The 288358-nt window shown below is 37.1% G+C and overlaps 2 protein-coding genes across 2 annotated transcripts; one reads left to right on the top strand and one right to left on the bottom strand.

The window, feature by feature from the left end:
* Positions 1-184811: 184811 nt before the first annotated feature.
* On the bottom strand, positions 184812-185732 carry LOC145040322 (uncharacterized). Its single transcript, XM_078988264.1, has 3 exons — positions 185575-185732; positions 185220-185277; positions 184812-185138 (listed from the first exon to the last, which is right to left on the bottom strand). The coding sequence occupies exons 1-3, from the start codon at positions 185730-185732 to the stop codon at positions 184812-184814; spliced, it is 543 nt and encodes a 180-aa protein (XP_078844390.1).
* Positions 185733-267389: 81657 nt separating this feature from the next.
* LOC145043032 (uncharacterized) lies at positions 267390-269624 on the top strand. Its single transcript, XM_078991569.1, has 3 exons — positions 267390-268015; positions 268580-268971; positions 269062-269624. Exons 1-3 carry the CDS (start codon positions 267856-267858, stop codon positions 269476-269478), a joined length of 969 nt encoding a protein of 322 aa, XP_078847695.1. The 5' UTR covers positions 267390-267855; the 3' UTR covers positions 269479-269624.
* Positions 269625-288358: the final 18734 nt, after the last annotated feature.

Here is a 288358-nt window from a genome sequence, read left to right as displayed (position 1 = left end):
TTATAATCAATATGTATTACGCCTTGATATCCTTTTTTATTTTTTTTTACGTTGAATTGTTTCTTTTGCCATCTACGGCACTTTAACTTTTTTATCCTTTGTTTTTCTATCCTGAAAAATTACATTTTTATAAATACACGTTGGAGATTCGTTTGTACAATGGTACAAATCTCTATATTTTCTACGACCAATCGTAACACACACGGTAGGCAAAGTAAAAGTATTTATACAACATATGTCATTTGCAGGGCTTTACTATCTTAAGCCACTAAGATGCGTTTTTATTCCTTGAACAATTTTTTTTGAGGGTTTCACTATCATACCCGTATGACACTGTAATAAACTATGATATATTATACTGATTTAATTAATTCTCATTCTTAATACGTAATAAAACCACATAAGAACCAGCAGCAAAGCACGGACTCAAATACTAGTTTACATACAATAGGTAAAGAAAACTAGTTTACTAAATTTATCTGAATTATAAATTATAAACTTTATAGTAATGTCTATTTGATTATATGAAATGTAATGTTTATACCAGGGTGATATCCGACCATTTGATATAACATAAAATATTAAACCCAGTGACATCCGACCATTTGATATAACATAAGATATTAAACCCAATATAACATAAATTTTGTTACTCGTTCTATACATATTCAGGCACTTGTATCTTTGTATGTTAGATAAAGTCATGTCAAGAAGTCTTTAAAACAGCTCCGATTAGAAGATAACCTAATTGAATATGAGTCAACATCAACAACATACAGAGAATTCAATTCATAGGAAGTGTGGCTCCGATTGGTACTATGGACGGCTTTTACGATTGCAAGTTGAGACGCAAAATTAATATGACAAAAGTTGTGGACCATTCTAACGGATCATAACAATTAGAATCGTATACTCACACACATAACAATTCGGAAACTCCACTCGTAACATAGGGAAGCCAACATAAGATGGTTTTCTTACAAGATTGAAGATTCTACAAGAGAATTCGTTTCAATATTGGAATATAATCGAATGAAAAAAATATTTTTCAATAGTGTCTATTATGAGTTGTTTTATTTTATTATATCTATGGTTAAAATGATTAAATGGTTAATTATCTATGTGTGGATAAATCATTGTATATATAAGATAAAACTATAAAAATGATCATTGTGGTTTATCAAATATCACAAAAAAATTGTTAATTTTTTTATACAAATGGTTCTTGTAGTTTGCAAAATTGGTACATATGTCCCTTTTTTCTAAGAGTAAATGGTATAAAAAAACACTCTTTTTATACAGAAATTCGATTTTAACACCGTGTCTTTTTGTATCAATTTTATCACCGTTTTTTCCAATTTGTTACAATTCTGACCACTTGACCGGTTAACCGGGTTACATGATGACGTGTCTGTTTTGATGACGTGGCATGCTGACATGCTATGCTGACGTGTCAAAATTGATTTTTTTCTCAGAAAAAACACTAAGTTTTCATTTTTTTTTTTTCGATTTTGACACTAAGTTTAATTTTTTTTCTTTCAACTTTGAAACTATGTTTTTTTGTTCCAAATCGAACATCATTTTTTTCAATTTTGTTCAATATTGATAATTTCTATTTGAAACCTTACAAATATTGTTTTAATACATTTAAACTGTATAAATATGTTTTTTTTTTCATTTAAAAACCATAGTTTTGTATAAATACATATTTTTTTTTACACTCAAACCATATTTTTATGTATAAATATGTATTAGTTATATAAAATTTGTATTTTATATTAAATATACAACTTTAAAATATGTTTGGAGGTTTGGAGGCGTGTGGTCGATTAAAACTCGGATATCAAGTTTGCAACACATCAAATATTTACATCTTCTTAAAAGCTTTTGGTTAGTTTGATTATAATAATATAACTAATGTTTTGAATTGAATGTAAGAAAAAATTACACATTGTATTTAAATACAAATGTGGTTTTTAGTTTATATACAGTTTAAAATGTAATAAAAAATATATTTATACGGTTTCAAATGGAAATATACAAAATTGAACAAAACTTGATAAATGATGTTCGATTGGAACAAAAAAAACATAGTGTCAAAATTGAAATAAAAAATTAAACTCAGAGTCAAAATCGAAAAAAAGTGAAAACTTAGTGTTTTTGGTGAAAAAAAAAATCAATTTTGACACGTCAGCATATCATGTCAGCATGTCACGTCATCAAAAATCAATTCATCATGCCACGTCAGCATGTTACCTAGTTAACCGGTCAGGTTGTTAGAATTATAATAAATTGGAAAACAAAGTGTCAAAATTATTAAAAAAAAAACGGTATGAAAATCGAATTTCTATGTAAACATTTTTATTTTTTTTTGTGCTATTTACCCTTTTTCTAAATCTATTAGTATTTAACGGTTAGCCCATATCATGTAAGGGTATTTTGGTATTTTCAAATATAACATGGAATAAATTCATAGCATTTAAATAAACAAGATTGCAGGAGAATGAAGGAGGATGATTCAAACATGTGACGTTTTGCCTTACCACTCATGAGCCTAAACCTTATATAACTAAGGGGTCGTTTGTTTACCTCTTAATTGAAAAATTAAGAGGCAATCTCTTAAAATTTCAGATATGATGTGTTTGGTAGCCTCTTATTTTTTGTCTCTTAAATTAAAAAAAGCCTCTTAATTTATCAGACTTGAGGTTGTATCTGAAAAAAAAAAAAAAAAAAAAGCACGCGTGTTTCCGGTTTTGCCCAATAACGTATTCACTCTTCCCTGTTCTATTTCACGAGGCGGCTTCTTTCTCCCTCCCAACAATCTTCGACGACCTGCTACCATCCGCTTTTGCTTTAACCACCGTCCGGTCACCACCTCCACCTCCACCAGAGCTGTCACTCGAGCCGCCCTCCACCCCCTCAAACTCGTCGACAGCAACATCAGGTAATAGATCTCTGAAACCTATTTGTCTATCTAAAATCGATTATAGGGTTAATTTTTGAAACCAATTTCTGAAATCGATTTCTAGGGTTTATTTCTGAAACCTGTTTGTGCATCAAATAATGGTTCTCGGTGTGCTCTTGTTGCTGGGCTTTTATGTTTTTTATTATGATGTTGTTTTCGGTATTAATCTTTTTTCATCTGATGGTATTGAAGATTTAAAGTCAGCTCTATTATTTATCATAGGTAGATTTGTGTTCGTTTGCAATTTAATCAGTTTTTTTCCTCATAAACTTGATTAGTTCTCTTGTATTTGAAATTAGAAGCTAGTTATCGATGGTTATTCATCATTACCATCATTGCTCTTGTTATTTAAGGAAGATAATCCCCTTCCAAGAGCAATCAACAATTGAAAAGATATCGGGACTATATTGCAATGACTTCAAATGATAATGGTGGAGTTGGAGAAGAAAAATCAAACTGATGTAGAGTCAAACATATTGTGAATCTTCATTGACATTTTTGTCCCTGGTGTATATTTGAAGGTTATGGAGATATCACTCATGTGGAACACACAAAAACATGGTTGTATACATGTAATGTAAGCATATAAGCATATAGCTCAGGTTATTTTTGTAAGCTTGTTTAAGAGTGTGTTCATAGTAATGTACTTTTATTGATTTATAGTAATGTGATTCTATTTTGTTATAGCAATGTTATCCAAAACAAAACAGTTTTGATTGCTATAGTTGATAGATTTGTGTCTAATTTTGATTTAAGTTTAATTTGCATTTTATATAGTGTTTGTATATATATATATTTTTTATGATTATTCAAGAAGTAATACAGAGGGGTAAAATGGTCATTTTTATAATTCAGCCCAACAATTAAGAGGTTCCAACCAAACAGCACGTTAAAAATTCAGATCTTAAAAGTTCAGATCCTCTTAGAAATTCAGATCTCATAAAAATTCAAATCTTAAAAATTCAGATCCTACCAAACAGCCCCTAAGCTGTAAACAAACTTTTATATAATTTCGAAAACTAAATTATATCATGTAAAATCCCAAAAAAAGATAAATAAAAAAGTAAATTACAACTTTTTTATATAAAACTATTTTTTAATAAAACCAAATGTACTTTTACATATTATAAAAAAATTATTTTTTACAATTAGTTTATATGTTTTGTTACCTATTTATTTTATATAAAATAATTTTTTATGTATTTTAAAAATAAGTTTTCGTATAATACGTTATTATGTTATAATCTTAAAATATATTTTTACGTTATGTTAACGTTTTTAATTTGTTTAAAGCAAAACTGCAAGTATCTTTTTACTTAAAAACGTTAGCAACATGACAACATAACGTAAAACTATGTTTTAGAATCCAAGCAAAATGACATATATTTTCTTACGTAAAACAAAGAAACGGGACATCAAGACCACATTGATTGAGACCTTTGATGAGCGATATGTAGCAGTGACTGAGGTTGCGGCTGCTGCAGCTACTACTGTTGTTGCTGCTGCTAGACCTCAGGGAGGTAACTCGTTGTTGTTTCGAGAGTTCAGCAACACAAAACCACCAGAGTTCGATGGGACGCAGGACCCGATTGTTGCGATGAGGTGGATCTCTGACATCGATGGATGTTTCTACATGTGTTCTTGTCTGGAGCACTTGAGAGTACGGTTCAATCTGAACCAGCTCCGCTTGGAAGCGAAGGATTGGTGGAAGTTCGTGACGGCGAGCTTCACTCTGGCAGAGATTTCTGAGGTGACCTGGGAAAAGTTCACTACCATGTTTCGTGATGAGTACATTCCCCCTGTGGAAAGGGAAGGACTGTCTCAGGAGTTTTTGACCCTCAAGCAGGGTACTGATTTAGTTACTGCGATTATACGGAAGTTTCATGAGAGGGAGATTTTTCGCTTGAGCAGGTGCTACCGAGCAGGCTCGCATGAGCCGGTATCTGAGTGTTCTGAGGAGAGATATTCGAGAGTTCGTGGCGAACTCAACTTACTGGACATTTGCTGAGCTCCAGGAAAATTCCCGGAAGAGGGAGATAGCATTGGAGACTCAGGCCAGGGAGGAGGTGGAGTCTCCGGGGAAAGATTGGCGGCCGACACAGTCTCAGCCGGAAGCCAAGCAGGCCAGGCCTGCTGATTCGAGATCTTGGAGCGCGAAGGGCTGCACTTGTGGGAAGTGCGGCAAGAGTCACGAGGGGTCGTGTAGAGTGAGAGTATGCTACAAGTATGGGAAGGAGGGGTATATCGCAAGGGATTTCCCTAAGGGATTTTCTGTTTGCTTCTATTGCATCCAGACCAACCATCGGAAGGCCGTGTGCCCTCAGCTACACCAGGGATCAGCGCAAGGATCTGCACCTACTGCTAGAGATACCGAGGTTCGGCCAGCAAAGGTCGAGGCGCCAAAAGCTCGCGGGAGAGCCTTCCAGTTGACAACAGAGGAGGTCTGCGCAACACCCGACGTTGTGGCCGGTATGTATTCTTCTCTTTATTTATTTGAGTCTGAGATATTATGCTTATATAATGTTATGCGTAGGTACCTTTCTTGAGAATTATGTACTTGCCTTAGTGCTATTTGACTCGAGAGCGAGTCGATCTTTTGTGTCGTTAGCTTTTAGTCGTCATATTAGTATTTTTCGAGAGGCATTGAGTCGACCTCTACGAGTTTCTATAGCTAATGAGCAGGCGGTGTATGCCATGGAGGTGATTCGAAGATGTAGACTTGAGATCTTCGGTGTGGGGTTCCCGATCGATCTAGTGCCAATTGCGATGGGGGATGTATGTGTTATAGTGGGTATGGATTGGTTGAGCCAATTTGGAGCTATTATAGACTGCGAGCGTCAGTTGGTGACGTTTCCAGACCCTAATGGGGGAGTACTTACGGTATACGGTGAGGGTACCCGTCCTGATTCAGCATTTTATTCGGCTGCTAGTGCGAGGCAGAGTCTACAGTAGGGTTGTAGGGGGTTTGTGGCCTATGTGGTGGAAATGTGAGCAGCTGCTAGGAGGCCAAGTTCGGTTGATGAGATTCCGATTGTGTGGGAGTTCCCTGATGTTTTCCCCGAGGAGTTGCCGGGAGTGCCTCCCAAGAGGTAGGTGGAGTTCCGTATCGACTTGGTATCGGGGGTGACACGTATTGCCAAGGTACCCTATCGCGTTGCGCCCCCGAGATGCAGGAGTTATCCTTATAGCTTCAGGAGTTATTGGGGAAGGGGTTTATCAGACCGAGTAGCTCACCTTGGGGAGCACCTATCCTTTTTGTCAAGAAGAAGGATGGTTCACACTGAATGTGTATTGATTACCAGGAGTTGAACAAGTTGACGGACAAGAACCGTTACCCGTTACCGAGGATCAACGATATGTTCTATCAGTTGCAGGGAGCGTCTTGGTTCTCCAAGATAGACTTGAGATCGGGATATCACCAGATGAGGGTTCGGGATGTAGATATCCAGAAGACAACTTTCAGGACTCGTTACGGGCATTAATAGTTTGTGGTGATGCCTTTCGGGCTCACCAATGCACCAGCAGCGTTCATGGATCTCATGAACAGGGTGTGCATGCCGATGTTGGATCGTTCGGTGATCGTATTCATCGATGATATCTTGGTGTATTCGAGATCCATACAGCAGAATGATGAGCATTTAAGGGTGATCCTCAGAGTTCTGAGATCGGAGAGGCTTCACGCCAAATTCTCCAAGTGTGATTTTTGGTTACAGGAGTTCTAGTTCCTAGGGCACCTCGTTAACCATAAGGGGATATTGGTCGATCCGGCAAAGATTGAGATGATGATGAGTTGGGAAGTACTGAGGTCACCTACCGAGATCAGGAGTTTCCTAGGGTTGGGTGGCTATTATCGAAGATTTATTAGGGATTTCTCCAAGATCGTCGTGCCACTCACCAGGTTGACCAGGAAGGGCGTTGCTTTTTCATGGGGTCCGGAGTAGTAGAAGTCATTCAAGACACTTCACCAGAGATTGTGCAAAGCTCCGGTGCTCGCACTCCTAGAAGGGATGGAAGATTTTGTGGTGTGATGTGATGCATCGATATCAGGGTTGCAAGCGATGCTTATGTAGAGGGGGTATGTGATAGCATATGCATCGAGGCAGCTGAAACCTCATGAGTCGAGGTATCCCACCCATGATCTGTAGTTGGGGGCAGTAGTGTTCGCCCTCAAGATCTGGCATCAGCATCTGTATAGGGTTCAGTGTACCATATAGATGGACCACAAGAGCTTGAAGTATCTGATGGATCAGCCCTACCTGAATATGCACTAGAGGAGATTGTTGGATGTGGTAAAGGATTACAACTGCGAGATCCTGTACCACCCGGGCAAGGCTAACGTTGTAGCCGATGCCCTGAGCCGTAGGGCAGAGGGTGCCCCGATACGAGATGTTTTCATGAGATTGGCAGTGATGACTCCAGTATGGATCATCATTCGAGGGGACCAGGCGGAGGTTGAGGACTTATGACCTTTTAGGGTTGGGTTTGGGTACCGTTTGTGGGCGGAACGCGTACCATCTTGATGGAGGAGGTGCATAGATCGAAGTTCTCGATCCACCCCGAGTCCACTAAGATGTATTTAGACCTGAAGAGGGAGTATTGGTGGCCCTGTATGAAGAGGGATGTCGCATGGTTCGTAGAGAGGTGCTTGACCTGTCACAAGGTTAAGGCCGATCACCAGTGTCCGCATGGTAAGTTGCAGCCGTTAGAGATTCCCGAGTGAAAGTGGGAACAGATTACCACGGATTTTATCACCAAATTGACGAGGACTGGTAGGGGTGTCGATGCAATTTGGGTGATTGTGGATAGGTTGACGAAAAGTGCTCACTTCCTTGCCATCAGTGAGAGCTTTTCTGCGGAGTGGCTGGCAGAGTTGTATGTTAGGGAGGTGGTATCGCGGCATGGAGTACCGATCTCGATCGTCTCAAATCGAGATGTGCATTTCACTTTCAGATTCTGGAAGAAATTTCATGAGGAATTGGGTACGAGGCTGCATTTTAGTACCACATACCACCTACAGAGTGACAAACAGAGCAAACGGATGATTCAGCGCTCGAGGACATGCTTTGGGCATGTGTACTCGATTTCGGCGGGAGTTGGGACATGTATTTGCCCTTCACTGAATTTTCCTATAACAACACCATCATTCGAGCATTGATATGCCACCCTTTGAGCTGTTGTATGGAAGGAGGTGTCGGACCCCCATTTGTTGGGGTGAGGCAGGGCAATGTGTGATGGGTAGTACAGAGATAGTTCTTCAGACGACATAGTAGATACAACAGGTCAGATAGAGGTTATTGACCGCTCAGAGTCTCAAGAAGAGTTACGCAGATAGGCATCGATCGGAGCTCGAGTTTCAGGTCGGGGATCTTGTGCTCCTGAAGGTGTCTCCTTGGAAAGGATTGATCCGTTTCAGGAAGAGGGTCAAGATGGGGCGCCGGTATATTGGGCCGTTTAGGGTGATCGCGAGGGTGGGCAGAGTAGCATATTGCTTGGAGTTACCTGCGGAGTTAGACCAGATTCATGATCCCTTCCACGTGTCGCAGCTGAGTAAGTGTATAGCCGACGAGTCGGTAGTGGTACCATTAGAGGATATCCAGGTGGACGAGAGTCTGAATTATGCTGAGAAGCCAATTACAATCTTGGATCGGAAGATCAAGGTTCCGAGGAGCAAGGAAGTGCCCCTGGTGCAGGTCCGGTGGCAACATCGAAAAGGGTCCGAGCTGACCTGGGAGCCAGATTCGGAGATGCAGGAACATCATACGGAGTTGTTCGCAGCATGAGACATCGAGGGCGAAGTCTGGTTCTAGTGGGGAAGAATTGCAATATCCCAAAAATCAGGTATACCTTGTGAACCTTCATCTTTGAGCAAGGGGCACATTTGGCCCTTGTAAGGAAGTGCATGTTTGGCGAGTATGCGGGGCGTATTGGGGTGTACGCTCAGCGTACTCATTCACGTCTGGAGCGGGAAAGGTCGTCAGGTATGTGGGGCATACCAATGTGTACGCGAGGCGTACCCGACCTAGAAGAGAAACCCTAGTATGTTGAGCCTCCCTATTTAAGGAACCTTAAGGCCCTTTTGTTGGCCGCCTTTTCTAGAGCTTTACCATTTCAAAACCATAAATCTCGTTGATATATCAAGGGAGTGTCTAGGAGGGCTTAGTTTTTTGTTCTTAGCCATTTAGAGCAAAGTGATAGCCTTAGAGGAGGAAGAGTTGGAGCTCAAGCTTTTGGATCCAAGTTTAGCGGTGAAAGAAGCTTCATTTTGAGGTAAAAAGCTTCAAGCTTTACATCATTTCTGTTCATACATTTTAGAGAGAACTTTTAGGGTTATTGGTCCCCAAGTTCATAGCTTTTTGAGTGGTTGAGCTCTTAAAAGCCGAGATCTATCCCATACTAGCTCATTTAGTGTTGTTATGTGATAAAAATCCAGTGTTGGTTATAAAAGGTTGTTAATGCATAAGATATGGACCTTTTAAGGTTGGAAATAGAGTGTTTTGGGTGTTTTTGACTTCCACAGCCATGCAAAGGCTTAAAGTCACCAACTTAACAGATTAAGTCGTCTTAGAGAAGTCAGATCTGGATTTTGGACACAAGTCTTAACCAATTAAGACTTGAATGAAGAGGAGGAGAAAGCTGCGAGTTACGCTGGGCGTAATCCCAGTACGCGCGGCGTAAGGGGCCGCGTACCCCGATTCTGTGAAGCCACCGGGTATGCTTAGCGTACAGATATGGTACGCGTCGCGTACCCCGGAAGGTTGAATTTTGTTAACTTTTAGGGTTTCGTCAAATTTAGAGTATTTAAGCCGTGAGAGGGGTAAAATGGTCTTTTACCCTCCTGAGAGTGCTAAGAGAGGGAATGGTCTAGCCTTGTGAAAATGTGTTGATGCCGAGTGTTTATTTCGTATGATTAGGCGGAGGCTACATCCTATTTTCACGGAGTCCGAGATTTTCGAGTTACCGAGTTACATGAGGTTAGTCTTCTCACTATACGTTACCTAGAGTGGTATTATGAGCTGACCGGAAGGTCTTATGTGCTATGTTTGAGATTGTGTGCCATGTATGAGATTATGTGCTATGTGATGTAGGTATGATATATAATTGTATAGACCGGACCGGAGGGTCCAACGATTCAGACCGGACCGGAGGGTCCAACGAGATAGACCGGGCCGGAAGGCGCAACGAGCTATGACAGGACCAGAGGGTCCAACGAGCTACGTGACTGGAGGGTCCCGCTGAGACACATCGACCGGAGGGTCGTACAGTAGCCTCGAGTGGCATATGTGTTGTATGTGGTATTTTGGGGAACTCACTAAGCATTTATGCTTACATTTGTTGTGTTATGTGTTTCAGGTACTAGCAAGGAGCATGGAAAGACGTCGGCATGACCCGTACATACAGAGAGGAGATTTGATTTGTGATCTTGGGATATGTTTTGATTTGATAACTTCTATGGAATACTTCTTGAGAATATTTTATACATAAATTTGGTTGTTGAAAAATGAATTTTTTTTTTTTTAAATCTCATCGTTACATTATCCAATTTATCAGATAATTGTCCGAGTTTACTGTTTTATATTAGTTTATATGGTTAGGCTAATTACATGAAATTTGTTTGATTTGAATGGTCTTGTTCTTATGAGTTTAATTTAGATCATTGACAAATTGTTTGATTTTCTTGTTAGAGTGTTTTTATCTAAATGATTTTGATGCATTCCATAACTTTTCCTCAAGTTATGGAAATTGAAAAGTTTTTCTTTCAAAGAGACTATTAAACTTATAGGTTATGAACTTGAAGAGTCTTTTTCCCATAAGTTGTTTTATGAACTTCATAACTTATCCTTAAGATATGGTTTTTCAAGTGTCTTTTCATTTAAAACTATATTAAACTCATAAGTTATGGATTCCAAAGGTTTTTGAATAGTTCAAAACTTGCCCTCAACATTTGGAATTTGTAAATGTAAAAGTCTAACATTTGAAACATTTAGCTCCAAACCCAAAAATTGTAAAAGTTTAAAATTCAATCCTTATACTATTATAATATTATAGGATTGATATTTATATATATACATATATATGTATAAGAGTAAAGTTAGTCTTATCGTTAGTATGCCTCATTCACGAAACCGGTCTATATGGGGGTATAAGGTTACTGCCTATAACATGACAGTTTAATGGGTGTCCACTGTCACCCACCACTTCCTTGAGTAGTGGAGGGTCGTTAGCTGAAAGGGTAGGATAGGACTCTAATTCTCCCTTCATTGAAAATATAATGATAAATATAAAGTAACTAAACACTTATAAATTCCCAAATCTTAGTTACTTAAGGAAAATGTCAATATGGTGCTAACCCATGAAATTGCAATTTGCACCTTGTTAAGCCGTTAGTGGAGTGTGTGTGGGTAACCGACACACTAATCTAGACTGATAGTGTGTGGCAAAGGGTAGCTTGATGTTAATCATATATCAATGGAGCGTGTGTTGTTAACTGACACATTGATTAGGTGGTTGTAACATTGGGTGTGCCAAGCTAATTTGCTTGGTTATTCACACCTTGTTTGTGATCCTCGGCATCCAAGTCACAAACTTGAAGGTCACACTTGAGATTTAAACATCCCATTGAATTTTTCAACGAATCTCAAAGGATCTAGGAGTTTCAATTGACTTAAAACCTAAAACTCTTTTTTGTTTTTCGTGGTGGATATTGGTAAATCGTCATTTACCTACCTTCAAATATTTTGCAGCTTCGATTACCGCATTCCTCTTCTAAATTGTAAAATATTGTGTTGGGTTCTAGCCTTAATATTTCATTTGGGTGTTATATTAAGGACTTAAATCAACTAACTTGAATTTCTCCCATTGTAGATGTCTATTTCAGATAACTGAGGTCTTCCCAAATCCTTTGGAACAAGCATTTCTCTTGAACAAGCAAGGCATCAATACGAAAGAAACCAATCAAGGCTCTGATGCCACTGATGGATTTTACACAAAATAACATCCTATGTGTTCTAGCATACCTGATGCGAAATTGACATAAGAAATCAGATCGAGATGATTACCTCTTGAACAATGGCTTGAATCTTCTTGTCTTGGAGCTTAAAGCCACAAATGTAACTCCTTTAATGGCTTATAAACACCACACAAGCAACAGGATGATATGGAGAGAGAGGTGAGAGGCATAATTTCAGCTATGATCTCTGTAGGGTATCAATTTGCCGAAATTTGGAAGCCTTAGGGTCTTATTTATGATGGATCTTCTAGGGTTTTAGTATTAACCCTAATGGAGAACTTAGGCCTTATGCAATCCAAGGAAGCTTCTGGAATAAGGCCCTTATGGCCGAAATTATGGATGGACAAATCCTAATTTCGTCCATGCCTAGTCCAAGAGGCTCCTCAACCCAATAGTCAACTATCACATATTTGACACTTTAAGTCCCTTATATTTAATCAATGTCTTTTAGCCACATAATTAGTTATTGTTTAATATTAATTAATGTTACAACTAGCATTTTAGCTAGGAAATTCTATTCTTATATAACCATTTAACTATTGTAAATAATGCACCTTAAGTAAATCTCACTCAAGGCTCGTTTAGATTTGTCAATTATATTCATCATAGAATCTAAAAACCCTAATAATCCCGGTTTAAGTCCATATTGCACTAGGAGTTCCTTATTGGGCCTAATGGACCAATAAGAACCCAATTCAACTTTATTGGACTTAGAAGCCCTAAATGGATCCTAATTGGACCTAATTTATAAATCCAAAACATTTTGGGACCATTTGGGTCTAGAATGACTCATTCTAACCCTAATGGGCCTTATTGGGCCATAAGAAATCCAATTAACCATTAGTGAGCCATAAGACATTTTTTTATTCTAATTGGGTAGTGAATGTTTCCAAGAGCCCAATGGGCTGAAATTTTTTATGTTTAGGACCCAAATATCCAAACTAAAGTTAATGGGCCCAAACTACTCCACCATTTCTCATTGGCCCAAAATTTCGGCGCATGTATAAAAAAATAGAAAAAAATAGAGAATTAAAGGGGGAGGGTTGACTTGGAGATGCCACCTCTATATTGCCCAACATATATCAATGATAAAATCTCCCATGTATCCATACTAGTCAGCTCACCTCTCTTTCTCTCTCTCTCTCATCTCTTCTTCTTGTTGGCAGAATGCAATACATACACCCACACTACACCAAATTCTCTCCACTCTCTTAAGGATCAGCCATCTTCTTCCTCCAAAGTTCTCAAGATTTTGCTTAGGTTTCAAGAGGATTTTCTCAAGATAATCATCATTTTTGGTAAGCCTTTATACATATAAGTTTTATAACTCCATCTTTTTGATAGATCACTCTTTTAAACAAAGTTTTGGTGATCATACTTTTAGAAACCTTCTTACGTTTGAGATCTACTCAAGGGACTTGCTAGGTCCAAAAATCACTTCATCTTTCCACTTCTTCTTCCAAAAACTGAAACATCAAGAAAAGGTGAGTTCATACCCCCTTGTTTTTAGTTTTCATAAGATTTTTGGGGGACAATACAAGTAAAATGTGTAGATCTATGTGCTATATGCATGTTTTGTGTGAATACTTGGTTTATTTGGTAATAATGGGTTAGGTCTTAGCAAATCTTGAAATTAAGCATTATCTGGCAAAGATTTATGAACTATTACATTATAAACATAACAATACCAAACCAAAAATGATTACATGTTTGAGATACAAAACGTTTCAACCAAAACATGGTTAAGGGTCAAAATTTTAAAGAAAATAAAAGATAAGAGTAAAAAGTGACATATATATTGTTATAGGGTCCAAATAGGCCCTATATGTATAAAAAGATATTTATATACTATGCATACCTTTACAAGGGTCAAAATGCAAATTTAAGCTTATTGGGCTAAACTTTTGTGCCTCATTACCTTACGACCCAATTTGCGAAAAACATGAATTTTTAAGGTTTAAAAATTTTATTTGGCCAAAGTTAAAGTCATAAATGTAAATAAACCAAATTTGGAGGTGAAAATAACAGTTGTTTTTAAAATGGACCAAGAATGTAAAACTTTTCAAAATTGGGACAAATATGTGAACTTTTACAAACAAAGGGCTGAAAATGCACTTTTCCGCAAAACAGGTTCCTAAATGTGAAAATATAACTTTTTGTGCTAAAAATGTATGTTTTTAGAAATTTGGGGCAAAACTGCAACTTTTTATAACTTATGGACTAAAATGTCATTTTTACAAAATGTTGGGCCTTAACTAAAATTTGAGAGTCATTGGACAAAAATGTCATTTTTGCAAACAGAAAGCTTCATAAAGTCAATCTGGGAAACCTTGAGCTAAAACACACAACAAAACAAAACGAACAAACGAAATATGTCGATAATCAATTATTAGGCTTAATATTCATGATACCTGGCCGTTAGGCCCAAAGGGCCTAACTAAGTTTATATTGAACCCAATGTGTTCCATGACGTGTTTAGTGGGCCTTACGACCCACTTACATGTTAATTTGAGTCTAACTTATGGACTATTTGTTTATTGGGCTTTTGTAGCCCAATATATGTCCATTGGGCCCAAGTTACCTTCTTACATGTTATTGCGCCTTCGTGGCCCATTTACATGCTAAGTAGGCTTCGAATGGAATTCATGTGCTTGTGATCATAACTATACCATTGCGTAATCATTTTCACATTGTATATTTATATAAATATGTACCCTTTTTGAATTCAAAAACATACAACATATGCGTAAACATTAAACATAGAACAAAAAGGGGGTTGAGAATCTAGTAGGACTTGTTGGTTGGCACCTTTGAGTGTACAATCGTAGCCTGTAGTTATAATTAGAGTTTCTTGGATGGAAAGCGGGAGTTTGTGTATAGATCTATACGGGGTGACCCCCCACGCCTTAGCTGCTCGCTACAGCTAGACTAGGCCAGTCTAGGGCGACAACATCCTTATCAAGACCGGTATTTGGAAAAATACCAAGACGAACGACCTAGTCTTTATCATGCATGATTATAATGGTTCATTTAGGGATTCGATACCCAAAAGTTAAACCTTTTAAAGATAAACTCTTTGAGGGTGTCAATGCAAAACTCTTATTTAAGGATACTGTCACACCCCCGAACCAGACGGCGGAAACGTTCGAGGGCTCGCATGACTTAAAATGAATATCATCACCATTAATAAACATGAAACATAACATAAACATCACCATGCATTAATACATTACAACTGACATTGTTCACATCAAGTACATTGTTTAAATATTACATTTCCATAGCAAAAATTGTTTGAAAGTTTTCAAAACATGAAATCCTAACATACTTGGTATTACTCTTCAGGTTACCGGTTACCTTAGAATACAAGTTATTTTGAAAAACGTAAACATATGGAATGTTGGTGAGTTCATAATCAGTGTTGTTTTGAAAATCTTTTGTGCAGTTTGTAAAACCCAGAAAATCCGATATTTTCTAAAAAGACAATTGCTTATACTAAGTGTAAAGATCCATAGGTCTATGCATGAATGATTTCAAAACGTGTGTAAATGAGAAGTTTTGCATTATAGTTATTGACAATATAAGTGAATGGTGTTGATTTCCTCGAAAAACCCGATATTTTCCGATAACGTAATATAATCGATTCGAATTGATTTCCTCGAAAAACCCGATATTTGAATTCCCTTCATTCTAATTTCATATGTTATAATTTGGTATTTTGATTCAAATATCTTTAGTAATAATGTAATTGACTCAAAAATATTGATTTGACCTATTCAACTTTTCTTTAATAAGAATGACAATCTTAGTCCCTTTTTATAAAAAATGACATTTTAGGCCCTTAAACTATTTTCTTGACATCTTTGGCCCCATAGACTTATTTAAATAATGTTTTTAGACCAGAATTTTCTCTTTGGAAGTTTTAGCCGCTTTTGGTAAGGATTTTCACTTAAAGTCCAAACTTTTCGCAAATTTTTAAATTTTTACCCAAAATCCAAAAACTTTGCATTTTTGATCCTCTTTGGAAAAAAATCATATTAACCGTTGAAATAGTTTTGTTTACCCTTTTTACCCCCTGTTTTGAGAAATTTACCATTTCAATCCCTTGAAAACCATATTTTCGCAATTTTTGGGCCTATGGGCCGAAAAGCCCAAAAATTTTGCCCATTAGGCTACAATTTACATTTCTAGTCCCTTGAAGGGTATGATATTCATAAAAATATTTATTTTTACTATTTTGACTCTTTTGGTCTTTAAGGAAACCGTGAATGACAAATTTTAACCCATATTTTGTTTATTTGACAAATATAGCCAAATGAGTTTTATGTTGCAATATGTTTATTTTAACCTTAGATTGTAATTTTTCATGACTTGTTTAGTGTAATATATCTTAGGTCATGTTTATCTTCCTCCTTGAGCTATAGATCTCGAGATTTCTTTCCTTTTTGTTACATATTTACCACATAAACACATGAAATCACACATAACATACACATACACATAGATCTACACATTTTACTTGTATTCTCCCCCATAAAACTTGTGAAAACCGAAAATAGAGGGGTATGAACTCACCTTTTATTGTTGGTCATGGTGTTGAAGAAAAAATGGAAGAAATAAGGTGATTTTTGGCCCTAGCAACACCTTGATGTAAATCTCGATTTTATGAAGCTTCTAAGGAGTAGATCACAAAAATTGTATGAGTTAGGAAGAGGTTTTTGTGAAATAAAGACACTAGGTTATGGATCTAATCAAAAACTTACCAAAGATGATGATTCTTATGGAAGAACTCACTTGAAACGTTCCAAGATCTCAAAATTAGGATGGAGAAGAGGATGTGCTTGAGACTGTTTGAGATGAATGTTTGAAGACGTGTGTGTGTGTGTTTGATTTTCGGCAAAAGGGAATAAGAAGAAGAGAGCGGAGAAGTTGTGAGGTTATAGATGCATGGAAACATGAGAAGGGTGCATGGAAGTATGGGAATTACTGCATGGATGCCCAATATGTAATAACGAGGTGCCTAACCAGGGGAAACAAAGGAGAGAGAAAAGGTTTTGGGCTTTTAGTGCTTGAGTCCATACTATGGGCCCAATTTGGTGGTTTTCGGCCCATTCGGCGTTTAGAGTAGCTTACGGCCCAATTATTGTATAAGAGAATGGATTTGAGTTCATTAAGGCTATTTGGATTTGTTATTGCCCAATAAGGTCCATTAAAGATAAACAAGTACATTTTAGGCTTATAAGGCCCAAAAAGGTTAAGTATCATGAAAGTGGGTCCAAATTAGGGCCCATTTAGGGGTCCTAAGCCCAAAATAGTCAAATTGGAAGCTTATTGACCCATTAGGCCCAATAAGGAAATCCTAGTCCAAAATGGACTTAAACCGGGATTTATAATGTTTCCAATCTTTAATATACTATTTGAAGTGTTTGTATAGAGTATTCGATGAAACTTTCATTGTTATTGAATAAGCATCATACATGCTTTTACATTTTTGGTTCACAAATGTTATCATTGTTGTTGGTACAAAGCATAGAATTCCTAGTTGCGACATTATTCCCCCGTTAGAGGGAATTTATTCCCGAAATTCTTTTTTAAACTAATTTTGAGAAGAAGAGAATAAGTGAGGGTACTTTTGTTTCATCTGGTCTTCATGTTCTCATCTAAATTCCGGTCCAAGCCTAGCGTTCCATCGAAACTTTACAATCGGAATGCGACTTTGTTTTGTACGCTTCACTTCCCTGTCCATGATTTCAATTGGTTCCTCAATGAAAAAGAGATGCTCGTTGATTTCGATTTCTTCCAATGGGATGACGAGAGTGTCACACCCCAAAACCATGGAGCGGCAGAAACGTTCTGGGGCGAAGGACATCATGTACAGTATCACAACAATGAAAAGTAGTAAAGAAGGAACAACATCATCCATTGAATTAATAATATAATTTTAATACAAGTGTGTTCTGTCAAATTATAATAGACACTACAGTATAAATAAAAATGAAAGATGAGTCTTGAATGAGCACCATCTTCTCTACACCTTGCATTGGTACCTGTCTATGGTTGACCAGAGGATACAAGTAATTTTGATAGCGAGTATCAGCTTTGAAGCTGGTGAGATCATATGTATTTTAGTGTCTTAATTTGTATATAAGGATTTGTATGTATAAGAATTGTAAGTATTAAAAATGTATGTAAAACCACTGTAAACGTTTGAAAAACTATAGAAATCCGTATGATTCCTACTATTATAACAGGGAGTCTTCTACCAAGACTTAACTGATGTATATGTAGCCTTCTACCAAGGCATCTAGCATATGTGTGTGTGTCTCTTGTAAGAGTGTGTATTTTCCCAAGTCTCACTATCATTAACAAAAAATATAGTTTCTACATTACCGTGCATCGTGTGAATGTTCACGAAGTCAATGTAATGGGAAAATGAAATAGTACTATGGTGTAGTGTCGAACTACAGCCATACTAATTACCTTAAGTCTAGGGTAATCTCGTAAGTACTGCAGTATTTGTAAAAAGTGACTGCCTCTGTACTCTTATTGCCTTATTTGAGGAATAAGGCCTAATGTGATGGCTAGATCCCAGGCTAAACGCTCCCCTGTCAAAGGGATTTTGAGACCTATACACGTCCATGCATGTATGCATGCCGTGAACATCCATATTACTATGATCATGTATACCCGATATAACTATCACAATGTGTTGCGATTCATCGGTATAGTTAGATCCTAAACTTGTTCTATGCTATAGCACCTAATGATGTATGTCCTATCAAAGTATATGTAATCGCACTCATGTAAACGAATATATGTAAACGTACTCATGTAAGCGTAATCATGTAAAACATATCTATAATAGTATAGTAATGTACTGTAATGTTCTTCATGTGCTAGATGTAACGTGTGTTCTCTCTCTATCTAGCATGTATAGACTCATGAATGAACTGACTCATTGATGTCAATCTATAAAACGGTTTGAAAGCGTGGCTTTGATAAAATAGTTTAAGTATAAAAGAATATTTTTTTGAAACACAATTATAAATGAGTTTGAAATGAAGCGTATAGAGTAAAGTGTAAAACTTAACAAGGAGTTTTAATCATATAAAATGTTTATGAAAATCATTTGAAAGAAACTGTTTGGTAAAATGGCTAATGAGTAGCCAATCATTTGAATGATGTTTAATAATCACATGTTATTGATATAGTAACTAGCATAATTCTACCTGTACCCCCCCCCCCCCATAAAATGTTTAAAAACAGTTAAAACATTGATTAAGGGGTATGAACTCACCTGTAGTAAGTGATTGGAATTGAACGGACCGTATCGTATGGAAGGATCGGACAAGTGCTTGGTGTCAAGTGAAGACTTTAGACACACAAAATGATCCTAATTACATATGATGACATATGTATATAAACAATTAGTGATTAAAACACTAATTAAACGTGTATAAACATTCTAATGCGAGGTAAACACTTTGGTCAAGTGCTTGGAGGCTAATGAGTTGCAACAAAGGAGTGAAAAACCTCTAATGGGAGTTTATGGTCAAATGACCACATGTTTTGGAGTTCACGGCCTTGGAGAGTAAACTCCTAGCCGTAAACTCTATCTTGGGTCACTAAATGAGGCTTAACTTTATCACAACTCAAGTGGTGAATTGCTTTAATGCTTAAACAAGTGTTTGGGCTTCCTTTTAACTCCTTTGAGGAGTTTACGGCCCTGGGACCATATCCCTTGGACATTACGGCCGTAATCTCCCTTGGGAGGATGTTTATGGTGTTTTCAATCCCTTAATTTCACTAGGAATAAAACTAGGCTTTTGTACTTGGCTTTAGAAGAGTTTATGGCACCATTTGGCACCATTTTATGGAGTTCACGTCCCTAGAACTTTTTGGGCCATGAACACCTTACTCTTGTTGTTATAAGTGTGTTAGCAAGTCCTAAAATCATTTAGGTACATGCCCAAGTTAGTCTGTTGGCTTAAGCGGTGTTTTTAGGGCATTTTGGCACAAAAACATGGAGTTGACGGCCCTAGAACCTTCTTGGCCGTGAACTCACTTCTAGCTTTGATTTTTAATTGTTTTGGTGGTCTAAACATGTAATGGTAGTCCCTATGTTGAGTTCCAAGGCTTTGAGGGACATTGGGCACACTTTTGGCCCTTAAAATGGAGTTTACTCTCCAAGTGTTCTTGGGCGGTAAACTCCCAAGTCTCGGGGTCTTGATCCGATTTTGATGTTTTCTAGTCATATACACACTAGCATACAAGCCTAAGGTAGTTACAAATCACGGGGGAAGGACTAGGCATCTTTTTAGGAGTTTACTCCCTAAGGTGTTTTTGGGTGGTAAACTCCTGAATCTAGTTGTTTTGTTATGAAATTGATGTTATTAAGCACATTATAAGCCATATAATACAACTAGAGAAAGGTACTCCCGATTTTGGATAAAAACCCGAAGATCCGTGAGAGAGAATTCGACTTTTCTCTAGTTGGAAATGCAACTAATGAATGAATATGGTTCAGATTTCTATATATAGTCCTGAGATTTTTGGCAGAAAATATCTTATTCCTGGAATGAACTCTAATGTCATAGAGTATTGGAATAACAGTGTTGCACAAAACCCTAGTGCATCCACTCTCCTAATATCTCCTTAAGTGCTAAACTTGAAATACTCAAACTTATACCCAAAGTCTGAAATTTCACTGTAACTATTCTAACTTCTATTGGCTTGGTATGGTTTATTCAGAATGGAAATTTCAGGTTGTCACATCATCCCTCTGTTAAAGGGAATTTCGTCCCGAAATTAGAATTTAGATAAGGAAGTAGGTAGAAGTGATCGAGTCGTTAGGTGAACTTCCTAAACGATTGGTTGTCGCTCTCTTAAGTGAAATCTGGTTCTCGGTTGGTATCCCAATAAACCTTCACTAACGGGTGATGGCGTTTCTTCGTCCGCTTGACCTATCGGTCGAGGGTCACTACGTTTCTAATACGAAGGCGAGGATCTCGATGATTGGACTTACAAGAGTCCTACCGGAAAGGTATGGTTTCATGATCGAGACGCGAAGAGTAGATTGTACGTTACTGAGTTCGCGGAGTAGATATAGTCTGTGAGATATAGGACCGATTCTGGTAAGAATCTCGGAGGTCCTAACTATCTGGGATTTAGCTTACCATGCTTTACGAAGCGTATTAATCCGTTCCCAGAGTGATACTTTCTAAAGAACTTGGTCTCTCACTTGGAATTTCCAAGGTTTCTTTTTCTTGCTCAACCTCCTAGTCAAGGGCCACCCCTTGCTGGGTCAAAGTCGTAAGGGTTTCTGTAATTTGAGAGGATTTCTGAATGGCCTATGATAGTAGGTTGGTAAGACCTAGAATTTGTCGAATGACTGTCGGCGTCTCTGGTTTCGACAAATTCTCAACGGTTTTGACAAATTGTAAGAGTAATCAAAATTTCCCACATCACTAACAGTGTGTCATAAAAATTTGACTCTTCAATTTTAAAACTCGTGCCTAGGGAACTTCACGAAAATTACCTCTGAAGGTAATGTTCCCATGGTTTTCTTCTTACTACGAGGGTAGATAAGTAAGTCGTTACATGGAGTAATGACGAACTGATCCAAGCAAGAAAGACGTACCCTACTCATGCAGCTCATGAATACTATAAGCATATTGGTCCTATCTGAGGGGTATCACTACGGACTTGAAGTGTCCGCATCGAGTTTGGAAGGTAGTCTTCCGGACATCTTTCCCTAACACTCGAACTGGTGATATTCAGATATCAGATCCATTTCTGAAAGTAATTCTTTCCTTGCGTTTTCTCAACCAAATCATTTATGCGAGGCAGAGATAATGATTTCTACTGGAAAATCTTGACGGGGTCCTCGATAGTCGAGGTACATACAATGCAATCCGTCGATCTCTAGAAGAATATGACTAGGTTTCTCCAGGATGAGAAGCCTAGTCTTCTAATTCTATTTCTGTGTAGTTTGTTAAGTTGTCCAGGATGTTCTTGTATCTCCGTAGGTGTTTAAACTGGAGGGCAATCTGTTTACGGAAGTCGTACTGGGTTCTAAGTTTGTTCACATGACGATGCGATTACTCGTAGGCTTGGGCAGTTCTCCGTCCTGAAGTTCATATTTAGGATTCATACATGGTTTCATAATCACAATCTCTTGTATACGAGTCGTATATAATTAAGATTGAAAAGGTAGTCGAATAACTAATTCTTCTTTAAGCTCACATCCTATCGAGGAAAAAGATGTTAAAGCAGAATCATCAATTCTAAACATGTAGAACTTTAATTACATATCGCCTCTATGTATACATTCATCAGTGATAAATCAACCGTATGGATCTTTGGATTGAACTTGACGGAGTGTACAAGTGGTACTTCGGGGATTTCTTCGAAAAAAAGAAAAGAACTATGAGGTACTCCAAGTATGCGTACAACGGTGTTCTGATATGACGGCTTCGCTAAAATGACATTTACTGACAAAGAGATGTACGTATGAAGTTGTTTTCATGAGGATCAAATTGAATCGAGTCATATGATAATGTCGGAATCATACAGAAACTTAAAGACATTAGATTTGAACATAAGGTGCTTACAGACAAAACACAACCGTGCAACCATGAACAGAGTTACAGTACTTTAGACTTACTACAAGACTATTGCTGTGAATAAGGTATACTACAAAAGACAAGTATACACGGCACGAGCATCCCTATACAGACAGGATCTCGCAAAAGGTAAGACTCTAGTTGCACTAGTTTCGGATAGTTTATAAGTCTGTTACAACGAAACGCCTAAATTACATTAACGCGGGTTTCGGAGCAGGCTCTCCTGCAGCTGTGATCCTAAGAATTATCCCATATGCACCCGAGTTCTTCACTATCGGGAAATCCTTCTTGAGGTGTGCAATTTCACCGTACTGGTGACATATATGGACAACGCCAACATTGGTGGTGGAAGTGAAGTGTCGGGTGGGAGTTATGGGGATGTGGGTTCTTTCCTTGATTTCCTTTTTCGGGCAATCTCTTTTATAGTGCCCAAACTCACCACAATTATAGCAAACTAGGCTTCCTCCAGTGGTGGAGGTAGTTCTACATAAACGAGCAATGTGCCCCATCTTGTTGCAATTATCGCATTTCCAGGCTCGGCAAATTCCTTCGTGGTGGTAGTTGCACCTGTCGGATTTCGGGAGTGTTCCTTTATATGGTCTGCTCGGTATAGGGATGGCATAGGTTTCCACTTGCTGTTGTTGCATGGCAGGTTTTTGGGATTTCTTGCGTTCTTTCTAGACTTGACTCCTTTGTTTCTTGTTCTCTATCTTTCGGCTTTGCGAGCTTGCGACTATTACTGTTTGGCGACTTCCAGGGTGGATACCACGATTGGAAACTTCAATCCCATCATCAGCATTGATTGTGCTGATAGTGCTACGATGCGCAAGGGCAGCTGTCATGGCAGCCATCACGGCAGTTGTAACGGTGGTTTGAAAGGTAGCAGCGTCCATAGGAAAGGCAAAGGTTTCATTTCTCGGCTGATTGTTTCCGGATGATGACATGATTCTGTAACACGAAAGATAAGGATTTTGTGAGCGATTCTGGTTAATCCTAGATGTACTTCAATTGTTCAAGTAATGAGTAAGACTATGTTCTTGAAAGTTATACCTACATCCCTATGATGCAGTCCTAACACGGAATGGATGTATGTTCTCAACGGTTTGACCTACATCTCTATGATTCAATCCTAGTACTGCATGGAGGTGTGTTCATGAAGGGTTGACCTACATCCCTATGATGCAATCCTAGTAATGGAATGGAAGTGAGTTTGTAGAATGGTCTTAAGATGTTTGTCGTTCAATCCGAGGTATTGTTGGTTGGTGAATAACATGATCCAACCATTAAAAGAGACTTGGAGATGTCTCCGGAGCTAAATTACTATAGTCTAATGACTTGACTAAAGCACGAATTTCGATAGACTCCAATGAAAGTATGATAAAGTTACTTGAATGAAGAATGACACAGAAGTTAGCCGACTATCAAAATCTTTGATATTCATGACGTAAAAGTTCGGGAAAATGACCTTGGAAAAGGTCTTACGTCATATCCAGAGAAAATAGTCCTTGACAGTATAAAGACCTAACCGAAAGTACTTACGGTACACGATAATTTCATAGAAAATGCCACTTCGGGCATAGATAGAAAACAATTCCTTTTTAACAAGGAAAATAAAGTAAAACATTTATTAATGGCGATGGTAATCCCTCTGGTGAACTCTTAGTTCAGCTAGTTGACGTTCCATATCAAGTAGGTATCTTTCGTATACCCTCTGATGTACTCGGAGCTCTATGACTTCGGCTCGGGTTTCAGCTAGTGCTTGTAGCAGGGTTTCGTGGTTTCGCTCAGGTCTCTCACGAGCATGTTCAAGGCTATTGGTGCAAAGGATATGCATCCCCCCATTGGTGTCAACTTCTGCGATCCGACGTAGAGCTGTCATGCCCTGAATTTCGTTTCTGGCAACTCTACGGATCAGGATTGGTAGAAATCTATCTGATGTGCTCCCCTCATTTACATTGTAGAAGCTTCGGTCTCCATTAAACGGCATAGGTTGGTCTTGATCTTCGCTCCATGCTTCCAAACATTCAACCCATGGAGGCGTTGGGCCATGAAAAGCCGGACAAGGGTTAGGAATTGGAACTGGAGCTGCCTGGGGTGGGTTCTCAACCTCGGGTTCGGAGTTAGCACCATCCGAAAGGTCTTCATCATGGTGATCATTCAAAGGAATCGGATGATCATTCTCTGGTTCTTCTCCAAACCATCCAGCAATGACTTCGTTCGGAAGGTACTGGTTGCCGTGGGGATGGAGTCCGTCCATGTTATCTACGCGATAATTGGGGTAAGAAAAGAATTATTAGACGAAACTATCTAGATAATTATTTAGAAAGTCTTCATTAGTTACATCACTATTTGTGAAGTGCATAGCAGTTATATGTAATTGAAACAGGATAGACCTTCGAATAAGTGATATTAACTCCAAATTCACACCGAATAACGGTAAAGTAAAAATTTTCACAGATTCTAAGTCTATAACATGCTAATGACATATAGCCTTAGTGTATCCACTTAGCAACTATCAACTTATTAATGAAGAATCCCGTTTTAGTTCTCAAGTATAAAGTACTTATAGTAACACCAAATACTCCTATAGTATTTTAAGTTTAATGTTATGTTCTACTGTTCTCATTGTGGTAGGGTTGGTAAGATTTTAGCCTTGTTGCAACCACACAACTACACTTAGGCACATGCTAGTCAACCCTCGGATAATATAGGTGATCAGGCTATATCTTCCCATTTTTGACTATATGTCTCTAAGTCCACCTGTGTTGCCCAACAATCGTAATTCTTTTGTATTGTCGTAGTGACACTGATTTTAGTATGAATGCAGGCATGTATACTTAATTAAATATTTTATTATTTAAAGTATAAACTCTTGGTTAGAGTATTTTTAATCCCTTATATATTTATAGTTATTATATCTTTTATGGGTTGATATATTTAATTCACTATAAATAATGCTCTGATACCAATCTGTTACACCCCAAAACCATTGAACAGCGGAAACGTTCTAGGGCGGAGGACGTCATGTACAGTATCACAACAGTGAAAAGTAGTAAACAAGCAACAACATCATCCATTGCATTAATAATATAATTTTAATACAAGTGTGTTGTGTCAAATTATAATCGACACTACAATATAAATCAAAATGAAAGATGAGTCTTGAATGAGCACCATCTTCTCTAAACCTTGCACCGGTACCTGTCTATGTTTGACCTGAGGATACAAGTAATTTTGAAAATGAGTATCAGCTTTGAAGCTGGTGAGATCATAAGTATTTTAGTGTCTTAATTTGTATATAAGGATTTGTATGTATAAGAATTGTAAGTAATGAAAATGTATGTAAAACAACTGTAAACATTTGAAAAACTCTAGAAATCCCTATGATTCCTACTATTATATCGGGGAGTCTTCTACCAAGACTTAACTGATCTATATGTAGCCTTCTACCAAGGCATCTAGTGTATGTGTGTGTGTCTCCTGTAAGAGTGTGTATTTTCCTAAGTGTGACTGTCATTAACCAAAAATATAGTTTCTACATTATCGTGCGTCGTGTGAATGTTCACGAAGTGAATGTAACGGGAAAATGAAATAGTACTATGGTGTAGTGTCGAACTACAGCCGTACTAATTACCTTAAGTCTAGGGTAATCTCGTAAGTAATGCAGTATTTGTAATAAGTGACTGCCTCTGTACTCCTATTGCCTTATTTGAGGCATAAGGCCTAATGTGATGGCTAGATCCTAGGCTACACGCTCCCATGTCAAAGGGATTTTGACACCTACACACGTCCATGCATGTATGCATGCCGTGAACATCCACATTACTATGATCATGTATACCCGATATAACTATGACAATGCAATGCAATTCATCGGTATAGTTAGATCCTGAAGTTGTTCTATGCTATAGCACCTAATGATGTCTGTCCTATCAAAGTATATGTAACCGCACTCATGTAAACGGATATATGTAAACGTACTCATGTAAGCGTAATCATGTAAAACATATCTATGTAATAGTATAGTAATGTACTGTAATGTTTTGCGTGTGCTAGCTGTAACGTGTGTTCTCTCTCTATCTAGCATGTATAGACTCATGAAGGAATTAACTCATTGTATGATATCATGTTCTAATAATAGTTCTAGTATCTTCCTAAACTACCCCTATGGTAGTTTACTAGTAATTTAACTGGTACATATGAACATGGGCGTATACCCTTGCTACCCAAGGGTATTGAATGAACTGGAAGAACCTTTATGATTATATATGTACACATGATATATAACTAATATTTAAACGACCTTCGGACGGGTACCCGATATCCCACCAGACCACATCTCAAGCGCGAAAAGGAAATATGGTGGATAGCCTTCCTAAGTATTTTAAACATTTCTTATATAACTATACATATATAGGCATGCAATTGATAATATAAAAAATATGTTTGGTAAAACCTTTGGACATAATTATTATCTAAGAAACGATCAACTTGATGCCAATTTATAAAACAGTTTGAAAGTGTGGGTTTGATAAAACAGTTTAAGTATAAAAGAACATTTGTTTGAAACACAATTATAAATGAGTTTGAAATGAAGTGTACAGAGTAAAGTGTACAACTTAACAAGGAGTTTTAATCATATAAAATGTTTATGAAAGTCATTTGAAGGAAACGGTTTGGTAAAATGGCTAATGAGTAGCCAAACATTTGAATGCTGCTTACTAATCACATGTTATTGATATAGTAACTAGCGTAATTCTACTTGTATCCCCCCATAAAACGTTTAAAAACAGTTAAAACATTGATTAAGGGGTATGAACTCACCTGTAGTACGTGATTGGAATTGAACTGACCATATCGTAAGGAAGGATCGGACAAGTGCTTGGTGTCAAGTGAAGACTTTAGACACACACAATGATCCTAATTACATATGATGACATATGTATATAAACAATTAGTGATTAAAACACTAATTAATCATGTATAAACATTCTAATGCGAGGTAAACACTTTGGTCAAGTGCTAGGTGGCTAATGGGTTGCAACAAAGGAGTGCAAGACCTCTAATGGGAGTTTATGGTCAAATGACCACATGTTTTGGAGTTCACGGCCCCAGAGAGTAAACTCCTGGCCGTAAACTCTATCCTGGGTCACTAAATGAGGCTTAACTTTATTACAACTCAAGCGGTGAATTGCTTCAAGGCTTAAACAAGTGTTTGGGCTTCCTTTTAACTCCTTTGAGGATTTTACGGCCCTGGGACCATATCCCTTGGAGATTACCGCCGTAATCTACCTTGGGAGGATGTTTATGGTGTTTTCAAGTCCTTAATTTCACTAGGAATAAAACTAGGCTTTTGTACTTGGCTTTAGAAGAGTTTATGGCACCATTTTATGGAGTTCACCACCCTAGAACCTTTTGGGTCGTGAACACCTTACTCTTGGTGTTCTAAGTGTGTTAGCTAGTCCTAAAATCATTTAGGTACATGCCCAAATTAGTCTTTTGGCTTAAGGGGTGTTTTAGGGCATTTTGGCACTAAAACATGGAGTTCACGACCGTAGAACTTCCTTGGCCGTGAACTCACTTATAGCTTTGATTTTTAATTGTTTTTGTGGTCTAAACATGTAATGGTAGTCCCTATGTTGAGTTCCAAGGATTTGAGGGACATTGGGCACACTTTTGGCCCTTAAAATGGAGTTTACTCTCCAAGTGTTTTTGGGTGGTAAACTCCCATATCTCGGGGTCTTAATCCGATTTTCATGTTTTCTAGTCATATACACACTAGCATACAAGCCTAAGGTAGTTACAAATCATGGGGGAAGGACTAGGCATCTTTTTAGGAGTTTACTCCCCAAGGTGTGCTTGGGCGGTAAACTCCTGAAATCTAGTTGTTTTGTTATGAAATTCATGTTATTAAGGACATTATAAGCTATATAATACTACTAGAGAAAGGTACTCACGATTTGGGATAAAAACCCGAAGATCCATGAGAGAGAATTCAGCTTTTCTCTAGTTGGAAATGCAACTAATGAATGCATATGTTTCAGATTTCTATATATAGTCCTGAGATTTTTGGCAGAAAATATTTTATTCCCGGAATGAACTCTAATGTCATAGAGTATTGGAATAAAAGTTTTGCACAAAACCCTAGTTTATCCACTCTCCTCATATCTCCTTAAGTGCTAAACCTGAAATATTCAAACTTATGCCCAAAGTCTGAAATTTCACTGTAACTGTTCTAACTTCTATTGGCTTGGTATGGTTTGTTCAGAATGGAAATTTTGGGTTGTCACAGAGAGTTTCTTCGGATAAGAACTTCTTTAAATTTGAAACATGGAACACCGGGTGTACACTGCTAAGCTCGGCAGGTAGCTGCAGTCTATACGCCACTGGACTGATTCGGGCAAGAATCTCGAAGGGTCCAATGTATTGTGGGTTTAGTTTTCCCCATTTCCCAAAACTAATCACCCCCTTTCATGGAGAGACCTTTAACAACACCTGATCCCCGACTTGAAATTCCAAGGGTTTTTGCTGTTTATCAGCGTAGCTCTTTTGTTGGTCTTGTGATGCTTGTAGTCGAGCTCTGATTTGAATTATTTTCTCCGTTGTTTCACATATGATCTTCGATCCTATTAATGCATTACTTGATGTCTGTCCTCCTACTATCTGAGTGTCACCTACCTCAGCCCAACACAACGATGATCTACATTTACGCCCATACAGTGCGTCGAATAGAGCAACTTTGATGCTTGAGTGATAACTGTTGCTGTACGAGAACTCGATTAAAGGAAAGTGGGTATCCCACGACCTTCCAAAGTCTATCACACATGCACGAAGCATATCTTCAAGCGTTTGGATGGTTCACTCACTTTGACCATCCGTCTGTGGATGATAAGCGGTGCTCGTATCAAGATGTGTTCCCATAGCCAATTGCAGTGATTGCCAAAAGCGCAAAGTGAATCTACTATCTCGGTCGGAGATGATAGATATTGGCATTCCATAAAGTCTCACCACTTCCTTGATGTATATCCTGGTCAACCTTTCCATCTTGTAGGATTCTTTTATTTGCAGGAAATGGGCAGATTTCGTCAATCTGTCGACTATTACCCATATGGCATCCAGTCCATCTGTTGTCTTCGGTAATTTGGCCAGAAAGTCCATAGTAATCCTTTACTATTTCCACTCAGGTATTACTGGTTGTTGTAATAGTCCCGGGGGCTTCTGATATTCCACCTTCTCTTTAGCGCAAGTAAGGCATTTGCTAACATATGTGGCAATTTCTGCCTTATGTCTTATGGGCCACCAATAATGTTGCTTGATATCCAAGTACATTTTATCTGAACCCAGATGGATGGCGCATCATGTCTTATGGGCTTCATTCATGACTACCTCTCTGAATCCCCCAAGTTTAGGGACCCAAATTCTGCTCATGAAATAATATGTTCCATCCTCCTTGACTTTGAAGTTCTTTTCCATTCCACGTAATGCTTCGCTTGTTCTGTTTTTTTATCTTCATGGCGTGAAACTGGGCTTCCTTGATTTTCGAGGACAGATGGGATTGAATGGATGTTGAAAGATTTTTCACGCGACGATTTGAGTATTCTTTCCAACTTAAGGTGTCAGCTACCACGTTAGCGTTTTTTGGGTGATACTTGATTTTGCACTCGTAATTGTTTAGCAACTGAACCCATTTTCGCTACCTCATGTTTAACTCCTTTTTATTTAAAATGTGTTGGAGACTCTTGTGGTCAGTGAAAATGGTGCACTTTGTACCATAAAGGTAGTGCCTCCAAATCTTCAAGGAGATGACCACAGATCCCAATTCGAGATCATGAGTGGTATAATTCACCTCATGCATCATTAATTGTCTCCATGCATATGTGATTACCTTCCCATGCTGCATGAGTACACAACCTGACCCTTGATTTGAAGCATTGCAGTAAACCACGAAGTCCTCCATTCCTTCTGGTAATGATAGTAGTGGTGCACTATAGAGAGATCGTTTCAGATTTTGGAAGGAAACTTCTTGCTTCTTTGTCCATTCAAATGGCACGCCCTTTTGTGTAAGCATGGTAAGTGGCTTGGTGGTCTTGGAGAAGTTTTGAATGAACCTCCTGTAATATCCTACGAGACCTAAAAATTGACGAATCTCCATGGGTATTGTTGGAATGGCCCATCCTTCAATGGCTTTGACCTTATAAGGATCCACATCTATCCCTTCTTGACTAACAACATGACCCAAAAAGTTAACACTATGGAGCCAGAACTCACACTTAGAGAGTTTTGCGTATAACTTTTCGGTTAGTAGGGTTTCCAAGATTTGCCAGATATGTTGCCAATTCTACTCTTCGCTTCGAGAATAGACTAGGATATCATCGATGAAAACGATGGCAAATTTATCGAGGAATGGTCGGCAGATTCGATTCATCAGGTCCATAAATGCGGGAGGGGAATTCGTTAGACTGAAAGGCATTATAACAAATTTGTAATGTTTGTAACGAGTTCAGAAAGCGGTTTTGGGGATATCCTCTGACCGGACCTTGAGTTGGTGGTATCCAGATTGCAGATCAATCTTAGAGAAGTAACTTGCTCCTTGGAGCTGGTCAAATAGACCGTCGATTCGTGGAAGTGGATAGCGATTTTTGATAGTGATATTATTTAGTTCTCTGTAGTCAATACACATCCTAAAGGAGCTGTATTTCTTCTTAACAAAGAGAACCGGAGCTTCCTAGGATGAGAAACTGGGTCGGATGAATCCTTTGTCCAAAAGTTCGCTGAGTTGGTTGGGCAACTCTTGCATTTCCGTAGGAGCCAATCTATAGGGTGATTTGGCGATGGGTGTAGCTCCTGCCATGAGGTCAATTCAGAACTTGACTTGTCTTTATTGGGGTATCCCCGGAAGATCTTTAGGAAAGACATCCGAGAACTCGCACGCCACTGGGATGTCTCAAATATTGACCTCTTCTTTTGACTTATCCATAATATGAGCAAGAAACATCAAGTCCTTTTTTCATAGACACTTTTGTGCCTTAATGCACGAGATAAGGCGAAAGTTCATGTTTTGTTTGTCTCCGTAAATAATTAGGTTTTTGCGATTTGGGAGGTGAAGGCAAAAGGCCTTCTCGTGACACACAATTTTGTCATGGTGGGGGCTTAACCAGTCCATGTCGATGATCACATCAAACTCCTAATGGATACACGCATTAAGTTTATTTGAAAGACGTATTGGGGTATCCCCGGAAGATCTTTAGGAAAGACATCCATTAGCAATTTCCACCGTAAAGGTTTCATTGAGCTTCTGGGGTTGTTCTTTTAACAGGTGTCTGGATCTATTACTTACAAAGCTTCGTTCTGCCCCGGTATCGAATAGGATGCATGCATAAGTGTGGTTTACGAGAAACGCCAGTGACAACAGCGACATCCTGAACCGCTTCTCCTTGACCCATGGTCAGCACTTTCCTAGCTCCTCCATTTCGATGGTGGTTGATGTTGGGGTAGTTTCGATGGAAATGCCCAGTCTTTCCACATCCATACTACGTGTGGCTTGGTACCACATTGTTGCCGCTGTTTTTGGTGTTGTTTTTGTTGTTGTGGTTGTTGTTGTTGTTGTTTCCTTGCTGCTGGTTCTGGGGAGGATAGGTCGTGCAATATTTTGTCATGTGACCCTTTCGATTGCCACTGGTACAATGCATCTGCGTGCATTCTTCATTATGATGCACATTGCACTTGTTGCACTTTGAGTGATTCCCGGAATACTACCTAGGGGGACTTGGAGTAGCTGAGAGTGGAGCATGTGGTGTGGAGGTAAATTGGGCGATTGTAGCATTAAATGTCACTGTTTGTTTCTTCTTTGACGACTCTGAGCCTTGTCGCCCCTTTCTCTTCTTATTCTTTCCTTTCTTGTTGTCAGTCTCCTTTTGCCTTCAGTTTCCCTTGGCTTTTCGCCCTTCTTGTTGTTGTGGTCGTACAATTTCTTGGCCAACCTCTTGGCACTGTCGAAGGTTTCAGGATTTGTAGCTATTACATTTCCTTGAATTGGGGAGGTTAATCCCCAGATGAATCGTTCGATTTTCTTTCCCTCCGAAGTAATCATGCCAGGGCACAACAGTGATAGTTCGCTAAACCTGGATATGTATGCATCAATGTTAGAGTTTTGGACGGTGAGATTCCATAACTCTTGTTCCATTGTATGAATTACGCGACACGGGAAGTACTTGGCCATCAACATTTCTTTGAAATCCTCCATGGCATGGCGTTGTCTACGGGGAGAGTCATGGCTTCTACATGTCCATTCCACCAGGTGAGAGCTTGGTCAACGAACGTGCATGCGGCAAACTTCACTTTCATCTCCTCGGGGTATTCGCATATCTCGAATACCGTTTCCACCTTTTCGATTTATCTCTTTAGGGTTATCATTCCACCTGTGCCATTAAAGGTTCGTGGCTTGGCGTTGGTGAAATCTTTGTAAGAGCATGTCTTGGTAGGTCCTTGATTTATTCCGTTGTTCGAACTTCCAGCCCCTTATCCATTGGCTCCACCATGGTTCCGATTGTTGATCTGTGTTAGTGCCACTGTGACTGCTGCAGATACAGCTGCATGAAATGCAGCTGAGTTGATTTCTTGTGGGGTTGGCCTAGGGTTTCCATGAGCAGGTCATTGTGGCATCTTTCTGTCATGGAGCGGAAAGATGTGTAGTGCCTAAAATTTTGTGAGTTCGTGGTCCTATAAACTTGGTGTATAGCATGTACTCAAGTACTTTGACATATTAACATACAATCATGGAAACACATAACAAATAACAACATCATAATAGAACACATATATTTTCCACTAATAATATCCATACTTTGATACATGAAAATTTGCTTGAAAGAGCATACATAAAGGATAAAGGTTCGTCAGCGTAACGACTCAATGAGTAGTGTAATCAATTAAACATAGAGTTGATGGTACATAGCGTAGATCATATAAGCATAATATTAAAGATGGGTATGACTAATCCTAGCCATGGTGGGATGCGCCAGGTAGTGGTGCTGAGCAAGTGGATGCTCCCTGAAGGCGGGCCACCTGTCGCTCTGCATCTTGGAGTCGGGCCTCCCAGCTTACTTGTCTTATATGGAATTCCCGGAGAACTTCTCATGTCTCCTGCTCCGCCCGCTCAACCCTGGTCCACATCTGGTGCATTTGATCAGTGGTGCTCTAAGCCAGATCACCAATATCCCGCAATCGTCTCACCACAACTGGAAGTGCGCGATCAACCGGTCCTCCCTCCCTCAAGTCATAGAACTCGCGTGCCATGCCAAACGGGGGTCGTTGTCCTTGTTGCCTACTCCACCTCCGGATGTCGATACCCTAGGGGGTGTAGGGCGAGTTGGGCCTATCTGATGAGCGGGCACCCTAATCGGGTAAGGGGATTGATGAATTCGGACTCCGCATCCGAATCAAAGTCATCGTCATCGCTGAGTTCCTCCTCAAGTCTTCTTCGACTTCTTCTTCTTCCACATCCACCACTGGTTCAACGGCTCCACCTTCGACTGCTACCTCAGGTTCCTCTTCAGACTCCTCCTTAGGTTCTTGTTCATGTTCCTCCTCCAACCATCCGTTATTCCTCTAATTAGGTAAATACGAATCTCGGGGGTGATGGAAGTCGGCCATACTGTCTGCGAGAGAGTATAAGTATACTAATATTATTCCTGAGATGTTCTAATTATTATGTAAATTGAGTTGATGTTCTCTTCTTGGTAACAAATGGGTATGTTTTTAAGTTTACTGACCATTGCGATTTCCCCAGTGCACGTGATAGTTGTATTCCGGATGAAATGTAGTTGATCGGGCTACATTCGCCCACTTAATGCAACTAGTGATAGTCCCGACTTAACCGAGATGCCAGGATTATCTTATTTGATTTGGTATTATGTTCTTCTTCCTATATTGCACAAGTAAAGGTGTTTTATTGGTGTATTTTATTTGTTTTGTTCAGAGTTGTTTTAGTCCCTCTTCGGTTTATAGTTTCATATCAATGTGTGGTTAGATATGCTAGTTCACTATAAACAGAGCTCTAATACCAACCTGTCACACCCCCGAACCAGAAAGCGGAAACGTACGAGGGCTCGCGTGACTTAAATTGTATATCATCACCGTGAATATACATGGAACATAACATAAACATCACCATGCATTAATACATTACCATTGACATTGTTCACATGAAGTACATTGTTTAAATATTAAATTTCCATAGCATAAATTGTTTGAAAGTTTTCAAAACATGACATCCTAACATACTTGGTGTTACTCTTCAACTTACCTGTTACATGAGAATACAAGTTATTTTGAAAAACATCAACATATGGAATGTTGGTGAGTTCATAAGCAGGGTTGTTAAGAAAATATTTTGTGTAGTTTGTAAAACCCAGAAAATCCGATATTTTCTGATAAGACAATTGTTTATACTAAAGTGTAAAGATCCATAGGTCTATGCTTGATTGATTTCAAAACGTGTATAAATGAGAAGTTTTGCATTATAGTTATTGAAAATACAAGTGAATGGTGTTGATTTCCTCGAAATACCCGATATTTTCTGATAACATAATATAATCGATTCGAATTGTTATACCGTCACAACAGAAGATTTTTGAATTCCCTTGATTTCTTAGATAGTATTGGATTTATTATGTGAGTCGTTATAACCATGCATGATAATGACTAGTTCATATGTCTTGGCATTCTAGCGAACGCTGGAATTGATCTTAAGATTTTGTCACCCTAGACTGGCCAAGTCTAACTGTAGCGATCAGCTGAGGTGTGGGGGAGTCACCTCCATATAGATCTATACACAAACTCTCACTCTCCCTCCAGGAGACTTTGATTATAACAACAAACTACAACCGATACTCAATGGTGTCGCCCTTTATTAGTCACTTAATCCAAATAAATTTCATTACTCTTGATTAACGACCTGATTTTTTGTTTGCTTGAATAGAAGGTAACCCTAACAGACGAGGAGAAGAGGACCATGAGGTCCTACTAATCGTGTATGTTATCTAAGGCTTTCGAGTATACGAAGGGCGCGTTGGCCTATTTTGGATATGATTGATTTGGACCTTACTAGTAATGCTAATGGGTCACTGAGGCCCAATAGCATGTGAAAGCTATTGAGGGTCCTTTAAGCATGTAATAGGGTCACAAGAGGCCCAATAACATCTATTATTATCGTTAGGCGCAAAAGTCATGTTAATGGGTCACAAAGGCCCAATAAGAATAATTAGAAGCTTTCAAGCCTAACAATTTGAATATTTACTTGTTTTAGGTACAGTATAATTTCCGGAATGTTTGATTGATCAATTGTTAAATTCGCAACGGCACGAAGGTTGTCGATTGTTTATAACGATATTTGAAAATATATGCATATTCTTCATTCTAATTTCATAGGTTATAACTTGGTATTTTGACCCAAATATCTTTAATAATAAAATAATTAACTCAAAAATATTGGTTTAACATATTCAGTCTTTCTTTAATAAGAATGACAATCTTAGTCCCTTTTTATAAAAAAATGACATTTTAGGCCCTTAAACTATTTTCTTGACATCTTTGGCCCATAGACTTATTTAAATAATGTTTGTAGACTAGAATTTTCTCTTTGGAAGTTTCAGCCGCTTTTTGTTAGGATTTTCACTTAAAGTCCAAACTTTTCGCAAATTTTACAATTTTGACCAAAAATCCAAAACCTTTGCATTTTTGATCCTCTTTGGAAAAAAATCATATTAACTGCTGAAATAGTTTTTTTTTTTTACCCTTTTTACCCCCAGGTTTGAGAAATTTACCATTTCAATCCCTTGAAAACCATATTTTCGCAATTTTTCGGCCTATGGGCTGTAAAGCCCAAAAATTGGCCCATTAGGCTACAATTTACATTTCTAGTCCCTTGAAGGGTATGATATTCATAAAAACATTTATTTTTACTGTTTTGACTCTTTTGGTCTTTAAGGAAACCGTGAATGACAAATTTTAACCCAAATTTTGTTTATTTGACAAATATAGCCAAAAATGAGTTTTATGCTGCAATATGTTTATTTTAACCTTAGATTGTAATTTTTCTTGACTTGTTTAGTGTAATATATCTTAGGTCATGTTTATCTTCCTCCTTGAGCTATAGATCTCGAGATTTCTTTCATTTTTGTTACATATTTACCACATAAACACATGAAATCACACATAACATACACACACACAAAGATCTACACATTTTACTTGTATCCTCCCCAATAAAACTTGTGAAAACCGAAAATAGAGGGGGTATGAACTCATCATTCCTTGTTGGTCACGGTGTTGAAGAAAAAATGGAAGAAATGAGGTGATTTTCGGCCCTAGCAACACCTTGATGTAAAACTCGATTTTATGGAGCTTCTAAGGAGTAGATCATAAAAATTGTATGAGTTAGGAAGAGTTTTTGGTGAAATACAGACACTAGGTCATGGATCTAATTAACAACTTATCAAAGATGATGATTCTTATGGAAGAACCCTCTTGAAATGTTCCAAGATCTCGAAATTAGGATGGAAAAGAGGATGTGCTTAAGAGTGTTTGAGATGAAAGTTTGAAGAGGTGTCTGTTTGTGTTTGATTTTCGGCCGAAGGGAATAAGAAGAGGATAACGAAGAAGTTGTGAGGTGATAGATGCATGGAAACATGAGAAGGGTGAATGGAAGTATAGGAATTATTGCATGGATGCCCAATATGTAATAAGGAAGTGGCTAACCAGGGGAAAGAAAGGAGAGAGAAAAGGTTTTGGGCTATTAGTGCTTGAGTCCATAATATGGCCCCAATTTGGTGGTTTTCAGTCCATTGGGCCTTTAGAGTAGCTTACATCCTAATTTTTGTATAAGAGAATGGATTTGAGTTCATTAAGGCTATTTGGATTTGTTATGGCCCAATAAGGCCCATTGAAGATAAAATAGTACATTTTAGGCTTATAAGGCCCAAAAAGGTTAAGTCTCATGAAAGTGGGTCCAAATTAGGGCCCATTTAAGTGTCCTAAGCCAAAAATAGTTAAATTGGAAGCTTATTGGCCCATTAGCCCCAATAAGGAAATCCTAGTCAAAATGGACTTAAACTGGGATTCATAATGTTTCCAATCTTTACTTGACTATTTGAAGTGTTTGTATAGAGTATTCGATGAAACTTTCATTGTTATTGAATAAGAATTATACATGCTAGTTCCAAATGTTATCATTGTTGTTGTTATAAAGCATATAATTCCTAGTTCCAACAACATCCCCCCATTAGAGGGAATTTCTTCTCGAAGTTCTTTTTAAACTAGTTTTGAGAAAAAGAGAATAAGTGAGGATACTTTTGTTTCATCTGGTATTCGTTTTCCAATGTAAATTCTGGTCCACGCCTAGCATTCCATCAAACCTTTACAATCCGAATCCGACTTTGTTTTGTACGCTTCAGTTCCATGTCCATGATTTCAACTGGTTCGTCAATGAACAGTAGATTCTCGTTGATTTCGATTTCTTCCAATGGGATGACGAAAGATTCATCGGATAAGAACTTCTTCAAGTTTCAAAAAATGCAACACAGGGTGTACACTTCTGAGCTCGACAGGTGGTCTATAAGCCACTGGACCGATTCGGGCAAGAATCTGGAAGGGTCTAATGTATTGTGGGTTTAGTTTTCCCGATTTCCCAAAATGAATCATCCCTTTCCAGGGAGAGACCTTTAACAACACCTGATCCCTAGCTTGAAATTCCAAGTGCTTTCACCGTTTATTAGTGTAGCTCTTTTGTCGTTCTCATGATGCTTGTAGTCAAGATCTAATTTGAATTATTTTCTCTGTGGTTTCGCGTATGATCTCCGATCCTATTAATGCATTGCTTGATGTCTGTCCATCTACTAGCCAAGTGTCACCTACCTCATCCCAACACAACGGTGACCTACATTTACGCCCATACAATGCCTCGAATAGAGCAACTTTGATGCTTGAGTGATAACTATTGTTGTACGAGAACATAATTAAAGGCAAGTGGGTATCCCACGACCGTCCAAAGTCTATCACAAATGTGCGAAGCATATCTTCAAGCGTTTGGATGGTTCGCTCACTTTGACCATACATATGTGGATGATAAGTGGTGCTTATATCATGATGTGTTCCCATAGCCTTTTGAAGTGATTGCCAAAAGCGTGACGTGAATCTACTATCTCGGTTAGAGATGATAGATATTGGCACTCCATGAAGTCTCACCACTTCCTTAATGTATATCCTGATCAACCTTTCCATCTTGTAGGATTCTTTTATTTGCAGGAAATGGGTGGATTTCGTCAATCTGTTAACTATTACCCATATGGCATCCAATCCATCTGTTGTCTTGGGTAATTTGGTCACAAAGTCCATAGTAATACTTTCCCATTTCCACTCGAGTATTACTGGTGGTTGTAATAGTCCCTAGTGCTTCTGATATTCCACCTTTATTTTAGCGCAACTAAGGCATTTGGTAACATAGGTGGCAATTGCTGCCTTCATGTTGGGCCACCAATAATGTTGCTTGATATCCAAGTACATTTTATCTGAACCCGGATGGATGGAGTATCGTGTCTTATAGGCTTCATTCATGACTACCTCTCTGAATCCCCCAAGTTTAGGGACACAAATTCGGCTCATGAAATAATACGTTCCATCCTCCTTGACATCGAAGTTCTTTTCCATTCCACGTAATGCTTTGCTTGTTGTGTTTTTTATCTTCATGGAATCAAACTGGGCTTCCTTGATTTGTGAGGACAGATGGGATTGAATGGTTGTTGAAAGAGTTTTCACACGATGATTTGAGTATTCTTTCCGACTTAAGGTGTTAACTACCACGTTAGCCTTGTTTGGGTGGTACTTGATTTCGCACTCGTAAATGTTTAGCAACTCAACCGATCTTCGATGCCTCATGTTTAACTCCTTTTGATTTAAAATGTGTTGGAGAGTCTTGTGGTCAGTGAAAATGGTGCACTTTCTACCATAAAGGTAGTGCCTCCAAATCTTCAAGGCAAAGACCATAACTCCCAATTCGAGATCATGAGTGGTATAATTCACCTCGTGCATCATTAATTTTCTGGATGCATATGCGATTACCTTCGCATGCTGCATGAGTACATAGCCTAGCCCTTGATTTGAAGCATTGTAGTAAACCACGAAGTCCCCCGCTCTCTCTAGTAATGATAGTACCGGTGCACTACAGAGAGCTCGTTTCAATGTTTGGAAGGCAACTTCTTGTTTCTTTGTCCATTCAAATGGCACACCCTTTTTTGTAAGCATGGTCAGTGGCTAGGCGGTCTTGGAGAAGTTTTGAATGAACCTCTTGTAATATCCTACGGGACCTAAATATTGACGAATCTCCGTGGGTATTGTTGGAATTGCCCATCCTTCAATGGCTTTGACCTTAGAAGGATCCACATGTATCCCTTCTTGACTAACAACATGACCCACAAAGTTAACACTACGGAGCAAAAACTCACACTTAGAGAGTTTTACGTATAAATTTTCGGTTCGTAGGGTTTCCAAGATTTTCTGGAGATTTTGGCAACGCTCCTCTTCGCTTTGAGAATTGACTAGGATATCATCGATGAAAATAATGGTAAATTTGTCGAGGAATGGTCGGCAGATTCAATTCATCAGGTCCATGAATGCGGCAGGGGAATTTATTAGACCGAAAGGCATTACAACAAATTTGTAATGAATCTAACGAGTTTGGAAAGCAGTTTTGGGGATATCCGCTTCCCGGACATTGAGTTGGTGGTATCCGAATCGAAGATCTATCTTAGAGAAGTAACTTGCTCATTGGAGCTGGTCAAATAGATCGTCTATTCGCGAAAGTGGATAACAATTTTTTATAGTGAGATTATTTAGTTCTCTATAGTCTATACACATCCTAAAGGATCCATCTTTCTTCTTAACAAAGAGAACCGGAGCTCCCCAGGGTGAGAAATTGGGTCTGATGAATCCTTTGTCCAAAAGTTTGCTGAGTTAGCTGGACAGCTCTTGCATTTCTGCAGGAGCCAATCTATAGGGCGATTTGGCGATGGGTGTAGCTCCTGGCACGAGGTCAATTCGGAATATGACTTGTGTTTCTGGGGGTATCCCCGGAAGATCTTCAGGAAAGACATCCGGGAACTCGCAAGCCACTGGGATGAATATTAACCTCTTCTTTTGACTAATCCACAATATGAGCCAGAAATGTCAAGTCCTTTTTTTGTAGACACTTATGTGCCTTAATGCACGAGATAAGGCAAAAGTCCGTGTTGTGTTTGTCTCCGTAAATAATTTGGGTTTTGCGATTTAGGAGGTGAAGGGGAAAGGCCTTCTTGTGACACATAATTTTAGCATGGTAGGGGCTTAACCAGTCCATGCTGATGATCACATCAAAACTCCTAATGGATACGTGCATTAAGTTTATTTGAAAGACGTGATGGTTCAAGGTTAGGGTACATCCGATGTAGATTTCCCCAGTGGATTCTGTTTTCCCATTAGCCATTTCCACCATAAATGTTTCATTGAGCTTCTGGGGTTGTTGTTTTAACAAGTGTCTGAATCTATTACTTACAAAGCTTCGTTTTGTTGCGGTATCCAATAGGATGCATGCATAAGTGTGGTTTACGAGAACGTACCGGTGACAAGAGCGGGATATTGAACCGCTTCTCCCTGACACATGGTCAGCACTCTCTTAGGTCGTCCATTTTCAGGGTGGTTGATGTTGGGGCAGTTTTTATGGAAACGCCTAATCTTTCCACATCCATAGCAGGTGTAGCTTGGTCCTGCATTGTTGCCGATGTTGTTGGTGTTGTTTTTGTTGTTGCGGTTGTTGTTGTTGTTGTTGTTTCCTTGCTGCTGGTTCTGGGGGAGGATAGGTCGTGTAATATTTTGTTGTGTGACCCTTTCGATTGCAACTGGTATAATGCATCTCCCTGCATTCGCCATTATGATGGACATTGCACTTGTTGCACTTTGGTAGATTCCCAGAATACTACCTAGGGGCACTTGGAGTAGCTGAGACTGGAGCATGTGGTGTGGAGGGAACTTGGGTGGTTGCAGCATTGACTTTCACTGTTTGTTGCTTCTTTGATGACTCTGATCCCTGTCGCCCCTTTCTCTTCTTATTCTTTCCTTTCTTGTTGTCACTCTCCTTCTTGCCTTCAGTTTCCCTTAGCTTTTCACCCTTCTTGTTGTTGTGGTCGTACAGTTTCTTGGCCAACCTTTTGGCACTGTCAAAGGTTTCAGGATTTGTAGCTATTACATTTCTAAGGAGTAGATAACAAAAATTGTATGAGTTAGGAAGAGGTTTTGGTGAAATAAAGAGACTAGGTTATGGATCTAATCAACAACTTACCAAAGATGATGATTCTTATGGAAGAACTCTCTTGAAATGTTCCAAGATCTAGAAATTAGGATGGAGAAGAGGATGTGCTTGAGAGTGTGTGAGATGAAAGTTTGAAGAGGTGTGTGTGTTTGATTTACGACTGAAGGGAATAAGAAGGGGATAGGGAGAAGTTGTGAGGTGATAGATGCATGGAAACATGAGAAGGGTTCATGTAAGTATGGGTATTATTGCATGGATGCCTAATATGTAATAAGGAGGTGGCTAACCCTCCTTAATCCCTTAATTTCGTTTTAATTTCCCTTTTTATTTATTTAGTTGGCCTGAGAGAAGGGGAGATGGAAAGAAAGGAGAGAGAAAAGGTTTTGGGCTTTTAGTGCTTGAGTCCATAATATGGGCCCAATTTGGTGGTTTTTGGCCCATTTGGCCTTTAGAGTAGCTTACAGTCCAATTTTTGTGTAAGAGATTGGATTTGAGTTTATTAAGGCTATTTGGATTTTTATGGCCCAATAAGGCCCATTAAAGACAAACTAGTCCATTTTGGCTTATAAGGTCGAAAAAGGTTAAGTTTCATGAATGTGGGTCCAATTACGGCCCATTTAAGGGTCCTAAGCCGAAAATAGTGAAATTGGATGCTTATTGGCCCATTAGGCCCAATAAGGAAATCCTAGTCCAAATGGACTTAAACCGGGATTTATAAAGTTTCCAATCTTTACTTGACTATTTGAAGTGTTTGTATAGAGTATTCAATGAAACTTTGGTTGTTATTGAATAAGCATCATATATGCTTTCACATTTTTGGTTCACAAATGTTATCATTGTTGTTGTTACAAAGCATAGAATTCCTAGTTGCGACAGACACAAAAATCTAAACAATGCTATAAAACAAAAAATATCGGATTTTCTAGGGAAATTATCTGTGGATATTTATCAGTCATTCGAGATACAATGAACCTAAACCACTTTTATAGAAGCTATAGTTATGAAGTTTACACATGCATTTATACTGGATTTTCAAATCATTTTAAGACAATTTACAGAAAATATCGGATTTTGTCGGTTTTTACGAAAACTTTTACTCAACCATACTTATGAACTCACCAACATTATATATGTTGGCATTTTTAAAATAACTTGTATTCTTACGTAATCGTTAAGCTAGAAGAATTGCAAGTATGTTTGGCTTTGTTTATGTAACATCACTTATTGTACTTTTAACAATTTGAACTTATGTAATTTAACAATGTACTTGATGTAAACAATGATGGTTGTATTATGTAATGTTGGTGATGAATGAGTTATGTTTCATGTATATTCATTGTGATGATCGTTCAATTGTTAGTCACATAAGCCCCCTGACGTTTCCGCCATCTGGTTCGGGGGTGTGATAATTAGACTATATGATTTCTCCTTTAATATATTATTCATATAATATATTAATAAACCATATTAACCTCTCTATTCATAAATCACCTTGTCAAGTTGCTTTGGTGAAGGCAACCCAAAAGGACCATGCATAACCAGGTCAAGTAGTTACCAAATGTAGTTACGGGTTTAGACACTAATCCAACAGGATCATGGAAGTCATACTTCAATTGCTCCACCTCCTCCAATAATTCTCCCTAACCCACAAGTTCAAGGACTTGAAAAATTCAAGGTCACTCCAGCCCTACTTGAAATGAAACATCAAGATGGAAGGCCTATGTATACTCACATCATGGAGATGAAGTCGCATATTGTCAGGTTGAGAGTATTGGGTGTCGAAATCTCACGGAAGTTGGCCATTGACTGGGTTCTCCAATCACTTCCCGAGTCATATGGTGATTTCATTAAGGACTACTATGTAATAGACCACGACATAACCCTGATTGATGCTACCTAGTTGCTTGTTGCTGCTGAATCAACAATGATTTGGTGCACTGGAAAAGCAAATTTGAATATAATATCTACTCCCCAACTATGACCAAATTGTGTGAAGTGTTTTTCTTGATAAGAATCGGCACTAACTCTTGAATATTTTTTTTGTCAAGGAATGGTTCTTGGCAAGAGAGTCTTATATGTCAAGAGGTCAGTGGGAGTCTTAAAGATCTTGACATGTTTCAAGAACTAATCAAGAATAAACATATTCTTTATCACTAGCACACAACTTGAGGTCTGTAGCCTATCGTGTTGACACATTCTTATTTATCTACTCAATTCCAATTAAAAGTTGGTTATGTATGTCAGTTCAATGAGTTCTCAAATGTTTGCATAACAACTTGGAAGACATGGTACTTGTGCTGCCAAGTGGCTAGAAATTAAGATTGAAGAAGTTCAGTCCATATAAGTTTGGATTTGTCACTAACCTTGTCTTGTAATTACGGTTATGACAAATTCACATGGATAGGAACACATACACCATAAAATCTAAGTGTCATAAGGCTTCCCTTTGATTCATGAAAATGATGATGAGAAAACGCTTTCACTAAGTAGATTTTAAGCAGATAGCAGTTGTGATATTTGCATTCTCAAATTTGATTATGATTACGGTATACCTTTTCATAATTCGAACTATGACGAATAGCAAAAGGTCTAAACATTTGAGACTTATTGCTATAAGTTCTAAAATTGTTTGGACACACATGTGAGCCATCTAAGAAAAGGTCTAAGGGTTTGAGAAGCCTATATTAAGTCTTATCGAAGCATCTCGTACCAAAAATCTGAACTTTGGTAATGAAAGTCAATAAGTATTGATTTCTAGAACTTCAACTGATTTATGAATACATGTCAAAGCTAGTGGTAGCATAAACGTTATGCTAGTAACAAAATAATTGTTATGCTAGTGGGAGCATAATTATTATTTTTGAAAGTTAGCAATGTTAATTTTCGAAAACAAAAGGTTCAATTCACAAAGTTGTAGGGTTTGAAAAGTTGTTTTGCTATAATTAAGGGAGAGGAATTCATATTTCATTTAAATCTAAAAGCTTAGATTGAGATTTTAATCAATTTCAATCATATATATATATATATATATATATATATATATATATATATATATATATATATATATATATATATATATATATATATATATGGAAATGTTAATTGCATTCTAAATATTTGGTTATGACTACGACATCCCTCTTCATAATCTAAATTTTGAGAACAGGCAAATAGAAATATTATTGCAAAAAAAAGATTAAGTATCATGTCTTTATGTTAGATATCATGAAACGTATCTCATATGCTTCGGGTATAGGATTGATTGCATATGCTATAATATTCTCGTGTTCTAAATTTTCCAAATGCTTACGACATTTTGAGGGAAAAATTAATAGAACCAGATTTGACTAAAGTGGTTGCACAACTGTTAAGGACAATCTAAGGTTCACTAAAGATTGGTCACTTAAGGACAGTTGGTAGTATAAAATGGATAGACCATAATGACATATTCTGAAGAAAGCGACTCTTATTCAGAAGTGATAGTTAAAATGGGGATACAGAATGTTTCCATCTTGGGAGTTGAAGAATAAATGAAAAAGATAAAAACTTTAATACAAGAAGGATGTTCAAAGGAATGTACTTAGAATTTGAGACTTCGTTTCCTTGGAATTGTCTTGTAACAATCTCCAAAAGGAATATTTTGTAATATCACCTGTCAAGTCTCTATGACTTTTTGTCACACCCCAAAACCAAGAATGGAGGAAATGTTCTAGGGCGGAGGACGTCATGTAAAGTATCACATCACAGTATAATAGTAAACAAGTAAACAACATCATCCATTGCATTAAATATATAATTTAAATACAAATGTTCTATAGTATATAAGACATCAAAATGTGAATCAAAATATAAGATGAGTCTTATATGTGCTCCATCTTTGAAAAAGCTGGCATCGGTACCTATCTACTAATGACCTGAGAATACAAGTTATTTTAAAAGAGTTTATCAGCATTAAAGCTGGTGAGTTCATAAGCATTAGTGTTTATGTTTGTATCAAAATGTTTGAAACAGTGTTTGAAGTACGAGTTTGTAAACGTTTGTAGTAAAAGTATGTGAATGTTTGTAAGTATTTGTAAAAGTTTGTAACTCCTAGAAAATAATATATTTTCTACTAAAAGTAGCCTTCTACCAAGGCACAACTATTTTGTATGTTTGTTTCTTGTAAAAGTGTGTAATTTTCCCAGGTGTAACTATCATTACCAAAATATAGTTTGTACATTAATGTTTAAGTAAAATGATCACCAAATAAATGTAAAGGGTAAATTAATGTAGTAGTGTAGTGTTGTATTATAGGAACTACTGTTGTACAAACTACCTTAAACCGGATTTATATCAAGGTATTATGTGATTAATTGTACTATACTATCGACTGGGAAACAAGAAAATGTAAGTCATCAAAAGGTATGACATTCGGCACTCGAAGACCTACTGGTCCCACTGTAGCTAGCAGTAAGGTCTAGGATAGTCAATCCAATATAGATTTATACACAAACTCACACTCTCCCTCCAGGAGATTCTGGTTACAACTCGAGCCAAGACAATGAAGGCATGATACAGTGGATCACATTTATGTTATAGTATACTTGTATGTACTTGTATGTACTTGTGTAAGGAATGTATTGTTTCTCATCATAGTATAGTTGTATATGTTCTCATCATAGTATAGTTGTATAAGTTCTCATAGTAGTAAGTAATAACTCATGAATGAACTAACTCTTGTATGCTTCATTGGACTAGAAGTACTAAGTAGTATAATCATAAACTATACCAATTATAGTTTATTAGTAGACTTGTTTGTATGAATGAATGTACTGAACTGAGAAAAAAGTCTTTATATCTTTACATATATACATAATATATAAGTAAGGATTCAATGACACTCGGAAAAACTACCGGGTACTTTAAGTCCATAACCAAACAAGGACAGGAAGCAAAGTGGGTTATCTGTCCTAAGTCCTTCAAGCCTTATTTATATAACTATATATGTAGTAGACATGGTTTTAACAATATATAAGTTTGAAAACTATAAAAGAAAAGTTTAGTATACAAAATTGAATTTGATAAAGAGTTTGAAAGTAAATTACTTTGATAAGCAGGTTGAAATCATTTGTTTGGTAAAACTGTTTAAAGTATGAAAAATCCATTTGTATGCTAGTTATTAATCACATGACTGATCTAATAACTAACATGGTTCAACTTGTATTCCCCCCCCCATAAAAGCATTTAAAAACATTTCAAAGGTTAATTAAGGGGTATGAACTCACCTGTAGTGAGTGGTTTGTACGGAAGTGTTGGACAAGGTGCTAGGTGTCAAGTGAGGACATGAACACACACAATGATCCTAGTTAACATATAATAAACATATATGTATCTAATTAGTCAATTAACAACTAATTAATCAAGTTAAGACACCCTAGGACATGGAAACACATTGATTCAAGTGTTATAGGTACCATCGGGTTGCATCTAAGGGTTGTATGGCATGGCATTAGAGTTTATGGCCCAAGAACCACTCCTTATGGGGTTTACCGTCCAAGGTCATTTCCCCATGAGGTTATGGCTGTAAAATCAGGGTACTAGTGCCTTTTTTTTGTTTTAAGGTCTTATAAGTCATGATTGCAAATCCAATGACCAGCGCCAAGCCATAGGAAAGCAATGGGGGCACAATAATACTACTTTGTAGAGTTTACGGCCTAAGGACCATATGCTTATTTGTTTACAGCCTTAAACTCTAATAGGGACTTGTTTTGATTGTTGTTTAAGGTCTTAAACACTTCTAGGAAGGATCAAGGTTAGCATCCAAGTCTTAGGAAGGGACTATGGTCCATTTAACCAGATTAAGATGGGTTTACGGCCCAAGAACATCCTTGGTCGTAAATTCCTTTGTTCTTATGATTCTTTATGATTTTCAGGTGTAAACAAGTTCATATTAAGCACACAAGAAGCTAGGGCAAGTTTACTTACAATATAGAAGCTTCATTGGGTGTTTAAGGTCCAAGAACACTAGTGTGTGTTCTTGGTGTTTTGAAGAACACTTGAAGATCTAAGTGAAAATCAAATATGAATGGATGAAATGATGTATAACAACTAGATGTGAGGTTATAAAAACAAATCAAGTCGAGAAATACTTACGTTTTTGGAAGACCGGGTGAAAAACGGGATGATACTTGAGAGAGAATAGGGGGTGTTCTTGAGGGTGGAAGTAAGAAATGAAGGGTTTGGGGAGTAAACTCATGCCTAAGGCATGAGTTCACGACCACATGGGAGTTTACGGCCCAAACTATAAAAGTTTGGTCATGAACTCATTATTAGGGTGGTATGTGTGGGTTTGCAACTCCAACACCCGAGACGGTACTTCCTTTCATTCGTTCGTTTGAAGAATAAATACTAAAAACACTCAAATGGAATTTAAATTGGCTAACAATTATCATAAATGTAATTGAATTTTAACTGAAGTGCTTGACTTTAGGGTTTGCACGAATGAAAATTTCGGGTTGTCACATCATCCCTTCGTTAAAGGAAATTTCGTCCCGAAATTAAAGTTTAAGAAAATAAAGTAGTTACAAATTACTAAGCGAATATATTAGGATATTTCAATTTCATTTGATCCTCGCGCTCCCATGTGAATTCTGGTCCTTGCTTGGCGTTCCAGCGAACCTTCACTATTGGGATGCGGCTTTGCTTCGTCTGCTTGACCTCACGTTCCATGATCTCTTCAGGTTCTTCCACGAAATTGAGGCTCTCGTTGATCTCGATCTCGTCGAGTGGGATTACAAGAGTCTCGCTGGATAGACACTTTTTCAAGTTTGATACGTGGAATGTAGAATGCACGTTACTGAGTTCGTTGGGTAGATTGAGTTTGTAAGCTACAGGTTCGATTCTAGTGAGAATATCAAAAGGCCCTATGTATCTTGGATTGAGCTTTCAACGCTTTCCGAAGTGTATCAAGCCCTTCCAGGATGTGACATTCCGAAAAAAATTTCGTCACGGTAACCAGTTTCCGTCAGTAAAACCCGTTTGTCTTTTAATTTTTCCGTTAACATTTTGGATTAGGTCATTTAAATTAAGACTTTTATTATGATCTCGTGAGTGCCAAAGCCATATGAAACAAGTGAAAACGCCCCAAATTATTATTAGGAAAATTTTTAGTTTCGACCACATCGGGTTACAACAACTGAATCGGGTACGACCAAAAGCCTCGTTTAATGTCGGTATCGGGTAGATTTCCACCGAGCCTCAAAATCTAACCCTATATAAAGTTGAAAGAAATTCATTTGAAGCTTTTTCACACTCTTCCTCTCTCTCTCTCTCTCTCTCTACTCGCTCTTCAAACCCAAATGTTGATCCAAAATCACCCATTTCAAGCTCCAAATCGGTATATAATCCATCCTAGCTCATAGTGTAACATGTTTAGCTTTCAAATCCATCTCTAAATAATTAAAAAGGACCAAATACATGTGTTTACGGCCCAAGAACTATCCCAAACTGTAAACACCCATAAATGGGGTTTTGGAGCCCCAAAACCCTTCCAAATCACTTCTATTGCTTGGATATAACTTAGGGGCTTACAAGATTGGATTAGAACACCAAAACCTTAACATATGAGGGGTAAACATGAGTTTACGGCCCAAGAACATGCTTGGACCATAAACACCCTTTCTAAGGCCGTAAACACCTTTTAAGGTGTTAAAATACCCTTTAAATAAGCCTTGGAGTAATGTCTAGAGCCATCCACCATTGTTTTAGGGACCTTAAACATGAGAGAAACCACCTCCTTAGGAGATTACGGCCGTAAACCCCCCAAGGAATGACTCCTAGGCCGTAAACTCCTATAAAGTGGTCAAATGGTGCTCTAACTTCCTTCCATGACTTATACTTTGGACTAGAACCACTTGTGCTTAAGCTAGGATAACCAAATCACACAAGAATGGTGCATGTGTGAGTTTACATCCGTAAACTCCGAGTTTAATGTCGTAAACTCCTTACAATGGTCCCTTTGATGGTTTAATCCATTCGAATCCCTTATAAATGAACCTAGCCTCATCCCACAAGTGTTGTAAGACCATTAAGCAACCATGAACACACCACCCATGAGTTTATAGCGGAAAACTCATGGGACATGGTAATAGGGTCGTAATCTCCATTAGGAGTTTACTATTGAAGAGCAAACTCCATATCTAGACCTTACACACCCTTAGATGCAACCCGGATCACTCCTAACACATGAAATAAAGTGTTTTCGTGCCTTGGAGTGTATATTTTTATTTAATTAATAGTTCAAAGTCTAATTAGATACAATTATGTATCTTCTCATATTACATAGGAACCTCGCATGTATTTAAGCCCTGAACTGACACTTAGCATCCTAGCCGACACATTTATCGTCTGGTGAGTTCATACCCCTACACCTTTTCCTTTGTGTTCCAATGTTTTCAAGGGGGGGGGGGGGAATACAAGCAAGTCATAAAGGTTTTTGAAACTTAAAACTGATGTACTTATATGATTTCTTGACAAAATTTAAATACTAAATCCCTTTTGTAATATGCGGAGCATAAGGGAAGTTTTTTGAATGTAATTACATAGCTTTCAAACAATATGGGAAATCATCAAATCATCCGATTTATAACTCATCTAATCATTTAAATTATTAAGGTAATAATTTGGGATCGACATTACTGGTTTTATGGATTAAAAAACTATGACTGATTTAGTTTATCCATGTTTAATCTACAGTATCTCGTTGAATAATTATCTCGTATTTGATTATTTATATTTTACCAAACTATTTCGAAACTCGAGAACGATCTATTTTTCCATGAATTGGTAATACTAGCTTGTGAGATTCATCTTCATTAGTCCCTATGAATTATCAGTAAATCCTCTCCGGAAGTATAACCATAGTCTCCAGGAGGGAGAGCATGAAATTTGTGGATAGATTTATTCGGGACTGGCAATCCCACACCTAAACTGCTAGCTACAGTTAGGTGGACACGCATGGGGTGAAAATTTTGGATTCTAGCAACGCCTGAAGAACGTCAAGGAGGTCACGGGTCAAATTAGTATGGTTATACGAGTCACAATACATATTAAATTAACAAATTTTATTCACAGATGTTTTTTTCTCTCTTCTATAGTTTATGTATTGAAACTAATGTACTTTCAAAGACAATCAGGATTTTAGAATAATTCATTTAAACGTTACAAGTAGGGTAGATAATTGTATACTTCTTTTCGAATCGATATCAAACCACAAACTTTTAAGGAAAATAAGGGTTTTTCCTGGGATCACGAAACTGTTATTAACCAAATTGTGTAACAAACGAATAACTCAACTCTTCTTATAAGAAAATATAGGATTTTCTTGGATAACAACTTTTTCAGAAAACCAAAGGAAACTTGTTCTTTTACTAAAACAAACTGCTTATGAACTCACCAACTTTATGCTGATATTTTCAAAACTGCTTGTATTCTCAGGTCCACATTAGACAGGTACCCCGCTATCTTTTGGAGAAGACTGAGCGTTTTAGCAGTCTCGTCTTTACTTTTGTTCATTTTGGATGTATATATCTATAATCATGTATAACATTACTTTCAAACAAATGTAAATACTTCTATATAATGTATTGGTTGTGTTTACTGTGCTTACTATGTACATTGGTTGTGATACTTTACATGATGTCCTCCGCCCCGGAACGTTTCCGCCATCAGTTTTAGGGTGTGACAGATTGGTATCAGAGCCCTTGTTTATAGTGAACTAAGTATACCAAACTTTAAGTGCTCTGAACTAAAAGTATACTTTAAAATATAAGTATTTTTCAAAAGTATACAAGAATACCTAAACGTCAGAGACCGTAACTACGAGTAGAACAAAACATAAGTAATTGGCTGTTGTACGTTGTGGTTAAACCTGGGCAGTTATGTAGTCGTGTCTAGGGTCAATATAGCTTGATCAACTATATTCATTCGAGACACGGCCAACGTGTGCTTGCGAGTGACTGTGGTGTGCAGCATGCCTAAAACTTACCTAATATCCAAACAATGAGTCGTCGTCGCGGCAAACCATAAAATACTATAGGAGTATTTTAGCCAAGGCCAAATACGTTGTGGAAATTTATTCTAAGTGTTGCTACTCATTCTTTTCCTAGCGATAATTCCCTTTTTTGGTAGTTTTCCTATATATTATCGCTTAGTAGAACACTTTATCTTTCATAATGAGATATCTCTTGTTTCATATCTCATTATTCAATTCAGAGGACTTACCATCCTCTCTTTCCTAATCATTTAGATCAATATGCCTCCAAAGAAAGGACCCAGCTCAAGGAAGAACAACTCTCCGCAACCGCATCATTCTCAATTCGACCCTGTCCTATTTCAGGCAGCTGTTACTGCCGCAGTGACGGCGGCAATGGTGCACTTGAACCCCTGCAGGTCCAATGGACTAGGAAGTAACACCTATCCCCACAACCATGAAGATGATCAGGGGCATCCGAATGAGTGTGATGAGAGTAAGAAGACTTTCTGGAAAAAGCGAAAGGGTCAGAGTCCACAAGGACCCTCCAAGAAGCACAAGACAGTGGTAGTCTAAGCTGCTACTAATCCTGTCGCTGCGGATACAACTCAAGCACCTACCACTAGGTATGCTGCTAACCTCCCTTGGTGCAACAGGTGCAATTACCACCATCGTATCCCTGGCCCATGCCGTGATATGATCTGCATCAGCTGTGGCAAGAAGGGCCACCTTACGTGAAACTGTAGAGCACCAGCTCAACCATCCAATCAAGCTTCTGGATCGAGTGCCGATCAGGCCTGCTACGGTTGTGGAGAAGTTCGGCATTTCAATAGGAACTACCTCAAGGTAGCAACAGCTAGCAACACCGGGATAGTTCTAACTATAAAGCAGGAGGAGGCAGTCGCCGATCCCACCGTCATCACGGGTACGTTCCTTCTCGATAATTCTTATGCTCACATCCTTTTCGAATCTAGTGCCAAAGGAGTTTTATTAGTCATTCACTCAAGCGTCTTCTTAAACATAGTCCTCGTCTAGGAACCGAAACATTTACCGTCGAGATGGCTAACGGTGAGAAAGAATACGCCAACTATATATTCATAGGATGTACCCTTACCCTGAACGATCACTCTTTTCCCATCGACCTAACGCCAGCTTCCATTAAGAAATTTTATGTTATCATTGGCATGGATTGGTTGAGTCCCAATCATGCTGATATCCTTTGTTACGAAAAAGCCATCTGTCTCAATCTCCCCTCTGACCAGACTCTCATGATCCACGGCGATAAACTTAGTTCCAATCTTCATATCATATCTTGCATCAAAGCTCAAAAGCTTCTGCGAAAGGAGTGTTACGCATTCCTAGCTCATGTAATCAACGAGAAACAAGAAGTTAAAGACCTCAAGAGCGTCCCCGAAGTCTGTAACTTTCCTAATGTCTTTCCAAAAGAGCTCCCGGGAATTCCTCCCAAGCGCCAAGTTGAGTTTCGCATCGATTTAATTCCTGGGGCAAATTGTGTAGCCAAGACTCCATATCGTTTAGCTCCGGCAGAAATGCAGGAGTTATCCAGTCAGCTTAATGAGTTGCTCGAAAAAGGGTTCATCAGACCAAGATCCTCACCTAGGGGAGCCTGGTTTTATTTGTGAAGAATAAAGAGGGATCCTTTCGGATGTGTATAGAGTACCGCGAGTTGAACAAGATGACAGTCAAAAACCGTTATCCTATTCCTCGAATAGACGACCTTTTCGATCAACTTCAGGGAGGTAGCTACTTCTCGAAGATAGACCTTAGATTAGGGTACCATCAGCTTTGAGTTCACGAGAATGATGTTTCCAAGACATCATTCAGGACTCGATATGGACACTACAAGTTTATAGTGATGCCCTTTGGCCTAACCAATGCATCGGATGTGTTCATGGACCTGATGAACCGGGTGTGTCGCCCCTTTTTGGATGAGTTTGTCATCGTGTTCATTGACGACATACTTGTCTATTACCAAAGCAAAGAAGATCACAAGCAACACTTGAGGTTAGTACTGGAAACACTTAGAACGGAGAAGCTGTAAGCAAAATTCTCCAAGTGTGAATTCTGGATTCGGAAGGTAGCTTTCCTTGGTCACGTGGTAAGCGAGGAGGGTATACACGTGGACCCGTCCAAAATCAAGGTGATAGAGAATTGGTCGGCACCGAAGGCTCCCGCAGAAATCCGTCAATTCTTGGGTCTCGTCAGCTACTATCGTAGATTCATCCAAAAATTTTCCTGAATCGCCAAACCCCTAACTACTCTAACACAGAAAGGGGTACCCTTTTGTTGGAGTGAGAAACAACACACCGCATTCCAAACGTTCAAGAGAGTCCTGTGCAGCACACCTATTCTGTCCTTGCCCGAAGGAACAAAGGATTTCGTTGTTTATTGTGATGCGTCCAATCAGGGCTTAGGCTGTGTGCTTATGCAGAGAGGAAAAGTTATTGCTTATGCCTCAAGACAGCTTAAGGCACACGAAGTTAACTATACAACGCACTGTTGGGTTATGAGCATTCTAACACTCCTAAGTGTACATGCAACCCTAAATACCTTGGATCTATGTTTTCTCTATTATACATGCAAATATGAACATCCAAGGTATTATCCTAATCTAGCATACAAAAATAATGGATATAACAAGATAGAATACATACCTCTTTGATAGTGCTTGTCTTCATGAAGCTTGAGTGCCTAGTGCCCCAAGTGTGACACCTCAAATGGTTCACACAACACCATAAGCACTTGGAGTAACTTAGAGAGAAATTAGAACACTTCATGAAATCGTCTAGCCCTCATACACACACATAGTCACGATTTCTTGAGCCATGGGTTTCTTTTATATGGTGGCTATTAGGGTTACACCATGTAACTTATGACTTTACCCATTCCTTATGCTCCATGGATTTTAACCTCCATGGAGTATCCATGGGTCACCCCATGGACTTAGTCCAACATAAGGAATCTTGGATCACAAGCCCACATATATAAGAATGAATGATTTACACAATCAACCCATATATTTAATTAGTCTCCTTTTGATCACTTAATTAATTCCAAATTAATTCTTGATCAATACTAATTAAATAACCTTATTAATATATTAGAACTTATAATATATTAACAAACCTTAAGTGTTATTTCTCTCATTTTAGTCTATCCAAGTGCATGATGCCATGCAACCCAAATGGACCATGCCGGGTCGGGTCAAGTCTTACCAATTATAGTTATGGACTTAGACATTAATCCAAAAGTCTCCCACTTAGATAAGTCTAAAACTATTATTGCGTATGACTTCAGGAACCAACTGGAAATCGTAGCTCTCAAAAGCTTCTGTCGAACTCTGACCTTGTAGATGAACTCTGATCTTGTCAATGACTTGTCCATTAGATAAGGGATCATATATTCCTCCATTCTAGATATCATATGGACTGAGACATGGATTATAATCATTCTCTCTGTCCATTAGTTGTTTCCCGATTTCCGATTTATGACGACTGACTAATTGAACAAATGAAATCAGTCCTGGCCCGGCCGAGCACTTCCATTTGTCATCATCAAATCATCGAGGGGCCCACAGATATCGCTTTTATCCCGAAGGTAAAAGGAATGGATAAACTTCGACTCATATGGCTTGTTCTACTAATTGTTGAATCATACACAAAGACATGTTTTATAACATCGAGTTACCAATGCGTTTCGTGTAATCAATGTACTATCAACTCATAGTAACAACTCATATCTCTAGGTTTGAAGAATATAAGATATTATCGTCTCATGATCACTCGTGATAAAACCCATGAAGTGATTCCAATGAGCGCGGGTTGAATCCAATACTCAGAACTTATGAGCACTCATGAGTGTTGTAGCCCTTTGTCCAACATCTTAGACCTCTACAAGCCAACCCATGACAGTCTTAATTCATATCTACTTCCAACATATGACCGACTGTGGATGGTTTGAATAACTTAGTCATTCCGGAAGAATAACCTAGTTTATTCGGGAAGTCAAAACATGCAAAGTGAAACACAATAATAATTGAATCCAATATGGTCTCAGAACTTATGAATATAAATAAAACACCTTTTATTTATCACCATATGATTACACATTATTCATTGTATACTGTTTCAGCTATCAACATTATTCTTGAATTTAAAACAATAGTTGTCCCATGCTCCAAGCATGCACACTATGTTTTCTAAACACTAGTCATGCCATACACCAAGTATGCATAATATGTTTGTCTATGAATTTTGTGAACTAGATCAAACGAACATAACTTCAATGATTCTCTTTTCACACTCCCAAATCCTTACTGCAAATGCAAGAATTCCAAATTCATGTCATTTACTGAAATCTGTTGGATTCTAAACTTATATGCATCGATCCTCTTGTAATGATTATGCACAAAGTCAGAAAGACTTAACAACAATCATTACAGAGCATTCCAAAGGAGATCAAGTCCTTGGAACCATCCTTCTTGCATTAAGTTTCCTTAATCTTACACAGATTGAAATTCCTAACTTTGAAACATTTCCAGATTCATTTTGACTATCACTTCTGAACAAGAGTTGCCCCCTTACAGATTATGTCAATATGGTCCTTCCAGAATTATCACTATACTTCTAACTGTCCTTGAGCAACCAATCTTTGGTAAACCTTAGATTTTCCTCGACAATTGTTTAATCCTTTTAGTCATATCCAGTTCTAAACCTTTTCCTTCTTAATGCCCCAGGCATTTGGAAATTTTTTTAGAAAGGATGAATATAGCACATGTAATCGATCCTATATCCGAAGCATATGGGACACGATTCATGATGTCTCACATAAAGACTAAACCAGTCTTTTGCTATAACATTTCCATTTCAATTTGCCAAGTTCTCATAATTCAGATTATGAAAAGGGATGCCGTAATCATAATCGAATTTAAGAACGCAAATAATGGACCCATATACAGAATTTCCTTATGTTGAGCCATTCCAACATGAAATTCATATATATCCTTGACTAAATGATTAAAACCTCACGATCTAAGCTTATAGATTTGAGATGAAGTATAATTTCCTCTCCCTTAATTATAGTAAAACAACTTTTTCCCAATTGAAACCTTTTGTTTTCTATAATTAACATTGCTAGCTTGCAATACTTATCGTAATTATCATGTTCCCACTAACATGATGATTATTAGCATAACACTTATGCTCCCACTAGCTTTGACATGCACTCAGAAAGCTCGACTTCTAGAAATCAATACTTTATTGACTTTCTGACCAAAGTTCAGATTTCTGATACTAGATTGTTTTGATAAGACTTTATCAAAAAACATACATCTTCCCTTAGATAGCACATTTGTGTGTCTAAACAATTATGAAGAGGGATTCCGTAATCATAATGGTTAGACCTTTTTGCCACTTCTCACAAGTCCAAGTTAGTGTACCGGTAAACCACACACGCTCCACTAACGACTTCGAGAATGCAAACATCACAATTGCTATCTAGCTAAAATCTACTTAGTGGAAGTGTTTCCTCACCATCATTTTCATGAATCAGAGAGAAACCTTATGACACTTAGATTTATTGGTGTATGAGTTCCTACCCATATGAATTTGTCAAAACCATAATCACAAGACAAGGATAATGACAAATCCAAAACCATATGGATTGAACTCAATCTTAATTTCTTGCCACCTGGCAGCTCAAGGGCCTACCATTGCTTCCAAGTTGTTGTGCAACACATTGAGAACGCTAAGAACTCATATGCGAAGCCAACTTTAACTAGAATGGGCACAGAATATGTCAACACGATAGGTTATAAACCTCAAGTCGTGTGCTAGTGAAGAACTTCAGGTTTCATTCTTGATTAGTTCTTGAGAATTTCAAGACCTTTAAGACTCCCACTGTCCTCTTGACCTATAAGACTCCCTTGTCAAACATCCAAGAGATAGTGTGGATTCTAATCAAGACAAACACTTCACACAATTGGCCGAAGTTGGTCTTTGTTTTATCCAAAACATCACAACTTACCAATTTCAAATGTACAAGAGTAGAAAACTTTTACTCTTACATTTGTCAAGTGTTTTAAACCTTCTTTATGACATGTCACTCAAATTACAATGTTGGAGTATGACTCCAAGACTTGTATTGGAACGAAGTATGACTCATCTTCTTGATTTAACCATTTCAACAATTTCAAGATCCCTTCTTCTTAGTCATAAGAATGCACTAAGACTTCCTTAGAGAACAAATTTTGATATGGTTTCTTAATCATTAAGATGATCACAAAGCTGATACTAAAGTACTCTCCCATCTTTTCAGATTTGAGAAACTTTTATCCTTTTGCCTAACTTGATTCTCCTTATTCGCTCTGCCTTACATTGGAACAATTTCCAATGTCTCAGAGTTACACTTAAGCTTGTAAGTATAATCATATTTACTGAGCTTTAGTAAACTATGACGAATAGCCTTATATCTTTAGTGGTGGACTTAATCAGTGCACATGACTATGTACTCGATCCCTTAGTCCATTACTTGACTCACACATCCATGTGAACAAGTAATTAGTCTTAATTTTTCCAATACTTGAAAGTTCTCATTCATCATGCTATACAACTTGCATGATTCCAAGTCCCGGTCCAATTGAGACTTGGGTGATGAGAATGTTTCCTTTATTTGATAAATTTAGACATTACCACAAATGAAAGAATCAATTTCATACTTCCACTCTTGCTATTAATGGAATCATATACGCAACAATTTTTCCTCAAATGCCATTGTAAGGATATTTTAAAATAAATAAAATCAAAAATTTTCTTTTATTTTAAAACTATGCGGAAAACTTATCCTTACAATCCATATGAAAACTTGTTGCTATCTATTCCTAAGCAATACCTCATAACTCCTAAGAAGTAGCTCAAGAATCCGATTTTCAAACTACGCTATAGAAATCCATCTACGCGATCAGATTTAGCATATTCTTTCTTTGAGTTCCTTTACTTTTCTTTGATTCTTAAAACATTACCATGTGACCCAGTCACATCATGTATCAGGAATCTCAGAATAGAAACTTAACAGAGTTAGATAGTGGACTTTACCTGAAGTAGAGTCAATCTTATTGACTTTAACATCCTTAGGTAAATTAGGCAGCTTCGCAACTAATGACCCTTACTTTGGCAATATAAACATATGGACCCTTTGATAATGGTACACGGGACTATCACAGACTTAGCTTTTCTCTTTACCATTTGGTCAACCAAGTTGATTATGGTCGATCCCTTTCCATTGGGAAGAGAATGCTTTTCTGGATTTCCTGTGTGACTATTGTCAATGTCCATAAAGTTTCAGGAAGTTGATCTTAGCAAATAGATAAGATCATTAAGGGTCTTGTCATAGTCTGTTTCATAGGTGTTCCAAAAGAACTCACTATGTGACTTAGAAAGTAATTGAGCCACTAACTTTCTCAAGACTTTGAGACCCAACTCTCCCGGCTTGTCAATATGTGACTACATCTCGAAGATGTGATCACACCTAGACCTTGCCTTGCCATTAGGGCTTGAGTGACCTTAAACTTTTTAAGAACTTGTGGGGTAGGGAGAATAATTGGAGGAGGAGAAAGAAGTATGATATCCATGGGACATCATCTTCATTAGGAATGCTTGTTTCAAGAGATTTGGGAAGATCATAAATGTCTAAACCAGACATGTTATGGGAGATATTCAAGATAGTTGATCTTTGAGTCCTTAATATGACACCCAATATGAAAATATTAAGGCTAGGACCCAACAAACTATTTTATAACTTAGAAGAGGTATGCCGTAATCCAAGCTATAAAACAATTTGAAGGTAGGTGAATGACGATTCACCAATTTCCACCAAGATAAACGAAATGTATTATTAGGTTTTAATTGGTTTTGAAACTCCTAGATCTTTTGAGATTCATTGAACTGTTCAATGGCATGTTTCAATCTTGAGTGTGCCCTTCAGGTTTTGTGACTGGGATGCCGAGGATCACAAAACAAGGTGTGAAGTAACCATGCAAATTACTTGGTACCCTTAAGTGTTTACCCCTCAATCGATGTGCCGGTTAACCACACACGCTCCATCGATACTATGATAAACATTAAGTTACCCTTTGCCTACCTTGTTAAATACGAGTTAGTGTGCCGGTTAACCACACACGCTCCACTAACCGACTTAAACAAAGTGCAAAGTGTAATTTCATGGATTAGCACCTTATTCACATTTTCCTAAGTAACTAAGATTGGGAATTATTAAGAGTTTAGTTACTTAGTATTTATCATTAATAATTTTAATGAAGGGAGAATTATAGTCATGTCAAACCCGTTCGGCTAACGACCCTCCACCAGTCAAGCAAGCGGTGAGTGAGAGTGGACACCCATTAAGTTGCCATTTTATAGGCAACAACCTTATACCCACCTTATAGACCGGCTTCGTGAATGAGGCGTACTAGCGGTAAGACCGACTTTACTCTTATACATATACATATATTATTAACTTATAATATTATAAGGTATAAGGGTTGAATTTTAACTTTTAAAATTCTAAGGGCTAACTTGGAATTAAAGTATTCATAAGAGAAAACTTTACAAATTCCAAAACTTGAGGGCAAGTTTTGAAACTATTCAAAACTAATTAATTCCATAACTTATGTATTTAAAGTAGTTTTAATCCAAAAACTCTTCAAGTTCCATAACTTGTGGACAAATTATGGAAGACTTTAAACTAATAAAGAATTAACTTTTTCTTTATTTTATAACTTATGGAATTAATTAAGGTTACATTTATATATATATATATATATATATATATATATATATAATTTAATGAAGAGACTCTTGGTCCTCCATAACTTGAGGACAAATTATGGAGTCATAACTCCAATTAATTAGAACTAGACTCTTCATTTTTGTAACCTTTGCCAACTTTATGAGTTTTATGAGTCTTTAATGTGACTCTTCATGTAACTTGAGGATAAGTTACACAAACACATTTTATACTCAACTCTTAGATTAAAATGGATTGAAAACAACTATTTCAATTAACTTTTCTATTAATCTAAGAAACTCATAAGAACAAGATAATTCAAATCAAACTTTTTCATGTAATTAGTCTAACCTTTAAACTAATACAAAACATGAATCTATTGACAATTATCTTTGAAAATGGATTAGCATGAACATTACCACATCAAAAAACAAGTTTATAAGTTCAAAAACAACTTAGGGTAATGTTCCTAGTCCATTTCTAGCCAAAAACCTCGAAGATATGATGTCTGGGGTCCAACTCGTCGAGTGCATGAACACAACTCGGCAAGTTGGATGCATTTTGCCTTGGACTAGTCGAGTCCCTTCATGGACTCGGCGAGTCTGCTGGGCTGACAGCAACAAAACTCGATTTTTCAGCTTCTATTGCAAGTATAACAAGAAAACAAGCCTAGGCTCTGATACCACTGTTGGGTTATGAGCATTCTAACACTCCTAAGTGTACATGCAACCCTAAATACCTTGGATCTATGTTTTCTCTATTATACATGCAAATATGAACATCCAAGGTATTATCTTAATCTAGCATACAAAAATAATGGATATAACAAGATAGAATACATACCTCTTTGATAGTGCTTGTCTTCATGAAGCTTGAGTGCCTAGTGCCCCAAGTGTGACACCTCAAATGGTTCACACAACACCATAAGCACTTGGAGTAACTTAGAGAGAAATTAGAACACTTCATGAAATCATCTAGCCCTCATACACACACATAGTCACGATTTCTTGAGCCATGGGTTTCTTTTATATGGTGGCTATTAGGGTTACACCATGTAACTTATGACTTTACCCATTCCTTATGCTCCATGGATTTTAACCTCCATGGAGTATCCATGGGTCACCCCATGGACTTAGTCCAACATAAGGAATCTTGGATCACAAGCCCACATATATAAGAATGAATGATTTACACAATCAACCCATATATTTAATTAGTCTCCTTTTGATCACTTAATTAATTCCAAATTAATTCTTGATCAATACTACTTAAATAACCTTATTAATATATTAGAACTTATAATATATTAACAAACCTTAAGTGTTATTTCTCTCATTTTAGTCTATCCAAGTGCATGATGCCATGCAACCCAAATGGACCATGCCGGGTCGGGTCAAGTCTTACCAATTATAGTTATGGACTTAGACATTAATCCAGCACGCACGACCTGGAGCTAGGAGTAGTAGTCTTCGCACTGAAGAATTGGAGACATTATCTTTACGAAACTTAGTGCACGATCTTCACTGACCGTAAAAGCCTGCAACACATCTTCAATCAGAAAGACTTAAACATGAGGCAACGACGATGGGTAGAGCTACTCAGTGACTACGAGTCCGAAATCCGCTACCATCCCGACAAGGCCAATGTGGTAGCAGATGCCCTTAGCTGAAAGGAGAGTTCAAGCCACAAGGTAAAGACCCTAACGATGACCATTCATTCTCACTTATCCGCACAGATTCGAGAAGCCCAGTTGAAGCCCTAAAACCAGAAAACATGTCGAACGAAGCCATGAGAGGAATGGAGAAGAAACTTGAGATCAGAAGTGATGGAGTCTACTGTTTCATGGATAGAATCTGTTGGATAAGGTGTCTAAGTCCATAACTATTTCTGGTATGTACTTGACCCGACCCGGCATGGTCCATTTGGGTTGCATGGCACCATGCAATTGGATAAACTAAATGAGAGAAATAACGCTTGGAGATTATTAATATATTATAAGTTCTAATATATTAATAATATTATTTGATTAGTTTGATCAAGAATTAATTTAGAATTAATTAAGTGATCAAAAGATAACTAATTAAATATATGGGTTGATTAAGTAAATCATCCATATCTTGTATAGTGGGCTAAAAGGCTCCATGGATCATCAAGTTGGGTTCCACCCATAGGATGCTCCATGGATGCTCCATGGGAGTTACAAACCCATGGGTCATGGAAATGAAGAGTCATGACACATTAGGGTTTAACCCTAGATGTGTCAACACTATATAAGGAATATGATCTCCTCCCAAATCGGTTACACTAAGGAATAAGGGGGCTTGGCCGATTTTGAAGAGTGTGTATTCTCTCATAAGTTCTTCCAAGAGAATTTGGTGTTGTGTGAAGCATTTGAGGCATCACCACTTGAGGTGCTAGGCTCACAAGGTTTCAAGGAACACAAGCAACAACAAGGTAAGTTATTCTATCTATACTTTATGTTAAAATTGTTCCCCATGTATGCTAGATAAGATATAACCTTGGAATTCAACTTTGCATGACAAATTAGACAAACATAGATCCAAGGTTATTAGGGTTGCATGTACACTTAGGAAGTGTTAGAATGCTCAAAACCCATCAGTGGTATCAGAGCCTAGGTTTGTTTGTTCTTATTTGTTCTTAAAAGTTGAAAACAGAATCGAAAATTTGCTGTCTGCGATCGGACTCGTCGAGTCCATAGGGGGGACTCGCCGAGTCCATGTGTATCTTCAACCAACTCGGCGAGTCATGTTCATGCACTCGGCGAGTAGGGTCGAATGAGTGCAGAATTTCGATTCAGTTGCTGGAAAATGAATTAGAAACATTACCCTAAACTGTTTTAGTAAATATAAACTTGTTTTTGGTGGTGTAATGTTTTGCTAATTCATTTACAACAACTAGTTATCAAAATTACAAAGTTTTATGTAATTTTTGATTATGTTCATATTCATGTTCTTGTTCTTATGATGTTTTAGATGATCATAGGAATTATTTGTAACCTATTTGGTAGTTTAATTCTTGATCATAATGTGTTTTAATGGAGTCCATAACTTATCCTTAAGTTATGGAAAACCAAGAGTCACTTGAGTTAAAAACCATTAAGAAAACACAAGAGTTATAAAAATGAAGAGTCTTCATTTTATGACTCTATTAAACTCATAAGTTACAAGAAATGAAAAGTTTTGAAAGTTACAAAACTTGCCCTCAAGTTTTGGAACAAGTAAAGTTAAGTTAAAACTTTAGTTCCAACCCCTAGAATTTTAAAAGTTAAAATTCAACCCTTATACTTATATTATGATAATTTAATAATTATATATATATGTATAAGAATAAAGTCGTCTTACCGCTAGTACGCATCATTCACGAAGTCGGTCTATAAGGTGGGTATAAGGTTGTTGCCTATAAAATGGTGACTTAATGGGTGTATATTCTCACCCACCGCTTGCTTGACTGGTGGAGGGTCGTTAGCCGAACGGGTAAGACAAGGACTTATAAATTCTCATTCAAAGTATGATGAATATAATAAAGTAACTAAATGTTTATTAAATTCCCAATCTTAGTTACTTTAGGAAAAATGTGAATAAGGTGCTAATCCATGAAATTACACTTTACACTTTGTCAAAGTCGTTGGTGGAGCGTGTGTGGTTAACCGGCACACTAACTTGGACTTAACAAGGTAGGTAAAGGGTGACTTAAGGTTTATTATAGTATCGGTGGAGCGTGTGTGGTTTACCGGCACATCGATTGAGTGATAAACTTTAAAGGTACCAAGTGACTTGCATGGTTACTTCACACCTCGTTTTGTGATCCTCGGCATCCCAGTCACAAAACCTGGAGGGCACTCCCGAGATCGAAACATGCCTTTGAAAAGTTCATTGGATCTCAAAGGATCTAGGAATTTCTAAAACCAATAAAAAACTAAATATTTAATATTTCGGTTTTCGTGGTGGAAATTGGTGAATCGTCATTCACCTACCTTTCAAATATGGTATAGCTTAGATTACGGCATACCTCTTCTAAGTTATATTATATTGTGATTGGATCCTAGCCTTAATATTACATTTGGGTGTTTTATTAAGGACTCTCTTAAATCTAAACTAAACTTGTTCTTCTTTTCAGATGTCTTCAAACAATGCTTCTGGCTCGAATCCTAATGGCTCCTTTACTCTTATGAGTCTATGTGGGAAAGTCACCTTTGATGGATCAAACTTCAATAAGTGGATCAGAAACATCAGGATGATTACCCGCTACGAGGACAAAGAATATGTCCTTGACAAGGAGCTTAAGGAAATTGACGAGTCCACTGCAACTCCCTAGGAGATCGCTGACTTTCATACTCATGAAAGAGATGCAACCAAGGTGGCTTGCATCATGTTAGCCACCATGACAGCTGAACTCCAAAAGTCTTATGAAGACTTCTACCCTTATGAAATGCACCAAGATTTGATGGAAAGATACCATCAAAGTGCACGACAAGAGAGGTACGAAGTCATCTGCTCCATGATAACAACCATGATGAAGGACGGAGAGTCCGTCACGAGCCACATGCAGAAAATGCAAAGGTATGTGGATCGGTTGCTGAAGCTCAATGTGAACTTCCCTGAGGAGCTTGCAATAGATATCATTTTGCACTCCTTACCATCGTGCTATGATCAATTCCGCATGACATATCACATGAACAAGGAAGAGGTCACCCTCAGCAAACTTCAGGGACTTCTCAAGACCGCAGAAACAGGTCTTAAGGGGAAGTCGGTTGCTATCACTCCTACTCCAGAAACAACTCCGGTCTTGGCAATCGGGCAGAGTCGAGGGAGGAAGAGAAAGAGATCTTCAAAGGGTACCAAGGCTCGGACCCTTGATGGCTCTTCTTCAAGTGGAACCAAGAAAGGTTTCATTACTCCTTCTTCTGACCCAAAAGAGGCTGAATGCTTCTATTGCCACGAAAAAGCTCATTGGAAGCGGAACTGCCCAAAGTACCAGCAAGATGTAAAGGATGGGAAAGTCAAACCCAACCATGCAGGTATTTACACTATGATTTCTAATAACTCACCCCATTCGAAATCTTGGGTCCTTGATACAGGTTGCGGAATTCATATTTGTTGTGACTTGCAGGGACTAGGAAGAAGTGAGAATGTGGAGCAAGGAAGAATAAACTTAATCATGGGGAATAGGAAAGTTACACCTGTCACCAAGATTGGAGTTTATACTTTATCGCTAAGTAGTGGGTTAAATTTAGATTTGAATAAATGTTGTTATTCGCCAGAAATGGCAAGAAATATTATTTCCTTTCATGCATTGTACAAACAAGGTTTCACCTTTTCGTTTGATAATGAAGTTGGTTCGATTAATGCTTTCTTTAATAATGTACTTTATTTTAAAGCATTACCTTGTGATGGTGTGTATGAAGCTGTATCTATTGTAGATAACTTAGGAAATAATGTCTTGTGTATTGATTCTACTAATAATAATAACTTGGATAAAGCATCGTTATGGCATTGTCGTCTTGGACATATAAGCAAGAAACGCATAGGCCAACTCCAAAAGGATGGAATCTTGGAGTCGTTTGACCTAAAGTCAAATGATAGTTGCGAATCATGCTTACTTGGAAAAATGACAAAGTCACCCTTCACAGGCTCATGTGAAAGGGGTGAAGGTTTGTTGGACCTTATACACACAGATGTGTGTGGACCATTCAAACATGCCACAAGAGATGCTAATCATTATTATTTGACTTTTACCGATGATTACAGTAGATATGGATATGTCTACTTAATCAAGCATAAGTCAGAGACTTTCGAGAAGTTTAAGGAATTTAAACAGGAAGTCGAGAATCAATTGGGCAGGAACATTAAGATGCTTCGATCCGATCGAGGTGGTAAGTATCATAGTTCAGAGTTCCTTGACTATCTAAAGGAATGTGGGATTGTCTCACAATTGACACCTCCCAGGACACCGCAGTTGAATGGTGTGGCTGAGAGGCGTAATCGAACCTTGTTGGACATGGTTCGTTCCATGATGAGTCGAGCTTCGCTACCAATCTCATTCTGGGGGTATGCCTTAGAGACTGCCGCCCATATCCTCAATCTAGTCCCTACAAAGAAAGTTGCCAAAACTCCTCACGAGATGTGGACTGGTAAAGTACCTAAACTAGACCACATCAAGATTTGGGGCTGCGAGGCTTTCGTGAGACGCGAGACTCATGATAAGCTCGAACCCCGAAGCGAGAGGTGTATTTTGATCGGCTACCCACATCATTCCTTTGGTTACCTCTTCTACAGACCTAGTGACAACGTGGTCTTTGTAGCAAGAAGAGGAGTCTTTCGAGAGAGAGAGTTTACAAGCCAAGGAGACAGTGGGAGGCAAGTTGATCTTGAAGAAATTCAAGAGTCAAGTGGTGAAGGAACTTCAAACTCTAGCCCTCAACTTGAGGAGGTAACTCCTGTTGAGCCAATTGACGAATCTGTACCTCTGAGACGTTCCACGAGAGTTAGGAGTGCACCTGAGCATTACTATGGATTCCATATTACTGCAGAAGGTGAGACACTGATTAGTGATGAGACACTAGTAAGTCATGATGACCCTAACAGCTACGAGGAAGCCATGGCGGGCCCCGAGTCTGCTAAATGGAAAGAGGCTATGGATAGCGAGATACAATCCATGTATGACAATCAAGTTTGGAACTTGGTTGAGAATGTACCAGGTCGAAAGACTGTAGGGTGCAAATGGGTCTTCAAAAAGAAGACCGACATGGATGGTAAAGTACACACTTATAAGGCTAGGCTGGTTGCAAAGGGCTTCTCTCAAATTCCTGGAGTGGACTATGATGAGACCTTTTCTCCGGTAGCCAAGATTAAGTCTATTCGGGTTCTGTTAGCCATAGCCGCATTTCATGACTATGAAATTTGGCAAATGGATGTCAAAACCGCTTTCCTTAATGGGAAGTTGGCTGAAGATGTTTACATGAGTCAGCCAGAGGGTTTTGTCAGTAACGAGTACCCTAATAGAGTGTGTAAGCTTGAGAAATCCATTTATGGATTAAAGCAAGCACCTCGCAGATGGAATCTTTTCTTTGATGAAAAGGTCAAGGAATTTGGCTTTTCTAGGAGTGAAGATGAATCTTGTGTATATGTCAAGGCTAGTGGGAGTATAGTTAGCTTTTTGGTATTGTATGTGGATGACATACTACTCATCGGAAACGACATTCCAACCTTGCAGGAAGTAAAGTCCTGGCTTGGAAAGTGTTTCGCTATGAAGGACCTTGGTGAAGCTGCCAATATTTTGGGGATAAGAATCTTGAGAGATCGGAGTAAAAGACTAATTGGACTTAGTCAAAGTACCTACTTGGAAAAGATTCTGAAGAGATTCAGAATGCAAAACTCCAAGAAAGGAGAGTTGCCCATCCAGAGTAGCGCCAAGCTGAGTAAGACACAAAGCCCTAGCACTGAGGCTGAGATAGCAAAAATGAGTCGATTACCTTATGCTTCGGCTGTAGGTTCGATCATGTATGCTATGACGTCTACTCGACCTGATGTAGCCTTTGCCTTGAGCATGGTTAGCAGGTTTCAGGGGAATCCTGGCAAGGCACACTGGATTGCGGTAAAGAATATTCTCAAGTACCTACGAAGGACTAAGGACTGGGTCCTTACCCTCGGTGGAAGTGGTGACTTGAGAGTTGTAGGGTATAGTGATGCTAGCTTCCAGACTGATAGGGATAACTTCCGCTCTCAGTCGGGCTGGGTCTTTACCCTAAATGGAGGAGCAATTTCTTGGAAGAGTTCCAAGCAAGAGACAGTGGCAGATTCTACTTGTGAATCAGAGTATATTGCAGCTAGCGAAGCAGCAAAGGAGGCGTTATGGCTGAAGAACTTCATTGGAGACCTTGGAGTTGTACCAGCTATTAAAGAGCCGATGGAAATTTTCTGTGATAGTGAAAGTGTTGTTGCCTTAGCCAAGGAACCAAGGGATCACGGGAGATCCAGACACATTGACAGAAAATATCATTTCATCAGACATCGGATCGAAGAAGGACTCCTCGTGGCAAAGAGGGTATCATCAGATGAGAATCCGGCAGATCCCCTCACGAAGGGACTGACTCGGGTTAAGCATCTCCAGCATGCTCGGAGCATAGGGCTGAAGGATGATATTAGATTTAGTAGTTAGATAATCTCGAAATTTGTAAAGTGTAATTGACATTTGATGATGAATAAAAGTGTTTTATTTATGAGCAAAGTGTTGCTATCTCTTGTCGATCGTTTACTATATTTCTTTTGCATGTTTTGACTTCCAGAATAATTTTGTTTGGTATAACATATTATTCAAACCTCCACAGTCGGTCATATGTCGAAAGTAGGTATGAATCAAGACTGTCATGTTTGGTTGTAGAGGTCTGGGACAAGGCTACAACAATCATGAGTGCTCATAAGTTCTGAGCATTGGACTCAACCCACGCTCACTGGAATCACTTCATGGAATTCTATCTCGAGTGATCGTGAGACGGTAATATCATATAAGTCTTTAAACCTAGAGATATGATTTGTTACTTACGAGTTGGTTATGCATTGATTGTACGAAAAACGCATTGGTAACTCGATGTTATAAAATCGTGCTCTTATGTGTAATTCAATAAGTAGTAGAACAAACATATGAGTCGAAGTTTATCTGTTCCTTCTTGGATTAGAAGCTGATATCTGGGCCCCTCGATGATTTTGTTTTGACCTATGTACCGGGCCCGGTCAGAACTAGATTGATGTGTTCAATAAAGTTCTTTGTCAAACAAATCGGAAATCGGGAAACAAATGTTGGACAATAAGTAAGACATTGTTCCATGTATTTGTCCGACTGATATCTAGAACAGAGGATTATATGATCACTTATCTTAAATGGCGTACCATCATCTTCTCAAGTTTCGAGAAACCTTGTAAAGAGCTACGATTGCCGATCGGTTCCTGAAATCATACTTGCAGTAATAGTTACTAGACTTATCCAAGTGGGAGACTGTTGGATAAGGTGTCTAAGTCCATAACTATTTCTGGTATGTACTTGACCCGACCCGGCATGGTCCATTTGGGTTGCATGGCACCATGCAATTGGATAAACTAAATGAGAGAAATAACGCTTGGAGATTATTAATATATTATAAGTTCTAATATATTAATAATATTATTTGATTAGTTTGATCAAGAATTAATTTAGAATTAATTAAGTGATCAAAAGATAACTAATTAAATATATGGGTTGATTAAGTAAATCATCCATATCTTGTATAGTGGGCTAAAAGGCTCCATGGATCATCAAGTTGGGTTCCACCCATAGGATGCTCCATGGATGCTCCATGGGAGTTACAAACCCATGGGTCATGGAAATGAAGAGTCATGACACATTAGGGTTTAACCCTAGATGTGTCAACACTATATAAGGAATATGATCTCCTCCCAAATCGGTTACACTAAGGAATAAGGGGGCTTGGCCGATTTTGAAGAGTGTGTATTCTCTCATAAGTTCTTCCAAGAGCATTTGGTGTTGTGTGAAGCATTTGAGGCATCACCACTTGAGGTGCTAGTCTCACAAGGTTTCAAGGAACACAAGCAACAACAAGGTAAGTTATTCTATCTATACTTTATGTTAAAATTGTTCCCCATGTATGCTAGATAGGATATAACCTTGGAATTCAACTTTGCATGACAAATTAGACAAACATAGATCCAAGGTTATTAGGGTTGCATGTACACTTAGGAAGTGTTAGAATGCTCAAAACCCATCAGAATCTGGACCCCAAAGTTTGGAGGTTTCAGGGAAGTTTTTATGACCGAAGCTCACAATACCAGATACTCTATTCACCTAGGTTCGGACAAGATGTACCTGGATCTCAAGAAACAATACAGGTGGCCAAACATGAAAGCCGAGATCTCTAACTTCGTGGGCAAGTGTCTGACTTGCGTCAAGGTGAAGGTTGAATATCAGAATCCCTTGGGTCTGCTTCAACAGCCCGAGATACCTAAATGGAAATGGGCGATGATTACCATGGATTTCATCACCAAGTTACCCAGATCTCCAAGTGGGTACGATACCATTTGGGTAATTGTCGATCGTCTAACAAAATACGCTCACTTCCTTCTGATTAAAGAATCATTCAAGATGGAAAGACTCACGCGAATCTACATCCAAGAAATAGTCCGACTGCACGGTGTTCCTATGTCCATTATCTCCGATCGAGATAGTAGGTTTACCTCAAGATTTTGGCAATCCCTTAAGAAAGCTCTTGGAACCAACCTGGACATGAGTACAGCTTACCATCCTCAGACAGACGGATAGAGTGAGAGAACCATGCAGACCCTGGAAGACATGCTGAGAGCATGTGTCATCGACTTCGGAAAGTCGTGGGACACCCATTTACCCTTGATCGAGTTTTCGTACAACAACAACTACCACATCAGCATCAAGGTTGCCCCGTTCAAAGCCCTCTCGGTCATAAGTACAAATCCCCTCTGTGCCGGGCCGAGGTAGGGGACACGCAGCTATCCAAGAGTCAAATCCCCAACAGTGCTCTCACTAGTACTGAAATCATCCGCGAAACCACCGAGAAGATCATCTAAATCCGAGAACGACTGAAAGATTCACGAGACAGACAGAAGTGTACGCCGATAAATGACGGAAACCTTTGGAATTCTAGGTTGGAGATCGTGTCCTGTTGAAGGTCTCACCCTGGAAAGGCATGATAAGCTTTAGAAAGCGTGGGAAACTTAACTTGAAGTACATAGGACCTTCCGAGATCCTCGCTAGGATCAATCTCCTAGCCTACAAAACTTCGACTACCTTCAGAACTTAGCAACATCCATCCTACCTTCCACGTCTATAATATTAAAAGTGTATATCCGATGAAACCCTAGCAATCCCTTTTGATGATACCGAGATCAACAAAAGTCTGAAATTCATGGAAGAACCAATCGAAATCATGGATCAAGAGATTAAACGTACGAAACCAAGTCGTATCCCGATAAGTGAAGGTTCGCTGGAATGCCATGCAAGGACCCGAGTTCACTTGGGAGCACGAAGACTCGATAAAACAGAAATATCCATGTCTCTATCCAAACTCATGATTGTGTCTTAATTCTAAATTTCGGGACGAAATTCCTTCTAATGGGGGATAATGTGACAATCCGAAAAAATTTCCATCACGGTAACCATTTTCCGTCAGTAAAACCCGTTTGTCTTTCAATTTTTCCGTTAACATTTTGGACTAGGTCGTTTAAATTAAGACTTGTATTTTGATCTCGTGAGAGCCACATCCATTTGAAACAAGTGAAAATGCCCCAAATTATTATTTGGAAAATTTTTAGTTTCGACCACGTTGGGTTATAACAATTGAATCGAGTACGACAAAAGCCTCGTTTAACGTCGGTATCGAGTAGATTTCCACCGAGCCTCAAAGTCTAACCCTATATAAAGTTAAAAGAACTTCATTTGAAGCTTTTTCACTCTCTCTCTCTACTCTCTCTCTTCAAACCCAAATCTTGATCCAAAATCACCCATTACAAGCTCCAAATCGGTATATAATCCATCCTAGCTCATAGTGTAACATGTTTAGCTTTCAAATCCGTCTCTAAATAATTCAAAAGGACCAATTACATGTGTTTACGGCCCAAGAACTATCCCAAACTGTAAACACCCATAAATGGGGTTTTGGAGCCCCAAAACCCTTCCAAATCACTTCTAGTGCATAGATATAACTTAGGGGCTTACAAGATTGGACTTAGAACACCAAAACTTTAACCTATGAGGCGTAAACAAGAGTTTATAGCCCAAGACCATGCTTGGACCATAAACACCCTTTCAAAATCCGTACACACGTTTTAAGGTGTTAAAATGTCCTTTAAACACCTCCTAAGCCTTGGAATAATGTCTAGAACCATTCACCATTGTATTAGGGACCTTAAACATGAGAGAAACCACCTACTTAGGAGATTACGGTCGTAAACCCCCCAAGGAATGGTTCATGGGCCGTAAACTCCTATAAAGTGGTCAAATGGTGCCCTAACTTCCTTCCATGACTTATACTTTGGACTAGAACCACTTGTGCTTAACCTGGGATCACCAAATCACACAAGAAAGGTGCATGTGTGAATTTACGGCCGTAAACACCTAGTTTACTGCTGTAAACTCCTTACAATGGTCCTTTTGATGGTTTAATCCTTTCTAATACCTTAGAAATGAACCTAGCCTCATCCTACAAGTGTTGTAATACCATTAAGCAACCAAGAACACACCACCCATGAGTTTACGGCCGTAAACTCATGGGGATATGGTCGTAGGACCGTAATCTCCATTAGGAGTTTATTCTTGAACAACAAACTCCATATCCAGACCTTACACACCCTTAGATGCAACCCGGATAACTCCTAACAATTGAAATGAAGTGTTTTCGCGCCTCAGAGTGTATATTCTTATTTAATCATTAGTTCAAAGTCTAGTTAGGTACAATTATGCATATTCTCATATTACATAGGAACCTCGTGTGTATTCAAGGCCTGAACTGACACCTAGCATTCTAGCCGACACAATTATCGTTTGGTGAGTTCATACCCCTACACCTTTTCCTGTGTTTTCCAATGTTTTTAGGGGGGGGGGGGAATATAAGCAAATCATAAAGGTTTTTGAAACATAAAACTGATGTAATTATATGATTTCCAGACAAACTTTAAATACTAAATCCCTTTTGTAACATGCAGAGCGTAAGGGAAGGTTTTAGAATGTAATTACATAGCATTCAAACAATATGGGAACTCATCAAATCATCCGATTTATAAGTCATCTAATCATTTAAATTATTAAGGCAATAATTTGGGATCAACATTACTGATTTTATGGATTAAAAAATTATGACTGATTAAGTTTATCCATGTTTAATCTACAGTATCTCGTTGAATAATTATCTTGTATTTGATTATTTATATTTTACCAAACTATTTTGAAACTCGAGAACGATCCATTTTTCCATGAATTGGTAATACTAGCTTATGAGATTCGTCTTCATTATTCCCTACGGGATATCAGTAAATCCTCTCCGGAAGTATAACCAGAGTCTCCAGGAGGGAGAGCATGAAATTTGTGGATAGATCTATTCAGGACTGACAATCCCACACCTTAATTACTAGCTGCAGTTAGGCGGGCATGCCTGGGGTGACAACTTTTGGATTCTAGCAACGTCTGAAGAACATCAAGGAGTTCATGGGTAAAATTAGTATGGTTATATGACTCACAATACGTATTAAATTAACAAATTTTATTCACGGATGTTTTGTTTTCTCTCTTCTATAGCTTATGTATTCAAACTAATGTACTTTAAAAGATAATCAAGCTTTTAGAATAATTCACTTAAACATTATAAGTAGGGTACATACTTGTATACTTTGTTTCGAATCAATAACAAACCAAAAACTTTTAAGGAAAATAAGGGTTTTTCCTGGGATCATGAAACTATTCTTAACCAGATTGTGTAACAAACGAATAACTCAACTCTTCTTATAAGAAAATATAGGATTTTCTTGGATAACAACTTTTTCAGAAAACCAAAGGAAACTTGTTCTTTTACTAAAACAAACTGCTTATGAACTCACCAACTTTATGCTAATATTTTCAAAACTGCTTGTATTCTCAGGTCCACATTAGACAGGTACCCCGCTATCTTTTGGAGAAGACTGAGCGTTTTAGCAGTCTCGTCTTTACTTTTGTTCATTTTGGATGTATATATCTATAATCACGTATAACTTTACTTTCAAACAAATGTAAATACTTCTATGTAATGTATTGGTTGTGTTTACTGTGCTTACTATGTACATTGGTTGTGATACTTTACATGACTTCCTCCGCCCCAGAACGTTTCCGCTATCAGTTTCGGGGTGTGACACAGGGTGAGACTTTCAAAAGAACTCAATCTCCCACCTGGAATTCCAAAGGTTTCATTCGCTTGTCGGCATGGCTTTTCTATCAGTCTCTAGAGGCTTTCAATCGTTCACGAATCTGAATGGTCTTATCAGTCGTTTCTCTAATGATTTCCTGACCTGTGAGAGTGTTGTTAGGTACTCGTCCTTTAGCTAACTGGGTGTCACCCATCTCAGCCCAACACAGAGGGGATCTGCACTTCAGACCACAGAGGGCTTCAAATGGACCATCCTTGATGCTCGTGTGATAACTGTTATTGTAGGAAAATTCGACAAGGGATAAGTAAGTATCTCATGCCTTCCCAAAGTCGATTACACAAGCTCTCAACATATCTTCCAGTGTCTGGATGGTTCTCTCACTTTTTGCGTTGGTTTGAGGATGGTAGGCTGTACTCATGTCCAGCCTCGCTCCTAGGGAACTTTGTAGTGACTACCAGAACCTCGAAGTGAACCTACTATCTCTATCGGAGATAATGGATATAGGAACACCATACTATTGTATGATTTCCCTAATGTATGTTCTCGTAAGCTTCTCCATCTTGTCAGTTTCTTTTATAGGCAGAAAGTATGCAAACTTGGTCAATCAATCGATGATGACCCAAATGGTATCAAGTCCACCCGTTGTCTTGGGAAACTTGGTTATGAAATCCATAGTGATCCACTCCCACTTCTATTCTAGTATCTCTGGTTGCTGTAATAAACCGGAGGGTTTATGGTATTCAACCTTAACCTTTGCGCAAGTAAGGCATTTACTTACGAAGGTAGCAATGTCTGCTTTCATGTTAGGCCACCAATATAAATTTTTAAGATCCAAATACATCTTATCTGAACCTGGGTGAATGGAATACCGAGTATTGTGTGCCTCGGTCATGACAAGTCTCGAAGGCCACCGTGTTTCGGTGTCCAGATCCGCTCCATGAAATATAAGGCTCCACCACCCTTGGCTTCTAAGTTCTTATCCATTCCTCTAAGGGATTCACCCGCCACGTTTTCAGGTTTCAAGGCTTCAAGTTGGGCCTCCTGAATCTGCGTAGAAAAGTGTGAATGGATATTCATTGTCAATAATTTGACCCTTCAACCAGAATATTCTTTCTAACTTAGGGCTTCTGCTACTACGTTGGCTTTACCCGGATGATAACGAATTTCGCATTCGTAGTCATTGAGTAGCTCGACCCACTGTCATTGTCTCATATTGAGCTGCTTCTGATTGAATATGTGTTGTAAACTATTATGGTGTATAAAGATGGTGCTTTTCATGCCATACAGGTAGTGTCTCCAGATCTTCAGGGAAAACACAACTGCCCCCAGCTCAAAATCGTGTGTGGTGCAGTTGACTTTGTGTGTCTTCAGATGTCTCGAGGCATAGGCGATGACCTTACCTCATTGCATCAGAACAAAACTGAGCCCTTGGTTGCATGCATCTCAGTATACAACGAAGTCTTCTATCCCTTTCGGGAGGGATAGTATAGATGTGGTGCATAAGGCTCGCTTCAGCCTTTGAAACACTTTTTCTTGTTTCTCATCTGAGTCAAAGGCCACTCCTTTCTAGTTCAGTGTAGTAAGAGGTTTCACAGTCTAGGAGAAGTTTTGTATCAATCTGCGGTAGTAGCCAACGAGACCTAGAAATAGATGAATTTTTGTAGGCGTCTTCGGTGCTGACCAGTTCTTAATGGCCTTAATTTTGGATCGGTCCATGTGGATTCCCTCTTCACTAACAACGTGTCTTAAGAATTCAACTTTTCGGATAAAAATTCACATTTAGAGAACTTCGCGTAGAGCTTCTCCGTTCGTAAAGTTCCTAGAACTTGTCGCAGGTGATCACCATGCTCTTCCTTACTTCGAGAGTAGATCAAGATGTCATCAATGAAGAAGATGACGAATTGATCCAAGTAAGGACAACATACTCTACTCATTAAGTCCATGGATATTGCGGGTGCATTGGTTAATCCGAATGGCGTCACCACGAACTCGTAGTGTCCGTAACGAGTTCGGAAGGGTGTCTTTGGAACATCATCCTCTAGCACTTGTAACTGGTGATATCCGGATCTTAGATCAATTTTGGAGAAGTAACTCTCCCCTTGTAGTTGGTCAAATAAATCGTCTATGCGAGGCAGAGGGTAACTATTTTTTACCATCTGTTTATTGAGCTCTCTGTAGTCGATACACATACAGAATGATCCGTCTTTCTTCTAAACGAAGAAGATCGGTGCTCCCTAGGGTTAGAAGCTCGGTCTAACAAAACCTTTGCTGAGTAGTTCATTAAGTTGACCAAATAGTTCCTGCATCTCTGTTCGTCGTAATTGGTAGGGCGATTTGGCTACTGGGGTAGCTCCTGGGACTAAGTTGATTCTGAACTCGACCTGTCATTGTGGAGGTAATCCTGGTAGTTCTTCTGGAAATATGTCGGGAAAGTCACTCACTACCTTAATGTTCTTTAGTTCTTTCGTTTCTAGGCTCGTATCGACAACGTTAGCAAGGAATGCACGATATTCCTTATGTAGATACTTCTGTGCTTGATTACTTGAGATGATAGGAAGACTCGTGCCAGGTTTGTCTCTGAAGATGACGAGAGTTTCATTAGCTAGGAGATTTAAATGGACTGCTTTCTCATAGCACATGATATTGGCACGATGAAGACTCAACCAATCCATGCCGATGATGACGTCGAAGCTTTTAATTGAGATCAGTATGAGGTCGATTGGAAATGAATTGTTATTTAGAGTTAGGGTACATCCTATGTATATGCTATTTATGCTCTCAGTTTTCCCATTAGCCATTTCTATAGTGAATGGTTCCTTAAGTGTGTGTGGTTTTCGTTTAAGTAGGAGAGCAAATTTACGATTCACGAAGCTTCTCTCCACTCCATTATCAAACAGTGTGCATGCATAAGAGTTATCGAGGAGAAACATACCAGTGACCACTGTAGGGTCGGCAACCGCTTCCTCGTGTCCTATAGCCAAAAATCTTCCCATTCCACCAGCATTTCTTGATTCGGGGAAGTCCATTTTGTAGTGTCCCACTTCGCCACAACCGTAGCAAGCCTGGCCCACACCAGCGCCAACTTGGGTGATTGGCCTTGCCGGAGATTTGCCGAAACGGACAGTGTGTCCTTTCTTGTTGCAGTTTGAGCACTGCATTTCACGACAAGGTCCATTTTGGTGGAAGTTACATCTGTTTCACCTTGGAAAACTTCCAGAGTACTGCCTTATTGGAGTAGGTGTGGTAGGTACTATCGCAGAATGAACCACCACGACTCTCTGCTTTTTAGCAGCTCATTGTTTATTCTTGTCATCCCAGAACTTCTGCTTATTGCCAGTGGGTTCGGAGGGTTCTGAGATGGCCAGGGTTGTTGTTACTGACGGGGATTGGACTCCATGATCGATGAGTCATTGTGTTAATCGTTTAACACTATCTAAGGTAGCAGGGTGGGAAGATAAGACATTTCCCTGATACGGAGGCACTAGCCCCTAGATGTACCTTTTGATCTTTTTCCCTTCAGTGGGAGCCATGTAGGGACAGAGGGCCACCGGTTCGCTAAATCTAGTGGTATATGCGACCATGTTGGAGCCCCTCATGGTGAGGCCCCATAGCTGCTGTTCCAACTTTTGGATCTCGCCCCTCGGGCAGTACTACGCAATCATGAGGTCTTTTGAAGTTTCCCAGCCCATGTCGTTAGCCACTACGAGAGTTAGTGACTTGACATGGCCATTCCACCATGTCAGTGCTTTCTCTTTGAAGGTGCACGCAACAAATTTAAGTTTGCTCGTGGCAGGGCAAGAGCAAATCTCGAAGATTGACTTTGTTTTCTCGAACCATTGCGAGAGGGAAATGACTCCACTAGTCCCTTTGAAGGACTTTGGCTTGCAGTTAGTGAAGTCCTTGTAGGAGCACTCTCTCGAGCGCACAAGGATTTCGCCTTGGGTAGAATGAACCGGCGTTCCACCTCCACTGGCATTGGTGCAGTGATACTGAGCCATGGCTGTTGTCACTGCCGCAGCTACTGCAACATTTAGAGTTGTCGTATCGATTGTTGAAGGTGGTGGTGGTGGAGGAGGTGGAGGATTACACCTTGTTGATTTGCGAGGAGGCATCTTTCAACTATAAGTTTATAAAGATGAATGGAATAGTTAGAGTCAATTGTAAGCATAAAGTTAGTGTTCCATGGGCTAAATCGCCATAGTCCAACAGTTGAATGAGTGTATGTTTTGAAACAGCAGTATAGTAGGAAAGTAGGGAAACACAAGAGTAAAGATTTTTCCAACAGATTAGATAACTGTTAATATTACTGGTATTACTGATGTAAATAAGTTCGGGAAAAACCACCTAACAGTAGGTCATACAATAAACCATATGAGGGAAAATGTTTGACAACTTAGCAGACTAGATAGTGTACTGAATGATAGGAATGTTTTACAGACAAGTGATTCATAGAGCGCAGATACGAAAGGCTATTCCTTAATCAAAAGAAAAGATGTGCTAGACATATTCTAAAGATGATGGGAATTCCTTGTACGATCCCTAAGGTCTTCCATTTGACGAACTACTTCTTGTAGATGCCGTTCATGAGCCCTCTGGCGAACTCGAAGTTCTATGACTTTAGCTCGGGAGGCAGCTAGTTGTTGTTGCAGAGTCTCATTAGTCCTTCTGGTACTTTCAATCCCCTCTTCAAGATAGCGAATGTGGATCGTGTTGACACCAGTGTTGGCATCAATCTCCACTACTCGGCAGATGGTAGCCCGACCTTGCTCTACATTCTGAGCAATCCTATGGACCATGATGGGTAGGGCTCGGTCAGCCGAGCCACCTTCTCTTATGTTGTAGAAGCTTCGGTTCCCGTTGTAGGGTAAGGGTTGACCTTTTTCGTTGCTCCAGCGATTCAAGTTTGTTGCCCACAAAGGTGTGGAACCCTGAAAGGTTGGTCGGGGGTTGTTAATTGGGGCTTCACCTACTTGGGGTAGGTTGTTGACTTCCGGCTCGGAGTCAGATCCATCTGAGAAGCCTTATGGGTGATGATCATCCAAATGGATTTGATGCTCATCCTGAAGCTCTGCTTCAAGCCATCCATCATTGTCGTGGGGTGGAAAGTACGGGTCGCCATGATGATGGAATCCATCCATGATATCTACGGGAAAGGGGTATAAGAATCTTATATAAATAGACGTACTACCTAAGATAATTATAAGATGATCTTTATCAGTTATATCAATACTTGTGTAGTGTATACCAGTTATATGAAATCAAAGCATGATAGACCTTCGAATAAGTGGTCCTAACTCCAACTCCACAACCAAACAAGGACAGGAAGTAAAGCAAAGATCACAGATTCTGAGTCTGTAACACCTAAATTTCATATAACCTTAGTGTATCCATTGAACGACTATTGACCTACTTGATAGAGACCTTTTCAGTTCTCAGGTATGTAATTATAATAACACAAAATAGTCCTATACTATTTTAAACTTATGTTATGTTCTAGTGCTTTCATTGTAGTAGTGTTGGTAAGTTTTTAGACTTGTTGCCATATCACAACCATTCTAGGGCATATGCTAATCACTCCTCGGGCCAGCATAGTTGATCCGGCTATGCCACTCCCAGGACTGACCATATATCCCCGAACTCACTTATGATAATCAACAATCGTAATACTTTTGTATTTATCATTGTGACACTGATTTTAGTATAAATGCAAAGTTGTATACTTAAATAAATATTTTATTATTTAAAAGTATATACTATTGGTCAGAGTGTTTTAATCCCATTGTGTTTATAGTTACTATATCTTTTATGGGTTGATATACTCGATTCGCAATAAACGATGCGCCGATACCAATCTGTCACACCCCAAAACCAAGAATGTCACACCCCAAAACCATGAATGGCGGAAACGTTCCGTGGTGGAGGACGTCATGTAAAGTATCACAACATAGTATAACAGTAAATAAGCAAAAAACATCTTCCATTGCATTAAATATAAAATTTTAATACAAGCATGTTCGGTACAGTTATAGACACCAAAAATAATGTAAATCAAAATAATAAGATGAGTCTTGGATGCGCTCCATATTCTCAAAAGCTGGCATCGATACCTATCTACTGATGACCTGAGAATACAAGTTATTTTGAAAGAGTTTATCAGCATTAAGCTGGTGAGTTCATAAGTGTTTTAGTGTCGAAGTTTGTTATCGAAACGTTTGATCCTGTCGCAAGTATGAGTTGTAAATGTATGTAAGTGTTTGTAAAAGTTTGAATCTCTCAGAAAAACCTATATTTTCTGTTAAAGTAGCCTTCTACCAACGCTTAACAAAATATAGTTTGATGTAAAAGTAACCTATATTTTGTATGCTCGTTTGATGTAAAAGTGTGTAATTTCCCAAGTGTAACTATCTTTTAACAAAATATAGTTTGTACATTAAAGTTTAAGTGAGGTTATCATCAAAATGTAATGGGTAAATCATTGTAGTACTGTAGTTTTGTTTTATAGGAACTACTGCAGTACTAACTACCTTAAACCGGGTTTATATTAAGGTATCATGTGATAAATTGCACCATACTATCGACTGGTAAGAACGACAACGTATAGTCGAAAAATAAGGTATGATGTTTGGCACCCGCAGACCTATCGGTCCCGCTATAGCTAGCAGTGAGGTGTAGGATAGTCAATCCAGTATAGATCTATATGTAAACTCACGCTCTCCCTCCAAGAGACTCTGGCTACAACTCGGGTCATGACAATTAAGACATGCTCCCATACAGTGGATCGCAATTGTTAACGTATTCGTGTATATGTAATATAATGTTACTTGTTCTAGTATCATTGTATATGTTCTCTTAGTAATAGGAATTGACTCCTGAATGAACTGACTCGTTGATCTAGAAATTGTAGTAGTATGATCCTGTGTTACCCCGATGGTAACTTACTAATGATGTGCTGATGAGTATGAGTATGGAAATACTTTTATGTCTATATATGTATAGTTGATATATAATTAATATTGAAACGACCTTCGGATGGTTACCCGAAATCCCACCAGACCACATCTCAATGCGCGAAAAGGAAATAGGGTGGATAGCCTTCCTAAGCCCTCTAAACATTTCTTATATATTTATACATATATGGGCATGCAATTTATAAAAAGTAAAACTAAGTTTAATAAAAGCATTTGATAAGTATAAGAGTTTGTAAAACATTTTGAAGTGAAACAGTTTGATAAACAGTTTGAACAGTGATAAAATCATTGGTTTTCTATTTATTAATCACATGTGATTAAATCAATCACATGTGATTGATGTAATAACTGTAAGTGTTTAACTTGTATCCCCCCATAAAGTATTTAAAACATTTAAACGCATTTCAAAGGTTGAATAAAGGGGTATCAACTCACTTGGAAGTTTGAAGATAGCGAGATCGAAAACCGAGCAAAGTTTCGTCTCGGGAAACGGATTTTTCTCGGGATTCTCAGGAATCTCGGGAGTAAAATCGACCCTCGGTACTTGAGCAAAAAGACCAGAGCTTCGGGTTTGAACGGGCACGGAAATCGAGGCAAGATCGTGAGAGAAAGAGAGAAAATGAGCAAAATTTTCGGAAGCCCTCGTATTCCTTTTATAGGGGTGCTGAACCGCCTCCGTACGCGGGGCGTATGGGCGTACGCAGCGCGTACGCGACGTCATCGATTACGTATTTCGGATGGGGCGGGTCGGCTGGGACGGCGGGTCGGATGGGTCGGGTAGCTTCGCATAGGGCGACGTGGACGATCCGAGGCCCTTCATTCGAGTACGCGGGGCGTACGAGAGTACGCGGCGCGTACATCGGCCCTATCTGCTGACTCCCCTTCGGATATTACCAAGAATAAATAATTATTTTTATATTTATTTTAATTAAACTTCTAAAATTCATATCTCCTTCATACGAACTCCGTTTTCGACTTTCTTTATATCCACGCGTAGGTGAGACTACGATCTACAACTTTCGTTTAGATTCCGTTGGCAAATTCCGAAATTATTTTTATTATTTATTTATTAAGATGACGTGATTAAGGAATTTCTTTAAAAATACATAACTTCTTTATCTGACGTCAGTTTTTGCCAGACTTTTTACCGCTGAAAGACGAGACCTTCGATTCTCGTTTAGGTCATTCTGGCAAAAAGTCGCTCGATCTCTGATTCGAGTTTTCAGCTGTCTGTTGCTAAGCCGAACTTGGAAAAATCGTAACTTCAATATACAAAGTCGGATTTGGGCTTTCTTTTTACGTACGATCATGGTTTAATGACATTTAAAAATAGAAGAAATTTAAATAGGAACTTTTTGGACTTTTTAATATCAAAGTTAATTTTATTAACTCAAAAGTGGTTACAATACTTGACCTTTTAGGTCACTACAAAGAGTTGAAATATCGGGTTGTCACAAAGAATGGCGGAAACATTCTGGGGCGGAGGACGTCACGTAAACTATCACAACACAGTATAATAGTAAAAAAGTAAACAATATCATCCACTGAATTAAATATATAATTTTAATACAAGTTCGTTCTGTAGTATATAAGACACCAAAATATGAATCAAAATGTAAGATGAGTCTTGTATGTGCTCCATCTTCTCAAAAGCTAGCATCGGTACCTGTCTACTGATGACCTGAGAATACAAGTTATTTTGAAAGACTTTATCAGCATTAAAGCTAGTGAGTTCATAAGTATTTAGTGTCTATGTTTGTATCAAAATTTTTGAAACAGTGTTTGAAGTACGAGTTTGTAAACGTTTTTAGTAAAAGTATGTGAATGTTTGTAAGTATTTTTGTAAAAGTTTCTAACTCCTAGAAAATCCTATATTTTCTACTAAAAGTAGCCTTCTACCAAGGCACAACTGTTTTGTATGTTTGGTTCTTGTAAAAGTGTGTAATTTTCGTAAGTGTAACTATCATTATCAAAATATAGTTTGTACATTAATGTTTAAGTGAAATGATCACCAAATAAATGTATAGGGTAAATTAATGTAGTACTGTGGTGTTGTATTATAGGAACTACTGCTATACTAACTACCTTAAACCGTATTTATATCAAGGTATTATGTGATTAATTGTACCATACTATCAACTGGGAAACACGACAATGTAAGTCGTCAAAAGGTATGACATTTGGCACCCGAAGACCTGTCGGTCCCACTGTAGCTACCAGTAAGGTGTATGATAGTCAATCAAATATAGATCTATACGCAAACTCACGCTCTCCCTCCAGGAGATTTTGGTTACAACTCGGGCCATGACAATGAAGGCATGCTCCGATACAATGGATCACATTTATGCTATACTATACTTGTATATGTAATGTATGTACTTGTGTAATGAATGTATTGTTTCTCATCATAGTATAGTTGTATATGTTCTCATCATAGTATAGTTGTATATGTTCTCATCATAGTATAGTTGTATAAGTTCTCATAGTAGTAAGTAATGACTCATGAATGAACTAACTCTTGTATGCTTCATTGGACTAGAAGTATTAAGAAGTATAATCCTAAACTATACCTATTATAGTTTATTAGTAGACTTGTTTGTATGACTGAATGTATTGACCTGAGATAAAAGTCTTTATACCTATACATATATACGTAATATATAAGTAAGGATTCAATGACACTCGGACAAACGACCAGGTACTTTAAGTCCACAACCAAACAAGGACAGGAAGTAAAGTGGGTTATCTATCCTAAGTCCTTCAAACCTTATTTATATAACTATATATGTAGTAGATATGGTTTTAACAATATATAAGTTTGAAAACTGTAAAAGAAAGGTCTAGTATATAAAAGTGAATTTGATAAAGAGTTTGACACGTAAAATAGTTTGATAAGTAGTTTGAAAGTCATTTTTTTGGGTAAAACAGTTTAAACTATGAAAAATCCATTTGTATGCTAGTTATTAATCACATGTGATTGATCTAATAACTAATATGGTTCAACTTTTATCCCCCCTCATAAAAGCATTTAAAAACATTTCAAAAGTTAATTAAGGGGTATGAACTCACCTGTAGTGAGTGGTTTGTACGGAAGTGTTGGACAAGGTGCTAGGTGTCAAGTGAGGACTTGAACACACACAATGATCCTCGTTAACATATAATAAACATATATGTATCTAATTAGACAATTAACAACTAATTAATCAATTTAAGACACCCTAGGACATGGAAACACTTTGATTCAAGTGTAATAGGTACCATCGGGTCGCATCTAAGGGTTGTATGGCATGGCATTGGAGTTTATCGCCCAAGAACCACTCCTTATGGAGTTTATAGCCCATGGTCATTTCCCCATGCGTTTATGGACACAAACTCATGGTACTAAGTGCCATTTTGTGTTTTGAGGTCTTATAAGTCATGATTGCACATCGAATGATCAAGTCCAATCCTTAGGAAAGCATTAGGGGAACAATAATACAACTTTGTAGAATTTACGGTCTAAGGACCATATCCTTATGTTTTTACGGCCATAAAATCTTATGGGCACTTGCTTTGATTGTTGTTCAAGGTCTTAAACACTTCTAGGAAGGATCAAGGTTAGCATCCAAGGCTTAGCAAGGGATTAGGGTCCATTTTACCACCTTAAAAGGGTTTACAGCCCAAGAACATCCTTGGCCATAAACTTCTTTGTTCTTATGATTCTTGATGATTTTGAAGTGTAAAAAAGTTTATATTAAGCACACAAGAAGCTAGGGAAAGTGTACTTACAAGATAGAGTCTTGATTGGGTGTTTAAGGTCCAAGAACACTAGTGTGTGTTCTTGGTGTTTAGAAGAACACTTGAATATCTAAGTGAAAATCCAATATGAATGGATGAAATGATGTATAACAGCTAGATGTTAGGTTATAACAACAAATCAAGTTGATAAATACTTACATTTTCGGAAGATCGGGTGAAGAACGAGATGACACTTGAGAGAGAATGGGGGTGTCATTGAGGATGGAAGTAAGAAATGAAGGGTTTACGGCCACATGGGAGTTTACGGCCACATGGGAGTTTACGGCCCAAAATCTAAAATTTCTGCCGTGAACTCCTTATTAGGGTGGTATGTGTGGGTTTGCAACTCGAAGACCCGAGACGGTACTTCCTTTCATTCGTTCGTTTGAAGAATAAATACTAAAAACACTCAAACAGATTTTAAATTAGCTAACAATTATCAGAAATGTAATTGACTTTTAATTGAAGTGCTTGACTTTAGGGTTTGCACGAATGAAAATTTCGGGTTGTCACACTTTTGGTACCTAGACATTACAAAAGAATCATTGCATGATAGTTTAGAATCTAACATTTTCTAGTAGTGACAATAATTTGGAATTATTAGACTTGCATTAAGGATTTTGAATTTTTAAATGAGCATCATATAAATGTTTTTCAATTGATCTATTTCACAAAGTAAGGACCGTATACAAACATAGTGTGCATGCTTGGTGCATGGAAAAACTGTCGTTTAGACAAACATGGTGTGCAAGCCTGGAGCATCGCATAAATATTGTTTTAATTCAAGAATTAAGTTGATTATTTGAAACATTATACAATGAATAATGAGTAATCAATATGCCTCAAATTTTTTTGGGCCATATAGGATTAGTATTATTATTGTGTTTCACTTTGCATGTTTTGACTTCCCGAATAACTAGATTATTCAAACCATCCATAGTCGATCATACTTTGGAAGTAGGCATTAAGGCAAGACTATCATGAATGGGTATGTAGTTTGTCTAGGACAAAATGGCTATAGTGTTCAAACCATCCATAGTCGACAACGGCTTTTAAGAGCTATGATTTCTGGTTGGGTTGGAGTCATGCTTGCAATAATAGTTATTAAACTTGTCCAAGTGGGAGACTATTGAATTAGGTGTCTAAGCCCATAACTATTATTGGTACGTACTTGAACCGAGTGTAGCATTGTCAATTTGGGTTTCTTGGCATCGGAACAATTTGGATAGACTTTTGTGACAAGAGGATATTTATGATTTATTAATATATTATAAGTTCTAATATATTAATATGAAATCATATTATTTAATTAGTATTGATCAAGAATTAGTTTGGAATTAATTTTGTGATCTAAAGAGACTAGTTAAATAAATGGGGATTGATTTGGTAAATCATTCATTATTATATAGTGGGATTATGATCCATAGTTCTTCATGTTGGGCTAAACACATGTGGTGACCCATGGACACTCCATGCAGGTTAAAACCCATGGATCATGAGGAATGTGGAAAGTCATGAGTTACATGGTGTAACCCAACTGTGCACAGTATATAAAAAGCCTCATAGTTCATGAAATTAGCACTAGTGGATACACAAGTGAGGGCTAACCGATTTTTCTATGATATAATCTTCTCTCAAGTTACCCCAATTGTTGATGGTGTTGTGTGATTCCATTTGAGGTGCAACACGTGGGGCACTAAGTTCCTAAAGGTCCAAGGCTTCAAACTACAAGAAAAGGTATGCTATCTAACTCCTTTTATTACCCAAGTACCAAAGTTTGTATGCTAGTTAGGGTAATACCTTGGATAGTTTAAGTTTGCATGTATAATAGAGAAAAAATAGATCCAAGGTATTTACGGTTGCATGTACACCTTAAGAGTGTAGAATGCTCAAAACCAAACAACTACAACTAGAAGCGAGTGGTTGGTTCATGGATTGAAATGTCGATATCTTTAGCTAAGATTTTTCCCTTTAAGTTTTCGGAGTTCAAGGGAGTAATCAAACTTCTAACTTCAAGAGTTAGGATGTAAACCCAACAAGTGGCCAGTAGGTTGCAGTGTCCGGTGATGATATGATAGCATGGGAATGCATAGGAGGATTGATATGGTATGGATGCTTAGTCACACGATCGAGGGTATGTCTTCCTTGGCTATAGGAAGCCAGGTGCCAGATTGTGATTTGGGAATTTTAGAGGTCTTCATCTGAAATCCAGAATTCTCTTATGGTTTGATTGGTTCTGAACTGGAGGATCACCCTGCATGTATTATTCATTTCAGGGTTAGGGATGGTCGTACCTAGTTGAGCCAGTGAGTTATGGTTTGGTTTCAACACCGGTGGGTGGTTGTTTGAACCTCAAGCGGGGGAGAACTGGGTATTCTGCTTGGAGGATCATTGATCTGTTTAAGTTTGTGGTATTGGGAGGATGGTTATTAGGGATCTACAGGGCTAGTATGTGGGATCTCAGTTAAGGATTTAGTCAAGGAAGGGGTATAGTTGGTGGTAATCATATATATGTGTTTAGGAGACACATGAGTTATCCCTCAGTAGAAAGTGATTGGTCAAGGGCTCATGCAGCTATTGGTTCCTTGTTGAGGAATTTATCATCTTGCTGTATGGATTTCTAATTATAGTCTAGCTTAGGTAGAGGCCGATCATGGAATTAGTGTCATAATTTGGTACATTCAGCTTCATGCAGGTTTTGGTTGATTAGATCTAATTTCAATGCATCCTCGATCATTGGTTGTTTTGTTCATCATTCAATAAAGATTCTTTGAAAGTTTCAAGAGGTGGTAGTTGAAGTTCAAGGAATGTGTCAACCTATCATCAAGTTCAATATGTTTTTATGTTCCTTTGGCCTTTGGGTACGTTTACCCTCAATGGTGTTGTGGAATTTCGGTTTATAGCAGGCTCGGGTCTTGGTAGCAATCAAAAAGCCTTCTTGATCTTGATGCATATTCATGGAATCTATTCAGTATCAATCAACTTGTTTCAATATTTTATGGGGATGTCTTTTGGTAATGATTGAGGTTTTTTCGCTTCAATATAACTCCGTTATTTATTCCCTATTTGGTTGAGGTTATGGATTTCTTAAGGATATGATTTGTGGTAAATTCATGATATGTTGCCAAGAAGGGTGGTTAAGGGTTGTGGGCCCAGTAATCATGGTTTCTTATTTCTCCTGCTTGTGGTACCTTTGGTATTTGTGAGTTGATGGAAGTCAGGAGACTCTCAAATCTGCTGGACTGGATAAAGTGTTAGAACAAATATGAGTTGATCGATAGATTCTTAACAGAAAACTAAATCGCACAAAGAAAACAATGATCGAAGTTGTTATGAATGATTAGAAACAATGCTTAAAAGAGCTAGAGGAAGAACTTCTCTGTAAAGGCACGGTAGGGCTAGTACAATCGATACCTAATATAATGCATGCATGCACTATATATATAGTCTAACACTAAAATAATTAAAAATCAGGTAGACAGGCCCAAGCCATTACAAAGTGGACTATACTAGGACAAAATACAATTGACACAACACAAAATATCCCAAAAATCTCACCCTTTGTGTCAATTCAGGAAGGTACACTCTTCAGTTTTGCTGCCTCTTCTGGACCTTGAAGAGCTTCGGAATAAGATGGCGGAGGGTGCTGTTAACTGCAATATACCATATGATCATGTCTACAAAGCATTACTTGGTTGAAGTATCATTCAATTTGCACTGCCCAATCAACTCCAAAATGTAGTTCAAGCAGGAAGTGGAGTAAAGATGTTTTTCAGAAAGGGTGAACAAACACTTATGAGGATTCAAACTCTCTCTCTTGCACTTCGTTGAAACATTACACTCTAGTTGTGCTTCTTAATCCTTTTAAGCTTCATCTTGTTAATGTCCGTGGAAGATTCTTTCGTATTAACAACAGACTTCCTTTGTAAATCTGCCGCAATTTCTACATCCATTTTTCCAACTTGTATGTACGAGATTAGCATCCTTTTGAGATAGGTTCATATTTCTGTTCATCCTTTAGCAAGAGATGAAACAGAGATATCAACTCAAGCGGTTTAAGGCACGACAGATCTGTGAGTGTAAGCTTAAACATCAAACTCGAAGCACCTCTAGGTTTTTAAATCTCACAGTCAAGAAGCTTTCGGTTTCAATGGGGCCAAAAACTTTCACAATTTTAATCTACTTAGAACTCAAGGTTTAATATTGGGGCTTGCCATGCTTCAAATAAAAGGAGATAAGCAAAATATTGGGATCATGATGACACTCAGGATCTTTCTTAACTTTTTCACAACTCTGAAACATGAATGCCTTTAGAGTAATAGGAACATCTAGCTGGGAATCCAAAGTGTTTTCTAATTCAAACGAAGTTACAAAATCCATCCAGTGAATACTTGGATTGTCGATGGTTTCGTTCAAAATTCGCTCAATTGACTAGGGAGGGAAAAGAAATTTCTAAGTTTTCAAAGTATCTTGGGCTTCACAAGCTGTCTTCTCTCATGCTTCAGCTTCCCTGTCAATTCACAAATTCTCATCTAACTCTGCATCACGAGACTTACGCTTCAGCTTTGCATTTTCATCCTCTTCTTATTCATCATCATCATCATCAGAAAGCTTTCTTTTACCTTTTCGTGTTGAAGCTTCATTGCCCTTGGGATCATTAGGATTCAACTTTTGTTCATGCTCATCAGATCCACTTGCGTGTTTCCTACGTGGTTCACCAGATGCTTTTGTCTGTACTCCCCCATGTTTTGGAAGAGAACACGATGCCAAAACACTTTTAATTATATTAAGCATTGAGAATATAGGCTTGAGCTTGTTAGCTAGATGTTGTCGAACAGAAACTTTAAGTAGCGAATCACAAGTTTCGACAAGAATTTAAAGAAAAATGTTTACATCATTGACATAACTCTTTATCACAACCTATTCGGACTTGAGCTCGTCGATCTGCTCATTCTCATGAGATAACTTCACCAAAAGAACTTTCACCTTCTCTATTTTGACTGTGAGCTCATCCATGATTTTGTTTTCAATGGAAAAATCCTCTTGAAGCTTGTTAAGCCAGGAAGTAATGGATGTTTGTAGCTCAACATGATCACTCTGAATATTAGTTTGAACCTTTTCAAGTGATGCTTTCTCAATATGAGGAGTTTCACCGAGGCAAGAAATCACTTTGTTCGCATTTGTGGTGTTTGATTCGAAAGAGCTTTGTAAAGTACCCATGAAAGTAGTAACCTCAAAAAGTAGTTTTTTTTTACATTTTTTGTCGTATCTTTTCAAGTTATCTAAGAATCCTCAACAACCTTGTTAGATTTGGCAAGAATTGTAGCATGCTCTTTCGTCAAAGTGTCTATTAATGCTCTAAGAGATGCGAGCATGTACTCAGAAGAGGAAGCGGAATTTTTAGATTCTAAGATCCTGTCCAATTTTTCATTCAAATGCTTGAACTGACCCTTTGTAACATGGGCATCCTCATCATTACAAGATTATTGAATGATGAATGGGTTGTAATGAAAATCATAAAAATGATGCCAATCATTCCCAAAGACTATGTCCGAATCGTGCATTTGTAGAGGTGAGATAAGAGTGAATTCTAGACCAAAAGACACACCAGAAGCACCTACCCATGTATCAGATATGTTGACATAGACTAGAGGTGTACTAGTGGTTGTTGTTGTGGTTGTTGTGGATTCGGTGCAGAAGGGTGTAGAGAATGGAACCGAAACATGTGGTTCTGAAACAACAATAGAGATGTTCAGATATGGAGAGATGGAAATTGGAGTTGTTGTTTGAGTAGAGGTGTGATTCAAAGAAAATAGAGGAGTAAGGCGTTGGAAAAAATCTTCTGTTAAATGGACATATTGAGGAAAAGAAAAAGTTACCTATAGATTGGTGCTCGTAGGAGTTGGCTGTGAAACCATAGGTTGTGAAGATGCAGTTGTGTCATCATCATCGTTGTGAGCCTGAACATCCTTCGAAAGAGTTCAGGACTCAGATTCCTCCTGAGTAACTGGTGAAGGAGACCTTGGCTTGCGAGCAGCTCGCATGATTTTCTTCGGATTAGCAACAGGTTCCGAGTACCTGCTTTTGTCTTTCATTTTCTCCCTTTCTTTGTCTTGTTAGCATCTTCCAAGAACTTTCACATTAGAGTTGTTAAGGGATAAGAACCAAATGCGGGTTTCTTTCGATATTCGTTGATGACTGCATTGTCTACTGGAACATAGTGAGGCATCGTCTCAAAAATAGAACCAATAAAGGAAAATTTTGAATGATTGGACACAATGAAGTTCAAGGTGGGAAAAATAGGAATAGCAGCAATACTTGAATCCTATATCAATGGAATATTGTGATGATTAATAGCCCTTTGAAAGATGATAGACCAAAAACGAGCACACAAAATTTCTTTGTTTAGTGTAGAAGAGAGAATGCTTTGTATTAGCTGAGCCAATAAAACTGAACCATAATCCATTTTGATTCTAGAATAGATCCCGTAAAGAATGGTGAGGAAGAGCTTACTGGCACTATACGAAGCCATTACCCTTACTGAGAAGCTTTTGAAAATCAAGGAAGACAACCCATTCCACATTGGAGGAAGGTTGGGCTTCTTGAACTTGGACAAGATAGCAAGATTGTCTAGATAACCCTTCTGCTAGAACATTTCCAACACTACAGAAGAAGAGGCAGATTTAAGATCGATCAAATCCCTAGAAACAGGAACCCGTAGCAATCGACTAAAACAAGCCTTGGTGGTGGAGGTTTGTACAAAACCAACCTTGAAAGTAATAATCGATCGACTTTCCTGGTAGCGAGTTGTGGTGAAAGCATTGGATAAATGAATGAATGGAACATTTTCTGTCATTGAGAGAGCTTGAGCCACAGGAGAATGTCCCAAACACTCGATCAATGGGTGGAGAAAAGCTTCATATTTGGATGGATCATGGTCCAATATGAGATTCTGGTTAGGATTGAGGCTCAGAAGACCCGATGAATCGGTTTGATCTGTGGCAGAGGGAGTATTAGACGAAGAAGCCATGGAAAGATGATGGAGAAGACGATGAACAGAACTGAGAGAAAGGGTTTTTTCTTGCACCAAAAGTTTTAGATTTTGAGAGAGGTAATCTGGAATGAATCGTTATTTTCCTTTTATACGTCATTAGACGTGAGAGAAATCCAGCGGTTGACGCTCCATAATCCTTGAAAAAACGCAATGAAAAGGCGTGACAGGTTGGCGTGTGTCAGACGGCATGATGTCCGTCATTTCAATTTGCACTTTCTTAATAGATCGCCAATTCATGTTCTTCGAATCCAAAAGTAATCATTTGGAATTTATTGAGACAAGATTTTTGGAAAATCGCATGGACTTTTGTGCAAGAGTTTGCCCAAGATAAAGAAATAAATTAAAATATATATATCGGAATCTGTGATGTCATAATTGACAAAAAAGTAGATGGATCCAGACAATGATCTCTTCCTTTGGAGTCAAGAGAGAATCGTAAGTGCTTGTTGTATCCCATTGAATTATGATCACCTGTTTGTTGAGAAACAGTAAAATGCTACTTCTCGTTTATGCATAAGGGTGGCTTCATCTTCAACCAAACTCCGAAACTCAACAGAATTCCGAATGTTCGGAAGAAGTACTTGTTTGACCAGTGTAGCCATTATAACAAGTATGCTTTGGAATTATTTGAGTAGTTGGATAGTGTGGAAGTCTATAAAAAGGATCACTTGGGTAGAAACGTCTTAGGTCTAGAACATTTCATTAAGATATTGCAAAAAATAAAATAATGAGATTTCAAGGTACGAACCATGAGGGTTAAAATTCATTAATTCCATGGTGAAAAGTCTAGAACACAATAATTGTCCACCGTCAATTCTGAAATCGATGTTGGATGTTCGGTTTCACTTAATTCGTGTTAACAACGATTTAATATCATAAACACAGAAGTTGTGTAACCATAAACCTCAGCGGTAATATTTGAGAGTCTCAAGGGTTACAAATGTGGAAATGAAAATGATGGAGAAATAGCGGGAGGTGGTTTCGAAGAGTAATGTACATATACTATATGAGAATGACCAAGCAATTAACTCCTAACTTAGAACGAGAAGACTAAGGTAGCTCAATGACATATGTGAATTTTAGCTTGATTGGGAAGAAACGATTGGTATTATTGATTCATTAAGGCTTCAAACATAGAGTTTCAGAGGCTTCGGACAACATGCAACATCATGCTTCTAAGGACAGTTAACTAGTGCAAAGTTTTGGAATTTCATACCTGCCCCTTCTTTCGGAATTGAGACCATAAAGAATATGTGCCTTTAAGCCTTCTCAAATGTATAATATTTTCGGTCTTTCAATTTTACTATCAAAAGAATGAAAAATGAAAATAACGAAAATAGTTTTGAATTGTTGATTTTCTGAAAAAGATAAAACAAAAAAAAAATTTGGATTTTTGATTTTCTTAAAAAGAAATAAAAACAGAAAAAGAAATACTTTGGGAATTTTAATTTCTTAAAAAAGAAACAAAAATAGGAAAATGAAATATTTTTGAATTTTTGATTTTCTGAAAATGAAATAAAAACAGAAATTGTATATTAAAAACAATAATGAATAGGAATTAACAAATATACAAAGGATACATAGTGTTCTGAATCTCCGAATGGGCAGTGAACTCCGAGTGGCTCTGAGCGTTCGGACTAATTCACAGTGTGAACAGTATACCCTGAACTACTCCGAGGGTTCGTACCCATTCACAGCAAATTCTTACCAACTACGAAGATAGTTTCAGAACGAATTCCGCTTCTATCATTCCAAAGCCTTGAAGAATATGATTGAAAGTTTGTTCAAGCAAGGATTTCATCAAAGATATCAGCTGATTGATCAGCAGATCTCACAAAGTGAATTTCAGCATTGTCATCTTCCACATGATCCACTACGAAATGATACCTCAATGCAATATGTTTTGTCTTGGAATGTTGCACTATGTTGTGGCAAATGCGAATTGCACTTTCAGAATCACAGTATAAAGGGATTCTCTTCATATTAATTCCATAATCCATTAGCTGACTTTGGATCCAAATTACTTGTGAGGTATAAGAAGCAGTTGTGATATACTCAACTTCAGTAGTCGAAAGGGATACACAAATTTATTTCTTTGATTACCAACTAACAAGTTTGCCATCAAGAAATTGACATCCCCTAGTTGTACTTTTTCGTTCAAGACCGTATCCGCCAAGATCAGTGTCAGAGAATGCTTGCACAAAGAACCCTGAGTTCGAAGGGTACCAAATTCTGAGCGAGGTGGTTCATTTTACGTATCTGGTGATATTCTTAACAACAATCATGTGAGGTTCATGAGGATCTTCTTGAAATCTGGCACAATAGCAAACCGATAACATAATTTCTGGATGACATGTTGTTAAATACATCAATGATCCTATCATTTGTCGATAGAGAGTCATATCAGCAGCCAGTTTGTCCAATGATGGTGTAAGTTTCATTCTAAATGCCATTGGAACCAGCACCTTCGAATCTCCTACAATTCCGAACTTGTTCACTAATGTCTTCGTATAAGCTTCCTTATTGATGAATATTCCCTCTTAACTGTGTCTAATATTCAATCCAAGGAAAAAGTTAATCGAACCCATTGAGCTCATCTCAAACTTAGTTTCCATTAATTTATGGAATTCAGCAGTTAATCTAGGAGTAGTAGATCTGAAAATTATATCAGCAACATAAATTTGGACAACCATTAGATGGTCACCATCTTTCCTGTGAAAGAAGGTTGTTTTAAAATAAAGTTAGACTTCCATATCATGCTCGTGGAGACTGCTTCAGACCATAAACAACCTTGTCTAGAATGTACCAGTGGTTTGGATATTTCTCATTTATGAACCCCGGTGGCTGTTCCACATATATGGTTTCTACTAGTTCCCCATTCAGAAAGGCACACTTGACGTCTGTTTGATAGACTTCAAAATTCTTATAAGCTTTGTATGCTAGAAAAATGCGATCAGACTCCAACCGTGCTAGTGGTGCGAAGGTTTTTCGTAGTCAATACCTTCTTCTTGGCAATACCCTTTAACAACCAATCTAGCTTTGTTTTGAATCACATTTCATTCTATGTCAAGCTTTTACGAAACACCCATTACAGTCCTACAACCAATACATCCTTCGGAGTTGGAATAAGTCTCTAAACCTTGTTACATTCAAACTCATTGAGCTCATCATGCATTGCTTACACCCAATCAGAATGACAAAGAGTAATCTTAACATTTTTGGGCTTAATCTTGGAGATAAACGAATTGAACATGCAAAATTCCATCTTGGAGAATAGTGCAGTGTGCTTCACTTTTTTTTTCGCTCTCGTATGAACTCCTGAAGATGCTTCTCCGATAACTTGGGTTTTCGGATGATACTTGGTTCATTTGGTCAAAAGATGATAGTTCGGATCAAAGGATGGATCCAATTATGTATTCACGTCCTCGAATTCTGACTAAGAATCTAAATCATTGTTGTCATTCTCATTCTCCCCCTTGAATGATGGAGGTTGCTCTTCATTCGGAATAAGATGCTCCCCCTAGATTGGACTTTTGTGGTTATTTAGAGGATTTAAATCCTCCCCCTGGAATGGCGGTTCTAAGCTGACTTTAGGAAATACATCCTCCCTCTGAACATGAGCATTCGTAGCTTGTGGCGATGGTTGATTTTTTTAGAACCCTTCAGTCTGTGTGGTTCATTTTCAAATCCTTCACAACATCATCAATAATTTTCTGGAGTTCGTATTCTTTGTTATCTGTTGCTTTTGAGTCCGATGACATCACCTTTTTCGGTTCGCCAAACAGGTTCGTGAATTCTTCATAGACGTTTGATAGAGGAATCGTCATCAGATTTGTCACGGGAAGGATCTCCTCAGATTGACCTTCGGAAGTTTGATACATTCTTAAATAATTATCATCGAACGTGACATAGTAGGTTTCTTCAATCTGTTTGGATTTCCTTTTAAGAACCCAATATGCCTTAGAGGTCAAAGAATACCCCAGGAAGAATCCTTCGTCAACCTTCACACTGAATTTGGTTTCTTGCTCCTTTGAGTTGAAGATAAACACCTGGAACCAAATACATGAAGGAACTTGACATTAGGTTTTCGCTTGTTTAGAATCTCATAGGGAGTTATGGAAAAGAATTTATTGTGTAGTGATCGATTTTGAGTAAATCAATATATTTCAATCGCCTCTGCCTAGAAGTACAACGACAAGTTCACAAAGGATAACATGGTCCTTGTAGCTTTGCACAGAGACCCATTTCGTCTTACAATCTCTCCATTCTGTTAAGGAGTGTAACGAGCTAAAAGTTATGTGAAATTACCTATTGAGTTAGGAATTCTTCAAACACTTGTTTTTCTTAACTCCGATCCATTGTCACTTCGAACATTCCGGACTAGCTTTCGTAGCTGAAGTTTGATCTGCATGAAAATGTCCTGAAGCTTAGAAGTGGCTTCGAATTTATGTATAAGAAAATAGACCCAAGTGAATCTTGAAAAATCACCAACAATTACTAATATGTACTTGTTACCAACAATACTCTCGATGGCTTATGTACCGCAAAGATCTATATGCAATAGTTCAAGTGGCTCAATCACTTTGGTGTTGATGATTGTTGAATGACTCTTTCTACCCCGCTTGCCCAGTCCACTGGCGGTACAAAGTTGATCCTTCTCAAATTTCAAAATTTGAAGTCCTCGCACATGATGATGAAGTTCGATTTTGTGGAGGTCCTTGAAGTTGAGATACGAGAGCCTTCAATTCCATAACTAACTGTCATCCGAAGATGCTTTCGTAAGAAGGCGTATGGCAGGCTTTCCTTTAATAGGATTCAGATTCAATGGATACATTTCGTCTTTCTTCTTACACTTCAGAAGCACTTTCTTGGACTACTTTTCGATAATCTCTGACCCCTCATGATCAAACGATATTTTCAGAACAGTATCTACAACCAATTCAGATACACTTATGAGGTTGTGTTGCAGGCCTTCCACATAGGAAACCTTCCAAATAGAGAATTCCCCATTCGTAATCATTCCATATCCCTTGATTTCCCCATGTGAATTATTTCAATATTTGACTCGTCCTCCATCTTTCAACGCTCTGACTTCCCTCAATTATTCTCTCCTTCCCTTCATGTGACGCAAACAACCACTATCGATATACCATTCAGAGTCGAACTGTTTATCACAAATTACGTGTAAAAACCAGAGAGATTTATGAACCCAAATTTTTTTGGGTCCTTGTGAGAATTTTATAGAAACAGGAAAAGATACTGATTCATCAACCAAGTAAGATCACTTTATCAGTGTGGAATTCTCTCCTTTTGTGATTTTCAAAACTATGATCATGTTATCTTTAGAATTATTTTCTTTAAAATAGAATTTTCTTTGTTTAGCTTCAATTTGTTGCTTGGAAACCTTTTTCTCAAACTTCTTTTTCTCCCATTTCAAGTGTGCTTCGGTCTCCTTGAAAGGAATCTTAGATTCCGAAACAACTTTGTCTTTGCCATTATCATCTTTTGACGTGTTGGCATATTTTGAAACGTTAGATTTTGGAGTGAAATTAGGCTTTGTCTTTTCAAAAGATTTCGTTTGTTGTGAAAATGATGGTTTTTGAAAAACTTTTAGTTTTGAAACCGGTGGAGACGAATATTGGGGTTTTGGAAGTCATATAGGATTCGGATTTGGAGAGACATTCGCATTCTGATTTATAGATCTTTCCTAATTAATAAAATTGAAATTCTTAGATTTCCACAAATGCTTTCTCTCTTTCAAAAATTTTCCTATAGCTACAATTTCATTGACGTTTCATGGAAATAAATTCCTCTGCTAATTCATGAACACTAGCCCTAGGTTTTGTTTTTCTAGCAGGAGGGTCAGTTTGTTCGGATGACATATCATTTGGAACACTTTTGGTTCCACTCAGATTGCCTTTCTCGTAGCTTGAATTGACCTTGTTCGATGGTTCTGCCACGTATCTTCCCTTCATTTTCCAAGAGGTCATCTCGGATAGACCTTTGGGTTCATCTACGTTATCAATGGGAGCACACCAAAAGTATTTGTTGCACCCATCGTCATTATCTTTTTCTACTAGGGACAATAATTCTAAAGTCTGATTTTTGTTTACTCTAGAATGTCACACCCCGAAAACCAAAGGCGGAAACGTCTCCGGGGTTGACTACCATGTTGTGTATCAAATCCAATGTACATAGTAATCACAGTAAACAAACATTACATTACATATATATGAAAGTTTACATGTGTTTCAAAAGTAAACTTATACAAATATACGTATGCATCATATTAACAAAAGTTGAGACGAGTCTTCTACGCACTCCGTCTTCGCCAAAAGAGATCACCGGGTACCTGTCTAACTTGGACCTGAGAATACAAGCGGTTTGAAAATCAGCATAAAGCTGGTGAGTTCATAAGCGGTTTTGTTTTGTGAAAATGTATCGGTTTCCTTTAGTTTCCGAAAAGATTTGTTATCCAAGAAAATCCCATATTTTCTTATGTGAAGTTGGTTAAGTTATCATTTGTTACCAATTCGATTATGTATTGAACTTACCCCAGGAAAATCCCATATTTTCCTAATTGTAAGATCATTGGTATAACACAAGTATAGTTTAACACACAAAACTATATAATGAAAATCTTGGGATCACTATCCCGAAAGACATATAAATTAATTTGAGATATTCGAAAGTACAGGTTCAAGATCATGGGACTATCATCCCGGACTAACACGAGATAAGTTAATGTATATATGTAAATATAGGTTTGAAACCATGGGATCACTATCCCGAATAAGATACAAATTTTAGAAACCATGGGATCACTATCCCGTATAAGATATAGATTTAGAAAACCTTGGGATCACTATCCCGAATAATTTACAGATTTAGAAACCATGGGATCACTATCCCGTATATAGATTTAGAAAACCATGGGATCACTATCCCGTATAAGATATCGATATGAAACCTTGGGATCACTATCCCGTATAAAATATAGTTAAAGACCATGGGAAAAGACATCCTGTACAAGTTGTAGACATAAAACCATGGGATCACTATCCCGAATTAGATACCAAATAGTTTAGTTAATACCATGGGATCACTATCCCGAAAGAGATATAAGAATAAACCATGGGATCATTATCCCGTATAGGACATAGATATAGAATAGTTTGATAATACCATGGGATCACTATCCCGAAAGAGACATAGAAACAATACCATGGGATCACAATCCCGAAAGAGACATAGAATATAGATACAAAACCATGGGATCACTATCCCGAACGAAATAAAGATCCTGAACCCAAACTGTGAATAAGCTGGTATTAATACATATTGTGAGTCGGGTAACCATACTGATACGGCAACGTGACCTCCTTGACGTTTGTCAGACGTCGAACGATATCCAGAAATTTGTCACCCTAGGCGTGCCCACCTAACTGTAGCTAGCAGTTAAGGTGTGGGATTGTCAGTCCCGAATATATCTATTCACAAATTCCGCGCTCTCCCTCCAGGAGACTCTGGTTACACTTCCGGAGAGGATTTACTGATCATCCATAAAGGGTAGTGACTATCTCACAAGCTAGTACTAAACTATTCACATGGTTCTTATAAGATATTGACATACAGAAAGTTATGAAACAAAGTACAGTAAAGTGTAGATACATACATGAAATCATCAGTTAACATATTCAAATGATACGGAGATAAACTGGATAGACATAGTTTATCTAATAATTTAGTATAGATATCAGTATACGATAGAAAGCACAGTAAAGACCCCCAAATTATTCCCATAATAATTTGATTAGTTTGATTGTTTCTTAACTAAAATCCATTTAGTTGAAATCGAGTAGTCATTCCTTATGCTCAGCATAATACATAAGGAGTAAAAGAGTTTATAGATTTGTCAGATAATGTTTGAAACACATCAATGTTGTGATTGGAAAACAGTTTTAGTTTGCTTGTATTCCCCCACTGAAAACATTGAAAACAGTGAAAAAGTCGTAGGGGTATGAACTCACCAGATGAGGTACGAGACGATTTGGATGCTAAGAGTTGATCCGGGACTTGTAAACGCACAAGGTTCCTAATTATGAAGTAAAGATACACATTTGTATCTAATTAGGACTTAGATTGATTGTCGGATAGGGACAATTGCTTCAGGTCGCGATAACACTCCGATACAAGTGTTTGGTGGGACCCGGGTGGCGTTTAGGGACATGAATGGCACAAGGGACTTGAGAAATGAGTTGGGACCTCAAAGGAACACTCCCCTTAAGGGAGTTTACGGCCAAAACACCCTTCCCCATGAGTTTACGGCCGTAAACTCATGATGGGTGTTTTATGGTGCCTTTTGGACTTCCAACACTTAGGGGATAATTTTTAGACTAGGTTTAAGGACTTGGAATGATTCAAAACATCAATTTGACCCTCTTTGATGGGAGTTTACGGCCTAGCAAGCTCCATGGCCGTAAACCCTTGTTTGTCCAAGAAAATGATGTTTATTGTTGCTAGAACAAATCACATGTGATTGGTAAAATTAATCCAAGGCCTAACATGAGTTTGCATGGGACTTTTGAGTGATTTGTGGAATTTACGGCCAATGAAACCCCCTTCATGGCCGTAAACTCTAGTGTGTGATGCTACAAGGTGTTTCAAGGTCTATGACATGCATGAATGGACTTCTAAAATTCATCTAAGGGCCTTAGGGGTGTGTAGTTTGCATTTTAACACCAAAAATTTTGGAGTTTACGGCCCAAGAACATGTCTTGGCCGTAAACTCTTAGAAACCCCACAAATGTTGTGTTTTTGGCCCTCAAAGTATTTTTGGTTGGTCCCTTGATTTATTCCAAGGCTTTTGGTGGCGTTGGATGACTTTCAAACACCTTAGAATGAGATTTATGCCAAGTTTAGTGGAGTTTAGGGCCCAAGAACAAGCCTTGGCTGTAAACTCACATAAGTCCCTCAAAATTAATGTTTCAAGTGTCCAAATGCAAGAATCAAAGTCCCATAATTCATATCTAAGCTATAGGGGTGATTTGGAAGGGTTTAAGGGCATAAAAACCCTCATTATATGAGTTTACGGCCCAAGAATATTCCTTGGCCGTAAACTCCTCTAAACATCACAAAATGCAAGTTTTTCATGTTTAGATTACATATATTAAAGTCTCATAGCCATATCCAAGGTCCAAACAAGTCAAGGAAGGGTTTAAAGGCTCAAAACCCTTTATCTTTGGTGTTTACGGCCTAAGCATCTTCTTAGGCCGCAAACTCACATACTTGGCTCAATTTCATGTTTAAATCTCGAATTTGAAGGCTAAAGATGCTATAGATTAAGGCTAGGGAGGTACCTTAAGGATTTGAAGCCTTAAAATTGAGTTTTGGACACTAAATCTTTGGATTTTGGAGAGAGGTTAGAGAGAGAGTAGTGAGAGAGGGAAAAAGCTTCAAATGAAGGCTGAAACTCATTTATATAGTTCCCAAAATTTGCACACGGTGGAATTCTACCCGATACCGATGCTAACCGCGGCTTTTGGTCGCACCCGATTGAGTTTCCGTCACCCGACGGGAACATTTTAAAAACTTATTAAATAATGATTTTGGGCGAATAACATAAGTTCCTGAGTGCTTTAGACACTCATTAGGATAAAATAAACATATAAGTTTATACAAATAAATTCCAAAGAGAAATCGGAACGAATCCGATTACGGCGACTTCCCGGGTAGAACGGGTTTTGGCGACGAACAAATTTCGGGTTGTTACATTATCCCCCCGTTAGAGGGAATTTCGTCCCGAAATTCAAAGAATAGGATATAGATCATGAGTTTGAAACGAACTCGAATGGATTCGATATTTTGGGATCATCACTTTCTCAAGTGGAATCGGGTCTCTACGAAGATTTCGAAACATACGACATGGAATTTAAACTTTAGACGTTCGAAAGAAGTTTCCCGGAAACACTTCGGGACAGATATTTAGTAGAAAGGACTACTAACTTCTCGTTTCCAAATGACCACATAAACGAGGTATGCGGTAGTTCGTACCAGGAAAACTGTGGAGTTGTAAAGAATGACACAATACGAAAGCTTGATGCCGAAAATCATGAGAGTTAGGTCGAGGAAAAGATATAGACAGGCGACCCTCTCGAAACCAAGATAACAACATGAATGGGACTCCGTCATTCCATGTTAAACGTAGCGTCAAGGTATTATCGCGAAAGGTTTCTCAATTAACCAAACGGAATAGAATAGTCCTCCGGACCGAGGATTCAATCTATAGGTACGAAGTTAGTGTTCTCCATCTCATTGGTTAGTCGTCTCGATGATGCACATCTCAATCACACACGAGGAATCGGGCTTAGAAAACATTTGGATAGATGGATAACAGTTTTTCTTCCAAACACGGGAATCGAAAAGAGTTGCAGGTATAAGAGTTATCAAAGAGAAGTATACCTGCAACAACAGAGGGATCAGTGGTGGTAGTTGTCTTGGGGCAATTCCTTTTGAAGTGCCCTGCTTCACCACAGTTGTAGCAGGCTGGACTGATTCCTGCTCCCGATGATTGATTCGTTGACTTGGTCGGTTTCCTGTAGGTTCGAGACAGATGGCCCTTCTTGCCACAGTTGTCGCAGCTCTTTTCGCGACACGGACCAGGGATGCGGTGATGGTAGTTGCACTTACTACACCAAGGAAGATTGCCAGTGTATCCACTGGTGGGAGTTTGGGCTATAGAACCAATAGCTGAGACAGCAATAGGGGCAGTAGCAGCGTGGACTGCTCCCGTTTGTTGTTTCTTAGAAGACCCCCTCGTACTCTGGGCCTTCCGCTTGTTCCGAGATTTCTTTCTACTTTCACCTCCACTTGTGTTCGATTCAGGAGTGGTAGTTTCCTCATCATAGTTGTCTTCGTGATCGATCAAGATTTTCGCAAGGCATTTAGCACTGTCGTACGTGTCTGGCTTCGCAGCCAAGACATTCCCCTTGGTTGGCTGGGTCAATCCCCAGATGAATCTTTCGATCTTTTTACTCTCCGGGGTAACCATTCCCGGACAGAGTTACGCCAGGTCATCGAATCTTGAAGTATAAGCAGCTATGTTGGAACCCTTCATCTTAAGGTTCCAGAGTTCGTGTTCCAATTTCTGGATTTCGCCCCGAGGGCAATACTCTGCGAGAAGAAGCTCCTTCATAGCTTCCCAACCCATGGCATTCGCTACAGGTAGAGTTAAGGATTTGACTCGGCCGTTCCACCAAGTCAGGGCTTTGTCAAGGAAGGTACATGCAGCAAACTTGACTTTGTCAGACTCCGAACAGGCACATATTTCGAAGATTGACTCAATCTTCTCGAACCATCGAGTCAGGGAAATGACACCTCCAATGCCATCAAAGGTTGTGGGTTTCGCATTCATGAAGTCTTTGTAGGAACCCCCTCTTCGGTGTTCCTGGCTGCCTTCTGGGTTTTGAGGTTGGGGACCACCTCCGGAGCCACTGGGATTCATTTGAGACAGAGCTGCCACCATTGCAGCAGTCAGAACTGTTTGAAGTGATGCTAGATCAAATTGAGGAGAAGGTGGTGGCGGAGGATGATTATCGTTGTTCTTCGAGCTGGGTCTCTTTCTCGGAGGCATCTTGATCTAAAAAGATCAGGAAAGAGAGGATTATAAGTCCTCTGAATTGAATCAAGAGATATTGAACAGGGGATATCTCATCAAGGCAGTTATAGCATCATACTAAGCGATAAAGCAGGAAGGAGTTATCAAGATAGAACATTTTATCGCTAGCGAAATGATCAAGTAACATCGCGTATACGAGGATTTTCTACGAAGGATCGGCTCGAGAAATACTCCCATAGTATTTCATGGTTGCGCTGCAGCGGCGATTCGTTGTTTGAGATATTAGGTAAGTTTTAGGCATGCTGCGTACCACAGTCACTCCCAAGCACATGTTGGCCGTGTCTCGAATGAATATAGTTGGCCAGGCTATATTGACCCTAGACACGACTACATAACTGCCCAGGTTTAACCACAGTGTACAACACCCATTTACTTATGTTTTGTTCTACTTGTGGTTACGGATTCCGACGGTTCGGTATACTTGTATACTTTTGAAAATACTTGTAGTTTTGAAGATACTTTTAAATTCAGAGCACTGAGGCCCTTTAGTGTTTATAATTTTATACCATGTAAGGTTTGGTATACTCTGTTCACTATAAACAAGGGCTCTGATACCAATCTGTCACACCCCGAAAACAAAAGGCGTAAACATCTCCGGGGTTGACTACCATGTTGTGTATCAAATCCAATGTACATAGTAATCATAGTAAACAAACATTACATTACATATATATGAAAGTTTACATATGTTTCAAAAGTAAAGTTATACAAATATACATATGCATCATATTAACAAAAGTTGAGACGAGTCTTCTACGCACTCCGTCTTCGCCAAAAGAGATCACCGGGTACCTGTCTAACTTGGACCTGAGAATACAAGCGGTTTGGAAATCAGCATAAAGCTGGTGAGTTCATAAGCGGTTTTGTTTTGTGAAAATGTATCGGTTTCCTTTAGTTTCCGAAAAGATTTGTTATCCAAGAAAATCCCATATTTTCTTATGTGAAGTTGGTTAAGTTATCATTTGTTACCAATTCGATTATGTATTGAACTTACCCCAGGAAAATCCCATATTTTCCTAATTGTAAGATCATTGGTATAACACAAGTATAGTTTAAGACACAAAACTATATAATGAAAATCTTGGGATCACTATCCCAAAAGACATATAAATTAATTTGAGATATTCGAAAGTACAGGTTCAAGATCATGGGACTATCATCCCGGACTAACACGAGATAAGTTAATGTATATACGTAAATATAGGTTTGAAACCATGGGATCACTATCCCGAATAAGATACAAATTTTAGAAACCATGGGATCACTATCCCGTATAAGATATAGATTTAGAAAACCTTGGGATCACTATCCCGAATAATTTACAGATTTAGAAACCATGGGATCACTATCCCGTATATAGATTTAGAAAACCATGGGATCACTATCCCGTATAAGATATCGATATGAAACCTTGGGATCACTATCCCGTATAAAATATAGTTAAAGACCATGGGGAAAGACATCCTGTACAAGTTGTAGACATAAAACCATGGGATCACTATCCCGAATTAGATACCAAATAGTTTAGTTAATACCATGGGATCACTATCCCGAAAGAGATATAAGAATAAACCATGGGATCATTATCCCGTATAGGACATAGATATAGAATAGTTTGATAATACCATGGGATCACTATCCCGAAAGAGACATAGAAACAATACCATGGGATCACAATCCCGAAAGAGACATAGAATATAGATACAAAACCATGGGATCACTATCCCGAACGAAATAAAGATCCTGAACCCAAACTGTGAATAAGCTGGTATTAATACATATTGTGAGTCGGGTAACCATACTGATACGGCAACGTGACCTCCTTGACGTTTGTCAGACGTCGAACGATATCCAGAAATTTGTCACCCTAGGCGTGCCCACCTAACTGTAGCTAGCAGTTAAGGTGTGGGATTGTCAGTCCCGAATATATCTATTCACAAATTCCGCGCTCTCCCTCCAGGAGACTCTGGTTACACTTCCGGAGAGGATTTACTGATCATCCATAAAGGGTAGTGACTATCTCACAAGCTAGTACTAAACTATTCACAGGGTTCTTATAAGATATTGACATACAGAAAGTTATGAAACAAAGTACAGTAAAGTGTAGATACATACATGAAATCATCAGTTAACATATTCAAATGATACGGAGATAAACTGGACAGACATAGTTTATCTAATAATTTAGTATAGATATCAGTATACGATAGAAAGCACAGTAAAGACCCCCAAATTATTCCCATAATAATTTGATTAGTTTGATTGTTTCTTAACTAAAATCCATTTAGTTGAAATCGAGTAGTCATTCCTTATGCTCAGCATAATACATAAGGAGTAAAAGAGTTTATAGATTTGTCAGATAATGTTTGAAACACATCAATGTTGTGATTGGAAAACAGTTTTAGTTTGCTTGTATTCCCCCACTGAAAACATTGAAAATAGTGAAAAAGCCGTAGGGGTATGAACTCACCAGATGAGGTACGAGACGATTTGGATGCTAAGATTTGATACGGGACTTGTAAACGCACAAGGTTCCTAATTATGAAGTAAAGATACACATTTGTATCTAATTAGGACTTAGATTTATTGTCGGATAGGGACAATTGCTTCAGGTCGCGATAACACTCCGATACAAGTGTTTGGTGGGACCCGGGTGGCGTTTAGGGACATGAATGGCACAAGGGACTTGGGAAATGAGTTGGGACCTCAAAGGAACACTCCCCTTAAGGGAGTTTACGGCCAAAACACCCTTCCCCATGAGTTTACGGCCGTAAACTCATGATGGGTGTTTTATGGTGCCTTTTGGACTTCCAACACTTAGGGGATAATTTTTAGACTAGGTTTAAGGAGTTGGAATGATTCAAAACATCAATTTGACCCTCTTTGATGGGAGTTTACGGCCTAGCAAGCTCCATGGCCGTAAACCCTTGTTTGTCCAAGAAAATGATGTTTATTGTTGCTAGAACAAATCACATGTGATTGGTAAAATTAATCCAAGGCCTAACATGAGTTTGCATGGGACTTTTGAGTGATTTGTGGAGTTTACGGCCAATGAAACCCCCTTCATGGCCGTAAACTCTAGTGTGTGATGCTACAAGGTGTTTCAAGGTCTATGACATGCATGAATGGACTTCTAAAATTCATCTAAGGGCCTTAGGGGTGTGTAGTTTGCATTTTAACACCAAAAATTTTGGAGTTTACGGCCCAAGAACATGTCTTGGCCGTAAACTCTTAGAAACCCCACAAATATTGTGTTTTTGGCCCTCAAAGTATTTTTGGTTGGTCCCTTGATTTATTCCAAGGCTTTTGGTGGCGTTGGATGGCTTTCTAGCACCTTAGAATGAGATTTATGCCAAGTTTAGTGGAGTTTAGGGCCCAAGAACAAGCCTTGGCTGTAAACTCACATAAGTCCCTCAAAATTAATGTTTCAAGTGTCCAAATGCAAGAATCAAAGTCCCATAATTCATATCTAAGCTATAGGGGTGATTTGGAAGGGTTTAAGGGCATAAAAACCCTCATTATATGAGTTTACGGCCCAAGAATACTCCTTGGCCGTAAACTCCTCTAAACATCACAAAATGCAAGTTTTTCATGTTTAGATTACATATATTAAAGTCTCATAGCCATATCCAAGGTCCAAACAAGTCAAGGAAGGGTTTAAAGGCTCAAAACCCTTTATCTTTGGTGTTTACGGCCTAAGCATCTTCTTAGGCCGTAAACTCACATACTTGGCTCAATTTCATGTTTAAATCTCGAATTTGAAGGCTAAAGATGCTATAGATTAAGGCTAGGGAGGTACCTTAAGGATTTGAAGCCTTAAAATTGAGTTTTGGACACTAAATCTTTGGATTTTGGAGAGAGGTTAGAGAGAGAGTAGTGAGAGAAGGAAAAAGCTTCAAATGAAGGCTGAAACTCATTTATATAGTTCCCAAAATTTGCACACGGTGGAATTCTACCCGATACCGATGCTAACCGCGGCTTTTGGTCGCACCCGATTGAGTTTCCGTCACCCGACGGGAACATTTTAAAAACTTATTAAATAATGATTTTGGGCGAATAACATAAGTTCCTGAGTGCTTTAGACACTCATTAGGATAAAATAAACATATAAGTTTATACAAATAAATTCCAAAGAGAAATCGGAACGAATCCGATTACGGCGACTTCCCGGGTAGAACGGGTTTTGGCGACGAACAAATTTCGGGTTGTTACATAGAAGTAGCGAAAACTTGATTCGGAATAGTTTGAAATTTTGTAAAGACTATTGCCTTTTCTTTTAAAACCTTTAAACCATTGTTTTAGAAATACAAACATACACAACAGAGTTTTCTGAAATCAGATTTTTGTTTCGTTCAGTTTCACGTTTTACAAATTCAGAACAATCAATCGCATCCTCCATAGAGATTTCACTCATGTCACTTTCATCATCAAATTTTGATAGGTTTTCAACATCAAGAGTATTTTCTGAACTTAATTTGGTGCATAATGAGTCAAATTTCTATACAGTATCAGGCTTAATCTGCTCTTTAAATTTTTTTCACTCAAAAGTTGTTTCAACATATCTTTATGTTCTTTGGACTGAATGTAAGTTTCAATCTTGTCTAGTCCAGTTTTATAGGATTCAGAGTCATCGTTAGAAGAAACGCTAGATTCGTATTTGTAACAATCTGCATCAATTTCATCATCTTTCAATTTGAGAAAGGGATAAATCATTTTATGGATATTCTTGCCTATTTCACAGTCAATATGCAGCTGAGTAATAATAAAATAAAGACGTTTACGAATCAAATAGAAAATGTTTTGTTGTTTCAAAACACCTAAATTGTCGCGTTGCAAATAAATTAAATCATCCCTAGACCTAGACAAATCCAACTCCAACTTCTCAATCCACATTCATCTCTCTTCACTATTTGATGTTACCCTGACGATTTGATCGGTTAAGTTAGCATTACTTAAATGGGTTCTTTGTAAACTATCACTTAAACTACAGACTATAAATTTTAAATCATCTAATTTAATTTTATATCATAAGATAGGAATATTAAGATATTTGAGAATTGAATGTACCTTGCTGATGACTCTCTCACATTCTCTTATCTGCTCAGAGACAAGTTTAACAGCGAAGAAGTTGTCTGACGCCTTGCCGCCATCAGTGGCGTTTCCTTTGTGCTCCAAAACATCATTGCGAACCATCATTCACTTTCCCTCATACCCAGGGACCTCAGCCTTCACAACGAAGCACTTACCATGTGTGGGTCTGCGAACCTCTCCATCCTCTGGATCATTTGACCAAACTTCAACTCTTTTAAACTCGTCATCATCATGCTGCTCAATCAAACCAGGCTTAGCATTCTCAGGACTTTTCTTCTTTCTAAGCTCTTTTATCTTCCGAAGATAGTAAGCTTCAACTTTATCTTCTACATATTTCTTGTCATTCAATCATTACAACATACACTCCTTTGATAAATGATTCTTCCCATGAAAATAATTACAGTCATATCCAGAATCTCCCATCAGCGTTTTCTCTTTTTACTTTTTGGAACTATAGTTGCCTTGCCAATTCCTATTTTTGGAACACCAAAAATTCTTTTTTGCAAAATTTTTGGGGTTTGAGACGATAAGATCATTCTTTCATTAGTTTGCAATCTAAGAGATCAGACTCCGAATATCCTTCTGCTATACTTTTTCCCTTCGCAACCAAGGCCAAAGATCCTATTCCAGAAACAACTTTTTCTTCCTTTGTTACTTCATCTTTGTGGGACCTGAGAATTCCGACTAGCTTTTCCAATGAATCGTTCTTAAACTGTTCATGCGCTTTAACAGTTGAAACTACTACCTTCCATTCAGACAATAACCCATTCAAAACGTGACCTTTTGTTCTATTAGTTCACATTGTATTTTGTGCTTAATCATCCTACTTAAAAGATGGTTGTAACGGTTGAACGTTTAATTAAGCTTTTCCTACGGCTTCTTAACAAAGGCACCGAACTATGAAAGAAGCAGCATCTGAATGGAGTGTTCTAGATCTGCGTCACTTGAATAGAGCTCTTTTAATATATACCAGATCTCCTTCGTTGTTTCACAAGAACTCACCAGGGGAAAGGTGTCCAGGAGTAAATAAAACCTTATTAGCCTCAGAGCTTTAAGGTTCTCAGCAATTTATCTTTCTCATCTTAAGGAATATCTTTAACGTCGATAAGAAGATTATTGTACTTTGCATGAGTTTTGATGACTCTCCTGGTTCCATGTGCATGAATGTTCATTATGTTATTTCCTGCCAAATCGTCATTCCATGGTCTTTAATACCTAGAACATAGTCCTCAAAATGTATAGCCCGAACTTCATAGTCTTGAGTAAAGAGAAGAGGATCCTGGTAGTGGATCCGATGCTGCAGGAAAGATTAAAAGAAAGTGTATGTGGATCTTTAGGCTGAATGATGTAGTTTCACTTAAAACCTATAACTAATCAGATGTATAAAAGTAAAATCGAGTTTAGGGCGTAATAAGGATCAAGATCCAACGTCAACGATCAAAATGATGAAGATGACAAGAACAGATCCAATAAAAGCGGAAAAGACCCTAATAACACTTCGACCGAAGAGTTGCGTATAATTTACATAATCTCCTACTCTGATACCAGTTCTTAGAACAAATAAGAGTTGATCGATAGATTCTTAACAGAAAAATAAGTCACACAAAGAAAACAATGATCAAAGTTGTACTGAATGATTAGAATAAATGCCTTAGAAGAGCTCGATGAAGAACTTCTCTGTAAAGGTAAGGCACGGTAGGGGAAGTACAAACGGTACCTAATACAGTGCATACATGCACTATATATATAGTCTAACCCTAAAATCTTTAAAAACCGGGTGGACAGGCCCAACCCACTAGAAAATGGAGTATACTAGCAAAAAATATAATTGACACAACCCAAAATATCCCAACATAAAGGGAACAATTAAGGGTTATTGGGAGTATTAGTCAGGTATCAAAAAGTCTTGATGGAATGTATGCATTATAATCATGTTTGTTCACAAGCTGTTATTAGGGGTTTGATTATAAAGGATCGTGATAGGTGCATAAGATGCACCTATTTTGCATTTCTATTTACGTCCTTTCATAGCATTCTACTTCATAATTCTTGCATTCATTTAATTATTTCGGCAATTGCATATTTCAGTAAGAATGTCTGGTACTTCACCATTTTTTATTTATTTTGCAGGCATATGGAGCATGGAGCATGGATTTGTGGAGCATGAAAAGAAGATGTATCGGTCATGCCATGGAAGAGAACAAGAAGATGGAACATGAGTCATTATGCATTATTATCAAAAAAAATGACTATGTTTGAAACAGGTCCATGTCACACCAACACGGGTCGTGGTGAATCTAGACTGAAGATGTTGGCAATAGTGAAGACTTATTGGACATTTAGTAAAAAGCATGGACCATGCCAAAAACACATGGTCAAGACAATTAGCCATGCAAAAAACACATGGGCAAAAGGCATGGCCATGCTAAAATCGCATGGCCTTATGGCAAGCATGTGAGCATTAATGAAAACAAATCAAGACGTCGCCATTTAGGAGAGAGATGGTTTTTGGATCAAGCGATCTTGGGCGATTTTGGAAGAATTGTTGGAGCTTTTGAGAAGACCATATCATTACAAACACTTTTGGTTTCATTTTAGTAAGCATTAAGCATTTCAATTCCATCTTTATTCTTGTTTGATTTGTTCTTAACCATGTGTGTCTAAGAAACCCTAATTTGTAGTTCTTGTTCACAACATGTTGATTACTTGACTTGAAGCATATGATTTGATGTTTGATTTGTGATTCTATTGTAGTGATTATGTTTTTGCTTACACCAGAATCCTTGAATTTTATTTGTGTTTGATTGGCCACTTTCATGAATTGAATTTTTGTTTAGTTAATTAACTTTTAGGGCACCTAATTATTCTATAAAGTTAATGATTGGTAACAAACAATAAGCTTTCTTATTGTAAAACATATATCGGATGTTTTCACATTTCTTGTCGTATTAGAAGAAACAAACACTGTTGTGAAGCTTTTACAGAAGCTAAGGTAGTTTTTCAATACAATCTAAGAGTCTGTTTAGGTTAGATAATTTGACAAGCGAGGGGTATTAGAGCATGTTAATAGCATTCTGTACCGACTTAGAATAGCAATCATGAATTACATCAATTCATAATCAGGTTAACGAACAACATTGAGAACTAGAACTAGAATTACTCAATCAAATTGTATACAAGTTTATTTAATTTTGTTCATGCTTTTAAAGTAGATTGTTATTTTATTATTTTACCTTTGCAAACAAAACCCTTTTGTGACCAAAGTACCATGCACAAAGAGGTATAGACTTTTATCCCATGTCACAATGGTTCGACCCTGCTTGCCTTGTACTAGTTTTTAGTGCATTAAAGAAGTGTATTTGGAGTCTAATGTACCCATATCATTTTTTGGGTTTCACACACCTAACAAATTGGCGTTGTTGCTGGGGACACAGTGTTACTAATTGTTTATGCTAATATTTTTGTGAGCAGGTACATCTTTATCTAAAAATCATGTGTGGCTTGGAAATGAACACTCTTTACATTAAAGACCAACTTTCTGAGCTAACCCAGATAGTTATGATGATTGAAAATGACCAAAGTGTACATCCCACACCTATTGCTTGTGATTTTTGCACTCAAAATGGATATCACACCAATATGTGCCCATATTTACAAGGGGAATGGGAGGAAGTGCCGGAAAGGGGAAGCTACTACTTGGCAAATCAATGGAGTTATGATCAACCTCAACATGATCAATGGTGGGAAAACAACCAAGCGTGGGGAAACAACCAATGCCAAAACCAATACCAAGCTTGGGGAAATGACCAATACCAACGAACTCTACAAGTTTATTTTTATCCCATGTCACTATGGTTCGACCCTGCTTTCCTTGTACTACTTTTTAGTGCATTAAAGAAGTGTATTTGGAGTCTGATGTACCCATATCATTTTTTGGGTTTCACATGCCTAACAAATTGGCGTTATTGCCGGGGACACAGTGTTACTAATTGTTTATGTTAAGATTTTTGTGAGCAGGTACATGTTTATCTAAAAATCATGTGTGGCTTGGAGATGAACACTCTTTACATTAAAGACCAACTTTCTGAGCTAACCCAGATAGTTATGATGATTGAAAATGACCAAAGTGTACATCCCACACCTATTGCTTGGGATTTTTGCACTCAAAATGGACATCACACCAATATGTGCCCATATTTACAAGGGGAATGGGAGCAAGTGCAGGAAAGGGGAAGCTACTACTTGGCAAATCAATGGAGTTATGATCAACCTCAACATGATCAATGGTGGGAAAACAACCAAGCGTGGGGAAACAACCAATGCCAAAACCAATACCAAGCTTAATGACCAATACCAACCAACTCTACAATTCCAAAAACCATATCCTTCACTTCCCCAACAAACTGAAACTTCAAGCATGTCCTTGGAAGACATTGTGAAAAGCATTACCATTCCTACCCAAATCTTCTAGGAAACAACAAAAGCTAGCCTCAAAAGCTTAGAGGAACAAATTGCACAACTTGCTTAGTCTGTCAGTATTTTGGAAACTCAAGGCAAATTACCATCACAGATTGAAGATGACCCATGGCATACTATTTCTACCATCACCTTGAACAATGAGAAAAATTTTGATGACCAAAGATCACAATTTAAAGACATGGAAGAGGAGGAAGAATTAGAAGTGGAGAAGGTTGTCAAGGAAGAAGTAAAAATTAAGAAGGTTGTCATGGAAGTTGTAGAGAAGGTGTTGGAGGTTGACAAAAGAGAGGTTGAGCCACCCACTACCAATAAGAAAATCATTTCACTGGTAGACCAACCACTAGAGCTGGAAACAGTAAAGTTTTTGGACTCTTTTAATGATACATATCCCGAGAAGGAAGACACTAAAACGGTCATCAACTCAACCACCTAATCAAAGAAAGAAGAGTTGATTACCATACTGGACAATAACATGCAAGGGGTAAGTTGGATGATTGTTATCATCAAGGGTCTAAGTCCAGTATGGTTCTCAAGCAAAAAGAAAGTTAGGTAGAATATAAGTATCCAATTTGAGGAAGTGACGTGAGCTCAAATCTAACAGCAGATTTTCAGAAATTTTGCACTAATTTGATTTAAATAATTACCATAAGTTGCTTTTCGAAATTAAAATCATATTTTTATGTTCTGGTATTTTATATCCTAATCAAATTAATGGATAATTGTCAAATTAAGATAATACTTGTTTTATAAGATAAGGTTTAATTATTTGTATTTTGATTTGAATTATCTTGTAAGGATGAAAATTAGATTAGGTCAAATTATATGATAATTATTAATTATATGATATTTAATTATTTTTTTCAAATTTGATCTAAAAGATATTTTAAAAAGTTTCAAAATTTGCCCTCAAGTTTTGGAATTTAAATTTGATTAAAAAGTATTAATTTTGAAATATTAAATTATAAAACCCTAGTGTTTTAAAAAGTTCAAGTTACACCCTTATGGTTTTATTAAAGTAATTAAGTGTTTAATTAAAATATATAATTAATAATTCCATAATACTATGGTTTAAGATTAATCAAATTAAAAGTTTAATTTGTTAATAGATTAAACCACCTAGTATTCTAAAAGTGTAAAATATACCCTTATACTATATAAAATTAAAAGTCTAATATTACATATGTATGAGTAAAGAGTCAGTCTTACTGTTAGTAGGCGTCATTCACGAAGTTGGTCTATAAGGGGCATTTAAGGAAGTGGCCTATAAAATGATGACCATTGGTTATCCACTCTTACCCACTGTACTGTTGACCAGTGGAGGGTCGTTTGCCGAACGGGTAGGATAGGACACAACCTTCCATTATAAGTATAATGAAATACAAATTCAGTAAACACTTTTGCAAATTCCCAAATCTTAGTTATTTTAGGAAAAATGTGGAATTGGTGCTAACCCGTGAAAGTGCACATTGCACCTTGTTAGTTGTTAGTGGAGCATGTCTGGTTAACTAGCACACTAATATGGGACCAATGAAGGATGGAAGCGGGTTTCTTGTAAGATTATCATTGATCAATGGAGAGTGTGTGGTTACCCAGCACATTGATTGGGTTGTGATCGGCATCGAGAGTACCAAGATAACTCACATGGTTATCCACACGTTGTTTGTGATCCTCGGCATCCTAGTCACAAAGTCGAAGGGTATAATCGAGATTAAACATGCCATCAAAAAGTTCAATGAATCTCGAAAATATCTAGGAGTTTCAAAACATTTAAAACCTAATTTTCTTATCGTTTTCATGGTGGAAATTGGTAAATCATCATTTACCTACCTTCAAATATTTTGCAATTGGATTACGACATCCTTCTTCGTAATTGTAGAATATTGTGTTGGATCCTAGCCTTGATATCTCATTTGGGTGTTATATCAAGGATTCTTATTAACTAACATGAATTTTCTCTCGTTTTAGAGATGTCAAATGACTATGGTCTTCCTGAATCCTTTGGAAAAAGTTTTCCACTAGAAGGTGATGCTCCACAACTGGATCGTGGAAATTGAAATAATGCTTCATTTCCTCCACCTCCTCCAATAGTTCTCCATGGCCCACATGTTCGAAGACTTGAAAAGTTCAAGGTCACTCAAGCCCTATTGGCAAGTAAACACGAAAATGGAAAGTCTATGTGTGCGCACGTCTTGGAGATGAAGTCACACATTGACAAGTTGGGAATGTTGGGTGTCATTCTCTCCAGGAAGTTGGTTGTTGACTTGGTTCTTTAATTACTTCCTCAATCATATAGTGAGTTCATTAGAGAGTACTATATGATGAACGATGGCGTGACCCTCATTGATCTTACCTATTTTCTTATTGTTGGTAAATCAGCAAGGATTTGGCGCACCGGTCAAGAAAAATTATTGAGAAGATTAACCTCCCAAACTTCCATGGACATTGACATTGAAAACATTGGAAGTCTAGAAAAGTCTTCTCTTCCTAATGTAAAGGGATCGGTCAAGGTCAAACCGTTTGATCGGATGGTAAAGAGAAAGGTCGAATCTGAGATTGTCCCATGTGTTGTTACAAAAGAGTCCAATTATTTCTAATGTCAAGAGAAGGGGCATTGTTTGCGATGTTGCCGTATCTACCTTAATGATCGCAAGGATGGGAGAGTCAAGATCTATCACTCTGCTTTAGGTAAATCCACTATCTAACTCTATTAAGTACCTATTTGAAGATTCTTAATACATGATGTGATAAGATTACATTTTGATGTTTTGTAGGATCAAACAAAAGAAAGGAAGTTTAAAAAGAAGAGTGAGTTGTGATAAAAATGAACAATGACTTGGGTTTTGTCTTCTTGGTCTCTTCCATGACATGATCGGTACATCTTCTTTTCATGCTCCAAATCTCCATGCTCCATGCTCCATAATGCCTGCAAAATAAATCAAAATTGGTGAAGTACCAGGCAAGAATCAGAATCGATGCATCCTTAAGAACCCATCATGACATATCAACTTTCGCTGAAGCAGTGAGCCCACCCAAAGGGCCCAGCTCCTATGCTTTCACTTTTTCAAGAGCTAAAAGTATCATATCACACAATTCATCATTTGGCATAATCGATTTTAAGATTACTTCTAATTTGATTGAACATGGATTTATATCTTTGTTTTGAGCTTGAGTTCTTCAATCAACTTTTTAGATTTCTTAAAATTTCTTCGATTGAGTGCTTGAAATTTTGATTTGGGTATTGAATATGACAATTGTACCATGTCTTCATTCTTGACTGTGTGGATCTGATACTTCACTCTCTCTTACCGCGAGGGTAACGCGTGTTAAAAACTAGGTCTGTCTTCTGTGGGTCCAAAGTTATCGATAGAAATTCTTTTTAAACATTCAAAAGCAACTCATATTGAAGTTGTTATTACCGCTCAAAAAAATGTTTAAGTATGCCATTTTTTAATATCTATGGTCGGGGTATCGAATTACGTTGTTTGGGTCCCCTAGTAATGACAATTAATTCTATACTTCCAGTAATGATCTGGTCGCTTCAGAATTTTTCACTTTGATTTTTCATTTTCCCACTTTGCATAGCTATCGTATGTAAAGATTGTCCTTATATCGTATTATTTGTTTGTTTTTGAAGATGTAAAAGATAAAAATGCTAAAAACATAAAATCTTTTTGGAATTTCTATAAATGAAAACTAAGAAATAGTTGAAAACAATTTTTTTTCAAATGAGAAAAAGAAAAAAATTGAAAATAGAACCTATTGTACAAAGACACCTCCCCAAGCTTAAGATTAAGCATCATCCTCAATGTTCGGAGAGGGTAGGGAAACCTACTAATGATAGATGTATAAATATATAGAGCATATAAACGAATTTTCAACAATTCTAGTCAAACAATCTTAGGATTCATGCATCAAGCTTGAGATCTGGAAAGAATGTACCATTCAAATGTTTGAATTTGTGGTGTGTGCTTGACTTCTTCACTTCGTCTTCAACTTCAAGAAAAGTTGAGGTTTTCAATGGTGGATTGCAGAAATGGAGATAAAAGCTTCCCTTCTTATTTTCAATCCCTTTCCCAATCTTAGTATTGAAACCCTACACAAGAATCACGTCAAACTTTGCAAAACAAAAACAAGGGTTCAGTTTTTAGCCATCAACGGGAAATCGACCATCAGGATGAAGAAGATGAAGTTATAGATGAAAATTTTCAAACCTTTTTAGGCTTAATATTGAAGAACTTGAAGAGAAAAATGAAGCTTTAGTAAATTTTAGAGGGTACCATTTGTTTGTTTTTTATCAGGCCAAAAAGCACGAGCAGAAAACAAACCATGCATTTTTGATTTTTGCCCGTGCATTTTGGTGTTTTCCCATGCATTTTTTCTTTTTTTAGTTGCGATGACATGCACGGTGAGTTCAGACCATGCGTTTTTCAAAGCTTGCCCATGTGTTTATTTTAACCTCACAAAAACATTTTTTTTAACATGACTCCTTTTTCAATCTTTTAGATATATATATATATATATATATATATATATATATATATATATATATATATGTATATATATATATATATATATATATATATATATATATATATATATTGCATGGAACTCTAAAAAGACTCAAAAACATTGCAACACAACAAAATAACACTGATGGGTTTTGAGCAGAACATCATTCCTATGGTGTACAAGCAACCCTAATGCTTCGGACCTTGGTTTTACTCAAGTTATACATGCAAACAATCCTCCAAAGCATAAACCATAGATGTAGCATACTATAATCCAAATTAACGTATGAATAGGGTTAGGAAGATTACCTTGATTATTACGTAGCAATAACAATCACAAACCTTCTTGATCTTGACTTCTGAAAGCCTAGTGCCCCAAGTGTTGCACCTCTAATGGAGTCACAAACACCACTAGCAATAAGGATGATCAAGAGATAGAGGAGAAGACACAAAATTCGTCCTAGGGTTCTCCCAAAATGTTAGTGATGATTTTGGTGGCCTAAAGGGTTTCCTTTTATAGTTAGGCTTCTAGGGTTATCAACTTGGAAACCCTAATCTAGTTGCTTAATCCTTAAGAAACCCACAGATCCTTCCAGAAAGCCCCCTTTGACGATTTCTATATGGACTCTCATATAGAATTCATCCACTGCTTCCTTATAGATCCTAAGCCCAACTTTGTAACTATCTTATAATTAGAGTATCGGTCCCCTTTATCTAATTAATCTCTTTTGACCACGAAACTAATTCTAAATTAATTCTTGATCAATATTAATTTAAAAATATGAATTCTCTTTTAATATATTATTCACATAATATATTAATAAATCATAACTAATCCTCTTTCTCCTTAATTCATACTATCAGTTGCAATGGTGAAGGCAACCCAAAAGTACCATGCTCATAATCGAGTCAAGTCCACACCAAAATAGTAATGGGCTTAGACACCTAATCCAACAGTTTGGACATTTGGGCCGTTTTTGGCCCTAGCTTTTTGTATGTGGTCCTTTTTGGTGCTTGGGCCCATTTGGAGCTTTTGGTAGCTTTTAGGAGTTTGGGACTCATTAGATTAGGCCCAAGATGGGATATTGGCAGATTAGAAGGTTGGACTTTAGTGGGATTTTGATCCTATTGGTTTGCCATGGATTTTAGGCCAAGTGAGGAAAGGGTAAAATGGACTTTTACCCTGAGTGTTGAACAATCAGAGTTGAACCCTAGATTTTGGTTGTGGATCAATTATTAATTTGGTATTATTTGTTGGTGCTAGCGTGTGGGATTTTCCAGATCAGTAGTGGGAGCTTTTATCTAAGATATTCGGCAGTTGAGGTGAGTTTCCGTCACTGTACTTTCGAGTTGACGGCTCCAAGGCCAGCCCATTGGATTGATATCCTCGTTTATCGCATGTTGGTATGTGGTAGTGATCTGTTAGATCTGTATCTTATTATATAGGATGGTGCTATCTTTAGTGATCTATTAGATCTTCATGTTATCTTTTAGTGGTTATACGTTTACCAGTTGCATATGTAGACGTTGTGTGGTTAGGTTGAGACTATACTGTTTTTTGCTTCCGGTCAACAAACCTAGTAATGTTTATATCAATATGTTATATGTATTTTTATCTACTTTGTATATGTCAACAAATTATGTGTGGTTCGGTTGAGTCTGACCAGTGGAGAATGAAGGCCAAGAAACCAGGGTGGCCTAGATAGACTGAAGGCCCGTGAGGAGGACCAGTCAAGCTGAAGGCCCAGAGAATGGTCCAGATAGGCTGAATGGCCGATGAGGCGGTCCAGTCATGCTAAAGGTTCTATGAACGGTCCAGATAGTCTGTAGGTCTGTGAGGCGGTCCAGTCAGGCTGAAGGCTATGTATGCATGTTGTTTGTTTGTTTGTTATCTGTTTGTGTGGTGTTATTTTGGGGGAATTCACTAAGCTTCTTGCTTATGGTTTTGTTTATAGTTTCAGGTATCTTAGTGGACAGCGGGAAGACGAAGGCTTACCCGTACACATCCTTGGTTTTACAACTAATTAGATCTTGGGAGGCTCTAATTTAAAAATAATTTTTTGGAAATAATAGTTTGTAAACACTTTTATTAATAAATGGGTCACTTTTGAAAGCTTTGAATTTGTTGAAATTTTCGGTATGTTACAAGAGCTATACAATACGGCCAAATCAATCCTTCTAAGATTATTTAACGTATGCAACATGTAATTGAACATATTCATTAAATAATCAATTTACGTCAATATGAGTCCTACAAAGCACAAAGCAAGCAACATTCAAGTATTAGAACTCTACAGGCTACAAACCATCTAAAGGCATCCCCAACTCACTTCCTGCTACGATGCTAGGAACTTCCACTAACATTGATGGTTGCCTTATGCATGCAAATTATACATAATTAGAGGTCAAATAGACTGTCGAATAAATGATTCTACCCTAACCCCATAACCAAACGAGGAATAGGAGATAAGGCTATATCAATAATTCTAGGGCTATATGATCCTAACCGTACGAATTTTTAAACATACACATAACTATCAATTCCACCAACATAGACATAGCATCCAAAACCTCCTAATATGCATGACATCAAGAATCAGGGTATTTTATCATGCAATCCCTCAAGACATCGTTAGCCTTGTCCTAGCATGCAATCATTCAATATCATATAACATATCAACATGTATGGGTATTTTGGGAATCACTTACTTGAGCTCGACGCATCACATGCCTTTCTTCATAAAATTCTTTTTAGAAAATTTTCTTTCTTTTTGAAAAGATTACCGATTCCTCAGTTTGAGTTCAGATACAACAGAGAGCATGCCCGAAATCCTCAAACCAAGGCTCTGATACCAACTTGTAACGTCCTAAAAATAGTAGAATTTTTTTTAAATCATTGAATCCATACAACATTTTTTCCAAAATCAATCAGAGCCAATTGTTTATCAACGTCAAAGTAAAACATTAATAATTAGTGTGGAAAAAGCATTCAGGGGATGTTGTGCAGTCAAGCTAGGCCCTTCCCTTTGGAACTGGATGTACCTAAAAAATGGTAAACCACAAACCATAAGATCAATGCTAATTGAGTTCTCCAAAATACCAAATATCATACAAATTAGTGGGCCCAGCCCCGAGGTAAATTTTAACCCAATACACATATAAAGGCCTATCCTTGGGGTATATTCCAACCCAAACATACAATAGTGGGCTTATTTTTGGGGGTGTATTCCAAGCCAAACATACATGTAAGAGTCACATAGACCACTAGCATCCTACGTAACACAATTCGGTTGGCTGACATTAGCGTCTTCGACCCAAAAGTATAGTGAAGAGACTCACCTATCTCATGAAATCAGATAAAACACAGCTCACTGCCACCTTAACAATGTTACGACCCACCTATTAACTCAAACAAGTTCCCACCTTAGTCTTGTTGGAAAAGGTGTCTAAGACCATAACAATAATCGGTATGTACTTGACCTGATAGTAGCATGATCCATTTGGGTTGTATTCATCAAAGCAATATGTTAGGAAGGATTTGGGTAAGAGGTAATTTATGATTTATTAATATATTATAAGTCTAATATATTAATTGGGAAATCATATTATTTAATTAGTATTGGTCAATAATTAATTTAAGAATTAATTTAGTGATCAACAGAGACTAATTGAATTGATACATATGAGTTGGGCTAATGATCCATGGTTTGGTTTTTGATCGGCATATGGTTTAATCCGTGAAATATTTAACCAAATCAAATGGATGGATCATTGGCTAATGTGTATGGATTAGGGTTACACATGACCCTTGATATTCTATATATATATATATATATATATATATATATATATATATATATATATATACATATATAGATATATATAAGCAAAAATCGGTTACACCTTGTTGTTCAAGAATCACAATCCGATTTCTAGTCTCCATAACCTCTCCATATTCATCCAAATTGTTGTTGGCGTTTTATGATTCCATTTGAGGCATCACACTATTGGTTCTAAGCTTTCTTTTGGCCAAGCTATTCAAGCTACTACACAAGGTAATATTCTAACTAGTTTTTATAATTCAAATGTCACTTTGCATGCTAGTTTAGGCTTCATGCATTGGAAAATGTTTATTTCATGTATAATTAGAGAAAACTTAGATCCAAAGCATTAGGGTTTTATGTACGCCATAGGAATGATAGAGTATATAAAACCCAATGGTGGTATCAAAGCCTAGGATGTTTTTTATTGTATTGATGCAACTGTCTAATTTTCAAAGATGAAAAAACTGCAAAACTACATTCTGTCAGGGCCTACTCAACGAGTCTATACATGAACTCGACGAGTAGGTGCCTTATGATGATGAACTCGTCGAGTTCATTAGTGTACTCGACAAGTTGGACAGTCAGTGGGCAGAATCTTCGAGTTTTTGGCCTATTTAGGATTGGGAACATTACCACAAACTGTTTTGGTTCTTAAAATTTGATTTTAATGATATGGCAATGTTAATCCACATCCAATAACATGATGTTTATCAAATTCCAAGATAACTACTTGATTTTCGGTAAATACTAGTTATTTATAAAATTTGAAGTTATCATGAAACATGAACAAATTAGGTCATGTTGGTAAACAATCATCCGATCATAATTGGATTAGTTAATTTGATCTATGTGTGTTCTTGAAAAAGTTCCATAAGTTGTCATTAAGTTATGGAATATGAAAAGTTCTTATTTATTAAACCATTAAACTAATGTAAGTTATTGAATTCTAAGAGTCTAGGAAGGTTTCATAACTTGTACATAAGTTCAGAATTAGAAAGGTCTTATTCATGGAACATAAAAGGTCATGAGTTATGAATTTCAAAAGTCTTGACAAGTTACAAAACATGCCCTCGAGTATTGGAACTCGAAAATTCGCATTAAAGATACTTTAATTACAAACCTTAGAGTTTTCAAAGTTTAAAAATTCAACTATTATACTATAATAATATTCATGTGTATATATATATATATATATATATATATATATAAAAGACAAGTCAGTCTTACCGTTAGTAGGACATATTCATGAAGCTTGTCTATAGGGGGTACAAGGTTACTGCCTATAAAATGGTGGTTTAACGAGCGTCCACTCTCGCCCACTACTTCCTTGACTAGTGGAGGGTCATTTGCCGAACGGGTACGATAGGACACTAATTATCATTAATAAGTATAATGAAAATTATTAAAGTAACTAAAATTTTATGAATTCCTAATCTTAGTTACTTGAGGAAAAATGTGAAAATGGTTCTATTTCATGAAATTGCACTTTGCACTTTGTTAAGTCGTTAGTGGAGCATGTGTGGTTAACCACCACACTAATTTGGGACTAAAAATGTGTGGCAAAGGGTAGCTTGGTGTTAATCATGGATCAATGGAGCATGTGGTTAACTGACACATTGATTAGGTGATCTGTAACATCGAGAGTACCAAGCTAATTTACATGGTTATTCACAACTTGTTTGTGATCCTCGGTATCCCAGTCACAAACTTGAAGGGAATAATTGAGATTTAAACATGTCATTGAAGAGTTCAATGAATCTCAAAAGAATCTAGAAATTTTGAATTCATTTAAAACCTAATCTTCACTTTTGTATTTTATGGTGGAAATTGGTAAATCATCATTTACCTACCTTTAAATAATTTGCAATTGAATTACGGCTTCCCTCTTCTGAATTGTAGAATATTGTGTTGGGTTCTAGCCTTAATATCTCATTTTGGGTGTAATAGTAAGGATCATTATCTAATCTAAACTTTATTTTTTTTTCAGATGTCTACCTCAGGCAATGCTTCCAACCCAATCCCTTCCAGCTCTTTCTCCCTCATGAACTTATGTAGCAGGGTCATCTTCGATGGGTCGACTTTCAATGATTCGATTCGAAACATTTGAATGGCTATTCGTAATGAGGAAAAACAATATTTCCTTGATAAAGAGCTTAAGGAGATTGATGAATCAACTTCTACTCCCGAACGGATTGCCTAATACAAAACTCATGAGAGGGACATGACCAAAGTGTCGTGTATAATGATCGCAACCATGACTGCTAAGCTCCAAAAGTTGTATGTAGACTTTTGGCCTTATGAAATGCACCAGGAATTGATGGAAAGGTACCATCAAAGTGCTCGGCAGGGGAGGTATGAGATTATTTCCTCCATGATCACGACGAAAATGAAGGATGGAGAGTCCATCACGACGCACTTGCAAAAGATGCAAATATTTGTGGACCGCTTGCTGAAGTTAAATGTTAACATCAATGAAGAGTTGGTCATAGTTATTATTCTACACTCTTTGCCTCCTTACTATGATCAGTTTCGTATGACCTATCATATGAACAAGGAGGAGGTCACTCTAAGCAAGCTTCAAGGTCTCTTGAGAACTGTTGAAAGAAGTTTGAAAGGAAAATCGATTGCACCTACTACTACTGCAATTTCCCCAGTCTTGGCAGTTGGAAATGGGAAGGGAAAGAAGAGAAATAATCCTTCCAAGAGTCATAAGGGAACCAAAGTTGGTTTTTTCACACCCTCTTCCAATCCAAAGGAAGCCGAGTGCTTCCATTGACATGAAAAGGGAACCAAAGATGAAGCTGCCCAAAATACTTGCAAGAAAAAAGGATGGGAAGATCAAACCCTCCTTTGCAGGTATTTATACTATTCTATCTAGTAGCTCATCAAATGCTAGTTCTTGGGTCCTTGATACAGGATGAGTCTTACACATTTCTTCTAATTTACAGGGACTACTAAGGAGGGATGTGGAGCACGGGAAGATGAACTTAATAATGGGAAATAGGGGAAAGTCGCCTATCACCAAGATTAGAGTTTAATCTTTATTACTTAGTAACGGTTTAAAATTAGATTTGAATAATTGTTGCTACTCATCTGAAATGACAACGAACATTATTTCCTTTAACAGTTTTTATGATCAAAGTGTTACCTTTTCTTTTAATAATGAAATTGGTAGTATTATTGCTTATTACAATGGTGTATTTTATTTTGAAGCAATACCTTGCAATGACAAATATGAAACTGTGATAGTTGTAGATAACTTAGGAAATAATCTATTGCATATCGATCCATCCAATGATTTAGATAAAGCATGCTTATGGCATTGTTGTATTGGACATTTTAATAAGAAGCGCATAGACCAACTCCAAAAGGATGGAGTGTTGGAGTCATTTGACTTAAAGTCAGATGAAACTTGTGAATCTTGTTTAATTGGAAAGATGACAAACTTACCCTTCACGGGCACTTGTCTAAGGGGTGAGGGTCTGTTGGATCTCATACACAAAGATGTGTATGGACCCTTTAGAACTGTCACAAGGGATGCTAACTGCTTCTATGTAACTTTTACTAATGATTATATTAGATATGGGGATGTCCACTTAATCAAGCATAAATCAGATTCCTTTGAAAAGTTCAAAGAGTTTAAGCAGGAAGTGGAGAATCAATTGGGTAGGAAGATAAATATGCTTTGATTCGATCGAGGAGGAGAGTATGTTACTATCGAGTTCCACGACTATCTAAAGGAATGTGGAATTCTTTAACAATTGACTCCGCCTAAGACACCACAACTAAATGGTTTAACTGAGAGGCACAATCGAGCCTTGCTAGACATTGTTCATTCTATGATGAGTTGACCTTCATTACCTATCTCATGCTGGGGGTATGTTGTTGAGACTGCTACCCATATCCTTAACCTAGTCCCAACTAAAAAGGTTTCCAAAACACCCACGAGATGTGGACAAGGAAGGTTCCCTCGTTAGCACACATCAAAGGTTGGGTTTGCGAGGCTTTTGTGAGAAAATAAACTCACGACAAGCTCGAACCTTGTAGTGAGCAATGTATTTTCATCGCCTAGCACATAAATCCTTTCGATATCTCTTCTATAGACCGAGTGACAATGTTGTCTTCATTGCAAGGAGAGGAGTCTTTCGCGAGAGAGAACTCATATGCCAAGGGTACAGTAGGAGGAATGTTGACCTTGAAGATCTTTAAGATTTAAGCGATTAAGGGACCTCAAACAATAGCACTCAACCCGAGAAGGAAACTCCTGTTGAACTAATTGACGAGTCCTTACCGCTGAGGCGTTCCGGTAGAATTAGGTAGGCACCTGAGTTTATAGTTTCCATATTACTTATAAAGGTGATACATTTATTAGTGATAGCACATTCGTAAATTAGGGTGATCCTAACAACTACAAGGAAGCCATGGTAGGCCCCGAGTATGCTAAATGGAAAGAGGCAATGGACATCGAGATTCGGTCCATGTATGAAAATCAAGTTTAGAACTTGTTTAACAATGTACCAGACCATAAGATAGTTGCGTGAAAATGGATCTTCAAGAAGAAGAACGACATGGATGGGAAAGCACACACTTATAAGGCGTGATTGGTTGAGAAGGGCTTTACTCAAACTCCTGGAGTTGACTATGATGAAACCCTTTCGTCAGTGGCTAAAATTAAATCTATAAGGTTTATGCTAGATATAGCTACATTTAAAGATTATGAAATGTGGCAAATAGATGTCAAAACCATTTTCATTAATGGGAAGTTGGCTGAGGATGTTTTCATGAATCAGCCAGAGGGTCTTGTTGATGCAAAGTACCCTGATACAGTGTGTAAGCTTGAGAAATCCATTTATGGATTAAAACAAGCATCTTGCAAATGAAATCTTTGTTTCGATGAGAAAGTCATAGAGTTTGGTTTCTCAAGAAGCGAGGATGAGTCATGTGTGTATGTCAAAGCTAGTGGGAGTATAGTAGCTTTCTCGTATTGTATGTGGATGACATACTGCTCACAGGAAATGATATCCCAACTTTATAGGAGGTTAAGTCCTAGCTTGAGAAGTGTTTTTCTATTAAGGACCTTGGAGAAGTTGCTTAGATTCTAGGGATAAGGATATTAAGAAACATGATTAAAAGACCAATAGGACTTACTCAAAGTACCTACGTGGACAAGGTGTTGAAATGTTTCAACATGCAGGATTTCAAGAGAGGAGAATTACCTATCCAAAGCAATGATAGACTGAGTAAGACTTAAAGTCCAAGTACTGATGCTGAAATAGTTTTGTTACATGCCATTTAAATATAATAATCAAATAATAAACCTGGAACCCCGAGAAGTGATTTTTATTGTCATTTCGTATTATTGAAGCCAAAAACCGAATAATATTTAGTGGAGTGTTGGTTTCGGGAATCCAAATGACAAGATTCGAATCTCCGGGGGTGAAAGTGTAACTTCAGGATGTATTTTGTAAAGATTTTTAGAAGTTAGGGTGCGTTTGGTAAGTATTAGACTGAATTTGAAAGAGATTCAGAAGGCAGGGGCTAAATCGTAAAATTTATAATTGATTTGAAAGGAATTATCGGAGCAGGAGACAAATGGGAAATATAGGAGTTATTTCGAAAAGAGTATTATGGAGATGGGCCATTCCTATCATTTTGGAATGAAGTTGTCTAAGGATCGGTTATTTAACTATTATATTGCTAAACACTTCACCCTAATTGTCATTTTATGTGAAACCCTAATTTCACGTGGACCTTGAGTTGGGCCTTTCTACTGGGCCTTGGTGATTACACTATGGATGGGCTATCCAAGAACAAGTAAATGGACCTAAATAATTGGAAGGATTTTAGGGTAAGGCCCATGTGAGAGACTTGGGCCTAATTTGGAAAATTGGGCCATAATTTGGGCCTTTATGATTATTTGACATTAGTCCATCAAAATGTCGAATGTTGGACAGGACTAAATGGTTGGGCCTTATGGTAAGACCTTCTAAAGGTTTGGGCCCAATTTGGAAAATTAGGCCAAATGTTGGGCTTGGAGCTATTACTTGAATTTTGGGTCTTTGGAGTGTGAGTTGGACCTTGGGCTTGGAGCCCAATTATTAATTGGGTATTGTTTCATGTTGACAGTTCGGGTATCTGTCAATCAGCAGCTGGAGTTTTATCTATGGAACTTCAGTAGTGCTAGATGAGTTATCGTCACTATACTGAAGGGTCTAAGGCACCAATGTTGGCCCTTTGGATTATTATATGGTCATGTTATGTTGTTAAGATCTTTTAGATTAGCATCCTGGTAGATGGGATGTTATGTGTTGTTATGATTTGTTAGATTAGTATCCTGCTAGATAGGATGTTATATACTATTATCATCTATTAGATCGGTATCCTAGAGAGTAGGATAATATTATATGGTATGCGATATGATCGCTTAGATCGGTATCCTGGTAGATAGGATGGTATTATGTGCTATGTGGTATGATCAATTAGATCACTTGTTATATATAGATTGCTATGTGATTATCTTGTATATGTTGCCTCTATTTTTTTGGCGGTTGAGGCTTATCTGCTTTGTGCGAAAGCTAATAGACCTAGGCATTCCAACCTGTTGGTTGTGGGCCGTGAGTATTCCATCCCGAGGATGATTGGCATCATAGTTTGTTGGCATTCTAACCTGTTGGTTGTGGGCTTGGGGTATTCAAACTCGATGGTTGATTGGACCCATAGTATGTTGTTTATGATTATATGTGTGTTGTTGTGGGTATGGGTATTTTCGGAGAACTCACTAAGTTTCGTGCTTATGGTTTCAGTTTATTGTTTTCGGTGCTCCATATGTCTTGGCAAGGCGAAGGCATGACCGTACACATCCTAGTGTTTTGGACTTATGGGTTCTGGGATACTCTGATATTAAACTATTTTGAAAACATTTTGTAATAACTAATGACTTTTGGATGTTTGAAAATGTTTTAAATTGGCTTGATTTTTATGGGTGTTACAAGATGGTATCAGAGCCTTCGTTTGAGTGAATTGGAGGAACACTCATGTGAATCCAGTCTAAAATCAAGGAAAGATTTTCAAAATGATTTTAAATGGTTTTCAAAATAAGTAAAAGAGGATGTGAAGTGTACGATCAGCTGGAGCCAGTAAGTAGACCCCAAAATACCATACAGTATTTGATTATGTGATATGTTAGAAGAGCATGTTAGTGCTAGGCTAGGGATCTTCAGGCATTGCATGATAGAATTCCCTGATTAGATGATGCCTGCTAGCCTAGGGTTTCCTTTATATAAGATTGACATCATTATTGTACTTGCTTAGTGTATGCATCACAGTTATCCATAATTAAGATCTTATAGTCTGAGAATGTTTGATTTGGACTAATTTTCTATTCTTGTTGGATTGGGAGCTTAGGGTAGGGTTGGATATTCAAAATTCTATAGGATCCATCATTATGTGTGGCTAGCATACACTACTATAGCAGGGTTGGTGGAAGTTTCATGGATGAGTGAGTAGTGTGAGGCCGGTAGGCCAGTTACAAGATATTTAGTATTCCTCTAGGAGTGAGGATTGAGTGCTCGCTATGACTATGTATATTGTTAGGGTGTTGCGATGATACTTGAGACAAATATGGGTAGGTATGGAAGGTAGTATAGGTCCGTACTACTGAAAGCATAGAACCCATACGCGTAGCAAGTTAGTCACAACCCCTAGGGTTTGGTTAGGAATTGATTCTTTGTCATTATATGGGTTATCAGAGAACTTTCTGGTGTATTATCAGAATGGTGGTTGCGAGACATCTTGAGACTAGAACCCAGTCAGGATCGGGAGCTGGCAGCCAGGATAGGCTAGTATTGTCAGAGGATCGTGTCAGGGAGATCATCCGGGAATAGGTGATCGAGGTCGTTAGGGGACAGATTTTGGAGATGATTATGTCTTTCAAGACTGTCATGGTTGAGTATTTTATGACCTTCATGCGGCTATTGCTGAGACGGCTGCCGCAGCAGCTTCAACAACTATAACGACAGCAGGGAGAGGAGCTGGTCGAGTTTTCTAGTACCGGGAGTTGTTATTGGTACATATTCGGATGAGCAGAGGGTTGCAGTTATCTGGGATCAGGAAGATGATTTGTACTTATTATATTTCTGTAGGGTTAGCGGGAGGATAGCACACGAGTTTCTAGATTTGAGGCTCAAGGGTTTTGCTTGAGCCCGGAATATGAGTCGCGAGGACTCCAGAAAGGAGTGATGATTACGTTTAGGTGGGGTTTGCAGTTGGAAGTAAAATGGTTAATTGATTGATTGAAATATAGTTTTATAGGGAAAGGATTGTGGCCTTTCAGTTTTCGAGCTCGAAGGAGTGAGCAGACTTGGGACCCCAGGATCCGGTTGTATTCGAGCTCAGAGTCAGTTGGTTGTAGGAATTGGCAACATTATTTCAGCACCGGTGAGTGCAGGTGGCTCAACATGGCATGAGTAATTATGAGGTCCGATTTTCCTTGGATCTCTTGTATGAGGCGGTAAGGATTGATGGTGCGATCTATTGCACTTTTGGGATTGTAGACTATGTCTTGGGAGTAGTTGTAGCCCGGTATAGGGCATATGTTGCTTTAGCTACTACAATTCAGTTGTGGATGTTTGAGCAAGTGAGTGAGTCAGGGTGCGAACCCTAAATGGAGTGATTTCTAAAGCCCCATAGCATGAGACTTGTTTGGAGAACCTTTGGAAGAAGGGTGTTATGAGGGAGGTCTGCGGACAAGGTCCCATAGGATGGTTAGTCAGCATTATCAAGATTCTGTCGTGTTAGTGACCGTTATTGATTGGCGGAGGAAAGTGCCAAGGGAAGTAGATCGTTGTTGAGACACTAGTTGGAGCATCTCTCTTTGGACTACAAGATTTGGGTGTGGGATCATTCGAGCATAAGGGAGTGTTGGTTTCCCTGGGATTCAGGAAGTGTTCATCTAGTGATTAGAAGCATGTGATCATTTGGGTTGGCTAGTAAAGGAGTACTAGTTTGAACGGTTTAGTTGTCATCAGATCGGTCGTTGGATAGTGAGAAGGATTGGGAATCTTCATTTTTTCATGTATTGTGAAGATTTAGTTGAATCTAAGTGGGGGAGAATCATCCCGGAAAGCAGAAACATGATCAGTTTTGAAAGTGGGATAAATTTCGCATCGTTTTCAGGAAGGAAGACAAACCTAGTGGCTGCTTGGTTTGAGAGTTGTGTGAATCGCGACTTCTCGGTGCTTGATAGCAGCACTTGGGGAAATCAGGATGGGATTATAGCCATGAATTAAGTTCAGTGGCCTGTTAGGTCGAGCGCGAGTTCGACAGATATGGAAAGTATTGTAAGACTGTAGGGGTAGCCGTAGCATTCACTAGCGATCAGGTAGTATGGAAAGTGTCGTAAGACTGCGGGGGTAGCCATAGCATTCACAAGGTTAGAAAGTAATGCTAGATTGATGTAAGTATGTGGGTGTAGCCGCAACATTCGCGAGGTTGGTAGAAAGTACGTGATGGGTTTTGGTCATAAGAACATCCTATGTGCTCATACAAACCCTAATACTTGGATCTAGGTTTCTCTATTATACATGCAAGTTATCCAAGACTATAAACCCTAATTCTGGCATACAAGGAATCATATTAACATAAGAATGGGTTTAAGACATTACCTTGATTGTTATGTAGCAATAACAATCCAATTCCTCCTTATATTGACTTTAGAAAGCTTAGAGCCACAAAGAGCAAGAGGATGAAGAGGAGAGAGGATGGAGGCTGCCCTAAAACGTGTGAAACCCTAAAAGGATGCTTAGGCACGTTTTTGGGTCATAAGGGATGTATATATAGTTAGGCTATTAGGGTTATCCAACAAGGAAACCCTAATTTGGATGCTTAAGCCCTAAGCAACCCATGGATTCCTTTCCTTAAGGCCTTGGACGATTTCTTATGGGTATCCCATAGAATTCGTCCACTCCTTAATATAAGGAAATCCATGGCCCAAATTGTAATTATCTTATAATTACAATTCCAGTCCCTTAAGTTTAATTAATCTCTTTTAGTCACAAAACTAATTACCAATTAATTCTTGACTAATATTAATTAAACAATATGATTTCTCCTTTAATATTATTCTCATAATATATTAATAAATCATATTTAATCCTTTCTCTCCATAATTCATCCTATCAAGTTGCTTTGGTAAAGGCAACCCAAAAGGACCATGCACCATCAGGTCAAGTACATACCAAAATAGTTATGGACTTAGACACTAATCCAACAGTCTCCCACTTGTATAAGTCTAATAACTATTATGCGTATGACTTCAGATCCTGATCTGCAATCATAGCTTTCCAAAGCTGCTGTCAACTCTGATCCTATCAGATACGCGTGTCCTTTAGATAAGGGATCATATATTCCTCCATTCTAGATATCGTATAGGACATGATTTCAAATCATTCTTTCGACATCCGATTTATGGCGACTGACTAATTGACAAATCAAGTTAGCCCTAGCCCGGCCGAGCATTTATGTTTGTCATCACTAAACCATCGAGGGGCCCAAAGATATTGCTTTTACCCAACTTTGGATAAAAGGAACGGATAAACTTTGACTCAATGTTCGCTTGCACTCACTCACCGAATCACACACAACAATATGTTTTATAACACCAAGTTACTAGTACGTTTACATATCATCAATATGCAACCGACTTGCAAGATACAACTCACACATCTTGTTTTCAAGAATACAAGATGTTATCGTCTCACTAATCACTCGTGATTAAATCCATGAGGTGATCCAAGTGAGCGTGGGTTTAATCCAATGCTCAAATCATATTCATAAGCACTCATGAACGTTGCAGCAACCATTTGCTTATGTGTAATACTCTTTTAGACAATCCACACACCAATTCACGACAGTCTTCATTCATACCTACTTCCAACATATGAACGACTGTGGCCTGTTCGAATAATTTGACTGTTCATAATCAATTAAATTATTCAGGAAGTCAAAACATGCAAAGTGAAACACAAGAATAATACTAATCCCATATGGCCTCAAACTTTTGAGCATAAATAAAAAAAACTTTTATTTATCACCATATCGATTACTCATTATTTGTCGTTTCGGGTAATCAATTTCTTACTTGAATTATTACACTTGTCCCGTGCTCTTAATATGCACACAATGTTTACCTATGGTTCTTACTTTGTGAAATAGATCAAATTGAACACATTTCCAATCATTCTCATTTCACAACTCCTAATCCATTTTATAAATGTAAGAATATCAATTCTTGCCACTTATAGAATATGCTATATTCTAACATTTTATGCAACGATCCTTTTGTAATATCACTGCACCAAAGTCACAAAGACTATTGCCAATGAAATTACAAAGTCCTCTATCGGAGATTGTTACAATACAATTCCATAGATATGATGTCTCTCACTCAAGGTACATTCCTTTGAACATCCTTTTGCATAAAAGTTTCTAATCTAGACATAGATTTTGAATATTCAATTAATATAGAAAACTTTCGATACTTACCATATGACAACTCATTCTCAATAGAATCTTATGTATTCAAAATAATGTCAATATGGTCCATCCAATATCATGCTTCCAACTACTCACAAGCGACCAATCCTCGACAAACTTTGGATTGTCCTTTTATAGTTGTTTAATTATTTTGGTCAAAAACCGATTCTAGTCCTTTTTCCCTCTAAATGCTCTAAACATTTGGAAAATTTTAGAATGGTCAAATATTATAGCATTTGCAATCGATCCTGTACCCGAAGCGTATGGGACATGATGCAAAATGTCTTACATAAAGATTTGATACTTTATCAATCTTTTTCCATAATTTTTTATTTGCTATGTTCTCAAAATTCGAATTGTGAAGAGGAATGCCGTAATCATAATCGAAATTTTAAGAACACACTATGTACTTTTGACTAAATTTATTAATATTCCACAACCTAATCCTTTATATTTAAAATGAAGCATAATATTCTCTCCCTTAATTATAGGAAAAAAACTATTCCGTCCTTACAACTTTGCAAAGAATGACTCTTGTTTTCTATAATTAATATTGCCAACTTGCAATACATTCCTTAAAAATCATACAATCATAACATTTATGCTCCCACTATCATGATGATTATTATAAAACATAACACTTATGCTCCCACTAGCTTCGACATCTCTTCTTAAACATCTTAACTTTCATAAAAACAATACCTATTGAATTTCTTAAGTCCATGTTTCTAATACTTAGTGCTTTGATAATCTTTTATCAAACCTTCTTGAACTTATACACCTTTGCCTTACATAGTTCATATGTGTGTCTAAACAATTAAGACTATTTGCCAAACCTCACAACTCAAATCATGGAAAGGGATACCGTAACCATAATCGAATTTGAGAATGCAATTTTACAATCACTATCTTTTTTTTTAATCTTTCTTAGTGAAAGCATTTCCTCACAATCATTTTCATGAAGGAGGAAATCTTATGACACTTAAATTTAAACGGTGTATGTGTTCCCATCCATGTGAATTTGTTAAAATCAAAGTTTATGACAAACTCAAACTCATATGGACCGAACTTTCTTAATCTTGATTTCTTGCCTTATGGTAGCACAACTACCCACCATGTCTTCCAAGTAGTTAAGCAGTTCACCTTTTCCTATCAAAATACTTTCCATTGATCAAGGTCCTTGCCTTTTATGCATTCAAACGAGAACTCATAGGACTCATATCCACAATTAACTCAATTGGTATGGCATAGAAAACAAAATAGTGTCAACACGATAGGTTGTAAACCTCAACTCGTGTGCTAGTGATGATCGATAAGGTTTATTTGATTTGTTCTTGAAACCTTTCAAGACCATTAAGACTCCCACTGAGTCCTTGACATATAAGATTCTCTTGTCAATAAACATTTCTTGACAACCAAATATTCAACAGTTAGTGTAGTTTTTATCAAAACATAACACTTCATAAAATGGTCCGAGTTGGTCTTTGTCTTATCCAAGACATCACAACTTTCCACATTTGATGAATGTTAAAAAACCTTCTTAATACTTGTCACTTATTGCCACAATTTTAACTTTAAGACTTGTTATTGGAACGAAGTATGATTGACTTTTTGATTTAACCATTTCTTCAATTCTTGATTCCTCTTCTTAGACATACAATTGTACTAAGACTCAGTTAGAGGATCAATTGAGATATGGGTCTTAATCATTAAGACCTATCATAAAGCATAAAATGTACTCTCCCTTCTTCTTAGAATGGAGAAACTTTTATCTTTCTGCCTATTTGATTCTTCTTATTCATTTTGCTATTGATTTAAACTTTTTTAAATCAATTCAGAATTACACTTAATCTTGTAAGTATAATCACATTTACTAAACCTTTAGTAAATTATGACGAATATCTTTGTTACTTTTATGGTGGACTTGATCAACACATAACTTTGTGTACTCGATCTCCTAGTCCTTCACTTGACACTTTGTCAATGAATTAGTCTAATTTCCAAATATGAAATTTCTCATTCTTCGTGCAACCAAGTTGCATGATTCCAAATTTCTGTCCAATTGAAACTTGGGCGATGAGAAACTCTCCCTATTTGGTAAATTCTCAACTTTTCCTTAAACACCATAAATAAGAATCATATCCATTTGTTGTAGAAATATGAAAACACCAATTTTCATAACGATTTCATTGCAAGGAAATAAACAAATAAACAAGTCAAATGGAAATTTATTTTATTTATAAAAGTAGCGGAAAACATTTTTCCTTACAATGCAAAATCCATTGAAAACTATGTATTTCAAAAAGGAAAATTTCTAACAACTCTATCATAACTATCTAAGCTCAAAATCTAATCTTCAAGTCCATGAGATCAAGATCCATTCCTTGTGATTAGATTCATCTTGCTCTTTTTCATCAAGCTTCCTCTCCTTTCAACGATCCTACATAACATTCAAATGCAATCTTATCACATTATGTATCATGAATCAACGAAGAGGAACTTAATCAAGTTAAATAGTGGATTTTGCCTGAAGCGCAGCCATACACTTTGACTCTCCCATCTTCTGGAATCTTCAGGCTGTTTGGGCAGACTTGTATCCAATGCCCTTTCTTTTGACAGCAAACGCAAGTCGGTTCTCCTAGAACGTCCTCGGAAGCATGGTCGGTTAACTTTCCCAACAAATAAGCTCCATTGCTTTGCCAAATCATTTCTGATTCTGCAGCAATGAGCATGTAAGTTAGGTTAATGAGGTTGTCGTCATGATCCATCATATAATACTTTCTTTTGAACTCATCCGAGAATGACACACCTAACATTATCAACCTATCAACGTGTGATTTCATTCCTAGAACGTGGGCACACACGGGTTTACCATCTTCATGTTTCATTTGCAATACGGCTTTAGTGATATTGAACCTTTCAATTCTTCGATCTTGTGGGTTACAGAGAACAATTGGAGGAGGTGGAGGAAGTGAAGCATGATTTCTTGTTCCTCAATCGAATCATGGAATACCATCTTCATGTGGAATGCTTGTTCCACGGGATTTGGGAAGACCATAGTTGTCAAACTTAGACATCTACAAAACGGGAGAAACAAATTCAAGTTAGTTGATTGATTGAGTCCTTAGTAAATCACCCAAATGAGATACTAAGGCTAGGACACAACACAATATTCTACAACTCGGGAGAGGGATGTCATAACCCAAATTGCAGAACATTTGAAGGTAAGTGAACGACGATTAACTAATTTCCACCATGAAAAACGAAAAAGAAATTAAGTTTTGAATCTATGAAAACTCCTAGATCCTTTGAGATTCATTGAACATTTCAATGGCATGTTTTAATCTCAATATGCCCCTCTTGTTTGTGACTGGGATGCCGAGGATCACAAAGCGGGTGTAAATAACCATGCAAACTTACATGGTGCCCTCACATGTTACAGTCACCTATTCGATGTGCCGGTAAACCACACATGCTCCACCGAACTATGACAAACATTGAGTCACCCTTTGCTACCTTTGCTTAGAACCATTTACTGTGCCGGTAAACCACACACGCTCCACTAACGTCTTCGCAAGGGTACAAAGTGTAATTTCATGGAATTGCATCAATTCACTTTGCCTAACTAACTACGATTGGGAACTTGAAAAACATTTAGTTACTTTTGTATTTCATTATACGTATAATGGAAGGTTTCATCCTATCCTACCCGTTCGGCTAACGACCCTCCACTAGTCAAGAGTGCGGTGGGTAAGAGTGGATACCCATTCAATCTCCATTTTATAGGCAATTTCCTTGAACACCCCATTATAGACCAGCTTTGTGAATGAGGCCTACTCACGGTAAGACTGACTTTTACTCATACATATATATAATGTTAGACTTTTAATGTTATATATAGTATAGGGTGTATTTTACACTTTGAAAATACTAGGTGATCAAATTTAATAATTATACCTTTAATTTAATTAAATTGTAAACCAAAACTATTATGGATTTATTAAACCTCTTTTAATTATACTCCTTAATTAATTAATAAAACCATAAGGGTGTGATTTGAACTTTTTCAACACAATACTAGGGTCTTAGAATTTAACATTCCTAATTAAACTTTTAATCAACTTTTAAATTCCAAAACTTGAGGGCAAGCTTTGAAACATTTCAAAACATTAGGGTTTAGAATTTAAATATACATCAAAATTAAACGATTAATCAAAATTTAAATTCCAAAACTTGAGGGCAAGTTATGAAACCTTTTTCAAAACATTAGGGTTTCAACTATTTAAATTTCAAAACAACAAAACTTTTGGGTTCAAATTTAAACTATTAAACCTAAAAAGGAATATATGAAACTTCTCATAACAACAATTATCAAATAACAAATAATCTTAATTAACATTTAATCACGTAATTATCCATATTTGATTTATTTAATGATTTCTTGCAAAACAATTTACCAATTTAATCAAAATAATTAATCAATTATCACATAAGGAAACAAATATTTTATTAATTGATAAATATCTTCAATTAGATCAAGAATATACTCAACTATATCAAAAAAAAAAACGGATTTATATTGATCTAATATGATAAGGCAAGTATCCTCAAGCAAAAACAGCAAGAAATCTCATTTTTCCCTCTCTCTAACCAACTGACTCGTCGAGTCAGGCATGGACTCATCGAGTCAGCATGGACTCGGCGAGTTCATCTATAGACTCGGCGAGTTCAGCCCCCAGAATCCCAAATTTTCAATTTTTAATCTTGAACAAACAAACAAACAAAGCATCAATACAATAGAAACCAATCATGGTTGTGATACCACTTATGGGTTTTGGCCATAAAAACATCCTATGTGCTCATACAAACCCTAATGCTTGGATCTAGGTTTCTCTATTGTACATGCAAGTTATCCAAGACAATAAACCCTAATTCTAGCATACAAGTAATCATATTAACATAAGAATGGGTTTAAGACATTACCTTGATTATTATGTAGCAATAACAATCCAATTCCTCCATGTATTGACTTTAGAAAGCTTAGAGTCACAAATGTCACTCCTCTAATGGTTCACAAACACCAAGAGCAAGAGGATGAAGAGGAGAGAGGATGGAGGCTACCCTAAAACGTGTGAAACCCTAGAAGGATGCTTAGCCACGTTTTTGAGTCATAAGGTATGTATAGGCTATTAGGGTTATCCAACAAGGAAACCCTAATTTGGATGCTTAAGCCCTAAGCAACCCATGGATTCCTTTCCTTAAGGCCTTGGACAATTTCTTATGGGTTTCCCCATAGAATTCATCCACTCCTTAATATAAGGCCATCCATGGCCCAAATTGCAATTATCTTATAAGTACAATTACAGTCCTTCAAATTTAATTAATCTCTTTTAGTCACAAAACTAATTACCAATTAATTCTTGACTAATATTAATTAAACAATATGATTTCTCCTTTAATATATTATTCTCATAATATATTAATAAATCATATTTAATCCTTTATCTCCATAATTCATCCTATCAAGTTGCTTTGGTGAAGGCAACCCAAAAGGACCATGCACCATCGGGTCAAGTACATACCAAAAATGTTATGGACTTAGATACTAATCCAACAGTATGAGCGTGTTGCTAGGGCGCGGAAGGGACAGTAGTAACCATCAGTTTGCGTGTAGCAGTGAGGATATGGAAACCCACAGATTGGTTTATGGGTTTCCCCAGAGGGATTAGACCTGGTTAAGCCAATGATAAGACTGTAGGAACGTCACTACAGTTATGAGACCAAGGAAGCAATGGATTGCTTAAGTTTTCTTGTGATGTAAGTCCACCATTGGTCATGTAGCAATCGCTTTTAGCCGTGGATTTGGTAACGACGGGATTTGACGCATGGACTCGATCGGTTGGATTAGGAGGTTGTTAGAGTCGCAGTGGCATGATAACTAGTGGTAACTAGTTCCAGGGAAGGATTTCATTCGGAAGTCATGTGAGGCAACTATGTGGGAGTCCTTTAGCTCCACAACCGAGCCAGAACCCAGTATTTCAAATGCGTGGTACTTAGTTGTGATGAATCAGAGGATTTTAGATTGGATGCAAGGATAGGTCCTTGGATTTCATGTTATGGGTTAGACCCGAGTTATGTATATAGTGGTATTTCAATCTAGGGTATTCCATCATTAGGATGATCGGACCCTATGATTAATTGGATATGGTGTGTTTGGTATTCCAACCCTAGGGTTTATTAGACCATACATGTGCATGATACGAAGGTATTCCATCCCCTAGGGCTGACTGGACCCGTCGTAGGCATGCCTGGTATTCCAGTCCGAGGCTGATTGGGCTATGTATGAGTATTTGTGCTTATGATTCGATTATTATATGTATGTGGTTCGGGAACTAAAGGAAACATTGTTTTGTTGATCCTAAAAGCGTTCATCTCCCGAGAATTGATTACCATAATGAGTTTCTCGTGAAGGAGTACTTAATTTCTTGTCAAGAAAAGGATCATAATTAACTGTGTGGGATTTGTGATTCTGTTTTCAAGTGGAAACCTCAGGTTATCAGAAGTTGAGTAGCCAGTTGGGAGTTAAGTGCAATTCATTCGATGATGATCCAGTGTGGGCAGTCTGTCAAGAAGCCAGACCATATCGAGTCTTCAGATTTCAGATCGACTAAATGAGATCATATTGCAAGGGATTCATTATTTTTAGGTTTAAAACCATGCAAGGGTTGGTTACGGTTGCGTTGGAAAGGCTAGGGTTATGCTCGTGATTGTTGTTTAAGTTGTTTGGCATGTAAGGAATGAGAAGAAACGATTTCGAGGACGAAGTCAAATTTAAGTGGGGGAGAGTTGTTACATCCCATTTAAATATAATAATCAAATAATCAACACGGAACCCCGAGAAGTGATTTTTATTGTTATTTCGTATTATTTAGCCTAAAACCGAATAATATTTAGTGGAGTGTTTGTTTCGGGAAGCCAAATGACAAGATTCGAATCTCTTGGGGTTAAAGTGTAATTTTAGGATGTATTTTGTAAATATTTTTAGAAAGTAGGGTGTGCTTGGTAAGTATTGGACTGAATTTCAAAAGAGATTCAGAAGGCATGGGCTAAATCCTAAAATTCAAACTTAATTTGAAAGGAATTATAGGAGCATGGGTCAAATGGGTAAATATGGGAGTTATTTCGAAAAGAGTTTGATGCAGATGGGCCATTCATGCCATTTTGGAATGAAGTTGTCTAAGGATTAGGTATTTAACTGTTATATTGCTAAACACTTAACCCTAATTGTCATTTTATGTGAAACCCTAATTTCACATGGACCTTGAGTTGGGCCTTTCTATTGGGCCTTGGTGATTACACTATGGATGGGCTATCCAAGAACAAGTAAATGGACCTAAATAATTGGAAGGATTTTAGGGGTAAGGCCCATGTGAGAGACTTGGGCCTAATTTGGAAAATTGGGCCATAGTTTGGGCCTCTATGATTATTTGACATTAGTCCATCAAAATGTCGAATGTTAGACTGGACTAAATGGTTGGGCCAGATGGTAAGACCTTATAAATGTTTGGGCCCATTTTGGAAAATTGGGCGATATGTTGGGCTTGGACCTATTACTTGACTCTTGTGTCTTTGGAGTGTGAGTTGGACCTTGGGCATGGAACCTAATTATTAGGAGTGCCAGGTGAGTTATCCTCACTATACTGAAGGGTCTGAGACACAAACGTTGGCCCTTTGGATTGTTATCTGGTCAGGTTATGTTGTTAGGATCTATTAGATTAGTATCCTGGTAGATGGGATGTTATGTGTTGTTATGATCTATTAGATCAGTATCCTGGTATATAGGATGTCATATGTTATTATGATCTGTTAGATCGGTATCCTAGAGAGTAGGATAATATTATACGGTATGCGGTATGATCGATGAAATTGGTATCATGGTAGATAGGATGGTATTATGTGCTATGTGGTATGATCAATTAGATCAGTTGTTGTCTATAGATTGTTATGTGATTATATGTTATATGTGTGCACATACTTTTTTAGCGGTTGAGGCTTATCTGATTTGTGCGAATGTCAATAGACCTGGTAATTTTCAACCTGTTAGTTATGGGTCGTGAGTATTCCATCCAGAGGATGATTGGACTTATAGTATGTTGGCATTCCAACCTGTTGGTCGTGGTCCTGGGGTATTCCAACCCGATGGTTGATTAGATCCATAGTATGTTTTTTATGATTATATATGTGATGTTGTGAGTATGGGTATTTTGGGGGAAATCACTACGATTCATGCTTACGGTTTTAGTTTATTGTTCAAGGTGCTCCAGATGTTTTGGCAAGGCGAAAGCGTGACCGTACACATCCTCGTGTTTTGGACTTATGGGTTCTGGGATACTCTGATATTAAACTATTTTGAAAACATTTTGTAAACTAATGACTTTTGGATGTTTGAAAAAGTTTTAAATTGGCTACATTTTTATGGATGTTACAAGCTTGAAAGAGTTGAATACCATATGCTTCTGTAGTTGGCTCGATCGTGTATGATATGACCTGTAGTCGCCCTGATGTAGCCTTTGCCTTGAGCATGGTTAGCAGATATCAAGGGAATGCTGATAAAGCTCACTAGACTGTAATAACGAACATTCTTAAGTACCTACGAAGGACTAAGGATTGGATCCTTACCCTTGGTGGGAGCGAGGAATTAAGAGTGGTAGGGTATAGTGATGCCAACTTTTAGACCGACAAAGATAATTTCCGCTCACATTCAGGTTGGATATTTACCTTAAATGGAGGAGTAGTAACTTGGAAAATGTCACACCCCCAAACCAGAACGGCGGAAACGTTCGGGGGCGGAGGACGTCATATTCAGTATCATAACAGTTCATAGAAAGGAAAGTACACACCACCATATATATTAAAGTTTCCAAGATGTTTACATAATTGTATTCATTACATGTTCAAAAGATAAATACATAAACATCATTCAAAAGAAGTAATTAATGCCAGCGAGTTAATCCCAAAAGTTGATTCCCAAACCTGCTTAGCGGTTCCCTGAGAATACAAGTTAATTCAAAGAAAAAGTGTCAACAATTAAGTTGGTGAGTTCATAAGTAGTTTAGAAAAATTGGATGCCATTCCAAAATGGGTGTATGTTTTCCAGAAAATGCAGCATTTCAAATCTAAAGAGTTGTGATTTGTTGTGTTGAAAGTGAATGTATTAGATCCAGAAAATCCCATATTTTCCCTAATGGTTGAGATACGAGTTGTTGTGTTTTCCAAGAAAAACCCTTATTTTCTTATAAAAGTATGAAATGCATATGAATGTTCGTGTTATAAGTTGTAAATAATTGCACCAAGAAAATCCCTTATTTTCCTATTAGTTGTTTGGTTTGTATGCAGGAAAAACCCTTATTTTCCTAACATAAATGGCAGTCTCTAAGACCGAAAATCGCAAGAAACCGACGTTCTCAAAAGTTGTGTCATAGTTTTATATAATAAAGCTATACGAAGATCGCATTTGTTAGATGAAGAATACTTTTAATAGCTACTCGTTCATAAAACCATAATACCATAATAATTGTATATCCGATGAGTTTTATAACCATACTAAACATAATATGCCTGTAACGACGTTCTTCAGGCGTCGCAGCGTTATGACAACTGTCACCCCAAAAGACGGACTGTAGCTAACAGTCAGGGCGCGGGATCATGACTTCCCGTATAGATCTATACACATTTGACACGTTCTCCGAACGGGAGACTCTGGTTATAGACAGGACTTGCAGCATTACTTTCTAATAAAGAAAAGTAACGTTTGAAGATATACACGTCTCATGGATTCTCAACTAAGTCCGCATTAAAGTGATAGTTTTTGTATGCAAAGTTTATCCTTTTTCACAATATTTGACAAAGCATAAATCATAAGTTTTTAGAATGTATAAAATGACTTAACAATGAAAGGTACTTTGAAATCATTATATACTTTGCATAAGTCTAATGCACACAAAGTATGTCAAGAGTTTTCCACAATAGTAATGAGTTCCAAGTGATTTATTCGGTAAAACAAGCGAAGTGAAACTTTATAAAATAGACGATAATAACCGTATGTTTACTTGTATTCCCCCCCCCCCTAAAAGAGTATAAAAGCATTTAAAAATGTATTTAAAGTGTGTTTGAATGGGGTATGAACTCACTTGAAAGCTTGAAGATAGCAAGATGGAAAAACCGGGCAGAGTTTCGTCTCGGGAAATGGATTTTTCTCGGAAATCTCAGGATTCCTCGGGAGTAAAATCGACCTTCGGGACTTGCACAAAATGACCAGGGCTTCGGGGTAGTGCGAGCACGGAAAACGAGGTAAAACGCAAGAAAAAGGAGAGAGAATGGGCCATTTTCCCGGGAACCCTTACATGCTATTTATAGGGGGACCTGAGAGGCCTCGTACGCGGGGCGTACGCTCGTACGCAGCGCGTACGCGTACGTCATGCGTGACCGAAGCCTCGACTGCCTCGGCCTCGGATGGGACGGCTCAGGCAGTCGGGTCGGATGGGACGGCGGGTCGGATGGGTGACGTGGACGGTTTTAGGCCAAGCTCCTCGGGTACGCGGGGCGTACAGGGGTACGCAGTGCGTACCTCGGATGAGGACGCTGACTCCCCTTCGGATAATACCTTTATCCGAAGTTTTAATAAAAATATATATAAATTATTTATCAAACTTCGAAAATTCATATCTCCTTCATACGAACTCCGTTTTTGACGTTCTTTATATCCCCGCGAAGGTGAGACTACGATCTACAACTTTCATTTAGATTCCGTTGGCAAATTCCGGAATTATTTTTATTATTTATTTATTAAAATGACGTGATTAAGGAATTTCTTTAAAAATTCATAACTTATTCATACGATGTCCGATTTGAGCATTCTTTTTATGCATGTTCGTAGTTTAACGATATCTACGACTTTCATTTAGACACCTAAGGGCGGAAAGTGTTTTATTGAAACTTTGCATTTTTACGCAACTTCGTATTGCCGGTTTTTGTCGGCAAACTTAGAATGATCATAACTTCTTCGTTATAACTCGGATTTTTGTGTTATTTATATGTTTGGAAACCTTAAGACGATAACTGCCACATAGTGTACTCCAAATAGAGTTTTTGAATACTTCATTTTTCGATGATATTCTAATTTCTTTCTCAAAGAGGTTACAGGACTCGATTTTTACTGACTTGAAATAACAGGTTGTTACATCATCCCCCCGTTAGAGGGAATTTCGTCCCGAAATTTTAATACAAAAGAAGAGTCTTAGGGGCTGGGGAAGAGATGTGGATACTTCTGTTGCATTTGATCTTCTCGTTCCCACGTGAACTCAGGACCCCTCTTAGCATTCCATCGGACCTTTACTATTGGAATGCGACTTTGTTTAGTTCGTTTAACTTCCCTATCCATGATCTCGACGGGTTCTTCCACAAAGTTAAGATTTTCATTTAGTTCGATCTCATCGAATGGAATTACAAGTGTTTCGTCGGACAAACACTTCTTCAGGTTTGATACGTGGAATAGTGGATGTACTTTGTTAAGCTCTATTGGAAGTCGGAGTTTGTAGGCTACTGGACCAACCCTTGAAATGATTTCGAAGGGTCCAATGTACCTAGGATTTAGCTTCCCACGCTTTCCAAAGCGTATCATTCCCTTCCAGGGTGAGACCTTCAGTAGTACCCGATCGCCAATTTGAAATTCCAAGGGTTTACGTCTTTTGTCGGCATAGCTCTTTTGCCTAACCCTCAAGGATTTCAGTCGTTCTCATATTTGCATGATCTTTTCAGTAGTTTCTCTGATGATCCCTGCACCAGTGAGGGTTCTATCAGGGACTATACCTTTTGCTAGTTGTGTGTCGCCCACTTCCGTCCAGCACAGAGGTGATCTGCACTTACGGCCGTAAAAGGCTTCAAATGGAGCAGTATTGATACTAGTATGATAACTATTGTTATAAGAGAACTCAACCAAAGGTAAGTGAACATCCCATGCTTTACCAAAGTCGATTACACATGCTCGTAACATGTCTTCCAAGGTTTGGATCGTTCTTTCGCTCTGTCCGTCAGTTTGGGGTGATAGGTTGTACTCATGTCCAATCTTGTTCCCATGGATTTTTGCAATGATTGCCAGAATCTAGATGTGAATCTGTTGTCTCTATCCGAGATGATAGACATTGGCACTCCATGGAGTCGTACGATCTCTCAGATGTAGATTCTCGATAGCTTTTCCATTTTATCAGTTTCCTTGATCGGTAGGAAATGAGCGGACTTGGTTAATCTATCGACGATTACCCAAATAGTATCTTGGCCACCCTGAGTTTTGGGCAGTTTTGTTATGAAGTCCATGGAAATCTGCTCCCATTTCCACTCAGGAATTTTAGGTTGTTGGAGTAGTCCTAAGGGTTTCTGGTGTTCTATTTTGATCTTGGCGCAAGTCAAACACTTGCTCACATATGTAGCGATCTTTGCTTTCATGTTTGGCCACCAGTAGAGTTGTTTGAGATCTTGATACATCTTATCTGACCCGGGGTGTACGGAGTATGGAGTCTTGTGTGCCTCGCTTATAACTACCTCTCTAAGTCCACCAAATTTGGGCGTCCATATTCGGTTCATGAGGTAGCGTGCTCCGTCACTCTTGATTTCTAAATTCTTGTCCATTCCCCTAAGGGTCTCACCTGTCACGTTTTCGGGTTTCAGGGCCTCTATTTGAGCTTCCTTGACTTGTGTCGACAGGTGCGAATGGATTGACATGGCTAATGACTTCACTCTTCGGCCAGAGTACTCCTTACGACTAAGGGCATCTGCCACGATGTTAGCCTTTCCTGGATGATAGCGAATCTCACATTCATAGTCGTTGAGCAATTCGACCCAACGTCGCTGTCTCATGTTCAACTCCTTCTGGTCGAAGATGTGTTGTAGGCTCTTGTGGTCTGTAAAGATAGTGCATTTGGTACCATATAGGTAGTGTCTCCAGATTTTAAGAGCGAAGACCACCGCCCCAAGTTCTAAATCATGAGTGGTGTAATTGACCTCATGCGTTTTCAGTTGTCGTGAGGCATATGCAATAACCTTTCCCCTCTGCATTAGTGCACAGCCCAACCCTTGCTTCGAAGCGTCGCAATACACCACAAAATCTTCGGTCCCTTCTGGGAGATAAAGGATGGGCGCACTGCAAAGGGCCTGTTTCAAAGTCTGAAATGCAGCATCTTGCTTTTCTCCCCAATTGTAGGTCACGCCTTTCTGGGTTAAGGCGGTAAGAGGCTTTGCGATGCTGGAGAAATTCTGGATGAACCTTCGGTAATAACTAGCCAAACCTAGAAATTGGCGAATTTCGGTTGGTGTAGTTGGTGCAGACCAGTTTTTGATAGCCTTGATTTTTGATGGATCCACGTGGATTCCTTCCTTGCTGACCACGTGACCGAGGAAGTCCACCTTTCTAATCCAAAATTCACATTTTGAGAATTTTGCATACAGTCTCTCAGTCTGTAACGTCTCTAAAACTTGCCTCAGATGTTGACCATGCTCTTCTTTATTCTTTGAATAAATGAGTATGTCGTCTATGAATACTATCACGAATTTATCCAAGAAAGGACGACATACCCGATTCATTAGATCCATGAATACGGCCGGGGCATTGGTTAGTCCGAACGGCATCACTACGAACTCGTAATGTCCGTATCGTGTTCGGAAGGCCGTCTTGGGAATATCACTCTCCAGGACTTGCAGCTGGTGATATCCCGACCTCAGATCGATCTTGGAGAAGTAGTTGGCTCCTCGGAGTTGGTCGAATAAGTCATCGATTCGGGGTAGGGGTATCGGTTCTTGATGGTAAGTTTGTTGAGTTCTCGGTAGTCGATGCACATTCTGAATGATCCATCCTTCTTTTTCACGAACAGTACGGGTGCTCCCCATGGCAAGAATCTCGGCCTGATGAATCCTTTTCCAAGTAGTTCATTCAGTTGGCTGGATAGCTCTTGCACCTCTACCGGGGCTAATCGATAGGGTGCTTTGGCTACTGAGTAGCTCCGGGAACCAGATCGATTCGGAACTCAACTTGTCTCGCGGGTGGTATTCCCGGAAGGTCCTCGGGAAAAACGTCGGGAAAATCGCGTACGTCGGGCACACTCATGATGTCTTGGACTTCACGTTTCACATCTACAACATGTGCCAAGAACGCGTGACACTCCTTGCGTAGGCATTTCCGAGCTTGGATACTTGAGATGATACGAAGAGTGGTACTTGGTTTGTCGCCCAAGACAATGAAAGTTTCGCCGGTTGGCAGATTAAGGCGAACAGCCTTATCGTAACATAGAATGTCCGCATGATGAGAACTCAGCCAATCCATGCCAATGATGACATCGAAACTCTTAACCGAGACTGGCATGAGGTTGATTGAAAAGGGATTATCGTTTAACGTTAGGGTGCAGTTTAAGTATATCTCCTTAGTGCCTTCGGTTTTCCCGTTGGCCATTTCTACTATGAATGGTTCACTTAATGATTGTGGTATTGATTTTAGTAGGCTTTTAAAGTCGTGACTCACAAAACTCCTTTCCGCTCCACTATCAAACAAAATGCATGCATACGAGTTATCGAGAAGAAACGTACCCGTAACAACAGTAGGGTCCGCAATGGCTTCATCTTGTCCCATTGCGAAAACTCGTCCCCTTCCGCCGGTATTCCGGTTGTTTGCCTTTGGGCAGTCCCTGCGGTAGTGCCCCATGTCTCCGCACTCAAAGCAGGCGCGGCTTACCCCGGTATTAGTAGTGGGGACGGATGGTTGGGTTGGCCCTTTGCAATAGCGGGTTGTATGTCCCTTCTTATTACACTTGGTGCATTGAAGATCATGGCAAGGACCATGGTGGTGGAAGCTGCATCGGTTGCACTTAGGAAGTTTCCCATTATATGAGCTTGTGGGGGCAGGGTTCACAGGTACAGTCATAGCGTGGGTCGCTATTACTTGTTGTTTCTTGAGGTTTTCCTGGAGATTTTGTCCCCTCCTTTTGTTCCAAGGCCTACTCTGGCCCTGAGCCTCCCTAGGTGGGTTTGCGGTTGTTGAAATGATACTGGGTTTTACTCCGTGGTCGATGAGTCGCTGAGCCAGGCGTTTAGCGCTGTTGTAGGTAATAGGGCCGGAAGCTAGGACATGCCCTTGATTCTGGGTTGACCATGGTAGGGCACAGTGCAGCGAGGTCGTTGAACCTAGCTGTGTAGGTGACTAGGTCAGACCCAGTCATTTTCAGATTCCAGAGCTCCTGCTCAAGCTTTTGCACTTCGCCCCTTGGGCAGTATTCTTCCAGTAGTTGAACCTTTAAATCGTCCCAACTCATGGCGTTGGCGACAGTGAGCGTCACTATATTCACATGGCTTTTCCACCAAGTGAGGGCTCGATCCACGAAAGTGCAAGCAACGAACTTGACTTTGCTTGCTTCTAGGCATGAGCAGATCTCGAAGACCGTTTCGGTCTTCTCGAACCATTGCATTAGTGCAATGACTCCCCCAGTTCCATTAAAAGTTTTTGGCTTAGCGTTAGAGAACTCCTTGTAGGTACATTCTCTTCCTTGGCCATGACCAGTGCCATGATTTGGATGATTCGTGCTGTTTCCCGCCCCTCCATTTCCGTGGGAGTTTATTTGCGAGAGGGCTGCAGTTACTGCTGTTGTGATAGCAGCCTGGACCATGGCTGGATCATAAGCTGGTGGTGGAGGTGGTGGTGGTACCGTGTCCGGCCTGGGCCTTAGGTTTGGACGAGGAGGCATCGTGCTGCCAAAAGAAGAAAAATGGAAAAATTTATAAGTTTTGGCAGTTCAGAGTTGAATGATATTGAGTTAACTTCTAATAGTTCTAAGAAGTTGGGTTTGACTGACACAATGTTTTGAGCTTGAAAGTAAAGTTTGAATAGATGTACCAATGAATTAAACGAATTGCGCATGATTAACAACAACAAGAAAAGGGGTATACCCTTATATATATTAAACATATAGTTGTGTTACAGCGGGGTCTAGACAAAAGTTCTTGGCCTTTCTAAAGGCCTCCGATTACAGAACAATTTAAAGAAAATAATACTTTTATCCGAAGTCCTAATTTGTAACAAAATTTGAGAGTCGGGCAAGTACTACTTGCGGCGCGCTTTGCGTTTGGAGCTCGACTCCGTGTCGGACTGCTTCGACTCCATGAGGCATCTATCAAACGCAGCTTGTTGTTCTCTTAATTCTGCGAAGGCCGCATTTGCTTGTGCTTGAAATGCTTCGGCGCGAATGTGGATGTCGTTCTGCAACAATTCTAGGCGGTTGATATCGGCCGTGTGGATTTGTACTTCCACATTGACCTCTCGGATTCGGTTGGCTTGCACTCCGGATTGATAGCACTGGTTGGCGAGTTTGCCAACCATGACCGGAAGTGCTCGGTCGGCTGATCCCCCGCCTCTCACATCATAGAAGTCTCGGCACATGTCGTAAGGAGGGCGTAAGCTTTGTTGTTGGCTCCAATGATGGAGGTGACTTCCCCACACTGGAGTGGGTCCTTGGAAATTCCTCACGTGGACGGGAGATTGTGGGATTGGTGGATTTATAATTTCTGGCTCCGAATCCGTGCCAGAGTCATCCCCTCCCTCCAACTCTATAGGCTCTTTGTCTTCTTCAGGATCTTCTTCGATCCACCCTCCATTACCTTGGTTGGGGTAGTAGGGGTCATTGGGGTGATGGAATCCCGCCATTTAGACTGTACGAGAATAGAGTTAAAAGTTTACTATAAGCTAGAGCACATGAAACTTACCCTTAAGTTTAATGGTTGACGGCACTCGAATACTCCCTCAGTATTCTTTAGCGATATGCTTTTGGTAAGTTTTAAATTTGTTGTCCATTGCAGACACTCCTTGGCATACGTTAGTCGGCTCTTGGACAAATATAGTTGATCCGGCTATATTCTTCCCAGTTCCGATTACATGTCCCAAGGCGTACCTGTACTGCACAACTTATTTATAATACTTCTAAAGTTATTTACTATGAAACTGTTATTAGTATAAAAATGAGTGCATGCTTACCTTAAAACTAATTAGATTTACTTTCAAAAGTATGAATTTTCCTCAGAGTGTTTTTGCCCAGTTGAGTTTATAGTTGTATATCAAAAAGGAATGGTTTTGATACACTTAATTCCCTATAAACAAAGCTCTGATACCAATCTGTCACACCCCCAAACCAGAACGGCGGAAACGTTCGGGGGCGGAGGACGTCATATTCAGTATCATAACAGTTCATAGAAAGGAAAGTACACACCACCATATATATTAAAGTTTCCAAGATGTTTACATAATTGTATTCATTACATGTTCAAAAGATAAATACATAAACATCATTCAAAAGAAGTAATTAACGCCAGCGCGTTAATCCCAAAAGTTGATTCCCAAACCTGCTTAGCGGTTCCCTGAGAATACAAGTTAATTCAAAGAAAAAGTGTCAACAATTAAGTTGGTGAGTTCATAAGTAGTTTAGAAAAATTGGATGCCATTCCAAAATGGGTGTATGTTTTCCAGAAAACGCAGCATTTCAAATCTAAAGAGTTGTGATTTGTTGTGTTGAAAGTGAATGTATTAGATCCAGAAAATCCCATATTTTCCCTAATGGTTGAGATACGAGTTGTTGTGTTTTCCAAGAAAAACCCTTATTTTCTTATAAAAGTATGAAATGCATATGAATGTTCGTGTTATAAGTTGTAAATAATTGCACCAAGAAAATCCCTTATTTTCCTATTAGTTGTTTGGTTTGTATGCAGGAAAAACCCTTATTTTCCTAACATAAATGGCAGTCTCTAAGACCGAAAATCGCAAGAAACCGACGTTCTCAAAAGTTGTGTCATAGTTTTATATAATAAAGCTATACGAAGATCGCATTTGTTAGATGAAGAATACTTTTAATAGCTACTCGTTCATAAAACCATAATACCATAATAATTGTATATCCGATGAGTTTTATAACCATACTAAACATAATATGCCTGTAACGACATTCTTCAGGCGTCGCAGCGTTATGACAACTGTCACCCCAAAAGACGGACTGTAGCTAACAGTCAAGGCGCGGGATCATGACTTCCCGTATAGATCTATACACATTTGACATGTTCTCCGAACGGGAGACTCTAGTTATAGACAGGACTTGCAGCATTACTTTCTAATAAAGAAAAGTAACGTTTGAAGATATACACGTCTCATGGATTCTCAACTAAGTCCGCATTAAAGTGATAGTTTTTGTATGCAAAGTTTATCCTTTTTCACAATATTTGACAAAGCATAAATCATAAGTTTTTAGAATGTATAAAATGACTTAACAATGAAAGTTACTTTGAAATCGTTATATACTTTGCATAAGTCTAATGCACACAAAGTATGTCAAGAGTTTTTCACAATAGTAATGAGTTCCAAGTGATTTATTCGGTAAAACAAGCGAAGTGAAACTTTATAAAATACACTATAATAACCATATGTTTACTTGTATTCCCCCCCTAAAAGAGTATAAAAGCATTTAAAAATGTATTTAAAGTGTGTTTGAAAGGGGTATGAACTCAGTTGAAAGCTTGAAGATAGCAAGATGGAAAAACCAGGCAGAGTTTCGTCTCGGGAAATGGATTTTTCTCGAAAATCTCGGGATTCCTCGGGAGTAAAATCGACCTTCAGGACTTGCACAAAATGACCAGGGCTTCGGGGTAGTGCGAGCACGGAAAACGAGGTAAAACGCAAGAAAAAGGAGAGAGAATAGGCCATTTTCCCGGGAACCCTCGCATGCTATTTATAGGGGGACCTGAGAGGCCTCGTACGCTGGGCGTACGCTCGTACGCAGCGCGTACTCGTACGTCATGCGTGACCGAAGCCTCGACTGCCTCGGCCTCGGATGGGACGGCTCAGGCAGTCGGGTCGGATGGGACGGCGGGTCGGACGGGCGGGTCGGATGCCTTGCATAGGGCGACGTGGACGGTTTGAGGCCAAGCTCCTCGGGTACGCAGCGCGTACCTCGGATGAGGACGCTGACTCCCCTTCGGATAATACCGAAGTTTTAATAAAAATATATATAAATTATTTATCAAACTTCGAAAATTCATATCTCCTTCATACGAACTCCGTTTTTGACGTTCTTTATATCCCCGTGAAGGTGAGACTACGATCTACAACTTTCATTTAGATTCCGTTGGCAAATTCCGGAATTATTTTTATTATTTATTTATTAAAATGACGTGATTAAGGAATTTTTTTTAAAATTCATAACTTATTCATACGATGTCCGATTTGAGCGTTCTTTTTACGCATGTTTGTAGTTTAACGATATCTACGACTTTCATTTAGACACCTAAGGTCGGAAAGTGTTTTGTTGAAACTTTGCATTTTTACGCAACTTCGTATTGTCGGTTTTTGTCGGAAAACTTAGAATGATCATAACTTCTTCGTTATAACTCGGACTTTTGTGTTATTTATATGTTTGGAAACCTTAAGACGATAACTACCATATAGTGTACTCCAAATAGAGTTTTTGAATACTTCATTTTTCGATGATATTCTAATTCCTTTCTCAAAGAGGTTACAGGACTCGATTTTTACTGACTTGAAATAACGGGTTGTTACAGAAAACTTTCAAACATGAGACTGTAGCTGATTGAACATGCGAATCAGAGTATATAGAAGCGAGTGAAGCATCGAAGGAGGCGATATGGCTGAAGAACTTCATCGGAGACCTTGGAGTGGTACCATCTATAATGGAGCCCATGGAGATTTTTTGTGATAGCGACAGTGTGGTTGCCTTATCCAAGGAAGCAAGAGATCATAGCAGATCAAGACACATCAACAAAAAATATCACTTCATAAGACATCAAGTAGAAGACGGACTCCTCGTGGTTAAGTGGGTATCATCAGAAGAGAATCCAACATATCCCTTTATGAAGAGATTGAGTAGGGTTAAGCACTTGTAGCACGCTTGTAGTATCGGGTTGAAGGACGATATTAGTTTAAGTGATTAGATAGAATTTTAGAAACTTGTAATAGTTAAAATGTAATTCACATTTGATGATTGAATAAAAGGTATTTTTTTATTTATAAGTAGTGTTACTGTCTTGTGTCAATTATTTACTATCGTTTCATTTTGCATGTTTTGACTTCCAGAATAATAAGATTATTGAAACTATCCACATTCGATCATACTTTGGTAGTAGGTTATGAAAGAAGACTGTCATGAATGTGTTTTTTGTATGATTGTATAAGGTGTTATACATAGCAAAAGATTGCTACAAACATTTATGAGTGCTCTTGAAATAAGATTTGAGTACTGAACTAAACCCATGCTCACAAGTCACTTCATGGAATTTATCACGGGTGATTGTGAGACGATAATATTGTATAATCTTCAAACCAAGATATATGAGTTGGTGATTATTTGTTGATTGTACATTAATAGTGTGACAACGCATCAGTAACTCGATGTTATAAAACGTGTTGTTATGTATGATTCAATGAATAGTTAGTACAAACATATAAGTTGAAGTTTATCTGTTCCTTTTATCTTAAGAGGATTAAAACGGATATCTTGAGCCCCTCGATGATTTTTTTGTCAGACAAATCAGTATGCCCATGTAAATCAGAAATCGGGAAACAATATAAGTTGAGGTGTTCAATTAAGTTTTATGTCAGACAAATCAGAAATCGGGAAACAAACTGCAAAACAATAAGTATGCCCATGTTCCATGCATTTGTCTGCATGATATCTTCTAGAACAGAGGATTATATGATCACTTATCTAATGGAGGAATCAGAGTTCGATAGCAGCTTTTTGAGAGCTACAATTGCTAATCGGATTTTAAAGTTACATTGGCAATTAATATTAAACTTATCCAAGTGGGAGACTGTTGGAAAAGGTATCTAAGCCCATAACTATAATTGGTGTGTAATTGACCCGATAGTAGCTTGATCCAATTGGGTTGCATTCATCAAAGCAATATGTTAGGAAGGATATTTGAGTAACAGGTTATTTATGATTTATTAATATATTATAAGTATAATATATTAATTGGGGAATCATATTATTTAACTAGTATTGGTCATGAATTAATTTAAGAATGAACTTAGTGACCAAAAGAGACTAATTAAATTGATACTTATGAGTTGGGCTAATGATCCATGGTTTGGTTTGTGATGGGCTTATAGTTTAATCCATGAAGTATTTATCCAAATCAAATGGATGGATCGTGGGCTAATGTGTATGGATTAGGGTTACACATGACCCTTGATATTCTACATATATATATATATATATATATATATATATATATATATATATATATATATATATATATATATATAATCGGTTACACCTTGTTGTTCAAGAAGCAGAATCCAATTTCTAGTCTCCATAACCTCTCCATATTCATCCAAATTGTTCTTGGTGTTTTGTGATTCCATTTGAGGCATCGCACTATTGGTGCTAAGCTTTCTTGAGGCCAAGTTATTCAAGCTACTACACAAGGTAATATGTTAACTAGTTTTTATAATTCAAATATCACCTTGCATGCTAGTTTAGGATTTATGCTTTGGAAAATGTTTATTGCATGTATAATTAGAGAAAACTTAGATCCAAAGCATTAGGGTTGTATATGCACCATTGGAATGTTAGAGTACATAAAACCCAACAAGTCTATCCTCTAAATTAGACCAAAGGTCAAACCAGGTCAACAAGTCAACGGTCAAGGTCAAGGTCAAGGTCAACGATCAATCCTCCCATCAGTTGACCCTCACGTCGTGACCATCTCATGGTCACGTCATGAGAAACAAATCCCACACGACGCCAAATCAAACATGATTCAACCCAACTCGACTTCACTCATAATCATTGAGGTTATATGTTATGATGGTTTCCAAAGATCGACACCAGTCATAAGAGGTTCGATGGGATTTGAATATTAGAACCGACGGCAAGAGTTCTGACAAGCTTCAAAGATCAAAATAGATCAAAATTAAAAAAAAAAAAAATCTTCAATGGTTTTCGTTCTGAAAATCTGAACTGAACAACATTTTTCTACGAGCTTCCATTCCTAAAATTCGAACCAATCGCAATTATAGCAACAATCGTGACAGAACCAACCAAAAATGTTTAGGGAAATTCTCATTTTGACATCGTGACCACCAAATTGTAAGTCGTGATGAACATAGAATGGCCGTCCTAATGCATTTAGCCCTAATCCTTTAAGCCATGCATTACAATTTCCCAGAAGGTCTTATAACTCTAAAATGATCCTAAAAATAAATGCTTTATGGACATGCATGTCTAATGCATGTCTAGATCTTATTTTGGGTCAAAATAAAGAAAATCACCAAATCTTCCTATGCAAGGGTACAAAACATAGTTACGTTCAAAATCTGAACAATAAGATAAACATAGGACCTCAAGGATCCATAAAGTTTTCAACTTTATGGAATCCCATCACTTCAACTTACTCAAACTTGAAGATAAGGGCCAACGGCTTAGATCTAGCAACCTAGAAAAATAAATGTTGAATTTTGGACAGTTACGAAGGTCTAGAATGTGCACAAAATGATGATGATGATGCTTCTTTGTTGGATCAACACTCTAGAACTCTTCTTCTTCTTATTCTTCAAGCCACCAAAACACCAGAATGGGTCAAGAACCACCAGGAGGGATTAGGGTTACGTTTTTTTTGAGGTTTGAGGGTGATAGACGTTGATAATGAACCATAAATTCAAGTTAAGGAGGTTTAAAAACGAAGGAAACCTTAAAAGATCATGGGTTTGGGCTACAACCTTCCTCGCGTCGTGACCACCTATGTGTCACATCGTGACCACAGATCCGATACGCGATTCTCATCTTGTCTTGTCACGTCATAACACCTTCTTTTCCCCAAAAACTAAACTTTTGACTCCTTGTTGTCCTAACTGGATCATTCTGGAAAACGGGTGTTACAAATTTTCTATAACTTAGACATTGGGTGAGAACATTAGTTCGGAAAGTAAACTTAGATGGTATTTAAGGAATCTAGTTCTCCATCATCACCCTACTATTACTACTCACCAACAAAATCAAATAAAAGGCAAATAGATAAAGGTTTGTGTCTTAGTGCATTCATTGAGTCTAAGTTTTTTTTTCCTCTTTTGAGCTTAACTTATTAGATCATTCTATTCAAATAAAGTAAAAAAGAAACATTTTCCATGCTAAATGTTTAACATATTTAACTTATTAAATAAAAAAAAAAATTGTGTCTTATTTACGTAAAGTTCAAACTTAAATATCTATGTTAATTATCAACTTTATATTAATAACTCCGTTAGTAGAAAAGAACTACTGAAAGTCCTAACATGGGTTTATTTTTGGTATATAATTAAGTTTGATAAAATGAAAATAATAATATTTTGAAGGATGCTGACTTTAGATACAATATTGCAATAAAAGATGAAAACACAAATATCACGTCTTAATGACCATGTCGCTTTCAACTATTTGGACATTGCACAGCCCAAAACTACCTTCTGCCAAACGGCATCCAGAATTGAGAATTCCATATGGAATTGGGGCCATTCAAAATTAAGATGGGAATTTGACCATCACCAATTTATTTTATTTGTCACAGATATAAATAAATATTTTATTTTGATTTATAATATGTTTATTATTATATAAAAAAAATATATTTTATTTTGATTCATGTTTGTTATTTTTTTCATAATAATAGTGCGTACACATATTTTTCGCATAATAACAATAAAAAACCTTATAAAACTTGTAGAATGCTTTTAAGTTTATGATCATAAATTGTAATAATATTAGACAAGCGTAAAGTATTTGGAGTCGGTGTTGGAAGGAGATAACTAGAAGTGATAGCTTCATGTATAAAATGTAAATCTTCGGGACAACTTCGTGAGGGGTGCCTGTTGGTAAATGTTAAAATGGGACTTGAGTATTTGAAATCAATGTGAATCATTTGATAACAAGTTGAAGCATTTGGACATTGCCAAAGCATGGAAGCATCAGTGTTTACGCTCCATGCATCAACTAAACGTGCTCCAACTAAAGTTGAATGCACTCCTAGCCTTCACATATATGTATGTTGTTGAAGATTGTCGAGGAGGATGTGTTGTTGTGCTCGGAGGATGCACTCCTATTTGATGGAGAATGTGTTGGTACCTTCTTAATACGCTCGGGTCATGGTGAATGCGGTTCAGTTGAAGGACAATGCACTCCTGAATGCACTGGTTCTCTTAAAAGCGCTCTCTTGGTCTAAAGGTGCTTTATTAGTGTAAAGGCGCTCCTGGTGAAGGCTCATTTAGAATGCAACATGCTCAAATGTGCTCTAGGTGGATGCAAGATAGCAATGCATATTTCCTAAAGGTTAAAGACTCTACAAGCCATTGCATGGTGTCCTATGATTGGTTGACATCTATTTGGAGCAATGAATAGATGGGTATGGCCATCATGGTTTTATGTCAAATCCTCACTCTATAAAATAGGGGTTGCTAGCTAGTATTTATTATAGTTCCTTTTGTTGGTCGGTTTTATGGTTTTTGTAGTCTTGATTGTACTATTACTTTGTTTGAGCTAATTGAATAACAATACTCCCTCCTACCTTATGGACATATGTAATATTGATCGAACCACGTTAAATAATCTGTCTTTGTGTGCATGTGTTTGTGCTTTCTAGTTTAATCTTAAAAAGTGGTATTAGATCTAAGGCGTGTTCTGTTGATTGATGAGATTTATGTCACACCCCCAAACCGAGATGGCGGAAACATTCGGGGGTGGAGGACGTCATGTACAATATCATAATAATACAAAATAGTAAAACAAGCAACAACATCCATTGCATTAATAAAATATTCAATACATGTATGTTCTTTGTAAAGTAGTATGACACCAAAAATGTATAACAAATTAAAGACAACTCTGAACATGCTGCGTCTTCTCAAAAAGTTGCTTGTGTACCTGTCTACTGGTTTCTTGAGAATACAAGTTATTTTCAAAGAGAATATCAACATTTAAGTTGGTGAGTGCATAAGTATTTTAGTGTCAAAAGTTTAATCTTGTTTCATGAAATATTTGTATTTGTTTAGTAAAAATGTTTGCAACTGACTAGTGAATATATTTGTATCTTTCCCAAATAATCCTATATTTTCGGTCTTTAAATGAAATGTAGTCTTCTACCATGACTTGACTATTTGTATGGCCTGTTTTCTTTGAAAGTAGAGTAAATGTATGTTTGTACTTGAAATAGTATAAATGTATGTAATCCATATTTGTAAAACTATCTTTACTCGAACATAGTATGCATTTCACATGTGAGAATATTATTGTATGAATGTAATGGAAAAACGAAGATTCACAGTAGTAATTGTATAAAAGACACTACTGATGCATTAACTACCTTGAAAACCAAATGGTTAATTAAGGTTAAATGTGATTTGGTTGAAACCACGCTCGATAAACTAGTATATAACACGCCATTCTTTAGACATCGAAAATGATATGACATTTTTCACCTGTAGACCTGCAGGTCCCATTGTAGCTAGCAGCAAGGTGCGGGATTGTCAATCAGTTATAGATCTATACACAAACTCACGCTCTCCCTCTAGGAGAGACTCTGGTTAAAAATTTGACATAGCAAGTGTATTGTTATGTCATGAAGTAGTGGCTCACATTTTAGTTATCTTGTTCTTGTTATAGTATGTAAGTTCCTTCTTATTCTTGTAAATGAATAGTATGCTTTGTAATGAATAGTAATAGTATGTATGTACTGACGCATATATTGTCTCTCTGTTCTAGCAATAGTATATAGTGTTCCTCTAAACTATACCTATTATAGTTTACTAGTATGTTTATTTAAATTGTTACTAAAAAGACTCAATTTTTCTAATATGTACAATTGATTTATGCATATTCCTTGAAAATAATGAGATTTAATATTCAAACATATATTTAGAAAGTGTAACTATGATTTAACTGACAGTCGGACTATTGATCCAACCCTAAGCCAACAACCAAACAAGGAACAGGAGTTACGATATTTAGCAATAGTCCTAAATCTGATAAGGCATACTTATACATAAATATGTAACTGAATATGATTTTGATAATAGATATAAATCTATAATAGTTTAAAAGAGTTTTTAAAATAGTTTTAACACATTTAAGTATAATAAATCCTTTTGGTTTGTTTGTTTCCACATGTAAATGAATAGCACAATCATATTGTTTTCTACTTCTATGTTCCCCCTAAAAGCATTTAAAAGTGTAAATTGTAGGGTATGAACTTGATGGGTTTTGAGCATTCTAACACTTCCTAAGTGTACATGCAACCCTAATAACCTTGGATCTATGTTTGTCTAATTTGTCATGCAAAGTTGAATTCCAAGGTTATATCCTATCTAGCATACATGGGGAACAATTTTAACATAAAGTATAGATAGAATAACTTACCTTGTTGTTGCTTGTGTTCCTTGAAACCTTGTGAGCCTAGCACCTCAAGTGGTGATGCCTCAAATGCTTCACACAACACCAAATGCTCTTGGAAGAACTTATGAGAGAATACACACTCTTCAAAATCGGCCAAGCCCCCTTATTACTTAGTGTCCATGTGTGTAACCGATTTGGGAGGAGATCATATTACTTATATAGTGTTGACACATCTAGGGTTAAACCCTAATGTGTCATGACTCTTCATTTCCATGACCCATGGGTTTGTAACTCCCATGGAGCATCCATGGAGCATCCTATGGGTGGAACCCAACTTGATGATCCATGGAGCCTTTTAGCCCACTATACAAGATATGGATGATTTACTTAATCAACCCATATATTTAATTAGTTATCTTTTGATCACTTAATTAATTCTAAATTAATTCTTGATCAAACTAATCAAATAATATTATTAATATATTAGAACTTATAATATATTAATAATCTCCAAGCGTTATTTCTCTCATTTAGTTTATCCAATTGCATGGTGCCATGCAACCCAAATGGACCATGCCGGGTCGGGTCAAGTACATACCAGAAATAGTTATGGACTTAGACACCTTATCCAACAGTCTCCCACTTGGATAAGTCTAGTAACTATTACTGCAAGTATGATTTCAGGAACCGATCGGCAATCGTAGCTCTTTACAAGGTTTCTCGAAACTTGAGAAGATGATGGTACGCCATTTAAGATAAGTGATCATATAATCCTCTGTTCTAGATATCAGTCGGACAAATACATGGAACAATGTCTTACTTATTGTCCAACATTTGTTTCCCGATTTCCGATTTGTTTGACAAAGAACTTTATTGAACACATCAATCTAGTTCTGACCGGGCCCGGTACATAGGTCAAAACAAAATCATCGAGGGGCCCAGATATCAGCTTCTAATCCAAGAAGGAACAGATAAACTTCGACTCATATGTTTGTTCTACTACTTATTGAATTACACATAAGAGCACGATTTTATAACATCGAGTTACCAATGCGTTTTTCGTACAATCAATGCATAACCAACTCGTAAGTAACAAATCATATCTCTAGGTTTAAAGATTTATATGATATTACCGTCTCACGATCACTCGAGATAGAATTCCATGAAGTGATTCCAGTGAGGGTGGGTTGAGTCCAATGCTCAGAACTTATGAGCACTCATGATTGTTGTAGCCTTGTCCCAGACCTCTACAATCAAACATGACAGTCTTGATTCATACCTACTTCCGACATATGACCGACTGTGGAGGTTTGAATAATATGTTATACCAAACAAAATTATTCTGGAAGTCAAAACATGCAAAAGAAATATAGTAAACGATCGACAAGAGATAGCAACACTTTACTCATAAATAAACACTTTTATTCATCATCAAATGTCAATTACACTTTACAAATTTCAAGATTATCTAACTACTAAATCTAATATCATCCTTCAGCCCTATGCTCCGAGCATGCTGGAGATGCTTAACCCGAGTCAGTCCCTTCGTAAGGGGATCTGCCGGATTCTCATCTGATGATACCCTCTTTGCCACGAGGAGTCCTTCTTTGATCCGATGTCTGATGAAATGATATTTTCTGTCAATATGTCTGGATCTCCCGTGATCCCTTGGTTCCTTGGCTAAGGCAACAGCACTTTCACTATCACAGAAAATTTCCATCGGCTCTTTAATAGCTGGTACAACTCCAAGGTCTCCAATGAAGTTCCTCAGCCATAACGCCTCCTTTGCTGCTTCGCTAGCTGCAATATACTCTGATTCACAAGTAGAATCAGCCACTGTCTCTTGCTTGGAACTCTTCCAAGAAATTGCTCCTCCATTTAGGGTAAAGACCCAGCCCGACTGAGAGCGGAAGTTATCCCTATCAGTTTGGAAGCTAGCATCACTATACCCTACAACTCTCAAGTCATCACTCCCACCGAGGGTAAGGACCCAGTCCTTAGTCCTTCGCAGGTACTTGAGAATACTCTTTACCGCAGTCCAGTGTGCCTTGCCAGGATTCCCATGAAACCTGCTAACCATGCTCAAGGCAAAGGCTACATCAGGTCGAGTACACGTCATAGCATACATGATCGAACCTACAGCCGAAGCATAAGGTAATCGACTCATTTCTGCTATCTCAGCCTCAGTGCTAGGGCTTTGTGTCTTACTCAGCTTGGCGCTACTCTGGATGGGCACCTCTCCTTTCTTGGAGTCTTGCATTCTGAATCTCTTCAGAATCTTCTCCAAGTAGGTACTTTGACTAAGTCCAATTAGTCTTTTACTCCGATCTCTCAAGATTCTTATCCCCAAAATATAGGCAGCTTCACCAAGGTCCTTCATAGCGAAACACTTTCCAAGCCAGGACTTTACTTCCTGCAAGGTTGGAATGTCGTTTCCTATGAGTAGTATGTCATCCACATACAATACCAAAAAGCTAACTATACTCCCACTAGCCTTGACATATACACAAGATTCATCTTCACTCCTAGAAAAGCCAAATTCCTTGACCTTTTCATCAAAGCAAAGATTCCATCTGCGAGGTGCTTGCTTTAATCCATAAATGGATTTCTCAAGCTTACACACTCTATTAGGGTACTCGTTACTGACAAAACCCTCTGGCTGACTCATGTAAACATCTTCAGCCAACTTCCCATTAAGGAAAGCGGTTTTGACATCCATTTGCCAAATTTCATAGTCATGAAATGCGGCTATGGCTAACAGAACCCGAATAGACTTAATCTTGGCTACCGGAGAAAAGGTCTCATCATAGTCCACTCCAGGAATTTGAGAGAAGCCCTTTGCAACCAGCCTAGCCTTATAAGTGTGTACTTTACCATCCATGTCGGTCTTCTTCTTGAAGACCCATTTGCACCCTACAGTCTTTCGACCTGGTACATTCTCAACCAAGTTCCAAACTTGATTGTCATACATGGATTGTATCTCGCTATCCATAGCCTCTTTCCATTTGGCAAACTCGGGGCCTGCCATGGCTTCCTCGTAGCTGTTAGGGTCATCTTGACTTACTAGTGTCTCATCACTAATAAGTGTCTCACCTTCTGCAGTAATATGGAATCCATAGTAATGCTCAGGTGCACTCCTAACTCTCGTGGAACGCCTCAGAGGTACAGATTCGTCAATTGGCTCAACAGGAGTTTCCTCCTCAAGTTGAGGGCTAGAGTTTGAAGTTCCTTCACCACTTGACTCTTGAATTTCTTCAAGATCAACTTGTCTCCCACTGTCTCCTTGGCTTGTAAACTCTCTCTCTCGAAAGACTCCTCTTCTTGCTACAAAGACCACGTTGTCACTAGGTCTGTAGAAGAGGTAACCAAAGGAATGCTGTGGGTAGCCGATGAAAATACACCTCTCGCTTCGGGGTTCGAGCTTATCATGAGTCTCGCGTCTCACGAAAGCCTCGCAGCCCCAAATCTTGATGTGGTCTAGTTTAGGTACTTTACCAGTCCACATCTCGTGAGGAGTTTTGGCAACTTTCTTTGTAGGGACTAGATTGAGGATATGGGCGACAGTCTCTAAGGCATACCCCCAGAATGAGATTGGTAGCGAAGCTCGACTCATCATGGAACGAACCATGTCCAACAAGGTTCGATTACGCCTCTCAGCCACACCATTCAACTGCGGTGTCCTGGGAGGTGTCAATTGTGAGACAATCCCACATTCCTTTAGATAGTCGAGGAACTCTGAACTAAGATACTCACCACCTCGATCGGATCGAAGCATCTTAATGTTCCTGCCCAATTGATTCTCGACTTCCTGTTTAAATTCCTTAAACTTCTCGAAAGTCTCTGACTTATGCTTGATTAAGTAGACATATCCATATCTACTGTAATCATCGGTAAAAGTCAAATAATAACGATTAGCATCTCTTGTGGCATGTTTGAATGGTCCACACACATCCGTGTGTGTAACGCCCGCAGATCCGGGCTAGTCAATTTAGAGGCAATAGGGGTCAAAAATGACTTTTCGACAAAAGATTATTTAGAATGAATAGTCTTAACCAAGTTTTAGAATATGTCACAAGGTTTCCGTACATATAAAGAACGCCGAAATCCGAGTTATAACGAAGAAGTTATGGCCCGCCGAAGTTTTACGGCAAAACCGGCACGGCACCGGAAGACGTAAATAGTGAATTTACGATAGAAGACTTTTTAGCCTTAGCAATCTAAACAAAAGTCGTAGAATATGTTAAACTAAGAGCGTCGATAAAAAGAACGCCCAAATCTAACTTCGTATGAGGAAGTTATGATTTTTCGAAGATTCGGCTTAGCAGTGTACAGCCCGAAACTTGAATTTTAGCTCGAGCGGTTTTTGGCTTACGTGAAATAAATGAGAGTTGAAGATCTCATTAATAGGAACTCAACGGTAAAAAGACAGACGAAAATGGAGTCCGTATGAAGGAGTTACGAATTCTTCGTGGTCATTTAACAGTCTAAACGCCTCGTACTGTTAAATTTAAGATCGGTCGAGAATTAGCCGACGGAGTCAAAATGAAAGTTGTAGATATTATTTTTACCTACGCGTGGATATAAAGAACGTCAAAAACGGAGGTCGTATGTGAAAGTTACGGATTTTAGAAGTCGGAAGTGTGTTGTGCGAAAATGGGTGATGTGGCACAATCTTGGCCATTGCTTTCTCCCTAAGTCTTGCCACTAGATGGTGACATGTGGCACCAAGTTCAGCCATTTTCACCCTATAAATACCACCTCTCCCACCCTCATTTTCTTCACACCTTTCCCATTCTTTCTTCTCTTTACTCTCTCTCTAGAACCTCTCTCTAGCCCCGAAATCCCCCGAAAAGCCTAGGGAACCTCCCTAGCACGAGGCGGAAGCCCCGGAGTGCTCGACGGCTCCGAGAAGAAGAGCTTTTCGGCTCGGAAACGCTGTTCCAAGCAAAGCCTGGTTTTCTATAAAACCCGCTGTAAGTGAGCTACGCCTACGCTATTTTTAATATAGTTTTTATTTAATTATATTAACGTTATTAAGAACATATAATAAATACTTGGGCTATTATTATGGGTTATATAAGTATTTTTTTTAACGCTTATATAATAGTAATAATAGCTAGACTATTAATTAGTCTCGGCGAATAATAGACTAAAATCTATTGGTGATAATACTAGGTTTCGTTGAAGGAAATTATTTTAAAGTAAACGAAGCGCTGTCCGAGTACCGAGTCACCACCTTCTCAGGTGAGTGCATAGTTACTTTCAGCTTACACATAGATATGAAGTATTTTATATAAATTACGTGCTATGTGTGTATATTATCTGTATACTTGCTATCTATGCTGGATGAACGTTTTATACATGTTTTCAATGATTTAAACTGTATATGTATTTTATATCTACAGAATGTGTTGGGTAAGACATGGGTAGATGTATTAGTTGCTGTGTGATAAAATGAAATAATGAGATGCCTCGTTATAGATGTTCTTGATGATCTAGTCATCTAGCGGAGTATAGATGACGACCACGGACTATTCTAGACAGTCCAGTGGAACACTAACAGGCTCGCAACCTGTAGGTGTTTATTCGAACTTTGTGTTTAACCGAACTGTGTGTTTATTCGAACTGTGTGTTTATTCGAACTGTGTGAACTGTGTGCTCACCAGATATACTCCATCCCAATGATAGTCCTTTGACTAGGTCCCTTGTGTTAGATGTTTTAGGGACGTAATGTGAGGATAACGGGAATGGGTAATTGGGTTGATTGTTTGATGTTTAAAAATAATAATTATATTATTGTGGGTTGAAAACCCTATGTGCTCACCAGGTTTCCCAACCTGACCCACTCAGTTTATTTTTATCACAGGTGTTGATATGAAGTCACAATACATTGAGAGATTTAAAGAGATGTAGATCACTAGTGTAAATAATTGTAAGTTCTGTTTATGCTTATGTTTCTGTATTAACGATGACATCCCAAACGTTTTAAAATGAAATAAATACGTTTCATCGAAAATGTTTTAATAACGTATTTACCATGTTTTTCTGGGAACAAATTCCGCAACATTTTTATAAAATGAAGTACTCTGATTTTTATAAAGCATAAACAAAATCGGTCTTTTCTGGCCGTGATTTTTGGGGATGTCACAGTTGGTATCAGAGCATTAGTTTAAGCGAACTAGGAATATGGATTTATTTCTAGACTTAAACTTAGAATGCTAAGCGATGATTATGAGGTGTGAGCACTAGATTATTTTAGGAATTGTGCCTAAAATGCTTTTATGTGCTAAATACTTGTGCCTGATATGCTGTTAGTTGTTCGGATCTATGGTCTGTTGCCGACCGGATCTGGAAACCTTATGTGTTTAGGATTCTAAACGTACGACTACGATATTAGAACTAGCATATAAACGTTTCGGAGTGATAAGGATGATTTAACCGTCAATCCTAAGTAAAGATCTAGATTCACCTTATTCGGTGTATAGATCAAGATGGCAAGAACCCGTAGGGGAAACGTGAATGCAAATGGGAACAGAAACCAACCCCCGGTGATTGAGCAAATACCGGTGATGGAAGCCGCCGCTGAGCCAGTCACAATGGTCGGAGTGCAAGCGATGATCCAAGCGATGTTGGATCGTCAAATGGAGGAAACTAGACGTTTGCTCCAGCAAAATCGTGAGGAAGCCACTATTCAGATCGAACAGCCCGAGTTGAACGAAGGGCATACTGAGGAAGGAAACTACAGTGGGACTGTTGGTCAAGTCAACCCACCAATAGTTCGACAAAACAACCAAGATGACGAAGTCGAGAGGAATGGATGCAAGTACAAGGATTTTATGACTTGCAAGCCATCGACTTTCACTGGAAAGGAGGATCTGATCGGGGTCATGGATTGGATCTCGGAGATGGAGTTAGCCTTCATGACATGCGGTTGCAGAGGGAAGCTACAGACCACATTTGCAGTGCGTCAGTTTCGAGGAAGTGTTGTACGTTGGTGGAATACCTTGGGGAAGACTCTGAGCCCTAATGAGCCCTTGCAACTGACATGTGCAGAATTCCTGGTGCAATTCAAACGAAAGTACTGCTCAGCTCAAAACTTGCTTGAGCTAGAGAACCAGTTTCTAACCCTGAAGAAGGGAAGCATGTCAATCGATGAATACACGAACAACTTCACAGAAAAGATGGAGTTTGCCTTGCGTCTTGTTCCGGATGAGCTGACGAAAATCGACAAGTACGCAAAGGGACTTCCATGGGAGTACGCGGTGCCAGTGCGTCAGGCACCTACTTTGGAGGCAGCTATCTGGGCTGCCAAGTCTGTGGAAGATATGATTAAGGGAAGAGCTGCCAACAAGATTGAGGTTGGCGAAAAGAGGAAGTTTGAGGAATCTACGAGGCCCAATAAGAAGATCAAGTCTGGTTCAAAGGAGTCTAGCGGAGGAGGAAACAAAGTGAAATGGTACGAGAAGTGCAAAAAGAATCACTTTGGGAAATGTAGCGAAGAAGTGACTTGCTACAAGTGTGGGAAGACCGGACATTACGCCAACGAGTGCAAAAGGGTGTGTTATGAATGCTGTGAAGAAGGGCATGTTGCTAAGGATTGCCCGAAAAAGAAAGAGGCGGAAAAACCAAACATTCCGCCAAAACCGAAGGCAAGAGCATTCCATATGATCCTAGACGAAGCAGATGACAATGCGAGGATCACGAATGACGGCTTGACATCCAAGGATCGAGTTATAATGTAGCCATAGAATCATATGATGTAGCCTGTTAGAGGCATAGTCTAGGGTGAACTTGAACACCTATGTAATCGTTTCAAGAAATAATATGAAACCTTTGTTTTGTTATCTGATGTGTTAAGTTGTTTTTTTCTTGTATGGTGACTTGGAGAGACTGCGGGACAATACTTGGGACGAGTATGAGTAGGTGTGAATGGTAGTAGAGGCCTATACTACCGGAAGCACATGACTCACACTTGGATCAGGGAAAGTCACAAGGTTACCAAGAAGCTAGTAACTGATTCTGTTTTTTTTCAAGTATGTCATTACCATCGTTTCGATAATGACTAAAAAGATTGTTAATTTCCTACCCTAGTGGTCGTACCGAATTGAGTCCGACTACGATGAGTATGTTGCATGGTTCAGGGAACCAAGTTCGATGTAGCATCCGACTTAAACCAAACAATTGAAATCAAAGCGATCAATAGAAGTATCGCGTTCGTTGTTAAAGAAGTTGGTAGCCAGAAACGTTACATGTTAAAGTGTGATTATATCACATTAGAACATGAAGGAAGGCATAGTCTATTTTAGAATTTAACTCTAAGAGACCTAAGTCTAAACGTGCATCACATAATGATAGGACATAATTTTAAGTCTAGTGTGAGGTAGAGAGCAGGTGCACGATCAAGTACTGCTTACAGTCAATAAGTCTAAGAGATAGACTTGAAGGAATAAAGAAGTTATAATTATTACCTAGGATGAAGAGATGAAGTATGGAGTCATTATACGATCCTTGTTTCGTTGATGATTCCGGGACGTAATCATCCTAAGGGGGAGATAATTGTAACGCCCGCAGATCCGGGCTAGTCAATTTAGAGGCAATAGGGGTCAAAAATGACTTTTCGACAAAAGATTATTTAGAATGAATAGTCTTAACCAAGTTTTAGAATATGTCACAAGGTTTCCGTACATATAAAGAACGCCGAAATCCGAGTTATAACGAAGAAGTTATGGCCCGCCGAAGTTTTACGGCAAAACCGGCACGGCACCGGAAGACGTAAATAGTGAATTTACGATAGAAGACTTTTTAGCCTTAGCAATCTAAACAAAAGTCGTAGAATATGTTAAACTAAGAGCGTCGATAAAAAGAACGCCCAAATCTGACTTCGTATGAGGAAGTTATGATTTTTCTAAGATTCGGCTTAGCAGTGTACAGCCCGAAACTTGAATTTTAGCTCGAGCGGTTTTTGGCTTACGTGAAATAAATGAGAGTTGAAGATCTCATTAATAGGAACTCAACGGTAAAAAGACAGACGAAAATGGAGTCCGTATGAAGGAGTTACGAATTCTTCGCGGTCATTTAACAGTCTAAACGCCTCGTACTGTTAAATTTAAGATCGGTCGAGAATTAGCCGACGGAGTCAAAATGAAAGTTGTAGATATTATTTTTACCTACGCGTGGATATAAAGAACGTCAAAAACGGAGGTCGTATGTGAAAGTTACGGATTTTAGAAGTCGGAAGTGTGTTGTGCGAAAATGGGTGATGTGGCACAATCTTGGCCATTGCTTTCTCCCCAAGTCTTGCCACTAGATGGTGACATGTGGCACCAAGTTCAGCCATTTTCACCCTATAAATACCACCTCTCCCACCCTCATTTTCTTCACACCTTTCCCATTCTTTCTTCTCTTTACTCTCTCTCTAGAACCTCTCTCTAGCCCCGAAATCCCCCGAAAAGCCTAGGGAACCTCCCTAGCACGAGGCGGAAGCCCCGGAGTGCTCGACGGCTCCGAGAAGAAGAGCTTTTCGGCTCGGAAACGCTGCTCCAAGCAAAGCCTGGTTTTCTATAAAACCCGCTGTAAGTGAGCTACGCCTACGCTATTTTTAATATAGTTTTTATTTAATTATATTAACGTTATTAAGAACATATAATAAATACTTGGGCTATTATTATGGGTTATATAAGTATTTTTTTTTAACGCTTATATAATAGTAATAATAGCTAGACTATTAATTAGTCTCGGCGAATAATAGACTAAAATCTATTGGTGATAATACTAGGTTTCGTTGAAGGAAATTATTTTAAAGTAAACGAAGCGCTGTCCGAGTACCGAGTCACCACCTTCTCAGGTGAGTGCATAGTTACTTTCAGCTTACACATAGATATGAAGTATTTTATATAAATTACGTGCTATGTGTGTATATTATCTGTATACTTGCTATCTATGCTGGATGAACGTTTTATACATGTTTTCAATGATTTAAACTGTATATGTATTTTATATCTACAGAATGTGTTGGGTAAGACATGGGTAGATGTATTAGTTGCTGTGTGATAAAATGAAATAATGAGATGCCTCGTTATAGATGTTCTTGATGATCTAGTCATCTAGCGGAGTATAGATGACGACCACGGACTATTCTAGACAGTCCAGTGGAACACTAACAGGCTCGCAACCTGTAGGTGTTTATTCGAACTTTGTGTTTAACCGAACTGTGTGTTTATTCGAACTGTGTGTTTATTCGAACTGTGTGAACTGTGTGCTCACCAGATATACTCCATCCCAATGATAGTCCTTTGACTAGGTCCCTTGTGTTAGATGTTTTAGGGACGTAATGTGAGGATAACGGGAATGGGTAATTGGGTTGATTGTTTGATGTTTAAAAATAATAATTATATTATTGTGGGTTGAAAACCCTATGTGCTCACCAGGTTTCCTAACCTGACCCACTCAGTTTATTTTTATCACAAGTGTTGATATGAAGTCACAATACATTGAGAGATTTAAAGAGATGTAGATCACTAGTGTAAATAATTGTAAGTTCTGTTTATGCTTATGTTTCTGTATTAACGATGACATCCCAAACGTTTTAAAATGAAATAAATACGTTTCATCGAAAATGTTTTAATAACGTATTTACCATGTTTTTCTGGGAACAAATTCCGCAACATTTTTATAAAATGAAGTACTCTGATTTTTATAAAGCATAAACAAAATCGGTCTTTTCTGGCCGTGATTTTTGGGGATGTCACAGTGTGTATAAGGTCCAACAAACCTTCACCCCTTTCACATGAGCCTGTGAAGGGTGACTTTGTCATTTTTCCAAGTAAGCATGATTCGCAACTATCATTTGACTTTAGGTCAAACGACTCCAAGATTCCATCCTTTTGGATTTGGCCTATGCGTTTCTTGCTTATATGTCCAAGACGACAATGCCATAACGATGCTTTATCCAAGTTATTATTATTAGTAGAATCAATACACAAGACATTATTTCCTAAGTTATCTACAATAGATACAGCTTCATACACACCATCACAAGGTAATGCTTTAAAAAAAAGTACATTATTAAAGAAAGCATTAATCGAACCAACTTCATTATCAAACGAAAAGGTGAAACCTTGTTTGTACAATGCATGAAAGGAAATAATATTTCTTGCCATTTCTCGCGAATAACAACATTTATTCAAATCTAAATTTAACCCACTACTTAGCGATAAAGTATAAACTCCAATCTTGGTGACAGGTGTAACTTTCCTATTCCCCATGATTAAGTTTATTCTTCCTTGCTCCACATTCTCACTTCTCCCTAGTCCCTGCAAGTCACAACAAATATGAATACCGCAACCTGTATCAAGGACCCAAGATTTCGAATGGGGTGAGTTATTAGAAATGATAGTGTAAATACCTGCATGGTTGGGTTTGACTTTCCCATCCTTTACATCTTGCTGGTACTTTGGGCAGTTCCGCTTCCAATGAGCTTTTTCGTGGCAATAGAAGCATTCAGCCTCTTTTGGGTCAGAAGAAGGAGTAATGAAACCTTTCTTGGTTCCACTTGAAGAAGAGCCATCAAGGGTCCGAGCCTTGGTACCCTTTGAAGATCTCTTTCTCTTCCTCCCTCGACTCTGCCCGATTGCCAAGACCGGAGTTGTTTCTGGAGTAGGAGTGATAGCAACCGACTTCCCCTTAAGACCTGTTTCTGCGGTCTTGAGAAGTCCCTGAAGTTTGCTGAGGGTGCCCTCTTCCTTGTTCATGTGATATGTCATGCGGAATTGATCATAGCACGATGGTAAGGAGTGCAAAATGATATCTATTGCAAGCTCCTTAGGGAAGTTCACATTGAGCTTCAGCAACCGATCCACATACCTTTGCATTTTCTACATGTGGCTCGTGACGGACTCTCCGTCCTTCATCATGGTTGTTATCATGGAGCAGATGACTTCGTACCTCTCTTGTCGTGCACTTTGATGGTATCTTTCCATCATAAGAGTAAAGGAGCCATTAGGATTCGAGCCAGAAGCATTGTTTGAAGACATCTGAAAAGAAGAACAAGTTTAGTTTAGATTTAAGAGAGTCCTTAATAAAACACCCAAATGTAATATTAAGGCTAGGATCCAATCACAATATAATATAACTTAGAAGAGGTATGCCGTAATCTAAGCTATACCATATTTGAAAGGTAGGTGAATGACGATTCACCAATTTCCACCACGAAAACCGAAATATTAAATATTTAGTTTTTATTGGTTTTAGAAATTCCTAGATTCTTTGAGATCCAATGAACTTTTCAAAGGCATGTTTCGATCTCGGGAGTGCCCTCCAGGTTTTGTGACTGGGATGCCGAGGATCACAAAACGAGGTGTGAAGTAACCATGCAAATCACTTGGTACCTTTAAAGTTTATCACTCAATCGATGTGCCGGTAAACCACACACGCTCCACCGATACTATAATAAACCTTAAGTCACCCTTTACCTACCTTGTTAAGTCCAAGTTAGTGTGCCGGTTAACCACACACGCTCCACCAACGACTTTGACAAAGTGTAACGTGTAATTTCATGGATTAGCACCTTATTCACATTTTTCCTAAAGTAACTAAGATTGGGAATTTAATAAACATTTAGTTACTTTATTATATTCATCATACTTTGAATGAGAATTTATAAGTCCTTGTCTTACCCGTTCGGCTAACGACCCTCCACCAGTCAAGCAAGCGGTGGGTGAGAATATACACCCATTAAGTCACCATTTTATAGGCAACAACCTTATACCCACCTTATAGACCGGCTTTGTGAATGAGGCGTACTAGCGGTAAGACGACTTTATTCTTATACATATATATATAATTATTAAATTATCATAATATAAGTATAAGGGTTGAATTTTAACTTTTAAAATTCTAGGGGTTGGAACTAAAGTTTTAACTTAACTTTACTTGTTCCAGAACTTGAGGGCAAGTTTTGTAACTTTCAAAACTTTTCATTTCTTGTAACTTATGAGTTTAATAGAGTCATAAAATGAAGACTCTTCATTTTTATAACTCTTGTGTTTTCTTAATGGTTTTTAACTCAAGTGACTCTTGGTTTTCCATAACTTAAGGATAAGTTATGGACTCCATTAAAACACATTATGATCAAGAATTAAACTACCAAATAGGTTACAAATAATTCCTATGATCATCTAAAACATCATAAGAACAAGAACATGAATATGAACATAATCAAAAATTACATAAAACTTTGTAATTTTGATAACTAGTTGTTGTAAATGAATTAGCAAAACATTACACCACCAAAAACAAGTTTATATTTACTAAAACAGTTTAGGGTAATGTTTCTAATTCATTTTCCAGCAACTGAATCGAAATTCTGCACTCATTCGACCCTACTCGCCGAGTGCATGAACATGACTCGCCGAGTTGGTTGAAGATACACATGGACTCGACGAGTCCCCCCTATAGACTCGACGAGTCCGATCGCAGACAGCAAATTTCCGATTCTGTTTTCAACTTTTAAGCACAAATAAGAACAAACAAGCCTAGGCTCTGATACCACTGATGGGTTTTGAGCATTCTAACACTTCCTAAGTGTACATGCAACCCTAATAACCTTGGATCTATGTTTGTCTAATTTGTCATGCAAAGTTGAATTCCAAGGTTATATCCTATCTAGCATACATGGGGAACAATTTTAACATAAAGTATAGATAGAATAACTTACCTTGTTGTTGCTTGTGTTTCTTGAAACCTTGTGAGCCTAGCACCTCAAGTGGTGATGCCTCAAATGCTTCACACAACACCAAATGCTCTTGGAAGAACTTATGAGAGAATACACACTCTTCAAAATCGGCCAAGCCCCCTTATTACTTAGTGTCCATGTGTGTAACCGATTTGGGAGGAGATCATATTACTTATATAGTGTTGACACATCTAGGGTTAAACCCTAATGTGTCATGACTCTTCATTTCCATGACCCATGGGTTTGTAACTCCCATGGAGCATCCATGGAGCATCCTATGGGTGGAACCCAACTTGATGATCCATGGAGCCTTTTAGCCCACTATACAAGATATGGATGATTTACTTAATCAACCCATATATTTAATTAGTTATCTTTTGATCACTTAATTAATTCTAAATTAATTCTTGATCAAACTAATCAAATAATATTATTAATATATTAGAACTTATAATATATTAATAATCTCCAAGCGTTATTTCTCTCATTTAGTTTATCCAATTGCATGGTGCCATGCAACCCAAATGGACCATGCCGGGTCGGGTCAAGTACATACCAGAAATAGTTATGGACTTAGACACCTTATCCAACAGAACTCACCTTATGTGAGTGATTCGATTGACTGTTCGATATAGGATGATAAGTTTCACGGGTGAAGTCCCAAAGCACAAACGAGTCCTATTTAGCATATTAAGACATATATGTGTATACATTTAGTGATCATAATCATAAATATAGAAAGGAAATGGATTGAGTTGCAAGTTTAACTTACAAAAGAGGGTGCTAGAGTCGAAAAGGGGAGGCTAGAAGGGGTTTACGGCCAGCTGGGTGTTCACCTCCCAAGAACACTTGGTGTTCTTGAGTTCACGACTTGGTGTTCTTGACAATTGATGATGATTCAAGGGTTGACACCCTAAAGGATCTTGAAGATTTAAGTCGGTTCTAAGGAGATTCAAAAGATATAGGATGATATTTGAGAGGGAAAGGGTGCTCATGGTTGATGATCTTGAGAAAGAAGTCTCGATTTTATGGTCAAAATTAAAGAAATGAAGAAGTTTTCGGTTAAACACACACACACACACACACACACACACACACATATATATATATATATATATATATATATATATATAGAGAGAGAGAGAGAGAGAGAGGAGGTATCACTGACCGAAGGGTTCACGGCTTCGATTCACGACCACGAACCGATTGCGGTTCGAGGGAGGTTCACGGCCCGAAGGCTCGTTTGCGGCTGTGAGGGTCCTAGATGATTTCCCTCCAAAACACACAACACGTAATGATACTAGGTTTTTATACCTATAAATTCATTACCCTAACTATATTAAGAAAATAATGGAAATAAGTTTGACTTTTGACTGATATGCATGACTTTAAATGACCAAGTTGGACTTTTACAAGAAAGAAATTACATGTTGTCACATCATCCCCCCGTTAAAGGGAACTCCGCCCAAAATTAAGACTAAGAAATACACATGGACTAAGGGAAAAGATGAGGATATTTATGTTTCATTTGATCCTCCTGCTCCGAAGTGAATTTAGGTCCCCGCTTTGCATTCCAGCGAACCTTCATTACCGGAATACGACTTTGTTTGATTTTCTTGACTTCCCTATCCATGATTTCTACCGGTTTTTCCACGAAGTTGAGGCTCTCAATGATCTCCATTTCCTTGATGGGAATAACAAGAGTATCGCCAGATAGGCATTTCTTTAAGTTCGATACGTGGAATGTAGGGTGTACGTTGTTAAGTTCTTGAGGTAGTTTGACTTTGTAAGCTACGGGGCCGATTCGTGCGAGAATTTCGAAAGGCGCAATGTACCTTGGATTCAATTTTTCACGCTTTTCGAAATGTATTACGCCCTTGCAGGGTGAGACCTTCAATAGAACACAGTTGCCAACCTGGAATTCCAAGGGTTTTCGTCGTTTATTTGCGTAGCTTTTCTGTCTGTCTCGCGAGGCTTTAAGTCGCTCCCTAATTTTCATGATTTCTCTATAGTCTCTCGGATGATTTCTAGACCGGTGAGAGCATGGTCGGGGACTTGCCCTTTAGCTAACTGAGTATTACCCACTTCAGCCCAGCACAAAGGTGATCTGCCCTTGCACCATAGAGGGCTTCATATTGAGCAGCCTTTATGCTACAGTGATAAATGTTATTGTAAGAGAACCCGACAAGGGTAAATGAGTATCACATGCCTTTCCAAAGTCTATCACACAGGCTCGCAACATATCTGCTAGAGTTTAAATAGTCCTCTCACTCTTTCTGTTAGTTTTCGCATGGTAGGTTGTACTCATATCTGGCCTAGTTCATAGTTCCTTCTGTAGTGACTGCCAAAACCTCGAGGTGAATCTATTGTCTCTGTAAGACATAATAGATATCGGTACACCATGTAGTCGCACTATCTCTCTCAGGTAGGTTCTGGTTTGTTTCTCCATTTTGTTGGTTTCCTTAATTGGTAGGAAGTTCGCGGATTTGGTTAGACGATCCACGATCACCCAAATGGTATCGAGACCACACTTTGTCTTAGGCAGCTTTGTTATGAATTCCATTGTAATTCGCTCCCACTTCCATTCAGGTATCTCTAGTTGTTGTAGCAAACGTGAAGGCTTTTGGTATTCGACCTTAACCTTGGCACAAGTAAGACACTTACCCATGAAGGTAGCAATCTATGCTTTCATGTTAGGTCACCAATATAGCTTTTTGAGATCCAGATACATCTTATCTAAACCCGGATGAACAGAGTATCGAGTATTGTGTGCTTCGTTCATGGCCACATCTAGGAATCCACCATGCTTCGGTGTCCAGATCCGATCCATGAGGTATAAGGCTCCTTCACCCTTGGCTTCTAAGTTCTTATCCATCCATCACAGGGATTCACTTGCCACATTATCAGGTTTTAAGGATTCCTGCTGAGCCTCCTTAATTTGTGTGGACAGATGTGAATGGATTGTCATAGTCAATGCCTTGACTCTACAACCTGAGTACTCTTTCCGAATTAGGGTGTCACCTACCACATTGGCTTTACTAGGATGATAACGAATTTCATATTCTTAGTCATTTAGTAGATCGACCCATTGTCACTCTCTCATGTTGAGCTCCTTTTGATCGAATATATGTTGAAGGCTTTTGTGGTCTGTAAAGATAGTACTTTTTGTACCATATAGGTAGTGTCTCCAGATCTTCAGAGCAAATACCACTACTCCTGACTCGAGATCATGTGTAGTGTAATCGACTTCGTATGTCTTAAGCTGCCTTGAGACATAGGTAATGACCTTTTCCCGTTGCATAAGAACATAGCCAAGCCCTTCGTTGAATGCATCACAATACACCACAAAATCCTTTATCCCTTCTAGGAGAGATAATATCGGTGCACTGCACAAAGCTTGCTTCAGCATTTGAAATTCCTTCTCTTGCTTCTCTTCCTAGTCAAAGGTCACACCTTTCTGGGTTAAAGTGGTAAGTGGCTTCGCTATCCTCGAGAAGTTCATAATAAATCTGCGATAGTAGCTAGCAAGGCCTAAGAATTGACGAATTTTCGTATTCGTCCTCAATGTTAACCAGTTCTCGGTGGCTTTGATTTGGAAGGATCTACATGAATTCCCTCTTCACTAACCACGTGACCCAATAATTTGATTCTCTAAATCCAAAATTCTCATTTAGAGAACTTTGCATAGAGTTTCTTTGCTCGTAGTGTTTCCAAGACTTGTCGTAAATGTTCACTATGCTCCTCGTTACTATGTGAGTAGATAAGTATGTCATTGATGAATACTATCATAAAGTTATCTAAGTAAGGACGACACACCCGGTTCCTCAACTCCATGAACACTGTAGGCACATTGGTTAATCTAAAAGGCATCACTACAAATTCATAGGGACCATAACGAGTTCAGATGGCTATTTTGGGAACATCTTCCTCTAGAACTCATAGCTGGTGATACCCAGATATTAAGTCAATCATTGAAAAGTAGCTTACTCCTTGAAGTTGGTCGAACATGCGTCTATTCGCGGTAGAGGATATCGGTTCGTAAGGGTCAATTTTTTTAGCTCGTGATAGTCAATGTACGTACGGAACAATCCATCTTTCTTCTTCACGAACAAAAACGATGCTCCCCATGGTGAGAAGCTTGGTATAATAAATCCCTTGCTAAGGAGTTCGTTCAGTTGAATGGACAGTTCCTGAATCTCAGCAGGTGCTAGTTGGTAAGGTGGTTTGGCTACAGGGGTCGCTCTTGGAATTAAGTTAATTCTGAACTTGATTTGACGTTGTGGAGGCAATCCTGGCAGATCTTTGGGAAAGATGTCGAGAAAGACGTAGACTTCAGGGATGTTCTTTATGTCATTCACCTTTTGGTTTACATCAACAACGTGAGCAAGGAATGCATGATATTCCTTTCGCAAGTACTTATGAGCTTGAATACTTGAGATGATTCGAAAGTTCGTGTCTGGTTTGTCGCATTATATAACTAGGGTTTCTCTATTCGGTAGATTAAGACGAACGACTTTTTTTGGAACACAAGATGTCAATGCGATGAATACTCAACCAATCCATGTCGATAATGATGTCGAAACTTTTAATTGAGACATGCATGAGGTCGATTTGGAATGAATAACTATCTAGAGCGAGGGTACATCTTATGTATATATTGCTAGAGCTCTCGGTTTTTCTTTTAGCCATTTCTATGGTGAATGTTTCTTTAGTGCTTGAGGCTATTGTGTAAGTAAGTGTGCAAATTTTTGGTTCTCAAAACTCCTCTCCGCTCCAGTATGCATGCATATCAATTATAGAGGATAAACATACCCGTGACCATCGTAGGGTCTGCCACGACTTCTTTATGACCAATGGCGAGCACTCTTCCTACTCCACCAGTGTTACCTGCCTTAGGGAAGTTCTGTTTGTAGTGCCCCACTTCATTGCACTCGTAGCAGGCCTGGCCTACTCCAGTACTAGGGACCTGGGAGATTGGTCTTGCTAGTGCCTTACAGAAACAGGCAGTGTGCCCCTTCCTGTTGCAGTTAGCACAATGTATCTCCCGGAAGGCTCCATTATGATGGAAGTTGCACTTGTTGCATTTCGGCAACTCCTAGCGTATTGCTTCGCCGGTGTAGGGACAGTAGCGGTTGTTGTAGCATGAACAGCCACAACCTACTGTTTCTTGGTAGAATTTTGCGCCGATTGATTCTTCCTCTTGTCCCAAAACTTTCTCTTGTTATCATTTGTCTTGTCCGGTTCTGGGACAGCAGTGGTTATTACTTGTGGAGGGACTCCATGGTCGATAAGTCTGCCAATCACTTGGCACTGTCGAACGTAGAGGGGTTTGAAGAAAAAACGTTCCCCTGATATGGAGGTACCAGTCGCCAAATGTACCTCTTGATCTTCTTGCTCTCAGTAGGGACCATTCCTGGACATAAATCCATCAGATCATTGAATCAAATCATATAGGATACTATGTCATAGCTTTTCATCTTAAGGATCCAAAGTTCCTATTCAAGTTTCTGAACTTCGCCCCTCGGGAAGTACTCCGCTAGCATAAGGTCTTTCAGTGTATCCTAGCCCATCACGTTAGCCATTACGAGAGTAAGTGACTTAACATGGCCATTCCACTATGTGAGGGCTCTATCGGAGAAGGTGCAGGCAACAAATTTTACTTTGCTTCCTTTCGTGAAGGAGCAGATCTCGAAGATCGACTCGGTTTTCTCGAACCATTGCGACTGGGCAATGACTCCCCCGGTTTGATTAAAGGATTTGGGTTTGCAGTTGGTGAAGTCCTTGTACGAACACTCCCTAGGGTGTCCATGACAATCACCTTGGATAGAGTTAATAACTGCTCCATTCCTACAAGTACCGCTAGCATTGATTTAAGTTAAGGTTGTCGTTATAGTAGCGGTCACTGCAGCTTGAAACATCACAGGATCAAATTGAGGTGGTGGTGGTTGTTGCAGTTGAGTTATTAGTGGATTGCATCTGTTTTATTTACGTGGAGGCATCTTCCAACTAAAAGTTTACAAAGATGAAGATAACTATAAGAATTCAATAGTGAGAATAATGAGAGTGATCCATGAACTAAATCAACACAGTTCAACAAATAAATGAGGATACTTGCAGTAGAGATTTACTGATAAAAGGATGAAAGCATTTGGATAGAGAGATTTCCCAAGAGGGTTAGATTCCTGTCAATATCGTTGGTATTATAGATGTATAAAGCTCGGGAAAATTGGCCTTGGAGTAGGTCTTACATCATAACAGAAAAGAGAAAAATTTGACAACACAAAGTCCTAACAGACTGAAAGTTCAAGGTCTTAAACATAAGTAGGAAATTAATACTAGAGTCTATACATAGACCTAATCTATATCCAAAAGAGAGAGTAGAGTAGGCTTTACTCGTGAGGAGTGTTGTTCTGGTTAGTACTAGATTCTACCATGGGATCAGCCAACCGGCACTCTGCCTCCCACGCACGCCTTTCCAATGCAATTTGGTTCTGTCGAAGTTCCCTAACTTCGGCTCAGATACCATCCAATTCGATCTGTAGGGAATCAATGTGAGTCCTTGTCAACTCCTGGTCCACGGTCAGATGGTGGAGGCGAACTGTGTTGACTCCGGAGTTAGCCCTAATTTCCATGACTCGGTTAATGGTTGTCGTTCCCTGTTCGACATTGCGCGCAACATGACGAACCAAGATAGGGAGGACTTTTTCATCTGAGCTCCCTTCGCTCAAGTTGTAGAAGCTTCAGTCTCCATTATAAGGAAGTGGTTGTCCCTACTCGTGGCTCCATCTTCCCAAGTTCACTGCCCACAGAGGCGTCGGGCCTTGAAATACCGGTCGAGGGTTAGGATTCTGGGCAACTTGAGGTGGATTATAGACCTAGGGTTCCGATTCAGAGTCTTATTGAACTTCCTCCTCGTTCTCTTCATTATAACTCTCCTCGGGGTCTTCCTCTGTTGGGACTATTCGGTCATCTTCCTCTTCTTCAACTTCGAGCCATCCAACATTTCCTTGATTTGGAAAGTACAAGTCACCCGACAGATGAAATCCAGCCTTGTTATCTAGGCAAGAATATGGGTGTAAGAAACATATAATAGATGTAATTCTAAAGATAATTATAAGATGATCCTTACCAGTTACTTCCATACTTACGTAGTGCATACCAGCTATATATAACTGAAGATAGAATAGACCTTCAAATAAGTGATCTAACTCTAAGACCACAACCAAACAAGGAACATGAAGTAAAGAGAAGATCACAGATTCTAATTCTATAACATCTTAGTCACATATAACCTAAGGGTATCCACTAAGTAACTATAGACCTACTAGTAAAGGTCGTTTTTAGTTTTCACATAAGCAATTAGCACAACAAAATACTCCTATAGTATTTTAAGTTTATGTTACGTTCTAGTATTTCCCTATGGTAGAGTTGGTAAGTTTTTAGTCTTCTTGCAACACCACAACCATTATTAGGCATATGCTAATCACCTCTCGGATAGATATAGTTGATTAGGCTATATCCATCTCAGACCTGATAATATCTCTAAGCCTCCTTATGTTGTTCAAAATTCATAATACTTTTGTTCTGTTCTAGTATAAAACTAATCCTAGTATGAATGCATGTATGTATACTTTAGTAAATTATTTTATTATTTAAAAAGTATAACTAGGGTTATAGTGTTTTAATCCCTTTGTGTTTATAGTTGTAAATCTTTTATGGGTTGATATACTTAGTTTACTATAAACAATTCTCTGATACCATTCTGTCACACCCCAAACCGAGATGGCACAAACATTCGGGGGTGGAGGACATCATGTACAGTATCATAACAATGCAAAACAGTAAAACAAGCAATAACATCCATTGCATTAATAAAATAGTTAATACATGTGTGTTCTTTGTAAAGCAGTACGACACTAAAAATGTATAACAAAATAAAAGACGAGTCTGAACATGTTCTGTCTTCTTAAAAACCTGCTCGTGTACATGTCTACTGATTTCCTTAGAATACAAGTTATTTTGTAAGAGAGTATCAACATTTAAGTTGGTGAGTGCATAAGTATTTTAGTGTCAAAAGTTTACTCTTTTTTCTTGAAATATTTGTATTTGTTTAGTAAAAAATTTTGTAACTGACTAGTGAAAATATTTGTATCTTTCCAAGAAAATCCTATATATTCTATCTTTAAATGAAAAGTACTCTTCTACCATGACTCAACTGTTTGTATGACCTGTTTTCTTTGAAAGTAGAGTAAAATGTATGTTTGTACTTGAAATAGTATAAATATATGTTTTCCATATATGTAACACTATCTTTACTCAAAAACAGTATGCATTTTACATGTGAGAATATCACTGCATGAATGTAATGGAAAAATGAAGATTCACAATATTAATTGTATAAAAGACACAGCTGATGCATTAACTACCTTTGAAAACCGAACATTTAATTAAGGTTAAATGTGATTTGATTGTAACCATGCTCGATAGACTAGTATATAGCACGACATTCTTCAGACATCGAAAATGATATGATATTTTTCACCCGTAGACCTCTCAGGTCCCACTGTAGCTAGCAGTAAGGTGCGGGATTGTCAATCATGTATAGATCTATACACAAACTCATGCTCTCCCTCCAGGAGACTCTGGTTAAAAAACGTGACATAGCAAGTGTATTGTTATGTCATGAAGTAGTGGATCACATTTTAGTTATCTTGTTCTTGTTATAGTATGTAAGCTCCTTCGTGTTCTTGTAAATGAATAGTATGCTTTGTAATGAATACTAATAGTACGTATGTACTGACGCATATATTGTCTCTCTGTTCTAGGAATAGTATATAGTGATTCTCTAAACTATACATATTATAGTTTACTAGTATGTTTATTTGAATTGTTACTGAAAAACTCAATTTTTCTAATCTGTACAATTGATTTATGCATATTCCTTGAAAATAATGATATTTAATATTCAGGCATCTATTTAGCAAGTGTAACTATGATTTAACCGAGAGTCAGAGTAGTAATCCTACCCTAAGCCCACAACCAAACAAGGAACAGGAGTTACGATATTTAGCAATAGTCCTAAGTCCGTTAAGGCATACTTATACATAAATATCTAACTGAATATGATTTTGATAAAAACAAAAATCTAAAATACGTTAAAAGAGTTTTTAAAATGTTTTAACACATTTAAGTATAAGAAATCATTTTGGTTTGTTTGTTTCCACGTGTAAATGAACAGCACAATCATATTGTTTTCTACTTCTATTCCCCCCCTAAAAGCATTTAAAAGAGTAAATTGTAGGGGTATGAACTCACCTTATGTGAGTGATTCGATTGACATTCCGATATAGGATGATAAGTTTCACGGGTGAAGTCTCGAAGCACAAATGAGTCCTATTTAGCATATTAAGACATATATATATATATATATATATATATATATATATATATATATATATATATATAGACACACACACACACATTTAGTGATCATAATCATAAATATAGCAAGGAATTGGATTGATTTGCAAGTTTAACTTACAAAATAGGGTGCTAGACTTGAAAAGGGGAGGATGGAAGGGGTTTATGGCCAACTGGGTGTTCACGGCCTAAGCTCACTTGGTGTTCTTGAGTTCACAGCTTGATGTTCTTGACAATTGATGATGATTTAAGGGTTCACAGCCCAAAGGATCTTGAAGAAATGAAGATCATTTCAAGATCTAATCCGGCTCTTAGGAGATTCAAAAGAGATAGGATGATATTTGAGAGGGAAAAGGTGTTCACAGTTGATGATCTTGAGAGAGTAGGCTCGAGTTTATGGTCAGAAGTGAAGAAATGAAGAAGTTTTCGGTCAAACATATATATATATATATATATATATATATATATAGGGCAGGGATCAAGGCCCAAAGGGTTCACAGCTTCGGTTCACGGTCGCGAACCGTTTGCGGTCCAAGGGAGGTTGACGGCCCAAAGGATCATTTGTGGCTACGAGGGTCCTAAACGATTTCCCTCTAAAACACACAACACTTAATGATACTTGGTTTTTATACCTATAAAGTCATTACCTTGGGTATATTTAGATAATAATGGAAATAAGTTTGACTTTTTATTGATATGCTTGACTTTAGATGACCAAGTTTGACTTTTACAAGAATGAAATTACAGGTTGTTAAAATTTAATCCATAAATTCGAGTTTGCAAAATTCAATGATTCGAATGATTTCACTTTATGGAAGGTGGAGATGAGGAAAGTTCTGGTTCAACAGGGATACGCAGCAGATTTGAAAAGAGAAGTGAAACTACCAAAAAACATGGTTGAAATGCTGAATAACGATATTCTAGCAAAAACATACACTACTATTTTGTTTATCTTGACGGACGGAGCACCAAGGGAGATTGTGGATCAGAAAATTTCTCTCACGAATTGGCTGTATCAGAAGAAACAGAAAGTACCTAAGTAAAGGATAATTTTGGATAACTTTGAACATTTCATCTTCGATTTACATGGTGTTGATGTGAGGATTTAATACGAAGGCATTACACATGAAGTCCCGTAAGATGTATTTCGATTGTGACCAGGCATTACATATATAGGTTACATTACATGAAGTATATGTTTAACTGAAAGATTTGTATTAAAATGTGTTAATAATCAGTGGCAACTCTAGAACGTAAAACTGTATGGTTCACTACTTCAATGAACATGACAGAAAAAAGAAAAAAGAAAAAAAATATTGCGGTTTCGGATCTGGTCGAGTTGTATAAGAAAAAAATATTTAAATTTCTTATAATTATACTCGACGAGGTATTATATCTTGATATAATTTCACAATGGTGTCATTACTAATACATCCTAAAACATTTTTTCAATATATGACACCAACTTATCACTTAAAAACTGATCACAAATTATTTTGCGTACACGAGTCTTTACCAACTTCATTGCTGAGAATGTGTGTTCCATACTCGTTGTTGCAACAGGTAAGATCAAGGCAAGTTTCAAGAGAATATAAACCTTAGGATATATCATATGCTTCTATTCTTCGACCATATTTTTAGCAAGTTCTCCAATGCTCATCGATTGATTAAATCGTTCTTCTTCTTGCACATCCTTAATGTAGTTTTTAAGTTCAATTTCAAGAAATTGAAGATTATATTCTATTTGAAACTCTTCCCGATAAAGTGTAGCTATTTCCATTATTTTATCGAAATCAAAGGCTTTCAAAGACTCACACGGGCACAAACAAGCTATGTAAAGAAGTAATTTTGTGTTAGCCTCGCTAAAGCAATGGTTAAACTCTTGAAGTTGCATATCAATCACCACCTTAAATACATCAACATGAAAGTGACGCAAGTTGTTGGCCTAAAAATAAAACGAATCTTTAATATGCTAATGAAAAAACACAATAAATAAATTAGGTGAGTAATATCAAATGTTACCAACATGTGAACCGCTTCGGCCACTGAATCCATCATAATATTCATCTTCCATATCCACAATTCTAACATCATGTTTATTGAAAAAAAAAACAAAAAAAAAAAAAAAAAAGTAAGATTCCCTAAAATTGGTTCCCAGCCTATTTCTATAATTTCTTGAATTGTTTTTTAGAGCTACTTACTTGATTCACGTCATTTACGATATCTTGTTCTTTTCTTTGTAATGTTCTATTCAAATGATTTATGACTCCCACGATATCAACAATCAAGTGTAAACCAAACACAAACTTAAAGAACTTTAATAACCTTAAGATGTGAATTGTTTCGGCTTTACAATCACGATCGCTATTAACTTTAATAACCTTAAGATGTGAATTGTTTCGGCTTTACAATCACGATCGCTATTATCTTTACTAAGGTCTTCAAGTACTTCACAAATGGAAGAATATATGTTCTTGATATTGAATAGAGATGAAAAATGAGAACACCATTGAGTATCAGAAGGTCGTTTGATACCCATTTCTGGTTCAAACCAATACCACTCTTAAGGTCACCTAAAATTTACCATAAAAAAATTTAATTAGCATAACATAACTACAAAAATATTTTAATTATAAATTTAGTATAATTATAAAGCAAATCTTCAGTCAATACTTCCATAACTTTATCAGCTTGTTTTTTTCTTAAATTATATTGCCTCTTGTAGGAAGATCCAATAATTTCTAACAGTTGAGAAACCACATCAAAGAAATCATTAACCTTAATGTGATGTTTTGCAACAAATACTACGGCTAACTTTAACCGGTGAGCAAAACAATGAATAATGTATGCAGATTTTGTTTCATTCATAATCAAAGTTTCAATCCAAAAAATACACCACTTATGTTACTAGCACCATCATAACGTTGTCCTCTAATGGTAGTAGGACTCAAATTCCACTTTGACAGCATATCATGAATGGTAGCCTTTCGTGTCAAAGCTAAAGTGGCACTAACATGTCTAATGCCAACAAACATTTCTACAACTTCCGCCTTTTTATTTACGAATTACATTACTCATGTCAATTGTTCTTTACATGAAACATCACGTGACTTGTCTACTAAAAATGCAAAAAATATTTTCCAAGATCTTCCATAACAACATTCATAAATGCATCTGAAGATGCCTGCACGGTATCTTTTTGGATATCACTGCATTTCAATTGTGTATTTTTTGGAGCATTCATTAACACGACATGATCTACCACATCACATCGATCAGCTAACCATTGTAAAAGTTCAAGAAAATTACCTTTATTATTTGATTTTTCCTTCCCGTCATCACCACAGAATGCTAATCATTGATGCAATAAGAATCTAACACATATAACTAAAGCATCCAAACGAGTACGATATTTTTTTTTTCTTATAAAGTGGTTTGTTTCTTAAAAGCAAATGTTATGGATTGCCTTTGGATCATTAAATTTTGATATTTTTGGACTGTAATATTGTGCAGAGTTTCAGGTTTGTGATCATCTAGTCCTAATTTCCTATTCCAAGCATTGAATCTAGATTTCACAAAATGATATCATCCACCTTGGTTTTGTATATCGGATTTGAATACATAAGAATATAAGCAAAATTTGGCTTTCTCTTTTATACAATATTCTAACCAATATATTTTGTCATCAAACCAATATATACTGAATCTTGGTTGTTTACCTCCAAAAGCACGTTATCGAAACTTATAGTTATGAGGTTGGAAATGACCTTTTTGCAAGTATGTCTTTCTAATTTCATCTCTTTACCTCACATGATAACATTTCATACCTGGTCGTTATACAGGATCAACTTGTAGTGAATTTAAATAAACTATTATATGTTTGTGCTGCTCATTATCTTTTTTAATTGTTTTTTATTATTATGTTTAAAAAACTTAAATAAAAACATTCTTGATTTTAATTTATGAAAGAAACAACAATAATAAAATCAAACAATTCAACAACAATTAAATAATCATATCACATTAAGAGTATAAAACAATTAAAAAAATATATTGAAAAATCATTAAACAATAAAAAAAACATTGATAAATGATAACATTTAATATTGACAAAATTTTGTTAATTCACTATTGATAATCTAATGAAGTTACTAATGTTATACTTTCTAAGAAAGTATAACCGTAAATAATGAAAGAATATCAAAGAAAAAGAAAACAAACCTAAAGCAAATGCAATTAAACGGCAAATCATTAAACAAAAATTATGATTTTAGAATCACTAATTAATGACTGTAGTTTTAGATGCCAATGGAATTGAAAATAGAATTCCCGCATATTTTATTTTATACATTAAGTTGAATACTTATTGTGTCGTGGTAGCGATTGTATGAAGGATTCCACAGTGTTGTGAATTGTGAAAAACTAGAACGCCAATTCTATGATTAATAATTATTTTTAATTTAATTTGTATTGGACTGTGTATATGAGATTATACGTTAAAGAAAAAAATATTGGCTATTAACTTATAGGATATGGACTTTAAAAACTAATATATATATATATATATATATACTAGCCGTCTACCCGCGCAAAGCGGCGGGGCACGTGAGTTCTTTCGGTGATATGTTTCCATTACAAAATTGTTATGTTAAAAAAAAGTATATATATATATATAGGCCCGGCCCAAGGGCAGGGCGAGCTGGGCCATGGCCCAGGGCAGCAACGAGACTTAGGGCATCAAATTTATGTTTCCTTTATGGGTTTATTTTATTTTGGCCTAAATGTCTAAGAGCGTATGTGAGGACTGAGGGAGAAGCATCGATTGTTGGTAATTTGAGCGGCTAAAAGGAAACCATTACATTCACCTTCGCCCTTCGTTTCTTGGGAAATGGCGAATTCGCGGATTGGGTAGAATGGAGAAGACGAGGAGACGGAGAGCAATTTAACAGAACAGAGGCAAACGATAAATGAAATCAAATTGGAGCGAAATCTGGAAAATCAACAAGGATACAACATCTGAAATCACTTTAGAACTGTAAATTAGGAGCCGATTTCGGAACCTGATAATTAGGAGTTGATTACGAAATCGCGTAACAAGAAAAGGTTATCCTCCTCTGGTATGTGGTCTTATTCCTCACAGCTGCTCTGTTGTTACTGGTTTTCTTTTTGAGACTCCGGCAGCAATGAATCGCTGCCAAGGCAAGACGGTTTCTCCAAAATAGGAAGTCAATAAGTTAATTTTCTTGTCTAGTGTTCTCTACTTTTGAGCCAAATGATATTATAGAAACTAAAAAATACCGTATACTGTTATAATGTATTTGTTTATTATTTATGACTATATTTGTTTTATTTTTAAGTTTAACTTTCAACTTTCAATTTTGTATGTTTTATGGTTTGGATTTCAATGCAATAAAACTGAAGTTGTATGAGACAGATGTTTCCGTCTATTGATTATCTATTATTGTTTGATTTCAATTGCATGACCTTCAGTAGGAATCCCTCGGATTATTTATTTGTTTTCTTGTGTGATTTCGGTTGCAGTGCTTTCATGGTTTATGTATATGATTAATTCATAACTGTTTATTGAGCTTCTGAATACACTATGATGGAAATGTTGGTTATTGTTAATTTTTCATGGCTGATTGGTTGGAATGTGGTATCAATAGGTGATTTTCTAATAGTTTGTTAATTTTTCATTAGCCCTTGGCCACAATCAGATTCCTATCTATTTTCATTAGCTTGCTGCTCCAAAAAATGCACAGATAAGTCCTTTAGGTGAAGTGTGTTAGTTTTAATTTGTATAATATGTGTAAGTGAAGTGTCTTAGTTTTAGTTTGTATAATATGTGTTATTTTGACTTATGCCAAATAAAAAATTTTGTTACATTGCTTTTACAACAAATTATTTCTTACAATGGTTAATTGCGATTTGATAGTAAAAAAAAGGGCATCATTACATAGTTTCGCCCCGGGCATTGAATACCTTTGGACCGGCCTTATATATATATATATATATATATATATATATATATATATATATATATATATATATATATATATATATATATATATATATATATATATATAGAGAGAGAGAGAGAGAGAGATAGGTTCATGTGAGACTGTCAAATTTTGTGAAACCGTGAGATGCATTTTTATATTTTTTATATTCTTTTATTTTTTTTTTTTAGTTAATTCAAGTTCCGAAAATAATATTTAAAAAAAGATTTTTTTTATTTTTCCATTTATTTTGCATTTTAAAATTATTTTTTAGAATATGTCAGTGTAATATTCTATTAAAATATTTCATGTATGTTTAAAAAAAACAACGGGATTTTTTTTTATTTTTTTTAGTTAATTTAAGTTCCGAAAATAATATTTAAAAAAAGAATTTTTAGATTTTTCCATTTATTTTGCATTTTAAAATTATTTTTAAATTTGGTTTCACGGTCTCATGAAATTAGAATTGTCTCAAATGAACCTGAACCTATACATACATATATATATATATATATATATATATATATATATATATATATATATATATATATATATATATATATATATATATATATATATATATATATATATATATATATATCAATTCCATTAAGGTATTTGAGATTTTTCATTCCTATTCTCCTTTCTCAAAAAGGGGGATGTTTAACAAAGTTGAAGAATTACGTCATTCTTGGTAGTTATTTACTTAATCGGTGAATAGAAGTATAGTTTGGATCAGAATCGTGGGAAGTACTCCTCGATCATTTCTACCAATTTAAAGCCCCAATTAAAATTCTTTTTATCCAGAGAAAAATAGAGTTACATAATCTCTATAACGAATCCATTGTCTACCTTAGTGTTCCTTTCTATGTAGTCATTTATATAAATCTACTTTAGGGTAACGCTTGGTAATAGATAGTAAGAACCTCATAAAGTTGATCTTTTAAACCTGTGTGAAGTTATGATAACTAATCAATTAATCTTAGGTTAACCAGTCCCTAATACCGATGTTTACTTTTCTTAACTCTTGTACATAGGAAATGAGATTCAATCTTTTACTGCAAATTGATAAGCTGTTTCTTTCACTCATGTAACTATCTGTATTCCTTCATTAACCCTCGAAATAATGAATAAAAATAAATAACGATATCCATATATATATATATATATATATATATATATATATATATATATATATATATATATATATATATATATATATATTGTTATAAATTCGACCTAATAGAAACTAAAACTAACAAAACTAGACTAAAACATTATAAAATAAAAGAAGGATATTTGAATGGATTCTTGAACACTTAGAAGATTGTATATTAAGGATGGTAGGTATTTCTCTTAACATTTGATGGGTATTTATACTACATAAGATCCTATTCATACATCATCAAAATAGTTGGGTAAGTCGGGTGTCGATCTCAGGGAACGGTTTTGAATAATTAATTTGTCTTCTATTAAACTAACCTAATTTTAGAGCAAAGAGGGGGTTTTATCTGATTTTGCAAGACAAGACGAACTTAAATCACAGAATTTAATCAATTAATTAAAAACACTCCTGTCTAGTTTGAATCCACTTCTTTATGTATGTTTAGCTAATAATTATGGATTATCAAAGTTGGTCACCAATTATTATGTAATTAGCAATTCAAGTCCAAATTTACTAATCTTTTTATCAATTCATAAACTACCTTGTATGGCCACACATAAGCAAAACATAGAATTAGTTATTGATTATAGGTGAGCTATGTAAGATTTATCTTGCAAACACAATTATAGTCATAAATTATGTCGTCTAACATAGCTAAATTAGTTACGTTTATCACTAATTTAAGATTTTGGTCGATCCTAGCTCTAGCAATTCAATGTTCACTAAATCACTAGGTTTCAAGTTCATGTAATTTAATGGTTACTAAGCTTCACAGAACATGAAATTAAGCAACTAAGAAACTAAAATAACATGCTAGGTAATGATAATCGAACACAAGCAATTTACCAACTAATCAAATTCAATAGTCATTGACCTAAAACATAATTCAGAAGCTTCATCTAGCTAGACAAGAGTTGCTAGATTCAGCTATTCATAGTAACAAGTAAGTAAAAACAACTCAAATTATCAAACAAGTTCATAAGTATCAAACTAATTAACTAATTATGAACCTTTACTCCTTTTGATGTTGAAAGCCTTTTCAAGAACTCTTCTTCTACTCAAAATTGTCTTCAGGTAACCTTCCAATCAGCCCAAAAGTCTCCAAAGTCGTAAGGGTCAAGAGAGTATATAGTTTTCTGATTTTTCGAGTTCACGTTGTGAACCATAAGGATTCACGTCGTGAATATGGGATAAGCGTGTTCGACAAGGACTCTTTCACCCGCATGCATATCTTCTACAATTCTACACTCACTTCGTGAATCATGAATTATTCAGGTCGTGAGTACGTCTTTTGCTGACTTTTTCATTCTTCTTTTCTTCAATCCTCCAAAGTTCCATATTCTGTCAATTTCAGTCCCTATCTTCAAAAATGATTCTATTTGACTGCAAAATAAAAAATTTAAACTTATAAGTACCATTATTCTATGCAAATAACCAAAATACTAATAGAAATTTAAATAAATATTGCCTAAAATATGTATAAGTATGTCAATATCAAATGTACTAAAAAAATTGGTGGTATATGTTATGTTAGTCACTCTTGATATATCATTATTTCATTTGAGTGACACATGCTGAGTTATCTTCATAAATTAAAGTTGAACGTTTATCTTTATCTAGTCCACATGAAGACAAAATGAGTTGTCTCATCGATCTTAACCATGTGCATTCTCTGCTAACATCATTTAGTGCAACTGTTTAGCTTGATTTGATGATGAGGCGCACATGTTTTCTTTTGGGAGTGCCATGAAATTGAGGTGCCTCTATTCATGAATATGTATCCAGTTTGAGATCTAGATTTATGAGGATCCGATAAGATCTAGATTAATGAGGATTAGATAAATAGCCTGCATCTGCATAACCAATCAAACCTTGTTTTGAATCATTAGGATAAAATAACCCTAAATCAGTAGTTCCTCGAAGATATTGCAAAATATTCTTAATTCCATTCCAATGTATTTTTATTCGGGATGAGCTGAACCTTCCTAGAATGTTTACTGCAAAAGAAATGTCTAGTCTACTACAACTAGTAAGATACATAAGAGCCCTAATTGCATTTAGATATGATACTTCTGAACCAAGATCTTAATTATTTTCTTCACGTGAATGAAATGGATCTTTGTGAATATTCAATGATCTAACAACCATTGGGTTGCATAAAGGATTGTCATTGGCTATATTGAAACATTTCAAGACTCTTTATGTATAATTTGATTGATGCACAAGTATTCCGTTAGGCATATGCTCAATCCTCAAACCAACACAATATTTGGTTTTTCCAAGATCTTTAATTTCAAATTCTTTCTTTAAAAGTTCAATCAATTCAGAATTTATTTATTTATTCCAATGATGGTTAGATCATCAACATAGACTGTTATAATCACATGCCCAGATGTTGTTTTCTTAATAAATACACATGTATAGAAAGTGTGATTTTTGTAAGCTTTACATGTCAAATAATCTCTTAAATTATTTTACCACATGCATCCAAATTTTCTTTAATAGTGAACTTATATATTTAATATTATTTATAATAGAGATTTATAAATTTGAATATTAACCCCACGCTGATTTATTAATTGTTACATTGCATTGCAATTAATTAGAATTAATAATAGAAAGCTAAATTTAAAGAGTTTTAAATTTACCCGTTATATATATATATATATATATATATATATATATATATATATATATATATATATATATATATTAGAATTGTGCATATTATATGTATCAGAAAGTAAGAAAGTTACAACATACGATCTCGTATGTTTTAATTATTAACATTGTCAGTCTTACGATGAGCAGGCTTATCCCTTATGATGTAAGGTTTTAAGGAGTTCTTTATGATTCCTAATGAGGTCGGTTTTTAATATGCTTCACGCTTACCACCCTTTTTTATTTTGAGAACGGAATTAATGAAAGGGCTTGATAGTGATAATGGTCAATCTAAAATTATTCTAAATACAAGTATAAAACAAAATCACATTTTATTAATAGAATGTGAAGTTCATATTATTCATGAAAATTGAACATTCTCTTTACATTCTGTTGATGGAGCTCGTATGGTTAACCGACACATCAATCTAAGGTATAGTTTAGAATGACATGTAACTCGTGAATGTCAAGCATAACTTGAGTTGGGGACCATGCGATTTTGCATGGTCAATTAGAAATCTATTTAATGTGAATATTACGTTATCAATAAAAGGTGGACATTCTCTTTATAACTTATAGATGGAGCTTGTGTGCTTAACCAACACGTCAATTTGAGCGTATGAGTAGAGACTGATGTGGAACCCGTAAATCTTAAGTGTAACTTAAGCCGGGGACCATCAATTTATATGGATGATTCACCATCTATTTAGTAATCCGTGATGACCCCATCATTGAATGTGAGATGAACTTAATTTGAGGTTAACATGACATTGATAGTCAATGAATCTCAAAGATCTAGGAATTTCGTGGTGATCGAAATTGGTAAAGAGATTTGTCTACCTAAATAACTTTATGAAGTGTTTACGACATCCCTTTACACATCATGGAGCCAAATATGGATCTTATCCTTCTTAAATAATTTTATTTAGGGTAATTAATTTCTAAGGATTAATGAAACAAACTATAATGGAATTGATATTAAACGATGTGTGTAACCTTGTACACTAAAACCTAATGCTATAAAACCCTTGAAAGGATTAGCTATTAGAATAATCAATCTTGTCTAAATTTGTAGTTTGGGAATAGTTCTCATAAACGAAAGGAAAGACATTACCTTTGATAAAACACTTCCTAGGTTACTTCAAACACTACATTCTACACTATTAGAAAGAGAATTTATCAAGTGTAGATTGTAAATTAATATATTGAAGTAAGACGGAACTTCCTTGAGTTAGGAGTTGACTAGGGTTAGTCGACTATTTGAGATGTCCATATAATCAATTCATTCTGATTTTTCATATGAAGAACTTGGAATGTCTATTAAAAAGTTTTGTAGCATGTTAACATGGCCAATCAAGAAACTCAAACTTCAAAACAATCCTACAAATTTACTATCGTGAATAGAAGTGTCAAGAATAAGGAATCCAATTGCCCATAGGTTAAAAGGCGATTAGCGTTGGTATACCTAATGTAGGCCCAAATACCAAGGAGAAAGGAAGGCTTACTCTGAGATATGATATGATAGCTATTCGTTTCCCTAAAAAAATGACTAATAAAACATACAAACCCAAAATATATATATTTGAGGTGAAAGGACTGAAACATGAAGAAGATAAACTTGATCATGGATCACGAGCCCTTGCTACTTTCAATAGGATCAAAAGATAACTACGTCTCCCATGTTTGGTCTTCAATCAAATATCTAAATTCATAATACCATGTAAAACTACTTCTAAACATTGAGTATTTTACTAAGGATTAAGTACTGATATTTGCAAGCATGTGTAGTGACTAAAATGAAGGAAGAAGACTGAAACATGGAGAATATAATTTGATCGTGCTTACCGAGCCCTAGCTACTATTCATAGGCTCAAAAGATAACCCTTTTTCCCAAATGTTTAGTCTATCGTATTATAATTAAAAGACAAACTTACAAAAATGGTCCATATGGTTTGCTAAAAGTAACAAAGTTGGTCCCTATTAATTTTTTTATGCATATGGTCCCCGTGGTTTGCAAAAAATGCAAAGATGGACCTTTTCACTAACGCCATTATAATTCAGCAGACTGAATTAGCAAGGTTATTTTCGCCTTTTCAAGTATATAGGGACTGGATTCGCAACTTTGGGTAAACCATAGGGACTATTTTTGTAATTTTGTCTTAAAATGATAAGAATGATAGAAAATAATTCAGCAGACTGAATTAGCAAGGTTATTTTCGCCTTTTCAAGTATATAGGGACTGGATTCGTAACTTTGGGTAAACCATATGGACTATTTTTGTAATTTTATCTTAAAATGATAAGAATGATAGAAAATAAGGGGAGGAGGATTCGAACTTGGGACCTCCTTCCCCCTCCTTATTTAGCCAAAGCTCTAACCAATTAGGCTAGAGCCAAACCTATTATATATTTCCGAAAATTAATTAATATTATATAAAAACATAAATAACTAATACTAAAAACTAAAAAATATATATATTTTAAAAAATAATAATAAAACAAAATATATTTTTAGCGTATTGTAAAAAAATATTTTTTACAAAAAATTTGCTTGTTTATGTACCTATTTGTTTTACATAATAATATTTTTTTAATGTACTTAAAAAAATAAGTTTTTGTATACTATGTTATTACATTGCTATGATCCTAAAACATATTTTTACATTTTCATATAAAAATATGTTTTTTTTTCACAAAGAAAAAAAGATTTTTTTTTACGTATAAAATATGTTTTTTATATATTTAAAAAACACATTTCCGTATAAAAACATTAAGAACCTGATAACATAACATAAAAATATGTTTTAGGATCAAATCAAAATGACTTATATTTTTTAGGTAAAGCAAACTAAACACGTTAACATAAAGTAAAAATGTGTTTTAATATAATATTTTATCACGTTAACGTTTTTTAGTAAAAAAAAACTTTATATGAGTGAACGACCAGTCACTCATACATAAAAAAAAACGTTTTTAGTTTGCTTTACGTAAAAAATATATTTTTACGTAAATGTATTTTTACGTAAAAAAAGCACATTTTTACGTAAAAATAACGCACTTTTACGTTATGTTAATGTCTTTAGTTTGCTTTACGTAAAAAATATAAGTCATTTTGATTTGATCCTAAAACATATTTTTACGTTATGTTATCACGTTCTTAATATTTTTAAGCAAAAACATTTTATACGAAAATGTAGTTTTTAAATATATAAAACATATATTTTATACGTAAAAAAACTTTTTTTTTTCTATTTGTAAGAAAAAAAAAATATAGTTTTATATGAAAACGTAAAAATATGGTTTAGGATTATAGCAATGCAAATGGTTAAGGTGAGGGATCATTTTTGAAGTTTCATTGAAAAAAAACAAATAAAAGGTTAAGGTGAAGGCTCCAACTCATGAAGCCCTTAATTCACCATGGCTTGAATGGTTTTTTGGTTTATTCTTTTCTAAAACTAATTTATATAATAATAAAATCATTAAAACATAAACAACAAATAAATTATAAAGAAAATATTTTTTACATAGTTTTTTTTTAAATAAAACAAAATGTATTTTATTGAATTATAAAATAAAAACATATAATTTTTATTATATGCATTATATGTATTTATTTTATGTAAAATATTTTTTTGTCTTTAAAAAATATGTTTTCGTATAATGTTATTACGTTGTATTGGAAGGCAAAATCGGCAAAATATGTTTTTTGTTTGGTCCAATTGGTTTTCTGAAAACCTTTTTTCAGTTTTATATATATATATATATATATATATATATATATATATATATATATATATATATATATATATATCGTACTTAAAATTCGTATTTATCTTAATAGCAAGTTGTAAATCGTATGGTTAAAATGAAAATGGAAATAAATAGTGATATATCTTTTTAAGATAACAATAATTAACACTACTCTTGATATAAAAAAAATCATATAAGTTGTTTAGATACATAACAAAATCGTTGTTAAGTTGTTTTTAATATACATATAAGCAAAGAATGGTTTTAAAACTAGCGATCCAAAATAATTTATACATTTTTTTTATGTTATGAGTAGTGTTAATTATTATTATTTCAAATAAATAAAAAATATATTTTACAAAAACATATTTTTTAAAGTCATAAAAATTATATTTTATATAAAATAAATACATAAAAATATATACAAATTGTTTGTAATTTATTTTATAATACAACTAAAATACGTTTTGTTTTATTTAAAAAAAATACGTAAAGAAATGTTTTTTTTTTTTTGTAATTTATTTAATGTTTATGTTTTTAATGATTATGTTATTATATAAATTATTTTTAGGAAAGAATAAACCAAGAGAGCATTTGCTTAATTGGTTAAGGCCTTCGTAATCTAAGGGGGTGGAGATCATGTGTTTAAGCCCCCCTTGCCATTAAATTGTCTTTTTTAAACAAACTTTAAAAATGGTGTATGTGGTTTACAAAATATTACAAATTTAGTCCCTTTATATTTGAAAAGAAGAAAATACGCTTACAAATTCAGTCCCTAATGACTAAATACTAACGTCGTTAGTAAAATGGGCCATCCGCGCAAGTTTTGCAAACCACGAGGACCATTTGCATAAAAAATTTAACAGGGATTGCCTTTGTGACTTTTGACAAAACATAGGGACCATTTTTATAATTTTATCTAATTGAAATTGTTTATACTTTGTTTCATGCAACAGTTTTGACTTTTTTAAATGTAGAGTAACAATAGTTCAAAGCTGATTCAAATATTTAAATAAGGTGTATTATTGTGGTGCAAATATCTGTTGAAAAACAGTTTATCTAATGGATTGTTCAGATTGACTACAATATGTATTGATTCAAATACATCCAAAAGGTTTAGGTGACGTGTATTTATGGAATCGTAGTCTTAGATACATAAATGAGAAATGTATTACCAAGTATCCAGTTAGATCGGATTTTGGATATCATTTGACCTCGAGTCTCATGATAAATAGAAATCTTGTTTATCAAGATAAATGATGAATACGTCACTGGGTGATGTGAATATCTATTGGAATTAGTTTGCAATAACGAACCGTTCAGATTAACCACGATACATGGTATGACCAACTTTGTATGAACATGTGTTTGGAACCTTACGAGTGTTCAGAGCTCTCATAAATCAAAGTTAAGAATCAACTAGGCAATAGGAAGAGACACTCATAGTGAGCCTCCCTGTTCAAACTTTATTGATCATCTGAGGAATTATGAAAGATTTTCACGATCTATCTCCACCCAAAACACTACCACTAGTAAGTGTTAGTTGGATAGAGAAACAAAGCATTCGTTGATTTTGTACCAGATGAGTTACACTATGTTTCCTAAAAATTCATGGATTGTATGATGAATAGTGTTACGAGAAGTCCTTTGGTCATGTACCAACTGAGAAAGTTCATGAAACACTCTATAATATATAAAGTAGGATTCACTCCTTGTTTGGATATATGGAAATCTACAATTATGAGGCTTACACTTATCGTGAAGCGCTCAACAATCTAGAACATAGAATAGAGATGTGTTATCTTGCTGGTGACCCAATCAAGCATTCTGGATAATTGTTCAAACTTCTTTTTGAGATTAAAAGTATATGTTTCTCAAAGGGTCGTCATCCAAGAGAGGGAGTTGATTTTCCAAAAGGGCTGGTGGGAGCCATATTGATCTTGATAAGATTCAAGAGTTAACCAACAAAGAACCTATAGTTGGACATAACATTCAATTCAAGATTGAAAGAGCTATTAAGGAAACTGACATATTTCCATTTTTACTTATAGATTTGATAGAGGACGTCATATAAGAGTTTATATTACTGAGGTAAATGAGTCACTGATATGAAGTAATCAGAAGGTATGGTAGGCCCTAAAGGCTACAAAATAGAAGGAAGACTTGGAAAGCAAGCTTCAGTCCATGTATGTCAAAACTTGGTAGATCAAGCACTTGGCCTTGACCATTACGTGTAAGTGGGTCTTCAAGAAGAGACAAGCATGGATGGTAACAAACACACAATCAAACCAAGATAGGTTGTGAAGGTTGTGTAAGCATGATAAGTTCCTTATAGACGAAACCAAGCATCTCGTAATTAGAATCTTTGTTTCAATGAGAAAACTTCAAGGCATTTGAATATTGAGAAATAAAGATGAGCCACACATATGTCAAAGCTTGTGTGAGTATTTGGAATTTTTGTTTCAATGAGAAATTTCAAGGAGTTTGAATTTCGAGAAACATAGATAAACAATATATATGTAAACGCTACTAGGAGCATTGTAGTCACCCTTTTATTATACACAGAAAATGTATGATTTATATCAGACTATGTTCTAACCTAGCAAGTGTAAAAACTTGGATTGGCATGGTAATCATTTTGCTATGACATACATGGGAGATACAACACACATACACAATAAGCATCTATAGATATAGATCAAAGTGAATCTTTGTATTAAGCCAAAGTACATGGGATGTTGAGGAAAGTAAAAATGCAGAACTAGGAAAGGTTTGTGCTTAATATGGCATAAGATTAAGCAATGCTAATGTCCTAGTTTTACTATTGAACTAGAAGTTATGATTTGTGTACCACATTATTCTGCTCTGGGATCGATCATATATGCCATGACATATAACAGATTTGATGACTCATATGCCTTGAGCATGACAAGTTAGATCAGATCAATTTGGCAAGAATCAAGGAATCAAGATTAAGAAATATCTTGCTACTATGGAAGAGATCATGTAAAGGTTTAACTGATGTTAATTTCCAGATTGATAAAGATATCAAAATTCATGCTTTTACTAAATGGTGAAATATTAGCTTGGAAGAGTACCAAGTGACACATCATAGTGGATTTAACAAACTTAGAGTATATATTGCAGTTGGTTAAATTTCAACGAAGAAAATGTGACTAAAAGAGATTCATTAGTGACATCCTTGTTGAAATGTAATCATTGATGGTCCTTTTGGAGGCTCTTGTGACTATAAGGGTGAACTTACATCAAGTATTGATCCGAAGTCACAAAGGCTCACAAGACACATACTCAATAAGTACTAACATATTTGATAGTGAGTCAAATGTAAAGACATCATACTTAATGAGTTATATTAGAAGATAATCTTGTCGATCGATAAGCCAATGTCATTGACTAAGTGTGACAATCAGACAAAGTCAAGAGTCATTAGATTTGCAAATGAATTGGCTTAAACACTCTTAGCATGGTTTGTTTCAAACCTAAAAACTCAAAGCAGTATAACTGTTAATTAGATTTGGCAATTATTATGTGGAGATCATAATATATGATGGTCTTCAGTCATTTCAATTAGCTTATTACCGTGTTCTCCTTTAGCATGTTTGGAACCCACTTCTCGAGTATTAATTTGCTCAAACGTCCACAATCGGTCATGCTATTAGAAGTAAGTAGTGATTCAAGATTGTCATGTGTATTAGTAGATTGTCCATAGTGAATGGACATATTATAGAGATTATGATAACACTCATGAGTACTTAATAAAGATTTAAGTATTGGACCAACCCATGCTTAATGATTACTTCATGGATACAGTTATGAGTAATTCTAAGACGATAATATCTTTTATTCTTCAAACCTAGATACATGTGGGGTTTTGCTCTATGATTCTATTATGCATTGGTCTACTCCAACGCTATTCGTAACTGGTAGTTATAAAGGGTATCTCTATGTGTGACATGATGAAATAGACAAAAACTATGTAATCAAAGTTTATTTGTTCCTTCTGCCTTAACAGGAAAACCGGCATCTATGGGTCCCTCGATGTTTTTGTGTTAAAATCTAAAGTGCTTGTCCAAGCCGTGACTAGAATGAATGTATTCATAGTTAAATGTAATCATCATAAATCTATATTGGGAAACATAATCTTTAATTATGAGATTGACCATTATATATGTCCCGATTTTAAACAAATATCACAGAACGAAGGAATAGTTGATTACTTATGTAAGGGATAAATCTTTATTAGCTCAAGAGCTTGGTAGATGCATTAGATGGCTAACTATCTGTTGATTGTTGGAGAAATATTGGTCCATGTATAGTTGATGACTTGTCTAAGTGGGAGACTGTTGGAAGAGTGTCTAAGGTCATTAATAATTTGTAATATTTCTAATAATAAAAGGGTCCTTTTAGGTTCCCTCAAGACCCATATTGAGTAGAATAAATAAAAGGAGAAATTTGTTTATTAATTATTATGGTTAATAATTAATTAGAAAATAATTGGAAATATATTTTTGGAATTATTTAACAGTTTAACTAATCAAAGTGTTGAATATTAAATTAATCAATAGTTGGTTGATCATGATATTCTAGAACCCTAACAAGAAGGGTGGTGGATGAAAATACCCTTAGGATAAAAGGAATTTTGTTGTTAGCATTATCCATCCCACATAAGCTTGAGGATAGAACCGTGCAAGGCATCCATGGCTATAAATATGGTCTTAGGGATTTCATTCTTCCTTATACCTTGGCTTGAAATTTCACTAACCTTTCTTCCTCCCTAACTTACGGACGATTTCTAACCCTTTTAGGGTTTATGAAATTAACCCTATCTCCTAGTTATTTTTATTCCACTCTTTGGTGTAGTTAGGTGTGCTACCATTGTAGGGATTCTGGTTTGGGACTTCTTATCCAAGCAACTTCATGAAGGATCAAGATCTCAAGCATGAAGATCAAGGGCTACATAAGAGCTATGTTTTCTTCATTGTATATTTGTTTTCTAGGGTAGATGTAATTAATATGAACCATAGATCCATAGGTTGCATATACACTTAGATATATCGTCGTTTCGATTTTTCCGCTACCTAGTTTAGAGTGTATTTGATGGGTAGAATACCCAATAGTAATCTATGTGATTGGTCCCTAAAACATTTTTATAATCGGACGGCCCCCAACACTTGGTTTTGTTGCGTATTTGATCCGTGACACTTTTAAAAAGACTATTTAACCTTATTTCATTTTATTTATATTTCAAATTAATTTAAATAATTATTTTTATTAGAATAAAATATAGGGTGCCACCGTAACTCTTATCTTCAGATGTATACAATCTAACCCTTTCATTCATTTCATAGAAACCGTCTCCCACCTTCATCATTCCTTACTGCCGCCAAACCCTCTGCCGGAGCCGGTGATATCGCCAGGATGTGGCACCCTTCATCTATTTCATTCGAAGCTAACACCACTATTGCAATTAGGCATTTTCGCTATAGGTGTCATCTTAGGCGAAAAGCTATGACAAACCCACGATCTGGTTTCTCGGTTGAAGTTGAAGCAGAAGGCCACCCCCGAACTCTTTGTTTCTCCAATGATTTGCCTTAAACATTGCTTCCGATTTGGTGATGATTTGATTTTTCAATGTGATTTGATTTCGGTTTGCTTTTCCAATTTTCCGGTTTAATTTTTCTTCAACTTTGCTTCATATCTAGTGGTGATTTGCTTTTTCAGTGGGATCTTGTTCCAATTTGCTTTTCCCAATTTTCGATTTGATTTTCCTTTAGATTTGTTTCATATATGGTAGTGATTTGCTTCGATATGGTGATGATTTGATTCGTATATGGTCTTTGGTATGAGTTTCTTGCGATTTGCTTCATACAAACGTTGTGGTGGTGGTGGTGGTTTGACGACAATCTTGCTAGAGAAGATGAATGTATGATTGTTCTTAGGAGGATGACTACTAGACGAATATGAGGATTGAGGAGGGGTTGGGTGTTGATGTGGAGCCACATATTTAATTACCAGTTTTTTCTAATAATAATAAGTTAATATTATAAATAATTTTAAATTATTTTTTCAAATTGGTAACGACCAAAAGACACAACAAAATCAAGTTTTAGAGGGTCTCAATTAAAAAAAAAATGGTTTTAAAGACTAACAATGGAGGTTATCCCAAACCACATAGACCACCCTTATAATTTACTCTAAATTTAACGGCATGAGATTTGTTTTCTTGGTTCGTGGTTTAATGGAGCTATTGCAATGTAGCAAATTGGACTAATGGATTGATTTGAGCCTGAGGAGATTGGGTTTTAGTGATAGTATTTAATCATGGGCTTGCTAGTTTCTTTATGTTATGGGTCAACTCATTCGAATAATTGGTTAGTGGGTAATATGTACCAAGCAAACATCATTTTCAACGTATACAAAAACCTCAAGGAAATAACCGATCGATCATCATCAAGGACACAATCAAACTCTCAAAGAAGAACCCGAAGATAAGTAACATGCACCAAACAGATTTTCATCCCAAAAATACGTCATAAAAACGATGTATGAAGAACAAATGATAATCGAGGCGACTGAAGAAGTATCACATCAAAAGGTCTCTGCCTGGTATATATTAACCCATCCACAAAACTTAAGTACAAAAACAACTATTGATCAATTAAAATCTGTCTCATTTCATGATTAAATGCTCTAAATTTTGTTGTCACTTTGTGGAAATTTTTATAAATTTTCCAAAATTCTTCTGATCAAAAACTTTTTATCCAACTTAGATTATTCTATTAGGAAACTTTGGACATAAAATTCATAATGTTTAGAGATGGTTAAGTCCTTCAAACAATTTTCACGAGACAAACTATCATAGAAGATATAGCTGCTGGCGCACCGGTCTTGTGACGACTATTTGGAGGTTGAAATATTAGACTTTTTAAGTGAGAACACATGGGATTGAAAGCTAACTTGAAAACTCAAATTCCAGAAGAAACCTCACTCAATTTGATTAAGAATTGAGTGAGTTATGGTCTTTCAAAGTCAAGTGGTGCAATCTGCCAGAATGCTGTTCAAAAATGAGCTCATGAAAAGATTTTCAAACTCTTTTTTCTTCAAAAAACCTTACTTTCTTGCAAAAACTCTTGCTTACATTATGATTTATAAACTTCATAAAACTCTTGCTTACATTATGATTTATAAATTTCATACTAAGAATATTTTGATGAGAAACATGTTCTAACCATCAGGGATTGCATGCACCAAAGCTAAGCTAGATTATCTTGCAAAAACTCTAGAAATGACAACTTTTAGTTCTTTTTGAGAAATCCTTTAAATTCCAAGTTTTGAGCTCGATTTTTTGCACATGCAATCTGATTTGGAGTACATGCATGGAGTTAAAATAATTCCTTGGTGGTTTAGAAAATATTTAGACACAAAAAACTCAAAAATTTCAAGGAGAAAGTGTTAAATCTGAAAATGGAAGAAGAAGATGAATAGAAACTTGAAAACTTGCAGAAGATCAACAAGAGATGTATGTTTATGAGGTGTGTTTAAAATTGAAAGATGTGAGAAATAAGAGAGGAGAATGGAGGAAGTGGAGAGCGAATATTATATAAACTTTATAATATTTTTGGGGGATTTAAGGTTTCTAATTATTATTTTTGAAGGGCAGGAAAATTTATAACTAAAAAAGAATGGTAGCAAGGAGCTAGCAAAAAATACAAAATTAAGGCATCAATGGATTACACAACCACATAGTCCAATTGATGCAAGTCTTATTATTCCTATAGGAAAACCAACGAAAGGAAAAATCGAGAATACTATCAAACAAGAACTGTTTTTTACACTTAGATGGAAAGAAAATAACCGGGTTCCTATACGACCAAATAACCTAGAGCGCTGTCATACACATCAACTCCAAGATCGATTGATTTTGTCTCACCATCGGAGTAAAATCAATCCAAGAAATGAAATCAGAATGACCATTAAGTCGGGAACCATCACGTCTAACCACAACCAAAATTTTCTCCAAATTTGACAGACAAAGTCACATTCGAAAAAAAAGATGAGCAACATGACCTGATTGACATATAGGTCAAAGAATATAATCCAACTCAGAACATTTGTTCACAAAAATCAATTTAAGAGGTACCACTGCAACAGTAAACGCCACAAAAATAGATTAACTTTTTTTTAAAAGGACGTTTTTATTCCATCTAGTACCAGACCCTTGCGTTGGTAATCTAATTTGACTTCTTCGGGATGGAGTTTCTCCTGACGTCGACATATTAGAGGTGTTGTTGAAGCTTCGCAATTTGATAATCTTATAAATCTCTTATCTTTGGTGGTTTTCAATTCTATCCCGGATAAGTGATCTTAGTGGTTTCTTTTCTGTCAAGTTTACGTGAAGACATATTACGATTTTTATAAAAAAAAATTACTCCTTAAATATTATAAAGTAGTTGGATAATTCACATATCAATGTGAACACTAAGTATACTTTCTTTTTTTCTTAACTGTTTCCAAGTTTCTAGTATATCGTGATTTAGCTTCTAACTACTAAGTTGAAAATGTATGGTGTCTACGTATGCAACTTAGAACATTCAAATATAGAAATAACATGATTTTAATGGTTGTCACGTTAATGGTTGTCACACACACATAGAGGGGTATCTTATGATTAATTTCAGTGTATTAGTTAGCCTTATAAAGAGTGTCTTAAGGCAATATTTGTTCGGTGTATGTCTCACATTAATGTTAATATATATTAATATTGGAATGTTGATAAATAGTCAATGAAGTTACTTAATAACTTGGTGTTAGTGAATTTATTTTAAAAACTTGGTGTAAAATACAATTGTGTCTAATTGACATTGGAATGAAACTATGTCTTAATAGACTATAGAGTCTAATAGATAGAGATGTGATAAATAGACTAGGAGTTAATATTCAATGCATGTGGAAACATATATATATATATATATATATATATATATATATATATATATATATATATATATATATATATATATATATATATATATAATTCCATCTAATTTCATTCTAAGGATATTTTAGTTAAATAACATAAATTTAAAAAAGAAAAAATTACAGATTTTAAGGAATAATTAAGTCTTTAAACTTTTGGAATTTGAATTTTTTGATAATAATATATTAATTCGGAGATTCTAAAAGAACGTATTTATGATTATCTTGAAAAAAAAAATACTAAATTCTGATAGAATACTATAAATATATATTATCAAGATTAATAATTTTTAATGAATACAAAAAAGAATTTTAATATATTAAAATCAGTAATTACATTCCATCTTAACAAATACAACTATGAACATACACAAATGACATTCATTCCGAAAGAATGTAAATAATAATGGTTGATAATTACATTTATTCTTTAATAATAAAACTAAGAATGGTTAAAAATCAAATAAAAACATTGAAATCTAAGTAAAATACTAATACATTCTCATAGAATATTCTTGCTAATCATTCAGAAAGTGAAAATGTTAATCCATTGTGAACGAATATTGTTGTCTTACTTTCCATTCTTCAATGAATATTGTTGTCTTACTTTCCATTCTTTACCACATGGTCAAAACCAATTAACACAAATAACAAAATCATAATTCTTTTTGTGTTCTTCAAGAATTTAACCATCAAATTCTTTGTTAGACATTTCCACCAACACCGGTCATGTAATATATATCGACAATATAAACATCATTTTTTATTTATCAAAATCATTTACAACTTTACAAGAATTGTAAAATTAATGAAATTTAGAAAGTCCATTTCAGATTTTAATCTAAAGATCAAGCTTACATTTGGCAACAGTAACAGTAGCAACTACTAATGAAGATGATGAATTTCTTGAATTCCCACAATCAGCCTTTGGAATTAAGCTATGAAGTACTTCGGATTTTATTCGAATCCCAGTCTTTTTACTTCTTATGAACTCGATCTTGACTCGAACATCAGCATCAAGAAACAACTTTAATGGCAGCACTTATTTCTTTTTTAGATCCGATCTCATTTGATTCATTGTTTCTATTTCTATAAGCAGGGATTTGATAGACATTGATGAGCGAATAATGGTGATGTTATTCGTCTTACTCACAAAGAAAAATGGTATTAGAATTATACATGATCTATTCGAAAGGAAGTAGAAAACATAGATAGCAATGAGGTCATGAACAACATAGCAAGATCAATAGATTACACATCGTTTGAAGCAATAGGTAGGGATTAGTTTTTTTCAAATCATTTAATGAAAATAGCAAATCAATAGGGACTCATTCTAGAATACATTTACCGTCAAATGGGTCTGACATTTAGCCACCTGCACCCATGTTGTTGATAGAAAATTAACCTAAAAATGTCAAATGTTTTGTGAGATTTGTGTCTTTGCATCTTAGTTTAATACCTATTTTCAGAGCCATATACCTATATTGCCATCTGTTCTTAGACTCAAAAATTGTTAGAGATAAAGACTTCCAATCATGCATACACTCAAGATCCTCGAATCCAATGTCAATATCATATATGAATTTGATTAACAGTTGAAGCATCCATATGAATATAATTAGCACCAAATACAGAAATATCGGGGACAGAACATGGCTTAGATGTTAATGAAGAATTAGCATTAAGCAGACGAAACCTAATCTTACCTGAACGCATATTCGATCGAGAGGGATTTTTATACCCTTTCCGGTGAAGATTGGTCCAACGATGTTGTAGGAGGAGACGAAAAAGATTGGGTTTCCAATTAGTTAAATATCTGTTTGCGACTTGGGTTCCTTCGAATAAACACATAATTGCAATTGAATCATAGTAAAATGTGATTTTCTTGTTTGAGTTTCTGATAAAGATCGTATGTTGTCATGATGGTGAAGCAGACAATATTTAGTTGCGGCCGAACAAGATTTAGGGTTAATGATATGAAACCAATTTGTATTTAAATAAAAATTAATTGATTTAAATTTACCACAATTAATTTATAGCTAAGATTATAATTTTACCATTTTCTAGGTTTTTGAAATTATTGGTCCACAATCATCCTTATATCCACACAATAATTAGGTAGAATATTTGAACATCTCTCTCTCTCTCTCTCTCTCTATATATATATATATATATATATATATATATATATATATATATATATATATATATATATATAAACTAATTTGTTGGTACGATATCCAATACAAGTTGCAATGAATATTTTTATGGTGATTTAATAATTGATATGCCCAATGTGGTGGCTGCCTATATCCATTTGCCATCAGATTTGACCTTTTTATTATTTACTCGTAGAATTGGGGTGATCCATAAGTTAAGTACTTAATAATATTTGAGTATGTTAATTATAGTGTGTCGAGTAAAACTATGTAGTAATTTTTGGGTTTGATTCAAAATCATTTTCCTAGAAATGCTAAAAACGGAAATAAAAGTTTTAAAAATAAAATAAACTTAAAACTTTTTTTTAACCTGTCAGTAATCATTTTTCAATCATGGAAAAATTAAATCAACGATATAAGGAAAAATGTTACAACATTTGAAGCATTTTATTCTCATAGGAGATTTCAAGTTGATAAAGATGACATAAAGCTCCAAAGAAGAAACTCTTTATAATGTGTCTACCAAGCAATAATCAACCACCAAAGTTGCTAGTCTTCAGTTGTATATACGTTGTTCTTAATCAATTCATACATTTAACGAATTACTCTTAAGGAGAAACAACTTATATGCCCTTGATTCAAGCACCAAATTGCATGATAAAGGAGAAGGAGAAAGGCTAAAAAACTTAGAATTAGCAACTCAAAAAGAGAAGAAAAGAAGTGGAAAACCTATCTAGTTTTTGTCTCATACACTTCTTTATATACTTGGACAAATATACTAAAGCAAAATACTTTTAACAAGTCAAAGCATGGTCTTCCTAGAACAATTATAATATGTAAGAAGCAACACTACAAGCGAATGTAACCCATTTAAGGGTACCTATGGTTTTGGCAAGCAACTCAAAACCTTGGATTGTTCTTCACTTAATCTCACAACTTTTTAGTTACATGCTAACTAAATGTTTATTCAAAGTGCCTATTTAATTTGAACATAACTTATATATTCAGGACTTATGAATATACGTAGTTAATGTTCCCTTTTGTTATTATTTCCTAGAAACAATAATTCACAATATGATAGTCAAGTATTATTTTCATAAAGTAATGTTTTCCAATTAAATACAAGTATTGATTATATTTATTAATAATCAAATTACTTTAATAAATAATAGTTATTAGTAACTTGCTATAAAGTGTGACCATATGGCACCATATGTCTTAGCAAATATCATTTATAATGACTCTTGGGCATAAAGACCTTTCATTACTATTTAGAAGATATAATTTACTACATAAAGAATACCTTTAGGCATTGTTTAATGAATAGGGTAGTCATAGAACGTGTGCTTTCTGACTACATACATGGTGTTAGTGAACCTTATGATCAAGACTTTGGTGGTAATACCCAACGTATGTTACGATGTAATTCACGAAGTAGACTTGATAAGTTGAGATATAATACAAGTCGTGCAAATCAGTTAGGTCTGGAGATATACTGGTGTAGTCATTCAAATCTATAATAAATTGATTTAATTAATTGGATTTAATATTTTGTGAAATATATAATCTCGATAATAAATTGAAAGGTACTGCAATTTATGTGATTGACATTATATATATATATATATATATATATATATATATATATATATATATATATATATATGATGTGTTGCTTTCTCACTAAGCTTTATAGCTTAACCTTTATGTTGTTGTACCTTTCAGGTTTACACAAATTTATTAAAGATGTAAAGTTGTAGACAAGAGATGATAATGCCCAACTCAAATCTTTTATTCTAATTTGTTGTGTAGGATTCGTATTGATAACAACTTTTATCTAACTATTTATCATCTATGTACACCAGGTTGTATTAATTTAAAAAAGAAAAATTTTAATTGTAGGCATACTTTGTGTTAAAAAGTCGAGAATTACAAGAATCTAGAACTATTGGAAGTTTCTTTTTGGCTTGCTTTCCACACTCACATGTATGGGCATAGAGTGTCATTGTAAAATTTGAGATGTCATAAACCTCCTACCATTTCTCCAATCATTAACTTGTTGAGATATCTGAAATAACATGACCAAGTATCTGATGTCATAACAAACTAACATTAGAGACTTCTCTTGATAAAAAGCATAACTATGCTTTTTCCAATAACCAGCTTGATATCCAATGCATGCATATTAATCTAATGGTTTGAAGTAGCTAAACACCAGGACATGTATTTAGTCATAATATAACTTTACATTTCATCAAATTTGACTATATATATATATATATATATATATATATATATATATATATATATATATAACCACGTAACATTGATTAGATTATGTTTAACACCTTCAATATAAGCAACGTTTTGAATTGTGAAATTTCTAGTTATGAAAAGTGTATATCCACTTATGACTCAATTTGAATCATTACCAATGATGACAATATCTTCAGTAAGAATACTTCTGATATTGTATAGGTTCTCCAACTTACCTATCATGTGTAGGGAGCAAGAACTCTCCATTAACCATTCTTTTTCTTTCTCCGCTGTGCATAGTGCCTACAAAATCAGAGAAGTGATTTTGATACCTAAACTTCATTGGGGCCTGCAACAAGTATTCTAGATGATATAAATTTGAAGGAAGGAATGGTATAAACACTATCATTTGGACAAAGGATGTTCAATCAACGGCGTTCTTAAGAAGAAAATGATATTTATGGATTTTGGGCGTGAATATAGTAATTGAGGTTATGATGGGTTTCTTTGGAGGAGTTTTCTTTTGGGTTTTATCTTGGGATGATAAAAGCATAAATAAATAGTTTTCTCATTTATCCAACATTTATACTTAGCGATATCCCTTTTAGCCAAAAATATTGCTCTTCTTTAGAGATTCACTATTCAGTGATGTAATTCTAGGGGATGAAAATACAGATGTGACGTTATCAAATAATGAATTTGTAGTACTTGATACATATGAAGTAGAGCTGGATATATCATCCTTTGAAGTATTGTTGATTATCTCTTGTTTCTTCTTATGTGTAGGAGATAGAATCCTTTTACTTTCTGAAAATTATGCTGCAATATTTAGGAATTTTTGGGTGTTTCTCTTCTTGATTTCTAATTTTGAATTAAACTTGAAGTGATTCTTCACATCCTTATCTCTTTTAAATCGAATATCCACTTCTTCAGATATTTTGGCTTGTCATACCCCCAAACCAAAACGGCAGAAACGTTCCGGGGTTGAGAACATCATGTACAATATCACAACAATTGCATCATAGTAATCAAAGTAAACACAACCATTACACTGAAATAAAGTTATTTACTCATGTTTGATACATAGTTTGTATACATCAAAAGTATAGTAAAATATAAAAGATGTGACCCTATATGCTCTGTCTTCTCAAAATCTTACGGGAGTACCTCTCTACTGATTTCCTAAGAATACAAGCAATTTTGAATGAGTCTCAGCATTAAGCTGGTGAGTTCATAAAAATATTTGTGTAATGTAAACCTATCATGGAATCTTTAAGGAATATTTATATGCTTCTGAAGAAAATCCAATATTTTCTAACATATATGTTCGTTACAGCATTCCATAAAGTATTAGTTCATATGCTTGGTTACTACCAGCTGTTTTGTATCACGTTGTTTTGAATGAAAACCCTTTTTATGAAAACCTTGGCTTCCACCAGTAATGTATAGAATGTTTTGTTTGAAAACCCTTGCTACCACTAGTATGTATAGCAGTTTCATTAATTAAAATAAAACTAATGAAGAATGAAATCCCGTAAACAAAGGTTACTTTATACAATTGTGAGTCGTATAACCATGCTTGATATGACTGATAACCTCTGCAACGTTCTCAGGCATCGGACGGAATGATATTTTTCACCTTAGGTATGCCTGCCTAACTATAGCTAGCAGTTTAGGTGTGGGATTGTCAGTCCCGAATTAAGATATTCATAAATCTCAAGCTCTCCCTCCATGAGACTCTGGTTACACTAAATGATAGGATTTATTCCATACCTCGAAGGGTACAATTGAAGAGATGTCTCACAATCATATATTAACTAGTTTACATGTGGTTATGTATTTTTCTCTTGTATTTGAATCCGTTTGTATACCTTGTAGAGTAAAAATGGTTATACTTAAATAATTATTTAATGTTGTACTCTTGAAATCCGAAAGTAGTAATGTATATCATAAACTAAATATGCCATAGTTTATATGTTTTTTAATGTATAAGCTCTGAATTTGTAAAACTGTGTATTGAAATCCCAAACTATACCTATTATAGTTTGCATGTATGTTATGTACTTGGTTCATGTATTGATCTTAAAAATATGCAATTATGGTTGTAAGTTTAAAACGTCCATTATGCTATGCCTGTTACAAAAGGGATAAAATATCTCAATATTTTATAAGATGTGGAAATCTTTTGGTTGTATCAATTGCATAAGCTTTAAACCTGTTTAAATTCTTTTTGTATACATTCACAAAATCATTTGTGTTTGGCCTGTATCCCCCGTAAAAACATTAAAAATAGTAAAAGTGTAGGTGTATGAAGTCACTATTGGTTGTGTGAAGGCGTCAGACTTTGAAACTGGAATGAGAACCCTCGAGTTGTTGTACGCGGATTTAACAGAATCCTACTAATAATTAAACACATATATGCATTTTATTAGCGAAACCATTAATTATAGTGTTGGAAAACACTTGATTTTGGTTTATGAATGTTACCGAGACTTGTTTGGATCGGAAAAAAGAACGGTTTCAGCTAAGTTCACGACTTAAGGTAATTGCGGTCATGAACGGTTCTTGGTCGTGAACAAATTTCGACCCCTGAATGGTTTATGGCCTTGAATGGTTTACTACCTGTTCTTGGTGAAAATATGAAGGTTTGAAGGGTTCATGGACGTAAACTTAAAACGAAGGGTGCTTGACTTTGATGAAATGATGAATACTTAATGCTCCAAAACAAGTTTCAATGTCATTTTTAGATGGTATATGAGAGAAATCTTGAGTTTCCGGTTAGTGGTTTTAGATAGAAAGTAGTGTTTTCGGTTAGCCTTGTAGAAATGAGGGTAAGAACATATATATAGGCTGGGTTCACTGTCGGAGGTGGGTCCTCAGGTCATGATCGGGTTCACGGCTGTGAACACCGGGATAAACGAGACTTGGTTGTTTTTCTAAGAAAAACTCGGGTTTTCACGCGATTTTGGTTCTGACTCTTATATAAAATTTAATTATATAAATAAAATGGTTTTATAAACCATAAGAATTTAATGGCACAAATAAAACCCAATTAACAAAATTTAACTAACGTTGACGGAAAAAGGTTCGGGTTGTCACATCATCCCCCCGATAAAGGGAATTTCGTCCTGAAATTCTAACATAGAATACAAATCATGGAATCGGAAAAAGATGCGGGTACTTATGTTGCATTGAATCTGTTGGCTCCCAAGTGAATTTAGGTCCCCGCTTGGTATTCCAACGAACCTTCACTATTGGTATGCGACTTAGCTTTGTTTGTTTGACATCACGATCCATCATTTTGACTAGTTCTTCCACAAAATTAAGGTTCTCGTTGATATCGGTTTTATCAAGAGGGATCACAAGGGTTTTCTTGGATATACACTTTCTAACGTTCAACATGTGGAAGACGGGATGAATACTACTAAGCTCTTGGGGTAAACGAAGTTTGTATGCTATGGACCGATCCTAGCGAGAATCTTGAATGGCCCAATTTATATTGGATTGAGCTTTCCACGGTTCCCAAAGCATTCACGCCCTTCCAGGGTGAGACCTTTAACATAACACAGTCACCAACCTGGAACTCCATGGGTTTTTGTCTTCTGTCGATGTAGCTCTTTTGTCTATCCCTGGAGGCTTTCAGTCGTTCTCGAATTTGCACGATCTTTTTGATGGTTTCTCGAATGATTTTCGGTCCTGTGAGAGTGATGTCAGGGACTTCACCCTTAGCTAGCTGGGTGTCACCCACCTTAGCCCAGCATACAGGGGATCTACACTTACGACCATAGAAGGCTTCACAGTATGCAACCTTGATACTGGTGTGATAGCTTTTGTTGTAGGAGAACACGACCAAGGGAAAATGGGCGTCCCATGATTTTTTAATGTCTATAACACATGCCCTCAACATGTCTTCCAATGTCTGAATGGCCCTCTCACTCTACACACCGGTTTGCATATGGTAAGTTGTGCTTATATCCAGTTTAGTACCAAGCCTTCTACAGTGACTTCCAAAATCTCAAGGTGAATCTGTTATCTTGATCGGAGATAATGGACATAGGCACACCATATAGACGGACTATCTCTTGAATGTAGGTTTTTGTCAGTCTCTCCATCTTGAAGGTTTCTTTGATTGGTAGGAAGTGCGCGAATTTAGTCAATCTGTCGATAATTACCCAAATGGTGTCGTAGAAACTCGGATACTTGGTCATTTTAGTAATGAAATCCATCGCAATTATTTCCCACTTCCACTCATGTATTTCTGGCTATTGAAATAGACCTGAGAGCTTTTGATATTCCACCTTCACCTTGGCGCAAGTCAGGCACTTGCCCATGAAGGTAGCAATCTTTGCTTTCATATTTGGCCACCAATAGAGCTTTTTGAGATCTATATACATATTATCTGAACCTGGGTGAACGAAGTATTGAGTCCTATGAGATTTGCTCATGACAACCTCTCTGTAAGCACCGAACTTTGGGATCTAGATTTGGTTCATGAAATAGTAGACTCCATCTCTGTTATCTCTAAGTTCTTTTCCATTCCCCTCAAAGCTTAATCTGACATGTTCTCTGGTTTCAAGGCTTCTAACTAAGCCTCTCTGATTTGAGCAGATAGATGGGAAAAGATGTTCATAGTCAGTTCCTTCACTCTGCGACCTGAGTACTCCTTGAGGCTGAAGGCGTTTGCTACCACATTGGCCTTGCCTGGATGATGGCATATTTCACACTCATAATTATTGAGTAGCTCTACCCACCGCCGTTGCCTCATGTTCAACTCCTTCTGATCGAAAATGTGCTGCAGACTCTTATGGTCGGTGAAGACAATGCACCTGGTTCCGTAGAGATAATGTCTCCATATCTTTAATGCAAAGACCACTGCTCCTAACTCCAATTCATGAGTTTTATAACTGAATTTGTGTGGTTTCAGCTATCTTGAGGCATAAGTAATAACCTTCCCTCTCTACATGAGCACACATCCTAAGCCCTGATTAGATGCATCACAGTAGATAATGAAATCCTTTGTCCCTTCCGGCAGAGATAGGATAGGTGCGCTGTATAAGGCCCGCTTCAATGTTTAAAACAAAGTGTCTTGATTTTCTCCCCAACTAAAGGATACACCTTTTTGATTTAGGGTGATCAAAGTCTTAGCAATCCTGGAGAAGTTTTGGATAAATCTGCGATAATAGCCAGCAAGGCCCAAGAATTGATGGATTTCTATGGGTGTCTTCGGTGCTAACCAATTCTCAATCGCCTTCATTTTGGAAGGGTCCATATGTATGCCTTCCTCGCTAACCACGTGACCGAGGAAAGTTAACTTTTTGATCCAGAATTCGCATTTAGAGAATTTTGCATATAGCTTCTCCACCTGTAAAGTTTCTAGCACTAGCCTTAAGTACTGTCTATGATCTTCCTCGCTTCGAGAATAGACAATTATATCATCAATGAATACTATCACGGACTTGTCTAGGAAGGCGGCACACCCGATTCATCAGATCCATAAATAATGCCGGTGTGTTGGTTAGACCAAAGGGCATAACTACGAACTCGTAGTGACCATAATGAGTCTGAAATGTTGTCTTAGGAACATCACCCTCATGGACTCGTAATTGATGGTACCCTGATCTCATGTCTGTCTTTGAGAAGTTACTCTCTCCATGAAGTTGATCAAAGAGGTCGTTGATTCGGGGAATAGGGTAGCGATTCTTAATGGTGAGCTTATTTAGTTCACGATAATCTATGCACATCAGGAAGGATCCATCCATCTTTTTCACAAATAAGATTGGGGCTCCCCAGGGTGAGAAGCGCTATTTAATGAATCTTTTGTTAAGTAGTTCATTGAGCTAGCTAGATAACTCTTGCATTTCTATCGGTGCTTGACGTTATGGGGATTTGGCTATAGGTGTAGCTCCGGGGATTAAGTCGATTCGGGGCTCGACTTGGCATTCGGGAGAGATTCCGAGGAGATCTTCAGGAAAGATATCAGGAAATTCTAGACTTCAGGGATGCTCTTAAGATCCTTAACTTCCTAGTTTTTGTTAATGACATGGGCTAGGAACGCTTGACACTCTTTTCGCAAATATTTTTGGGCTTTGATGGATGATATGATATGAAGGTTTTTGCTCAGTTTATCACCGTAAATGATGAGGGATTCACCATTAGTCCGATTTAGGCGATAAGCATTCTCCAAAAAAAAGGATACTAGCACGATAAAGACTTAACCAGTCCATGCCGATAATGACATCGAAGCTATTTATGGAGACCGACACGAGAACGATGGGAAAGGAACAATCATTTAGTGTAAGGGTACATCCTATGAATACATCGTTAGTGCTCTCTTTCTTACCATTATCCATCTCGACGATAAATGTTTTGGTTAAAGGTTAGGATTTATGTTTGAGTAGATGCTTAAATGCATGACTAACAAAACCTCTCTCCTCACCACTATAAAAAAGAATGCATGCATAAGAATTGTTGAGGAGGAAAGTAACTGAAACTACGGTAGGATTAGCGATAGCCTCATCCTGGACCATAACTAGCACTCTCCCTGCATTTTTGGCTGTTGCTTTTTGGCAATTTCTCTTCAAGTGCCCGATCTCACCACATACATAACAAGCATGGCTTACTCCAGCTCTAGGAGCCTGCTTAGTGGGTGGGACTTGTGTCTGGCAAAAACGACTTGTATGCCCCTTTTTGCAATAGTTGTTGCACATAATTTCATGGCACGGTCCATGTGGTGGAAGTTACATTTGTGGCACCTTGGGAGGGTTCCAACGTATCTACTAGCAACGCTTGAGCTGTAGGGGCAGCGACAAGAGTAGTATCTGCATGCACTAACAGTACTTGCTGCTTCTTGGAGTAGTAGCGGCATCATGTGTGTGTGTGTGTGTGTGTATATATATATATATATATATATATATATATATATATATATATAACCTATTATGTATCTAGAAACAAACAAACTACCACTCACCTCAACCATAAATGCATAAATGCATTTATAAATCATTGGGAGGATCATTCATAAATGCATGAGACATCATTCTCGTAGTAAGGATACACCAGAGACAACAAAAGTTGTCATTCCAAATTCACCTCTCTTGATCACCTGAAACAATCCACTAGAACCTGACCTGACTATATTTAAAGAAGAGACCCTTGATCTCATCTCAAGGCAACTCTAACACAAGAATCCTCTTGTGCATTCCCATACGGCCATTCTTTCCACCAGAAACCACAACATTTAGCTGTTTGTTGGGGTTGCATTTCAATTATGAAAATCACATGTCTGCTCTTTCTTTCCTTCGAATAGAGAAAGCTTGAAGGACATAATTGATGGGTATTGAGCATAACTACAACCCATGTGATCATGCAACCATAATTGTTTTGGATCTATTTTTTTCACTACTTGAACATGAAAATTGAACTCCAAAGAAAAACCCTAGATCTAGCCTATATAAATTGAAAATTACATATTAAAATGGTTTTGATGTTTACCTTACTTATTATGTGGTAACATAAAGAAACCTTGTAGATCCTTGACATGTAAAAGCTTAGTGCTATAAATGTTGCACCTCAAATGGATTACAAACACGAATAGCCAAAGGATGAGAGGAGAGAGGAGTAATGCCCAAAGAATTTCAGCTAGGGTTTGTATCATGAATGTGTAGCCGAAAATCATATGCAATGGTCTCTTTATATAGGTGTGGGTTGCTAGGGTTTGCTTGAGTAAACCCTAATTTCCTACTTAAGGATTAAGCAGCCTATGGACCCTTCTCAAGGATCCTTGGAAAAAATCTATAGGGCCTCCTTATAGTTTTTGTCCACTCCTTTGTAAGGAGTCTGGTAGCCTAGTTTCACAACTATCAATGATTTACAAAACAACCCTTGTTCCTTTAATTAGTTCTTTTAATCCCAAAATTAAACCAATTAATTTCTTATTAAATACTAATTAAATAACATGATTTCTAATCCTCAAATTATAGTTATAGGCTTAGAAACTTAATCCAACAATAACCCATCGAAGATAGCGACATCCGAATTCGGCTGCCAATCACTCAGCCACTAGTTGTAATCCTCGAATTGATCATCACAATCTATTCCTTCTTATATCCTGCGATTCAACTGGCACTACCTCTAGCAAGGCCCTCGAGACATAAAATCAAATAATTTATCTAGGTATGAACCATTCAAATACAAACTGATTTGGCCACTAAGGCCCAAACAATCACTTAATCCATCCTCAGCCTGAATAACCATAACCAATAAACTAAAAAAAAGATGGAAACACATTACAATGTATCATGGTGCCAAACCATACAATTTACCCCCAATCAGGTCCTTATAATCCCAAAGTTTCCTCAATTCGAGTATAGATCATGTGCTTTTAGTAGTATGGGATCAATACTACCTTCTACACATATCCATACTTTACTCAAGAATCATTTTGTATCCTCTAAGTAACTACTCATGTCCACTACCATCTGATCCAATCACATATACCTAATCTCAAATGTATATACACCTCTATACAATGCACTAATTCCTCTCAGGCACTTCCTAGGCTCTCCTAGGGTTCCCACCTCAACCTACCATCAGCTACTAAAGAACCCTTGCTAATATAAGATAACTACATCATGAATACAATTAAATTCAACAAAACTTAAATACTCTCTCAACTAAGAGACCCGAACCTACAATGGTTAGAATCAAACGAGAGTTTTGCAATAGGGATAAATCAATCATTCTAGAATTATTTAACCTTTGCAACATGTAACTTAACATATACATTTAATAGATAGTCGACACCAATATGGGTCCCACAAAGCACAAAGCAAGCAGCATTTGGGCAATAACATTCTATAGGCCACAAAACCTAAAAGGCATCCTCCAACTAACTTGCATCTTCGATCTTAGCAACTTCTACCAATACTACTAATCTTCCTAGATTCTCCTTCTAGGATCTCTCTTCCAAAAATTCCCTCATAACCACATTCTAACATTCTTCCTAGGCCTTCCTAGGGTCCCCTTCACACAACTCTCCACCATCAGCTGAAGAAGAGACTCCACCTAATGTCTTTTAAATACCTCACAAATGCAATTACATGCCACATGCACTAGATAATTCTTCGTCTGCAAGATATCATACTACAACGGTTGGATTCAAACAAGAGCTAGGCAATAGAGTTAAACCTAGCCTACAAAGTAAATTTTTCATTTTAAATAAGTTAAGACCAATTATTTATTGTTCCAAAAGACAACCAGAGTCAATGTATTCTCAAAACATCAGATTAATTCATAAACATTCGGTGCGGAATAAATCCATGATAGCCCGAAATTTCTATCATGTACAATAGATCAATTCAATCAAGGTTAGACTCATTTTTCTATCTTTTAGCACTGTTTAGGGTCTATTTGGGTGTTCTAAACCTAGTACAATCAAGGTAGGAGCCTAGAAATGGGATAACTTTATGCATATCAAGCAAACTTGGGCCAAACACTCCAATATATGGATTGTGCGGTCACACATTTGAGTGTACGGTCACACACAAGTGTGTGCAGCCGTACACTCCCACCTATATATTCAACACTTAGTAATTTTTGAACACTTTTCCACTTCTTCAAGTCTAGAACTCGAAATCCTCTTGAGTATCGTCCAACTTTTCACTTCAATCTTCAATCAAGTAAGTGATTCATCCTTTGATTAGCTAATACATGACCTTAACTAGCCTTCCCCTTTGCTTTGATCCATGAAAACATCCATTTTTAGTTAAGAACACCAAGAACACACACTAGTTTTTGACCTTAATCACCCTTTCAATCATCTATAACGTGTATACACTTATCATAACTTGTTGTATGCTAAGAACACTTGATGATATACTTGAAAAACACGATTTTATCATCTTCATAAAGGGTGTGTGGCCACACACATCATGGTGGCCACACACCCCCTTTTTAGGTCTAAAAATGGCATTGAACTCCATATAAGGCTAAATCATGTAGTAAGAAACCTTCCTAGATGAGTCCTAAAGCCTTAAAATACATTTTGGACAATTTCATAGGGAGTGTGCGGCCACACACCCACTATGGCCGCACACACACAACTATTGTGTATTTTGACCATACACTCTCTTATAAATCCATACACCCCTTATATACAATCATATATGGTTGTAACACTTCAATATAAGTGTTTACTAGTTCCTAAGGTGGTTCTATTACAATAATTAGTTGTTATAAGCACTAATTATATATATATATATATATATATATATATATATATATATATATATATATATATATATGTCATTATATGGTTAATAGGATTCGTTTGTTCTCAAGTCTGCAATTGACACTCAACTTCCTAAAACTGATCTTACAGTCGCATCACTCATTGTAGGTGAGTTCATACCACCTAATAAACCTTTTTAATGTTTTTAAATGCTTTTATGGGGGGAATACAACTTGAATCATTATAGTTATTATATCAATCACATGTGATTAATAACTATCAAACAAATGGAATTACCATACTTTTAACTGTTTTGTCAACAAAACTACTTCAAAATGATTATCAAACTCTTGTACATGTTAAACTCTTTATAAAATATGTTCTTAGTTTCCAAATCTTTGCTTTTAATTCTTTAAACTTATATATTGTCAAAATCATGTCCAATACATATATAGTTATATAAGTAAGGTTTGAAGGACTTAGGACTGATAACTCACCCTAACTCCTATTCCTTGTTTGGTTGTGGACTTAGAGTACCATGTTTTTTGTCTGAGTGTTGTTTCATCCTTAGTTATATATTATGTATATATGTGTAGATATAAATCTTTTACCTCAGCTCCAACACCTTTGGGTAGCAACGGTGTATAAACTTACTAAGACTTTCAAACAACATTTCTAGTAAACTATAATAGGTATAGTTTAGAGGTATAGTACTTACTATTTCCTAGTACAAGGAAGCATACAAAGAGTCAGTTCATACATGAGTTAATACATACTATAAAGAGAAACAGATAGAGAATACTATAATGAGAAACAATATATACTATATACTATACAAAAGTACATACTATGATGAGAATCAGAGAGAACATACTAAATACTAGACAGAGAGAAGATACACTACACTAGTACATACAATACATACATACTATAACATAAATGTGAGCCACTACTTCGGGGCATAGCATCTCTGCCATAGCTCGTTTTGTAACCAGAGTCTTCTAAAGGGAGAGTGTGAATTCATGTATAGATCTATACTGGACTGACCGTCCTACACCTGCTGCTAGCTACAGTGCTACCTGCAGGTCTGCGGGTGATGAATGTCATACCTTTTTGACGTCCTTGAGTGTCATGTTTTACTAGGTCAATTAAGTATGGTTACAATTATATCACTTTATACCTTAGTTAACAATCGGTTTAAGGTAGTTAGTACAGCAGTAGTTACTATAACACAATACTACAATACTTCATTATTTTCCCAATGCATTTACTTTGTGATCTTTTCAAATAAACGGTAATGTAAAAACTATATTTTATTAATGATAGTAACATTTGGGAGGAATACTCACTTTTATAGTAAACAAACATACAACACATTTGATGCCTTGGTAGAAGGCTACTTTTAGTAGAAAATATAAGATTTTCTAGGAGATACAAACATTTACTACAAACTTTACAAAATTATACATTCAAACACTTACAAACATTTTCATACAAACAATGACACTAAAATGCTTATGAACTCACCAGCTTTAAAGCTGATAAACTCTTTTAAAATAACTTGTATTCTTAGGTCGTCAGTAGACAGGTACTGAGGCCAACTTTTGAGAAGATGAAGCACATTTAAGACTCATCTCTTATTTTGATTCATATTTTTGGTGTCTTATAAACTATACAGAACACACTTGTATTGGAATATATTATTAACGCAATGGATGATGTTTTTTGGTTGTTTACTATTATTCTGTGTTGTGATACTATACATGACATCCTCCACCCCATAACGTTTTTGCCGTTCCGGTTTTGGGGTGTGACAGATTGGTATCAGAGCATTGTTTATAGTGAATTGAGTATATCAACCCATAAAAGGTATACAAACTATAAACACAATGGGATTAAAATACTCTGACCAAGAGTTTATACTTTAAAATAATAAAATATTTAACTAAGTATACATACCTACATTTATACTAATATCAGTGTCACTAGGATAGAACAAAAGTATTATGATTGTTGAATACCACAAGTAGACTTTGGGATGAATGGTCAGTTCTGGGAGTCATATAGCCTAATCAACTATGTTGGTCCGAGAAGTTATTAGCATATGCCCGAGAATGGTTGTGATATGGCAACAAGTCTAAAAACTTACCAACACTACTACAATGATAACATTAGAACAAAACATAAACTTAAAATACTATAGGTGTATTTTGTGTTACTATAGTTACTTATTTGAGAACTAAAAAGGTCTTTACTAAGTAGGTCAATAGTTGCTAAGTGGATACACTAAGGTTATATGAGATTACAGTGTCATAGACTAAGAATATATGATCTTTGCTTTACTTCTTATTCCTTGTTTGGTTGTGGATTTGGAGTTAGGGTCAATTATTCGAAGGTCTATCTTGTTTTGATTTTATATAACCGGTATGCACTATACAAGTATTGAAGTAACTGGTAAGGATCATCTTTTAATTATCTTAAATAGTACGTCTATTTATATAAGATTGTTATATCCCTTTTCTCACGTAGATATCATGGTTGGATTCCATCCTCCTGGCGACCCGTACTTTCCAAATCAAGGAAATGATGGGTGGCTTGAAGACGAGCCAGAAGATGACCATCCAATCCCTTTGGATGATCACCTCACAGAAGGCTTTTCGGATGGTTCTGACTCCAAGCTAGAAGTCACCAACCTATCCCAAGAGGGTCAAGTCCTAAATCTCAACCCCCGACCAACATTTTAAGGCCTCACACCCTTGTGGGCGACAAAATTAAACTATTGGAGTCATGAACAGGCTCAACCGTTACCCTACAATGGGTACTAAAGCTTTTACAACCTAAGATAGGGTGGCTCAGCTGACCGAGTCCTGCCCATCATGGTCCGTACGATTGCTCGGAACTTCGAGCACGGGTGGGCAACCATCAACCGAGTCATGGAGATTGACGCCAACACTGGCATTAACACGATCCACATTTGCCATCTTTAAGAGGCTATGGAAGGGACTAGAAGAGCCAATGAAATTCTGCTGCAGTAGCTAGCTGTGAATTCATAGAACTTCGAGTTCACCAGAGAGCTCATGAGCGACATCTTCAAGAGGTACACGTAGTATGTCAACTGGCGGATATGAGGTTTCACCCGAGGAATGCCCGTCGCAGGTAGAAGATGTTTAGCACATCTTTTCTTTTGATCTAAGGAATAGAATTTTCTTATTTGTGCTCTATGAAGCACTTATCTATAAAATATTCCTGTCTTGGAAGTACATTAACTAGACTTCTAAATAGTCAACCTTTTCCCTATATGGTTTGATGTAAGACCTGCTGTTAGGTCATTTTCCCGAACTCATTACATCATTAATACCAATATTATTGACAAATATCTAATCTTCTAGAAATCCTTATCCAAATGCTTTAATTCTTGTGTCACTGAAACTCATACTCTCATCTAGTTGTTGAGCTATGGCGATTTAGTTCATGGGACTCGATCATTAATTTCACTATTGAATTCTTACCATTATGTTCATCTGTTAAAATTATAGTTGAAAGATGCCTCCTCGCAAATCAAAAAGGCATAATCCTTCGATCGTTGAAACAACTCCACCGCCTCCTCCACTAATCGATATGACATCTTTAAATGTTGCAGTAGTTGCAGCTTTGGCAACAACCATGGCTCAGTATCACTCTACCGGTGCTAGCGGAGGTGGAACACTTGTTCATTCTACTGAAGGTGAAATCCTTGTGTGCTCGAGAGATTGCTCCTACAAGGACTTCACCAATTGCAAGCCAAAGTCCTTTAAAGGGACTGGCGGAGTCATTAACCTCTCACAATGGTTCGAAAAGACGGAGTCGATCTTCGAGATCTGTTCCTACCCAGCAACGAGCAAGGTCAAATTTGCTCCTTGCACCTTCAAGGAAAAAGCCCTGACATGGTGGAATAGCCATGTCAAGTGACTAACTCTAATAGTGGCAAACGATATGAGCTGGGAAACTCTGAAAGACCTCATGATTAAAGAATACTGCCCGCGGGGCGAAATCCAGAAAATTAGAACAAGAACTATGGAGCCTAACCATGAAGGGCTCCGGCATAGTTTCCTATACCGCCAGATTCAGCGAGTTGGTATCCCTATGTCCCAACATGGTTCCCATGGAGGGAAAGAAAATAGAGAGGTAAATCTAGGGGCTGGTGCCTCAATTTCAGGGAAATGTATTATCTTCAAACCCCACTACCTTAGATAGTTCCAAGCTATTGGAACAACAGCTCATTGACCATGGGGTCCATACCCCATCATCAACAACAACCCTAGCCATCATCGAACCCTCCAAAGCTGCTGACAACAAGCGGAAGTTCTGGGATGACAAGAAGAAGGAAAAAGCTGCCAAAAAGTAGCAAGTTTTGGCGGTTCATGCGACGATAGCACCTACCGCTGCTGCTTCGATAAAGCAATATGCTGGAAACTTGCCAAAGTGAAACAAATTCAACTTCCACCACAATGGACCCTGCTAGGAATTTCAGTGGTCTAACTGCAACAAAAAGGGACACACTGTCCGATTATGCAGAATTCCAGCAATGCCAATCAACCAAGTCCCTGGCGCTTGTGTAGGTAAGTCTGGCTATGGATGTGGCCAGGTGGGCCATTACAGAAGAGACTGCCCTAAGGCAAGGAATGATGGTGGAGTGGGAAGGGTTTTGACTATAGGCCACAAGGAAGCAGTTGCTAACCCTACAATGGTGACTGGTACGTTTCTCCTTGAAAGCTCTTATGCATGAATACTATTTTATAGTGGAGCGGAGAGGAGTTTCGTGAACCAGAAATCAGCCCTGTCGCTTACAAACTCAACCTACCCTGCGAACTCTGTAACGTACATTCTACTTTCCACGTCTCGAACTTGAAAAAGTGTCTATCCGATGAGACTCTTGTAATCCTGTTCAACGAGATCGAGATCAATGAGAGTCTTAACTTTGTGGAAGAACCTATAGAGATCATGGGTCGAGAGGTCAAGTAGATGAACAAAAGCCGCATCCCAATAGTGAAGGTTCGTTGGAACGCCAAGAGAGGACCTGGATTCACTTGAGAGCGCGAGGATCAAATGAAACTAATATATCCTCATCTTTTTGCTTAAGTTATTTGTAACTAGTTAATTGCTTGAACTCTAATTTCGGGATGAAATTATCTCTAACGGGGAGATGAGGTGACAACCCGAAATTTCTATCATATACAATAGATCAATTCAATCAAGGTTAGACTCATTTTGCTATCTTTTAGCACTCTTTAGGGTCTATTTGAGTGTTCTAAACCTAGTACAATCAAGGTAGGGGCCTAGAAATGGGATAACTCGATGCATTTCAAGCAAACTCGGGCCAAACACTCCAACATATGGAGTGTGCGGCAACATACTTGAGTATACTGCCACACACAAGTGTGTGCGGCCGCACACCCATCCTAACTGCACACTCCTACCTATATATTCAACACTTTGTCATTTTTGAACACTTTTCCACTTTTTCAAGTCTAGAACTCGAAATCCTCTCAAGTATCATCCAACTTTTCTTTTCAATCTTCAATCAAGTAAGTGATTCATCCTTTGATTAGCTAATACATGACCTTAACTAGCCTTCCCCTTTGCTTTGATCCATGAAAACATCAATTTTTAGTCAAGAACACCAAGACCACACACTAGTTTTGGACCTTAATCACCCTTTCAAGCCTCTATAACGTGTATATACTTATCATAACTTGTTGTATGCTAATAACACTTGTTGATATACTTGAAAAAACACAATTTTCTCATCTTCATAAAGGGTGTGCGGCCGCACACATCATGGTGGCCGCACACACCCTTTTTAGGTCCAAAAATAGCAATGAAGTCCACGGGATGACAATGCCAGGCTTTAAAATCAGACATTCCTTATTAGTGAAGTTGGTTGAATAACCTTTATCGCAAATCTGGGATACACTTAACAGGCTATGCTTTAACTTGGGAGCAAAATTAACGTTCTCAAAACTCAGCACTCCATTAGATACGGTTCCTCTCTGAGTGATTTTACCACCTTCTTCGCCCGTGAAGGAGACATACCCCCCATTAAAAGTCTGAATGTTGTGCAACTGTCAGATATCTCATGTCATGTGCCAGGAGCAGCCACTGTCGACAAACCAGGGTCTGATGACATTCCTCCACAACTGTCCCTGCACGATGAGCAGAATCATTTAGATTTGGGAAACCAGGTCATCACTTTCCTGGGTTGACCCTTCAGATTCACAGATTTATCCTTTATAACTTTCAACTTGGTATCATCATGTAAAGCACTTTCAGAGGATGATGATGATTGGTTGGAAGTTAATTTGGGCATCCACTGATATGTAGGTTTATTAACAATCACAGGTGGTTTTGAAATAGTTTTCCTTTCAGTTTGCATTGAGCGCTTGGATTTTCTACCAGGAGGATTGAAGATCCAGAACCGTTCTCTGACGAAATCAATCTTGGCAGAGCCTTGTTCAATTTTGGCAAACTATTTATGACTTTGTCATTAAAAACCTGTTTATTCCTTTGAAAAACTGTCCTTTTTCTACTTCTATCAGCCTTCTAATCATTATCCAGAGAACGAGTTCTAGAGGAGTTTCTAGTTAAAGACCTTCCTCTGGATTCATTCTCTCCTATTGGTGACATATAATGTAAAAAAAATCCTATTTGGAAAATTTCTAGGTATATGACCACCAATACCACAATTAAAACAAATATGATTATTATTAAAACTAGTGGAATTGGTGTGTTTCATCAGATGGTATAACTTGTGGAATTGGTGTGTTTTCATCAGAAGCATTACAAACATCACAATTATCAAACAATTCATCAAGCACTTCAAAAAAAAAAATTAGTATCAGCAGATGCAGAAGTATCACGAAAAAACATTGTCATTTTTAATATTAGAAACAATAAATTCTTTATTTGAAACTAAAACTTTAGTTTCAGACTCAGTCTTGTTATCAGAAACAGATCCTTCAACTTCGTGCTTTAACTGATCTAAGGATTGATATGTAGGGGAAGTAGAAACGTTAGAACTTTCAACATTATTAACTCCTCCTAAAACAAAACATGTTGGCTTGCCATAAACCATGAAGGATTCATTGGCAATCTCCTCATCAGAGACAGGGAGATATTGATAATTGTGATTGAAAGGAGGAGGCACTTTATCGTATCCCAAAACCTTTTTCTGGTTTTTTTGAATTGCAAGCAATGGTCAATCATGTTGGCAACTACCTCTCTCGATACATCATACTTTTTAAAATCAAAATTTGCATTTTCAAATTTGTCTTTTAACGTATCAAGCTCAGCAATTAACTCATCATTTTGTCTCTTGATATAGTCATAGTTTTCACATATGTTACTGTAGTCCTCCTGAAGTCTCCTAAAGTCCTTTATTTTTGTTTCTAACTAGGCCTTTAGGGGTTTTTGTCCTTTTCTAAGTTGATAGCCCTCATATCTAAGGTCATCTAATTCTCTACATAATGATGTTATTTCCTCACGAAGAATTTTAACATAATCAGCACATGCCTGAGAGCAAGAAGGTAAACTTACCTCACTTCTATTGGGTTCGGATGTAGAAGATACCATCAATGCAAACTGCTGCTCCATCATCTTTTCTTCAGGATCAGTTGCAACATTCTTCAAAGAAGCTTCATCATTGACTTGGGCGCGGTGAGCACTCTCAGTTCTTGAAATGTTCAAAGGTTGAATTTGATCCTCCCAGTTAAATGGATAAGCAACCATAGCTATCTCATTGTTGCCTGAGCACCTCCCCGATTGTTTCCCACTGCAACCATTGTCATGACATTGTTCAATCTTCTATCCGGCTTTGGGCACTCACGAGCAAAATGTCCTGGCTCGTGACAGTTGAAACAACACAGCTTCCCTTTGTTGAACCCCACCTTTTTATTAGCATTCATTCCCTAGTTGTTCTTCCCAGTCTTCTTGGCAAACTGCTTAGCCCTGAATACTGCCATAGCCATCTGTCATGTGATGTCCATTTCTTCCACATCTTCTGGATGAATCTTATCCAAATCAGCAAATGACAACTAAGGTGGAAGATCTCTAGCAACAAGAGAATTATAGCAGTTCACTAGTCTTGTGGCAAAGGCAAGATTGTCATTACATTCCTTTGTGTTTGAGGAAGATGCCACAAATAGTGCATTAGAGGACGGAGCAACTTGAGAGTTGACATGCAGCTGGCTTTGTGAGTGAGGCGTGGATGACGCAGCAGTGATGGATTGGATCTGAAGTTCTTGAACAACAAATGCTTGACCTAAGGAAGGAATGATTGATGAAAGAGCGTTATTAGAGGAAATTCTGAGGTTTGCAGTCGAATACAAATTCACATGGTTAATCTCCCTCTGTTTATCGTTTATATCTCAGGCTTTGATAATTGCCATTGTTTCAGCAAGAGTGAGACGATTCAAATCCTTGGTTTTATTGATAACAGTTAAATTCATGTCCCATGGATTTGGAAGAGCATTCAGTAACTTCTTGTTTATCTCTGACTTGGTCAAGAAGATCCCAGAAATGTTCATCTCAGTAGTGAGAGTGGTGAATCGATGCAGCTGTGTCTCCAGGGTTTCTCCTGGAATGTAGTTGAACATGTTAAACTTTTGACGCATCATATCTTGGCGGCTCTCCTTCATTTCTTCATTATCTTCATATACCTCAATCAAAGCTTCCCACAAAGCCTTAGTTTAAGTATATCTTTTGAAACCTTGAGCTATATCAGGAGATAGAGCCATGGTCAGAGTGGCCAATGCCCTTTCCTGTTCCTCAACTTTTTCAAAGTCTTCATCTGTATAGTTCTCAACTGCTTTGTCAGTTAGTTGTCCTGCAACAGTGGTGGTAATTCAGACTGGAACTTTGATGATACTTCGCCAAACTTTGAAATCCTTCATTTTAATATACATTTCAATTCGGTATTTCCATTTAGGAAACCCATCTGCAGACAGGAGTCTTGGAATACGTGTAGTTGTGCCCATGATAGAGTCCAGTTCGTGATGATGTGTTCGACTTTGAGTATCCATTTTGATGGAACAATGACAAACAAATAAGACAAACAAATAAGAATTTTTCAACCAAGATGAGTGTAGTCGCACACCTCATCTGTTCACGACAACCGCACACCTAATTACACACTTGACAGCACACCTGACCGCACACTTCTAGACACACACTCTTGGCAGCACACATCCATCCACACACACTTAGTAACACACGTCCAACCGCTCACTCTTAGCAGTACATGTCACTCTTAGTAGCACACATTTATCCGCACACACTTAGTGACACACGTCCAACCGCACACTCTTAGCAGTACACATCCATCACACACACTTTACAACCAACCGCACACCTTCAATAGCACACTCAAAATTCAATTGACATTGATCAGGATTTGATACCAATTGTTAGTCCCCAATCTGTTAGATCCAAATCAGTGATCAAGTGATATTGCAATCAATTACAGTGTAGAATGAGTAGAAGATGAATTAAACCAAGCATTCACACATTTATATCATATAAATGTCAAATACACCTAGGAAAACACACACATGCGTCACCTCTAAACTGACATAGACACAGAGTATTTATACCACACACAGCAACAAACAAGTGTACAGCCGCACACATGTGTATGACCGTATACGTGGTGTACGGCCGTACACACATGTGCGGCCGTACACACCCATAATAAGACTACAACCAGCAACAAGACATTATATCATCCTACAAATACCTATACATGATAATGCCTAGCCTAAACCACTAAATTATAGTCTATCAGCATACATACTGTCAGGCATTTCTAGTGTGCCCGACCTACCTGGTATGGCCATTCTGGGGTGCCGACCTACCCATGTCAAGACATTCTGGGGTGCTGACCTACCCGTGTCAAGCCGTTTTGGGGTGCTGACCTAACCTTCGGTCCTAACAACCGAGCCTCAGGGACTATTCCACCCCCTACTACTACTATCACATGTATCATAACATAACGTACTGTCATGCATATCTAGGGTGTCCGACCTATCCTTCAGTCCTAACAACCGACTTGGGGACTATTCCCCTCCTACTACCACTTTCACATATAACATGTCGTGCCAGCATATAACATATCATGCAGTAGCAAACCTAGATGAATATCACAAAGACAAGCATCTAACATACAACTTCTACTGGTGGGCCGATATTGTGGCCGTAGACCCACCACTATTGGAAGGTAACTCACCTAGTATGAATGAATGTTGTCAATCCGAGTGAGAAGTCTCTGTATGCGGCTCTGGCAATTCTCCGACTATAATTCCCATAAAGACACTTAGTCAGAAGCTGATAAATACTCTTAGGGTAAAATGACTATTTTATCCCTGGCCAAAGTCAAATCCTAGTCAAAGTCAACTTCCAATTGACCTGATTCGCTGAGTTGGGCCGCCAACTCGCCGAGTCCCTATTCTTTCATCTAACCCCCACCCGTCGAGTTTAGCAAAGATTCGATGAGTTCTCCTTCTATAATATCATCGAATAAACCTTCATCCGACGGTGCTGGGTTGTATGAACAACTCATCGGGTCCATCTTCAAAGGGTTGGGAGATTGCGTTGGACTCACCGAGTTCGTTCATACACTCGTCGAGTCCTATGATTCCCAGGTCCAATACTAAGTCTAATGTGTTGAGTCACTCCTTTGGACCCCTCAAAGACCCTTCTATCATTCAATTGGGTTCCTTTGAACCACAACAGACAATAGACTCAAGCCCTAGACTCGTCGAGTTCCAAACTCAACGAGTCAATAATGTCCAAGTCTTATATCTCGATTTTTATTGTACAACACTCATCCAAAAGATAGATCTGGTCTTCTAAGATCAATCTAGCATGTAAACTTATGAACTTTATGTGCATGCACAGGAGTATAAGCTTAATGGACCCAAAAATGAGGTCTAAAGGTGCATGTGGCTCTTAATGGCTACGAAGTTGGCCAATTTAGGCCATGTAGTCACCTAAGGACCCTGGATTTGGAGTCTTGACCCCCAACCATGCTTGCAATCATGATTGGTCACCGAAAATGGTTCCAAAAATCCCTAAATCACTCCAAAAAGGGATCTAGAGCACGAATGAACAAGGTATAAGCTTTATACCAGTAAGGAACTGTAGATGTTGCACAAACTCAAAATCTTCTGGTTTTCCTCTTGGCTCCTCAAGCTTTTCAGTCTTTCTTGTGATCACAAACCACCAAAATCACCAAAAAGGGCTTTAGATCTTACAAAATGATTAGGGTTTCAGTATGAGATGTTTTGGGAGCATAAGGGACGATGGAGGTTGCATTAAGACGTTTAAATAGGGTGCAATCCCTCAGATTTAGGGTTTTGTCCAAACAACGCCTACTCATCGAGTCGGTTTTCCAAATCTTCGAGTAGGTCACTAAACTCCCGTGTCCAAAGTCGATTCTACTCAATGAGTTGGACCTTCAAGTCGCTGAGACCCTGGCCAAAATGTTATAATTACTTGAATGAAAATACGTACCAGGAACCGAGTGCTACAGAGGAGGTCGATGAACAGGCTTCTTTAGGTAATAAAATCTCAACATGCACATGTGGGTTAACTGTCATCAAATATTGAACAAGGATAGGATTAGCAGGATCGATTTTCCATAACATGGCATCCAGAATTGTAGCCAAATTTGGAAATAGACTCGAATCATCAGTAGCAATTTAGGAGTCTGATACGTTGAAAACTCCACCTTTTGCAACTTCGAATGGTACCAAAATTCCCTCTTTCCCGTATACTTCCCTTAAAATCAAGCTCCAATACCTCGCACCTGATACACCATTTGTGACATTTTTAAGAGAAATCCATGTTCCAAACTCTTCCCACAATTGACTGACATAATTGACATTGAGATTATAGTAAAGGCCTGTTATCATGGCATACACTTCGAACTTTGATTTATCAAGCCCTGAACTTCACTAGTTAAACACCATAAAAAATCCCAAATAAGAAGTTCGAGACATAAGGTAAAGGATTTTTGTGACACTGATTGATTTCAGTAACTGGGGGTTGATGACCCATCTCATTGAACATGTAAATAACATGTTCAGTCGTAACTTCATAAAACAAACATGTATTTGGAAGCTTCATGATTTAAGCAAACTGCCTCTTGGTAAGCTTGTACAGTTTGCTATTCGTGAGTTGAATTGTCACCACTACTCATCTTGTTGTACATTGCAGTTGAACCAGCCAGTGATAACGAGGTCATATGAACTGAGAATGAAGAATACATAACCATTGAAAGAACAGAATGATTGAGAGCAACAATCAGCATCTATAATTGTTCAAAATACTTCGTAACATCTAGTTAAACATGAAAGTTTAAACTTTGAATCTTCATCAATGGTTGAGAAGTTGCTTCTTCAGTGGTGGTGTTGGATGGATTAACATGACCAGTTGGTGCCGCCGTTGTTAGGGTTTGTGACATTTGGGAAAACACTATTTCCTTATAAGGAATTTGGGGAAAATTTTACCAGAGTCATAAAGTATTCAAATTAAGCCACCAAATTCCTTTTAAAATCATTGTAGAATTTGAATTTAACCGTCAACCAACGAAATTCCGCCATATGTTGCCTTGGATAGTGGGTTAGTTTACAGAAAAGTCACCATGTCAAAAAAAGTGATGATCACAATTTCGTAAAAACACGTGAAAAAATGAACCATCACATCCACCAAATGTTTCGGTTGCCCCACTGAGATAAGAACCGTCACATGACCTTTGTTATGGCACCATAAATCTTTGTCATCAAGAAAGCAATTTGACCTTTTCTATGAGGTAAGGTACATTCGCTTTTGGGATTAAAAATGAAATCATATGCCAGACCTTGCAAAATCTGGGTTTGAATTGGTATGACAGAAAACATCGAGGATACCAGTGTAAATGTGTGCCAATGAAACAACAAGAATCAAATTTTTTTTAAAATGTGCACATAATGACATTAAACAATATTCGATGTAAAAGCTTTTGGATCCCAGGAAAAGATAACTTCATTCAACATCAAGAGAGATGACGAACTACTTGTGTGGTTTTCAGTGAAGTACAATCAAATACTCATCAATGAGTATCGAAGGGATTCTTTTTGCACAAAATTCAAAGGAATGTATAATTTTGTTTAAAACCACAACTTAACATAAGTGTGAGTTGAATGAACAAAAATACTTGTATGACCAATGTATTCTGGAATAAGTGAAGGTGAGATAAGTTTCAAAGTGACAAGAGTTTGAAAAGATATTCAGACGGAAATCATATTCCAAAAAAATAATAATAATAAGTACTAGATCCTGTTGGGCAAAAATGTCTTGGTTAAAGAACATTTTGTCAAGATCACGCATAACGAAAGGAATACAATTTTGAATATCAAAATATGGTACTAAGACAAATATTTGTTATAATATTGAGCATGATGTTCATTGTCAACTCCTTAAAAGTTAGGATTGTTGGGTTTCACCATCATCACAAAAAATTGAATCATGATCATAAACATAGACTTGTGCAATATCTACATTCTGACTGGTTTCTACTAGAGATGTTGAGTATATGCAAGTGAGATGTGTGAGCGTGAAGAAATTTTTTGGTGAAAAAGATTGGTTTGGAAAACTTCTTGTACCTCTGGGAATGATATGGTCTTAGTAGTAATCTCTTTATTCAAAATGAGAAGAGAAAGGTATCTCCACGACTAATGTGAATATTGCCTCGTTGGGAAGGAACACTCTTAATGAGAGATCCATTAAGACTTTGAAACATATTGAGTCTTTGAGGCTTAAGGTCAACATACAATAACATGTTCCTAGGGACACCTAACTAGTTAGTGCAATGATTCGAAGTTGTCCTATTCGCTTTTGAATATATTCCATTAAGTATTTGCCACCACAATATGTTACAATGAAACACATATAAAAGGTTAAACAGACATAACAAAAGGAAGAAAATCTTTTTTGATTTTGTTTTTTAATGTGAAAGACAAAAATAAGAAAATATTTTTTTGTTTTTTTTTTTTTTTTGGAAATTTTAAAGACGAAAATAAGAAAATAGTTTTGGAATTTTTGTTTTTGAAATTTAAAGACAAAAATAAGAAAATCTTTTTGCAATTTTTGTTTTATAATCTTGAAATCAAAAACAATAAAATGTTACCAAACATTTGATGCCAGAAGTATCCACTTCCAAACAGTGTACATCGAACCGCATGTCGTATCACACAACAAAGGTTAATCTAAACCATTCAGAAGCATTTCGAAATCAATGGTAGTCGAACATTGAATGGTGAACAGTAACCTTTGAACCTTCCAACACTATATCGGAATTTGTTGATTTATGATGATGACGAAACAGGAACTAAGCTTGCATCAATCATTTGTAAACAATTTAAGATCCTTAGAAATGATTTCTCATCCAAATGTTTTGTGAATATGTCTGCAATTTGATATGTCGTCTTGATAAAATGAACCTCGATATTACCATCTTTGACGTGATCCTTGATTAAATGATATAGAAGTGCTATGTTCTTTGTCTTTAAATGTTGAATTGGATTATGGCAGATGTGTATGAAACTTTGTCAATCACAATATAAAGGTATCTTTTCATATTCATTACATAATCATGAAGTTGGCTTTGAATCCATATGACTTGAGAAGTGCAAGTTGCAACATCAACATACTCTGCTTTGATTATCAGCTAACAAGTTTCCCATCTAAAAGATGACATCCACCAGTTGTGCATTTTATGTCAAGTTGACACCCTCCTATGTCTACATCATAAAATGCTTGTATGAGAAATTCAGTCTTCGAAGGGTCCCACAAACCTAACGACACAGTTCCTTTGAGAACCTATCATTCTTCTATACAAAGTGATACCTGACACAATCGCAAACAGTAAACATGATATCAAGTCTACTAGCGGTTAAGTAAAATAGAGAACCAATCATGCTTCTATACAAAGTGAGATCCACAGCAGGCTTATCCAACGAAGGACCTAAGAACGTGTTAAATGCCATCGGTACTTTCAGATTTGAACTACTCATCATGCCAAATTTCTCAAGAAAGTTACGAGAGTACTTCTCTTGATTTATGAAAATTCCTTCCCCGCTTTGATAAATATTCAGTCACAAAAAATTATTTATCTTACACATCATACTAATTATGAACTGGATTTTCATCATATTCTCTAATTCCCTAGACAATGAAGGGTTAGTCGAGCAAAAAATAATATCATCTACATAAATTTGAACTAGCATTAGATGATCCCCAAATTTCTTTCAAAATAGAGTAGGATCAACTAATCCTTGTTTAAATTTAAAGAGTTTCAAGATATTGGTAAGAGTTGCATACCAGGATCGAGGTGCTTGTTTTAAGCCATAGATAGCTTTATCAAGTATATAACAATGATCAGGAAATTTGTCATTAACAAAACTTGGTGGTTGTTCGACATCAACTGTTTCTTCTAAGACTTCATTGAGAAAAGCACACTTGGCATCCATTTGATATGCATTAGAGTATTTTTGTGCTGCATAAACAAGAAATATTCGAACAACCTCACATCTTACGACATGGGAAAAGTTTTTGTCATAGTCAATACCTTCTTGCTGCGAATATCCTTTAACAACCAGTCTATCTTTGTTTCGAACAACATTACCTTCTTTGTCCATTTTATTTTTAAAAATCCATTTTACTCCAATGACCGAAACATCATCAGGTTTTAGAACTAATATCCAAACCTTATTTCGTTCAAATTCACCAAGTTCAGATTGCATTGCAACAATCCAATCAAGATCATCCAATGCAACCTTAACTGTTTTCAGTTTCATTTTCAAACTGAACACATTATACATACAAAATTCCTAGTGAACATTCAATATCTAATTTTTAGCTTGAATTTGTGCTCGCATCATAACTCCAGATTGAGGATCACCAACAACCTATTCTTTTGAATGGTTTCATGTCCATTTGTCCATCGGTGGATATGCATGATCAAAATCCAAACGTGCATCTTCTAATATTTCATCCGATTCAGAACCCTCACCTGTATTCGACAAAGAATAGAAAACATCATGAAAACTATTAGAATTATTATGCTCCCCCTTCACATCAGCATTAGGTATAAATCCCCCCCCCCCACCTCTACTAATGGATTTGGATGATGATGCTACCCCGCAACATAAACACTATTTTATCCGCACTCCCCCTCGAAATGATGCGTTGTTTGATCATGCTCCCTCTCAACAGTTGAATTATCAATACGATCTAGTGACATCGAATGCAAGTGCTCCCCCTCTAATTGATCATCGTGCAAAATAGGTAGACGTTTGACATTAATTTGTGAGGTTGAGATTGATATAGAATCATCTTCTTCCCTAGTCACCGTCGAATCATCAGAATGCTTTGATGCTTCAGGAATCCGATTATCATCAGCATGTACTTCAACATTAATTTCTCTATCTGGAACACCAAAAATTAACTTATAATCAATATAAAAAAAAATTAAGAATTGTTGACTCATCATTAGTTTCTGAAAGAATTCATTGTTGTGTGAAAGTATGTTTCCTCAATCTTTATTGTTTGCTTATTCAACTCCAATAGGCTACTGAGTTGTGCAAGTATCCCAGGAATATTCCCTCATCATCTTTTGACTGATATTTCTAAAGATTATCTTTGAGATTCACGATGAAGCACCTGTAACCAAAAGCATGGAAACTTTTCACATTGGGTTTTCGATTTTTTATGATTTCATAAGGGGTGATGTTAAAACGATGATGAATGAATCAAGCTTTTACCTTTCATTTTTTGTTATTTCCAAACTTCACATCTCCAGCATTATCTAGAATTCAAAAGTGTCGCAGATTTTCCTTTCAACATGTAATGTGACAAAAGCAACCACTATCGGTATACTAGTGTTCATCATATTGCTCATCACATAGTACTTGTGATCAATTAAAAGAATTTAGGTCCCCAAGGCTTTTGAGATCCTTATATATTAGTTTGAAATGCATCATGAAATTAAGAACCTAGTACCCAATTTCGAACTTTCGACTTTAAGCTATCTATTAAGTCAACTTAGATAGAGATGGGAATGAGAATGTAATCATTCAATGGTTTAGGTTTGACACGGACTGTCCCTTTTCCATCAACTGTTAATTGTGATTTAACCTTTGTCTTGGGTATTTCTTTCCACCATTTCACCGATGGATTCGGGTACAATGATGATGAACTACCACTTTGTGACTTGTTCAAGTAGTTTTCGTAAGCATCCTTGACTTTCTCTTCAGAGAAGTTTCAGGAATGGTATCGCTTCTCTACGCCTTCAAGCCAATGATTAATATTCTTCACATCATTTTTCCCTTTGACAAACAAAGCTTTTACTTTCTACTTCGATTACAGATTCGGAAATTGAAGTTGTGTTGGCTTAAACGGTTCGTTTTTCTTGCCTTTTACTTCTAATCTTTCAAAATTCCTTTTGGAAGCGATGGTTTAGAAGTGTTTTGAAACGGATTCTAATATTTCTTATTATAACCAACTAATGTTCGATGAAAATCCTTTTGTCCTTGTGGAAAACTTCTTTCAGATTAAAATTAATGGAAATTTCATAGTTCATTATGTTGAACAACATTTCTTTGAAATTTATTTTGAGAAAACCTTTCACTTTTAAGATTTGGAACACAATTCCTTGGACGTTGGTTTTGAACAAAATTTCTTTATGTTTGAACAATTAGTGATCAAACTGGTTTGTGAACATCAGATTGACCCTTTGGAAAATCAACACTACAAGAGAAAGACCCTTTTACGACGTGCAAACCATGACACTCACTGATTTATGTTATGCAAAAGAGAGTGACATTAAAAAAGTGTCAACTCTTCAAAAATTTTAAGGATTTATGTCACACATTATTGTGTGACCTTAAATTAGTGTCTCTATAAAAGAAATTAAAAACACGGAGGACGCTTATTTTAAACGTGCGTCCTCTATACCTGTCGCTTTATAATTTTAATGAAACGCACGTTTAGCAGAGGGGAAATGAAATCCCCAAAATTTTGAAAACCCATACCTTCTTTCTATCTTTCATCTCCACAGTCTACACTCCCCTCTCCCTCCTTCTCTCTTCTCTCTGATCCGCTTCTCTGCCACTCCTTAATACCTTGCAGGAATCTAAAAATTAGAAAACCTCATCCTCACAAAGTCTAGGAAACTAGGGTTTTATTCAACCCTCAAAGAATGACCCACATCCTCCATAGATCGATCTCTATCGCTTCATTTCTCACAAGATATCGAACACTGTACATTCATAGGGCCACAAAATTGACTATTGCTTGAACTAGGGTTTTGATTTCGTATCACATAACCCTTCCCCAATCTGTTCTCCATGCTCAATCGATTCGCTGGTTTTGCTCCACTCCCGCTCACGCTGACCATCGATGTTCAAACGTCGACCATCGCCACAACTATAAGTCTTTATCGAAGGTTTAATCAAAGGTTCATCTATTATGTAAGTATTGATTGATGTTTAATCGTCGCTCATGCCGACCATCAATGTTTAATCGATTTGTGTGTACTCGAAACTCAGGAAGATTGTAGACGCGGGTGAAGGCAGAGAGAGAGAGAGAGAGAGAGAGAGAGACTCTACACTAATCCATCGATGACGTCCGATTGTGTTAAGCTTCCTCCTTGGACCGAAAAGCCTGTTGATTTTGTGCATAGGCATTGCATGGCTCTTGAGAGTGATCATGTCTCTGCATATTTACAGGAATGGATAGATCTCATATTCAGGTGAGCCCTAATTCATTCATATTCTAATATCGGTGGGTTTTATTTTGTTTTGATGCTTTTGAATTTTTAAAAGGTTGAACTAATTCATTTTTGATATATAGATAAAAATCACTGATCCAGTAAGTCTTCTTGTTAGCCGATTAATTAAGTTCTTTTTTTATGTTTCTTTTCTTCATTCTTTGCATACACGCATAGCAGGCACCATCAGTTTCTTAGCTCCTAAGTATGCACTCGCTGGTTAGTTCTCTAATCGCCTTATATAAGCATGGATGCTAGCACAACTTCTTTGTTAATTTTAGGGCCAAAATCAATAAGTGTCTCTTAATCTTAAGAGTTACATTGACTAGGGTTTCTTCATTTTCATATCTAGTATTTCTGTTTCTTGGCACAATGCTTGATTAACTCAGCTAGGATAGTATTTATCTTCTTATTCAGATAATCTTGAATCGTTATTTGAAATGTTTGATGAATTCTGTTAAACTGAAAAACCAATATATTCATAGTGAGATAATATGATATTGAGTGAAAATAAAACACCAACTGAGAATTAACTAAAATTTATAACTGAGTCTAGTAACATAGCTAATTTTGTAACATTCGTAGCCTATAGTTTAATTGGACACGTCTGTAAAATGGTCTATCTGATTAAATTTTCTTCAATGACATAAATAGAATATAATATATTTTTTCTCAAATTTATGCTGCAGAATTTGAGCCAGCAAAGTGATGTTGCAGATCTACTGGGAGGTTTTAAACCTATGAATGCACAGTTTCTATGCCTTCCGCTTTATCAGGAGTTTGAAAGTCTCTTTAGAAGTACCTTCCCCTTAAAGGTACAATATATCTAAATCCTAAACTTAAACACTAAACCCTGATGTCTTTTGGTGAACAAATGCAAGACAATGAGAAATTTCTTGCCATATTAAGAAAATCAGTCAGTGACAAGAATTGGAACATGTTATTTAGTGGTTTACAAAAGGTTGTTCGTACAGTGATCAAAATTGGAACGCAGAAGCTTGGTGTAAAAAGGAAAAGACCTTTAAGGGAAAAACTAATAAAATCATGGGAAAAATTCTCTTTAAAACTCGAAGCAACTCATGGTCAGATTAATGCTTCAGATGGGATGGTTTTTTCATTTGTAAAGGGAGTTTTTATCACAACTTTTAAAAATGGTGATTGGATATTACATTTTTCTGAATATACATGGTGATTTTATTTAAACATATTGATTTAAATGGAGATATGATTGATATGCAGGTGTTACTCTTGGGGAAATGGAGATTGCAAGTTCATGTTCATTAGCTGAGTTGTCACTTTCCTCAACCACAGAAGCTTCTAATAGGTTTACTCAATCATAACACTCGTCGTTATCTAATTGCAGGATTCTATTGTACTAGTAAGCGAATATTTTATCACAAGTTATAGATGCTTAAAAAGCTTTCAGGTACTACCACTACAATTCATTATTAAAACCTGGCTCCTTTAATCTGTTTTATTTCATATTTTTGATTTGATATTGATTGCAGAACTCAGTGTTTTGAAGTCAATTCTACGGGTCTTATTTTGTGCTCATTGTGAAAGAAATATTTATTGTACTGACCAACAGTTTCCATAAACTGGGATTTAGGCTGCATGTGTTGTTGCTACAACACTTATTCTGCCTGGTATGTGTTGGCTTAATTCAGATTCTGGGACAAAAAGAGTCCCAAGGGTATTTTTGGAATATTTAGTTTTTTAAACGTTTTTGAGATGTTTTAAGAGTCTAACTCTTTTAGTATATATAGGGGGACAAGTAGAAGTATTTTAGTATTAGTTTTTACGTTCTCATTTCTAATAAAGCTTGGTGAACAAGCGATTTTCCCAAAACCGTTCCTTTCCCTGTCCATATTTCATTCTTCCCTTTTCACTGTTTTTGTTTTGCTCTGCTCTTTTTTCTGTTCCCTTCTTACCTGAGTGCAATTCTGATTAAACCTTGGTGTACAAGGTTGTATTAATAGGTTTCAACTTATAGTATGTATATCATCTCTAGTATACTTTTTATTTGAATCATATTCAAGTATATAGGAGCATGATATATGCTGAAATGGTAATTAATTTTAGGTGGAATCTGGGTCATTGACTGAGCCTTAAGATCTAATAAGGTACACCACATCCACGTCCACATCCATCACTGTTAATATTCTTTTTCATGCAATATAGAATAGACTGAGTATTCTTTTTTGTGCACACTAGTGCATTGATAATAGATATTTGTCAAAACCTGATTACTGCTACAAAATCAGTTAGAAACAACGATTACATAGTGGTGTTACGTGGTGATTTGACATTAAGAAGTCATTTTCCAGAGGTGAGTATACACACTTTATGTGACAACCCGAAGTTCGCTTCACCAATTGTAACCCTTTTCGTTAATAAAGTCGTCGTTTTTTATTTCGTTTCCGTTACGACATTAAATTAAGTCATAATTGTGGGATTCTATTATGACTTAATGAGTATCTAAATATGTTTAGAACTCACTTTAGCACTTCATTTTAATAATCGGAAACATTTTAGAATCGACCATATCGGGTTATGGTAACTAAATCGGGTGCGACCAAAAGCCCCGTCTAACGTCGGTATCGGGTAGAATTCCACCGTGTCCAATTCCTTAACACTATTTAAAGTGTTCTAAGCCTTCATTTAAAGCTTTTGCTTCATCTCACTACTCTCTCTCTAACCTCTCTCCTCATCCAAGATTTAGGTCCAAAATCAATGAATTAAAGCTCCAAATCATAGAGGTAACCTTCCTAACTTGTTATTCAACCTCCTAGGCCTTCAAATCCATGTTTAAATTATGATTTTGGACCTGGAACATGTGCTTACGGCCAAGGAGAATGCTTGGGCCGTAAACACATAATAATGGGGTTTTTAAGCACTTTAACCCTTCCAAACCAACATTGGGACTTAGATATGACCTTAAGGCTTACAAACCCGGACTTAGAACACCCTAGACATGAATGTTGATGGACAAACATGAGTTTACGTCCAAGGAATGTGCTTGGGCCATAAACCCCTCAAACATGGAGAGTAAACTCATTTAAACATGTTAGAATGCCTTGTAACTTCACCAAAAGACTTGGAATAAATCCTAGAATCATCTAAAAATAGTTTGGGGACCTTAAACATATCAAACACCCTTCATTTGAGAGTTTACGGCCATAGCATATGCTCCAGGGCCGTAAAATCCTAATTATGTGTCATTTGATGCCCTAAATCCATACCAAGGCTTGGAAAATTAGTTAGAATCACATTTGATTATCCTAAGCATCACAAAATAAATATGAATTGAGCTTGGAGGAGTTTACGGCCATAAAATACATGTTTACAGCCATTAACTCCCATAATTAGTGTATATGTTCATGCAATACATTCCAAGGCATTAGAAAAATCCATTCTAGCAATCCCCATGTCCATTTAAGCCATTTAGCACTCGAAATCACCCAATCATGAGTTCACAGCCATGAACTCATGTATGTAGGGGATATATGGCTGAAAACTCATTAGGAAGTTTACTCTTGAGGAGTAAACTCAAACCCCAAGTCCCTCGTATCATTACACGTCCGTAGATGTCACCCGGGTCACTCTAAACACTCGTTTTGAAGTGTTTTAGCTCATTGGAGTGTATCATTCTATCTAATTAGTATTTGTAAATCTAATTAGATTTATTTGGACATTATTCCATTTATATAGGAACCTCACGAATAATCAAGCCCCAAACCAATGTTTAGCATCCGAAATCGTCACATTTCCTCGTTGGGTGAGTTCATACCCCTACCCATTTTCAATGTTTTCACTGTTTTCAGGGGGGAATACAAGCACAGTACAAGTGATACTTGTACTCAAAACTTGTTTTATATACATTGTGTTTCATACTATACATGCTTTTAACACTTACACTCGTAACAAACAACCGTTTGAACCTACAAGAACACAGTATCATGTTATTTGTGAAATACCTTATATATTGTTGTATTTATATTTTCACAAATGCTTTCCTACATTATATCAGTTAAAAGCATAGTACTTAAACATTTGAACATGGTTTTGTCCTCGGTAACACTTTACAGAGATACACAAGTTGAGGATAGTCAATTGATCTTTCAGTATTATTACCAGTAAATTTGTTAATCCTATAATTGGAGACACGTCCTCGGTGAACACTCCACAGAGATACGCGAGTGGAGGATCGCCCCCGTAACCAGAATCTCTTAGATAGGGAGCGTGACTTGAGTGTATAGATCTATACGGGGCTGACTACCCCACACCTGGCTACTAGCTACAGCCGAACCGAAAGGGTCAAGGGTGACGAAAGTCATATAGGGTGATGGACTATTTATTGCCCTAATTAGTCTATTGTATGGTTATGGAACTCGCAATCTGGATAACAGAGATTTGCATAATATTAATAATAGATTAAGTAACTAGTTTACTTGGTATATGTTAGTTTTATAAACGTGTTAAAACTAATACATTTTCAGAGTACATCTTTTACATTACATTTTGGTTCGGTGAATACATCTTTTACATTACATTTCGAGTTGGTAAACTAACACGTACATTACAAGGATAATCAGGTTTTTCAGTATTCATCTTTTACATTAGGAAAAAATGGGATTTTCCTGGGATCACAGTTGAACATAACTAGAACAGTGTAACCTAATAGTTACCGTAACATTACTTTTAAGAAAATATGGGATTTTCTTGGGTCGTAACATTTTTAGAAACCAGAAAGGAAACTCATACATTTTCACAAAACAAAACCGCTTATGAACTCACCAGCTTTATGCTGATTTTCAAACCGCTTGTATTCTCAGGTCCACGTTAGACAGGTACCCGATGATCCATTTTGGCGAAGACGGAGTGCGGAGAAGACTCATCTTACTTTTGTTCATATATATACTATGTATCACAACTTTACAACTTTACTTTTGAAACATGTGTAAAAAATTTCTATATGTAATGTAATGGTTGTTTTACTTTACTTACTATGTGCACTGGATTTGATACTCAACGTGGAGTCCGCCCCGGAAATATTTCCGCCTTCGGTTTTTGGGGTGTGACACTTTATGGTAGATTTTTCTTAGAAAACTTTTTAGAATATATTGGTCATTTTCCCTTTTTCTTATAGGAACCAGATGCAGTTGTTTTAGTACTTGGTGAAATGGATGCTTGGATCATTTGCCCTTTTTTCTTACAAGGATGTCATTTCACTATTGAAGATGTACATTTGCCGATTATGATCAGTACTATACTTCAAAACCTCTTTTTTTACCACAAAATATAAATCAATATGTAAATCTTTCAACCTGACACTTTAAATATCTTGTATTACATAGGCTTATCCTTTTCCATTATCCTCATTAGATGTTAAATAATACTAAAGTCTTAAGTACACTATTTTTTATTTTTAACTATATTTGGATACCAGTGAGTTGAGGAGAAAACTACAGGACGTATTCCATCTATTAGTGTTTCATCAATCTCTATCCAACTGTTATGTAATGGAGGACCAACAACAGTATATGAGCATCTTTGCATTTTACAGAAGGTATATGGCACAATCAAATGTATTAGTTTACAAGAAATTATACTCTCTGCCAATCATAGAATGAATATTGATGTGTATTTGAACTTTGAAATCTGTTATTATCAAAAGCTCTCCAAAGTTTTAATTTACATTTTGAGTAAATTACATTATTGGTCCCTGATTATTGCTGATTTTGTCAATTTTGGTCCCAGAAAGTTTTCTCTTGTAATTCTGCTCCTTATTTAGGTTTTTATAATGTTTTTCGGCCCTGGTCAAGTAGAATGATTGTTTTTTGGACCAAAAATGAAACAATCAGCTATCTTAGGGACTAAAAATATTCATTTTACTTGGAACAGGGACCAAAGTTGTTACACGAACCTTAAACAAGGACCAAAAGTCAAGAAAAAACTTTTTAGGACAAAAATCAGCTATACACAGGGACCAAAAATGTAATTTTACTCCTATATAGATAGAAAGTAAGAATTTTGAGTCCCTTATATGTTTAAGTTGTGGGCCACCAATAACTTCAGCTCTACTTTTTTTTTCTTTTTTTCTTTTTTGTTTATGTGTATTTATATTTTTATTTGTTTCTGGAAACGCATGTTGAGGATCACCACCTTTATTCGGTATACTATATGCATTGGCGTGACCCGAATATGTGGCATGGCATGGAGTACCCCGGAAGCCATACGAATGCCTTCTAAGATGTAATGAGGAAGCATCGATCTGATTAAGGAACAAACAGATCTACTCCATCAACTCGTAAGATTTTTTTTCGCAATAAGTAGTGTCTAGATAGAGTGTTGGATAATGAATAAATGATTTAATCTTAACAGGTTAGTCAATTGAGCCCTAAAATTTTGAAGTCTGAAGGGGTCCCAGTTTATTGAGCTTTTCAGTGTTGTGGAGAGTTTATTGTTACTTTTCCAAGGGCATATCATGCGGTATTCAGTTGTGGTTTTAACTGTGTGGAGGCTATCAATGTGGCGCTTGTTGATTAGATGGAACATGGACAAGGTGGAGTCGAGGTGTACATTCAGCAAAGACGAAAAACATCAATTTCTCATGATAAGTTGTTATTAGCTAGAGAAGGGATTAAGGCTTTATGGGAAGCTTCATTTTTTAATAAGGAAACTTACGAGAATTTATATTGGAAACATGTTTGTGGGAAGAATGGGATACTCACCAATGTTGTCAAGGTAAAAAAAAAAAAAAAAAAAAAAACTTTATTTATTTATTTATTTATTTGTTGTTTTCTAATGTTCTTTTAAGATAATAATTTCAAATGAGCATTGAAATGGAGCTAAAAAGGATCCAACACCTTCAAACCAGTTGTCAGTTTCAAAAAATGGAAGATGATTTTGAAACAACTAATGAAAAAGAATGTTATCTATGTTTTTATGACTTGCACATGTAAGCAACCACCTGTACATGCTTGCTAGATCGCTTCGCGTGTCTAAGACATGGGTTCTCTACAGATTTGAATCTTGATAACATTGGTTCAACAAAAGTAGAGAATAATTAATGATCAATTTGATAATATTGGTTGAATTTGTTGAAGGTATCTGAACGAAAATAGTAAGTAGTCCTTACATGTTGATGTCATGTATTTTTTGACTTGGGCTCTTTTTGGTTTGGTTTGGTTTTCAATGTTATTCATTGCATGCATGCTAAATTAAACACTAAATAGTTTGATAATCTAGAAAACAACCAACCTTTTATTGTTTTTAAAGGCAGTTGAAGTCGCTTTCAACAACGGATCTTTTTTTACTTTGGATGTTTTCTTAAGCTTCTGGAATTATTCTATTACAACAAACAGGTGTAGTAAGGGAATCTAGTCCTTAATCAATTGTTTTTGTTCTTAGGTTTGTTTGTGGTTCATTCATAAGACCTACCATTGAGTAGACTTACATGGATCAAATGTAAAACTTCTACCAAGGGCAACATGGGAATAACTCAGCAACAAGACCTGTTATTGATGAGAAATTACATATAAAGTAGATAAACTAAGGCACTTATTCATACATGTTGTCCTGGTATATATTAATTAACTTAGTGTTTGCTATAACTTGGAAAGCTTTTTGAAAAATTGGCATGCTTCCTTTAACAAATGGCTTGTCAGGTAAAATCTTACACTTCAATGTCTATGGAGATCAAAGGTGAATAAGCAGAAAGCAAATCTTACACTTCAATGTCTATGGAGATCAAAGGTAGCAGGAAAGAATTAAGAATGTTGAAGTTGGTCAGTGGACTTTCAGTAAAAAAAAATCTAAGTATTATATAATACCATTTTATCTAAGTGCTTTGAATTATAAGAATAAATAGTAATTAAAAAAATTATAATATGTTGTCACAGCCAAGGACAAACTGGAGAAGTGAGTTAAAGAGCTAACATGGAGATTAGACTTTGAAAAGCATTTGAGGGTATATTTTTTTTTATATTTCTTGTATCAAGTTAGTTTCTAAATTTTTTTTACAACTTCTATTGATTTGTATTATCTTTCTATGGAACGATTATTTGTATGACATTAAATTATATGCAATGGATTGTATTTTTTGTATATGATATTTTATTTTTTATTATGAGATATTAAATACAAATTTAATTTGAAAATTAGTATATCTATAAATAATATTTTTTTTTAATATTTAAAATTATGATACGCAAAAATGTGTGTCGTCTTCATTTATAACATGGCCTTTCTTGACAGGGGCTTTAATCATAAGCAATGCGCGTCGTAAGGTTACGACACGCAAATGCGTGTCATCTTCCTTTATGACATGACCTTCCTTGATACACAATGTGTGTCGTAAATGTGTGTCGAAATTGCGTGTCGTAAATAGACGACGCGCAAAAGCGTGTCGTCTCTCGTTATGACAGGGCCTTTCTTGACACGCATTTGCACGTCGTTTAAGCGTTTTACGACACGCATTGCACGTCATAAAAGGTTGTTTTTCTAGTAGTGTTTTTTGCTTTTGAGTGGACTTATTTTGAACAAAACTCTTATTTTTAGAAAACGTATTAACTTTTTTAGATGGTTTTGCTTGAAAACTTTTGATATTTTTCCAATAGACTTTGTTTCATGCTGTTGACATAGAAACACCTTCCTCTTTTGAAACTTTTTGAATATTCTCACTGAAAATTTGTGCTTTTGTTTTCTGAGTATTTGAAATCGGTTCATTTTTATGATTATCAAATTTTGATTTTTTCGATTTAACTTCCCAAAATCATTTTGGTTTTTGTCTTTAAAAAGTCATAGTTCTTGTTTAGGGTATTTAAGATTGTGCTTTCAGAGAAGAATCCTTCTTTTGTTGCAGCTTTGTTGTCTTCCTCAATAATTTTGTTGGTTTCAGAATTCACATTGTCACAATTTCTAGTGGTAACAGACACTTTATTAGGAAACACAACTTCATCAGCGCATTTAAAATTCGGAAAGATGAGTGAGTTGGAATCAAGATAATGAGAACCTTTTTCTTTCATTACCTTTTCAAACTTCTCTGTTTCTCCATAAAGTTGTTCGACAACAACTCGATGAATAGTTGTTTGAATCGAAACATCATCCCCATCATTATCAATCTCATAGTATTCGCCTACCACATGGTTATAATCATGAACTTTTTATATAGAGGGTTAATCGGTGTTAACCTTCTCCATTGAATCATAACAAATTTATTTTCCCTTGGCCATCGAGTTGACATTAATGACAGATAATTGAGACCAATCAACAGTTTTCTCTTCCTAAATTTCACTAATATTGTCAGAATCATCTTTGATATCAGCAAAATTTTGATGAGAGTCTAAAGTTGAAGTCACAGTCAAGTTCCAACCCTTTTGTCTTAGCTCTCACCTCTTCCAACCTCTCAATATAATATGCCTCATATTTAACTCTTTCTTTTTTCTCCTCTCTCTTTCTTAGCATGTAATCTACTGCCAGATGGTTTGCACCATTAAAGTAATTGTAGTCGAAACTGGAATCTCCCTTCAGCTTCTTTTCAGCCTTATCAACAATAGTATTGCTCTCCTTCTTCTCTTCCTCTGACTCCACTCTAGTTCCATTCCTAGATGAGGTCTTTCCTTTGAATTCATTTTTGCTTTTTTATTTCAGATTGAAAGGCTTCTTAAAGAACCTTTTCACTTTATTTTTAGAATAGTAAGCCACAGCCTGATCTTCCGAATTCATCAAGAATCCTTCATCTTCAGAACCAACCTGCTCAGAAACCTCGATGTCAAAATCCTTCGCTAACACTTTCAACATCAAAGTAAATGGACCTCTGTAACACTGTAAATTTCAAGACAAAATTTTCATTTAAAATAATCATTTTATTCTTAGAAACACTTGTTTAAAATCTCATTCATAGTCGATTTACAAAACATAACTCCATTTTCACTTGCATAGAAAACCAGGATCCTCCAAAATATGACTCTTTCTCTGGTGTGTACAATCAAGCCGGTGTCGTCCTGTGATCCTGAAAGAAACCTGAAACATAACACAAAACACTGTAAGCACGAAGCTTAGTGAGTTCCCCAAAATACCACACATAACACATATTAGCCACTCGAGGCTATAACTCTATGGGTCCGTGCACCCAAACTCTGTGAACCCTCAGGTTCTAACTCTGGGAACCTTCCGGTTCCAACTCTATAAACATGCACAACATAAATCACATAGAAATAATGCAGTACAACACATCACGTACATATAGCATACAAATACTCTGATCACATAACTCTGGTTACCTACTCAAGGTAAAGTATAGTGAGAAGACTCACCTAGCAAACAGAAAGCAGATATCCCCACACTTGAATCTCGAACCCGCCACCGCCTAACACGTAAGGCAATTACTCTCATGAATATAACACTCGAGACTAGAATCAACCCTATCATGGCACCCTCTTAAGGGTAAAGGACTATTTTACCCCTCTCTTGGCCCAAGGGCCACATCACTGACCAAGCCCTAAAAGTCAACGGTCAACTCTTGGTTCTAGTCAAAGTCCTCCGTCAAAGTCAACCCTCCTGGTTGACCCTTCTCGCCGAGTGAACCCGTCGACTCGTCGAGTCCCCGTGCTCAGAACTTCCCCAATCTGCAACTCAACTTGCCGAGTCACCCCGAGACTCGCCGAGTCCCACAACTCTGAGTCCACTCACACACAACTCACCGAGTCATCCCTTGACTCGCCGATTCTCGACTCAACCAGGAAATATTTGGGACTCTTCGACAAGACTCGTCGATTCCAAGAACAGACTCGCCGAGTCTACGGCTATCTTCAACCTACTCGCCGAGTTGTTCATACAACTCGCCGAGTTCCAGGCCATCTTCATCCAACTCGTCGAGTCCACCCATGTGACTCGCCGAGTACCACCGGTCTGAATCCATTCAGAAGCACTCCAGGCCATGCAATTGATCCAAAACATAGATCTAGCCTCCAACAACCCATCCATCACGTAAAGTGGCAAACTTTATGTGAATCCAAAGAGATCTAAGCCGTTTGCACATTGGGCTAGGATTTGGGACAAGATGGCTCCATCAACCACTCACAAACAGGGACTTTCATGCACTCTAGACCTTGTCCCTTCCAGATCTGAGGTAGCAACCTCAGATCTAACCTCTAAACTCCAATACATCCAAAGATATGATCTCCAACACCCTCAAAATGATGCATCTAAGAAATAGCAGCTCAAAAAACGAGATATTACCTCAAAGGAAATCTCCAACTGAAATGAGACTCGAATCCAAACAAAGACCCTTGCTCCAAGCCTTCAATCTCCCAAAATTCCTTCACAATTACTTCTCCAAGCTTCAATCCATTCAACAATGGTGCTTCTTCGTGATTTAGGGTTTTCTGGGGCTCAAGGGGTGATAAAGAGGATGGGAGGGAAACATAATGATCTTTATATAAGGCTCAACCCCGAGAATTAGGGTTTTCTCCACTCAGCACCTACTCGCCGAGTCCATTACACTGACTCGCCGAGTCGGCCACTTAACACGCGACCAAGTCGCGACTCTACTCGCCGAGTCCGCACATGGACTCACTGAGTCACTCTTTCACAAATTACTCTTTTAGCCCTTCAACTCTACTCTTGATATTTCGGGATGTTACAACCTCACAAATTCATCTTCCCTTCTTCATCTATCTCATTGATTTTGCTCTCATGACCATTCAACACATTATACAAGTCTCCTAATGAATACCCATTGAAGCTTTGTTGAGTCTTTATCATCAAGTTGATATTCCTCCACTCTTTTCGCAGATGCATTAGGAATGTGAGATTATATTCAAGAGTCGAACGTGTGACTCCATAATGATTGCACTTGAATATCAACTCATTGAGATGATCGTAGTAGAGTTTGATGGTTTCACTTTCCTTTTTCATGAATTCCCCAAGTTCCAGCACACACTGCTTCACTGAGTTCTTGTCTTCTTCTCACTTCCTTGATAATTTTCCTTCAATGTATCCCAAATCTCTTTAGCCATCTTGCAACCTCCAAAGAAATTGTAAACAACGGGTGGAAGAGCACCACGAAGTTCATGAAGACACTTTTTGTAATTAGCTTTTTGTTTATCATCTTGCAAGGCGACATCGGTAGAAACCTATTGTTCCAATTTCTTCTAGCCTTCCTGGATGGTAGTTACCACTCATAATACATCGCCATAGATCCTCGTCAATCTCGTTGAGGTAATCCTCAATGCTTTCTGCCTATTGCTCGTAGTACTTTAGGATATGCATTAGAATCTCAGTGGAAGGTCCAAGCAGATGAAAAACAATAGACATTGTGTTCATGTTGAATTCACCATTGTTGTACGGACTGAAACGAAAAAAAAAAAAGACTCAGAAAACTAGATATAATGGATGAATCTTTCATAAATTGTTCAGAAAACACTCGATCAATCAAACAATTGCAGAATCGTAACAAATCACTTAAATAAAACTAGTTTGCTTAATCAAAAGTACGAAAATCTTTTGAATCGGAAAGAGCGATTCAAAACATTTGAAAAAGATGAGAAAACCAGAAAATAAAACATTGCTAATCATAGAAATGTAACTAGCACTTTCATAAATTCCATTGTAAGGAAATATAAAGTAAAACAAAAACTTCACTTTTATTGATAATAAACTAAAAATTGGAACTTGTCCTTACAATGCATAAAAATGAAAACTATGTTTCTAGACATGTCCTAAGAAATCTATTAAATTATCATAACTCCTAAGCAGTAGCTTCTAAATTATGATCATCGAACCATGTGACTGAAATCCATCTCTCACTATTAGAATTAGCTCACTCTTCTTAAGCTTCCTTGTTTCTCTTAGATCCTACAATACCATCAAAATTTGATCATCACGTCATGTATTAAGAGTCTATGTATAGGAACTTGTTAAGATAATGAAGTTAGATATTGGATGAACCTAAAGTAGAGTCACACAACTTGACTTTACCATCTCTAAGATCTTTCAGGTAGTCTCAGAAACTTCGCAATCAGTGTTCCTTCAATTGGCAATAGAAACATATGGACTCTTTAAGGTTAACACATGGAACTCTCTCAGAACCAGCCTTTCTTTTCACCATTCAATCAAACTATTTGACCTTGACTGACCCTTTCTAGTGTAAAGAGAAATATTTTCTGGATCACCATTGTCACCATTGGTAATGTCTATGGAAACTTTAGAATTACACCTTTCAAGAACATTTGCTTTACTTCTACTCTTAAGCATATCTTCTTCATCAACAATCAACATATGTGTTAGATCCATTAGGGTCATGTCGATATTCCTCATATGAAAGTTCTCAATAAAATAAACATATGACCTAGGAAACCAAAGTAGAACCAAATTAATGGCTTGCTCTCTTGGGAAAACGACACCCATTTTATCCGATTTGTCAATGTACGATTTAATTTCCAGAACATGTGCACACACACAAAATTCCCATCTTAATGTCATCATTACAATAGGGCTTAATTGGTTTTGTATCTTTCAACTTGAGAAAAACACGATGTTGGGAGATTCACTGGAGGTGGAGGTGGAAGGGTTGAAGAAGGATGACTTCTAGTTCCACCATTTTCAAAAGAAGGGAAGACACTTTCACCTTGATCAGAATATGGAAGATCATCTTCAGAAGGAAGAGGAAATACATTTACAAAAGTATAAGGAAGACCATTTTTGTCTTGACTCGAAATCTATAATGGGAGAAAATAGAATTTTAGTTAGTTGATTTTATCCTTAATTATTAGCCCATAAATTTAAATTAAGGCTAGGATCCTTATTTTTGGTTTAAACTTTGAAGTGGGATGTCGTAATCAAATTCGAATCTATTTTAGGTAGGTAAGTCTTTTACCAATTTCAATCTTATGAAACTCCTAGATCTTTTGGGATTCATTGAATCAAATCAATGGCAAGTTTAATCTCAGATTATGCACTCAATTTTGTGACTGGGATGTCGAGGACCACAAACGAGATGTGAATAACCATGTAAATTAGTTTGGAACTCTCGATGTAATTTATTATCTCATTTTAATGTGCCAGTTAGCTAAATCAATGATAATTTTTGAGACACCCATTACAACTTTTTTATTAGCCCCCGATTAGTGTGACGGTTAACTACACACGCTCCACTAACGACTTATAAAGTGTAATGTGCAATTTCATGGATTAGCACACAAATTCACATTTTCCTATAGTAACTAATAATGAGATTTTAGACAATAGTTTAGTTACTTTACGTCATTATACTTATTAATGAGATTATGTCCTATCAAATCCATTCGGCTAATGAACCTCCAGCACACAAGAGATAGGTGAGTGAGAGTAGACAACCAATGAACAACCATTTTATAGGTCGCGTCCTTATACCCTTTTTATAAAATGGTTTCGTGAATGAGGCGTACTATCAATTTGATTGACTATTCTTATACATATAATATACATATTAAACTTTTAATTATATATACATAGTATAATGTGTATTTTAAATCATATTTAAATTATAAGGGTTTAATCTTTTAATAAATTAAACTTTTAATTTAATTTAATTTAAACCATATTATGGATTAATTATTTATCTTTTAATTAATAATTTAATTAAATTAATAATAAGAACCATATGGATAATTCATGAATTCAAGATAAGGATATCTAATTACTTAGATAATTATTCAGTTTTACATAATTAAAACATTATTTAAGATAATTATCCTAATCAATTCATGAGATTAATCAAAATCTGATTTTTATGGATCAGATCGTCCACCCCATCGTCGTCAGCAATTACCATGTTGTGGTTGAACGAAAAGACCATGAAATCGCAAACCGCCACATCGTGGTGGAAGATACCACGTTGTGGTAATGGAACATAATGACTATTATGTTTTCCTCCTTCTTCAGGTTCAAGGAATATACATTCAGTTGTTAGACAACCTACACTCTGATACCACTGATAAGTTTTACATGTATTAACTTGGATAAAACCTTAACACTTAAGGGTGCATGTAACCTAAGGATCTATATCATAACACTATTGAAGTAACATTCTATTGAACAACAAGAAACCTATGAACCCTAGGGTAATTTCTAAAAACACAAATAAGTTAGGGTTTACATACCTTTTAGTTATTATAATAAATAACTACTCAACATAACTTCTTGAAAACTCTTGGAAGCAAGCATCAAAAGTATTGTGCCTCTAATGGTTCACACCCAAACCCGAGCAACCAAGTAGCTTGAAACAAAAGATGAGAGAGGTGATAATTTCAGCCTAAACTACTCTAAAAGTCAATGGACAAAAATCAAAACCAAGAAGGGTTTATATAGGTTATAGGAAACTATTAAATAATGTAGGTATCTCCAAAATAACCGTAATTGCTTAACTTCCTCCCTAAGGCATCTAAGGCACCCTTAATGCCCAAGGAAACCCTAGAATACAATCTAGAAATCGTCCCCCACCTAAGGATGTTCTAGAATTTATCAACGGTAAGCTTTTGAACATTGTCACTGTAACAACCCATTTTTTTTGTCCAAAAATTTCATTTTTAATTAAACACCTTGCAAAACATTTGAAAATAAACAACATTTGATCATATCGTTTCTTAAATCATGTTACGTGTCTGAAAACCAATACATGGAATCAACCATAGTGTCAGAGTACAAATCCCAGAACAATCTCATAACGCGGAAAACAAAGGGTGTGTATGATGTGCCGCTACCGTGCCAGCTCCTTCCCCTTCGCAGAAGAGGTAACTGAAACCAAAACTCTAAACTATAAGCACAAAGCTTAGTAAGTTCCCCCATAATACCACATACCATACAATCATATAATGAACAACTAAGAGATACGGGCCTCGTCCACACTCATGGGGATACAGGCCTCGCCCACACTCCGCTAACTAGGAGATACGGGCCTCGCCCACACTCCGCTATCTAGGAGATACAGGCCTTGCCCATACTCCGCTATCTAGGAGATACGGGACTCGTCCACACTCTGCTATTTCGGAGATACTGGCCTTACCCACACTCCGCTATCTGGGAGATACGGGCCTCGCCCACACTCCGCTACTAAACCATAACATACAAGTATCACACAGACAACAAGTAAAAACAATTCTAGCACACTAGCATATATCATCATCAAACTCAACTATGAGATACGAGCTCTACCCACACTCCGATACTATTATATCGAATATACGGGTCGGCCTTGGTGCCTTGGACCCGTTCCTACTGGTAGGAAACTCACCTCGAAAAGTAGCTACCAAAAGTCTGACTGTCGGATGTATGTCTGCTGCACCGGAAATCCTTCGACTACAAATCCATAAACATAGATTAGCCACTCATAAATACCCTCAGATCAAATGACTGACCTACCCCTGGTGTAAGGTTAACTCCTTGGTCAAAGTTAACTTCTAGTTGACTGGACTCGCCGAGTCCTTCTCCTACTAACCTGGTCCTACACGCCAAGTCCCTCTTCCCACTCACTGAGTCACCCTTAACTCACTACTTGGGACTATAGAACCGACTCGCGATTCGACTCGCCGAGTTTGAAGAACAACTCGTCGAGTTCCAGGTAATATTCATATGACTCGCTGAGTTGTTCATCCAACTCGTCGAGTCTAAGGCCACCTTCATAGAACTCGCCGAGTTCCACCTTGGGATTCGCCAAGTCCTTATGACCCATTTCCCATACATACCAAATCTGAGACATGCAACGCTTCAAACCATAGATCCATGTTCCTTGAGCATGCTTATCACGTAAAGTTGCAAACTTTACGTGCATGCATGGCCCTATAAGCTCAAAAAGGAAAAACCAAGCTCTTCATGAGGTCATACACTTAATGGGGACCTCAATCACTTCAACCACAGAAACCTTATACTTCTACTAGGCCCATAAGGTCCAAATCTAGAGTCCTTTCAGAACATAGAGCATTAACACATGGAGCTTGAGGTTTTAGGTATTGAAAACCACTAATTTGGGACAAAAAGGGTATCTAATGAACTAGTGATCAAGGTAAGAACGTTTCTACCTGAATGGAAGCTTCTCACAGTGTAGATTCCGGATCTATCTCCCCTCCTTGTAAACTTCAACCTCTTGCTTCTTCTTCTAAGCTCCAAACCTTCTTCACAAAGCCAAAAACACTCTCAAGAACAATATGAGGGATAGGGTTTCGCTCTACATCTCTCTGGAAGTGTTAGGGATAAATGAGGCCAAGTTAGAGTGTTTAAATAGGGTGAAAACACCCGGATTAGGGTTTTTGCTGAAACAGGGTCTACTCGCCAAGTCCGGCGACCGACTCGCCGAGTCCAAAGTTCAGTCCCCGCGCCTTATCCCACTCATACTCGGTGAGTTGGCCCATCAACTCGGCGAGTCCAAGGAAAAAATGTATTATTTTAAAAATGTAAATTGCAAGGAGTACGTGCCGGGAACTAGGTGCTACAAATCTCCCCCACTTATCTTAGACTTCATCCTCGAAGTCTGCTGCTCGATCCTGAAATAGCTCGGGGTAGTGCTCCATCATCTCTTCTACCGTCTCCCAAGTCCATTCCGATCCCTTCCGGTGTTGCCATTGCACCTTCACGAGTTCCACCCTTTTGTTCCTCTGATCTTTCGACATCCTGTCTAGGATTTCCACAGGCCACTCAATGTAATTCAGGCTGTCGTCAACCTGAATATCCTCCAAAGTCACCACTGCCGAGTCGTCCACCAAACACATATGCAACTGAGAGACGTGGAAAGTGTTGTGGATTTGGCTGAGTTCGGCTGGCAGGTCCAACCTATACGCCACCGCGCCCACCCGGGCTACAACCCTAAATAGCCCGATGTACCTTGGGACTAACTTTCCTTGCTTTCTGAATCGGATGCGCCTTTCCATGGCGACACCTTCAAAGGAACCATATCCCCGACTTGGAATTCCAAGTCTGAATGGCGCTTGTCGGCATAACTTTTCCGCCGACTCTGTTCAGTCTGAAGACTGCTCCGGACCTGCTGAATCTTCTTTGTCGTCTGAAGCACCACTTCGGTGCTTCCCATGACCCTCTGGCCAACCTTTCCCGAACATATCGGGGTCCTGCATCTCCGTGCATACAACATCTCGAAGGGAGGACGGTCAATACTCGCGTGGTAGCTGTTGTTGTATGAGAACTCAACTAAAGGAAGATAGGTATCCCAACTACCACCGAAATCTAGCATGCATGCCCGCAACATATCCTCAAGATTCTGGATGGTCCGTTCACTCTGACCATCCGTCTGCGGGTAGAAGGCAGTGCTAAAATGCAGACGAGTGCCCAACTCATCATGAAACTTCTTCCAAAACCTAGAATTAAAATGCACATCTCTATCTGAAATCACTGATATTGGCACCCCGTGCTGCGCCACTATCTCCCTGATATAGATGTCGGTCAACTTCTCGGCCGAGATGCTCTCTTGCATCGGAATAAAATAGGCGCTCTTGGTCAATCGATCCACGATGACCCATATAGAATCCACGCCTCGCGCGGTCCTGGGAAGCTTCGTGATAAAATCCATCGTAATATCCTCTCACTTCCACAATGGGATTTCCAACAGCTACATCTTGTCGTGCAGTCTCTGATGCTCGGCCTTGACCTTCCTGCAAGTCAAGCACCGCTCGACGAACCAAGCCACATCCCGCTTCATGCAGGGCCACCAATAGTCAAGACGAAGATCCCTATACATCTTCGTCGCCCCGGGATGAATGGAGAACCGGTATTTGTGTGTCTCCTCCATCAGAACCTGATGCATGCCACCAAGATAAGGGACCCACACCCTACGGTGAAGAGTCAATAACCCTCAGCTATCATAGTCGAAAGAGGAAACCTGCCCCACAATCCGCTCACTCTTCTGATGCTCCTCCTTCATAGCCTCATGCTTAGCCTCCCGAATCCGCTCCAATAGCGGAGTCACTACTGTCATCCGTAGACAGATATCTCAGATCGGTGCTGCCTTACGGCTAAGCGCGTTGGCCACCACATTGCCCTTCCCTGGGTGATAAAGGATCTCGCAATCGTAATCTTTTACCACATCCAACCACCGTCGTTGTCTCATGTTTATATTCGGCTGATCCATGAGGTACCTCAAACTCTTATGGTCCGTGTAAATGGTACAGTGAGCCCCATAGAGGTAATGATGCCAAATATTGAGGGCGAACACAACCGCCCCCAGCTCTAAGTTATGTGTCGGGTAATTTGCCTCCTGAGGCTTCAGCTGCCTCGACGCGTAGGCGATGACATGCCCTCTCTTCATCAATACCGTGCCCAAAACTGACATGGACGCATCGCAGTACACAACAATATCCTCTATGCCATCTGGCAGGGTTAAGATTGGCGCCTCACACAATCTCTGTCTCAGTGTCTCGAACGCTGCCTGCTGTTCAGGCCCCCAACGAAAGACCACGGCCTTCCTTGTTAGCCTGGTCAATGGTACAACTATCTTTGAGAAATCCTGGATGAATCTCTGATAATAGCCTGTTAATCCCAGAAAACTCCAAATCTCGGATGGAGACTTCGGAACCTCCCATCTCATCACGGCCTCCACCTTGGCCGGATCTACTGAAATCACGTCCTGGTTGACTAGATGCCCTAGAAACTGTACCTCGCGCAACCAGAACTTACACTTGGAGAACTTGGCATACAAGCTCTCCCTCCTCAAAGTCTCCAGCACCTCTCGTAGGTGCTCCTCATGCTCCTCCTGCATCTTGGAGTAAACCAAGATATCATCGATGAAAACTATCATAGACCGATCCAGCATCAGTCTGCACATGCGGTTCATGAGGTCCATGAACGCGGCAGGAGCATTGGTGAGCCCAAACGACATCACCACGAACTCATAATGGCCATAGCGCGTCCGAAATGCGGTCTTCTACACATTCCCCTCTCTGACCCTCGTCTGATGGTAACCTGAACGCAAATTGATCTTGTAGAACCAAGATGCTCCCTGTAACTGCTCAAAGAGATCATCAATCATCGGGAGTGGGTAACGGTTCTTCACCGTTACCTTGTTCGGCTCCTGATAGTCTATACACATCCAATGTGACCCGTCCTTCTTCTTCACGAACAAAATCCGAGCTCCCCAGGGTGAACTACTCGTCCTGATAAATCCCTTGTCTAGCAGCTCCTGCAACTGCGTAGACAACTCCTGTATCTCGGGATGAGCCAACCGATAGGGTGCCTTGGCTATGGGAGCCACACCAGGGACTAAGTTGATCCTAAACTCCACCTGATGCTTCGGAGGTATCCCAGGCAGCTCCTCGGGGAATATATCCGCGAACTCTTGTACTACAAGCACCTCGTCCATCGTCGCTCTACCCGCCTCTCGGGCATCCATAACGTACGCGACATAACCTGTGCAACCCTGCTGGAGGTAGCGCCTTGCCCTCGCCACCGAGCATAAGGTTGGCCCACCCTGTGGTCTCTCACCCTGAATCACTAACTCTCCCCCACTTGGGGCTCTAACTCACACTAGCTGCTACGCGTAGTCTATCACTACTCTAATGGGGCTCAGCCAATCCATACCAATAACGACCTTGTTTCACCGCAACAGAATGGGAACCAGGTCAACCAGATATCGCTCCTCAAACAATCTCAATACACAATCCCGGAAAACCTCTGATTCTCGAACCGATCGATCGTCGGTAATCTCCACCTCTAAAGGGAAATCCAACCTGCCCAAAGACTCAGGAAACTTCTTGCTAAGCGCAAGGGAAACAAATGATCGGGTAGCCCCCGAATCAAACAACACCTGAACCGGGATACCATTCACATGGCACGATTCTAAGCAGAGCACATACACATAACATATCAACATTACAGTAGCATAACATAAAAGCATAAATAAAGAATCATACCAGTCACCACATCGATTGCGGTGCGTGCCTCCTCAGTAGTCAACTGAAAGGCCCGGCTCCTCACCACTGGAGCCTCTGTCTTGCCCTGTCGGCCATCTGTGATCCTCAGAGTCGTTGGATCCGGTGCTTTCACAGACGCTGATGTTGCTGTTAATTGAGGGCAATTGGCCCTCTTGTGGCCCCTATGGTAGCAATGGAAACACAGCAACTCAGATATCTGAACAACTGAGGCAGGGGCAGTACAATCCCTGCTAAAGTGTCCCATCTTGCCGCACTTGTAGCAGCCCGATGATCCCAATCTGCATGCTCCCTCGTGTGACCTGCCGCATTTCCCACAGCAGCCCGGTCCTCATTGGCCTTTCCACCTACCATCTGATCCCTTGGGCTTCTTCCCCGAAGCCCCAACCACCTGCCCCGCCTCTGCCTTCCTCTTCCGGATATGCTCCAGATCAATCTCCCTCTCCCTTGCCCTGGAAATCATGGACTCCATAGTAGGGCAAGCTGAAAAGCTAACATGCTCTCAGATGTTAGTGCGGAGCATGTCATGGTAACGGGTCCTCCTCATATCCTCATCTCCAGCATACTGGGGCACCAGCAATGCCCTCTCCTGGAACTTGGCGGTGATCTCCATCACAGTCTCCGTAGTCTGTCTCATGTCTAAGAACTCCCTGGCCAGCTGCTGAAGCTCGACAGCCGGCGCAAACTCTACCCTGAACCTGGTCACAAAGTCCGACCAGGTCATAGCCTCAACATCCGAGGCTCCCAACGAGTCACCGACGGACTCCCACCAATCTCTAGCTCTGTCTCTCAAACACCCTGCTGCGTATCTCACCTTCGACCCCTCGGGGCAGTAGCTAGTCAGCTGTGCGGACTCAATGTCCGCAATCCATCGTCTGGCAGCAATGGGGTCCTGCGCCCCATGGAAATCCGGCGCACCACTGCCCCTGAAGTCCTTAAAGGACAGTGTGCGAGATCCTAACTGGCCAGATGCCATGTAACTCCTGAACGCGCTGAGGCGGTCCTCCATCAGCTCGACTATCCCTTCCTTGATCGACCCAAAAATGATGGGGGTCGACTCAAGGATGCCTCTGGTGATCTCTGATGCGATGAACTAGCATAGCCTTTCATTTACTCGCTCGGAACCTGATCCCAAACCCAATACCTCTCCAGAACTTCCACCAGCTGGCCTCTGACGTAGTACCATCATTCTGCAATACACACGGCAACCATTACTGATACTGATACTTCTAAAGGAATCACATCCATTTCAAGTTCCCTGGTCTTTTCTTGGCCTTCCTTATTTCGGGTATGGATCCTCTTCTTTCAGTAGTACGGGCCCATACTACCTTCTACATATATCCGTACCTTCTTCAAGGACTGCCTCAGCTCCACCAGATCCCTTTCACTACTGCTGATCACTACTATACTCATCCTAGGCTTGCCCTAGGGAAACCTCTAACTCCACCCTACCCGGTCCTCAGCTGTTGAAGGCCTCATTAAGATGCCAATTAGCCATTACCTGAATACCATCACATGTGATGAGGCTCAAATAATCCATCGAGTAACCGACTCGTCCCTACAACGGTTAGACTCAAACGAGAGCTGTGCAATAGGGCCAAATTCAGCACTCTAAGTTTATTCAACCCTGGTCACATGTGACGTGATGTATTCACCTAACGGCTAACTCCCATCACTCATAGCCCCACAAAGAACAAAGCAAGCAGCATTCAGACAAAAAGAAACAACCTCAAGCAATTCCGTCCTCATAGAGAGAAACGGGTCTAACATACAATGCTAAACTCATACTATCAGGTATAACCTAAACAGGCTATCCTACTGCTGTCTACTCAATACTAGCATGCACTTCTCATAAGATGAAGCACATAAAGCAGGCACGTAAGGCATCACTCCTAGATCCTTAGTCCTATTCTAACATGTTGTTCTACTAAAACTGTTAAACATAACATAAACTTGTATGGGTATTTTGGGGAATACTTACTTGAGCCTGGCCGGTCGCGCACATCACACACTTCGTTCTTTCGTAAAACTCTTTACTTAATCCTTTAGAAAACCTTTTTTTTAAATCCTTTAATCCCTTGATTTGAGTTCAGACATCCCCGAGGGTGTGTCCGAATCCCTCAAACCAAGGCTCTGATACCAACTTGTAACGACCCAATTTTTTTTTATGTCCAAAAAATTCATTTTTAATTAAACACCTTGCAAAACATTTGAAAATAAACAACATTTGATCATATCATTTTGTAAATCATGTTACGTGTCTGAAAACCAATACATGGAATCAACCATAGTGTCAGAGTACAAATCCCAGAACAATCTCATAATGTGGAAAACAAGGGGTGTGTATGATGTGCCGCTACCGTGCCAACTCCTTCCCCTTTGCTGAAGAGGTACATGAAACTAAAACTCTAAACTGTAAGCATGAAGCTTAGTGAGTTCCCCCATAATAACACATACCATACAATCATATAATGAACAGCTAAGAGATACAGGCCTTGCCCACACTCATGGAGATACAGGCCTCACCTACACTCCGCTAACTAGGAGATACGGGCCTCATCCACACTCCGTTATCTAGGAGATACAGGCCTTGCCCACACTCCGCTATCTAGGAGATACGGGCCTCGCCCACACTTCGCTATCTGAGAGATACGGGCCTTACCCACACTCCACTATCTGGGAGATACGGGCCTCGCCCACACTCCGCTACTAAACCATAACATACAAGTATCACACAGACAACAAGTATAAACAATTCTACCACACTAGCATATATCATTATCAAACTCAACTGTGAGATACGGGCTCTGCCCACACTCCGATACTATTATATCGTCTATACGGGCTGGCCTTGGTGCCTTAGACCCGTTCCTACTGGTAGGAAACTCACCTCGAAAAGTAGCTACCAAGATTCTGACTGTCGCACGTCTGCCTACTGCACCGGAAATCCTTCGGCTACAAATCCATAAACATAGATTAGCCACTCATAACTACCCTCAGATCAAATGACTGACCTACCCCTGGTCTAAGGTCAACTCCTTGGTCAAAGTCAACTTCCAGTTGACTGGACTCGCCGAGTCCTTCTCCTACTAACCTGGTCCTGCACGCCAAGTCGCTCTTCCCACTCACTGAGTCACCCTTAACTCACTACTTGGGACTATAGAACCGACTCGCGATCCGACTCGCCGAGTCCAAGAACAACTCGCCGAGTTTGAAGAACAACTCGTCGAGTTCCAGGTAATATTCATATGACTCGCCGAGTTGTTCATCCAAATCGCCGAGTCTAAGGTCACCTTCATAGAACTCGCCGAGTTCCACCTTGGGACTCGTCGAGTCCTTATGACCCATTTCCCATACATACCAAATCTGAGACATGCAACGCTTCAAACCATAGATCCATGTTCCTTGAGCATGCTTATCACGTAAAGTTGCAAACTTTACGTGCATCCATGGCCCTATAATCTCAAAAAGGCAAAACCAAGCTCTTCATGAGTTCATACACTCAATGGGGACCTCAATCACTTCAACCACAGAAACTTTATACTACTAATACGCCCATAAGGTCCAAATCTGGAGTCCTTTCAGAACATAGAGCATTAACACATGGAGCTTGAGGTTTTAGGGCTTGAAAACCACTAATTTGGGACAAAAAGGGGATCTAATGAACTAGTGATCAAGGTAAGAACGTTTCTACTTGAATGGAAGCTTCTCACAGTGTAGATTCCGGATCTATCTCCCCTCCTTGCACACTTCAACCTCTTCCTTCTTCTTCTAAGCTCCAAACCTTCTTCACAAAGCCAAAAACACTCTCAAGAACAATATGAGGGCTAAGGTTTTGCTCTACAGCTCTCTGGAAGTGTTAGGGACAAATAAGGCCAAGTTAGAGTGTTTAAATATGGTGAAAACACCCGGATTAGGGTTTTTGCTCAAACAGGGTCTACTTGCCGAGTCCGGGGACCGACTCACCGAGTCCAAAGTTCAGTCCTCGTGCCTTATCCCACTCCTACTTGGCGAGTTGGCTCATCAATTCGCCGAGTCCAAGGCAAAAATGCATTATTTTAAAAATGTAAATTGCAAGGAGTACGTACCAGGAACCAGGTGCTACAATCACCTTTAGTCCTTCTACTTTTATTTAATCTAATTAATTCCAATTAATTTTTGATTAATTCTTAATTAAATAATAACATTTCTAATTGATATATTATTCTCATAATATATTAACAACCCCTTTATTTTGATTTCTAATTAATTTATTAACCATGTACTAAATTAATAACTTAGTCTCTCCCTCTCTCTAAAAGCTATCATATTCAATTGCTAGGTGTGAGGATAGCCCAAAAGGATTGTGTTACTATTAGTTCAAGTTTATACCAATTATAGTTATGGGCTTAGACACCTAATCCAACAAACACCTGGTCTAAATTCATTGATACGATTGTTAATTGGTTTGTTGCCCGTGAGTGGGAGCAAGAATACAACCGCCTATCTCATTTGTTTGTTGGGTAGAACGATGTTTTCATCTAATTTTTGTAAGATAGTGGGTTGGTGGTTGAGTATCTTTAGACCGGGTAGTCATCTGGTTGAGACTTTTAAGTCTCAGATTGTTACTCTTATTGGCATGGTTAGATGCAATGTGTCATTCTTGGGAGTCGGGAGACTCGATAACCAGCTAGTTTGGATCATGTGGTCAAGAAAGGTTATTTAGAATGGTATATTATATGTGCACCAAAAGTGGCTTAATGATGGTTTCTATTATGAACCCCACCTTCTTATGGGATGTCTATTAGGAGTTTGGTTTCTAATATGTAGAGTTGGTTCTATAATCTCAAGTGATTTAACAGGTGGTGATACACCTGAGCTAGTGAGGGATTTCGACCAATGTGTGAATTCTTGGATAGACCATTCTTATGCTTGTGGGGGCAGCGGGTTGGTGATGACTTGTCAGGAAGTCAAGAATATATTTAAATTTTTTGGGCAAAATTCACTATCGGAATGTTTTGAGAAACTTTTCAGCATGTTTTAGTGTTATCCGTAGTCAGGGACTAGGGGTAGGTTCGACGAATGGATGATCATCAGTCTTAGGGTAATGTTTTTGAAAAAAGAAGGATGGGAAGTATATTGACGAGGATGGTTTGTGGTTATAGTACTAAGAGTCTCCGATTTGTGTGGTTTTCTCTCGAAGTTGGACCATGCAGTTAGGGAGAGAAAGAAAATTGTTGTGTTTGACCATTTTCAAGATACTGGGTTGCTTGTTTCCAGTTGGTGGTTTTCGAGTGGTCTCTCAAGTTTTATTTATAAGATGTCGTAATTTCAAAATGGTTAAAGGGGGTTTATGGAATTTGCTTTTGTTTTAGAAATCATAACCGAGACGGATTTCGAGGACAAATTCTAATTTAAGTGGGGGAGAATTGTAACATACTGTTTCCTAGCATTTTTGAGTTGTGGGCTGAAAGTTGATTATATAAGGCTGTAGGCCTTAAGGAGACAAGATTTAGTCCTTGTAGAAGGAGGTAATGTCAATTAATAGAATTTACCCTTGAATTGTATTTTGTGTCAAAGGGTAGAAAGGGAAAAGTCATAGGCCAGGTTCTTGCATGAAATATGGATTTTTATTTGAGAAGTTTTTAGTCGAATATATTTAGACAATTATAGAGCTCTTCAACACCTTTTTGTGTGTTATGAACTTTTGGTCACTTTAAGAGCATAACGTTTAGATCTTGAAAGTTTGTGACCTACTTATGGATAAAGTTGAAAACTTTATCCATCTAAACATCATTTTAATTCAAATTTGAAGGTTGGAGACTTAAACTTAATGGACAAAGTTGAAAAAGATGCACTTTGGGGTCACTTTGGGACTTCAAGACTATATATTGTTTGGTGGGACCATTCTAATGGATAAAGTTGGAAATTTATTTATTATGGAGCTATTAGGAACCATAAAAATGTGATCTTGTCCCTTCTAGCTCTTCCATGCAAGTAGGGGCAGAACGTAAATACTAAAACCGAGGGGGCCGAAATCAAAACTTTATAATAACTATGTAAATGAAATCGTTTCAAAATATGACATCAAATTTTAAACAAATAAACTAAATATATTTAACAATCAAATTTTAAACAAACAAACAACCCGGGGAGGCCATGGCCCCCATTGGCCCCTCTTAGGATCGTCCGTCATGCAAAAGTTGTGATGTCTTAATCGATTAATAAGTTATAGTTTTAACTTTTCGACCTTCCCTAGCCACGGAAAGTCATAAAGGTGGAAATTTTATGACTTAAGACAATGTTTTGAGCAAGGTTGCAAAAAACGTTCGACGTTAGCTAGTCGGTGGACTGGGGTCAAGGGATTAATCGGTTAGGCGGAGATTAATCGGTGGATTAATCGGGTACCATTAATTGCTAATTTTTTGAATTTTCAAAAAATAAATATGACTAATATCATATCAAATTTCGTAAATATCAGTAATATGATAACAAAATAGGTTAATATGATTAATACAATTAATATCAAAGTTCGTAAATACCAGTAATATGATAACAAAATAGGTTAATATCATGTCTCAAATAATTTCCATTAATATAAAACTTCTTCAAAATGTTAAAATTTCTTCATTTTATAATGTTTCACTCATTATGTATGCAATGATTAATCGCTAGGCACCCTCTAATCGGTCGAGTAGCGCTTAGGGATTAATCGGAGATTAATCGGGACCTAATCAGGATTTTTACAACAGTGGTTTTGAGCAAACACACCAATCTGTCCAATTAAAACTATTTTTGTATCTCCTATGTTTAATCCATGTGAATACCATCGCCTTGATATTATCCGTCACCTTTGAAAGAGAGATTAAACTGTTATTAAACAACTTGTCATTTTTTGCCTTCCAAATCCACCACACAGTACCATAAAAAAAATAAAAAATAAAAAATAAAAAATAAAAACCCTACAATTTGTCAAATGGATTTAAATGAAATTGAAAAAATTAAAAAAAATATATATATCATATTGAATTGAATGATGATATGTAACAAAAAAAAACATTGTAGGATACATTTTTGCTACTTCCCTATTAATAATATTCTTTTGCCCTTTTTTTACAAAACTAAAAGTCAGTTTAAATTTAAAAAACCAATCACCATAAAGAAAAAAAAAACATGATATACAGATACAATCACTATAAAACATATGTTGCAAAAAGGACGATCACTGCTATTCTACAATTCCACCCAAACAAAAGGAATCGCCATCAGTCAGCAGTTCTTGGCCTTACTCTATATATTATTTACCACTTCAAACCCTTGCCTTATCATCATATCTCGATCTCGATTTTAATACACATCAGATAGAACAACATTCACAATACTCCCTCTTTCTCTCTCACCATATCTGATCACTTTTTTGTCTAGTTTCTTCTTTTTCTCTTCGTCTTTTTGATCGGATTTGACACTCCGACAACTTCTGTTATGATGGGTGTGACCAACAGGTGTTCACATACTTCCCATATCACCGAGATCATCATCACCAGCTTCTTCCGCCACAAGTTTTAAACAAACCCATCTTCCAAATAATAATTCGGATTGAAAAATCTACGTTTTTATCGATCTAAAGTCCAAGAAATCAGTATCTTCTTATATGTAATTCATAAAAGTATTTATGGCTGGTTGATTAGTAATACCCGAGTTCTGGTGGGTGCCATGGCAGCTCGAAGCTTTCTCTACGGCGGCGATTCTGGTGGTGGTGGTGGTGGCGGCTCAGGTTTCAATTCTGTTCTGGTTACAAACAAGAGGCCGCCTTTTTCTTCTTCTATGCCTCTTGATTCCCACTTCGTATCTGGATCCACTCATTCTTTTGCAGGTAATTAATCAGTTAGATATTTCTTTAATTATCGCTTGTTTGATATTTAGTTATTTAGATCATGTTGTTTGAAAATATGTTACGATTTCTCGTGGGGTTATTGTTCTATTGATTGCCACTCGATTAAAGATTATACTTTATATGTTTGGATTCTGATACTTTTGACTTTACAGTCTGTGTTGTCTGGTTGTAGATTCATTTGAGTGATGAAAACAACAACCAAAATGGTGTTTGATTCTTTCATCATGACTTCCTAGATCTTCCAATTACTGTCTTCTTAATGTTCCCAAAAGCAATCTTTGATTTCCTGTTGACTCGTTTGACTTTGTAATCATGAAACAAGAAGCTTAATGTGCCCTTTCGAAGATTGACGCCTTTTCATTTCGAGTGATACTTCGATTCAAAAAACACATTTTTCTACAACAATTGCAAAACTTTTCACATACCCAGAATCTATATGGTTGACTTTTACGATCTTTAGTTAATTAAACCTATAAACAATTGTCGATCTAGAAACCCCTGAAATTATAAAGAAACTCATTCATGTTCTTGATATCTCATCAGGTGCTAGATCAATGGTTAGCTTTGATCAAGATGGAGGAAACGGATCAGGAAGAAACTTTTTTCAAACATTCGATCAGGAAGAAAATGGTGATGATGAATACGACGACTACTTTCAGCACCCTGAAAAGAAAAGACGTCTGAAAGCTGATCAAGTTCAGTTCCTGGAGAAAAGTTTCGAGACAGAAAACAAACTCGAGCCCGATAGAAAGATTCAGCTAGCAAAAGAGCTCGGCTTGCAACCTCGGCAGATTGCGATCTGGTTCCAGAACCGCCGTGCACGGTGGAAGACCAAACGGCTTGAGAAAGACTACGACGTTCTTCAAGAAAGCTACAACGAACTCAAAGCAAACTACGAAAATCTCCTTCAAGAAAAAGAAAAACTAAAATCCGAGGTAACGATATTTGATAGAAACCTAGTTCTTTTAAAATTTCGTAAAACGTAAGTTAAAAGTCTGAAGTTTTGTTTGAATGTTCTTGCATAGGTTCACGATCTAAGTGACAAGTTGCTTTTGCAAGAAATGGAGAAGGGAACTTCCGATTCATCAAGCACCAAAAGCCCATGTGAGCCACTGCAACAAGAACAGGCTGCAGATTTTTTGAACGATGAAGACGTTGGTGTAAGAAGCGATGCGACTGAGTCGAGTAGTCCACAATATGTTGATCTAATAGAGAGGGGTGACTCGTCGTATTTGTTTGAACAAGATCAGAGTGATGAATCTTTAGATGAAGAAGATAAGTTGGAGAAGATGTTTGTAACTACGGTTAGTGGTTACATGTTACCGAAGATCGAAAGTGGTGATTACCCAGAACTAGATGCTGTGAATTCTTCATATCTTGAGTTCCCTAGTCATGGTGAGGATGAAGATGAAGACCAACCCTTTGGCTTTTGGTCTTACTGAGTAACTCAGTACTTTATGCAAGTTTTTTTTTTTTTTTTTATTATTATTGTTATATGTACTTCATGAAATTTCTCAAGAATGTTGTAGAAAGGAATAAGATTCAAATTGTCACACCCCCGGTCTATGAGTGGTGGTTTTTCTTTTTACGATTTTGTATTTTCTCTTTTAACACAGTAAAAAATAGTAGTTATCAAGGATGTCAAATATGATGTGGAAAAATCAACATAGTAGATAAAAAATTTCAATACGGATCGGTTATCAAACAAGCTCAAATATCCAAGGTGAATACGAGTAGGGATGCATAGGATTACAATGCAATTTAGACGTTTTTGTGCACACATAATCGTAAGACCACACCCACTATATATAGTTGCGTGGGGAGGTACGTGAGTCAAATCAATCTGTTATGTGATGACACGTGGAGCACAGTAAGTCATTAAACCTTAACATAAAATATAAATTCTCCGAGATACGGAATAATGCGTAGATGCATATGATACAAGAAGTAAGAGTTTGCTAAGTAGCAACATATGCGAAGCTATTACTTTGAAACAAAAGATTACAAGAATGTGTGAGAAATGTTTACCAAAGTGTAGATATAGCTCTTAAACAACAATAGTCGCAAAAGTACATTCGTAAAAAAACAAACACAAACATATTTGATCTTCAACAATCTTCCACTTTTGTCTTGTCCGCGAAATCTTAGTCTTTCATAGGAGTCTTCACTAGAACTTTAATAACCTTAGGAAATAATACTAGAGAAATAGCAATCATAGCATTTAACACATATATAAACCATTCTAGCATTCCAATGTCTTGGTCTTCATAGTTTTCTTACTCTTTCGCATAGGACAATCCTTTGCATGACATATACAAGAAAAGTTTTTGGAAATAGGTGGTTCTCCGATATTCTTATGAAAATTTTGATAGTCAGTGTTGTGTGAATTTTTGAGCTTCAAAACAAATACCACCATATTGAATTTTTTAGCATGGAAACAACACCTCATTCAAGAGTCATAATGACTTCACCAAGGGAATAGGTCTAAATGTTCTCAAGTACGTGATCAGTAAATGAATGGTCAAATTTAGAACTTATGCAATTTCTAAAGATTGTGAGGCCATCTCTTGGTAGTAATAAATAAGAAAACTCTTGATGTTGTTCAACGGATGTTTTGCATTTTCTAGAGGAGCGTTTTGGAAATGATGCATCATCACAATGAAGTCCGAAGGATTTGTATTTAGAAATTTTACATAAGTTAACTTCATTTGCGAATTGTCAGACAACCAAACAGTAAACATCATGTATGAAAATTGTTTTCAAATTAACTTTTTGGTCACCTGGACAATTTCGATATGGACAATGCTCTAAATGCTCCAAACTACACTCTATAGCTGAGAATTAATGAAATTAATCTACTCAATCTTTCATTATAAGATATTTCTCCGAGTTTGATCCTTCTAGAGTAGATTAATTGAGGATATGGGTTAGACTTTTCTCCTTATTGTCTATGGCGACACATTGTGTTTGGGAAGGTTAAAGTAGTCCTGCTCTATGCAGTAGGCCAAGATACCCGATGCAGGGCGATTGTAAGTCGTAGGCACAGAGGCTCGGTAGGAGCGATAGGGTTGAAGCAGTAGGTCAATAAACCCTGAGAATTTCAAACCGATGGTTGATTAGGTTCGACATATTGGTTTTCCAGCCCGAGGCTGGTCGGGCCAGTCATCGGTGTTTGTGGTTATGAGCTAGCAGAGTATGATTTGTTGTTTTGTTTTCTAGTAGAAACCTCAGGTTCTAAGGTTGATTAGTTCGTTAGGGTATAAATGGAATGGAATTCGTGATGATTAGTATGGGCGTTCTGTCGAAGAGTCAAACCAAATTCAAGTTTTCATATTGCGGATTTTCAGGTGAAGTAGGGTTGTTTGGCTGCACGGGATTATGGATTCTTCTTACTCATATTGAAAAGATTTCTTTTGGGTTTAGTCACCTTTAAAGGTCGTCGAATGTCATGGTGGTGGATGTGCCCCTCAGGATGTCGAGTTGCCGAGGATGGTCAAGAATGATTTCAAGTACGAAATTGAATTTAAGTGGAGGAGAGTTGTAACACCTCATCTTTCAAGTAACTTCAAATTCATCCCATCGAATTTGAATTATGTCATTTTTGGCCCTTGGTTTGGAAAGAATTGGCCAAAGGTGGCCCTAATGGCAAAATTGTGATTTGGAGAACTTGAGTAGTATGTTGAGCGTACATGTGAGTATGCTAGGCATACATGTGAGTACGCTGAGCGTACTAGGGTGTGCCTTAGTACGACGGGCACACGAGTGCCAGAGTGAAACCCTAACTTTTAGGTTTTGTGGAGTATTTAAGCATATTATGGACCATTTCCTCTCATATTTTCAAGCCATCAAGTCTTTGAACCATTCTTAGAAAACCCTAGTCCATAAGAGAGAGTTTTGAAGCCTAAAGTGTATTGTTGGTGTGATTGAATGAGAAGAAAGAGCATAAATTAGTCAAGGAAGGAATGAAGCTTGTAGATCTGGGGTTATCACCATCTTGGGAAGATGCATAAAGCTTCTACCTTTATGTTTGAAATGTATGGATCTTGTTTTGGTTACTTTTTGGCATCATTCTTGTCCCAAGAGTCCCAATATTGTGCATGCTTTGCTTTGGTCGAGATAAGTTGTCCTTTCAGACCTTATGATGGGGCCTAAGGCATAAAAATGAGCTCCCTTGAGCTAGTTCGATCCCTAGTTCTTTGTAGGAGGTCTTAATGGGTTAAGACCATGTATTAAGCCTTATTTAGTCAACCAAAGTCTTAAAGTTTGATACTTGATGGTTCTAGAGCTCATTTGAGTAGTGAATCTGAAGTTTGATCCTAAGTGCTTAATACATTAAGCACTTATGGAAGTTTTAAGTCATCCGTGTGTATGCCCCGTGTAAGTTTTTATACGGCCCACGTTCAGAGTCAAAACCCCATAATGGGCCAATGCAAGGCGAGGTACACCCAGAGTACCGAAGGGGTACGCCCCGCGTAAAGGATCAGTATTGGGCCATTTTTTGGTCTTTGATACTTAGGTCCTAAAGGTTTATCTGGATGGGTGTGTCTTGGGCCAAGTAAAGGATTGGACCTTTGGATAAGGCCCAATAAGGAGTTAGGCCCAATTTGGAAAATTGGGCCAAGTGTGGGCTTGAAGTGGTTTGGGCCTTTGGATCAATATTTGAGTTTTTAGATTGTTGGATCTTCTTGAGTGAAGTCCATTAGGCCCAATTTGGAAAATTGGGCCATAATTGAACTTACGGAGTTTATTTTGATATTGGACCTTTGGTCATCTAGTTTGGGCCTTGGCTTTGGGCCAAGCTTGAGGAAGGGTAATGTTACACCCCCACACAGGAACAATGTAAATGTTCGGGGGTGGAGGACGTCATGTACAATATCACAAAAATTGAATAATATTAATCAAAGAAACAACCATTGTATTGATATTAACATGTTTACATTGCATTCGAATCATATTAGATTGACTCCAAAAGTACATAGCAAAATAAAGACTTGAAGTTACTATGATCCATCTTTTAGGAACCAGTGCGTGTACCTGTCTACTAGTGTCCTGAGAATACAAGTGGTTTGAAAAAGTGTCATAATTAAAGTTGGTGAGTTCATAAGCGTTTGTCTTAGAAAACAGGCTCTTTGTTTTTTGTAAAACATGAAGTTTTCCCCAAGAAATCCTATATTTCATGATGTAGTGAATGATAAGTAAAATGACTCACACTAGTTTCCTTCTACGGGTACATAGTGTATACAAGTTATATACAATCCAGATCGAACAGATAATTGATTGTATGGTTCTGCCCCAAGCCCACCACCAAACAAGGAATAGGAAATGAGGCGGAAGGCACACATCCTACTGTTTGTCGGATCCTCATTGTATACAACACTAACGTATCCACTAGGTACTTACAGAGTTAGTGTAATAGTCCTTTAAGTCATGATGAACATGCTCCTTCGAAAAATCCTATATTTTCTTAGTAAGAATATGATAATACCAGTTCTTTCTATGACTACTTAGCTTACACTAGCTATGTATAAACCAAGATCAAACGGACAGTTGTTTGTGTGGATCTACCCTAACCCACAACCAAACAAGGAATAAGAAATGAGGCGGAGACCACACATTCCACCGTCTATCGGATATTCTTCATACATAACATAGATGCATAAACAAAGGAATTATAGAATTAATCATAGTTGTTCTTAAGTTGAATGGTAAACGATTTTCCTGTAAGTACTGATGTTTGTCCTGGAAAATCCTATATTTCCCAAAATAGTGAGTTGTTGTCTCTAGTGTTCCAAAAACTAAAAAGTACAAGTATTTTCCCATACTTAAGTTGTTAAAATGTAGCTTTATTAGTAAATAATACTAGCCGAAAACGTGTTTGTTCTGTAAAATGGTAGTGATGTTAATACCCTCCTATGATGACTTAGTAGATACGAGTTATAGAAGTCTAGATCGAACAGACATTCGATTGGGTGATTCTGCCCTAAGCTCACAACCAAACAAGAACAGGAAATGAGTTGGAAGTCACTCATCCCACTGCATGTCGGATGTTAATTTCATATCACCCTGATGTATATACTAAGTAATCACGTAGTTATTAAACCTAGTGACTATTTGTTAAGTATATTATTACGTCAACGAGGCCATGTTATATCCGAGTAAGTTCTTATAACCATATTATTGGATGTTAAACCCTATGATGTACTTCGAACGTCGTATACGTTAATGATGTTTGTCACCCAGAATAACTGTAGCTAATAGTTAGGGCACAGAATTGTTGGTCCCGTATAGATCTATACACAAACTTACGCTCTCCCTCCAGGTGACCCTAGTTTATAAGGTAGACTTATCTAGATACTTGGGTAAGTAATCGATGCCGCCTCTCACAAATTTGCTCCCTCAACGTATTCACGAATAATACAATGAAAACCCCTTTTTTGCAATTAATATGTATCCTTGTAAAAGTAGTACGTTCGTTGCATAAACTATACTCAAAATATTTTATAAGTTTGTTTCCGTGTTAAAATTTGTGCTTGTAAAGTAGTGGAATCTTAACTTGTTTTGTAAATTGTTCGTAAGTCTAGTAGTAACAATGTTTGTCGTGTTTAGTAAGTTCCACGTTCGAATACATGTTAACGGTAAGAAAATATAATAAAAAAATTATATTTTTAAATACAAGATTTCCCATGTTTTACTTGTATCCCCCCCCCCCCCCCCCTAAAAGCATTGAAAAAACTTGGAAAAATATAGGGGTATGAACTCACCTTAAATGTGCGTTAATTGGAAGTAGCGAGTTGTAGAGACGATCCCCGCGTAAGCGTACGTGCTAATAACCTTACCCTAATAATAATTGTATTCATCGTTGTATTTAAAATTAATAATGAATTAATTTAAATAATGGTATGTAAATAATACTTACAAAATTAATCTGGAATTATTGGAATTGTTAAAGTGTGAATTCAGTGGGAAAATTGGGTTTTCGGTGTATCCTTGGGAAAATATGAGTTTTTGAAGGATGTTCTTGAGGAGTGCTTGAAGATTTAAAGAATATTATGAATATTTGAAGATGAGATGCATGTTCATAAGGAATTTGGTTGAAGATTTGAAAATTCTAGGCAAAATTCTTATGACTTTTGAGAGAAAATTTGGCAAGAGTTCGGTGGCAAAAGTGAGAAATGATTTGGGAAATTGGTTAAACATATATACATAGGGATGGGAATTCGGTCATAGTGGATTGGGCCTTGGAGAATTTGGTCCTTAATGGGCCATTTCTTTGTTTGTTCGGTCATATGAAGACCAAGAACACCTCTTGTTGGATAATATGGCCGAAATCAACCATGTTCTAAGATTCTTAAAACCGAATTATTGATTTACAATCATTTCCTTGACCGAATTCCTTTGTTTCTTTGAAGTATGGCACGTATTCTCCTATTTATGGAGTATATTTATGTTTTAAACCTTTTTTCTTTTGATTTATATTACATTATGCTAACCTAAATTAACTTGGGTTTATATCTAGGCTTAGTTACTAATTTATAATTAAGCCCTAATGGTTATAGAGGCTACAATGTAACAAGGAGTGCAATGTAGATTCACTTGTGCTAGATTAGGGTTTGGACTTTGCTTGGTGTAAAATTCTGAGTTGTGACAGGTAAAAAGGTCTTTTACCCTGTTTTGGACTCATTATATGAGTCAGTGTCTAGATGCTAATGATTGTCATTTTGGTATCTGCTAGGGGATCTGCAGCTAAAGGCTATTCATAGAATCAGCTATTGTTGGGGTGTTGTCTTGATGATGATGGTCCAGGATTTGGCAATCAGCGGTCAGGGATTATCTACGTGTTTCGGCAACACGAGGTGATTTTTCATCACTATACTAAAGGGTCAAAGACACCAAGGCCAACCCTTTGGATTGTTATCTTAGTTATAGTATGCTCGTATGCAATATTTTAGTTATGATCTGATAGATCGGTATCTTGGTAGATAGGATGTTGTTATGCAGTTATGATCTGTTAGATCGGTATCCTGGTAGATAGGATGTCGTTATGCTGTTATGATTTGTTAGATCGTTATCTTAGTGGATTGGATGATGCTATGCTTTATGATCTGTTAGATCTGACTATTTTCTGTTTTGGTTATATGTTGTTGGATAAGGTGTCTAAGTCCATAACTTATTTGGTATATATACTTGACCCGACCCGGCATGGTCCATTTGGGTTGCATTTCACCCGAACTATTTATGGATAATTTTATGAGAGTTATACACATATGATTATTAATATATTATAAGTTATAATAGATTAATATGAAGTCATGTTATTTAATTAGTCTTAGTCTTAAATTAATTATGAATTAATTTAGAGATTAAAAGGAAGACTAATTAGATTGTGGGCTATTTGTTTTATATGGTGTGGGCTAACACTCATTTGTTAATGGGCTAGGCTTGTATGGAAGTCCATGGATGATCCATGGAGCTTTTAACCCATGGATCCTTGGAAAAGCAAAGGTCACGGGTTATTAGGGTTTCACCCTAATCATGTACACTATATAAGCATGCTTTTGTTGCATGAAATAGCCACTAGTATGTGTGTTTGTGTGTGGCCGATTTCATAAGTGTGTATACACTCTCTCAAAGTTTTCCAAGAGTTTGTGGTGATTTGTGATTCCATTTGAGGCATTCACACTATTGGTGCTTAGCCCTCAAACTCCTTAGGAATCAAACTCATCATCAAAAGGTATGTAATCTCATCTAATTCTTTTATGTTTAAAAGTACCCCATGCCATTTTAGATAGGTTATGAACCTTGGAAAAATTATTATTTTGCATGTATTTAGACAAACATAGATCCAAGGTTTATTAGGGTTGCATGCACACTTAGGAAGTGTTAGATTGCTCAAAACCCAACAGTGGTATCAGAGCCTAGGCTTGCTTGTTTGATACTTGATGCAAAATAGTGAAAAAAAGTCGAAATTTTTGTTGTCTGCATGATGGACTCGCTGAGTCCATGGGGGGACTCGCCAAGTCCAAGGCAAAATTCATCCTACTCGCCGAGTAGGTTCGTGCACTCGGCGAGTAGAAGGTTCAGAATGCAGATTTTCGACTTTTGCTGCTGGAAATGGACTAGAAACTTTACCCTAAACTGTTTTGATGTTTTAAAACTTATTTTAGTTGGTGTAATGGTTGTTCTAATCCATTTACAATAGGATATATCAAAATTTCATGCTTTGTATGTGTTCATATAATTCTTGAAACTTTGATAATCATGTTCATGTTCTTATGAATTTAGAAGATGATAGGAATTATTTGCTGAATTGTTTAGGATTAATTCTTGATCATTTATGTGTTTTAATGGAGTCCATAATTTGTCCTCAAGTTATGGATATCCAAAGGTCACTTTTCTTTAACACACATTAAAAACACATAAGTTACATAAAATGAAGAGTCTTCATTTTATAAACCTTTAATTTATAAGTTATGAAATGAAAAGTTTTGAAGAGTTACAAAACTTGCCCTGAAGTTTTGGAATTTGGAAAAGTTTCACACACTTTAATAAACTTTAATTCCAACACTTAGAATTTTAAAAGTTAAAATTCAACACTTATACTATTTATAACATTAATGGTTAATTATATATATATATAAGAACAAGTCGTTTTACCGTTAGTAGGCCTCATTCACGAAGCCGGTCTATAAGGTGGGTATAAGGTTGTTGCCTATAAAATGGCGACTTAATGGGTGTCCACTCTCACCCACCGCTTGCTTGATCGGTGGAGGGTCGTTAGCCGAATGGGTAGGACAATGACTTTAAATTCTCGTTAAAAGTATAATGATTATTATAAAGTAACTAAATATTTTTTTATTTAATTCTCAATCTTAGTTACTTTAGGAAAAATGTGAATTTGGTGCTAGCCCATGGAATTCACACTTTGTACCTTACCAAGTCATTGGTAGAGCGTGTGTGATTAACCGGCACACTAACTTGGACTAGTAAGGATCACGAAGGGTGACTTAATGTTTGTCATAGATCAATGGAGCGTGTGTGGTTAACCGACACATTGATTAGGTGATAATATTAAGGGTACCAAGTGAATTGGTATGGTTAGTCACACCTTGTTTTGTGATCCTCGGCATCCCAGTCACAAAATTTGAGAGGGCACACTCGAGATTGAAACATGCCATTGAAAAGTTCAATGAATCTCAAAAGATCTAGGAATTTCAAATCCAATTAAAACCTAATAAATTATTTCGTTTTTCATGGTGGAAATTGGTGAATTGTCATTCGCCTACCTTCAAATATTTTATAGTTTGGATTACGGCATCCCTCTTCCAAATTATAAAATATTGTGTTGGGTCCTAGCCTTAATATTTCATATTGGGTGTTATATTAAGGACTTTGAATCAACTAACTTAATTTTCTCCCATTATAGATGTCTGGTTCAAACAACTATGATCTTCCCAAATCTCTTGAAGATGGTGTCCCTCAACATCATGCTTCACTTCCTCCACCTCCTCCAATTATTCTCCCTCACCCACAAGTTCTTGAAAAGTTTAAAGTCACTCAATCCCTATTAGCAAGCATAGTCTATGTGTGCTCACATCTTGGAGATAAAGTCACATATTGACAAGCTGGGAGAGTTGGGTGTCAAATTCTTGTGAAAGTTGGATGTTCAATCACTTTCTTGGTAACACAGTGAGTCCCTTTGGGACTACTATGAGGCAGACTATGACATGACCCTTAATGATGTTATCTATTTGCTTGGTGTTATGGAATCAGCAATGATTTGGAACACCATTAAAGCAAATTTGATTAAAAGAACAACTTCCCAAGTCTTAAATGGACATTGAGAATGGTAGCATTGGATATCTAGAAAAAGATTTCTCTTCGCAATGGAAAGGGATCGGCTATAGTCAACTCGGTTGACCAAATAGTAAAGAGAAAGGAAAATTCTGAGATAGTCTCATGTGCCATTACCAAAGGGTCCATGTGTTTTGTTGCCAAAGGAAGGGGCATTGATTACGAAGCTGCCCTATTCACCTGAAAGGTCATAAGGTTGATCAAGTCAAGAGGTTTGACTCTACTGCGGGTAAAGTCCACTATCTAACTCTATTAAGTTCCTATTTGGAGATTCTTATTACATAATGTGAATGGGTCACATGCTGATGTTTTAAAAATCAAAGAAAAGATAGGAAGCTTAAAGTAAGTATATGTTGATTCTGATTGCGAAGGTGGGTTTCGATCACATGGTTCGGTAATCAGAATTTTGAGTTGTTGCTTAAGAGTTATAATATATTGCTTATGAATAGATAACAACAAGGTTTTCATGTGGATTTTAAGGATAAGTTTTTCCGCAAAGTTTTAAAATAATAGAAAAAAGGGTTTTGATTTTATTTATTTTAAAAATATCCTTACAATGGCATCTGTGGAAAATTGTTGCTTATATGTTTCCAGTAATAGCAATATTAGAAAGTAGATTTGATTCTTTCATTTGTGGTAGTGTCTGAATTTACCAAATGAAGAAAGTTTTTCATCACCCAAGTTTCAATTGGATAGAAGCTTGGAATCATACAAGTTGTATTGTATGATGAATGATAATTTTCATTTTTGAAAATTAAGACTAATTCTTTGATCACATGTATATGTGATTCAATTGAAGGACTAAGGAATTAGGTACACTGGGTGTGCGCTGGTCAAGGTCCACCACAAAGATTGATTTGTCATGATTTACTAAAGATTAGTAAATATGATTATACTTATGAGGTTAAGTATAATTCTGTAACATTGGAAAGGTTACAATGTATGACAAAACAAATGAGAAGAATCAAATTAGGTAGAAAGATAAAAGTTTCTTAAATCTGAAAGGATGGGAGAGTACTTTAGTATCATATTTCATAATCATCTTAATGATTATGAAACCATACCACAAATTCATACTCTAAGGACGTCTTAGTGCATTGTTATGGCTAAGAAGAGATGTCATGAATTGTTGCATTGGTTAAAATCAAGAAGATGAGTTATACTTCGTTCCAAAACAATTCTTAGAGTCATACTCCAAGATTGTAACATTGAGTGACATAAAGTAAGGTTTAAAACACTTATCAAATGTAGTGTAAAATGTTTCTACCCTTGTACATTTGAGATTGGTAAGTTGTGATGTCTTGGATGAGACAAAGACCAACTAAGACCAATTGTGTGAAGTGTTAGTCTTGATAAGAATCCGCACTATCCCTTGAATATTTGTTTTGTCAAGGAATGGTTCTTGACTGAGGAAGCTATATGTCAAGGTGACAGTGGGAGACTTAAAGAGCCTGAAAGAGTTTCAAGATTTAATTAAGAGTAAAACATGTAATTTATCACTAGCACACGACTTAAGGTTTGCAGCCTATCATGTTGACATAATTCTTATTTCTGTACCTACTTCAGATAAGTTGAATTTGTATGTGAGTTATCAGAGTTCAACTTGGAAGCATTGGTGGGCCTGGCCTTGTGCTACCAAGGTGACAAGAAACTAAGATTGAACAAGTTTAATCCATGTAAGGCTGAATTTTTCACTAACCTTATCTTGTGATTATGGTTTTGACAAATTCACATGGATAGGAACTCATACACTATAAATTCTAAGTGTCATAAGGTTTCTCTCCGATTCATGAAAATGATGGTGAGGAAACGCTTTCATTAAGTAGATTTTATGTAAATATCAATTCTGTTATTTGCATTTTCAAAAGTCGTTAGTGGAGCGCGTGTGGTTCACTAGCACACTAACATGGAATTGTGAGAAATGACAACGGTCTAAACAATTATGACTATGATTACAGTATCCCTTTTCATAGTTCTGAAAATTGTTTAGATACACATGTGAGCTATCTAAGAAAGGGTGTATGAATCTAAATTTCAGAAGTCCAGTAGATTTCTGGAAATATGTCAGAGCTAGTGGGAGCATAAGTGTTATGCTGATAATCATCATGTTAGTGGGAGCATGATTATTACGTTTAGTGTTGCAAGTTAGCAATGTTAATTATAGAAAACAAAGTTTAAATTCGTGAAGTTGCAGGGGTTGAAAAGTTGTTTTGCTATAATTAAGGGAGATGAAATTATACTTCATTTCAATTCTAAAGCTTAGATTGAGATTTTAATCATCTTTAGTAATATATATATATATATATATATATATATATACATATATATATATATATATATATATATATATATATATATATGAATTTTGTGTTGGAATGGTTCAACTTGAAGAAATTCTATATATATTGCTTTCTCAAAATTCAATTATGACTACAGCATCCCTCTTCATAGTTAAATTTTGAAAACATGGCAAATAAAAAATATTGTAGCAAAAGATTGGTCTAGTATCATGTCTTTATGTCAAACATCATGAATCGTGTCCCATATGCTTTGGATATAGAATCGATTTCATGTGCTATAATATTCATCCTTTCTAAATTTTCCATGCTTAGGGCATTTAGAAGGAAAAAGTCTAGAAATGGATATGACTAAAGTGATTAAGCAATTGTCGAGGACAATCTGAGGTTCGCCAAAGATTGTTTGCTCAGGGAAAGTTTGAAGTATGATGTAAGTTTTCGGAAAGGACCATATTGACATGTTCTGAAAAGAAGTAACTCTTGTTCGGAAGTGATAGTCAAAATGGGACTATGGAAATGTCTCCATAGGTGGAAGTTATTCAATCTATGTAAGATTAGAAAACCTTAATGCAAGAAGGATGTTCAAAGAAATGTACTTTGAATATGAGACTTCCGTTCCATAGAAGTTGACCTTCTTTGGAATACTCTGTAATGACTGGTGACAAGGTTTTGGTGACTTTGTGAATAATCATTACAAGAGGAACATTGCATAAAAGTTTAAAATCTAACAGATTTTTTGGTACATGATAGGAATCGGGGATTCTCACATTTACAATAAGGATTTGGGATTGTGAAATAAGTATCATTGGAATCATGTTCAATTGATCTACATCACAATGTAAGGATCATAGACAAACATAGTGTGCATACTTGGAGTATGGCATAAATATTGTGTTAGAAAAACAAAGTGTACATGCCAGGAGCATGGGACGACTGTTGTTTTTATTCAAGTCTTAAGTTGATTGTTTGAAACATTATACAATGAATAATGTGTAATCAATATGGTGATAAATAAAAGGTGCTTCTATTTATATTCAAAAGGATTCTGAGAATTATTATTGTGTTTCACTTTGAATGTTTTGACTTCCAAAATAGCTAGGTTATTCTTTCCGAATGACTAAGTTATTTAAACACTCCACAGTCGTTCATATGTTGGAAGTAGATATGAAACAAGACTGGCATGAATCGAGTTTGTAGATGGCTAAATGGGTTTAGTCATAGCAATGGTTGCTACAACATCCATGAGTGCTCATAAGTTATGAGTATTGGAATAAACCCACGCTCACTTGTATCACTTCATGGAATTTATCTCGAGTGATCGTGAGACGGTAATATCATATAAATCTTCAAACCTAGAGATATGAGTTGTTACCTATGAGTTGGTTGTGCATTGATTACACGTAAACGCATCAGTAACTTGATGTTATAAAACGTGTCGTTGTGTACAATTCAATAAGTAGTAGAACAAACATATGAGTCGAAGTTTATCTGTTCCTTCTAGAAATAGAAGCGATATCTGGGCCCCTCGATGATTTTGTTTTGACCTATGTACCGGCCGGTCAGAACTAAATTGATGTGTTCGATTAAGTTCTTTGTCAAACAAATCGAAAATCGGGAAACAAACTGCTGGACAATAAGTACGACGTTGTTCCATCTATTTGTCCGGCTGATATCATGAGAACAAAGGATTATATGATCACTTATCTAAAATGGTGCTTCATAGTTCAACAGAGTTTTCGAGAGCTACGATTGCTGGTTGGTTCCTGAAGTAACATACGCAAATACAGTTATTAGACTTATCCAAGTGGGAGTCTGTTAGATAAGGTGTCTAAGTCCATAACTTATTTGGTATATACTTGACCCGACCCGGCATGGTCCATTTGGGTTGCGTTTCACCCAAACTAATTATGGATAATTTTATGAGAGTTATACACATATGATTATTAATATATTACAAGTTATAATATATTAATATGAAGTCATGTTATTTAATTAGTCTTAGTCTTAAATTAATTATGAATTAATTTAGAGATTAAAAGGAAGACTAATTAGATTGTGGGCTATTTGTTTTATATGGTGTGGGATAACACTCATTTGTTAATGGGCTAGGCTTGTATGGAAGTCCATGGATGATCCTGATGGATTTTGGTCATAAGACATCCTATGTGCTAATAAAAACCCTAATGCTTGGATCTAGGTTTATCTATTGTAGATGCTTTGAATCCAAGACTATAAACCCTAATTCTAGCATTCAAGTAATCATATTAATATGTAATTAGGTTTAAGATCATACCTTGATTGTTATGTAGCAATAACAATCCCAATTCCTCCTTGAATTGACTTTGGAAGGCTTAGAGTCACAAGTGTCACTCCTCTAATGGCTCACAAACACCAAGAGCAAATGGAGAAGGTATAAAGAGAGAGGAGAGAGGTTAGAATTCGTCCTTAGGACTTCTTGGGAAGAGATACACGAATTCATGAGCCAAGGGGTGTTTATATAAGTGTAGAGATAGGGTTTCAGTCATTATCCTTATCTAGTTGCTTATCCACAAAGCAACCCATAAGATAATCCTTGAATCCTTATCATAGTCGAATTCTAAGGCCTTATCACCTCAAATTCGTTCACCATATATTTAAGATAATCCTTACCTTATTTTGTAACTATCACATAATTACAAATCAGCCCCTCTAGTTTAATTAATTACACTTGATCACAAAATTAATTCCTAATTAATTATTGACCAATATTAATTAAACAAATATGATTTCTCCTTTAATATATTATTCTTATAACATATTAATAAATCATAATATCCTCTCTCTCTTTGTTTTTTCTCCAATCAAGTTGCTTTGGTGAACGCAACCCAAAAGGACCATGCACCATCGGGTCAAGTATATACCAAAATAGTTATGGACTTAGACACTAATCCAATAGTCTCCCACTTGGATAAGTCTAACAACTATTATGCGTATGACTTCAGATCCTGATCTGCAATCGTAGCTTTCCAAAGCTGCTGTCAACTCTGATCCTATCAGATACGCGTGTCCTTAGATAAGGGATCATATATTCCTCCATTCTAGATATCATATGAGATATGATTTCAAATTATTCTCTTTGTACTATATCTCGATTTCTGATTTATGACGACAGACTAATTGAACAAATCAAATTAGCCCTAGCTCGGCCGAGCATTTACGTTTTTCATCACTAAACCATCGAGGGGCCTAAAAGATATCGCTTTTATTCTTTGAATAAAAGGAACGGATAAACTTTGATACAATGCTTGCTTGCACTTACTAACCAAATCACACACAACAATATGTTTTATAACACCAAGTTACTAGTGCGTTTACATATTATCAATGTGCAACCGATTAGCAAGATACAACTCACACATCTCAGTTTCAAGAATATAAGATGTTATCGTCTCACCAATCACTCGTGATATAATTCATGGAGTGATCCAAGTGAGCGTGGGTTTAATCCAATGCTCAACTCATATTCGTAAGCACTCATGAATGTTGCAGCAAACATTTTCTTATGTCTAATACTTTTCTAGACAATCCACACACCAATTCATGACAGTCTTCATTCATATCTACTTCCAACATATGAGCGACTGTGGCCCGTTCGAATAATTCGATTATTCTTAATAAACTCAATTATTCTGGAAGTCAAAACATGCAAATGTGAAACACAAGAATAATACTAATCCCATATGGCCTCAAACCTTTGAGTATAAATAAAACGCCTTTTATTTATCACCATATTGATTACTCATTATTTTTCGTTTCGGGTAATCAACTTCTTACTTGAATTCCAGCACTTGTCCCATGCTCCTAGCATGCACACAATGTTTACCTATGGTTCTTACTTTTGTGAAATAGACAAATTGAACACTTTCCAATCATTCTCATTTTACAACTCCAAATTCTTTTTCATAAGTGCGAGAATATCAAATTCTCGCTACTTATAGAATATGCCAGATTCTAACACTTTATGCAACGATCCTTTCGTAATGTCACTGCATCAAAGTCACAAAGACTATTGCCAATGATATTACAAAGTTCTCGTCGAACTTTGGATTGTCCTTTGATAGTTGTTTAATTATTTTTAGTCAAAACCAGTTCTAGTCCCTTTTCCCTCTAAATGCGCTAGACATTTGGAAAATTTTTAGAATGGTCAAACATTAAAGCATTTGCAATCAATCCTATACCCGAAGCGTATTGGACACGATGCATAATGTTTTATTTGCTATGTTCTCAAAATTCGAATTATGAAGAGGAATGCCATAATCATAATCGAAATTTTAAGAACACACTATGTACCTTTGACTAAATCTATTAACGTTTCACAACCTAATCCTTTAGATTTGAAATGAAGCATAATATTCTCTCCCTTAATTATAGCAAAACAACTTTACAACCCTTACGACTTTGCAAGGTATAACTCTTGTTTTTCTATAATTAATATTGCCAACTTGCAATACTTTCCATAATAACCATACAATCATAACTTTTATGCTCCCACTATCATGATGATTACTATAAAATATAACACTTATGCTCCCACTAGCTTTGACATGTATTCATAAACATCTTAACTTTCAGAAAGACAATACCTATTGAATTTCTTAAGTCCATGTTTCTAATCCTTAGTGCTTTGATAATCTTTTATCAAGGCTTCTTGAACTTATACACCTTTGCCTTAGATAGTTCATATGTGTGTCTTAACAATTAAGACTAATTGCCAAACCTCACAATTCAAATTATGGAAAGGGATACCGTAACCATGATTGAATTCGAGAATGCAACTTTACAATTACTATCTTCTTAAAATCTTTCTTAGTGAAAGCATTTCCTCACAATCATATTCATGAAGAAGGAAATCTTATGACACTTAGATTTAAACGGTGTATGTGTTTCTATCCATGTGAATTTGTTAAAACCAAAGTTTACGACAAATTCAAACTCATATGGACCGAACTTTCTTAATCTTGATTTCTTGCCTTATAGTAGCACAGCTGCCCACCACGTCTTCCAAGAAGTTAAGCATCTCACCTTTTTCCTATCAATGTACCTTTCATTGATCAAGGTGCCTTGCCTTTTATGCATTCAAAATGAGAACTCATAGGACTCACATGCATAATTAACTCAATTGGAACAGCACAGAATCAAAATATTCTCAACATGATAGGTTGTAAACCTCAACTCGTGTGCTAGTGATGATCGATAATGTTTATTTGATTTGTTCTTGAAACCTTTCAAGACCATTAAGACTCCCACTTACTCCTTGACATATAAGATTCTTTTGTCAATAAACATTTCTTGACAAACAAATTTTCAAGAGTTAGTGTAGCTTGTATCAAAACACTTCATAAATTGGTCCTAGTTGGCCTTTGTCTTATCCAAGACATCACAACTTTCCACATTTGATGAATGTTGTAAACCTTTAATACTTTTTACTCATTGTCACAATCTTAACTTTAAGACTTGTTATTGGAACGAAGTATGATAGACTTCTTGATTTAACCATTTCTTCAATCCTTGATTCCTCTTCTTAAACATACAATTGTACTAAGACTCACTTAGAGGATCAATTGAGATATGGTTCTTAATCATTAAGACCCATTAAAAAGTATAAAAGCTACTCTCCCTTCTTCTTAGAATGGAGAAACTTTTATTTATCTACCTACTTGACTCTTCTTATTCGTTCTACTATTGATCTAAACCCTTTAATCAATTCAGAATTACACTTAATCATGTAAGTATAATCATATTTACTAAACATTTAGTAAATCATGACGAATATCTTTGTTACTCTTATGGTGAACTTGATCAACACACAACTTTGTGTACTCGATCTCCTAGTCCTTCACTTGACACTTTGTCAACGAATTAGTCTAATTATCAAATATGAAATTTCTCATTCATCATGCAACCAAGTTGCATGATTCCAAATTTATGTCCAATTGAAACTTTGGGTGATGAGAAACTCTCCCTATTTGGTAAATTCTCGACATTTCCATAAATAACATAACTAAGAATCATATCCATTCGTTGTAGAAATATGCAAACATCAATTTTCATAACGATTCCATTGCAAGGAAGTAAACAAATAAGTCAAACAAAATTTATTTTATTTATAAAAGCAGCGGAAAAACATTTGTCCTTACAATGCAAAATCTATTGAAAACTACGTAAAAGGAAATTTTCTAACAACTCTATCATAACTATCTAAGCTCAAAATCCAATCTTCAAGTCCATGCGATCGAGATCCATCTCTTGTGATTAGATTCATCTTGCTCTCTTATCAAGCTTCCTTTCTTTTCACCGATCCTACAAAAACATTCAAATGCAATCTTATCAGATCATGTATTAAGAATCAACGAATAGGAACTTAATTAAGTTAGATAATGGATTTTACCTGAAGCACAGCCATACTCTTTGACTCTCCCATCTTTGGAATTTCTAGGCTCTTGGGGCAGACTTCTATCCAATGCCCTTTCTCTTGGCAGCAAGTGCAGGTCGCTTCTCTTAGAACGTCCTCGAAAGCATGGTCGGTTGACTCTCCCAACAAATACGCTCCATTGCTTCGCCAAATCATTTCTGATTCTGCAGCAATGAGCATGTAGGTTAGGTCAATGAGGTTGTCGTCATGATCCATCATACAATACTTTCTTTTGAACTCATTATATGATTCAGGAAGTCTGCAAAACCCAATTTACAGCCAACTCATTCGGGAATGACACACCCAACATTATCAACCTATCAATGTGTGATTTCATTACTAGAACGTGGGCACACATGGGCTTACCATCTTCATGTTTCATTTCCAATAGGGCTTTAGTGATATTGAACCTTTCAATTCTTTGATCTTGTGGGTTAGGGAGAACAATTGGAGGAGGAGGAGGAAGTGAAGCATGATTTCTTGTTCCTCGATCGAATCGTGGAATATCATCTTCATGTGGAATGCTTGTTCCACAGGATTTGGGAAGACCATAGTTGTCAAACTTTGACATCTACAAAACGGGAGAAAACAAATTCAAGTTAGTTGATAGATTGAGTCCTTAGTAAATCACCCAAATGAAATACTAAGGCTAGGACCCAGCACAATATTCTATAACTCGGGAGAGGGATGCCGTAACCTTAATTGCAGAATATTTGAAGGTAA

Source organism: Lactuca saligna, chromosome 4, assembly GCF_052625555.1.
Source record: "Lactuca saligna cultivar CGN05327 chromosome 4, ASM5262555v1, whole genome shotgun sequence".
In the NCBI taxonomy this organism is placed as follows: Eukaryota; Viridiplantae; Streptophyta; class Magnoliopsida; order Asterales; family Asteraceae; genus Lactuca; species Lactuca saligna.
Note: the sequence above shows the minus strand (reverse complement) of the source record. Positions and strands in the feature narration are given on the sequence as shown.

Bases quoted from the DNA above. Each gene is read 5' to 3' on its own strand.
- LOC145043032 (XM_078991569.1), top strand. From the start codon at position 267,856: ATGGCAGCTCGAAGCTTTCTCTACGGCGGCGATTCTGGTGGTGGTGGT. The intron at 268,016-268,579 runs GTAATTAATCAG...ATATCTCATCAG, and splicing joins ATCCACTCATTCTTTTGCAG to GTGCTAGATCAATGGTTAGC. The intron at 268,972-269,061 runs GTAACGATATTT...GTTCTTGCATAG, and splicing joins AAGAAAAACTAAAATCCGAG to GTTCACGATCTAAGTGACAA.
- LOC145040322 (XM_078988264.1), bottom strand. From the start codon at position 185,732: ATGGGTATCAAACGACCTTCTGATACTCAATGGTGTTCTCATTTTTCA. The intron at 185,278-185,574 runs GTTATTAAAGTT...ACATGATGTTAG, and splicing joins GAAACAATTCACATCTTAAG to AATTGTGGATATGGAAGATG. The intron at 185,139-185,219 runs GTTGGTAACATT...TTTTATTTTTAG, and splicing joins GTGGCCGAAGCGGTTCACAT to GCCAACAACTTGCGTCACTT.